Genomic DNA, 227,085 nt, shown 5'->3' on the forward strand with positions numbered 1-227,085 from the left:
GATAAAAGGGCCTCGGACGTGAGGTCTCCAGGCTAAATAAATAACATAAAGACTGATGGACATTGGTTGGGGACTGGAACCGGGAAAAAGGGCGGGTGGAGGCTGGGAATCCAAAGGGTACATAAGGATAATTTGTTTTTCTTTTCATTTTTAATTAGTGGTAAGGAAATTGGGTAAATCGTGGAAGGGAAATTTTGGTCGACTTTAGGAAAAAGGTTTAAGAACAATTAATGAGGTATAAGTATTGATGTGTGTTTTTAATAAGGTAAAATTGGTTTCTTCTTTTTTAAATTAATTGAAAATAAGATTGTAAAAAATAAACGGAGGAAATGGAAAAAAGAGGCAAAGTAAAATAATGGTATGTTAGAATAAATGTATAAATTAAGGTAAAGAAATAAGTTAAGGACTTGCTGAACTGATAATTTAAATTGGAATACAAGAAGGGGAGGTGTGAGGAGGTCTGAGAAATAAGGTTAAGAACAATAAGTATGAATAATTTTATGTGTTTCTTTTCTATTTTTTCTTTTTTTGTTGTTTAATTTTGTTATGTATTTTTTTGTTTATTTTTTGTTCTTGTTTAATTCTTGAAAATGCTAATAAATATTTAATAATAAAAAAAAAAAAGATATCCCGCTTTATCACTACCCGAAGGAGTCTCAAAGCGGCTAACATTCTCCTTTCACTTCCTCCCCCACAACAAACACTTTGTGAGGCGAGTGGAGCTGAGAGACTTCAGAGAAGTGTGACTAGCCCAAGGTCACCCAGCAGCTGCATGTGGAGGAGCGGAGACGTGAACCCAGTTCCCCAGATTACGAGACTACCGCTCTTAACCACTACACCACACTGGAAGCTTCTGGGAAATCCCCCAAGGGAAAAAAGCTCAGAGTGTGGGGACTGGTGGTGGGACAATGATGAGTGGTCAGAGAGAGGAGACTGGGAGGAGGAGGTGGAAGTTGGGAGTCTTTGGCAGAAATAAGTCCAGAATCAGTGGCAGAAGCTGAAACAGGAGAGGGGGATGAGAGGCCAAGAGGGAGAGATGAGTCTGGCTGATGAAGAGTCACGGGTGTCTCCCGTTCCTGCTGCAACAAGCTCCCTTCCCCTCTAGTTTCCCAGAACAAAAAGAGGCATAAAAGGGGTGAAGAAGTTAGCTTCATGCAGGCACAGTCTGATATTGCTTTAGAAAAACCCTGGAGGGGACTTAAGACAGCTGTGGGGAGGTGGGGGCTTTTAGTCTTGGCAACTGATCCATGGGATCAGACGTACCAGGGATGAGCTTCTGTCCTCATTAGGCCTGACACTCGGCCAAGTCTGTGCAAATCATGTTCTTGCTTATAAAGAGTTAACTCTAACTTGCAGAGTGTGATTTACATGCTTCTGAGACTTGATTTCAAATATGATGGAGACTGGTGCCCAAACCTTTTTCATCCTGAAAACCACGTTCCCTTCTGGACAACCTTCTGGACGCCATGTGATGCTGGAGCTTGTAGGAGCAGAGGCAAAAATGGGTGGAGCAATTAATATAAATTTTACCTGCGTACAACAGACTAGCTTCTACACACACACCATTCTCTATCCTCAATACAGGAAAGCAAGAGGCATCACCAGAGTTCAAGGGCACATTCCAGCCAGGCAAAAATACAAAAGGATGGTATGAAGTAGAGGTTTGGAGAATTGCATTAGGTCTCTAACTCTGCTTTAGAGGTCTACCAAATTCAAGCTTATATACGTAGAGCTATTTACTAGGATAGGATTAAACAGTCATGGAATGAATTGTCCCAAGCAGTTACAAAGGTGATAGACAGAAATTGCAACACATTATTAAATAAATGTGTTCCTTAATCTGTTATGATCTGGCTCAAGCAGCCAGGATAGCACGGAAGAGGATAGTAATGGAAATAAAAATATACAAACATTTTATTTTATTTTAATTTTTAAAAAATTATATACCACAATAGTCTCAGGGCAGTTTACAAATATGCAATGCAACAAATAAAAATCAGATAAAACTATAAAATCAAACTTCAGTTAAATTGCCTGTCTTCTGAATTATGTCCAATTTGCCTTTTGATTTAAGTAGTCGTTGTCTCTGTAAAATATTCATCTGCATCAGCAACGATAAGAAGAAATGGAAATTTGTAATGACGAAGAGCTTTATTTAATTTTATTTTCTCTCTCTCCTTTTTTCAGCGTATTTTCTTAAATGGTCAAAAAACCCTTCAACACAATGACTGTTTGGCCACTGACATCTACTCTTCCATCAGGCCGAAGCAGAATCTTCAACTTTCCTCCACGAGCAGAACACTGAAATGCTAAACAAAGAGAGGGGGAGGCTTGTATTTATATTTCCTATTATCTGTGTTTCCCATGAACGATGCATGCTGCAATGCTTGGTTGTCGCTAATGAGCAGCAGATGGGTTAAAGAAAGGGGAAAGCTCTATGGAACTACTGAACTCAGCAGAGCCAATCCCCTGACAGGCTATGGTGAAGCCCTCACCCTAGACAGCAAATAGGGAGGATGCAAACTCCGCCTGCCCCCCACAAAACTCTGCTGCCTATGTGCATGTTACATGATGCCCAGTCTCTCCTCATGCTCCCTCCACCTTTGGGGGTCAGGGAAGAGCCTTCAAAGAAGGCATGTTTTTGAGTTAGGAAGAAAAGTGTCTCTTCAGAACTTACAGTTCTGTGAAGGAACTCTTAATGCACGAGATCCTGCTCCCATGTAAGGTCTTACATATAAGAATTCCTTTACAGACAACCACATGGAACACATGTCTGGGGGAAGGATGCAGGGGATGGGGCTAAACGCATGGCCCTGCTCCTGAGTGAGCACAAAATTACCCCACACCAGAGTAATGTGTGAATTGATCTACAGTTTCAAGTAGATATGGGGACAGCAAATCCCATATGTATGTTAACTCACCTAGAGCCAAACAGCTTAAAAATAATACAAGTCTTTCTTTAGATCCAGGCTTGAAAGACATATTGCCATTGATTTTAAGTGACCAATATCATCTTCACTTGCCTATGGTTCTTATTTTTAGAAGGAAAGCCACAGTAATTTTAGCTTGCTGCATGCAAACTGGAAAAAACAGCTTGGTTTAAATTTCTTCTTTCATCACTTTTGGCAAGGGTGGAAAAACTAATACACCTGAGATCCTTGCACAGCACTGTGCCCATATACATTCCTGAACCCTTGCTTGCCTTCAGACCCTCTGGCTAAACAGGAGGAAAAATTAATGTGTAATTAAAGTTTCTGCGGATTTTATTTTTAACGGATTACATTTATTAAATTATTGAGCCCTAAGGTTTATTCTTATAATTGAAGAGAGATTCTTACCACACATTTCCTTTTTTCCCAGTTGTTGTGACCAGTAACTACTTAAGACAGTATGAGCAGATCCTGGAAAGAAAATGAAAAGATGTAATAATCATAACCAAAAAAGTGTAACATGTTTAGGGTTCAAAGCACACCACATGCATTAAAAAAAAATAAATCCTTATAATGCCACAAGTAAGGTAAGGCTGAATTATTATCCTCATTTGCAAACTGGCTGTCACATGGGGAAGGGCAGGATCCTGCAAAGACCTTTTGGGATGTGCAGAACATCTCCACACATTAGAATTCTCCTCCATGCCTTGCAGTCATGAGGGCTGAAGCATCCCGAATTGAAGAAAGAAGGCAGTTTTATCTTTAACCAGGCCTTTGGCTGATTGACATCTGATGCCCTTTTAAAATGTATTGTGGAAAGGGGGATTATTGGGTTGTCATAGCTTTTTTGTTTTTATTATGTATTTTCTGTTTTTTACATTGTGATTTTTATATGTGATTTTATTTTGTGAACCGTCCTGAGATCCAAGGCTATAAGGCTGTATACAAATACTATTATTAACCTGTCTCATACCTGCATGGCCCCTTCCAGGGCCATGTTTCTTCAACATGGTAGAGTGGGAAGACTTGACAGATGACCATATTTTATCAAATTGGTTTTTTAAACAACAACAACAACCTATAGCTTTTGAGAGTGTGTTAAAAGCCATTATAAATATTGATTGTGGTGTATTTTATTTTTATTTGTCTTTCATTGGTTCTAGGTCAACCTTTCAAATTTTACCAAAACTAAAACCCACTCATGTACATGTGGTCCTCCTGAACAATATAGCATCTAGCATCCATTTTATTGTTGATTCATTTACTTTTCTATTTCAAGAATCTCTTAGGGTTTTAAACACCAAATAGGCACATCTATATACACATGTATATTTTTTTTAAGCTATCATGTTAATCCAATATAGTTACATATAACAAATAATGCTTGGCCATGTATAATGCCATGGGCTTTCATAGGCAAAAACCTGCCTCAACAGATGTCTCTGATGAGAGTAAAAACTCATTTTGCTCATTTGTTAAAGGTACCATTGGCTTTTCTTGTTTTTTGCTACAGCAGAGTAGCCCAGCAGTTCTTCTGAATTTTGTACATAGTAAAGCTTCCAACAAGAATTATTCCCCTATGTTTAATAAAAATGAGAGCAAAGCCCTGCTCAAACACACAAACACACCTGTGACAGGATCTTCTAAAACTCCAACCCACGGAGCAAAGTATCGAGAGAAAAAGTCATAGCTTTCATGTTTTCCATGGAAATCTCCTTTAAGTGTGACTATTAATCCTTGGACTTTCCCAGTCTTCTCAGCCAGCAAAAGTTCTTGGCCATTCACTTGTATTTTCTCCAGATCAGACCTTGAGGTTAAGCATGAAATGTTAAACATTTAAATATATTTTTCCTATGTGTGCAAATTTAAAGCTAAAACATGCCAGTGAGAACAATTATGAGCTGAAACATACTGCAGTTCTGGGTATCTAAAGTAAGGATAGTGACAGTAATAGCAAGCGCCCAGTACTGGTATAATGTCTACAACAGCCTTCACCAACTTGGTGCCCTCCAGGGGTTTTGCAGTGCCAGTCAAACAGAATAAGGCATCAAAGGAGGGGAGGTGGGGTTCACATTAATTTACATATAACAAAGATGGTGAGCCTATGGCCCTCTAGACATTGTTGGAGTTCCATCAGCCCAAGCCAGCACAGTCAATGGTCAACAATGAGGGGAGCTGCAATCCAGCAACCATCTGGCATGCCAAATATTCCCCAGCCATGCTAATACCTAATGAAATTTGTAGAAAAACACATATACCTTCCATAAGCATCACTGAGACAGACAAGGAGCTTCTTTGTGTCAGGAGAATAGCGAACATCTTGAACATTCATATCGCCTACAGCTGCCTTGTAATAAAATATTACAGGATGAACCCCAAAGAACTAGAGCATCTCCTAAATTACAATAATTAAGGATGCATTACATTCTCAGTCAAATCAAAGGATGCACACATTTTAGGCACACGTGTGGGAGAACAGACAGATGACTTCCTCTTCTTGACACTTTGAGAACCCAAATTTAAACCCCTCCCCCTCTGGAATAAGTTGTGTGTGTGCTCCAGATGCAGAGAGAGCTTACTCATCTTTGCATCAGGATGACGTACAGGGCTCAAGCTTCATATGGTCCAAATAAACACAGAAAGAGAACATGCAGCCTACATGTGCTTTCTGTCTGCTCACTTAGATTCCTCCTGGTTTCTTTAGAACATTTGGAGAAGCCGCTATTAAACACATGGACTGATGCCCAAGAGCTCAGAGATAATTTGGCTGAGATCTTCAAAGCCCAAAGGAGAGATACATTCACTTTTCATCTCCTCCCACGGTACCTTGACACTATTAATGCAGCTCAGTCTCTACCCCTTTAATTGGATCTGTCAAAAACCAAGAAGCACCCATCGTCTCTAATGTAACCCCTAATGTGCATGATTATCACATTTTATCCTCACAACAGCCTTGCACAGTAGGCTAGACTGAAAGTTGGGGCCAGGCCCAAAGTGTACCTAATGTCCAAATGTAGATTTGAGCCCAGTTCTGTTCACCACAAACCACAGACTTACCCTCCTTTATTAACGGAACAATTTTGCAATACGGACACAGTAACTAACCTGATATAGTGGCACTACCTGGAATAAAATCTTTTATCACAGAGCTAGCATCAATGATTAATCAAATGTTTCATAAATATTCAAATTGCATCTGCCTAATTTGAGGTACAGAGGATGCTTGCTACATGCAGGTCAATATGGCATGGGGAAAGAGACATAACGATGCATAATGTGTATGGCATAGAGCAGTGGTGCCCAATTGGTGGCCCGTAGACCCCAGGGGGATCTATGTAACCCACCCAGGGTGTTTGTGGCACCATTCAGGTAACAAAAGCTACCATAGATATATCAAAATTTTCAAAAGTAGGGGGTTGATGGCTTGGCTTTGGAAAAACAGGAGATCTGTAGTACTTAGCTAATTGGGAACCACTGACATAGAGGTTTATCGGCAGTCCTTTGCAGGGTTAGACATGCCTCACTCTGCAAAAGTGTACAGTGCAGTAATAAGGACAATGTTGTTGAACTGTTGGAATACTCTGTGTTATTCACTATACATTTAATAAAATCACAATAAATAATATAAGGATTATACTAATTACCTTCACTAACTTTTCCACTTCCTGGAAATCCTGGATGAAAAGAAAGAAATATGTATATAATGATTGCTCTTAACTAATCTTTTGGAAAAATGCTGGCAATTTAAGTCTATCTAACCTGTGGATAAGTAGGATAAAGGGGTAAGTCCAGGATAATACGATCGCCTGCTTGTCTGGCATTTAATTCTCCACTCAGAGTTACGAAAGTGAGGGTTGAATTCACATTTTCTGTTTTTAAAATTAGAAACATATAAGTGTGATATAGGTTGAAAGGTATATTTGCAAATAACTTATAGCTTAAATGTTAATTACTCTTGTTATGGAATAACACAGCTGCTGAGGCAAGGGTAGCGTGGCCACAGAGTGGGACCTCCTTAGCTGGTGTAAACCACCTTAATCCAAAATGGGAACCTAGGAAAAGAAAATTCAAGAGTCAGGCTTACAGTAAACTCTTCCTGTAGCTTTACGGCTGTATCACACCAGATTTTCAGCCATTTACTTGCCCTTTTATAGTTTTACTGCATGTCAATCCCTTTCCACATAACATCTGTGGGTTTTCCTTGATAAAAGAGAAAGAAAACGCCCATCTATTTGTAACATGCCAATGACCGATATTAATTTTTAAAAATGGAAGTATGGGTGTGGTAGGTATTTGAGAAGATGAATCAGTAGTCTCACTATAGGCTATTGTGTGTGTCAGCTATTTGGTGATAAAAATGTTCCACAGATGAAAATTCCTCCAAGATGAAGAAAATGAGATGGAACTACGCCCTGGACTGCCTGTGCTACAAAATGAGATGGCACATTACTGAGGTGGCAAGAGTTGGTAACACCACTCCAGGTTGCATGTGACAGATGCCATTCTTAATGTATCTCTTGAGTTGTTGTTTTAATTCTCTGAAAGAAAGCTAGCAGATTAGGAATAAAAATTCTAATCTGTGTCACCCCTTCTGCTACTTTTCTGCTTGCAGGGAGATATTATGCAAAGGAGCATTCAGTGGTATCTCTCTGCTTTAGTCTTAAGCAATACAGTCCACTCTGCCACATTAGAAATTGTAGAATTCCCAGGTAAAAAGTTTAACTGTTAAACCAGATTAGGTCTGTGGTATGTTTATACACCAAGTATTTATTGCTTCAACTTACATTATAGTCTACTAACTAAAGTATCAACCTTCCTTAATTTTTTTAAGCAGCGGATATGATCTACCTTCTGCTGAAGTCAACTGAAAAATTACCGCTTATTTTAATGTAGTCTTACTTCTTGTAAAGTCATCAGTAGGATCCAGTTTCCTCATGAATGCCGTTTCTGAGAGGTTCATTTCTTTTGCGATTTTTTGGTGCCAACCTTCTTCCAGTTCCTATTTTAAAAAAATCAAATAATTGCCCGTGAATTGGTATTATTTATTTTATAGCAAAATAAAAGACCTGATAAACAAAGAGCCTAACATTACACATGAAGCTTAAATGGGTTCATGGTACTGTTTCTTATTCAACAGAGATGCAGAAGCAGTAGGAATAAAGAACTAAAAAAAATAACCTGCAAGCCACCCCAAACATCACCTCTGCCATTAGGAGGCAGTTCCCTATGAGATACCATACAATATGTCTGGAATTCCCTTGACATAGCAGGGCAGGAATTGCTGGGATGTCGGGAAATCTGGATGTATGGTAAAAACACTTGTTGAATGATCAAAACTAAGTTTAAGTTCATCACAAACTGGATAAAAAATTAAAATTTTAGATTTAAACTTAGTTTTGATCATTCAGCAAGTGTACAAAATATTAAGAAAACTGGATGACATGAGGTGAAAAAGTTGGATCACTTGATATGGAATGACCCAGCAAAGCAAAGCAAAACAGAAACCCACAAACTCAGACAACTAACTAGCACCATCTTGTGGTAGTCTTGAAATATAGCAATCCTGTGTTTTCTTATTTGGCCTAACTGACCCAGGGGTTTGTGGGGCCCTGTACACAGGCCTTTAAGGGGGACCTATTCATTCAACTAAATAAACACCATCATGCCAAAATTAGGGTGTATGAGATGATGTTAATAATGTTTCTGCCTTTGTGCTGTGCTCACCCCCCCCCCCAACAACTTGGGAACAATCCCGGCAGCAGGCTAGGTAGGAAAAAACGGTGATGATACAGTTGTACTTTGGATCCCAAACACCTTGTGAGTCCAACGTTTTGGCTCCTGAACGCCGCAAACCCAGAAGTGAGTGTTCCAGTTTATGAACGTACATCAGATGGGGCTTCCGCAGCTTCTGATTGGCTGAAGGAGCTTCCTGCAGCCAACTGGAAACCACGCCTTGGTTTTCGAACGTTTTGGAAGTCGAACAGACTTCTGGAATGGATTCCGTTTGACTTCCAAGGTACCACTGTACTACTAATGATGCCATTGAAATGCCTCCCCCATAATGTTTGGGAAAAATCAGGGGAAACATGATAATAATGATGATAATAAAGATTATGATAATGACTCTGCACTCCCCCAACCTCAAGCAACTTGGGAACAATCCAGGAAAATAAAATAATTATGATCCTTTTGCACTGGGCTCCTTCCCTCTCCCCACCTAGAAAAGCCCAAAAGCTTGGGAACAATCAGTAAAACGTGATGTTGAGATGAAAATGTCTCTGTACCCTCACTCCCCCCCCCCCAAAGACAAATCAATAAAAGATGGGAGGATGAGGAAATCTGGGCTCCCCTGCTCCCCACAAACAGCTTTGGAACAATCCTTCCTGTATGGCAGGCTTCCTCAACCTTGGCCCTCCAGATGTTTTTGGCCTACAACTCCCATGATCCCTAGCTAGTAGGACCAGTGGTCAGGGTTGATGGGAACTGTAGTCTCAAAACATCTGGAGGGCTGAGGTTGAGGAAGCCTGCTGTTATGGCATGGCATGGAGAAACAAGAAAAAACTATATGCAGAGGGTACATAACTCTAGAAAATTAGCCAAACCACAGTCTAAAGGTCAAGTCACATATATACACTACATCTGAGCTTTCCAAACTGTGTGTTGCTGTGTGTTAGTGTGTCAGCTGCAGTGTGTAGATGTGTCACATGAACGTGTAGATGTGTCACATGAACGCTCCCCACGCTCCTTTCGGGGCTGAAAAGTGGTTAGTTTAACCTCTGGTTGGCTAGTAGAACTGAATTACTGTGTCGCGAAATAATGCATGTCTAAAAAGTGTGTCACCAACATGAAAAGTTTGGAAAGCTCTGCACTACATGGTCCAAGATTTAATGATTCAAGATACAAGTACATATTTGCAAATGGGCATCCAGAGACTGAGAGATGGCATGCCAATTGAGCTACTGAATCCTTGGCACAGCACTCCTGAGCACAGCCAGTGTAGCTGTGTGGCCAAACATTCTTAAACACCAGCCAAAAAAGCTGCTGAGCAATGGATTCAGACAGGCACAAGAGGAATTCATTGACAGAGGTTACAGACGTATGAGAAAGTGCTGAGATTACAGGGAGACAAAGAGTACAAAGAAAGGAAGATAAGGGTGCAAGGGACAGAGAGGGGCAAAAGGCACAAATAAAATCCAGTGGGCAACACATGCACAAACAGGAAAAGAACTTGTTAGGAACAAACATGGAAAAAAGTCTTATACTGAGTCAGACTATTGGTCCATCCAGTACATTATCTAAGACTGTCAACCTGAGGGTGCCATGGCACCTGTAGGCACCAAGTTGATGACCTTCATGTGTTTTTTGGAGTCAATCCACTGCCTTCTCTTATGGAGGAGCTTTTCTGAATGAGGGGATCTAGTTCTTCAAATGCCACTATCATCCACAAGTGCCTAGAAACATTCAAATATTTGTCCAAGAAGGCTAGAATGTGAGTATCTTCAGGGTCCAGGTCCAGTTTCCATAGGAGTGGCCTGATCACTGCCTGATCTAAGGTTATTTTCTACTTCTTGATTGTGGCACAGCAGTACAGTGGTACCTTGGGTCACAAACACAGACTCCGCTAACCCGGAAGTAGTGCCTCGGGTTAAGGACTTTACCTCAGGATGAGAACAGAAATTGTGTGTCGGCGGCGCGGTGGCAGTGGGAGACCCCATTAGCAAAAGTGGTACCTCAGGTTAAGAACGGTTTCAGGTTAAGAATGGACCTCCGGAACGAATTAAGTTCGTAACCAGAGGTACCACTGTAGTCATGATCACAGATCATAAAAAGATGCTATGCCGTTGAAGGGGCTGGAACACCTTAAAAAGTAGCAATTGACATTTTTCAACCGTACTTGGGTGACAAAATACCTTGGGTTGGCTTTGTTTAAATCAATATGACTAAATCAGATTAAATCTAAGCATTGTGCACAACTGTTTCATAAATAAGACTGCCAGTGCTTATGAAATAGGCTAATTTGGAATTCAATCTGTGTTCTAAAAAACTCTAGAAAACTTAGCAGGGATTTTTCAGTGAGGGAAACATTAACTGCAGAAATGCTTCCTGGAAAGTCTTGACATTACTGTGAAAAGTTTCCTGAGGGCAGGAATTTTTGTTTTTTTTTTTTATAATATTTTTTATTACGTTTCTTTCCAACTTTTATACATTGCAAGCAAATAAAGAATTTACAAGAAACCATTTTTTTTTTTTTTAACAAAAATCCCAATTTGGACTTCCCCACCCCTTCCGATTCTGCGTTCTTTATATTAACAATGTCAGCAATTTGTTACCTTATGTCATACCTTATTGTAACTTTTACATGTTATGTATCTAAATTCAATATATTGTGTCACAGTTTTTATACCTTTAAAATAAACGTAACATGTTCAGTTCATATTATCTCCTTTTCTCTTTTATCACTTAGTTTACTATTTACTTAATCATAATTGCTAAAGCGTATCATTTCGAAATCATGCACAATCTTAAGATTCATACAGTTTATAATACTTTTGCAAGTAGTCTTTAAACTTTTTCCAGTCCGCCTCAGTTGTTTCTACATCCAAATCTCGGATTCTGCCGGTCAGTTCAGCTATCTCCATGTAGTCCATCAACTGCGTCTGCCATTCCTCCAGCGTGGGTAAATCTTGTGTCTTCCAATTCTTTGCGATAAGTATTCTTGCTGCTGTACTAGCATACATAAACAAAGTTCTGTCCTTCTTTGACACTTTCTGGTCTACCATGCCCAACAGGAAGGCCTCTGGTTTCTTGGGAAAGGTATACCTAAATATCTTTTTCAACTCATTATAAATCATTTCCCAGAAAGCCTTAACCCTTGGGCATGTCCACCAGAGGTGAAAGAAAGTCCCCTCTGCTTCCTTACACTTCCAACATTTATTGTCAGACAGGTGGTGTATCTTAGCTAACTTGACTGGGGTCATGTACCACCGGTATATCATTTTCATAATGTTTTCCTTCAAGGCCGTACTTGCCGTGAATTTCATTCCGGTGTTCCATAACCTTTCCCAGTCTTCAAACATAATGTTGTGTCCAACATCCTGTGCCCATTTAATCATAGCAGATTTAACTGTCTCATCCTGTAAGTTCCACATAAGCAGCAAGTTATACATTCTAGATAACAGCTTTGTCTTTGGTTCTAACAATTCTGTCTCTAGTTTCGACTTTTCCACCTGGAAACCAACTTTTTTATCCATTTTGAAAACCTCTTGAATTTGAGCATAATGTAACCAATCTCGCACCTTATTTTTTAGTTTGTCCTGGCTCTGCAACTTCCAATTGTCTCCAATTTTTTCAGTCAGTTCCCAATATTTCGGCCAATAGGCCTCCATATTGGGTCTTTTTCGGGCCTTGGCCTCCACTGGTGATAGCCACCTCGGAGTTTTACTCTCTAGTAAGTCTTTATATTTCATCCAGACTGCAAAAATTGCTTTTCTGACAATGTGACTTTTAAACAATTTATGTACTTTAACCTTGTCGTACCATAGGTATGCGTGCCATCCAAAAGCATTATTAAAACCTTCCAGATCTAGGACATCAGTGTTTTCCAACAAGAACCAATCTTTCAGCCAGCAGAAGGCTGCAGCTTCATAATACAACCTCAGGTCCGGCAGGGCAAACCCCCCTCTTTCTTTTGAATCTGTTAATATTTTAAACTTTATTCGGGGCTTTTTGCCCTGCCAGATAAATCTAGATATATCCTTCTGCCATTTTCCAAAGCAGTCCACTCTGTCCACGATCTGTAAGGTTTGAAACAAAAATAACATTTTCGGCAACACATTCATTTTTATCGCTGCGATTCTTCCCAACAAGGAAAGTTTCAATCTTGACCAAATTTCTAAATCCTTTTTAACTTCCAACCAACATTTCTCATAATTATCCTTAAATAAATTCAAATTCTTGGAGGACAAATAAATCCCAAGGTATTTCACTTTTTTAACCACATTCAGTTCTGTTTCTCTCTGAAACCCCTCTGTTTCTGTGTTTGTTAAATTTTTGGTCAGAACCTTAGTTTTTTGTTTATTCAACCTAAATCCCGCCACCCGACCAAATTCCGATATAAGTTCGAGAACTCTTTTTGTACTGGATTCTGGCTCCTGCAGTGTCAAAACTAGGTCATCTGCAAAAGCTTTCAGTTTATATTGTTTCACTCCGACCTCTATCCCTTGTACCAACCGGTCCTCTCTGATCATATTCAATAGCACCTCCAGGACTGAAATAAATAACAGAGGGGATAGAGGGCACCCTTGTCGTGTCCCTTTTTCAATTTTAAATTCCTCCGTCACCACATTGTTCACTATTAGTTTAGCTTTTTGTTCTGAATAGATTGCATGTAATCCATTCTCAAACCCCCGTCCCACTCCCATCCCTTCCAAGTTCTTCTTCATAAACATCCAAGATATGTTGTCAAATGCTTTCTCCGCATCAATAAAAATTAACACCGCCCTTGTGTTCCTATTAGTCTGCAAAAGTTCTAAAATGTCAATGATGTTTCTAGTGTTCTCATATAAATGTCTACCAGGGAGAAAGCCTGCTTGGTCTTTATGAATTACTTCATTTAAAACTTTTTTAAGTCTATTTGCCAAAATGTCTGCAAATATTTTGTAATCCACATTTAGGAGTGAGATGGGACGGTAGTTTTTAAGCTGAGTCTTTTCAGATTCTGACTTAGGTATCAATGTGATGAAGGCTTCTTTCCACGTTTCTGGTGCCCTCTTCCCATCCATGATCTGGTTACATACCTCCAACAAAGGTTGTATCAAATAGTCCTTCAGAACCTTATAATATTTGGAGGTAAGTCCATCCGGGCCTGGAGATTTGCCTAGTTGCATATTCTGAATGGCACCTTCAATTTCCTGTAAGGTTATTGTAGAGTTCAAGATTGATCTTTTATCTTGAGTTATTTTTGATAGTCCATTTGTCTTTAAAAATTGATCTATCTCTGATTCTTTCTGGGGCCCCTGTGCATACAGTTCTTTGAAGTATCTGTGGAAGCACTTCCTAATTTCTTCTGGTTTCTGTACCATCCTTCCATCAATCTCTAGGTTTGTTATCGTATTTAGCTTTTGTCTTTTTTTCAGCTGCCAAGCTAATAGCTTTCCACATTTATTTGCTGATTCAAAGGATCTTTGCTTCATCTGTTTTATTTTCCATTCAATCTCCTGATTGATCAATTTTGAATATTCTGCTTGGTGGAATTTAATTTCTCTCAGCACCTCCTTGGACTTTGGTTTGGTTCTCAGTTTTTTCTCTCCTTGGTATATTTTCTCCAATATTTTGTCCTTCTTTCCATTCCAGAGTTTTTTCTTGATTGTATTCTGTTGTATCAGAAACCCTCTCATAACAGCTTTGCTTGCGTCCCAGATCGTTCTTTTTTCAACTGTAGTATTCAGATTTATCTCAAAATAGTCCTTTAATGTTTTTTGGGCCTTTTTCACAATCTCTTGATCTCTTAGTAGTGTGTCATTCATTCTCCATCTGAAGGAACCAGGTTGAGTTAATCTAAGTTCTATTTTCAAGGCATTATGGTCGGAGCATGTTTTTGGGCAGATTTCCACCCTTTTAATCTTGGGTGCCAGCCCCCTGGAGGTCCAGATTTGGTCGATCCTTGACCAAGACAGGTGGGCCTCAGAGAAAAAAGTTCCTTCTTTACCTAAGGGATTCTTTGTCCTCCATATGTCGATCAAATCCAGATTGTCAGTCAATTCGAAAAAAGTTTTGGGCAGTCTGCCGTCTAATGTTAAGTTTTGGTTGTAAGACTTATCCATGTGTGTAGACACCACTCCATTCATATCTCCCATCATTATGATGTTAGCATAATCCAGATAATCCAGCAACGTCTCATGCAGCTTCTTGAAAAATTCCGATTTCCCGTCATTTGGAGCATAAATTCCTAAAATCAATATTTTTACTCCTTGGGTTTGAATTTCAATTGCCAAAATTCTTCCTTGTTCATCCTTAAATAGAAATTTAGGTGTCAGGCTCTCCTTGGCATAAATCACCACTCCTCTTTTCTTTACTTTGTCAGACGAAATAAATTCTTGGCCTAATCTTTTGTTAACCAAAACCTTCCTGTGGAGCCTAGTCACATGGGTTTCTTGTAGGCAAATAATGTCCAATTGTTCTTTCTTCAATATGTGAAATAACCTCCTTCTTTTCTCCGGGGAATTTCCGCCATTTATATTCCAACTGAGTAGCCGCAGAGACATCCTGAACTATTCTGCTACACCTAGAGCGGTGTGTCTTCTTTCTCCTCTGGTTCCGAAGGTGCAGGTATTGCTCCACCTGGGTTGGGTATAGGCCAATTAGCTGCTGCTTCTTTTTGGAGATCTTCTCCGTGATCGTGCTGGAACTTTTGTAGGTCCTTGAGGGCAGGAATTTTTGAAAAACACTGGGCCAGATAAACAGCACAGGAATTTTCTGTACCCACAACAAACCAATCCTTCGTCAAGAAAAGCATCACTAAAAATTGACATAAATGGCACCAGTCACACACAGGAAAGTTTTGTAATGTAGGGAGCTGCCTTACACTGAGTCAGGCCATTGGTTTATCTAGCTCATTATGTCTCCAGCTCTCCAGGGTTTCAGGCAACATCTCTCCCAGCAATACTACCTGGCGATGTTGGGGACTGAGCCTAGGAACTTCTGCATGCAATGCTGATGCTCTGCCACTGAGCCACAGCCATTCCCTAACAAACATCAGCATTCTGGTGAAGACAAGTTTCAAAAACTTACATCTTCAAGAAGACAAACAGCTGCAGGATTTCCAGAAAACGGCTGATCTGTAAAGGCATCAACTGTGAAAATAGAAATCTGCATTTTCTTCCCTTATTCTTGGCTGCTTTTAAAAATGGCGTTTTGCAAACTGCTGACTCATCTTCTCAGCTGTTGCATAAATGGCTGAGTTAATATTACACCAAGTGAAATATTACAAGCGTGTGAGTACACCAAGTGAGTACAAAAAACTGGTAGCTTTGCCAACACTTGCTTTCCTTTTTTTCTTCCTTACATGTCCCAGCCCAGCAACCACATTTTTAACATTTTCCCTATATTTATAAGAAATTCCAACATTATTTTAATGACTGTCGCTGAAATTATAAATTCCCTTTTACATGTGTGTCAATGTGATTTACAAATATATAATAAAAACAGCTGAAATGGTTTTTAAAACTATATAAAAAATAACTGAATATACTGTAGGTTTAAAAACAATACAAAATGAACACCTGTGGCAAAGGATTTTTGAGCTGCTGAAAAACCTTGTTCACACAGAAACGTCTTCCATTGTTTTAGAAAGTACAGATAGTGCATGCCTGGTATATTTCAACAGGGTTGCTGTTCCACAGAATGAATGGGGCAGCAACACTGAAAGCCTTGTTCCAAGCTACTGTGGAGCCAGTTTCCGATATTTTGGGGACTTTAGCAGCAGTGTAGCAACCACCAGCAGCTTACTGAGCTTTTTTTAGGAAGTTGTGGATTTTAGGGATGGGAAGTGCTCCGCCCCCTTGCAGCATCCAAAATGCCCAGCAACCACCGTTCCGCCCTCAAACTCCTCTGCTGCCCAGAATCCCAACCCCGATGCACAGCAGCCACTGTGCCACAGTACAGGCCCCCATGGTGCCCTACCCCCCCCAATGCAGACTGCCCCCCTGCCGCAAGCTAGCTACGCTACTGGACTTTAGGAAGAAACATTGCAGTGACCTGTTGCATATACTGTATGGATATATAAAGGATAAGGTGGCCTCTTTAAAGGTTAAGCATCAAGAAAAGCTAATTTATGTGTGGAGTTAATTTTTATTAACTGAATTTCGAGAATTACCGTATTTTTCGCTCCATAAGACGCACCAGACCGTAAGGGGCACCTAGTTTTGGGAGGAGGAAAACAAGAAAAAAAAAATTCTGAATCCCAGAAGCCAGAACAGCAAGCGGGATCGCTGCATGAAGCGAAGCTGAAAGCGAATCTGCATGAAGCGAAGCTGCATGAAGCGTTGCTGAAAGGGCGCTGCGCAGTTCTCCCGCTCTATGCAGCGTCCCTTCAGTGAAGCGGGAGGAGGAACAGAAGGGGCTCCGTTCCTCCTCCCGCTTCGCTGAAGAGGCGCTGCACAGCTCTCCCTCTCTGCGCAGCGCCATTCGCTCCATAAGACGCACTCACATTTCCCCTTACTTTTTAGGAGGAAAAAAGTGTGTCTTATGGAGAGAAAAATACGGTATTTCTGTTTATCTCTGTAGAAAGAAACACAACAGATGTGAAATTCTACACATTTACTCAGAAAAAAGCCTTAGTGTGTTCAGCAGTGCCGATTCCTGTGTGTCCATAGGGTTTGGGGGCCATAATTATTTTTTTAAAAAACAGAGTCCTCACCTTGAAGAGTAAGAAATTGTCTTTAAGGTGCGACAAGAATTTGTTGTTTTTGCTGCAACAGATGATTACGGCTACCTTTCTGGAAACAGTTGTTTACCTAGGCAAGCAGTATTTCATGTTTTAAACATTAAGGGGCAATTATTCTGTGATGCAATAAAAGTTATGAGTTTCAGATTGTTCTTTGGAACCAGCATGCATACCCATTGCCCATTAATCACTTTAAAATCAATAGGGCTTATGATACACCGATTGGAAACTGTGAGGATTATTTTTCCCTTTTCCATGATATTCTTCCTAGGAGGCAGGAGGTATAACCTTCCATTGGCTCTTTGTTCTCTGGCTGAAAGATGGGGGCAGTGTGTCATTCCTCTTGAGCCAGGGGTCAGCAAAATTTTTCAGCAGGGGGCCGGTCCACTGTCCTTCAGACCTTGTGGGAGGCTGGACTATGTTTGGGGGAGGGGAATGATGCAAGAGCACCATGAGCTGCTTACCTGTGCCTTGCAAGCGGCAGGGGCTGGCAGCGGTGGAGGGACGATGAGCGGTGAGCGAAAGGGCTCCAGAGAGAGACTGCTTAAAATGGCGGCCGCTCAAGCACTGTTGCTGCGGCTGGCACCAACAAAGCCCAGCCCCCTTCCAGGGGAGGAGGAGGGAGGAGGCGCCGCCACTGCCGTGTGAGGGAGAGGGAAAGGGAAAGAACGCATGGCTGGCGAGCCACACGGCAATTTCCGGATCGTCTGTGGCCCGGATCCAGAAGGCAATTGGGCCTGATCTGGCCCAAGGGCCTTAGTTTGCCGCCCCTTGCTCTGAGCACTGCAATTCCAGGACTAGTGGGGAATTTACTTTTCAAATGCAAATGAATAATAATAATTATTATTATTTATTTATATCCCGCCCTCCCTGGCCAGTGCCGGGCTCAGGGTGGCTAACACCAAATATAAATTGTAATAAAACATAAGGGGGGGACAGTTAATTAAAATACAGCTTAAAATACAGCTTAAAATGCAGCCTCATTTTAGTAAAGGTAAAGGGACCCCTGACCATTAGATCCAGTCGTGGCTGACTCTGGGGTTGCGATGCTCATCTAGCTTTATTGGCCGAGGGAGCCGGCATACAGCTTCCGGGTCATGTGGCCAGCATGACTAAGCCGCTTCTGGCGAACCAGAGCAGCACACGGAAACGCTGTTTACCTTCCCGCCGGAGCGGTACCTATTTATCTACTTGCACTTTGACGTGCTTTCGAACTCCTAGGTTGGCAGGAGCTGGGACTGAGCAACGGGAGCTCACCCCGTCACGGGGATTCGAACCGCCGCCCTTCTGATCAGCAAGTCCCAGGCTCTGTGGTTTAACCCACAGCGGCACCCACGTCCCTCCTCATTTTAGTAGTACAGTGGTACCTCAGGTTACATACGCTTCAGGTTACACACTCCACTAAGCCAGAAATAGTGCTTCAGGTTAAGAACTTTGCTTCAGGATAAGAACAGAAATCGGGCTCCGGCGGCGCAGCGGCAGCAGGAGGCCCCATTAGCTAAAGTGGTGCTTCAGGTTAAGAACAGTTTCAGGTTAAGAACTGACCTCCGGAACGAATTAAGTACTTAACCCAAGGTACCACTGTAGCCCATAAATCAAGACCATAAAGGGAGAAAACATCAGATATGAAGTAGTAGAGCACTTACTTGCTTTCAATACAAAAGGTCCCCAAGTTAAATTCTTGCAGGACCTTGCATGAATCCCTGGAGAGTCACTGTCAATGTGTAGACAGTACTGAACTAGGTGAATCACTGGTGCTCCTCAGCAGCTTCCCATGTTCCTGTTTATCAGACTTCATAATAATATCAAAATAAATGAGTTAGAACAGGACTGTTCCTCCCCAATGCAGAATGATACAATATCCCGAGCCACCATGCGGCTTTAGAGCTCAGAGATCAACAAGATTCTCTCACTGCACCAGTTGTGGGATAAATGCTGGGAACAAACATGACCCTTGTTCACTGCCATGATAGACCTGACGATGTGATAGGATGCCTAAGCTCCACAAGATGACCGTGTCTTTTCACAAGAACATATGCAGCACCGTCCAGTATGATGGTTCATCCTTGGACATCTTCCCTAGAAAGAGCGGCGTGAAACAAGGCTGCGTCCCAACTCTCTTTGACATATCCTCCTCCCTGCTGCTCTCATATGGCACACTCTTCCATTGCCTCTTGAGACAGACAGATGCCAATAATAGGATTTCACTGAATAATCCATTGAAGGAATATTCAAGACCCTGGCAACGCTTCTTACACTCAATGTGACACAATTGCAAACAGTGTCACTATTTATTTTCTCCTTGTTGCTATTTAAGCTCCTTAACAGGCTCTCCAGTATTCTGTCAACTGAAACTAAACGTGCTCCTTTTGTATTACAAAGACCTGTGTTTACACATAAGACAGTTTCTGATCTATTGTGGTGAGTTGTGACTTAGTAGCTGGCTGGTAGGGATGCCATATATCTTTTTTCCACGGGTAGTGTCGTTAAATTATGGTCCCATTATTTTGAACTCACTGGCCTTATCGGCACAGCATCAGCAACAGGTACCTTGAAAACACCTGCTTATCAAGGGCGAAAGCATCAGCGAGTTGGGCTTACGCAGCGGTAAACTGCACACGCTGCCTTGGAAGGCTTTCCTTCTGCGCATGCGCCCCGCCATCTCGCTCCCTGGACCTAAACGGCTGTCGCCCCATTCTCCTCCGCGGCGCATGCGTCACGCTCTGCACCTAGGCGACGCGAGCGAAATTCTCGTCCCCGGCGCCGCGTGTCCTCGCGATACGTCCGCCCGCGACGCCATCCTGTCTGCCTCAGCTGCGTAGCTTGCTAGTCAGCCGCCCGTTAGGCGCGCTTCCTTGTTCTTTTGTGGGGGAGTCTCAGCCCTGCCGTTAGCGCCGACCGCCTGGGGAAGTGGGTGAGGTGTTGCCGGTGAGTGGGGTGGCGGGGGAGAGAGGTCGGGCAACTCCGTCGCCGATGCGCCGGGAAAGTACGAGCCGAGGTGGGCGGACCCGCCTTCTCGGCTCCCTGAGAAATTCAGCCTTGGGTCAGGTGGCGGGATAAACGGGGGAGGGAAGGGAAGGGTTAAGCGGTGGCTTCCGCGCGCGAGAGAGAGCGAGGGTTCTATTCTCTCCGTCCGCCATTTTGAATGTGGCGGTGATTTGGCGGGGGAGGAGGGGGGAAAGAGCGGACGCGGCGCGCCAGGGCAGCGACTGGCTCGCCTGCCGGAGGCCGAGGTGCCCTTCAGCCTGGGGCTGGCGCTCGTGGCCCAACGGCTCGCCGCAAACGGCGACTTGGCAGCTAACAGCATTAGTGCAGCCAAGGGAGCGAGGGTAGGGACGACAGATCAACGGCATCCCGGGCCTGACAAAAAGAGGCACGGCGACGCCTTCCTTTGGCTGTTTTAACCGGCGGAGATTCACTCTTCCCCTCCCCCTCCCGTTTCTGAGAGCGGGCATTCTTTGATCTGCCACGCCCCCTCTGCCCAAGGTAGTTCGCGCCTGCGCGATGGGTCTGTGCGTGTCGGGCAAGGATTTGAGCGTAGTGTTGTAGCGCTGTTGATAGTTGGGGGGAGTTTCCTGTGCCGGCTCCCCCGCCCCCCGCCTCGCCATGCTCACTCATGACGAGATGTAAAGAGATTGACTGCTCAGCTGTTTGGGAAAGAGCCCCATTGTAGTCCTTGGGAATTACATCCGAGAAAACGCACGTAGTAGCATTTAAGCTTGGGTAAGAGGGTAAATTTCATTCATCACTTAGATTAAATCAGAAAGCGCTAGTAAAACTAAGGCTAAATCGGTGCAACGTTGCAACCATCACAGTTAGTGGCAATACCGTACTGAAAGCCATTGTGATTTAAGATTCATAATAAGTGCAGGGGTGGCAGTTCTTCGTTTTGTCTAACGCAACATGTTTCTGTGTATCAGCCAAAATACACTTAGGTTGATTGTAAATGAGCCATTTGACCTAGGTCATTTCTACAGCTAATCTACTTTTGAAAACAGAAATAAGGTAAAGGATAGAGTAGGTAAAGTAATCGCTGTACAAGACACTTGAAATACATAGATGCTTACATGGACAGATTTTGAACATGTTCAGAAATGACAGTACTAAAGTCATTTCTGTCAAGAAATCATGTCCTTTGTGTTCATACCTACAGAGGTTCTGTTACAGTTTTGGGAAACATAGCTTCTCTCACTTAGTTTGGTTACCTATAGTGAATATTAATAAATCTATAAAAGATGGTTCCAGGGCAATTAAAAAAAGTAATACCTGTTTTCCCCAATGATACATATCTTTCATGCAGTGGGATTTTATACAATGGAAAGATTTCCAAATGTGCCACTAAATAACTTAGGCTGCAGTTGGATGCACAGTTATAATGAAGTAAGTTCCATAGAACACAGTGGGACTTATGAGTAAACAGGCACAGGATCATACTGTTAGTTTTCTCTAATTTAATTGCATTACTTTGATAAATAATATTTGGCTTAACTACTGTTAAGACTATGCAGAGGTCTTCAAGCAGAAAGTCTTATTTTTTGTTGTCTGAAGAACTTTCTCAGCTTTAAAAACTTTCATACACTAGCATCCAAATGTTGTTCCATGAGAGATTACCTTACATACTATTGTGTGGGATCATATGGCAATATATCAGTTATCTTGTTCTGTAAATCTGGTCAAATTTCTGTGTAGTTAAGAATCCTAGAATTAAAAATGAAAAGCAGACTAATGCCAGTAGGCGCTAAAAGAGGGAAATGTTTACTAGTGTTGTTTACTAGTATCTCCATTTTGCTCCTGTTTACCATATTGCAATATGGGCCCTCTGGCTTATTGTATCCAAATTCTAAAGTCTCTCTGCATGATTCAATCACTGTTCTGTCCCTAGGATAAAAGGAAATCTGCACAATTCTGTGCACTGCAGGTTATCTTAAAGCACATAGTGGAGGCTCCAGGTTATAGTGGTGCTGTTCTTGACAGTATTACACTGTAGCAGCTTAGGTGGATTTTTAGGATTAGCCTGCAAGAGAACTTTTTGAGGGGAAAAACACCTGGAGTTTCATACTGGATGGTTGTGGTTGTTAAAGATAAAGCTCATCTTTCATCTTTTTCAAGCAGGAAGCATAGGAAAAATGTACCCTTCTTTTCAAGAAGAGGTATAATCACTTCCAGACTACAAGATTGATGTTCTGACAGCTTAGACAGCAAGCATGACAACAACCATATGTTTGCATAGGAGTAAATTCCATTTAAAACAGTGGGATTTACACCTAAATAAACATACAAAGGATTGCACTGATGAGATCAGTAGATGTAAAACGCAAATGTACAGTAGTCTCGGGGCAAAGGTATAGAATTTGGTGAACTAGAGTTATACCTTTTTCTGAAAAGGTAAGCCATGCACCAGGAAGAGAAGGAATAAACCAAACATTGTTAAGTACAGAGTGGGATTTTCATAAAATTTTGAGTTGGATAATTGGAACTTGCAACAAAATGTTGCAGTGCAGAGTGTTCCAGTCACTCTCTTCCACCCCCCAATTTTCTCTTCCCAGCAATTGGTCAGCATTCTATACACAGTTTATCTTCCCTGAGGTGGTGGTGGTGGCTTTGTACTTTTACAAACCTCAGGGTTTTCCTGAGGATACTAATGCCTCCCTTGGGTAGTGCCATTCTGGCTACATAAGGGCCAGCACTCATAACACTGAGAACACTGTTAGTTTATTTTTAATGTGATGTTAATTTTAAATGTATAAATACCTGCAAACTGATTTGAGGTGGCAAAATTACCTGAACTGAAATATTTTAGTACAGAAAAACATGCAATAAAGTGCATATAGTGTAATCATAAAAATGTCTACTGAGAAGTGAGTCCCATTGAGTGTGGGAATGTTGAGGGTGGCAGGGGAGATATATTGTTTATTAATATCCTTCCTAACTTGCGCTAGCAAGTTTCTTCACTTAGCAGAGTCTTCACTTAGAGTGCATTCCCTGTCTCACACAGCAGAAAGCTGGTTTCAAACTCGTGTGAGTTTCTTAAGACAATAAGCAATTCAATCTGGCCTGTCCAGATTGAGATATGTTCTAATATTCCTGGTAAGACCCCTTTTGAATCCCTCCTAAAAGAATAAAGACACCACAGTCTTATTCGTAAGTAACAAAAAGTAGTTTTACTCATGATCAGGCAGAACACAGTGTGATCCCTGAAGGCAGGCTTTAGGCTTAAAGTTACAAACACGTACAGACAAGTTTACCCCATATAGGAGATAACCTGGGGAACTGCTGTGGCAGCCAGCAGTCCAGTCCAGGTGATGCAGGAAGCAGGCAGGACGAACAGGAATGTCGAAAAGAAGAAGGTAGCAGCGTGACTTGGCCTTTTATCAGGTCTGGAGAGGTCATGCCCACGTACTAGTCACATGCAAGGAAGGATGCTCCAGGCCAGGAAGCTTCAACTGGCTGGACCAAACATTCCCTTGTATGTCCACTCTAGCAAAACAAGGAATGTTGTACTTGACTGCTCCCAGTGGATTACATCCCACATTGAGTTCAGTGTAGCTCCGTTAAGTAGTACATATAGGATTGCAACCTTACTGTGGTTAAGACTGCAGTCCTGTCACTGAGACATATTTTTGAGTAGACTCATAAGCTTTACTTGAAAATTGCACTCATAAGCTTTACTTGAAAATTATTTTTATTGGAATACTTCTAAATATTTTAAGATATGACAATTCAGTATTATTCAGATTTTATTTAGGCCGGGGAAAACAAATACATTGAAAACAGTTAACTTACTAATTGTAGATTGCTTGAAGAAAAACATGTGCTTCCTAGGAGTAGCAGCTGGGAAAAGTTAACCACTGTTTTGATTTTAGAATTGGCTCTTTTATATGCATTTCAAATTGACTTGTGTTTTGTTCATTCATTATGTCACTAATTGTTTTGTGAAACAATGCATTTTTCAAAGTGGAAAACTTTCAACAGAAAAATATACTAGTGGAAACCTTTTCTATTTAAAAGGGAAGAATTCCAGTTCACCTCACTAAGTACTTAAGCGTATTAGCATTGCGAGTCCTAAACAGAACAGGACAACAGAGGATTGCGGGAAAGAAAGGGTTTGTAACCTAGGAGTACCAGTTCTTTTCTTCTGCTCCTCTGTGTTTATTTTTAGAAATATTTAATCTATTATACTTCTGTTGGTTTTTATAACTGATAGGCACTTTGCAGATCACTTGTTGAAAAGCTGGGGAGGAAACACTGTAAGCAAATAATATATGACTCCATCCCCTAGGATTTGGAAACAGTAAAGTGCTCTCCCAACATAAAAAAATAAAATGTAATAGTGATAACTTATTTCTTTGAGCTGGTGCGAAAGAGCATGTTATTTTCAACTGTCCAAGAGTAGTGTCTCCAAGTCAGGGTCTTCTGTTGTTTCAGAATGTTTTTCAGCACCTTTACCAAACTGGGACTGAGGTTTTATTCCTTTTGCTGCATTTACTTTTATAATACAGTATCAGCCAATTGGCTGAAGTGAATTTGAGTACTTACACCTAAACCCACCCCCAAGGATTCCTCCGTCTGTATAATATGCCCCATTGTGAGCAATTAAAAAATCTAGGGCTCACCTTGCTCTAATGAAAGATGTGAAAAAAACTGTTAACTGGTGCTATTGCTGAAACTTGTGAAGACTGAAGGCACTACCACTAGGAATACAGTCCTGAGCAAAAGCTCATTGAAGGGGTACTTGGTCATGGGTTCAAATAAAGGTCCCATAAAAATCTGTAAAGGGTATATTTAGCTGCCATATTAGAACAATCTTGTTCGAATAGTTAAGTTGGGGGATATTCTGCTCATTTTTTTCTCCATTCAAACTGAACCATGGTTTGTAATAGAATACTGAGCCCTGAAATAGATTTATGGGGAACCATGGAGTTGTATCTATCTGTTAGTGGAGATCTGGAAATCTATGTGCTCTGGCTATATGGGGCTTTTAGCTCTGTTCTCTCCTTGCTGCATTTTTTGATTGATTCAGCCTTTGGAAATCAGAAAACAGTGCAAGGAGAGACTCTAGGAAATAAGAGAAATGGAGGGCAGGATATGTATAGCCGTCTTCTTGGCCACTGCTTCTGCTTTGTAGAAGAGCTGGTGAATAATCTGTTGATATTGCGGGTCAGTTGAGGTGTGAAGAGGTTCAGAACCGACTGACTGTGTGTCCATAATTTGTTGGATAGGTGTTTCCCAAAGAACCACTCCACTTTTATCGTGACCTTGTACTTCAAGAAGAATTTTTTTAAGCAAGGTTCCCACTAGTTTGTGCTTTGTAGAACATATCTGTGCTGTCTTCCTGCTTCATCTGGCTATGTGAGGCTAGCCTATTTTATGCAGATCTGCTGTAGTTTCATTATCAGTTGGCCCTTGTATAGATCAAAAGTGATTTGTCCACCAGAAAAGAGAAACACCTAAATGACCAGTACAGGTCACTTCCTGACTGCTTGGTTATGGAAATTTAGCAGAAACCACTGCAGGGTTATTGCATAATTTCTGGCCAGACTTCATGTAGAATACTGTCAGGCTCGTAAGTTATGCTCTGATGGGTACGGAGAGAGGAAAACATTTAGGGTTAAGCTAAAGACCCATTTGGCTGTGGTTAGGAGGCTTCCAGGATTTGTTGAATCACTTGAGGCTTCCTGATGTGAAACTGACAGTTTTGTCTCTAAGGCTATCCGTGCCCCTGGACCTCTCTTGGTCTGGATACTGGGAACAAATGGAAGGATGAATGTAATGTTAATTTGCCACTTGGGAGGCATTTCCTGCTTGGGTTGCAAAAGAAATGCCTTTTTCTTATCCTTGGTCTCTCCTAGGAAGAATGTGTTCAAATGGGTCTCTAAACAGATTTTCACCTTCCAAGTGGCTATGTCAGACTTCAGTTTCAGATTCATAGTCTCCTAATGTAGACAGAAAAGGAGACATAGTAAGTCATAGATGTGAAAAATAATTGCAGAGAGTCTAAGAAGGCCTCTGCAGTAAATTCCTTAATGAAGGGTTTGGTTATCATGGGATGGGGAGATATGAACGTAACTGCCAGCCCCTTGATGCATTAGAGGTTGTTGTAACTGGGATGGCTGAGAGGGACACCTCATGGGACTTCCATGGGGCAAACTCTTCTCTGGCATTTGCTCTAGTAGGGCTGGTAAATTATCCCTCCCTAGGGTTGCTCCATTCCTTGCTCACTGATTGGTCAAAAAGGCTTGGGTTAGAAATGGGCATGCTTTCCTCTCTTGCTATGGGGAGTACATGGGATTTTTAGTTTCAGGCTTTTCTTCTTGTTCCTGCTGCTGAAGATTTTTAGAAGCTTTTACTAAAGGACTGAGGAGGAACATCCAATTTAAATAGGTGCTCCTGCCAGTACTTGATTGCAACATTCTCTTCCTCAATGATTTACTTTGTCAGATGCTGCAAAAGCAGAGCGGAGGTTGGGGCTGGATTTGAGGTGCACAGGAGCAAAAGGCTTGCTAGCTGCAGGACTTGCCCAGTTTTGAGGGGAATAGATTGTAGAAATTGTATTGCTGCTGGAACAGCTTTGGCTTCAGTAATGGCAGTTGTGACTTTGTCTGCTTTTTCACTGTCTTACCTTTGCTGAATCTTTTGCTGTGCTGCCTGTTGGGATATATCCTTAGCTAAGATCATCTTCCCCATGAAAGCATGAGGTTCTGAGATAGCACTTGCAGTGTGCCATTTAGCCTCCCTGTTCTTAAAAGAAGGAATTTCTTGCATGTCGTCTGAGACCTTCTGTGTGTGAGAGCAAGCAGACCCAATAATGCCCCTTTCCCTCCTTTTGAAAAGTTTTTTCATCAGATGTGTACAATGGGGAATTCGGTTCTTTGTTAGGAATTTTTCTTCCTCTCAGTGCCTGTAGTCTATTTTTAGGTAGTGGGGAGGAATGGGAGAAAACTTCTTACATTGGCTTCTGTAGGACTCCAGCCTTGCATCAGAGTCCTATCTGTTCTTAGGCAGGACTTGACTAAACTGGGGAAGATGTGCCTTCCTATAGTAGTAGAGTGAGTTTCAACCTAAATTAAATGGTTATTGCCCATCAACTGGCAACTAATATAAAATTAAATTATTTTATAATCATTACAGCTTCTTAGTGAGTTGAACTACATCATTTTTGGAGAATTTATATTACATTTGAGGTTTTCATAGTATGCATCTCCAAGTTGCATCATGAATGAGTCCCACTATAGTAGTGTCCTTTCACAATTTCCCAAAACATAAATGCATGTAGTTTCTAATTCCTGCCCTATTTACTAGTACCCCATTTTTAAATTAATTTTATTTATTAAAATATACCTTATGTTTTTACATTGAAAAAGTATGCATGGCAGCTTTAAAGTCCTGTTAAAAATAAACCTTTGGCTTGCCTCTCTCTACTTTGCTGTCATTCTGTCTTGCTGGTCATTCTGTCTTGTGTACCACCACCCCGCTCCACTTTCCCAGTTTACTGAATTTTATCCTGTGCTCATTAACCCCCATACCATTCTTGCTTCCCATTCACTGTCTCTCTTAGTTGTCAGAACTCCTGATTCTGGGAATCTCTACAGGAATATTGCCTTGGCTCTTCTAGCTGGCATTGGAGGGAGATGTGGAAGTGGCTTGTGTGCTAACAGTGGAGAGAAGTGTGCATGTTAGTAGTCCATATGCATTTTAGAAAATAGTTCAATGGCTTAACCAGCCTGCAGCACTATGAATTAAAGAATAGCATCGATTGCTATGATTGGTTATATGTACTGATTGGGCCAGTGCATGGCTGAGCTAATGTGAGAGGTGTTGGGGAGTCATTTGCACTTTTCCAAGCAGTAGAATTTGTCTTCATAGATAGTGCATCTCTTTTGAGAACCTGAGGTATTGAGAGTAGATATGTGGCAGGCTGCATGAGCAGGTCATGCTAGTTGTACTGAATGAGTTCTAGACAACGGCAGTTGTAACTTACCACAGCATTATGCTTCAATCAATATCTGAGCATGTTTCAAGATACTGCTAATGAATACAGTCCTGCTTAGGAAGGGGTGGGGGTGAATCATGATTCTCAAATGCTAAATTTGCTGTTTATGTTTTTTATGGTGTTTGATTTTAAACAGCAAAATGGACTGGGCTGGGAAACATAATGGTCCAAATGATTCATCTAGTGATGGAACAGTACGATTGCGTGGTCTGCCATTTGGCTGCAGCAAGGAGGAGATCGTTCAGTTCTTTCAAGGTAGCTCTAGTGTTAATGTCAAGTGACTTTCAGTGTTTCTATGTCTGCAAGATTGATATTTGAAATAGTTTAATTTATATTGACTATTTCAGGGGGGAGGGGGGAATCAGTTTAACATTTAGATTGCTAATTTTTGGTATTCTGTGTTAAAATACTACTAATCAAGAGATTGCATTGGCAGTGTAGGATATAAAATTTACCCATTTAGATACCTTGCTATGAATCAGAATTTGGAGTATGTAGTTATTACATCATGCAATATAGGAGGGCCTTTGTGATGTAGCTGTTGCTGTGTAGTCTGAACAAAGAGACAGTAATAGAATGTCTAAACCCATAAAGTTTAATGAAAGATCTTTAGCGTGTGTATTTGGGTTAGGTAGGGGAGGGGGAAGCTAAGCTATGTTCTTGCATTTGTGTAGATTTGCTTTAAGTATTTTCTACAGATGGGAATGTTTCAGACTTTAACACTCTTCCCCTTGATGGGGTTATTTGTCCTTGGGTTAAAGGGTTGGAAATCGTGCCAAATGGGATAACATTGACGCTGGACTACCAGGGGAGAAGCACAGGGGAGGCCTTCGTGCAGTTTGCTTCAAAGGAGATAGCAGAAAAAGCTCTGGGGAAACACAAGGAAAGAATAGGGCACAGGTGGGGATGGAGAGTTTGGGATGGTGTTATTCGGGGGGTTGGGGGTCAGTTTTGCTTTTGGGGGGTTGGGGAGCATAAAGTAACTGGCTATTTAAAAACAACAACCTTACAATCACCCTAAGTAACTTGGGAAGTATAGTAGATTTGGTGGGAGGGGGAAATGGTAATACTATGTAGATTGCTAAAATTAGGATATTTCAATTTTTGTGGAGGGTGTTCTATGATAGCCAGACATTTTTCAAAGAATTTATTACTGGGGCAGGGGGGGAGTGTGATTCAGAAATTTGTTGTATTTAAAATGCGGTTAGAATTCTTAGACAGTAAAATATATAACTTAAAATGCTTGCTTTTGCATTTACATTTCCTAAAATTTAAGTGACACTTGAAAAAACAGGGTACACTTTTATTGAAAGTGTATCTAGATATAGAATTCAGAGCATTTGTGCAACTTGTTATTGTATTTTTTTACCAGACATCACATATGTGTATTCTTACTTTTGTACATTGAAAATCTTTTTTTACTCAGATATATTGAGATCTTCAAAAGTAGTAAGAGTGAAATCCGAGGATTCTATGACCCACCACGAAGAATGATGGGACAGCGACCTGGACCCTATGATAGACCAATGGGAGGAAGAGGGGGTTATTATGGAGCTGGGCGTGGAAGTATGTATGACAGAATGCGTCGAGGAGGTGGTGGATATGACGGTGGTATGTGTATCTAATGACCACAGGCTCTTGTCATTTTCACGTTCCTGACGTTTTGTCAAGAAATACAGAAATGACAGTAATTATAATACATACCAAGTCTGAAATCTGGATACCTATCAGTTTTTTTACCAGCCGTGTGACTAAAGATTGAAAAGGTATGGAGAGGCATCTGAAATGAGATTTTAAATGTGGATGAAACTTGGTTTGCATGTCTTTGAGCCTGACAACTTTATAAATAGAAACTTGCTTATATATTTGATGTAAAGAGGTACTGATTATATGCACAGTGATAACAGCTGAATTTTAAAAAGACTGTTTCATGGTATGTCCACTTCTTAAATCTCACAGGATATGGTGGCTTTGATGAGTATGGTGGCTATAACAATTATGGCTATGGAAATGATGGCTATGATGACAGAATGAGAGATGGTAGAGGTAAGATTTAAAAGTTTTATAGTATTGTTCCTCAACCATCAGGCCGTCTCACTGGCTCCCAAGGCAAAGAAAAAAGAACCACTTTTTTATTGTTAAGTAGGGTATTTTTTAGAGCTGAGGGGTTGTTTTGAATTCCTCAGGTTATTTTGAAGTTGGAGAAATACTGTGCACGGCTTTAAAATTGTCAGTCCCAGCATGTGAGTACAGTGGTATCTCGGTTTTCAAATGTAATCCGTTCTGGGAGTCTGTTCGAGTTCCGAAACGTTTGAAAACTGAAAGCAGAAGCCTCAATACGGAAGCCACGTTTCCTGTTCAACTTCTGAGGCGCATTAGAAAACCGAGGCATTTACTTCTGGGTTTTCAGCATTCGAGTTCCAAAATGTTTTGACTATGGAGGCATTCAAAACCGAGGTACCACTGTAGTTGGAAACCTACTGTTTTACATGTCAGAATGGGAGGGGGGTAATTATTTGGCATGGAAGGAAGCAAAAAAGTCCTAGTGAAAGTTAAACCAGAGTAGGATATTTCTAGTGTATAACCTAGTACAATTTCAAGGGGGAGTAAACACATATTGGGAATGCATGTGCACAACTTTATTAAATCATACATTTATTGAATCTTTTGTGTTTTAGGAATGGGAGGCCACGGCTATGGTGGAGCAGGAGATGCTAGCTCAGGCTTTCATGGTGGTCACTTTGTTCACATGAGAGGACTGCCATTTCGAGCAACAGAAAACGATATTGCCAATGTAAGCATTGTAGACGAATATTCCTGGTTGAAACAAAGATCTTAAAGAGTTTAAGAACCTGGTCTGACTCTTTAACAAACAAAGTAGTTCACTGTTGCAGCAGCAACAGACGGGCTCAACTTTAAAGTAGTTCCTGAAGATATGATGAAATTACTGTAATGCTCTAATGGCTATTTTTTCAAAATAATTTATAGCAATTGAGATGCAATCAGGGTATTTTAATTTTAAAAAACCTTGGGTTTAATATAAATTATAGCAGCTGCAGCTGTAAATGATCTGAAATCTTCAAATGGGGAGAAACGTAACAGCTAAGCCGAATTTGGTCAGGGTGTACTAATAGATCACTTGATGACTTGCAGTAAATCAGCAAGTATTTCTGACTGCTGTTAAACAATATCAACTGCAGTGACTATGTAGATTAGAAAAGATGGCAAATTATTTTTTAATGATAGTAGCTCAAAACAAATGAGTAAAAACTGAAGGTTTGCATCATTAGTGTAAATGCAAGCAGGAGTGTGACATCCCTGATAAAGCATGTGAAATGTTCATTATATGCTTAAGATAACTGTTGTTTCAATATGAGAAAGTTCCTGCAAGTGGTAACTTACTATTGCTCACTTTTAGTTTTTCTCACCATTGACACCTATAAGAGTTCACATTGACATTGGAGCAGATGGAAGAGCAACAGGAGAAGCTGATGTAGAATTTGTAACACACGAAGATGCAGTGACTGCCATGTTGAAAGATAAAAATCATATGCGTAAGTTATAGCAAACATTGGAGCAGTTGAAAGCTCAGGATTGCTGCCTTCGTAGTTCATTGAATATCCAAGCTTGCTTGCATATTTTAGTTTAGTTTTAATTTCCACTTAACAGCTGATTTTTCAAAAAAGCCAAGAAAGGAAGCAATCTTTCATGTTACATGAAATGCTAACATAGACAATCCAGTATCACTTCTTTTAGGATTAGCATGCCTGAGCTTTACACGTCTTAAGAATGTTGTTTAAAAGATTTGATTACATCAGAGTTTTTATAGGAGTCTATACTTGCAAGTATTGAACAAGTTGTTCATGAAGCCACATCTGCTGACCTTTCAACCCTTTCTTGAGTATCCATTTCTATGGAAAGGTGCTATAGTCTATTCAGTGTGCCAGGCAGAAAGCACTTTGTAAATTACTCCCTTGCTGCATGTACATAATTATGAATCCACATTAATTACCTATTCAGTTATGGGTGTTTATTTCTTTTGTTTGTTTGTTTGTTTTAAAGAACATCGATACATTGAGCTGTTCCTTAATTCAACTGCTGGAGGTGGTTCTGGAATGGGAGGTTACGGCAGAGATGGAATGGGTATGCTTGATTTTACATTTTTAATTCAAACTTAAAAGATATCTAGCCTCTGGATATTCTAACAACAGTGAGCATTGTTTTCTAGATCAAGTTGGTTATGGTTCTGTTGGAAGAATGGGAATGGGCAGCAGTTACAGCGGAGGATATGGTACTCCTGACGGCTTGGGTGGCTATGGTAAGTCTTAAGTAGGTAGGCAAATGGTTTCTTTTTATAATGCAAAGGTTCATTGTCTTATAAAGTATTTGTTAACACGGGAACAAGAATGCTGTATCGTTTGCATGCACAGAAACCATATAGAGAAAGGGTTGCATGCTAATGATGAAGTTTGTGTCTATTTCATTTTAAACAAATGTGGGGTAACTATTGTTACTTTCTAGGTCGTGGCAGTGGAAATAGCGGTGGATACTATGGACAAGGCAACATGGGAGGCGGTGGATGGCGTGGAATGTATTGAAGAGTGGCATTGTGTCTGTGAAGCATATTGGAAGGAAACAGTACCTGGTCTACTAGACTTTCTTACAAAACTTAATTTCTTTTGTATTGAAAACTTTATAATGACTGAAGGAATGTGTTTTCCCATTATTTGGTAAGCAACAGATTGTGATGGGGAAATCTGTGTTCTGTAGGTTTTATTTGTTGCATACTCTGACTTTAAATAAATTTTTTATATTCAAACCACTGATGTTGATACTTTTTATACTAGCTGCTCCTAAAGGTATGTTCCATATTCCAAAACTGTTCATTTAAGATACTTGGTTCATTAAAGCAGTTATGCTGTAGGTTCTCTTATTGATGTAAAATAAAACAACCATCAAACTGGTACTACTACATTTGTTGAGATTTGAAATGAAAGCATAGGGTAACTTCTTTTAATTAATCTGATACAATCCTCTTGTCAGTGAAGACTTCCCTTACCAGAATGTCCCAAGACATGAAGGCCATGAGTTCAGGAATGACCTAATGCACAACTGCTATATAAAAACCCAGTTGATGTATGCATGTCACAAATCACCTTAAAGTATATTAGTCTTTATACTCCTCTCCTTGGCAATCACATTTTTTGATGAGTGAACAAGAGAGTATTATTTTAGTAACATCCATAGAGAAGTAGGAAACTATTTAATTTCCTAGAAATCTTAAAAGGCTACTCCTCTGGCTGAAGGCTCCTGTTTAAGGACTAAGAAACTTGCCCAGCAGTCAGACATAGAGACCTTGGCAAATTATGCGATTACACAAATATGTAGTCCTCTTACTGTGCATTAACATGTAAGATTTTTGGGTTAATTACTGTTAAGACACTTTAAAGCATTCTCTGTGTATCAGGAAAGGGTACTAAATATTCAAGTTTTTTTCATTTCAACTGCTTGTCCCCCAAATTCTTCCCAATAATTTGTCAAATGTGATTATTGAAAGTTTGTTGCCTGTTTTTGATAGTAATGTTATGTATGTAATAAATGTCTTATTGTGGGAGATAGCAAAATAGACTCCATTCTAGGAAGTGTGTGTTGTGTCAATTTATCTGAGATGTATATAAACTAAGGAGCAAGATGATGTATTTCAAAGGCTACTTTTTCACAGCTTTGCTTGTACAGTGGTACCTCTAGATGCGAACGGGATCCGTTCCGGAGCCCCATTCGCATCTAGAAGCAAACGTAACTAGCGACGGCACGTCTGAGCACACGTGCGTAGCTTTTTGCCGCTTCTGTGCATGTGCCTGACGTCATTTTGAGCGTCTGCACATGCGCAAGCGGCGAAACCCGGAAGTAACGCGCTCCGTTACTTCCAGGTTGCCGCGGAGCGCAACTTGAACGCGCTCATCCTGAAGCACATTCAACCCGAGGTATGACTGTAAAGGCAACACAGGAAGCTTTTTAGGTTTTGACACATCTCAAAAACTCAAGTCATTGTTCACTTTAAAACATTCAAAGTTGTTTTTTTACCAAGCTTGCTCTGCTACTGCAGTCTATGCTATTGCTGTGCTGGAGCAGTGCTTTACAGAAGCATGAATCAGATGTGGAGAGGCTGTTGCATTAAAAGGAGATGGGTTAATAACAAGCAACTGTTAAACAAAAGTGGGGTGGGAAAGAGAATTGTTAACTAGTTCAATCAAAATGCTTAAATGGTGTGTCAGAGCCAAGACTTTTTCTCAGTATAGATGTTCACCCTAAATCAGCTGCAGGGAACCTTTGGTAGTTCAGTAAAATCTGTGGCCTTCCAGAAGTTTGTGGACTCCCAAATACCATCAGCCGTAGCCAACACAGCCAGTGATTAATGCAAATGTATACATAGGTCCTTATGATTAACTGACAATTATTCTAGGTATACTAGCTGCCTCAGAGTAACAGTAGTTACACACAAGATAAATAATGAACTCCGTATTCATTCCAAGGCCTGCTGAAAATTTCTCAAATATTTAATTTGTCCAAACCACAAGATTACAAACATTCGTATTTAAAGTTACAAAAATGTCATGTTAAAATTTACAAAAGCTGTACTAGTCAATAAATTCTTGGCACACATGCACCATTGATATTGAAAGCTTGTTCTGAAATAGCTAAATCTCTAGTGGCAGGAATGATAGAAATTTTGTTGAAAAAAGGCAAGTCTAATCTCATCTCTGTTTCTACTAGGGTGAGTTAGTCTCATAGTCTCTTTGACCCAAACATCATGACAAAAACTGAGGATGAGCAGGTTATTCAGACGTTAAAAAAACCTGTCCATTAAGATCCCAGCAAGTAGTCAGTACATCACATCTGCCATACTAGTGCTAATTGGAATGGAAAAGTAACTTACGGTGGGTGCTGTGAGTTTGAAAATGGATTCTCAATGCCACTAAAATCTATGGGGTTTTTTGTGTGGAAGAAATAGTTCTAAGGTTAAAGCAAGAAAAGGCTATTTGATTATCTTAAATTTATGGTACTCATTCTAAGCACTAAAATGTGTCAGTTCGGCACTGTTAGTGTATTTTTAATTTACCATTAGGTAAATATGGACAAACACTGGAAGAAAAGGAATTTCTGTCAAATAGAACAGCTTTCTAGTATCAAAAACACAGGGCATTTCTTGCCTACCTTTTTTGTGGATACGTTCCAGTCTTGAAATACTATCAAATAGTTTGGAAATTAATAAAACTTTGGGATTAGGCACAACATATTTCTCAGAATCTTATCAAATGGCCATAGGCTTCCATCTCTGAAACAGGTTAGCTAGAAGGCTGATGGAAAAGTTGCCCTTTTGAACTAAACATGTTAAATACATTCCAAGCTAACTGCAGTTTGAGTAAGTGGCTAGTAATCATAACTTTGTAGTGTTGTGGTTCTTTTATTGTGCTTTCTGTACCTGATGGGAATTGAGAGTAGGTTTAGGGTCAACTTTGAGGAATACCACTAGTATAGGACTAAACAGGCTGCATAGGAATCCTGTACATTAATAACTCTTATATGGCATACAAAAATTCAGCGTACACAGTACACCTTCATGGTGAAATTGACAGCAGAGGATACTGTTTCAGCTGCTGAATTTCCCTATATACTGCTGAAGATACAGAAGCCGTTCCAAAGAAAGAAGATGAACAAGTATTTTCCTGTCAGGATACCTCTTCCCAGGTTAAAGCAAGTGAAGGCCTCCTGATGATCTTAAATTTGTGGTACTCAAGTGCTGAAGACACAAAAATGCCCCCTTTGCAGCTCAACAAGGCTGCTTGCTGTCACTGCCACCACCATTTCCTCTTTAGGCTTAGTTTTGTGCAGGGGTCTATCTTGAAGATAAAAAAATCTCAAACAAAGGGTGAATTTAATGTTTTCCCTCTATTCCAGCTGTACCAGATGTACATATCAAATCAAATGGCACAAAGAATCCCATCCAGGGCTTGTATTGATGCGTTTTATTACGTTTAGCACACAGGTTTGCTATGCTTGTTAGTCTAACAAGTCATTTCCTGTCTCAAAGGTTAATGAAAATAGGTGGTTTGCTTGTAAACAGAATTAGTAATTAGGCATAAGTATATAATATGCCCTTCAAGGTACAAATTCTACCTTGTATGAAAAGCCTCCTTTAAGTTTCTGTGTGCATGTGAACTTACCAAGTACAGTCACAAATTACAGTAACATGTTCAGCTAGACTTGTTTTTAAAAGGAGTACTTAAAGCATTTTTTATTGTGTAGGTATTCTTAATTCTGCTTTAAGTTTTATACCTTTTAGAAAATCATCTAATGTATACAGTGTAGTGTTATCAACTGAACTTCAGCAATACAAATCTCTTAATTACCCCAATTTTTCTGTATATATCATTTCCTCATGCCCCAACTTAAGGCAGTCTGGTGGAAATATATAGAGAACTCTTAACTTTGCTGATTTGTATTATTTTTCAGGCCATTTAGTTAAAAAAGATCTTATTTCTGACAGAGTAAAGAAAAAAGCAAGTGTCAAGTTGGCTAGTATCCTTTAACTACTCTTCCACACAGTATTTATTTAATACATTTTATAACTGCTGTTCTACAGCATTCCATGGGGATAATTAAAGAACTTCTTTCTGAAATCCCTAACAAGTTTTTATCACACATGAACCTCAAAACAGAGGTTATGATGAAAGCACTACACACATTCCATGATCCCCCTCAGGATATTCTTTCCGTTCCTCACCTGGCCTGCCTTCTGCTAGTTCCTCTTCAAAAGCCCTGTGCAGAATATGCAAGTCAGGTAGTTTCAGACAAAGTACTTAAAGACCTGCCTGACAAAGTTCTTTCAGGAAGTCCAGTGATGCAAAAAACCTGCTTGCCTTCTCATTCTTTTAGCTAAGCTACCACATGCATATTGAAACTGCTGCACTAACAAGGCTGGAAACTTAATCTTACATCTAGGGATAATGTCCAAGAAAGCCAATTTATGTCACCATAAATATATGAAGTAGCTGCATTTACTTATATGTAATCTTCCCAATTCTGCATTTAAATGGCTTTTGTGGGGAGGGCCGTGAAACATACAAAGCTGCACAAGATGCTGAACCTCAACTCACAACCCTTAAAAGCCCTGTCCAGCTCCTCTGACTTCTAAGCTACAGTGTCCCCTGCCAACCTGTTCCCAAACTAAGAACCTTTTAAAAATAATCTGAAACTGCAAAACTCTGCACTTGGTCCTGGAATGGTCCATCTGCATGATAAAATGGCAAATGCTGGGAATACAAAACATTCTGCCTATATCCTTTACGATGAACAATAAAGTGTGTTGCACAAGCAGATGCATTTGTAAAATCAGGCATATCAATTGCTGCATTAGCAGAACCTCACATAATATGACATGCTGCCACTGCAGGAATATCACAATGGCACAAAGATTTAAGATTGGCTGTTTAGATTTTGACAATACAAAAGCATTGGCCAGCGCTGCAGGAGTTTATACTGTTATGTTACAGCTCTTACCACTGTAGTGAAGTAACAACATTTTAGAAATCTGTAGATGACTCTTACGGCACACTGGAAGAACACCTCTGTATGAGCAGTGCATGGCAGGAATCACAAACCCTTACAGGCTTTGGCGAAGATGGCAAAGGCAGTTCGTTGTCAGAGCAGGCATTACAGAAAATTTCGCCACAGTTTCTACAGTGATGCTAAATCAAGATGGGTAGGGGTGGGGAAAAGAAACCCGAAGGAGATTTTGAAATCAACAGTTTATGAAGTAAATAGAGAGTAATCAGCTACAAATAAACATTTACATACATCTATATATTTGTTTCTCCCTCTCTCCCACACCCCCTAGAAGCTAAATTTCACATTTTATGTGAGGAGGGATCATGTCAGCCAGTGACTTGGTCATTATGAATGGAAAATAAGCAAGTTTAATGGTTACCTGAACATTCTATTATTGGATCAGAGTTTGTGCTATTTGTTGCAATATTTGTAACAACAAAAAGGATTTAGCTTGAACCAAATGATCTGTGGGGTTAACTATGAAAATAGTAATTTTTTGTTTTTTTAGCTGATAGTGATTGATGAGGTTTAGTGCACATGCATAAATAAAAATGTGAATATTAAGTATTGGTAAATAACAGAACTTGGATACAGAACTTGTTGTTAGTGGATAAAAGCCAATGAAGCTTTTCATGCATGCTCACCTTCCTTCTGGAAAGCGAAAACTCCTTTTCACATAATTTGCAGTGTGTTGCTTCTTTGTCTTTTAGCCAGACCTGTCCCTAGTGGGGAGAAAAAATGTTCTCTGAATAGAACAGGTACCATACATACAATTTATCTAATCATAAATGACAGTTGCCATTCAGGTATACAAAAGGACAACATTCCTCAGGATAGTACAAGAGACAACTCATGTTAGTTCCAACTCCTTACCCAGCCTACCATCAAGAAATCTCTCACACCAATGCATCTGTGGTCAACGCCCTGCACATTAGAGAGGATCCTAAGGAGTACAGTAGGACACACAGATTAAGGCACTGAGCAGGATACCACAGAACATGAAATGTAGATGCACACTGTATGGAAAGATGGGTATGGATGGATAAGCCGTCTTTCAGGCAACTTGTCTGCCCTTGTAGATCCTGCTGTTGTGGAACCCCAAAGGACAGAGTTTGAAACCTACCACTCCTAACAGTGCAATCCTATACATGACTACTCAGAAATAAGTCCTACTATTTTCAGGTTAATGGGTACAGCATCATAGCCAAGCAGAAAATTAAGCACAAGTGATTATCAAGATCACAAACTAAGCGAGCGTTAGAACAAAATAAAACTAGAATTTGGGAGCCTCCCTACAATGTTCTTGAAAGATGAGTTTGTGATTCTTCCTGTCTCTTAAAACTGAAAATCACTAAAAAGTCATCTTACAGAGCACACCTTGACCATAAAAGGGGGGGTGTCTCCAAGCCTGGAGATGTCAGCATAATACAGGAATTTTGTTGTAAACGGTAGGTGTAATCTATGGTGGATAAATTCTGGCAGGTGACCTCGAGGCACTGTAGCTGTTGAACCAGTGAATGATCCATCAGTAGTTCTGCTAGGACACAGGGCCTTTATCAAGAAATTGCTTCAGTCTTGATACTCTTTAATTTGTTAGTAGTGGTGAAAGTGAAAATACTGGCTGCTAGAGGCTGAAAGTGGGTCTGTCTATTGGCTTGTGGCTTTTCAAAATATGTGAGAGTCTAAGGCTGTGGGTTACTGAGAAGAAAGGAGGAAATCTGTAACTTTATAATTCTTATGGTCTCAAATTAAGACCATCTTTCAGATTCAATAGCTGATACTGATATGAGAAAATAAAAGAGAGTGGACTCCACTTAGACCACTGGTCTTCAACTGATCAGGGTCACAGCCTGATCCAAGCTGGGTCACAACAGACGCACTACCACCAGATTAAGAAATGGGTCCCCAAATGCATGTTTGAGTTAGAAGAGGGTCCTGGGTCTGAAAAAGTTTAAGATACCTGATTTAGACTATTAAACACTGACATGTATTTTGTTGATACATGATGTATGTGGAATGATGTAGAGTTACATTATAATTTGCTGATTAAAACCACAATAATTTATAGCTAGGAAATGAAGCACACCGACAGAATAGACAGGCCCAGTGAAACTATAAATACTAATGGTTAATGGTTAAAATTTACACTATAATTTGAAAGGTTAACCACCCGTTAGCTTATAGATTGGAGTGAAGTATATAATACAGAATGTCTGAAATGAATAGAAGAATTAGTCTGGATGCCCCTCCCCACCTTCCAAATTACTAACCTGCAATGTTTTATTTGCTTCTTTTATATCTTCTATTTTAAGCTTTGATCTAAAGAGAAGATATGTGAATAATATTGTGAATAATTAAATGCACCTGTTTTCAGGGGGGATAAACATGGCTGGATTGAAGGAAGTGTGTAGAAGTCCACACTTCCTTCAACCCAACATGTATCTGTAGACATATACTCTTTCAACACAAACACCTTGCCTTTCTCCCCATTTTCTCCAACTTCCTTCACTTCTGCCTCCATGCACCTCCCTGTAAGGAAGATGTGCTTAAGAGGGTAGGAAAAATTTGCAGAAGGCCTTCATTTACAAGACAACTTACGTTTCATTGGTTCCCAATTTTCACACCTGGACCTCAAAAAACATTTCTAGAATTGAAATCTATCGTTACTAGAAAAGTAAGTCATGTTCATTTCACATACCCCTATCCAGACACAGGACTCATGTGGGATCTATACCCGTGCTGGGTAATGAAAGACACAATCCCATATAAGCCCTGCATCTGTTTATGATTTGTAGATGAGAAAGAGAGGATACTTCCAATGAGAAGCAGAGCCTTTACAGCAATTGGCTTTGGTTTTATCTCCCTGAAAGAGTCTACAGCTGCTGTTCTTCAGTGGCTTTTCCGAGATGCAAAGAAATCCTCTCTGTAAGAAACCTTGGCACTTACTTGCTAATGAAGGTCAAAGCCTTTGCTGGATGGTAAGAACTTCTGTTAACTGGCAAGAAAGGTTTTGTTTGGTGGCTTAGCCATTGGTAAAGTCGTAATCTGGCAGCAATGTGAAACAAAGGCTTGTTTACGAGACACTGATGAAACAGAATATCCTTCCAAGTGGAAAAAGGAGAAAACCTACACTGGGGTTGAGCAACTTGTGATCCTCCAGATGTTTTTGGACTTCCAACTCCCATCACGCCCTAGCCAATATGGCCAATGGTCAGGAATGATGGAAGTTGTGGTACATCTGGAGGGCCACAGGTTTCCCAACCCTGACTTACTCCAGCACTAATCTATATGAAAAGCCCAGGAAGTACATCAGCCAAATGGTTATACAATGGTACCTTGTTTTGAGTCTGGGATCCGTTCTGGAGCCCCAGATGTTCGACGAAAGGGACACTTGACAAAGCACTGCTCTGTGCATGCGTGCGGAGCAGTTTGTGTTTCTGCGCATGCGGCAAACCCGGAAGTAACCCGTTCTGGTACTTTCGGGTTTGCCGTGGACATTCGCCAAAATGGAAAGTCGACAGGGCGGACGTTCGGGGAGGTATTACTGTATTTGTTAGGCAGGATAGCTCAGCTGGTTAGAGCATGGTGCTGATAATGCCAAGGTTGCATTGCAGGGGGTTGGACTTGATGATCCTCAGGGTCCCCTTCCAACTCTACAATTCTAAGTGTTAGCCTTCTCTTCTCAGGCAACTGACCAAGGCAAAGGAGCCACTGGATTCTGCTAGCTGAGACTTAAAGTGCTTTGTAGGGTTGAAGCTGCTACGAGACTTAAAGTACTTAAATAATTTTAAAGCCTTAAGTAGCTGGGCTGGAGGAAGTTAAAGGTGAAACATATGCACATGAACCAGTCTTTGTTTTCATTAGTTGTGTGCAAGAAAAGAAAAAGACAAATTACTCGCTAAGTTTGCCAGCCAGTTCTTGGAGAGCTTCTTCTTGATCATGGCATAGATTTTTCAACTGCTTGTTCTTTTCTTGTAATTTTAGGAACTCCTGAAAGACAAAGAAAACATTAACACTGTCAATAGCTTCTCAGAAGAGTTGTAAAACATTTCTATTTGGGCTGGCTTTAAAAACGGGAATTAATTACATCAGGGATGGGCAACCTGTGGCATTTTAGTTGTTGTTGGGCTCCCAGCTCCCATCAGCTCCAACCACCATAGCCAAAAGACAGGGATTACAGTTATGTTATTTTATTTTAAGGGTGCTGACATACAGTTAAGGAAGCTGAGCTAGATAGGAATCATGCTCCCATTGTCATACAAGCATGTCCAAGATTAGGGGGAAACGGTCCTGTCAGTTTGTAGCAGAAACAGGCTGAATACACTGTGCTGATTGTTAGTGTTTGTAACATTACAAACTCACTCATCCTACTGCCGGAGCAGTATTGCAACACTTTTTAAACTTGGTTTTATGTAGTAGTAGGAATACAAAGAGGAATCTTTAAATTAAAAGGCTTTCATTCTGTGCTTGATGAGGGAGTAGGGAAGAGGCAAGAGAGTTGTCCTGAAGACTGGGAGGAGCAGGGAAGAAAACAGACACTTGGAATCGGCATTTGATTTGTTGATAGGTACATCTGTTGAAAGGGTTTGCAAAGGCAGGGGAAGTTAGGCTCGTACTGTGTGAGAAAAGCACCATGGTGAATCCTGTTTAAAAGTACATCTGTATATACCAAGTGTTCTAATGGGTATGTCTAGCAAATGGCTTTAACGAATTTTGGTTTCCCCATTCTTGGGATGCAATAAGATTTGAATTCAACGAAATACGTTTCATATGCAAGTCTCAACTGATACAATCTTAAAACCTCTTTAGTCCACTGTATATCACAGTGGCTTTGGATATAGCAATAGCTGAGCAAACAGGAAGTATTATTTACACTTCCTGTTCACCATGCTTCCTTGTAATCTGAGTGTATGGGATGGCTTATCTCCTGTAATGATAATGATCTCTTAAGACCAACCAACAGTACTTCTACCTCGGAAGAAAGAACCTCCAGATCTCTGAGCACTTGCATACAGCTTCATGGGATAACAATGAAAGTACAGCTTACATAATCAGTAAAATTTTATGAAATTTTGCTGCAGAATTTACTTTTTTAAGAGTAATGATTTGTTGGGTCTCTGTCTTCAAGGACGATGATGTTTCTTTTTCCCTTTTAAGATCTTCTTCCATAGTTTGTCGCCATTCTCTTTCTATTTTCAAATCTGTTTCCAGCTGGCCACTAGAAATACAGAATATAAAAAAGTAATTCAAACAATTATACGTTTTAATTGACCTACTGCAATTGCACAACTATGAAATAATTAGTACAATGTATATAATTCAACACTGTAAACATTTTACACGTGTTAATTATAATAAAGATTTACTTATTTCCTTTTAAAATGTTTTATATTATTCTGTGTAGAAGACTTCTGCAAAAATAAGCGATAGGAAAAAATAAGCAAATTAACTATTATTTGACAAGAAGGTTATGAAGAAGGCTATCTTAAAATCTGATTCAAACTTTACCAAGATTCATTGATCCCTCCCAATCTCCCTTTGGAACCAGGTTAAAAGCATTTAACCGAATTTTAACAGAATGCTTTCAGAATAAGGATAAGATGGTTCTGTTGTTCTTTATGATCTAGATATCTATCTACTATCTGACCGGTGTTGTTTTAAGGTGGTGGTATATTTTATTATACTGCAAGCAGCTTTGGGTAAAAACAGCAGGATATACATTTTAAAAATAAAATAAATACATAAATCCAGCTCAAATTACCTTAGACGGGTACTGTGATGGGAGAGCTGCATCTAGCCCTCGAGGAGTGCACACGGTTGCTTAAGGGTCAAACTAAATAATATGTGAAATGTGTAACTGCATTTCATGCATTGTTGTTGTTTTAATAGCCATGATAAGCCCAATCCAGGTCAGGACTATTGTATTACAGATATGTAAAGTGCAATTGCCTATGTCATGTACTGAGCAGTTTGGCCCTAACAATGCCCAATTGTTAGTCAAGTTAGTAGATGAGCACTGCTCCCCAAATGAGAGAACACTCAGTCCTGGATGAGGCCCAGACACTCCCTCACCTTCTAGGACTTTTTATTTCTGGTTTGGAGCAAGCTATGTGAACAAAACGATGTTTTCAATAGCAGAAAAATATTAATAGGACAGCCCTTGTGAGTATGCATATCAGGGCAACATTTCCCCAAAGTTAAACTAGTTTCCTGAGCTCAAAGCAGCAAGATATTAAAAGCAAACCCTAAAAGGGCGTTCTCCTGTGCCGTATGGCAAACTTAGGGGAATTTCAAAAGGAGATTGCAATGGGGCAACAGGTTCAGCTGTTCAAATAAAGTCCACTTGGCTTGCTCAAACACCTTGCATGAGCACCTTAGGCATGAGCCTAAGCAGGTATTTGAATCCCAGCACAGAAGTTCTGCATTCTATGAAACTACTAGATCAGGCAGATGAATTTACGATCAGCTTACTTAGTCTGTTCTTCCAACATGCACCATGTAGCCATTCTGTGGTGACACATGCAGCTCTAAAACTTCTGATCTGTAATTCATCTGGATTTAGCTTTCCACTTTAATGACATTCAAAAGGGGAGGGGACACACATGTTAGAATATATGCTATCTTCTCCCCCACAAATACTTTACTTACACTTGCTTTTCCTTTTGAGTAATATCTTTCTGCAGACTTTCAGATTTACTCATATAGTCTTGCTTAAATTTCTTGTCTTCACTCTCTGCCTCCATTTGAGCCTTCTCTGCTTGTTGTAATCTGGTGTAATTCAAATCAACTTTGGGTAAAACTGAAGCTAGAATTTGGGTGTAAAGGGTGAAGAAGACAAATAAAAGGAAAAAAATGGGGAAATAGAAACATTTCTAAATGAAAACAAAGCTTGGGGTAAACTCACAAACTCAAATGAGAGACCCAGACAATGCCAAGAAATCCAAATTCTTTTTCTCACTACAACAATATTAAAAAAATCCATACATTTATCCAATTTTTTTTATTTAGTATTCATGATTAACAGATGCCATCAATGCAGAGCCATACAGATTTTTTTATTCATACATACAGAGTTGTGACTGTGCCTTTGTGTGTTTTTGCATGAATTCTTTAAAAAAAATAAAAAAAATCCCAAACCCTGTAAACTAACTGTTCCTTAACTACACAAATCTATCAACACTACAAAATGGGAAAACCAGTGCACTAAATGGTCTGATATAATTCAGAACACAAAAAATATTGTAATCAAGGTGGCACAAGCAATGCCATGTTAAATCAACACAACACACACCAAATAATGTAACTGTGTGTCTACTATGGTGTGCATGGTGTAAATGAGAGCATGTAAATAATCTAAGTACTTGCTCCCAATATGGCAGGTTTTGGGGTGGTGTCTGGATTGGTGATGGGTGTAATGTAATTTGTTTCTTGAGCTCCCACACCTGTTAAGGTGTGCTTTTGTTCATTTCCACAGAAGAGGATGCTACATCAGAAAGGCCAAATGTGGCTATAATTCACCAAGTACTATTTGTTGTGCACTCTCCATTTATTACAGTAGAGTTTGTGCAAATCTAAGTATACTATGGTAAGATATTCAAAATGGACAAAATATCAGGCCTTAAAAAAATAGTTCTGTGTAACTCAAAAGATTGTCACCTTATTTTGCTAGTATCTGAACCATTCTGCATCTAATCTTCAAACTTCACCAAACATAGAATAAAAAGCATGCTAGCTGAAATTAAAGTAAATTTCCATTTAACATTTCAAAAGTTGTAGCATTGCAATTTCTTTTTTAAAAAAAGTTAATTCCAATTGGCAACTAACAAAATACGTTGGTGAGTTCAGTGTCAGAGATCTATGTTAAAATATTGACCAATTTGAATGCCAAAATTATTTTGCTACATTTAGAGCCTGATCCATAACCTATTTAAGCCAAAATACATGGGCAAATAGGCTTAAAAGCAAGGTTAAAAAAAATCCTACAAATTTTACTCCTTTAAACTATTTCAAGACACATGGAGGATCTTTCAAAATGATATATCTTTAACAAGCTTGTACTGATGCTGCCCTTCATTGCTGGCACATTTCACTAAGGACATTGCAATAGTCCTGGTTTGCGTTAACAATTCTTTGTCACTTCAGATGTGCAATGGATAAAAAATTAAAGACAAATAAAGGTAACAAAATATTCAGAAACACAGAAGTTGGGATAAAGGAGAAAAGAAAAAGAAAAAGAGGAAGAAGGATGTCAATAAAAGAATATTCATGCCACTAACGTTTTAATACATAATTATGTTTTGTTTGTTTGTTAAGTAGACTGAAAAGAAAAACAATGGCAAGACATGTCAACAGCCACATGATGAGGCTATGAATGTTAACAACATCTGAGATTCAACATTGCCTAAGCAGGTGCCTGTTTGTGCAGCGGGCAGCTTCTTCCTGTCCTGCCCCCCGCAGTCCTCCATGTGCCCCAAAAATATACTCTGGAGGAGTGCAGATTTGGGGTGGGAAAGGGGGAGCTGGAGGGGGGAGAAAAGTAACTGGGTCCCATTGTACAAGCAGTAGATGTCACCCATTAAAAAAAATAATTAAGAGAAGTAAAGCATGTAAACATACTTCTGTATTCATAATAAATGACATACATGTTACATGTCATTATATATAGATATATAGATATATATATATATATAGCCTCAGAGTTACTTCAGAAGCATCCATTGTCTCATGCACCATCTACAAGACTTTTTACTTCTTTTTTATTTTAAAAAATGACAATATCACAAACTGCTTTTGAAACTCTCTTTTTGTTTCAAAAGGTGATTTTTCCTGAGCTGGGGAAGGAGAAGATGCTGCTGAAGACATACAATACTTCCCCCGCCCCCACAAAAAATTCCCATCTATTGAGGACATGGAGGTAGTTTCAGGATTCTCTGGGACTCGACCCTACACACTTACACTCAGAATGGAAGAATGTTTCCGATTTAAATGGAAGAGTATTTCCAAATGATTTTTCTCCAACTGAATATATGGGCCAACAAATGATTCTAAGAGTCTGCACACATCAAGTGCCTAACTAGATGAGACAAAAGAATATCTGAATCAAAATCCTGTTTTGTTTTATGTGTGTGGTCTTAAGTTTTAAAGCAACCATGGAGGTGAAATGGCTGTGGCACTGGAGGAAGCAAATTATTCCAATACATGATCTGTCCAACCTAAATCCCCTCAAGTATATTTTTCTTGTTTCCCGCTGCCTTGCAGGACATCTTTATGAGAGGAAATTGCTAAGGAGTAAATCCTACACAAATTTGGAGTAGTCCCTAAGACAGTGGGATGGAGCCTTGCATGCCTCCTCCTGGCAATTCCTGTAGCCAATCTGGTGCCAAACGTATTGCTTTTCTGTCCTTTGGACTACATTAGCGAGGCTGTCTGGCCATCCCAGGACCTCCATACACACTGCCCAGGCTTGCATCCCACAAAAGTCACTTTGGTGCTGCAACAACACAGCAAGAACATGGGAGGTAGCAGTTACAAGTTGCTGGTCTCTGCAGTCGCAGCAGGCACTGTGATTCTCCAGCAGTTTGACTTCACCCCTGGAGGTGCACTCTATTGTCTCATGAGACAGACGGATGCCAACAAATATTTTTATAGGGGTGCAAAAACCTTTGAGAAGGTTAGATCAAGAAAACAGTGTGAAGGAAAGCTTTTTTAAAGATCTTCAAGGGCACAGCACCAAACATATTATCAGCACCTCAAATTACAGGGGGTCAGAGGGGGCCTGCCCTTTTCCTTGCCTTTTTGTGATGGTTTCCATACTACTGTTTTTGGAAGGCTGCAGACAGCACCATTTTGCAAATCTGGAGTGAGGACATGGGATGGGGTTTGTGAATTGGCTTGGGGTCCCCTCTGCCTTTCTTATCCCTAAGCTGAGCATGGTCCCTAAAGCTACTTTTAAAAGACAATTCAATCACAGATCTCCTATTGTCAAACTAGTTTAACATTTAGCTTCAAATGTATGAGTAAGAAATCAGAAAAGTTACTTTAGTCAACTGGGACTTTGCTGGATAGATATAATATGCAAAGGGGGGGTGGAAATTCTGAAACAGCTAGCAAGGAGTCAAATAGGATATCTCAGGCACAAAAAAATAAGGGAATTGAAATATGCATTCAAAGCACCTAAAAACAGCGTAAAAAAGCACATTTTGATCCTTCAAAACAAAGTCATATCTCAGTGCCTACTATATGAGAATGTGGCAACTGAAGCAGAAGAAATGAGTCTGAGGGGGAGTGGAGAAGCAGAATAAAAGAAGATGCTGTACCTTTGCTCCAACTGCTTCATAGTTGCTGTAATCTGATTGGTTTTATCTTCAAGTCTGCCAATGATTTCGTTCTTTTCTTTCAGCGCATCATCTGAAACCTATGATATAAGAGTGATTATTATATTGCAACACTATATAACTTGAGTATTAACAAGTGAGCAATAATAAAATCTACAGTCTGGATGTGTAGTTTTTTTTCTTCCTTTCCTCTCCGTTCGAAATTGCTCCCTCTTGCCCAGCCTTGGACAGTGAACTCTCTAAAGCAACCCTCACCACACTGCTAGTGCTGTATTGATGGGCAGCAGCAGCAGCAGGAGTAGGAACTTACTTTCAGGTCAGCAGCCCAATCTTCAGGAGGAGGAAATTGACAAAAGGTTTATCTTTCTAAATTCCCCTTTTTCTTATACCCCACAAGGGCTACTAAAAGTGGAACTTTAAAAGCATTTTGGTGGTGGGTGGCTTGTGGCTAAAACCACTATTGCCTTCCTTTCTAGTTTATGAGGTAGAAACAATCAGAGATGATGGAAGTCTTTCCCCTCAGTAAGGTTATTAAGTTGGCTCTGTCTCCTGGTCTGAAGCAAATGAGGATGACATGCAACAGTGCATGAGTGGCTTGCCACCGACACAATGGGATTGCCCCTTCCTCCCCATTGCGACCTCTGTTCTCCTGAGGAGGGAATCCCAAACCTCAGGAGCAGTTTGTGGGATCATGCAAGGGACAGGAGAGTACATTATGTTATATGAGTGAGAGTCTGCAGTTGCTGGCAGGCTGAAAACAGAGGATATCAGCCAAAGCCTCCTCATCCTGATGGTCACCTTGCTCCTATGCTAAGAAAGCAGCTGTAAGAATAACTGTCATCCATTGATATTCAAAGCTAGTTCTCAAAAGGACAGGTGGGCCTCCCTAGAGGGGGAAAGAGTATTGCTTAAAAATTGTATTTTGTTTAGCTTCCAGTTGCAAACAGTAAAATGTTCTTACTTGTAGCTTTTTGTACATTTCTACATTTATTCCTTTGACTTCCTCCAACTGTTGCCGCAGGCTTATAAGAGTGTCTTGTTTTTCATGTATATCCTTCTCCAACAACTTCATTGCAAGTTCTATCTCATGCTTCATACCAACTTGAACCATCAGCTCATTCTCTATATCCTACAAAATACAAAGAAGTGCACAGATATCAAATGCATTAAGGTAGGAAAATATGGTGATAGAAGACAAGACAGCTTACATGCCTCTGGATATACAAGTTCCCACTGCTTCCATAGCATATCTGATATACACTCACTTGTCTCAACTGTGATTCTTCTCGAAGCTGCCTATGTGCTTCATTGTACATGTCATCCAGGCTTTGTCTGGAGTGCTTGTATGTCTGAAGTTCTGCTTCAGCATCCACTTTGTTCACCTACAAGTAAGGAATTCATGCTTAGATCACTTTCCCCCAGAGCATATCTTCATGCGGGGGAAACAGACAAGGGTATTGTAGAATGACACTCTCTGACTCAGTAAAACACAGTAAGCTGTACATGTCCCATCTCATGTTGACAGAATCAGTGCTCCCTGAAATGCCACATATTACATGGAGCCAAACCCAAATTTTACAAGCTTGTGCTTCACAGGCAGCTGCAGTCAATTTTGGCTCTCTAAAGATGAAGAGTATGTCTATATGACACACAAGCTTCTGAACATCTGTTAATCTCATTCTCCTTTTTACATTTTGAGGTACACACTTAAAAATAAAACGTAGCCACACACCTAAAAACAGCAATGTGTTAGCCCTCATTGAGATATTTTGCAGCATTTTTTTCCTAAATATGTTTGCATTTCTGTAAGCCTTGGAGTTCCCTCAAGCCTACTGATACCTCCCCTCTTGTGTGGTGGTATTGCTGTTTCAACTATATAAGCAAAGGAACTCACAGTTAGAACACCAGTAACTGAAGGAACAAATAGGATCTGAAACAAAATATCAGAGTGGAATGTTCCTGTTCAGGTTTCCAACCACTCCATTCTATCTCCTCCCACTTTTCTATTTCGCCCTGAAAGTCAACATTCTGTACTCACTAAGCATGCTCAGTTCTTATTGGAGTCCACCCCCCACCCCAACTTAAGGTTCCTCCCTCCAAAGCTTTTTCAAATCATTGGTTTCCCCTTAGCCTAGTGAGGCCATTTTGGCCACATAAGGACAGGCACTCAGACGATGAGTTTGTTATTTGTATTTATGATAGGGTCCTCTAGTATGTCAAATAGCCCAAGATAGTGCAACATGCCAGAATTTACTGCTGATTCTGCAATGGCTGTGTTGCTACCTACTCTTTGAAAAGACACTCACCTATCATATTTTACTTGAGCCAGTTTAGAGAGAGCACATGCACACAAAAAAGCAAAGGCAACCTCTTTACTAATATTGCTTTGTACCGCATATTATATTTCCTTTGTAAATAGAACTCTCATACCTCTAGATGATGCTGTGTTTTCATTAAGATGAGTGTATTTTCACTTCGCAAGTGATGATTTTCTTCTTGAAGTTTAATTATATTATTTTTGGCTATTGCTAACTAAGAAAGAAGTGGAATAAAAAAAGCAAAAAGATTCAGGTGAACAATAATAGGAAAACAAAAATATTTCAACACACACAGGCAGAACAGAAAGATAGTATTGGTCATATGCATTGCTAAAAGTCCATACCTCTTCAATTAGTTTAGTGTTTGACTTCTCTAGCGAATCAACGCGTGTATGGAGACTGCTGACTGTGCTACTGAAAATAGTAAAGAGAACCTCATTCAAAATTACACATCAAATCCTACAAGTACAAATAGTACTATGCAATTTACTTAACATTCTAGTGCCTATTTGGGTGTCCACTGATCAATGGAGTTGGAAAACACATCTTCCACCATACATCTTTCAAGAAGATAAATGCACTAGCTTTATTTTATTGCCATCATCATATTTGTGTTCCTTGAAATGACATTTGCTATCACTCTAAATGTCCATTATGTAACTGCTAACTTTCATTCTTTCTTTCATCTCTCATGAGCCAGGAAATTTATATTTTTTGCTGCTGTTCTTTAGAGAAGTCCTCAGCACCACCTCATCTCAGTGGCACTAGCAGCCTTTTCTTATAACTTAATAACAAGGCCATGCCACTCTAAGAACAAATATTTAAAGTCTTAAAGAGTAAAATTCTGCCCACATGTTAACATTGCTCTTTTGCACCGCAGTCCTAATTTTAGTTACTCATAATTAAATCCCATGGAGTTTAATGGGACAAGGGCAGTGCTATATGCTATGATTTTTGCAGAAAACATCAGTGTTATACTGGTGATTTTAAGCCAAAGACAAAAAGTATGAATGGAAAATATGCATGAACATACAACTTTACACATCCATGTACACATACATTAAAGAGAAACATACACAGGTGTTTGAAAAAGTATGCTTGCATATAGTTTGCCTTTGCATGTTACATCCTTCCTGTGCAAAATACCAGTTTAACACAAATGATTCCCACAATAGTTGGAAATTACAGCAATATCCTTACTCCCAAGAAAATATGTTTAGGACTGCAATCTTAGTCCCCTTCATAAAGAACAGCAAGACTGAAAGTATCAAATTTCAGGATTTGTACCAAGCTAATTTGAATAATAAACTCCTCTTACTTTGCCCATATTTAAAATAATAGCATATTTAACAGACAAAACACTTGAAACATTAGTCTTCCAACAGCTTCATTCACTCTAGACTCCCTTTCAGTAGCTATATGATGCAACCATTAAACTAAGCCAAATGAAACTAAAAGGATTTCAGTGCCATCTACTGTACCAGAAAAGTCATGTTTTTATCGGAATTACTTTTTAAAAAGATGATGCCTCTATATGGATTCAACAGATGCTTCTGTATATACTTACTTCAGCTGCCTGTTTAGTTCTTCAACATAATTCTTTTGATCCAATATAGCAGCAATATGGTCATTTCTAAAGAGATGAAAACATATTTAATTAGACATTTATCTGACACCATATATGCAGGGGTGGAGGAAGGGGGGTGCAGTGGGGGGTGGAGCATCCCGGGTGTCACCACTGAGGGGGGTGACAAAATGCAGGGCGGCACTCACTGCATTGCCTGCAGCACTCCCGAGCCACACGTCTCTCCTGGGAGTGACGCGGTGGCTTGGGCACCCGAAGGCTCCGCGTTGCCCCAAATGGTCTGCCCACTATCTCCCCCTCAGCTGTAGGGCGGCTGAGTGGGAGGAGGCATCAACAATACAGAACAACAAACCCCCGTGTTGCAAACTTAACACAACAAACAATACAAGCAACACGCAGGCCAGTACACAAGATAGCACTGTAATTCTTATTACATAATATACATGATTTAGTAACAAAAACAAAATGTGTGCACTTGTAAATTCTCTAATATATTTGAAATCAATTGAACACGTCTGTCAATCTTTGAAAGTCCGTAGAAGTATAATAAGTCTATGGTTGAAACAAAGTAATAGATACTATCCTGTGGGCTAAGCGGTAAAACTTTTTAGGTGAAATTCCAAATGAAAAATTGGGGCCACACTATAGGTGCACTCCTGATTCCTCTTTTCCAGCCACTGCTTGAATTTGGCGCTTTTTCCTGTCGCTCTGCACAGCAACAGAAAAAGGCACCACACTAAAGCTAGAGAAGAATCCAGAGTGCGTCCTTGATGTCATATGACATCCTTACGCACCTGTCAACATGGGCTGTGGAGGGTGGACCAGTTCTTCATCTATCCCCTTGGCCAGATCCACTTTCCTATCTCTGACAGGAGGAGAAAGGCAAAACAAATAAGGAAAGAAAAGGGGACTCAGAAGAGCAGGGACCTGACTTAAAATGTCTGAAGCAGGAATTATCACCATTGTCAATCTGCATTCAGTTTGCAGAGGTTCCAGTAAAAGAGGATCAGATGTTCATATATTTGTCCTCTCATTGATCCTAGCAAAACAAAGCAAGTTGATCCACCCTGATCCTTTCACCTCACACTTCTGCTTCCTGCCCTTAGGGAGCCTGGCAGAAAAACACAAAACCCTTTTCAAAGCATTTAATGTACTTGTTTATTAGAAATGTTAAAACATACCTTTCTTTGCTTTCAATATCATCTTCATTCTTTAAATACATAGAGAAATCAATCACACCAACCTAAGAAGAAATAGATTTATTCACATTTTGTATTTTATTTTTATTTTTAAAAAGGAAAACCGGGTTTGGTCTTTACTTCACTGATGTTACTGGAAATGTGCAATGAAACCTTATACATACTGTAGGAGAACATGAGCACAACAGGCCTTACATCATTGGTAATGACAAGCTTTCATTCAAAGCTGTATCATCTATGCTTCAGTCCCCCATCCCCCCGTTTCAACAACCCTTTTAGGGTAAAGATTACTAACCCAGATGCATTTCCTCTTTCAAGCAGTCACATATTTATACTTCTGCACTAATACAGTTTGAAGGCTTTATGCAGAACTATTTCCAATCTTTGGAGACTTTCTGGATAATCAGGAAAAAGGAAAACAAGCAGCTAGTTTGCACTTTTATGGTTTTTGTAACCAAGCCAAAAGCTTTCTAATAAAGGAACCGATTCATGTAAACTCCATCACTATTCCTCTGCAGAAGAAACAATTCATTAATCAGGCCTTTAATTGCGTTTCAAAGGAAATAAGTGTGTTTTGTTTAGGGAATAGCCAACTGCCTTTCCATTTAACTCATCAAGCTAAATAAGAAACTTTTTTTTTTCTTTTAAGAAAGCACATTACAACTTTTAATACTCTGCATTCAGATCCATCAGTTTGATATTTCCCCCATCATTTCATAAAAAAACACCTTTAAGGCAAAAGTATGAGACCATAGCTTTATATCTACTTACTTGTGAATCCAAGTCTTCTCCTTTTACACAAAGATTTGCATCAATTACATTTAACCCAACGAGCAAGCCAACGATAACGGCTCCTTCTTCTTCCATCATCAGTGCATGATATTCATAAAATTCGCTGGAAAATGCATTTTTTTAAAAACTCCGTAACTTATTTTAACATACTTTGAATCAATTTTTAACTGCTGGTCAATCAGTAATTTATTTTATTTTCAAATCTTTTAAAGATGGACTTCACCGATACTCCAAGGTGGTTAAAAGTTTGGAGCAACATACTGAATATACCAACTAAAGTGGCAACTTATACAGAATCTAAGTTTTCTCAACAAAATAAAATGAAATGGGAAAGGTCCACCATAGTATGAAATGGCAACCGGTCTGCAACAGGGCTTTTCCTTCTTCTCCAATCCCCAATTCCCCCCCCCCCCGCTCTGGAGAGTTCAGGGACCCTCTGGAACAAATTTTGGGGGTGCACAAGGGGTGGAGAGGAAACGAGAAGAGAAACTGGAAGTCAACTTCAGTTACGAAAGAAAATTAGGTGCTCAGATAAGAAACGCAAATGCAAACCAAGTCAAGAACCAAGTTTTAACTTTACTGTCATATTACTTAGCAATAGCTATAGTAAATGTAACATAATTGTACAAATCTGGTAGCAATTACAGCACTGACCTTAATTTATCCTATAAAAATCTGAATGGACACTCACCCAAGCAATTCCTTCTGAAAGATGAGACATCGTAGATAATCAGCCATCTTTTTTTGCATAAGTGCCAATCGTAACCAAGCTCGGGCACGTCCTAGTGGAGTCCTAGTTTTAAAAAAAGGAATAGCTCAGAAAACAAGTATCTGTTGGCCAGGATTATTGTCCAAAATGGAAAAGATCTTTATTGGCAACACAACTTACTTGAGACCAGGCAAATCTCTAACACTAGCAGCGATTTCCTCAGCTTCTGGGTACAACTTCTCCACAAGCTCCAGAGGACCCCATATTGTTTTATTGTAACTGAGAAAAGACTTTTTTACTAGAAGGAAAATATAATATTTTTACATTTTAAACTTGGCTTTATACTTTAATAGAGCTGTTATCTAGATGGCACTATAAAAGTTATTTCTAGGTAAGCCATATCAGAGTGCAAGGAACATTTGTAAGCATGGTTAATATTCAACACTTATACAGTATCAGCATATTTAATCTGCTGCACCTAAGATTCTCTAAAACCATTGCAGCCAACTGTGAAATGAATGTTATAAGAACACCAAGGACAAAATAAGGCAAAACAAAGAAGAATCTGCAAGTTGAAGTTACATATCCCAGGAAGCCAACAAAGAAGAGAAACAGCAGGGACTTGCAGGACTCCAAAGAAGTAAAAAAATTATGTAAAATAAATTAGAGGGTTTCTTCAGTTGCCCACATCAGTATTAATGAATCCAAGTGGGGAAGCACATAGATTCCCCCTTGGATTGACTGAGGTGAGGGAAGTCTACAGTGTGCATCCTGGACCCATGAACATGAACATAGGCCGGCTAATACAGTGGTACCTCAGTTTAAGAGCAGTCCTGTTTACGAACTATTCAGTTTATGAACTCTGCAAAACTGCAAGTAACGTCCCGGTTTGCGAACTTGACGTCGGTCTAAGAATGGAATCTGAACGGTGGAAGGGAACCAGCGGCGGGAGCCCTCATTAGGGAAAGCACACCTCGGTTTACGGATTAAGTTCGTAAACCGAGGTACCACTGTATAGGGAATTCTATATACCTAAACTTGCCTTAATCTAGAATGAGCAATCTAGTATTATACTCTTTTGTTATATAACAAAATAAAATGTCAACATGCTTTGGTAAAAACAAACAATCATCCTTTTTAAAACATGCATTTGGTACCTTTAAGGCCATGTTTCAGGCAGTGCTCCATAACAACGAAGAACTGTTGCAGAGGTGGATAGTCAGAATCAAGGGTTCGACCAAAGCTCAGGGCAGATTCAATGAGTCCCTTGATACTCAGTTTGGCCATATTCAATAAATTTGTTCGCTCAACAGCTGTGGGGTCTTTCACAGCTTAAAAAGGAAAAAAAGGAAAACTATTCAATGAGAACAGAATAGTTCGATACTGCTTTACTGATAAAAACACAACAATCTTATCCAAAACTAAACATAAAAAATGAAAGGGGGAAAGAGAATAGGATAAAAAGCATGTTATGAAACATAGGGTGTGTCTGTATAGTGCTTTTCCTCTGAAGGAACAGAATATTTCCATAGACCTGCAGCACTGGCAAGTGTCCTGTTCTAAATCAGGGCATAGAGCACTTTAGCCTGGAAAATGTACCACTGCTTGCCATTTCCCCAGGTACATCAAGTTCTTAATATGAAAATCCATAAAAGATATGTGAAATAATAGCACTGCAACATTTTCAAATCATTTAAGATGGCCTAATATTTTGCTTTTGTTACTGCAATGTACTGATGTTTCCAGTGAACTAACCACAATGACTCTGCAAGCCAACATATGCTGACGGAAAGCTTATTTTTGCCAAATGTGTTTGCAAGCCCCACTGGGTCTAGCAGGATGAGGCCCAGTTCAAAAAGCAAGGGCGAAACTAGGCTTTATTTCATCCGGGTCAAAGACCCAGTTTGGTGCACACACCCCACACACAGGTTGGGACCTGGAAGCCTCAATGGTGCCCCTCTGGAGGTTTCACCCAGGGCAAAAAACCAGGGTAGCCACCTCCCCCTCCCCCCAGCTACAGCACTGCAAAAAGCATAACCCTAGCAGGAAAAAAACCCTTGGTCCTCACTGCTTTTTAAAGTAATTTCTCCTCCCTTCCCTTATAGGATGGCATCATAACGGTTAAAAGGACGCCTGAGAGCGAGCAAGAGAGATTTGCCCACTCTTTCAGTCCCTGCCAATCGCGATTCTGAGACAGGGTCCCACGCAAGAACCGATGCACGTGCAGAGTTCCTCCACACGAGAGGGGGTGGGCATCCTGATTGGTCCAGGATACCCCACCCCGGGACCTCCACGCGCCTAGCGAGGTTTGCGGGAAAGGGCGGTTCTGACGCTCAGCGGGTGCGTGAGGCAGCAGGCGGGGCGGGCGGGCAGGCGGGACTCTCCTTCCCCAAGCTCAACACGCGACCGCCGTTCGTCTGCACATGATTCCCCTCGTGATGTTGCCGATGGTAAACTACTCTTACCCGCAAGAAGCTATAATGAAGCAGCCCTACCTTCTTCACCACCACGCGCCGCTCGGCGCCAGCAGTTCGCGCCCTCCCTACAGGCTCGCAGAAACTCAAAGGAGAGATAATGACGAAGACACGAAGCCTCCTCCCGGCAGGGCTCCTTCATCCAAAGCAGGCGCTGCTAGCTACTTAAGAGGCTACCGAAACTGCGCAAGCGAATAATGGGGAGCTACTCACAAGAGCTCGTCAACTGGAGCATCAACATCGTTGTGCAAAGCGAAGCCATTTCACTGCCTGCCCGATTTTCATAGATCTATCGATGTATTAACTCCTATGCAACCAATAGCCAGGGGTGTGCTTCGTTCCTAAGGGAACCTAGAGAGGGGCTCCCACCCCACGAAGGCCTGGATGCGGAATGAAATTGGGGGGCGGGCAGACGATCGCGAGAGACTTTCTCGCGGCGGCCTTAAAGACCAATGGACTTTTCAGCATCCTTTTTTTCCCCCCGGAGACGTGTGCAAGAGAAACACTTGAGTGTCAGACCTGTTGTTCGCCTGACGCGGCTCGAGGGGCGGCTTCAGCCCCTCGCGGATACCCGCCCCACAGCGGGGGCAAGCGAAGGCAGCGCTTCCCCCATAACAGACGGCGGCCGAGCCCACCCAGCCTCCCTCCCCAGAGGGAGAAGAAACGCTCCGTCAGCCCTTTCCCTTCGCCGCCGCCGCCAGCCCAAGCTCCTCCGACTCCCCTCACGCCCGGCCGCCGCCGCCGCCGCTTCTCCTCTGCTCCTTACCCATCGCCAGCGAGGAGCAGCAGCTGCCCGAGCAGCTCAGCGAGGTGGACCCAGCCTTTGCTCCTTTCACGGCCTTTCTCCAGCCCTCCTCCGCCTCCTCCATCTCCGCCCTCCGCCGCCGGAACCGCGCCCGCTGCGCCCCTGGCGGCGGGAGGACCCGGACGGAGGCGCGTTGCTGCGAGGGGCCGGAGCCAGATGTCGTGACAGGGCGAATTCTCCGAATTTGCTTCATATGATTTAGCCTGTCCCAAATTCCCAGGCCAGGGTGGGGGTGGGGTTCACTTTTGCCTTGAGGTGAAAAGACAGGTTCTGCACTTCTCCCCAATTCTCAATTACTCTAATTTCTTTTAAACATTATTTATCAAAATCCTATGCCACCCTTCATCTGACAACCACAGGGGGGTTTACAACATAAAAACGCAAAAATACATACCATACCAACAAAGAAAAAATACTACCCCCACCACCACAACTTACATAGATCTTGCCATTTCACTGTTCTCCAAGAAGCTCAAATAAACTGTTACACCATGTTGGTTTTAAGTCAATCCAAAATATTTTTAAAATAGAAAACCAAATCCAACCTGCATGCCACTTTGTAAACTGGAGTTGGTATACTAGTGCACTCTAGATTCATATTTTAAAATCAGTTGAGTCCAAAACATCATGAGCCCATCCATCAGCCCATATATACATGCTTGTGCAAGTTAATTTTCCCACTGACAACCTGGGAAATGACACGAAAACTCTTTAACTCTTTATCCTTCTTAGTTTAAGGTTACCAGATTTTTTTCAATGAATCCGGGGACTGTTCAACTTCAATGCATTTTGTCTGGGGACTGATTTGTAAATCCAGGGACGGTCCCTGGGAAACAGGACATCTGGTAACCTTATCTTAGTTGTCTGGAAGCAATTTTTTTACTCATTACAGATTACCATGAGTGGTCTATTCATAAACAAGATATCTATGTTGATAGCATGACAAATTATTAGCTGGGGAAATTGTGGCGGGATGGAGCAGTGGTTTCACCACTCCATCTTGCTAGCTTGGGGGGGGGATGTGGGCGAGCTTCCCTCACTTTTTTTGCTACACTTCTTTCAGGCTGGCATGAGGCACTTTGGACTCAGCAAATTCTAAGTCTCCAATACACTGCTGCATTTTAGCAAGTAATAGTTTTCTGCTTGCCTTGGTACAGCAGGGACCTCCACTGCAGTGTGCAGCAGAGGGGGGGGTATGTTAATGCCACATCCTAACTACCTCCAGCCATTAACATTGGGTGGCAGGGGTGCAATTGCATTCCTAGTCAAGTCAGAGATGAAACCTGTTGAAAGGAAGTTTTAGGACTTCATTTACAGGGAAGTCCTATGCAGGTATGCTCAGAACGGAGTTCAATAGGACTTAGTCAGATTTTTATTGGTTGCAGTGAATGGCCATTACAGGTCAACAGTATTACAAGTTTAGATAAAATATTTGTAATGCAAATGTATAATCAAGTTTATTTTATTATATATACCACAAAACAGGTAAAAATTTAAGAACTTGGTACAAATATCAGGTACAAACATTTATACATATTATATATAGAAATGAATTCCAGTCTTTAAATAGAATTATAATCTACAGGAGTTAATTCCAATGCAATAATATGTACAAACCTTTTTCCAAACTTGTACATTAAAAAGAGTCAGGCCTAAGTTAGCTGTCATTTCAAGTAACTTTTATGAAACATTTATAAAATATAGAAAAGTGAAACTACACTGCATTAAATTAATTAGCAGCAAGATAAATTCAGAATCCATCTGTAGTTCTGTCTCCCAAAAAGCTGAGTTACAACGTTACAAACAAGCAGTTTCAAAAGGTGTTTCTTAGTAAAATCTACTTAATAGAGTTACTTATAATATCAAAAGTTCAAGTTACGAGGAAAAATCAATATGAAAAACGAAAGCAATCTTATTAGTAATCTCACATTCCAGGGTTTTGTTGCTGTACAGAGGAAAGAATAAAGAAAACAGAGAACATGGATTGTTGTGAAGCAAGATGGCCACAGTTTTAAGCTCTGCTTGTTAACAAGGCCTTTTACGCTTAAATAATGTTTCTTAAGAACAGTCTCTTAAGAAAATCTTTCTAGAATTTGGCATTCACAAGCCATGTTTTAACAATAAGGATCAAGTTGTAAGACTAGATGCACACAATATTTTAATGGCTCTAAATCTGTCAACTGATGAGAGCTATGAGAGAAAGGCAGTAGTACACTACTGGTGAAAGGCACTACTCCCCTCAATTTGTAATAGCTGCCTCTAAGATTTCATACCTTATCACATACAGAGGGCTGAATCCAGCCACTTTGAAGTTGCATTGATATAAACATAATAAATAATGTTCTGAACTTCCCTCTGACACACACACACACACACATATACACACTTACTTCAAAGTTCAAGACTGCACACACATCTGAGTTGCTCAGCAGAACTGAATAAAAGCAGCAAATTCAAAACCTGAAAATATGAGACATGTTCATGACATATGTTCGGGCATTTTTTTTGCCAGAACACAAAAAATGGTATCTGTGGACAGGGGACAGAAGCATGCACACAAGCCCCAACCCCACATCCTAGTGCACATTACCGTACCCACTCAGTCAATCAATCTCAAGCCTTCACTGTACAGAGCAAAAAAAGAGAGAGGCTGCAGTGGCTTATACTTGCTTTTCATTAAAAGCAAGTAGAACACCTTGAGAGATTATAAGGTCTTTATTAAGATCTGTGATTGTGCAGAAAGTTCTACTCTTGTTCAAGAAAATCCAAGATTTTTGTTGAACTCCCCCGCTGAGCACAGGAAAGGGACTAAATCAATGTGGCAACATAAACCAGGATACTGGCTGGGGTTGGGTTTGCAGATCGATTCAAATGCCTGAACATGCCTGGAGATGTGTGTGCAAAGTTTAATTTTTAAAATGGCTAACATTTTAAGAACTATGTCGAGACATTAACATGTAGAAAAGACAGTAGAATTAAATCTATTTGACAATATGGAACTCCCAAGCTTATAATGCAATCGATTCTTTCAGCAGCACATGAATGAGGATTTTCACCTTGATGCCCCCTTGTCACAGAAGGTTACAACGATACACACTTTCACATGCCCCTAATGGAAGACTGAAAATGTAAGTAACGTTAAGGGAAATATATTTGGTAACGTGTGAGAGAAAAAAGTACAATCAATTTTTATGCTGCCCTTGAATAAATCTTTTATCTGTATAACCCAGAGATCTTCAGAGGAGGTCTTGCTGAAGGTGCCACAAATTGCAAAATGCCATTTGACGGCAACACAAAAGTGGGCCTTCTCTGTAGTGATGTCTCTGGACAAGTGTCCTCCCTTCTGCCATTCAAGAGGCATCAATTGTTGTGTGCTTCCAACACTAAACATTCATCTATTTCCATGGTCTTTCCCTGACAAGTGACACTAATCCTTCTGCTCTATACTATTGGTGATATCTGTAATATTATTTTAACTGAAATGCTTTAAATGTATTTATTTCTATCTTTGTAAGACATTTTGAGATTTATTTGCAATGGTAAAATCAATTAAATAAACAAATAAAGAGATGCACTACCAAAAAAAGGATATCATTGCTTCAGTATCCAAATAACAAAGCAACTTCTTCAGAGGAGGATAGTGACACAGGGATGGCACACAACCCAGCATGATTAATTTGTGTTTTGCTCTTGTAATAGCAACATTGAGACGTCTCCAGTCCTTCAGAAGTTCTCCAAGCTATCAGAAGAAAAGAGCAGTTGACCTAGTCTTAAGATTTTGCAGCTGACTGAGCTTGCCAGGTTTTATATTTCAAATATAAAACTAAGCAGAACAGAACACCATCAGAAGAAGGTAGCAATCTGCTTTCTTCATTGCACAATCCACCAACAAAAAGAAAAGCAGTGTATTTCTGTTCTTTGGGGTATCCATCCAAACATTTTTCATGCACTGAGAAGGGAGCTGGGTCTTGCCTTACAGCCATGTCTCTCGCCAACCATGCATTCCACCAGTGTGTGAAGAACTATGTGCACAGAGTACCTCCCTGCAACAGGAGGACCTTGGGTCAATCAGAATTCCTCCTCTCACCTGGAGGCACTGTATGTACATAGGGTTGCTTCACTTCCTGGCTGAAAGTGTGGCTGGCAAGCATGTGCTAAATACAATCCTCCATTCTCCCCATCAGCAAAGGATATCATCCGTAACAGGGGTTGTGCACACTCACAAGGGGATGTGGAGTAGATTTCTTTTGAAAAGAGAAAGGACAAAACTCCAAATTTCATAATGGATCCATGAAATTGTTCAATTACTTAGCTAAAATATTTGCACTTCTTATCATTTTGGAATAAATTTGTACAGTCAGTTTTTTCTTACCACTTATTTCTGTGTTTTCCAAGCACAACTTAATAAGTAGCCATTTTCAGATGGACAAATCTTAACTTTCCAGATTATGATCTGCTCAGTGATTCTAAAATGCAGCCTACTCACATTTCCATCGGCATTATTCCTTACAAAGGACACTATGATGATACTTTTGTCTCTTCCTTGGTACTTGTCCACAGTATTTACTTCTACATTCTTGATAAATGAACTTGTCATCAAGTCTGTGATTATCTTTAACTGATGTCTGTATGGAGATATGACCCCAATATCTGAGGGCTTGCAACCAGCCTAAAAAATAAATCCCAGACATTCAATGATTAAATCTAGCAAAAGAGTTATTTTGGGGTATATGCTATCAAGAAACATTCGTGGAAAATGGAGTATAATAAACACAAAATAATTAGGCATTAACTTGAACTTGAACAAATAAGAAACAAAAATGCAATATTAAATATAAAGTTACAAAGTGAATTGAAACTGGTTCATTTAAACTATGGTTTAAAGTTATGTGGAAACCAGGTCAACAAGTGCCCATATAAATAGTGTGGGGTTTTGGTTTGTTTGTTTTTAATGCAGATTGTAATTGCTTATAATGCGCTCCAACAGCTAGGTGCTATATAGTGAAGAGGAAAGAAATACTGGAGAACCATTATTTTAGCTTTTTAAATAATGTGTCCCTAGTGGATGCCATAGAAGCAGTTTACTCAAATAAGCATATCTCTGAACATTGACTCAGTATATATACAGAATCAGGAATTTAATGGCCAAAGCATGTCAGTTTTCAGAACTGACCACACCATTTCAAAAATCCTTCAGATACCTTGATAAACATGGATGTCAGGAAGAGAACCAGTCTGGCTTCCGTCATGTTACTTACTCCACCTTTTTCTGTAAGTTCTGGCGCTGGAACCTATACCAAGGAAAAATCCTACACATTTTAATCTGTAAAAATGCAAGTTCAATTTTGCTTGCTAGCTTTTAAAAAAAGATGTACTGGATTTCCTTATATTAAAAAATCTGCATGTAGGTGATTTGGTTATGCTAAAGGGGACAAAGCCCACACAATTAAGAGGAAGGAGCCATACTGGAAGTTAGTTAGTATACTAATTCATCAAATTTACTCATCATGTCACACAACCAAAAGAAGACTTGAAGCAACTTACAAAAAAATAATAATACACCAACATACAATGTACAGAACAAATATTCATTAAAACAATACTGATTTACTACAAGGGTTTAGAAACAAAAACATCCAGCAGAAGAACTAATACTAGAAAATAGTCATTAAAGCCAGAACTTCTAGTGTTGTCCAAATACAGGCAAAATAAATATGTATGTCTTTGCCTGGCCCTGGAAAGATTACAAAGACAAACCTCCCTGGGCAAAGCATTCCATAAGCAAGGGACTACCACAATTTCACCTTCAATTTCCTAATGAATAGGGTGAACATAGAAATAACTGTTTATTAGGGCAAACAAGTAAAATTTACCTTTTCTGTGTTAAGGAAACAAACAGGGTTGTTTGGATCAAGTGTTTCCTTTAGCCATGTTTCTGAAGAAAACTTCTGCTCCAATTTCAAGTCTTTTAAATTTGGCAAGTCAACTATGGCTTTGGACACCTTCTCAGAGCCGCATTCCAGTTTGCCATTATATACCAGGTTGTTGCTCAGTGACATAATTTTACTAAAAGGTTTCAAAAAACAAAGCAATGTCAAATTTGAACACTTATAATATGTGGCGACTAGACAATGGCTACATAAAACTACCTACCTGTTCATTCGGTACTGTACGGTCAGCTGAACAATGGCATTCTTGTTTTGTTCCAGTCTTTTGAATAAACTTTCGCCCATGCCAAGATCTCTGTTAAAAAAAAAAAGTCAGTCCGTGGCTAACACACAGTTTTGTTGATAATACATGACTTATTTTGTCAGCAGGATGTCCTCTTACCTTGCTTCCGCATTTTGCACAAGTGGAGGTAGCTGCTGATGGTCCCCCACTAGCACAAACCGAAGTGAATAGAAGAGTGGACCCAGGCAGATCGGCTGGCTTATTTGAGAAGCCTCATCCACTATGCAGAAGTCAAATTGTTTACGAGTGAAAATTGGATGCTTTATTCCCATGCATGTTGTGGCAACCACAGGCTAGAAAGAGAGTAAAAACTATCATCATCATCATCATCATCATCATCATCATCATCATCATTATTATCTGCCCCTCACCCTAAGGTCTCATGGCCAGTTACAACAAAAGATTCCTGCATTGTAGAGGGGTGGACTAGACGATCCTTATGGTCCCTTCCAACGCTGTGATTCTAAATGTTAAAAGCAGTTTAAAACAATTTGCAGTCACAAAGTAAGGTAGACCCTAAAAAATACACTTCAAGTGTTTAAAGACAGGGTGAAGAGGCATGTCTTCAGCATTTGTCAAAAGCTGTATAATGAAAATGCCAGACACACCTCTATGGGGAGTTCTACCACTTAGGGGCTGCCAGAGAATGTCCGCAACCGCCCCCTGCAACTTGTTTTCAATATGTCGTTATAAACCTTGTGTTTTCTAACTGTAACTTTTGTATGAAAAAAAATGTACAAATGTTTTCAGTTTAGAACAGTTATGTCTAAACAATGCAACATTGCTGACTCTATAGATCATTACAGTGGTGCCTCGCAAGACGAAATTAATTCGTTCCACAAGTTTTTTCTTCTTGCGAGTTTTTCGTCTTGCGAAGCACGGTTTCCCATAGGAATGCATTGAAAATCAATCAATGCGTTCCTATGGAAACCGCCTTCAGACCAGGTCCGGGGACAGTCTGTCCCCCGACCTCTTCTGAAGGCTGGGGGGGGGCAAGGGCTTTTCTTCCCACCGCCAGCCTTCAGAAGGCTGTTCTGAAGGCTGGCGGTGGGAAGAAAAGCCCTTCTCCCCACCTCCCACCCCGCAAGCTCCGGGGACAGGAGGGCTTTCCTCCCGACTGCCAGCATTTTAAAAGCCCCCAGGACAGCGGAGACTTCTCCGCTGTCCCGGGGGCTTTTAAAATGCTGGCGGGCGGCAGCGCAGCGTTCGCTGCCGCCCGCCAGCATTTTCAGATCGCCCTGGGACAGCGGAGAAGTCTCCGCTGTCCCGGGAAGGCAGGCGAGGGGAGCAAAGACTTTTGCCCCCCGCCGGCCTTCAGAAGAGGTCCAGGACCTCTTCTGAAGGCCGGCGGAGGGCCAAAGTCTTTGCTCCTCCCCCGCCTGCCTTCAAAAGCCGTCGGGATAGCGGAGAAACGCGCTGCGCTTCTCCGCTATCCCAGGAAGGCAGGCGGGGGGGAGCAAAGACTTTTGCCCCCCGCCGGCCTTCAGAAGAGGTCCAGGACCTCTTCTGAAGGCCGGCGGAGATTTCCCTATGAGCTTTCTTCTTGCGAAGCAAGCCCATAGGGAAATTCGTTTTGCGAAGCACCTCCAAAACGGAAAACTCTTTCGTCTTGTGAGTTTTTCGTTTTGCGAGGCGTTCGTCTTGCGAGGCACCACTGTAAATGCACTCTATACATGTGCTGTTAAAAAGCAGTTCTTGCTTTTATGGTTGTTTAACCTGAGCATTTGGGGTGGTTGATCATGGTATAGACCTTTGAGGAGTAAAATTAGAAGTGGGAGTGCAAGTTGATCACAAGCAACTCAGAAAGGTCAAGCCTTGCTGAGCACCCGTGCACCACTGCCACGTCCTTATTGTGATTTAAATAGTAAGTCAAAATAGTGGTTTGCAAACGCGGGGATAATGTGTCTGTAAATTATTTATGATGAAATCTGATGGCTGAGATTTGCTTTTCAGATTAAAGAATGTCTCTCACAGGGAAGGCCAACATCTTCACTGGGACACAGTATTCCAGGGGTCAGCAAACTTTTTCAGCAGGGGGCCAGTCCACTGTCCCTTAGACCTTGTGGGGGGCCGAACTATATTTGGGGGTGGGGGGAAATGAACGAATTCCTATGCCCCACAAATAAATCAGAGATGCATTTTAAATAAAAGCACACATTCCACTCATGTAAAAACATGTTGATTCCCAGACCGTCCACGGGCTGGATTTAGAAGGCGATTGGGCCGGATCCAGACCCTGGGCCTTAGTTTGCCTACCCATGCACTATTCCATAAAGAACAATCCAAGGCTGAAAGTGTATTTTGCCTTTGTACAACACAACCAGCCCCCTCTAGTGGTATGGGTCTCCCAGTTACAAAGCCTATATTATGAATATTTACATATTAAATACAAAATTCAAAAGATGCAACACAGCTTGAATATATTTACCTTTTTCAATGTAAGTAAAATTGGTATGGACAAACATTTTATTTGTACCTTGATTAAAATCTGTGGAGGCATCATAACCAAAGCATTAAGTGCCATGAAAATAAAGCACTATATGCACTACAGACAGGCAGACACCTCCAGCTAGATGTTCATTTTCCCAGTAGTCCTTTTTGAAATACATCTCAGACATTCTAAAACCCTGAAAGTCATTTGCCTTACTTGACAACGATACAGCTCCTCCAAGTCAGCTACAGTCTTAATACATTTGGATCTGCAGATCTCTTCCTCTGTGAACTTCTGAATGGCCGGATGAACCTTCTGAACTCTACCCAGTCGCAGAAAGCCTACTTTGAACTTTGCCAGCTTCAGAAGGATATTGTCAACTGCAGTGTGAGTAAAGCTAGTTAAGAGAACACTGAAGCCACAAGCATAAAGAATTCGGACCTAAATGTGGGAAAGGAGACAAAGGAGGGGTGCATTAATTTGCATTTTCGTACAAGTCACACACCCCCCCCCCCTCAAATTCTAAAACCCAGCTGTCAATGTAGGAGGAAATTCCATGTATGGGGCGTGTGTGTGTTTTTCAGATCACCACCACCTACATTTAAGAAAGGCATTAGGGAAGCTGTGGGGCGATGGCCACTGTTCTTGAGACTATGGGCATTGATCAAAATGGGGGGGGCACAATCACTACTGCCCATGCATTCAACACTCATAGGAAGGGGATTTACGTGTATCAATGTTTGTGCAGAGATGTTCTGTATGAAGGGGGATCCTGGCCCAATCAGGATTTCTCCAATACTGTGTGGTGAAGCTCTATGTCCAAAAGTAAACATGCACAAAGCCCCTTCCTATGCATGCCAAACACAGCTGGCGAGGGGTATATACAAGTGCTGGGTACACCACAGCCCATCTAACTGCCCTGACACACTTCTTAGACTCATGGGGGGTGTCATACTAATAAGCCGGTAGTTAAGTACTTTATTTACACCAGTGGAAATCCTGAGTGCAGATTTGTGGTTTTGAAACATTCGCTCTTCAGAGAGCACATTTTCCTAACATGCCATATAGAATATCTACATTAAGTATATAATTACTTGAGCAGAGTTTGTTTTTTAATGAAACTTCTTACACTTCACATTTTGGGTGTTTCAGTCATTAAAGTCCTACGGTCTGCATGCACAAAATTCATTAACATCATTTTTTCAAATGTTCCCTCTTTCTGGAATCTTACCAGAGCACATATTGTGGTGGTCTTTCCTGTCCCAGGCATCCCGACAATGAGTGTGTAATCCTTTGAAAGCAGCACTTGTTTCATTGCTTGTTTCTGGGGTTTATTAAGGCCTTTGATTTATGGGGGGAAATAAGTGAATACAATAAGTTCTCTGCCTTCATTTTAAACATAATTATCCCTTGACCTGAGGGACTATTGAGGTACCTATTTTACAATATCAAAACATTAGCTATATTTGCATGTATGGGGGCAGAATACACAGTTCAATCCTATGCACCTTTACCCAGCTAGTTCCACTAAGTTCAGTAAGGGTTGCTCCAGGTAAATGCACAGAGGATTACAACCTGATTAAGAAGTGTAAGGTAGGTCATCTCCTTCATGCTTTGCTTGGAAGTCCCATAACTTCCTGCTACATCAATTAATACTCTGGAGATCAAGCCTGCTACAAATTTGGTATTGGCTTCAAAATTCGTTGAGCATACATTTTAAACCTGGGTTTCTAAGCAGCAACTCAGTTTCGGCTAAAAATTGCCTGCAGGCAACCAGGCAAGGAAACTTATGGAAACAAAATAACTTCATTTCTTCTTTAAGGCAATCTATATGCCACAAATGACTAGCAAAAAGTCTCAACAGCAAAATTATCTTTTGTTGACTAGTTTGCAAAGTTTTGAACGTGAACATTACTGCAGCAGAGCACATCTTGAAAAGTCAACAGAAAACTTCCATTAAGTTTGGGAGAAGGCATGCCACCACGAAGAGCTGTTAAGCATGCATTGGTTCTTTGTTTGCTTTGAGGTAAAATTCAGAATGCTTCTTCAGCTTAGAAAGCTTCAGTCTCTCAATGAATTCAATAATACTCCTCTAACCACATGGGAAGCTGCCTTCCCTGACATACAATACTCTTTAGGAAGAGAAATCACACACACCTGCATGACATTCACTGAGAGGAGAACCAAGCTTGGGTTTGGGTTCATATTCCAGCTCAGTCACAGACTCTCTAAATAATAGACCAGAGTGAGTTTTTAATGAATTGTGTATAGTGTTTTTAACTTTTGATTGGTTTACGTATTTTATATAATTAGCCCTGGGGCCCTGTGACAAAAGGGAGGGATATGAATTATACAGATAAAAGTACCAATCTTATTGAGAGTCGTCAGCTGTTTTTACATGCCCAGGCTTTGGGATTTGCCAGGCTACAAAACTGCAGGAACAGCATTTCACTCTTACTCCAGCAAAGTAAGTATTTATAGAGCTTCAGCAAATGAGCATTATTTTATCTTTCAGTGAGCTGATTCTTTGAAAATGCATGGCATCCAGTGCCTTAAATTTTCAGTCACAAGGTTTTCCACTGAATCTCTAGGCAGGAAATCCAATTTTCTAATATAACCAGACCTTAAGAGGGTTTTTTAAAATAAAAAAATGCATCTATTGTACCTTTTAGAATGTTCGCAACAGTTTCCTTTGCTTCTGGAGGAAGGACAGAGCTCAAATGTTGGATGAACTGTGGTTTCTGAAAGTCTATTATTAAATTACGAAGCCTTTCACTAAAAGGAAGGATTGAGAGGGAAAGGAATAAACAAAAATTGAAAACACATTTCTAGAAATGTTAGGCATGGAAGGAAGATAAATTTGAACAGACCTTGCAGGAGAATTTCCCATCAATTTAGAAAGGTTTCCCAATGGAGCATCTGTGCCAAAAGCTCCTTCTTCATGGTCTAACCTAAATATAGTGTCTTCCGGGATACGTGACAAGTTCCTGGAAGGCAGGAAAAAAGTTATCACTCAGATTCTAAGACCCTGAGTATTAGAAAATATACTGAGAAGTCTTTGCCAAACTGGTGCCCGCCAGATGTTTCCCAAACTGGTGCCCTCCCATCACCCCTGACCATGCTGTCTAGAGCTAATGGCAGCTGTAATTCAAAACATGCTGAGGGCACCAGGTTGGATAGGGAGGCAATGGTCATTTCCCAGTTGCAAGTACCTGCAGCAGGGAGACAAAGGCCACTCTAACTGCATGCATTTGTATAATACATGTTTGACACAAGAACAACATGTTATTACATGTTATTACATGAACTCTCCTGACAAGTAAAGCACTATGTTACCTATCCAATAAGCAAGAGATTTTGGAGCCGTTGACCTGTTGCACATAACCAATTGCCAAGCCAAGCAAAGTGCTGTCCGCTTCACCACTCACAACAACCCTGTCTCCTATCATCAGAGTTGTTGCAGGCGCAGAACCCTTTTTACGCTGGAAACAGTGTAAATACAGTCCATCGGACACCTTCTGCACGCACTCCACCCTGATCATGTTTCCAATGCAGTCTCCGTGTTTCTCCCTACAAAAATCAAGAACAAATGAAGTTTGGGAAAGCTCACGGTACACAGTTGCTAGCCCATGCAACTCTTTGCTTTAAGGAAACTGAAAGAAGTTTCATCTACATTTTTAGCTGCCATTACTCTGAAAAACTCGATGTCAACAGTTTCGGTAGCTAGTTTGAAAGTGACCCTACAAAATCACCAATACCTTTCTGCAGCAGGTATCATCCATATGTTTCTGCAGCCCTTCTTTCCATCTTTATATTGTGACTCCAAGGTTAGCATCAGATACCAGAGATGGAAATACTCCAGGTGCGAGGGCTTCAGATGCTGGGTCTCATTTTCAACAGCAGCAAGCACATCCGGAGAAATAAAGCGATTTTGCTGCTGTTCCACAGCCCTAAAACAGAACACAACATGAATCCTCCTCTGATTTCAATTATGACGGCCTGTGATAATTCTGCTAAGAAACTTCATAGATGGCTAAAATTTGAATTAAGTCTGTGCTATCTTCATATAAATTCTTAGGCAGACTTACACTAGTGCGCCTGCATCCTTCTACCCCCTGAAAACCTACTTCTTTTGCTTTCCCTGGATTTTATCAATAGATTCTCTCTGCTTTTAGGGTAGCTACCATTTCAGCATGCACTATCGTAGTAGCACCATTATCATATTTAGGGTCATGCCTACATTTCTGCTTGGTATAGTTCACAGCTGGAAAACTAAATCAAACGCAACATGGTGTGGTCCAAAATAATACATTTGACATTACGCAAAATCTCAAACACAGAAAAGAATCAATTATTTCACACCTGGATCTAATGTAAGTAAAGGTAAAGGGACCCCTGACCATTAGGTCCAGTCGTGGCCGACTCTGGGGTTACAGCGCTCATCTTGCTTTATTGGCCGAGGGAGCCGGTGTACAGCTCCCGGGTCATGTGGCCAGCATGACTAAGCCACTTTTGGCGAACCAGAGCAGCACACGGAAACACCGTTTACCTTCCCGCCAGAGTGCACTTTAAGGTGCTTTCAAACTGCTAGGTTGGCAGGAGCAGGGACCAAGCAACGGGAGCTCACCCCATCGTGGGGATTCGAACCGCCGACCTTCTGATCGGCAAGTCCTAGGCTCTGTGGTTTAACCCACAGCGCCTTGTCCAAAACTGTGATGTAGAAAACGGAGCCTTAATGAAACCACAGCATCAGCCATTTTAAACGGAGATCAGTTGCGAAGAGCTTGCAGGCTTTTAAAAAGGAATTTACCTGCTATAAAGTGCACAGTTCTGCTTCTGAGAGCAATAGCTGCACACCTTACTGTCATTAATCAGAGGAGGCAAAGATGCAAGCTGTGTCCGCTCCTTCCCAGTGTCAGATTTGCATACGGTGTGAAGCAAATAGAAGGCCAATTCATTTCTTAGTTTGATCAGTTCTGCAGAGGGAGAAACAAAAATGATGTCCAGGTTCCCCCACCCCAAAGTTTCAAATATTTAGGAAAAAGGCACAAGGAAAACTACTATGGCTCTGCGCTCACTGGCCACTCGGAGTGCCCAGGAAACACAGAGACAAGATGACACATCTCTGCCTCTCCCTCCAATCTGAAGCTGGATGGCACGGTGCTAGTGATGCAACAGAGGCTTGCTTTGCACAAATCCTAAGTTTCCTCTCAACTTTAGGGCTGGGGGTGAGTAGGGATCATTCCTCTCCACAGCAGTTCCAAGACTAGGAGAAAACCTAGAACTCATTATTTCATTTCTTTGTTTTTTGTATTTATATCCCACACTTCCTTGGAAAGGAGCCCATGCTACCCAGAGGCTGTCTTGAGCATTTGATGAAATTTGAGGCCTTTACTTAACTGGTGCACTAGTTTTGTCTTTCCTTGGGAAGAGACGAACTTGACACAGTTTTCCATGCCCATGTAATCCCCAGCTTGAATTGCTGAAATGGGCTCTACATGGACTCCCTGCTGAAAAGGTTTTGGAAACTTCAGCTGGTTAAGAATATAAAACCTCACTAGGTTGATAATGGGACCTTCCCATACTGAACAAATACTCCAGCACTTACAAGATCTTCACTGGCACAAAGTGCTGAAATTGACTACCGTATTTTTCGCCCTATAGGACGCACCGGCCCATAGGACGCACCTAATTTGGGGAGGGGAATAAAGGGGGGGAAATTATTTTTTTTCCCCAGGCGCGGGGCTGGGGCGGGGGAAGCCCGAGCTTCCCCCGACCCCAGCCCCCAGAACAGGCAGCTCTCCGCAAGCCCAGGCTTCGGCATGCAGGCAACTCTCTGCGCCGGGCTCCCACGGCTTGCGGAGAGCTGCGGGAAGCTAAGCCTGGGTGCGCTGCGCCTCCCCACTGTCCCCCAGATTGTGGGGCTGGTGGCAGGGAGAAGCGGGCTTCTCCCCGCCGCCAGACTCCAAACCAGGTCGGTGGACAGCGGGATGGCGCTCTGCATTCACCCCATAGGATGCACACACATTTCCCCTTCATTTTTGGAGGGGGAAAAGTGCGTCCTATAGGGCGAAAAATACGGTAAGTCCTAGATGAGCTAGAACCATGGCAGCTGAAGGCTTTCCTTCTCCCATAAAAACTTTCTATTTGCCGATGTTGTCATTGGATGCTCTGCTCTGAGTCCCCTTGCCAACCACAGGCAGAGCTTTTTTGGTAGCAGGGCCCACGCTCTGGAACGACCTCCCCAGAAAAATTCATCTGGCACGTGCTTTTTCTGTGCCAAGTTAAATCAGTTTTTTACATAAGCTTTTTGTAAAAGACAGCAAATGTGTGGGTGGGAGCTCTTAAACTATTTAATTCTGCTTTATCCGATTTTCCGTATTAAATTGCATTTTTTTTTATTTTAAAAAAATTCCAGCCCCCTTGAAGATTGCATTGTTGAAAAAACGAGATGGAAATATTGTAAACACAACACTGTCCAAGGATTTTTCCAAGCAGAAAATTACCTCTCCTATCCATACGATTTCCAGGTACAGGAAACATATTCCCAGTTTTAAGGTAAAGGAGGAATCCAGCTTCAGGATCAGCTCGTCTTCCTTGGCACAACAGGGAGTACAAAACCACCTGGGGAGAGAATCCAAAACTATTAAAATGGAATGTTAGATGTAGGTATCAACTAAGTTGCACCACTTTGCAGTTTCTTGCTGCGGTAATCGCACACAGTATGTCCCCCACCAGTGAGCATACAAATTATGTATCACTAGCAAATAAGCACGCAAGGGCTGCATCAAGACCGGTAATATGGGCATCGGAGCTGAGGAAACTATAGTCCCACTAACAATCCCTGAGGACTGCATACTGCATCATGTGAAGGACTTAATCAGTCAAGCCAGTTATTGCAATGAATATATTCACAGAAGCCGCCCTAATTATTTAGTGCAGCACAACAGCCAGGCCTATAGCTAGACTATCAACCAGACTTACGGTTTTGCTATTTTTCGTACTCTGCTGGCTTCTCATTTTCTACTTTTAGCGACAGAAATGCTTATCTTTGGACACCACCAAATAAATAAATAGATCCCTGCATCCAAGAAAGAGAGAGCCTCTAGAAGACCTCATCAACTGAACTTAAGGAAGATCAAACAGTAGGTGCTACTAACCAGAACACAAACTTTGAAAGACAAAACCAGAACCTTGAAATGGACCCAGAAACAAATGCAGATGCTTCAAAATAAATAGTTTGTTTCTGCCTATCAGTATCTTCAACAGCAGCCCCACATACAATACACTACAGCAACCCAATCTCCCAATCTGGATTGTCAAAGACATGAATGACAGCAGTTTCATTTCCTTTTTCATCAGCGGGCACAGGAAACCAAACAAAAAAATCTGATAAACAACAACCTAGGGCACAGACCCTGTCTAGGAATCCAAGTACCACCTTCCTCCAGCTACATAATTTCCCCTTAACGTACAATTTTAGTCAGTCTACTGAGCTCCTACTAGCATCAACTCTGTACTATTTATACTGGGCTTAAGTTTATTCACAATCATTCAGTCCATTTCAGACACTAACTGAGGGAAACCACCACCAGAACACCTGGATTTGATGATAAAAAAAGAGTTCAGTATCATCAGCACATGGGTGACAACTTCAGCCAAAGGTTTCATGTTGGTGTTAAGGATCATGGGAGACCCAACTGAACTCCAATGAACCCTGCAGAGCAAATCCTATACGAAGGAGCAACTGCCTCACAGCATCAGCTTCTGGAACCTTCTGAACCCACCACAAATGATGCTTAAAAACAATTAAGAACATTTTAAAACATTTTAAAAACTTAATATTTAGTCAGTGCCTTTCATGTATCCTTTAAAATTAATTACTATAATTCCTATTTCTACCTGACTTCTGTGTTCTATAGAGTTAGATTCCTTGCCACTTTTAAGCTCCAGAGGCATTATCTTGGACTGAGTTGTAGATCTGCGGTGAATTGTTACGCCAGCTGTAACATCAATTTTACCCTTTAAGCCAAACCTGGGGCACCAAATGTTCTCCTCAACATCCAGGATTTCTGTAACTTTGACTGTGCACCAGGAGTCATCTTTTTCATCCCCTGGCCTATCAGGAAAAAAAAACATTAAGTGTATTAACTGGAAAGGTTTGCTTCAGAAAATGAAGATATAGCTTTCCTTAAATACATACTTGAAGGGACAAAATCCATATTCCTTAAACAGGCTAGAACATATTACATTCTTAAGCAACTGCTTCCAAACAAATCAAAAGGCAGCGCTTCCTCTTACTATTATTTTGTTCTTACAGATGAGTAAAATGATTTCATTCTCAAGTAACAGAACAAGTGGGCTGAAATGCTTAGCCAGATTTGAGTTGTCAACAAACAATGGATTCAAGGAACCACAGAATGTGCAGCAAAAGATATGAATAATGAAGCCTTGAAAATACAAAGTCGGGTGAATTTGAGTTGAAATGCAATAGTAGCTAGCTATGGCTTGTATGAAAGAGAGAAATTTGTGCATTCAAATGCTCTAACCTGGTTGACAGCTACTTTGCAATAGCTATAGCAAACAAGCCCAAGGAGAGAAACTTGAAATACTAAACATAGCCGTAAGAAAGTTTGTGTTTTTAATTATACTCTAACTAACAGAAGCCAAAACAGTGTTACCACAGTGCACGTTACCACAATACCCTTCAGCCCCTCTTTTTTCCTAAGCAGTGCCCCTGGGCGGGATTCATAGAGGGGAGAAATTATCAAAAAATCTCTCCACCTTCTGCTGGTGGGGGTCTCCACTGGAAATATCCCATGAACAGAAGGAGCACTTTTGCTTGCAAAAGGGCAAGTCTGGATCTAACCTACAAATCCCCCCCCCCTCAACATGTTGTTTATAAGTGCCCTAGAATCTGTGCCAGGAAAGGAGGTTTAACAACCCAGCTCAATTGTTAAAGAAGTTGTACAACATTATTATTATTTTTATTTCTGGTCCTTTGCAGTCCAGAGATTCTGCAATTCTGGCACAGCTAACAAAGTTCACCTACAGCACTGGCAGAACAACTTTACAACAGTGTGTTAGTGTGAATAGTTCCGTACCATTTTATCTGCATGTTATGCTGGCAAACATGGTTTTCTTTGTATATGAACTCTTCCGCCCATTTAATGAAAGAGTGAAAGTACTCTTCTATCTCTTGCATTATATCATTCTCTTTCAGATTTAATTGGTACCTGCGGAAGCGAAAGGAGGAAAGCATATTAAAAGCTGCATGGCAGATAGCAGAAGAGAAAAAGGAAGGAAACGGAAAAGATCTCTACATTACAGATATATATTTTTTCTTTGTGGTCCCTCAGAGAAAAATATCCACATGTTTAGGCATTTGTAACATTCCAAAGTTTTATTTATGTAACTACAGGGAACTATCCTTCCAAAATGTAGCACATACAACTATAAAAATGACAAGTGAATTACTTTGCTTCAAAAAGGTTACCCTATTTACATACTCTGAAACAATTATGGCAGTGCATTTTTGTCCACACAAGCAATCACATGGACAAAAAGGTAACAATATCAGCAATTCCCACTATCCCTGTGCAAACTGACCTTTGCTAAGCATTAAAGCTAAGAAAAAGAACAAGTTCTTAAGAGAAAGGTATACCACTCGCTTCATCTCTTACAGTTAATACTTACAGCTCTTTTAGATACTTTGGTCCATGAATTACTGAGAAGGCAATTTCTTGCAATTTCTCTTGTGTAAAATTTGTTCCTGCTTTTTGGAAAATTTCATGAAGGATCGTACCTATTAGCATTGGACGCAAACCAGGCTCACATCCCTGGGGGGAAAATGAAACCACCCCAAAATATTAGCAGAGATGTATGTGCACTACACATTCATTAATCTGTACAATACTGCATTTTTAGTGGCATTGTCCCATCCTAAGGGTGCAATCCTCTGCACACTTACTATACCTTAAGTCCCATTAAATACAGTAGGATTACTTTTTGAGTAAACACTGTAAGCAAGGAATTTTAAGTTTAAAAAACAGATATCAAAGAAAGCCGAGAGCACCAACAGGACAATTTCATAATTAAACTATCAAGTTAGGAGGTTAATAAGGAGCCATGTTTCCTACTTGAATATAAGCTATAAATGTAAGTCCACCAATCATTATTTACTTTATTTTTCTTTTATTACATTTATACCTCACCTTTCTCGCATCATGAAAATAAAGGCCCACTTTTATTCCATCACGGTACCAATATGTAGTTCCCACACAGTCACTCAGCCAAACACTGAGCAGAGCCAGACCTGTTTAGCTTCAACAAGGTGGTGCCTTATGTGTCTTCAGATCGTACTCTGGGAATTTGAGGTTTATTTCCCACCCAATCACTTGAGTTTGGGATGATATGCAAAGTTGACCATATAAAAACATGCATTTTAACACATATATAACCAAATGTTCATCACTAGACAAATCCAATTAAAATTATTGTCTTTCCCCAGCTCCAGAAAATACTGACTCTGTTCACCTATTTGCTATTTTTGTCTTCATCAATTACCCCAAAGGCACTCTGGAGACAGCTGGATGATCACTATAGTAAATACAGAACATAGTATAGTGAACCAGAGCATTCTGAAACTCTTTACTGGTTTAATTTTATTTATAACTTCTAATGTATGAAGTACTTATAATACTAGGTGCTTTATTTAAAACAACAGTTGACAATGCCCTTAATACAGATCTTATCAATGGCCATGAAACAAACCATTTTAATATACAATGTTTTCCCCAACTTACTTTGAACTTTTCACTCAGTATAGCTTTCCTCATACACCGAATGCTATTTGATACAGTAGTGCCAGAGACTAATACATCTGGATACAGAATCAAATATCCTCCATCTGCATCTATTATCCAAACACCCGTGTTGCACTCTCCTTCTAGATGAATGATATCTCCAGGCTGCACTGGAACAGAAATCCTGAAAAATATGTGACAATGTTGATACGCACACATTTTTAAACTATCTGTGATTTCTGTACTGACCTATAGACCAAGGAAAGGAAAGTGATCATGTATTCAAGAAATACTATAACGATTTTTCAAGGACTTATTGCAACCCACTCTCTCGCGATTACAAAGGCCTTCTACAGAAAGGCAGTGAAAATGGGCACAGACAGGTAGAGAAGCAGAGAGGATAATCTCTGAACGATTCAGTAGTGCTCCTTTTAGGGATCAATTCTATGGTGATTGGGGTTGGAGAAGGAAATTCCATAGGGATGCAACCACCATGATGGAAGCATTGCTAGTTAGCCAGTCACACGAGCTGAAGCAACCAGCTCTGGTGGCTTTTTGTCGATTTTTTCCGTTTGGTACTTCGTTTTAAAATGTCTCTCCTATTCACTCCAACAGGAGGGAGCTATGCATCCTTAAGGGCAGGGGCATGTCAAGGGAATGAGGGTGTAGGATGCTGTGTGTGTGTACAACTCTCCAATATACACTTGTCTTTCCCCCACTATCCGTTCCTACAAAGCTTTCTGTGGGTATAGAAGGAGCCCTCCTGGGAAGTGAATGACATCCCACCAGTGGGCCTCCCTCTCTGAAAGTGGAACAGCACTGCTTACCGTATATTGCTTCCAACAACCCTTTGGCTGGTCTTAGAATTGTTGTGCCAGAACTACTGGCAATTAATTAAAAGCAACAAAACAGCATTAGATAGCTCTTTGGATAAAAGATTTCCGTCTATGTGTACTTAAATGACCACTGCTAATGCTAGGGTAATTTTTTACAGTGATGTACTGGAGTAAAAGAGGCACATGTGCTGTTCTATACTTCCTTTACGGTCAAAGGACAGGCAGCTCTGCCGTTACATCAGAGATCCCTTATCTTCGAAATTAAAACTGGATATAACAAGTATCCATGCCTGATATCATATGAAGTCAGGAGAGAATGGTCTGCCCCAAATGGCCTCACAGACCAAATTCAAAGGGCTAGTAGGCCCAATTATTATTCCTGTTAGAATTAATTTATTAATCGCCTTCAAAACTACTGTCTGAAGGCGATTTACACATAAAATGATTAACAGCAGTAAAAAACACAAAAGCAACAAATACATTTAAAATGAAACTAAAACTTAACAAACAGACATTGTGATAAAAGACCCATTTATCTAGCTGGGAAACCCTGAAAGAACAAAAATGTCTTCAATTGTTTCCCGAAAGTGAAGATAGTGGGAGCCTGTTGTACCTCAATAGGAATGGTATTCCACAGAACAGGAGAAGCCACACTAAACGTTCTGCTCCAAGTTACTGTGGAACTTGCAGGAGACTGGACTGGAGGTCCCCCACTACTATCAAAAAATGTTGACACCTTAAGGCTTAATGTACTAAAAAAGCAGGGAGGGGGACAGTCAAAGGCTTCCTTCCCTTTACTGACATTAATAGGAGAAACTAAGAATTAGAAATATTTTGATCCCTTGTTCCATACAACTAATTTTTCAACTTTTTAACCACAATTAGAAACTGTACAATAACAAGCATAAAGAATATTTTGCCCATTATCCAGTAGCAATAGTTACAGAGCAGTTACCAGTCATGTCTTAGGATGCACAGCTCTGTATCCAAATCATCAAGTGAAGAAGAAGCTGTAATTGTCAGGTGTTTCTCCAGAGCACCATTTTCCTGGACATGTAACACGCAGTATCTGTTGTTCAGGCCCTTGCTGAGTACTGTATCCGAAAAGCCAACTATTTTCTTTGGGAATCTAAAATTACAGTTGCATGATAATACATACAGGTACAAGGCAGTAGTCAGGCACACACTCGTAATAATAGAATGGCTTAGATACCACTGAGGGCTAAGATCTGTGAATCTCACTTAAGACAACATGGAAGCGGAAGCACCAAGCAGAAAGAAACAGCAGCACTACCTTTGTCCACTTCTAGACAAGAGACAATTGTTTTCCAAGTACTTAGCCATTTAATATTTCTATTATTTGGACAAATTGCTTTCAAAAGTAATTTGGCCAAATAAGACAACGGAACATAAAGCAGAGTAAACTATTGCAAAAACCCATGTTTGCTTTTGTACATACAGAGGGAAGAGAGGGCACTTGCAGGAGAGAACTGGGGGCTAAGAGGGGACCTTAACCCCTAGCACCAGTTTTTCCTCTGTAAGGATCCCTCCTCCAGCTGCTTTTTCACTAGGTCCTGAAAATGAAAATATACGAGGATGGGAGGGAAAACACCTCAGAGGATCCTTTGCAGAATTGGCCAACAAAGGATGGCTTAACCACCCATTGTTATTAGAGATTATATACACACATATATATGCATATACATACATGTGTGTGTATACATACATATACATACACTCTCTCTCTCTCTCTTTCCTCAAAAGCGAGGGATGGGGAACCCATGATCATTGGATTACGGTACAACCCCCATCGTTTCTGACCATCGACCATGCTAGCTGGGTCGGATCAGAGTTGAGCCACGTGTGGTACTCTAATCACAGGCTCCCCAATCGCCACCCAACCTCCAGACGCCTAAAGGGCAGGTGAGGGGGACCCACAACCAGGAGAGAGCGGGATCCTTGGGGAGAAGCGTCCCGCCGGCGCTTCGAAAGGCGCGCGCTTTTGCAGCTCAGTCCCCGCCAAGAAGCACCTCGGCGGCGGAGGCGGGTCCTCGAAGAAACTCCTCTCCATCAGCTCTTCCAGAGTCACTTCAGCCGCCTCTTCCTTCTTCTCCTGCCTCCTCGCCGCCATCTCCAAGGCGCCAAAAGCATAAACTGGAAGGGGGAAAGAAAAAAGGGGGGGGGACCAGAAGCCGGGACGGGAGCTAATAAGCCCCCTCCCCCGCCCAGCCCGCGAGGGCGCAGGCGTAACAAGCGCGCTCCCCTATGAGGCGCCGGGGGTGGAGTTTGGGGCTTTTCCTGTTTGCGCGCGAGCGCCTGGTCTCTCTTCTTTTCCGCGGTTCAAGAACGGTTGAAACTCGTTTCTTTTAATCTCAAAACATTATTCCTCATGCTTTATTGTTATTAGCCGCCCTGAGCCCGGTTTCGGCTGGGGAGGGCGGGATATAAATAAAATTTATTATTATTATTATTATTATTATTATTATTATTAAGAGCGTCTTGGAATACGAGCGAGGTGGGTGGGAAGGAATTGCTTTCTTCAAAACAAAGAGCAATGGTCGTTTGCTTGCTCCCCATTTCGTCTGCAGTGAAATCCTGCCACGCTTTTCTTTCGTGCTGGCTCTTGCACAGCCCTTCATCTTCCTTGTTTTTTAAGCCGTCTGTCAGGGTTGCTTTGGTTGGGATTCCTGCTTTGCAGAGGGTTGGACTGGATGACCCTCGGAGTCCCTTCCAAGACTACAGTTTTGCGATTCTACGCCTGCACTGTAATTCACCATGGATTGAGAGGCACACCTACTGGCCTGACGTTGATTAGGCTACTTTTATATAAAATTGCCACCAGAAGTATTTAGGGAAGGGGTGGTGAAAAAGACCCCTCTTGTCTCCACGTAGAGCTGGGAAGGATTTCTGCTTGGAGCCTTGGAGTGCTGCTGCCAGGCAGAGCTGACAATAGTGAGCTAGGAGGATCAAAAGTATAACTTGGCCTTAGGCAGCAGATGCAATTTTTATTCCAGAATGAGGAACATCTCAGACAAAGGTGGGGAACCTCAGGTCCGAGGGCTAAATGCAGCCTCAGGCTTCTCTGACCCCCACTCTCCCCAGGCCACATACCTCATCAGCCCTGCTTCATACCCTCCCTGAATGTTTTTAGCTTGCTTGAATGGGTCCTTCAGACGCCTCCAATGTCTGAAGGATGGAGAGGGATGGGTGCAGAAACTATCCTACAACAGAACAATAAAATGTTCATTCTGTTTTTCCTCTGGCCCTGTCCACAACTGGCATGTGGCCCCCTCAGTAGGTTGCCCAGGTGCCAATGGGCTGCAGAATGGCTGAGCTCACTAAAAAAAACAACCCTTTGTGCATGGACGCAGATGGCAAAGCAAAAGTACTGATTTGTTTGGCCTGATGGGTGCACTGCACTGTCATGGCAGACGCACTCTGAATCGCCCGTGCCTACAGATTTGGAAAAAATCCCCAATTCAATGGAAACTTTTTTGCAATAGAAATTTGCAGGACATGTATACAGGTGTGGGATACACATGCCACCAATATTATTAGTAGGATTTTTTTTTCCATAGTCATACAACTGTAGAGTTGGAAGGGACCACAAGGGCCATCTAGTCCCACCGCCTCCAAATGCAGGAATCTTTGACCCAATGTGGGGCTCAAACCCATGACCCTGAGATTAAGAGTCTCATGCTCTAACAGCTAAGCTATCCCTGCATTGAACAGCAGGGTGTTTTGTGTGCAATGGCTTATGATATTGTGCATAATGCAGGGGGGGTTCTTATCTCCTCCTTACAGCCATTTGGAACACATTTGAGCCCAGCGTGGAGGCCAGGCTCATTCTTATAATGCTAAAACCAAGGTTTAGCATGTCTGAATACAGTCTGTCCACTATTAAATTAGGAAAAAGGAATATGAAAAAGCCAGAAACTTTTTAACGTTTCTTATTTGCAGTAAAAATGCTAAGTATCTTTCAAAAGCACGATTGTCACATGAAATCCATTACATTTCATAGTTATAAAAAGTCTTTTAAAAAAGTGTTTGATTATAAATTTAGTGAATACAGGATCTACACACTATTCTCCAATAGTAACTTTACTAAGCCACTGGAAAGGGGCCAAACATTCAAGAGAAAAGCGGATTACAAGAATGAAAGAAAGCTCCACAGTTAGCCCAAGAAAAGCAAGCAATATTGTCAACTATGTTGTTGCCATTCTGAGCAGTTACTTATAGAAGTAAGTTCTACTGGGTAATTTGTGGCACATGAACTTTGATGCAAAGGGGTTTTTTTTGTATAAAAGCCTCAATTGTCTTCTTAATGATCATACTTTTTAAAAATTTTAAGATGTTTAGAAGATACAGTACACCTTTGTAAGTTTTCATTTTAAAAAATTGCAAATAAGGCCAGAGATTAGCTGCAGTCACTTTAATATTGTTTCATCAAACATTTTAAAACTGCATAAAACAGAAAAAAATATAAAATTCCAAACACATGCTTTTATATTGGCTGGTATGCTTAGTCATATTGCTATTCAAGACATTTCAGTTCAAAATAAAATAGATACATCTCTTGGACAATAATATCAAATGTCAAAAGACACATATTTCAATAAAATAAAAAATGCCAAACCACAGAACTTGTTATGTCCCAGCTATGGACTATTACTAAAAGCGATTTTTACAGCTGCTGCTAGATTTGGTAACATAGCTCTTACCAGTTTCATACTCCATATACAATATTTACAAAAAAATAAATTATATTGCTTTACATAAAACATTTTGAGAAGTGTTGCAAAAGCTTTAGCATTTAAGTTTGGCAAAATCAGACTCTCTTAATCAAATAAACCCATTTTTAAAAAATAACCAAGACATACAAATTGCTCCTAGCAATAGGAAGGTGAAATTGGAAGGCTGCTATTGAAAGGGAAGACACTTATCTAGGCTTCCTAAAACTGACCTATCCATAAAACCAATAGGCAAAATAGGTAGGATTTGTTGCAACAAGTGGGCAGGTCCTCTTGAAAAAAAAGACAGAGCCAAACCAACAGTGGACAGCAAAGCTGTAATCTCAGCGCCAGGCCAGCCATTAGGTGGGGTGATGCCGCTACCTCAGGGTGGAAGCCCTGCCACCTCCACCACTGGGGGAGAAGCAATGCCAGCACTGCAAAATCTTACTGGAAATCAGCATTGATGCTTCTGCACCAGCGTGGGGGGGTGTGGCACAGACAGCCTCAAACAGCAAAATAGGATATGCCACCATGTCATCATGCAATGTGGCTAGAACTTTACTGAAAAGCCCAAGCTCCCACTGTTGGGTAGGATTTTTTCAAGGTTGAGAGATAAGTGAAGAATTAATAAAGTTGCATCCTATTAGCAGAGGAGCCATAATAGAAGGCACAGAAGAAGAAAATCACTCAGTGCAGTAGAATATACAGCAGGGATGGGGAACCTATGCCCCCCCCCCCCAGAACTTTGTGACTACAACTTTCATCCCGGATCACTGTTTTTACTGGAGTTGGGAGTCCAACAACATCTGGAGAAGAACAGGTTCTTCATCTTTGTAATACAGGCTGCATGGGGGAAACATAGCAAGTAGTTAAAGCTGCAAATTCCTGCTTGTTTCAGAAAGGTGGCCTTGTAGTAAAAGTATTCATTAACCTTCCAGCAGAAGTGTGCGCATCTTGGTCCATACGCAAAATGTTTTAGATGCTCTCAATCTGACCAAAACAAAACCCATGCGAGGATAGGACCCTGCTTACTCATATATATACAGCATTAGATGAAGTGCTATCAATCAACCTTAACCAACCTGGTGCCAAATACAACTCCCATCAGCCCCCAGCTTCGTGAAGACTGCTATAAATTGTAGGAGAACCTCAACTTTCAATAGCCCTGTGTACTTTTAATATTGGACCCATAAAGTTCATTTCTGTTTCCTCATGCCCCCTACCATTGTAGAAGTACTGAATCATATCAATCAAATCCAAATCAACAGCAGCTTAAAACAAGTTAAATATGTTTCCTAATTAATCAATCACATAACAACTGTGCAATTGCTCATGTTTGTGAGAAGGGGGAGTAAGACTTTACCTCTTTCCCCCGCATGTCCCCTCCCCCAGACTCTCCACCTTCTATGCATTGGAGGGTGAATATATGCATCAGGAAGCTGCCCCACTGTAAAAGTTCCCCCTCAAACACATGGAAAGCAGAGGGGTCAGGTGATGCAGACACATCAGAGAGAAGTGAGAAATGGCATGAAAGGGTTTCAAGCAGCCTTTCTCAACCTGTGGGTCCCCAGATGTTGTTGGACTACAACTCCCATCACCCCTAGCTAGCAAGGCCAGAGCTCAGGGATGATGGGAGTTGTAGTCCAACAACATCTGGGGACCCACAGGTTGAGAACTGCTGGATAGTGCTGGATTAAGATAGGCTTCTTTAGGCTACTGCCTGTACCCGTTTACCTGAGAGCTCCACTGAATTCAGTGGGACTTACTTCTGAGTAGGCATGACTAGAATGGGGAGGTGCGTCATATAGAAAAGTAAGATCCAGTATCCAAAAGGTCATGGAATTCCAGGAGTCTAATAAGGCTTTAGACTTATTTTCTTGAAAACAGTTCCCAGAGCTTAATGACAAAGTGTTCTAGGGGCAAAATAGAAATGAAATGGGAGATGCATGACAACAATCACCTATGCTTGCTTTATATCCAAGAACTCCATGTGGCTGATTTGAAGTTCAGAGATGCTGTTTCTTACTCTCCTGCATCCCATGAAGCTTGTATCAGCTTTATTGTGGGGCAAGGGGGGGTCGATAAACTGCAGGAAAGGCCTAAACACAGCCTCCTAGAGCACCACTTTCCCAATTTTAAAAGCAAGCCCCCAAACATCACATGATCTTCTATATCACATCTACTCCAACCTCTAACAGAAGTTTCTAAAGCAACATTATGAACAGTTCAAAGACAAAAAATAAGTATTGCAAACCCCTTGGAAGAAACCGAGCACCACTTTTGAGTTCCCACTCAGGGAGATCTGTATCATGGAAATAAATTGTGAAATTATATACTTTCTAGCTACTAGAAAATCTGAAAATAAAATGAAGGGACTGTAATCCATGAATGAGGTTACATTAATAAATTCTGAAGTAATTGGCATGTTAACTGCAGAAGCACAGCAGAACCTTAAACTTAATTGCATGAAAGCAAGTCAAAGTGAATTCATTGAAATGGGTTTCCAAGCGGATCTACAATTACTTTTATGTTTTAGTTAAGGTATATTGTCAACTCTTTAGAAAAGCAGATACTTAAACTCTCCAATTAAAAAAATGAAAGCAAACCTATTGAAATGGTTGTTTTTTTTAAAAAAACAATCATTTGGAACTCCTAAAATTGGTTTACTTTTCACAGTAAATACCCCAATTTATTTTTATTTCCATCAGTGACCTTCCACACCGTATGTATGCATAACAAAGAACTTATTCAACTTCTGTCCCATTTACATGCTATACTTCTTCTGGTAAAGAGAGCACTACAAGAACCAGTGATTCCCAAGGGAATTTTCACAGATAAATACAATACAAAAACAAGAATTGTTTTTCAATAAAATTTAAGAGTCTTCAATTGAGGTGCAAGAACTGCTTCATAAATTCGTAGGTGGTGAAGGCGACAGCCTGTGAAGGAATACACCGAATATAATTCAGGGATAATCCTCGGTATAATCCTCTTCGTATTCCATGATTTCCATAAACATACTTCAGTGTCTGTACCATTGTACTAGAAACAGAACAGAGTAAATTTTAATATACTTAAAATGAAAGCTTTACTATTCATTTTCAATAATGGTTTAAAAATCTAGAAACTACTACACAATATTTAAATTTTACAACCTGGTTACTAAAAATTGCTACAAAATGTTTTCACACGTGCAGCACAGGAAATTGGAATTGGGGGGGAAAGCAAGATGGTTGTTAGAAGGAGGATGCAAAACTGTCAAGTTGTGGATTAGGTCTCTTTGTTAACATATGGAAAGGACGTAAGAAATACAGCATGCAGAAAAGGCACAAATATTTGTTGCTTTAGGTTGAAAATCCAGCTGTCCCACATCTCCTACTTACGAACTAGGACACAATCCACCATAACAAGCAACAAAATCCACCAGGAAGTCTCCCGGAAAAGTTACATGGAAATTAGTAAAAATTGCATAGAGCACTACCCAAAAATGTAAACTTTCTGGAAAATTTGGAGTCATGAGGAAAACATTTATTCCCTTAAGAAATCTATGCAATATTCATTTTCTTATCTGACCTGTACTGTAACAAAATGTATTATTTATAAAGTAATAAACCAGTAAGATTGTTGTATTTGGCATATTTATGAAATTTACAGAGCAATTCTATCGATGCTTCCTCAGATCCAGTTATCTTAGTGGAGCTCACTCCCAGGTAAATGCATACTGTATAGGGTTGCAACCTCAAAAAGCATAACTGCCTTAGTTTTGTAGCAGGCTGTTTCTTGTCAGCAATTTAAAGAGAGATGAAAACAGGAGATGAGGAATAGTGTATGAGAAGTCCTGGGCCTTCACACCCACATCAATCAATCAATCAATCAATCAATCAATCAATCGCTTTCCACAAAACATCCTGAAGCAATTTAACAATAAAACGTATTTTTAAAGTTCAAGTTCGATAACGATTAGGACAAAAATCACCAAAGGCTTGTTGAGAACTCTAGCCATAATGCATCAAGAAGTCTTCATTTCTAATTTGTGGCCTGTGGCTCAGAGCTGCTATTCTGCAACCCCAGAATGCATACTAGACCTCCTTACGTCACAGTTGAACTGCCTCTGATATGCACAACATAATGAACTGTTAATCATTTTGGAGGGGTGGAAATGCAATGGGAAGCCTGTTTCAGGACTGTATCACTTTAAACGGCAGATGGGATTTGATTGAAGGGTCTGAATCTCAATTCTATGTGCATGTTATATGGAAGAACCAACCAGGATTTCGGAAGGGTGACTAAGGCGAGAATTCTTCCTGACATGCCAGTTATGTATGGAGACGTCACCAACTGTTATGTGAATGAATCCCCACCTGTAGTCTGAAGGGACACAGTCCAGAAACCAGCTTAGACCTCTTTCATCTGCTGTTTTTGAAAACGTGGGTCCACTATGGTTCATATAGTGACACAGCCTATTAAAAACTGACAAAATCCCATCTCTACATCAAGGATAAGAAGTGATGGAAGGAAACTGATGCATTAGATCATACACTGAGAACAAATCTCTACCCACTTTTTTTGAATGTACCACTGTAGAAATTTGCCAAAATGCATCCTTGGCTGGTATAAATTTCGTAACTTTGCAAATAATATATATCTTTTAACCAAAGGACAAGAAAAGGATGCTAAAATTGTAAAGAGCTATTATAAAGTAGCAGAATAAGATATCAGTTTTCAATTTAATTTAAGGCACTAAACGAAACTTACAGGCACTTTTCGGACTCCGGAAGTATTGCTCCCAACTGCATTCGTCTACGTGTTACATCAAGAGGATATCTGGGAAGAAAAAGATGGGTTTTTCCCCCAAAACAAGCTCTTTGTGTTGAACTTACATTATTTTGTTGTTTGTTTTTCTTTGTGTGTTGTTGCTTTTTTCTTTGTGTGTATTGTCTGCTTTCTGTTGTTCAATAAATTAAAAATTTAAAAAACCCCCACAGTGCTGCAAGTATTTGCACAATGAAGTACAGTTAAAGGAAATTCATATAAGAAATAAGAACTGTGTGGAACATCTGATGGTGTCTTATACTGAATCAGAACATTAGTCCACCTATCCCAGTATTAACGTATTTACTCGAATTAATGCACATCTTTTTTGGCCAAATTACATCACGAAAATTAGGGTGCACATTAAATTTGATGGTGCATTTACATTCGCCAGCAAATAATTTTTTGGTTTCAAGGTTTTGAAAATTGAGATGCGCATTAGATTTGATGGCACATTAGATTCGTGTAAATACAGTATCTACTCTGACTAGAATCAGCTCTCCTAGGTCTCAGGCAAAAGTATTTCCTAGCTCCAATGTCGAAGATCTCCCACACATTTTTTTTTTTTAGAAAGGAGATGCTGAGGATAGAGCCTACAATTTTTTGCATGTTGAGCACAAACTGTTTTTACAGAACTATGAACTTCTTTACATTAGGGTTTCCTTTACAAGGAAATAGGAGGTTCAAGTTTATGCTACTTAAAATTATCAGAAAAATAACACAAAAATCAAACAAATATTAAGAACTACAGGATGTATTCAGTTTCATAGAAATATAATCTCTGAAGTTAAACATGGTTTATGTAAAAACAAGGTTTAAGGCTCAATACCACATTTGCACTGGATGAAGTAAACAGAAAAAGGCCACAATCCAGCCCAAATTAAGCATTTAAGTCCCTCGTATTCAGCTCTCTCAATGAAAGCACATGCTTACACCTCCTTTACTGACACCATAGTAACTAACTTTGTCCCAACAAAGTCCCAATATTTTAAAGGACAAAAAAATGTAACATACCTGCCCACCACACAACTAAACATATTATATGTGAAAAGGAGATGCCGGGGGAAAATAATGGAACTCACTGGCATCAAGTTGTGTGAAACACCTTTGCAGCTCATTTTTTAAAAAATTCTGACCTATAATATTTAAAGCAGCATCTAAAATTCTTAACACCCTGCATTGCCAGTGTGGTTTAGCAGTTAGTGTTACATAAGAGCCAGATTCAAATCCTCACTCAGCCATGAAGCTCATTGGGTGGCCTTGGGTCAGTCATTAATTCTCAGCCTAGCCTACCACACAGGGCTGTTGTGAGGATAAAATGGGGAGAGAACTGTTATTTATGCTACCATGAGCTCCTTGGAAAAAAGGAATGATAGGTCAGAATATAGAGAAATGTGTTTTAATTTTCTCACTCTAATACTTAAACTGAGAAAATTAAAAAACATTTTAATGCAAATGCCAGCCTATGTAATTCATAAATACTACATTGGAAAAACATTTATTGTATGTTACAATACATATTTACTGTGCAATCCTAAACATTTCTACTCAGAAATAAGTCCCATTGAGTTCAATAGGGCTTACTCCTAAGCAAGTGGGAATAGGATTGTAGCCTTATTAAGGTTTGTTTTACTTTCTCATGTTTAAAGTTGGATTTTTAAAACCCTTCCTTGGAAAACAACATGTTCTGGGGTCTAGCTTTTTAGTTTTTTTATTATATTTGTACACTGCTCTTACATGGGACTTCTAGTCATTGATCAAGTGCAGATAGGATTGGCTTAGCAAACTGGTAGTATGAGGTACTCCAACCATTCTCTGATCCTCCCAGAGGTTTAATTTGACAGCTATACAAGTTATTATAACTCACATTATCACTGCTGTATAAAGATTATGATTTTCCAACTTCCAGCTGGAATAGTACAGTTTTACTAAATTGACAAGAGAAAGCAGTTGCCTAATGGACTGCACTCTTATCAATAAACAAACCGATCAGTTCAAATGTTTTTGAAGGAAGTCATAATGAATAAAAGCTATGTCTAGGTCTACAACTCAAGAGTTGCAGCCTTCAAAAACTTTTGCAGAATACAATATGCTGTCAGCAGCATCTATCATCATCATGATCAGCAGCAACAGCAGCAGCCTAAGGTTCCACGGTGAATTACAACAATTTAAGATACAATACAAAAAACAGTTTGAAACCTTAAAAATGCAATCACAAAACATAGGGTGAGACCTGAAAATAGCTATCTCTGGTGTCAAATGCCATAATATACTGTTCTTTACTTTTAAAGTATGAAATTTTCTTTTTGCCTGGGGCATTATTGCCCCATTTTAAATTGAGCAATAGGCTTTCTTCCCATACCACAAAGGTGTGGCTGATGCCTTAGATTATGACGAAATTAAAATTTCATGATTTCCAAGGTAGGAATTTTGTTTACTTACAATACTAATGCAAGCTATCCTAACAATTCAGTGCAGTAAAATACTAGAAAAACTTACGATATTGTCTGTGCTATTGCTCCAGCTATGCCACCACACAGCAAATTTACATGAGTTTTCAAAACTAAGACATCAGGATTATCTAAGCAAGGCTTCCCAAGCAGGGTAGGCGCTTGGGCAAGTCCCACACTCTTTAAGGTACCAAAGGTAAAAAATGAGAAACCTGAAAGGGAAAAATGTAACTTTAATGGAAACCTGAAAGGGAAAAATGTAACTTTAATGGAAACAATACCACAACAAGCTACATAAACAACAAAGGCACAATCCAACCAAAGGTTAAGAACAGTTAAAACTCATATATAAAAAGGAGTGTAGAGCTTGCACCAAGCTCTTTCCTCATGGAGGGAAAAAAATCAATGATACTCATCAGAGCTTTCCAAACTGTGTCACAACACCAGTGTGTTGGCTGTAGTGTGTAGGTATGTCACGTGAATGCTCCCTGTGCTCCTCCCGGGGCTGGAAAGGGGTGAGTTTAACCTCTGGTTTGCTAGTAAAACTGTGTTACTGTGTCACGAAAAGTCTGTCACCAACATGAAAAGTCTGGAAAGCTCTGGCTTAGCCATAGCTGAGTCACATCTTCTCTGTTTGAGGATAGTCACATTGTGAAATTGTTTTCAAGTATGTATTGAAGAATCAATCTTCATTTTTGTTTATCACTTGCATCTGACACCAACACCGCAATCTGGCACAAAGTATCCGGGATGTGGGAATTATGTTGGGACGTGTATTTTCAGAGTTTTAATTGGGGTGTGAGGTGCACCAGGCACCACAGTTTCTATGGTGCTTTGAAGAGACCTCGAGGCTTGCCTCAAAGTAGCACCTTGGGAACCGAAGAATGTACAGTGGTACCTCAGGTTACATACGCTTCAGGTTACAGACTCTGCTAACCCAGAAATAGTACCTCGGGTTAAGAACTTTGCTTCAGGATGAGAACAGAAATCGTGCTCCGGCGGCGTGGCAGCAGGAGACCCCATTACCTAAGGTGGTGCTTCAGGTTAAGAACAGTTTCAGGTTAAGAACGGACCTCCGGAACAAATTAAGTACTTAACCTGAGGTACCACTGTAAATGTGTGTGTGAGGAGAGAGAGAGAGAGAGAGAGAGAGAGAGAGAGAGAGAGAGAGAGAGAGAGAAGGAAGAAGCATGTGTGTATGGGAGAAGGAGACCATGTGCATATACAGAAGCAGGGGGCCAAATATGGAGGAAGAAGCTTGATGGTGAATAGGAGAGGGCAAGAATGGGTAACTATGGGCTGAGAAACTTTGCAGGGGAGTAGTTGTGGTAAACGAAATAGCAAGCAGAAGGAAGGTTGGTAAGCTCTGGCTAAAGGGAACCAGTCTAAGAGAGAGTTAAGGGGGGAGGCCAGGAGGTTGTCTATAAGTAATTTGCACAGTGGAAAGTCAGAAAGAGGTGCTATACTAAGCAACAGGGTAGGTAAGGTCCCTACCTGCCAGAAATTAAGAAGGGTCACAGGAATCCAGAACCCAAATAAAAAATAAATAGGTGCCTAAGGATGAGAAGAGTTCTATCTTTACTTTGGAAGAGTGAGGGGCTCAGCAGAGGGATCTAATGATAAGAACCAGGCTGGGGTTCTTGAAGGCACTTAGTACTGATAGATAGGCAGGTGAGAAAAACTTCAAATGGGTGTTATGGGAAAGAGTTAAAATGCTTCTGGAAAGGAAATGAATATGTAACGCCATGCTACACCTTTCAGTCTATTCCAGGTGCAGTGAAACATGTATTGATATTAGAAAACTACCTTCCCCACTACAGATGAAAGAAAAAAGTGATAGGAGATACTCAAAAGCAACACTAGCTGTCAAGACAAAAGGCAACAGGAACTGTACAATTGGTTTCAGAATTGAGGAATATACAAGTGCAGATAGACTGGTGCAAAAACAACCCTTATAAATTATAGAATGCATAGTGGAATAGATGTCAAGATTACCATTTAAAATTCAAAGAAAAAAGAGACTCCATATGGCTATAAGACTGCATATTTCCATTTTTGTTAACAGTCTGTAATAGTTGGTTACTTTACCAGTGATTTTGTGCTTATGCAGATCTTTCAGACTGTTAGGACAACTAAGGACAGTCAGTAGAGCATTTTATAGATGGCTCTCAGTGTACATCTGTACTAGTTGGGGGGCATGTTCCACAAACAAGTCACTATAATTATATAATAAATTTCGAGCAGCAACCTTCTCTGCTGGTATCTACGCAAATCCTAGCACCGCTAAACATGTGCAATTTTTATTTTAACAGCAGCAATGTGAACAGTTTTGTAAAACAAAATTAAACACCAAGAGGTTCACTGGGAAAGACTCTCATTCAAGTTCAACTCACCTGCATATGGAGCCATTCCTACAACTGTTGGTGTAAGCCCGCGATAAAATCCTTGCAAACCACCTTCCTTTTGGAGTAAGCCAATGATGAAAAGAACAAACAAACAACAAATATTTAATTGCACTGAGTACAAAGTGCACATATACATTAGATTAGAGTGATGTTTTGCACAAGTAAATGAAATCAGACTTTTCCTTTTGGTCAGGTTTTTTTTTTTAAAGGTGTCTCTTTATAAGCAAATTTTGTGATCTGATCCAAACTTTCAGGGACAAACCCAGTTGTGGATCTCAGAATGACGGGGGTGGAGTTGCTCCTGGAGGTACACAGGTATACATGTTTATTAAGCATGTGTGCACCTAGTTTAGTGCTCTGAGGCAGCCTCACTGCTCTGAAACTCTCTCCCAAAAAGACAATACTGTGTCTTCTATTGTACTTCGAAAGAGTTGATGACTTAAGAGTATGATTTTTTTTTCTATTGCATGCTCTTGTTCTGTTTGTTTTGCCGATCTTGCGGTTTACTGGGAATGGTTATGTTTGTTACTATGATTTAGGGTGCATTCTAGGGCACAGCCACACAAGAGGGCTGACAGATAATCATAACTTTTAAAATATAAATGTTTCTATTGTTTTATTTTGTGAACCACTATCAAATCTCATGAGCAGTATCATTTTCAAAACTGTATTTTTCTCTCTGCCAGTCTTCTCCCAATATGCAGCTATCAACATCTGCCCACAAACAGCAGAACAGAGCGAGAGATGTTTACGCAGAACAGCTGTTTCAAGATCCTTAAGTGTTTGATTTTTTTAAAAAATTGTCAGCCTCAGAAACCAGCAACACAATAGCACCAAAACAAAAGAGATAAACAAGCTACCTTTGTATAAATGGTCTTGAATGCATGAATAATTCCAGTGTATGTGTGATCCCCTTTTACTTGGAATGCCAGACGTGCTCTCACCATGTCAAGAGGGTAAGTGCAAATTACTGCAGTTATACCTTCAAAACAAAAAAAACACAAATACGACCTGAACTGGGCAACACAGTTGTGACATGCCAATATCAAGAACATCGCTAACAGAAAAACACAAAGGGTCCTTTAAATAGAGGGTGATTTTTTAAACTCAACCTTGTTTTCACATTTGGAGGACTTGTACTTTCATGCTTATAAGTAACTTCTCCAAAGAGTTGGGAACACAGATAATTTTTATGCAAGTAACATGCTAAAATCAGAGAGGCTGCACACAGGAATGAATGACGTAATGCAGAACTTTAAGGAATCAGTTAAGTCACAGACACTCTGGTTAAGAACTAAGCTGCTTCCTTAAAATCACTGCAACTTAGAAAAAAAGAATGTCACTTTTAAAATGTGCATGTTTCATATGCTTAAACTAGCACACTATCCCCACCCACCCCCAGGAAATGAAGCCAGCATAACCATATGTGTTTGGTACTTTTTCCTGCTTTTGCATTTGGAAGGCTTAAATCCCTTTGTTCTCAAAATGCCTGGGATGAAGGGCACTTGTGTTTTGAATAGCTGAAATCATGTTTTCCCCGCTGCTTCAGTCTAGTTGTTTTTTCCTTAAAGGAGACTAAGGCAATTATCCACCAATAAAGAGTTACTACCAAGATTTGAATTACACAAGACTCAGGAAATCCAGGGTGGAAAGTTTTCCACATAATGTTTATCTTTGCTACTTCGAAAAGACGCATTACAACAGACTTTTCTTGGCATCCCCCCCCCATAGCCTTGATGCAAAGGAATTTCCCCCCCTAGTGCTAGAAGGATGACTATTGGGGGGGGGGGGTAATTTTATGCGTCTTTGCTTCTCAATTTGTTTTGTTAATTTATGCACTGTGACTTGCTTTCATTTTTAACTGATTAGAGTTTAGAAATTAATTATTATAATTATTAAGAGTGAATTTCTGTTTAATTATTTTTTGCTGATGTTTAATTTTATTTTATTGTGTGGTATTATATTCTAATGGGTTACTGAATATTACTTTATTTGATACAAGTCTCTTTTAAAGTTATGTTTAATTCTGACATTTTTGTATTGGATCAAGTTGTTAATAAGTTGTGAGATCTTTGTTGTTTCTTCAGCTTGTAAACCAACTTGTGTACAGTAATAAAGAAAGGCAGTATACAAATGAAATGAAACAAGAACCGTGGAAGTTTTCTCTGCATTTCTAATGCTCAAACTACATTGGTGTTAGCACCACTAATACAAAACCTAAAATTAACATTCAGATTGCACATTTCAGTGTGTTTTTATTCTTCCTTCCATATTAATATTATCCAGACCACTCTTGTAGTATACCTAAAAATGTGAAGACTGTTCATGTGCTCATTTCTTATATAATACATTAGATCTCCATCTGCACTAGATGTGCCCTGCCAGCTACACCAGGAAAGGTGTTACTGCTACCCCATAATTTCTTGGCAGTGAATTTCCCTTTCTATTTCCTTCTCCTTTTTATTTCTCTCTCTTACCCCTTTCTATTCCTCGGCTTATACATAAATTTCAGAGACCATGAATATGTAGTTCCTTGTGAAATTATTTCCACGTGTTGCAGTTTTGTGTACTCTTATGTAAAGGGAAAAGATGCCTAACAAACTATAATTGGGGTGGGGAGATATTTCTCCCTGTTTAATACTAGCATTCAAGAATACCCAAATGAAATTGATTAGCAATGGACTTGGGAAAGATAAAATCCAAGTATTTCATCATGCAAGACATCTTAAATGGCTTTTTAAAAAGGGGACTATGCAAATGTGGAATTATGACTGGCTAATAGCTAGGGTAAGCAAAAATGCAACCACGACCCTCTGACTAGCCAAAGATGAAGAACACATGCCTTTTTTGTGAACTTCTCAGAAGCATGTTACCACTGGCTACCACTGGAAAGGAATTCTGACTACATACTTGTGTATGCCCTGCTTGCTACAGCCATCAGGAAAGAGTGGGGGAGCATGTAAACCACAGCTTTCTTGTTCAGAAAGTTTTATAGCCACTTCTGATCATGCAAATGGATTTGGATGCTGTTAGGAGACTCTTAATCTCAGGGTTCGAGCACCACGTGGATAAAGGGATTCCTGCACTGCAGGCGTTTGGACTAGATGACCCTCGTAGTCCCTTCCAACTCTACAATTCTATGATTCTATTATCTATTTTATTAACTTTAACTGATTAAAGACAACAGCCTTTAGCTTGGACTTTGATTACTAAACTGCAATTTAAAGACTGGCAAGCAAAACAAAAGAATAGTTAAGTATGCATAAGACGGAAATACCTGCCATGGATCCAGCCATTAACCGGTGAATATGCCCAGAAATGCCAAGCTTCTGCTTTATCATCTATGAAAAGATCAAATTTATAGAGTGAAAAAACAATCATCCTTCAGCACACTTTAAGTGAGCTTCACTGGTCAGTCAGTAGATTGAAAACAAACACAAATGATTTAATGCTTCTGACTACATTTTAAATAGCAGCCTCAACACTACTTTAATATACCGGTATTTCTTATTTAATTTATATCCCACCCTTCCTACCAAAGGCAACCAGAGTGGCAAAACAACACCATTATATTTATTTTATTTTAAGGTATTTATATACAACTGATATCTTAATAAACTATTTTAATTTTGGTTTATGTTATAGCAATGCCAGTTCTTGCTGTCTGACAGTACTACAGTCTTATTTTTATTTTATTGGTTTATTTATTGGTTTCCTGTAGTGCTAGGATTTGTCATACACTTTCTTTCTTCCCATAGATCAGAAGTTGTTTCAGGCCTGGGAGAGCCTTTTGAAATCAAAGAATCTTGCAGGCACCACAAAGTACCCATTACACAGAAAAGCTGGCAATGCTCAGACATCCCTCCCATTGTCATAACCAAACAAAGGAACCCAGGCAAAACAACTAAACCACCAAAAAAACAAAAAAGAAAGCAGGCAACATCCCCAAAGCAGACAATCCTCCCATTTAAACAAACAAGGGGGAAAAGTCCCCAGACCCTTAATTAAATAATGAGAGAGGTAAGAGACTTGACAGTTACCAAGGGGACATCTGATGGGAACCACTTTGGGGGCTCCAATTTCTGATTTTGATTTTTTTGCAATGTCTTACAAAAGAAAAGTTTTGATTAAGGGAAACACAGCACATCAAATATGGGGGGGGGAATGCATCATATCCTTCAACAGCTAATTGTCTTTGTTTACTGTTTTTTTTGTATGTTTGAAAAATGTGTTGCAATTCTGCAAACTTCAGAATTCCCCTCCACCCCACGTTTCAGCACTAAGCTCCTAAGTGCACAAATAGCACTGATTCCATATCCTCAATAGCTGGGAAAAGGCTTCATCGATCTACAGCAGAGGTTTTCAACCTTTTTGGGTCCACGGCTCCCTTGACCAACTACATTCTTTCTGCGGCACCCCTGTGGGGCTCAGGAGCCCAGTTATGTCACCCCTTGCCTGCAGAGATGGCAGCCCCTCACCCCTTTTCAAACACCCTCCCTTGTGGAGTGTTCCCCCAGCCTCCTCTCCTCTCCCCTCTCCTTGGGAGACACCCTTCCCCTTGCCCCCGCCACCCCAAAGAGAGGTGCTTCCCAGAAGCACCATGCAGCACCCCTAACCATCATTCAAGGCGCCCCAGGGTGCCACAGCACACTGATTGAAAACCACTGATCTACAGAAAGAGAAGCAGCCTGGCAGCTCTCCAGGTGCAGAGAATTCGAAAGGGTAAACACCACTAAAGAAAAGGCTGTGATGTATCTCAAACACTACTCTTATACATGCTGTTATCCATCTTATACAGTATGTAAGCATTTGGGATAAACAGGTATTTAGAAGTCAGTACAGTGGTGCCTTGGTTTACAAACTTAATCTGTTCTGGAAGTCCGTTCTTAAACCAAAGCATTCTTAAACCAAGGCGTGCTTTCCCATTGCAGCGGGGGACTCAATTTACAAATGGAACACACTCAACAGGAAGCAAAACATATTCTTATTCCAAGGCAAAGTTCACAAACCAAAACACCTACTTCCAGGTTTGCAGCATTCTTAAACCAAGTTGTTCATAAACTAAGCTGTTCTTAAACCAAGGTACCACTGTACTTGCATATACTCCCCTGTTACTCCATTTCATATCGAAGTCGGAAAGAGCCAACTTGTGCAGATTATGTGATTTACATACAAATACATATTTGACATTTTAATGATATCTAGAATGAAATGTAAAATGATTTGCTTAAATAGATTATGTATTTATAGGTCAATAAATGTCCATAATGTAGAGAGGGTAACTGGTGTTAAGAAATTCAACAAGTTTTATGCAATTCATAATACATTTCAATTTATACAAGTGATGTCCGACCACAAAATGCTGTAGTATATCCTGACGCCCCTAACAGGAATGCTTTTTCTTGCCGATTCTCCTTTAATTTCTCTTGCTGGGCTCAAGTTTATTTGGCCTCACTCAACCCATCGTTACTGTTATACTGTTCAATTTTAGTTTTTAATTAGACTTGCAAAGTCTAATGTTTAGACTTGCAAAGTCTTGATGTTTACAGCATAAACATAAAAAACTGGAAGAAATTGCATTACTCAAATCACTCTTTTGAGGGGAAAGAAACAAGGCAACTAGCAGTTATACATAATAAATATGTCAATTTATACATATTAACCAACCACAGATAGTACAGCTGACATCAGGGAAGTTAAATGCAGCTACCTTTTTATACTGGCCAAATGCTGTAAACTGAATTGCACCATATGGAAATATTCTAATCATCATTGCTCCATTTCCTTTATAGAATCCCAGGTAGCCCTCCTTTTTGGGAACAGCACGCAATGTAGAGATCACGCCTGTGATGAATAAAGGATGAAAACAAGAAGAAAATGATCAGACAACCAACAGAAAAGCGATAGCTAAACGATCCAACAAAGTACAAGAAGATTTTATCATAAGATAAACAGCATGTTCAGGAAGCTGGGCAGGAGGAATGATAGAAACAGGCTGAAAGAACCGAAAAGTGAAGAGAAATGGTGAGTGGACAAATGAGAGACTAAATCAAAATTTCTATAAACAACCCCCCGAAACAGTAACTGGAAGAAGAAATAAAAAGGGAAAGTCGGATCTCAAAACTTGGGAGGAAGGAAAAATGACATCTGATAATGGCATATAAACAGTGGAGGAGGACTTTGCTCAAACAGTCTGTGCTGATATTTACTCAGCCTCACCTAATTTCTACAAACCTTGCTGTGTTCAGGGACACATGTAGTTAGAATGTTTGCAAGCCTGCAACAAATACACCCTCAGCATGCTAGAATCAAATAAAAAGATTGCATTTGCTTTCCACTTACCTTCCTACAGAAAACCCTCTGTTTTTAGTTTATGCACACAAGTACTATACCAGATTTTCTTAGCAACATTCCCCATTCTCTCACACACATACCAAACTAAACACCTGTTAAGGGAGTATTCACTAACTGCAGTTTCTATCAGCATATGTATTAAAAAATAGGGTTTGTTTTAATCTACTGATTTAAATGGGGCTCCTTTTCAGTTAATCAAAACATTTTAAAACTGATCTAAAAAATTATAATAAACACAGAAGCATTCTTTTTTGGGTGGGGCTACATTATACCATATTGGCAATTTGGACAAAGTAATATCATATTAGGACCTCTTAATATAGAGTGTCATTAGAACTTCTTTCATCACATTGTGCTAAAACATTTACCAATTTCAGCTAAACTTGGCAATCAAGTTGAAGTGTGTGCAAACTACGGGTTTGCCTCTCTTCTCTCAATCTTACATAGTACTATATTTACTTGAGTATAATGTGCCATCAAATCTAATGAGCACCACAATTTTCAGAACCTTGAAACCAAAAAAAGTATTTGCTGGCGAATGTAAATGTGCCACCGAATCTAATGTGCACTTCATTTTCTCAATGTGATTTGGCCAAAAAAGGCACACATTAGATTCGAGTAAATACAGTAAGTGCCACTATGTTCACTCCTTGGTGAGTGAAATAACTCAAACTCAATGGGATTTTCCAACATCCATGTGAGGTCAGTGACAATGTGCAGTTGGAGAGGAGAATGAGTGAAGTCCCCACAGCTGAGGGCCTCAGACAAGGCTACTGGTAATCATACTAAGCCAATGTTAATTCTGTCATACAAAATGGGGAAACAAATGAGAGAAGCTTAACCTTAAAATACGGCATCGTGAACATCTCCCCCATGCTCTTAAGTATGATCTGAATTTTTATTGGGTTTACTGGCTTCCATTCACTATGCATCAGAATACAGGAGTCAAACTATACCTTCAATTTTTGGATTTTCAAACACTAGCATCTGTTACCAGACTGCAGCCTGACCTAAAGTGGATTGCAATAGCAGAACTAGCACCATGGGTGTAGGCAAGGGTGAGTAGGATTCCCCCCCCCAACACAGGTATTTTTACCTGTGATTTCCCCAAAAAATTCAACTACTTTAGGGGGCGATCTCCTTAAAAAAACAATAACTCAACTTTGGCTGCCCCCCCGCAAACAAAAATCCTGGCTATGCCCATGACTAGCACCATAAAAAAAAGGAGAATCATGAAGAAGTGAGTCTCCAAATGCATGTTTAGGCTAAATGTGGGTTCCAGCTCTGAAAAGAATACCTGGCAACATTAATTTTAAAGAAAGTCGGCCATTTTTATAAGGTGCTGCCAGTGACCATGTTAGGCCCACTTATATGCGCTGCATGACACACGGGGAGGGAGAATGGAACCCCCGCACAAACAGTCACTGCCTGTATATCTAACCTGTGGAGAAAAAAACAGTATCAACCCTATCTTTCAAATTCAAGGTTTGCAAAATTTAACTTTGAAATCTCATTGAAAAGCACAGGGATTAAACACAAATTTGCCTCCAAATGCTGTATTTGCTGACAATATTGCAGGAAATTGAAAATGAAATATACTTCCCTTACAAATACAAGAATGCAAAATACACGAAAACTGTCTTACCAAGATTTTTGTAATGACGATTATGGGCTTGTAACAAAATCTTTACTCGATCCAATGGAGCAATGGTTGTTTTGGCACAGCATCCCGCAACACCTTTCAGAGACAAAAATGAACAACTCTGTTTGCTGACTGCCAAATGTTACAGCATGTCAAACATTCAGCGAGTTATTTTTAAAGTTTTATCTTTTCAAGGTTCATCCCATACCTGAAAAGCATGGCCTCCCTCACTCAGTGGGCATTATCTCTCTGGCAAAGTAGTCATGTTATGCAATCTATGCACAAGGTTTCCCATTCTGTTCCATTTTCTTTTAGCAACATAAAGCTGATTCATTGTACTATATATGCTGATGTTCATTTCCAGGAATGCCTCACATTACGGTGGAGATTCAGTTTCCTAATATCTCCTCCAAGTTGTGAAAAACCTAACACTCCTGGTCATATGAAAACAATAAAGAATCTTATTAAACCTTAACAGTGTTTGGTACTACAGGACTACTCTTTTGAAATATGGGCATGTGATTCAGCAGACAGAGAACCCATTATAGGTAGTGTACTTATTTATTTAATTTATTGCAAGTATAGAGGTATCTTTGCCAAGTAGATCAAGGCATCAAATACTTTTTCATAAGGCTCACCAACTCCAGCCCTTCCAAATCAATCACTAAATATTGGTACAGCTCAGCAGTAATTATGGATCAGCTCTTTTATAGTATCTTCTTCTGCTAAAGGTCCAACTCACACAAAGAAGTTGTATCAAGATGTTAACTCTCAACCATCACCATACCACCAAGCCTTATGCAGCATCTGTGCTGTATCATTCAACTTCCAAGTCAGATCAACTACAAATGATACAAAAGCTGGCACCACTTTAACAACTGTCATTTAAATAACCTTTGAACGTCAGATCTTTCAAGGTTAGGGGGGAAAGCAAGCTGCTGTCTTATGCTTATTGTTGATTCTGCTTACAATTAATCTGATAACAGTTATTAAGCAGGGTTCAAGATGTTTGCCTGTAGTACATTATGTCTCTTTCTTACCTAGGGAACAGATACAGGTATGCATGTCAAGTTCTTAGGAAATAGACACTATCTTTCAGAGTTTCATTAAGTCTGCCGTATCAGCTCTACTATTTATACCAAGAAAGCTCGGGGAGGAAGGAGGACTCGGGGCAAAGCAGAGCAGAATCCGACCCCGGGACAGGTGTCGCTGCTATAAGTATATCTTCTCCTTCAAGGAACAAGCTCCGCCTCGGTTCTCAACTCTACAGTAGGCAGCCTTGAAGAGCGACGAGAGCCTAAGTCGCAGAGCAAACGGAGTCAAGGGCAACGCGGTGGGCGCGTGTAAGCAAAAAACCCAAGACGAGCGTATCGTGGGAATTCCACGGATCAGAGTTAAAGAGATTCCGAGCTTCCCTCGAAAAGGGAAAAGCAGCCGGGCGTCACAAAACATTTATTTTTCTTTTTTGGGGGGGGTGTAGTGCGAGCACCAAGCGACCGCCGGCCCCCTCGCCTCGCCACCCCTGCCCACCAAATAAAGAGGATTGTTCCGTGTTTACCTCCGGCGACGAGCGAGCGGAGCCAGTAGAAGTCCCTCCGCGCGGGCGACGAAGGCAGGCGGGCGCTGGGCCCCGCCGCCGCCTCCGTAGCCATCGGGCCGTGCTGGGTCCCTCGCAAGCAAAGCGGCAGGAGGAGGAAGGGGAAGAGGGAGACGCGGCTGGGCTCGGCCAGCACCCAGCGCCTTCAGCACATGCTGCCGGGCTGGCTCTGCCTCCGCCCAGCCCGGCTGAGAGGCGGGGCTCGGCCGCGGACGCCGAAAAGGAGAGGAGGAGAAAGGGGAAGAGACGCGCCTCCTCGTACAGGCTCCTCTACCGGAGGCCTTGCAAGCCGGGGAGGAGCGTCTTCTCCCGCGCCCCGGGCATGGTGCGAGGGCCACGGCCTCCGGGAGCTGCTCGGCCAGGCCCGCGGCGGCGCCCCGTGATCGCGTCAGGAGGCGGCGGGAGAAGCTCGCTCGGCAGCCGGCGGCGGCGCGTCTCCTCCCACCGGCCTCCTCGGCTCCCTTTTCCCCGCCCGCTCCAACTGAGGAGGCCGGCTGTGTGGCTTCAGGGGAAGTGGGAAGGGAGAGCGGCCAGGCGTCCCCGAATGGGCCTCAGGGGGAGGTCGAGTGGGAAAGGGACCCCGAGGGTCATCCAGTCCAGCCCACTTGAAGTGCAAGGAAGAGCCTGCGGTTGAGAAGGGCGCGAATATATGCGCCTTCTTTTCTGGTGTTCCGCCGCTCCCTCTTCTCCCCCAACAGCCCCCGCCCCCCGGTCGGGCTTCTTGGCTTTTTAACTCCGGCAGGACGGGCGGAAATTCCACTGGCAGAGTTGATCATTGCATAGCCTTGCCGCGCGTGGGGTGGAGGGACGACACATTAAAAAAGCAATTGCCGCAGGTTTATATATATATCATTGCAGTTATGTAATACCCTTTACTAGGCACAAAATTGTGGCAAGCCTTGGCGTTATCCATAATTCTTTGTTGTGCTTTTCACTTTATAAAAGGTCTTTGTGCTATTCTGCTCTTTCCATGAAAAGAGTTTTCAGCTAAATCAGCACGCCAAGCAGCTCAGTATCATGCCTTCCAACAGTTGGCAGATCTGGGTACAAAAAAGTGCACAGAGTACTGAAAAAAAGGGAAAAGCCTGCCTCCCTTTTTGTAACATCTTCCCTTAATGAAGAATTTCCTGATTACATTATAGTTGTTTTTGATTTTATTATGTATTTGTGATTTTATATCAAGATTTTATTCTGTGAACCGCCCTGAGACCCCCTGGTATAGGCCTGTATATAATTCAATTAATAATAATAATTAATAAAGGTGTTGTCCAGTGTGGCTTCTGAAGCTATATATAAGGGGTGAGGTGGAACACCCTGTGACCATCACCTTCGCATTTCATTACTTTGTTAAAAAATATTCTTTAACTTTTCACTGTGATGTAAAACTACTCTTGTTTTGGAATCTATTTACCGTATTTATGCCCCTTCAAAAAGCCATTTTGAAAGAGGTAGAGATAAAGGCTGTCCACACATTACCATTCATTCCAGCTCCAGTGTGCTCCCACCACTGGTACATTTGTCTTTCTTTAGCCACAATTCATGTGTATTTTTCTGTTTCTTTATAAATACTTGTATTTGATGCACTTTCCCTCAAACCAGCTTCCACCCAGTTTGAAAACGTAAGCCACAAGCTGAGATGTGTACATTTCAGACAGCCATTGTACATGGGCAGATGACAGCTCTATTGAACAGGAGGGACAGGGGACACGGAGATACAGGTCAGGTAATGTGCATCAAATGAAGATGTCCCCACTCTCTCTCTGCTGTGTACAACAATGTTTAAAAGTATTTGAAACACAGTGGGGGAAATTACTTTGCTGCATTTTAAGCTGCTAATGTGTACATAGCCAAAGATTAGATAGCTAAAATGCAGTTTAGCCATGCCATACAAATCTCCAAATTCAAAGTGAACAAATAAAAGATTGTGGCAATTAACACTTTAAAACAGTAAAGACATTTCAGTATTTACATTGGTGTTCTTGTAAGGGATAGGTAAAACTTAAAGGGGAGAGGAACAAGCACCTTTTCTTTGCATCATCAACACACATAGGAACATAGCAAAGGGGGACTTTCAGATCCAGTTCTGAGGGGATACCTTGCAGTCAGTGTTGAGCCTTGCTACATCTAACCTTTGAAGTTATGCACTAGGTAGGTAACTTATTTTGCCTTTTTACAGATGAGGATCTGAAGGTGAGGGAAAGGGATTTCTCCCAGACTGCTTAGTGCATCCGTAGCAGACAAACCCACTCATTCAAGTCCAAGCCTAAGAAGCTGCTCACTGGACCATACTCCACTCTTAAGGATGCTGTTTCAAAACTGAAGAAACACAGCTCATTGGAGAGATCTGGTTTGCTTATGCAATTTGAAATAGATCACCTTTTTCTGTTCTGTGGGACTGACGTGCTGAAAATTAAAGGTTTCGTGATCCTGTTTCCAGTTTCTGAATGTGACATTTCCCACATAACACTCCAGTCTCTTAAACTACAGCCTGTCCTCCTAGGAAGCCTCACAGCAGAAGTCCCTACTTAACCCACTAATGGAGCATGACCTTCAACATGGCAATTGCTGCTGTAGTACAGACATCATTTTGATGTACATGAGAATATGTTTTATAGCAGGTGTCAGCAAACTTTTTCAGCAGGAGGCCGGTCCACCATCCCTCAGACCTTGGGGGGCGGCAGACTATATTTTTTGGGGGGGGAACTGAATGAATTCCTATGCCCCACAAATAACTCAGAGATGCATTTTAAATAAAAGGACACATTCTACTCATGTAAAAACACACTGATTCCTGGACTGTCTGCGGGCTGGATTTAGAAGGCAATTGGGCCGGATCCGGCCCCCGGGCCTTAGTTTGCCTACCCATGTTTTATAGGAAGGAAGTGTTGCAAGAAGAGAAAATATACAGTTACACTGTTGAAAATTTAAGCAGGGCCTATGGGAAGTTCTTGCTTTATATTTTACTCAGGGTGAGGCACTTTCTTATAACTTCCATTACCACCTTTAATTCTTCCATCAATGCTTTTCTCACACTCATACTTTTGACTTTATAAAAGGAATTTGCGCTGTTCCACTCTTGCCATAAAAAAGAGTTTCCAGCTAAATCAGTAGCACACCATGTCTTCCAACTTTTGGCAGATCTGGTAGAATTGCATAGAGTACTAAAAAAGAGTACTAAAATAGAGTACTAAAAAAAAGAAAAGGACATGGCATTTGCACTGTGGCCCCCCATTTATGAAACTTCCCCACTCATCATGGAGAGGTGTGTCAAGCCCACTCCCTGCTTGCATTTAGGTGGGCTTTAAATACGTTTCTTTTTCAATCTGTTCTTTATTTAAATGGTGAGTTGGACTTTAAACTGTCATTCATTTCTGTTTTAAAAAAGGCTATGGCTTTTTACTGGTTTAATTGGAAACAGTTGTAGCCTGCTGTTGACACTGATTTAGACACTAGTTTCAAGTGTTATTACATTAACTGTATTAGCCTATAAATGATTTTATTGATAAATAAATAAGAAGATGTAAAATAGCCTTGGGAAATTTTCATTTCAAAAGGTTATTCCTCAATAACATAAATAAATAAATGCACTCAATTCCTGCACATTTCTGAAAACATAAGGCTTAGTGAAAAGCAAAAAGTGCTATTATTCTGCCCATCATAGTATTCTATATAATTTGTATATACTTATTTTATTCAGTCATCACTGCCTCCAGTGAAATGGCAATCCTTCTCTGCAAGGTGATGTCAGTAGTTAATTGTGTTCTGCTGGATGCGTTTGTGGGCATAAACTGGTACCCATTCAAATGGTGTGTGTATGGATCAGATCCATTAATGCACATTTACTGACGTATGTGACAGGGATAAAACCATGCATACAAATAAGCATCAAGGTTGTAAAATGGGTTATAAATGGAATAAGAAACAAGGTGTCAAGGTACTGTAATCTCAGTATTAATTCCCATAACTGACAAACTATACTTACCGGTACTTGTCCTATAAATAATATTTGGCTCTACAGTTCTCTTTATCTCTGAATGTGATGTAAGCTGGTGTCATGCTTCATTAGTAGTTCATACTAGTATAGATGTTTGGGGGGGTTGTTTGGTTTTAACTAACTATTCTTCAAATGAAGGGTGGTATATAAATTTTAACAAAACCACCACCACCTTCTGATCTATGGTTACACCTCCCATCCCCCTTTGCAAGTACTTTAGTTAGGGTGCCCTCTTAACAGGCAAAATATTTGGTCATACCCAGCGCAGATAAACATGTAGCAACTACTTTTCAGAACAAAGAGAACAGTAATTAAATCTGAGGGCAACAGCAATGTAATGCTTTACGACTGAAGTCAAAGTCAGAGCAAAGTACTCTCATATGGAAATATGAATGTGGTTACGAATATTATAAGGTGTGGTGCCTTCTCACAGCTCACCTGAATACTTTCCACTTTGATGGGAAACAATGGTTAGATATATACTGAGTTATATTATTTGTCCTAAATTACTTTATAGCTGCCAGCTACCGGGGGGGGGGTGAGAAGCCTAGCCTGTTGCATTTTTCTGATTTTTAACCACAATTTGGTATGGATAAATCACCAGGGGAAGTTTTTAAATGCTTATCACCTGACTAATATATGGAAATCGAGCTGCTGTCAAAAGCATGGGGTAAAACAAAAATTGGTAACGGGCACTGGTGATATTAAATTACATTAAGTATCTAGCACTGTTTGTCTTTTGCAAATGGACAACAGAAAACCATTAGAAAGCTTCTAATAAGCATATTTATGTTTTAATTGGTGGGATTGGATGCAATTATGTAGTCCAGGCAATCCTTCTTGTTTATGTGCATGAGTAGCTTCATCTAAGTTGGTTTCAACAGCTGCAGGAGGCTATGTATATAAATTGTGGTGGTTTGAGCATTGTGTTTAGGCTAGGAAGACCAGGGTTCAAATCTAATTAGGTGAACTTTAGCAACTCCTCCTTTCAGCCTAACAGGATTGCTGTGATGATAAAAGCAGAGAAAACTGAACTGTATGATCAGGCATTGATTGTATGGTCTCTGTGACTGGCTTTTTACTTCTAGCTCAGAAGAGGCATGTAAGTTTTTTGTTGTTTTGACGGTGGTCATATCAACCACAATGTTGCAGAATGCAAAGTGCTTGGTTTTTTCTTAAATTTGTAGCTCAGCTACTTTCTTCCAATAAGCTCTAAATGATGTGTGCAGTTTTACACTAATTCTTTAACCTGAGTATGCATGTTGGTGTGCAGAGATGGATGGGATCAGAATACTATTTTGCACTGTTGGGGCAGATACTTTTCAGCTTGTTTTACCCGAGGATGTGGTTAAATAGCTTGGAGTAGTGAGGCCTTTAACTTCCCCCTTGATCCTCCCCTTCATGGTTTTGAAATCAAGGACCTAGGAGGTAGTGAGTGCCTCCCTAAGATAAGGAGCGGTTCCTATCTCAAGGATGCAAAGTGAGACTTCTCCTATAATTGACTTTAAATTATTTGGCAATTAACAAATACCATTCTGTCTAACTTGCATTTTTTACAAAGCAAGATGATAGAGCGCATTGTGGCTTTTCAACTCTAGGCAGTTCTGTATTATTACTTGGATCCAGTCCAATCTGGGTTCAGGCTTATTTATAGGATGGAAGGAGCCTTAGTCACCCTGGTGGATGATTCATGATAGGGTGGAAAGGGGCAGGATGCTACCTTGATAATCCTCCTGGACCTCAGAGGCTTTCAATATGTCCTATCAACTGTAACATCCTGGGTCAATTATTGGGATTTAGGAGGCTCCGTATTACAATAGTTCAGGTTGTTATTGAATAGTCATTCCCAGAAAATGGTGTTGGGGGACTTTTGCTCTGTCTGGTGGCCATTGGCTTGTAGAGTCCATTTTTACCTGCAAGCTGTACAACATGAATTTTCCAGGAAAGCCATCCAAAGGTTTATACTGCATTGTTATCAGTCAACTTTTCCTTTGCACCCTCTGATCTCAGGGAGGCTGTTGGAATCCTAAACCAGGGCCTGGCAGTAGTTCTGGAATGGGTGTGAGCAAATGAGCTGAGGTTTAATCTAAGCAAGACTGAGGTGTTGTGGGTAGGAAGATTCCGAGTTCTGGAAGGTGGCTTACAGCTGATAATGGATTGGGTTGGCGATCTTAGAATAGAAATGCTCCTGGCTTAAACTATATACAGAAGGCCGACTTTTCCACAGTGATCCATGCTCTTACTATGTGCGCATTCTTGAAGATATTGTAGGAACTTCAGCTGGTTCAGAATGTGGTGGCCAGAGGACAAGGTGAGCAGCATCTTTATAATATCAGCTGCAGTGGTTGCCAGTTGTCAGGAGTGGGTCAGTGATAAATCACACAGACTAAGTTAACTCTTTATTAGAAGAACCAGGCTGCTCAGTAGTGCCATGCCTAGTGAGCACAGCAACTCTTTCCCATAGGTTTTCCCCCTTTGAGGCAGTTGTGGGGACTGAGGGTCCCTGCCTTCCCACAGCTGTCTAAGCCTCCTCCTCTCCCGGGTCGCTCCAAGACTCTGCCAGCACACCTGTCTCTGCTCCTCCTCCTCCATACCTCTTCTAGTTCTGGGAGACCAGGGGTGAGGGGAGGTGGTTGCAGCAGGAGTGGGAGACACCTTAGCTTCTTCTCCAGACTGACTCATCTCCGCCTCTTGGCCTCCCTCTTCCTCAGATTCTCCTTCTGGACTTCTCTTTGCCACAGACTCCTCCTACTCACTAAACCCTGTTGCCTCTTCAGCTTCCAACACCACCTTTTCCCAATCTTCTCCCTCTGACCACTCATTGCCATCCCACCACCAGTCCCTGAGCACTGAGCCTTTTTCCCTTGAGTGTTCCCCAGCTGATGTCTCCCACTACTCCTCTGCATCCAGCCAGTCCAAGACACCAGTGCATTTTAGGCCAATTTAAAAGTGCTGGTTTTAACCCTTTAAGCCATAAATGGTTTAGGCCTAAGCTATTTATTTGAACACCTGTACCTGTACTACCCTGCCTATACCTTAGGATCTGCTTTGGATACTCTGCTGGCATGCCTGTGTCAAGAAAGGTGGCTACAGGGAGAGGTCCTTTACTCCCAATGCACCTCTATCAAATCTCTGTTGTAGGCAATAATAATCTGAGCACTGACAGCACCTAATTCTTCTACAGTCTGATCTTAAGAATTAGGCATGCCTAAATCAGTTTAAATAATTAGGAATAATCATTCCCAACAATGTGTAAGATCAAACTTTGGAGTGAACATTATCGTGTGCATACATTAATTTTTAAATAAAAGGCAATTAAAAGCTTTCTGCTGGAGGGTGGCTTTGAGTATTTGTAGAAATGGCATGTGCTTTTTGTGACTGTTCTTTCTGTAGTGTATTTTTACACGTGCTTATGTTTTTAAATATGTTGCAAGTTTTGCGTGCAACAAGCAAGTAACAAATATTATCACTGTTATTATTAAGAATTGATATATTTGGAGTTTGCGGAATGCTAGAGGCCATTTAGCACTAGGGAATATTTGTCCCACATGTGAACAGTGTTAAACTGCAGGAAAGAAGCCAAATGTATATTCTAGCCAATTTTTTTGCATCATTAGATGCATTTGAATCATCAAACAGTTTTATGCCTGATTCTTCAAATCAGTTTTATGCCTGCTTCTTTCCTCTTTCCTCCCACCTTTGTTGACCTAAGCACTATACTGTGCAGGGGCGTCTTGAGTGAAACTTTTAAAGTTGCGCTAGTCAGTGGCCCCAAGAGTCCGGGGTCGAGAGGTAAGCAATCCGACTCCGGAGTGGCGATCCAGCTCGCATCTTACTTTTCACTAGGAGGGCTCCGTCCAGCTCCAGAGCAAAGCGCAGCCGAGCCTCCCTCTCGGAGGGTCTGTCCGGTGAAGATACTAACCTTCCGGGAAGAGCACGCTTTATTCCCCCATTGCTGGGTGCGGGGGGTCTCCATGTTCCACATAGGTGCTTATTTTCCTTCCTTCATGGATGAGCCATGAAAGTTTCCTTGCTTTTTTGCAGCTGTGGATTGCAAAGTCATGCACGGAGCGCCTTTTCCTGTTAGTATCTTATTGACAACGCAACGAGCCTGGTACGTATTAAGGGATCTGTTCCCAGAGAAGCTAGTCGGGGTGGGGAGGGGATGGTTGGAGAAGCAGCCTCGCTTAGTACGCGAACCTTCCTTGTCTGCCCAGCGGGCTGGCGAGAAGAGCCCATTCTGAAAAGTTGGCTGCACTTTCCTACAGGATAGACGTGGAGAAGCGGAATGCAATTAAAAGTTGGTGGAACCCTGAGAAAAGTCCCAGGGAAGTTTCTGCTGCTGGCTGCGGGAGGGAAAGGAAAGGAAAAAAACAAAATTCCCACATTTATATTTTTTTAATTAAAAAAAACCCCCCAAATCCTCCGACCTGTGACCGCCTTAGTGCAAGTTTGCCTTGAAGCAGCCCAAGTCTGCCCGGAAAAACCCGCCAGGCAAGCAAAACTGCCTCAAATCTGCATACAAAGGGGTTGGGGGCGAGACAGTTTTAACGAAACTGGCTCTCTTTCTCAAGCATTTGCTTTTTGGGGAAAAGGAAAGGTAAAACAGCAACTTCTCGAACTGGCCTTTTTTAAACCACCACCCCCTTGTTTGCTTAAACTGCATTATTTTTGCTTTTTAAATGCAAAAAGCCCCCCATGCAATGGGTTAAACTCTGCTGTATATCTCGGTTTCCCAGCAGTGCATCTTGGCTGATCTCAGTAGAGTTAATTAATCATCGCACTGTCGTCAATTTAAAATCGAATTTAACCCATTGTTTGGTTCCTCGGCAGCCCTTGTGAAAGCAGTTGTACAATGAGAGCTGCAGGCCACCGCTGGCTTCTACCTCCTGCAGAAATAAATCCCACTCCAGGAAGCCATCTGCTTGAAACAAGAGCAGAGGCAGCGGCTTGGTTCTCCCCCTTCCCCCTCTCTCTGCTGATATCTCGCTTTGGCGGGGGGGGGGGGGATGAGTTTCTCTATATGTCAGTAGTATTGCTCAACAGGGCAGCTTGTTTAAAAGCCAGTTCGGAGGAGAAGCGGGCAGGAGGCTTGCCTCTGCATACTTGCCTCCAGAGTCACCATTTGAGCGCAGGAGGCTGTCCATTTGCATACAAACCCTCTTGCAAATGCAACTGCCCCTGGAGTACGTGCAGATGCAAAAAGTCAGGAGGGAAGCCAGTCTTCTTGTCACACTGCATAAGCCTGAGTCATGAGCGAGCAGTTCTCTCTTCTGCTTCCCTAAAAAACCAGATCTGCAGGGGGTTGCAGAATCTCCTCAGTCTGAAGGGTCCTGACAGCGAAGGGCTTTTAGCAAGACACACTGGTTCTTATATTTTGCGCGGGGGGGGGGGGGGACGGACGGACTGTTGCATTTCTCCTTGCAGAAAGGCGTGGGCCTTTCAGTTTTTTGAAAAGGGGGCAGATGTGCATCCGATCCCTGCCGTCCGCACGGTCTCTGTAAATGCACACACGCTGACTTATCTGACACATCACAGACAGCGGCAATTGCAAGAAGTGCGCAGTGTCTGGAATTGCGCTTTTGAGCCCACCAGGGAAAATCCCTGCTGCTTTCAAGGTATACTTCCTGGTTTTAATACCCAAGTGTTGCATTTATTGCAGAGGAAACTGCCGTTTGAACTTGTCCATATTACTCCAGTATGAATTGTGACAGGGAGACACGTGTCCTCAAGCGCTTGGGGAAATGGGTAGGGGAGCTGTGATTGGCTGCCGTTCCCTTTGCGCACCGCATGTTCGGAGGCGTGTGTATTTCCTTCCCACTTTATGTGCTTCTCATAGTGGACACCGCTGGAACGCTGGTATAAAGCAGCTCTTACTGGCAGATCACATAATGTTATATTTGCAATAGCTTCTTAATTGTGATATAAGCAGGGATATAAGTGTTTGGAGCAGCTCTATCCTGCAGCTGCTTGGATTTTTGATATGTTGCACTTTGTGCAGGATGAATAACATTTCTGAACATTTTCTTCTCGGCACGTTTGAATAGGGTGAACACCCAAAGGTGTCTCTCTCTTACATGCTTACGGTGTTTATTCCTGGACGGTCCCATAAAATGCAAAGTGGTTCTATAATCTTGTGGGAACAAATGGATTGATTGGAGTTGCATTGACAAGCACTTGTTTGCCAAAGCCAAATGAAAATGTTCCATTTCTAAAAACACAGATATGTAATAAGCAAGTTGTGAAACTCGAGAGATTCAGTCATTGTGGCTTAAAATAAAAATGTAGATTTGAAAATGGACGGAACTCATTAAAAAAGTTGTCAGTGTAGTCCACAGCCCATTGTCAAGTAATTTATATGTAATGGCTTTGTGCATAGATCGCTTGGATGTAGTGACAAAAGAGATGTTGGTACTGAAGGATTGCTTAGTGAGAAGAGTAATTGTATTAAATCTTGAAGCAGTGCGTAGATTTACTGGAAGTTTTGTTTTCCGATGAAACTAGGGTTGTATTTGGCCACAGAGAGAGCATAAGGCAAAGGAAAACATCTCTCTTAGGCTTGATCTGGTCTAGGATTTTCCTTGTGAGAGTTGATGTCAGTTTGAAACACACTTGTGCCTGTAAGTTGTTCGCTTTATGCAAGCAGATGCATTGAGCTTCAGCGAACCCACAGCAAAATGCCTTCTGGTGCCTCTACTGGCGGCAACAATAGCGGTCAGCAGCAATGGGTCTAAATAAACTCTTGACACCACTGCCTGGACCTTAGAGTGCTGAGTGCTGGATTTTTTATTTTATTTTTTAAAAGGGGATCCCACAGCAGATATCACTGGTGGGCCAGCTGCTCAGATATGTTTTGTGGTGAAGCCAGCTTGAGGGAGAAGCTCATTAGCTTCTAGTTCAGGGTTCATCAGTCTTTATGGGCCCATGGACACATTTTGGAATTTTGAGAAAGTGACAGAGTTTCCACTCCCTCCTCACTTCCAACAGATAGAAACAGAAAATGCGCCTAGCCACACATGCTTTTTGCTTTTCCACAGGGTCTGAGTAAAAATTGGTTCCAGTAGAATTAAATGTTATCTTCTTGAATCAGCATGATTTGATATGTTTTTCCTAAAAATACATCATCAGCTTTACACTGGTACATAGTAAAAAATTGCAGTTCTAGTGCAAAAACACTGATTCAGGGTCTCCATGGGTTTTCATGACTTTTGCACAGGGGACCAACAAAACCACGAAGAAATCACAGGACACATATGCAGACACAGATGAATGAATCAATTTATTTATTGGGGGGGGGAGACCGTGTAAAACTATGAGGAGCCGTAAGGATCTGTGAATTGGCTCCATGCTTTTGCACTATGGCAGCACTAGGAATGGTGTTTTTTGTTTTTGTTTTACTGTGAAATTCATAGTTGCTAAAGTCTGCTTAAAATGGATGGTGATTAATGGGGGGCCCAGTTACCCCAACCTGCCTACCTGGCTCCAGAAGAATGGAGAAGGTCTACGTGGCCTTCCTTGTCTTGACCTCACATCAGCCACAAATTCTCTTGTTTACCTGAGGGGAGCCAGTCTACTCTCAGCCTTGGTGGTTCTTGTTGGCATCCATCTGTCTCGAGAGACAATGGAGTGCACTTCCAGGGGTGAAGTCAAACCGCTGCATTAGCAGTACCAAATTTGCAAGTCTGGGCAGTGTGTATGGAGATCCTAGTCTGTCCAGCCTTGCTGATGTGGTCCAAAGGAAAGCCGAGTAATACATTTGGCACCAGCTTGGCTGCAAGAGTTGCCGGAAGGAGGTTATGAGGCACCATCCAACTGCCTTAGGGACTGTACAGTGGTACCTCGGGTTAAGAACTTAATTTGTTCTGGAGGTCTGTTCTTAACCTGAAACTGTTCTTAACCTGAAGCACCACTTTAGCTAATGGGGCCTCCCACTGCTGCTGCACCGCTGGAGCACGATTTCTGTTCTCATCCTGAAGCAAAGTTCTTAACCCGAGGTAATATTTCTGGGTTAGCGGAGTTTGTAACCTGAAGCGTATGTAACCTGAAGCGTATGTAACCCGAGGTACCGCTGTACTCTGTATTTGTGTAGGGTTTACTCCTTACCATTTTGATCTCACGAAGATATCCTGCAAGGTTTATGGTCAGAATTTGGGCTACCTTTCCAGGTTGACAAGCCCCATCTGCTCCTCACCTCCCTCTACAACATGTGCAGAAACTGCCTTCTTGACCACTGGTCCCACTATGGGTCTCATCCGCTCAATTCACCAGAGGCTGTCTTCGCATGCAGGGAAAGTTCCGGACTCACTGAATGATCTATTGGCTACCCTTACCTGGCTTAGCTGGCCAGTCAAAGCCGTTTCCGGGGGTATGGCTGCTGTCACACACTGACAGCTTCTAGGAGCCACGGGTGAGTGCAGGGTGGGGACCAAAGGTAGACAAACTACCCCAGGAGGACCATGACATGTTCCCCCCACCAGAGGTACTACCCTTCCCCTAACCCCCCCCAATCCCACTCAGCCTTGGTAATCCAGAGTTACTTCTGGGCAAGAATGCAGAGGATTGCACGGTTAGCAAACTAATATCCTGGCTGCCCACTTCCCCTCCCTCCCCAACTCATTTTTTAAGGCTAGTTCATACCTCTGGTACCAGATAGTGAAGCCTGTATGTGCTGAGGAAATGACAGAGTGTGAAGTGACAACTTGCACAGGTTGTGCATAACATTACAATTTCTGCAATTCACTGCCTGATACTTTTTCCCTCCTTTCAAATTCAGTGTTGTTTTTAATTTGGTTAGCTACATTTGGGGAATATATGATCCCTTTCTCCTTAAGCCCCATAGGAAGCTCTGTTCTCTTTTACTCTCCTTTTCTATTTCCCCCCTCCCCCAACTCCAAATACAACTCTCTTTCTAAAAAAATTTCCCCCTCTCTTAAGCCTAGCCTGTCCTTTTCTTAGGCAATTGGTCATGTGACTTTGGCTTAAGCATAGCCCTGTGCCTCTGATAGTTACTATCAGTGGCATCTTCTCTTGACAGTAGCTTAACCCTTTCCTGGTCAGACTTGGGAAACTCTTGACTTCTAGAAGTTCTGCATCTAGGAATCTAATACATATACACTTTCAACTCAGTTGGGATTTACTTATGTATAAACACGTGTGAGATCGCACTGCCTAAGTACTCTTATTAGAGACTAAAGCTGCAGTCCTAACCTCATTTACCTGGGAGCAAGTCCCATTGAATTCAGTTGAAACAAAAAAATTTTTTCCTTCCAGTAGCACCTTAAAGACCAACTAAGTTAGTTCTTGGTATGAGCTTTCGTGTGCATGCACACTTCTTCAGATAAACTGGAACAGAAGTTGCCAGATCCTTCTATATAGTGAGAAGGTGGGGAGGGGTATTACTCAGAAGGGTGGTTGGCAGATAGCTGTGATGAGCCTGTTGACGACTCTTAACGACTGCAATAGGTCTTACAGGAAAAAGCAAGGGAGATAGCTGTGATGAGCCTGTTTTAGAAGGATCTGGCAACTTCTGTTCCAGTGTATCTGAAGAAGTGTGCATGCACACGAAAGCTCATACCAAGAACTAACTTAGTTGGTCTTTAAGGTGCTACTGGAAGGAAAAATTTTGTTTTGTTTTGACTATGGCAGACCAACACGGCTACCTTTCTGTAACTGAATTCAGTTGGACTTTCTTCTGAGTAGACATGAGGATTGCATTGTTAATGCCCATGGGACTTCAAAGTACACACATGCTTAGGATTTTACTGTAAGACTATGTATGGCTACTTAAACAACACATCCATCCCCACAGAATCTGGGGTAGAGCAGCATCCTTGATAGCATCTCAGTATGCATGCATAAGATCCCGCTGAATCTATGATACACTGAATTGGGGCCAGCGTATTGAGGTCAGGGCATTGGACAGTGTAGGTGCATTGCTCAAAGCAGTTAGTCTGGCACAAGGAAGGAGCAATAAATGTTGTTTTCATATCTGGATGCATGCCTACCTATAAACAGTTGCTAAGCAGCATTGAAATATTACCCTTGCGAGAAAGTTCCTCAAGAATAGGGAGGATTCTAGTTTTTATCTTGATGAGATAAGCATTTGCCAGGATTGTACTGCCTCCACCAAACTCTGGGAAGTATTACATTAAATTCCTAGCCACCTTAATGCTGTATACAACTGGAAATCATTCTGGGTGTGCATATGAAATACGTACAAAAAGGCAACATATGAGAAAGAGTTATCCATTTGTTGGAAGGGGACAAGAGCTTGCTTCCTACTTCAGTAGACTTGGAACTAGAGATTTCTTATCTTTGCAGTTCCTGACCAATATTCTTACAGGAAGGGGATTTCTCAACCCCCTTGTGTCATGCTTCATTGTTCAAGTGCTCTTCTATTTAAGGGGGAGAAATTGTATTCCTCCACTTAATTAAATAAATGTTTGAATCATTAAATTATTGTTAAATTTTGTCATATTGCAGACCAGTCTGGTTCTCTGGTTCTTTGGACTGCCACATTTTCTGGACACTTGAAGGGCTTCTGAATTTTGGCACTGGAATGCATGGGCGATGTGTCTGAGGCTGAGCCAAAAGCACATATGCAGCATGGAGGGTTGTGGAAGTGGTCTTCCTCTTCATCATACTTCTGTAATATTTGTGTCAAGCTGCAATGGATTGTGATCCTATAAATTGTACTGTTTGAAAGTGGTCATTTCAAGACCATGAGGAAGGGCCATAGCTTTTTGTTGGAGCATCTCTTTTATATGCAGAAGGACCCAGATTAAGTCCCTGGCATCTCCAGGTACAGCTGAGAATGTCTGCTGTCTGAAATATTGTAGAACCACAGCCGGTCATTGTAGACAATGTTGAGTTAGATGGACCGATGGTCTGACGCAGTATAAGACAGTTTCCTATATTAGTAAGATGCAAGAATAATTGTCATAACGACACAAAGCAATTGCAGAAGATGTGTTCAAGTTGAGAAAGCTATCAAAAACGGTGTCAGTCCTCAACAGTTCACAGCATTGATTGCAACGCTTTTGAGTAAATCTAATGAGTACCTTGTTTAAATATGGATGATTAATAGGGCTTTGAAGAATAGTATTTTAGGTGACAAATACTGTATATTAGTGATGGGGGCATTTGTGAATCTATAGCACCTACTGGCTACATAGCAATTCTTCCTCTTCTTCATCCTGCTCAGTCTGGAAAAGCTGCATTTGACAGCTTTAAACTCCATTAAACTCAGTGGGACTTACCTTCCTACGTAAGATTGTGCTATGTATCCTTTTATATTTGTTTCTTTGGGAGTCGGCTATAGCTGGATTCTTGTGTTCAACATCTTTAGGTGGAAATGGAACGGTTTTGTTCAACATAAAGTTGCTGCATATATATGTCTGTACATCGTATTTTAAGGAATGTGATGAGCGTTTGTGAATTCCATGTGGAAGGATTCAGCTATTGAAGAGAGAACTGTGCAAGAAAAAGTGTCTTGCAGAAAGCAATATGAAAAATAAGGGGAAATGTGCAATTCCTTGGCACATGCAAAAGAAGCTCTGCACACCCGATGGTTGGAGCAAGCATAATGATTACCACATTGCAGCTACTATAAATTACTCTCAAATGAGGACTCTTGATGTGGCAGCTCCTCGCATGGAGTGATTTTTATTAATGCAAATGTTGATGCACAAGGGGCTTGTAATGGTATTTAATGTCATCGGCTATGCATGGTGAGCCATCAAAAGCTTAACACCAGATGAATTGTTAGCACACAAATCAATGGGTGGATGTGACTATGTGGTAGTTGTAACCTGTATACCCAGTCATCCAGTTCAGATAAGTTGGATTTACAATGCACCCCCGTACATGTCTACTCAGAAGCAAGTTTCACTGAGGATAATATAAGACTTTCTGATAAGTTTTCATAGGGTTGCACTTTTGGACTCTAGAATACATTTAACTTAGCTGGATAGGACGATACATTACGTTTCCCCCTCCTCCCTTTAATCTTTCTTGTTGGCATTATTTAAATGTACTCATACTTTTCCAAACTCCTCCGAGTCTTGCTTCCCATCACAATAAATCACTGCAGCACATATTTTAGAGTGGGTTTAAGCAAAACCAAACAAAAGAGCATGCCTAAAATACAACAGGGATATCCCTAGCTTTCTTCAAAGTGTGCAGTGATTTTTATCACTGTTGGTGAGGTCGCAGGGAAGTTAATAATTTCTGGATACAAATCCTGGGGGAATGAACAAGATTTTAGGTCTACAATCCTTTGCATGCTTAGTTGCTAGCAATTCCACTGAGTTCAAGTGGCATTTACTTATGAGTAAACATGCATAAGCTCAAACTTGTTTTAGATCTGAAAATGTAGTGACCAAGCCAAAAGGAAATGTTGCTAAGATCAAAGAGACACATTTGGGAAATGAAATACAGCGAGCCAGCAACTTAACACACATTTAACTTGTACACATTCAGCTTTACATGCTTGGCAATTTAAAAATAAATAAAAGGAGGTGGGAATCCAGGAAAAAGCTGTTTCAAGCCCATCCATCATTCTATCCAATGTATTTTGAGTATGCACGATTTTGGCTATAGGCACAATCTCTAGAACGTAACCTGCATATTAATTGCAAGCTTACTGTAGATCCCGAGACTGAGGGACTAGTCTGTCAAATTTTGGATGTGACTATTTTGAATAAATTGGTATTGGTAGTATGAGGAAATCAATATAATACCGAATGCAAACAGGATCAAAGTTCAAGGACAACTCAAAGTGTTCTAAGCAGTTTTGGAATATTACACAGAATGTGGCAACTGTTTTACAAGTGTACTGTGTTTTAGTTGAGCATTTGAATAAACTTGTTTAAACATAAGGTGCTGCCTTGTATCATCTAACTCTATATTGTCCACAGACTAGCAGAAGAGGTCCAGGGTTTTGGACAGGAATCTTTCCAGAAATACCTGGAAAAGCCAAGGATTGAAGCTGGCACTTTTTGATTACATAACAATAACATGTGCTCTACCACTGAGTTATGGCCCTTTCCACTCACAATGCTAACTTATTAGTGACTTTTAGACACTATGCCACTGTAGCATAGTGGCCAAACAGACTGAGCTCTGGACCAGGAAGCCCCTGGCTAACGTATTTTCTGTGCCATGAACTCTCTAGGCAGCATTAGGCAAGATATGTCACTCAGCTTCCCTCTTCCAAATCTGTAAGAATGCAGAGAAATAATGCAAGATAGTGCTTTTCAGGGTTCTGTGTAACAACAACAACAACAACAACAACAACAACGTAAATATTATAATCATCCATAATAATCTTAAACTCCTATCTTCTATTTCAGCTCTGTGCTCTACAAGGACAACGCAGGTGAATATGCCAGCTTCTGCTGAACTGAAGAACATTTGCAAGACTCCATGATCTTTAAGTCCACTCCTAGTTGCACATCTGCTGCTTGACAGAGATGGCTCGTGATGCCAGATCTTCACGATCAGTTAAAAAGGAAGAAATAAGCAAAAAGAAATCAAGCTCAGTCAAAAAGAAATCTTGCCAAGTAACAAAAGATGCCAAGAAAACTTCTCCAAAAGCAGAAAGTTCAGCAAACTGCAAAAAGCACCTGGAAGAAAAGAATGACAGCAAGAAAAAAACACAGGAAGAGAAACCACCTCTGAATGCAACATGCCGATTTCTCAGGAGCAGCGTCACCAAAGCCTTGTCTGGAACACCTTGGATGGATCTGGGGTTAACTGATAATGTTCTGTTGCGTAACCAGCCTCCTTTGAGCTACAATGGCTTTACCATGACTCTCCGCAGGAAACCGTTTCCCCATAGACTGTTCCAGACGCCAACAATCACGCGAGCAACTAAAGCTGGCCCAGAGAAAAGTGTGGGGAGAAGAGAGAAGCCTGAATCAAGAACCTCCTGTGTAGAAAGGAAGGAAGCAGAAGAGGCTGGAAAGGATTTAAACCAGGTTGGTGCATTATCTTCTCCCAAGGAGGAGGAGGAGGAGGAGGAGAAGGAGCTGTGTGATCCAGAAGGAGGCCACTGCTCTGAATGTGATAGTCAAGCCAAAAAGGGAGAGACACCTTCTGAAGAAGGTATTTCTGCTTCTAATGGTGATGTACCAGGTACCCAAAATCCAGAGATATTAAAGGAGGCATGCCAGTGTACGGAACTTGCGCCCACAGAGCAGGTTCTGAAATATTTGCCTCCAAGTACCTGTGAAGAAAAATTCACTCAACTTGCCCCTGCACATTTTCATCTTGACTCTGCTATTCCTATAAAGGTACATGAAGAGAATGACTTCAGAGCAATTGTGAAATCACATTCTGAGAGTTGTTTGGATGTGTCTCCTGCCCCCAAACAGTCTACCTGTTCACATTCCGATTCCGCATTAAGTCTTTCCTTGGAAACCAACTCAAAGGAACTTGTAGAAAGGTCAGAGTTTTCCACAGATGCTCACTCCAAAACTACCTGTGATTTGGTGCTAACTGATGGTGATCCTGATGCTGCCATTTTGATTACCTCCGAATTGATCTCAAAATTGCATTTAGATGACCCATGTGTGTTACAAGGGTCCCAGCTCAATCAGGATCCTGAGCCTACCATTCAAGAAGTAGAACCTGCCTCATGCTGCATCTCTGAATCAGAAGGCTGTTTAAAAGATCCAGGCCTTTGTGTGGAATCTCATTTACCAAAGGACTTGGAACTGGAGCTAAGCAGTAAAGCACTTGATTCTTATTTCAACTCCAGACAATTTTATTTAGAATGTGACCAAACAAATGGCACGTTAGCATGTGAACAGGTTTCTAATACCTCTTTGACTAGTTTTATATTGGGAGATCTTGAGCAGACACTTGAAAAGATCGCCGTAGAAACTTTCACTTTAGATTCAGGTGCCGTGCCTGTTGCACCCCTCAACCTAGAAAGTACAGCAGATTCCATTCTGGTAAGCAGCGACACCTTTAAGGAAAGTTTTCCCAACTTGTCTGAAGATGCTAATTCAGGGCCTCCATCAGCTGCTGCAGAGGGTACAGATACCAAGACAGTTGTGCTAGATGAATCCATTCCAAAACCTCAGGATCCATTGTTGCAGTTGGAAAGTGGTGGGACTGTTGCGAACTCTGTTCAGGACATTGGGAAATGTGGTGCTAATCTAGTTGCAGTTTCAGAGACTGCCTCCTGTGGGAACCCAACTGGCAGCCTTCCTGTCTCGCTTGCATCTTTGCAACCTGTGCTAGAAAAGAAGAAGCGAAGGCGATGTGGGGTGTGCGAGCCATGTTTGCGGAAAACTAACTGTGAAGAATGCAGCTGTTGCAGGAAACGCAAAACTAGTCACAGGATATGTAAAAAGAGAAAATGTGAAGAACTGAAGAAGCCTCCACTGCCACTGCCGCCCTTAATGCTGCCCTTTGTACCATCAGAGGTAAGGAAAAAGACGATTCATTAAATGTGCATGACGCAGCCTTATTCAGCCTGGTGCTCTCCAGCTGTATTTGGGCATCACCTCCCATCATTCCCAGCCAGCATGGCCAGTGGGCAATAAATTATGGGAATTATAGACCAATGACATCTGAAGGGCACCATAAAGTCATTAAATACAAAATAAAAATTACTATGTAACTTAGTTTAAATGTTACTAAATACTGGCACTGTTAAAGATGCAGACCTCAGTCCAGGATTGTGTTAAGTGCATTTATGCCCACTGAAATCAATCCAGTGGAACTTATTTTTATATAAACACCATACATATGCATGGGAACCAGAGGTCCAGAAAATAAGTATGACTTTGGGCATCTTTTTTTCCATGTTAGTGCATCTCCGTTTTTTATACATATATAAAAGGAAACCTCAAGCATTGTGATTTTTTTTTTAAGTGACTGGTTTAATACTAAGTTCTAAGTAGTGCTGAAGGTAGATACATACTTGTTAGATTTTTGCAGTTCTAATAACAGAGTTCATTCAGAAATACAGTGTTTATGACCAGTAAATTTCATGATATTTTTTTCCTATTTCCATTGTAATTGCATAGAGTTTGTTTCTTTGTGGGCATTGTGTGTGTAACATTTCAGGGTAGAAAATCACAGCCAGGCTTATAGATCAGAGGGATCATGAGACCATCAACATCCTAGTGGATCTTGCTGCCTTGGTCTGAATTTTTCCCTGTGAATAGAACTGCTGCATTTTTAAAGCTTTGATCTCTCCAAATGCAAACAGCCTCAGCTGTGGTTTCTAATCCCTTTTCTTACAAGAAAGTGTAGGACATGCTTCTGGTAGCACAGCAGTGAAAATAGCTATATTCAAATGGAAAGAGTTAAGCCCTTTTTGCTACTGTGGCAGATCAGTTGTTGAGTTTGCAGTGAGTTGTGAACTGGTGTCAAACAAGGAATTTTGCCTGTGTGTTGCCTCTCAGGTTTAGCCAGAGGATGGAGCTACAGGAAAGCCAACAGGCCAGCAAAGAAGCGCTTCAGTTGCTCTAAAACTATTCCGCTCAGATCAGGATGATTTAGAAGTAGATTATGGTTTGCCTCCCTTGAATTGCATATCTTATCTTTCTTTATGCTGCCAGACTCCACTGGATGGTAGATAGCATTCCTTGGAAGTTTTCTTCTCAGCAGGAGATATTCCTTTACGTTGGGGAGGGTGTTTTAGAACAACAACAATGTAACAGCCAATGTAGGGATCCTGGATCCACTTTAAGACCCTATAAGCCTGGGAGTATATTTTGCATTAATTGTGCATGTTGTTAGAATTCAGTTTTCAATATGCTGTGGAAGAAAGCTGGGGGAAATATCAATTACTCCTTACATTCAAGAACATGGATAATTGAATAAGGTTTGGCAGCAGCATACTGACTCGCTGATTGTGAATGCTTATCATGACTCACATAAAGGTGCAATTAAAATACCAAATTTATGAGTCTTGTGCAGCATTAAGAGAAGCCGGACAATAATGTGGGACAAAGGTTTAACTCCTCATTAACTATAAAGGTACATATAGAAGATAAAAGAGCAGCCATCCCTAGTAAAAAGGGTGTGCTTGGGGGAGAGAGGTCCAGATTCAGATGTAATACAAAGCCATTCTACAACTTCATTTCAGCAGCAGGAATGGGGGTGGAGTACCAGGATGCTTCCTCCTTCACAATGGGCATTATGTGTGAACAGGCTGTTGAATCAGTACACTTAACTTCCCAAAAATATATTTAAAATTGAAGTGCCAGAGGGGAAAACATAGTGACCTCTACTTTTTTTTGAGCAGCAGCATTGCTATCCTAAATTACATACTGATTCCTCAGAATGGTTTCTGTGATCTATAAACATTACTTTGCTTGAGTCTGGTCTCATCTGGTATCTAGCGTCTAACACAAACAAAAATTATGGCAGATAACCGTTGACAAGACTACATTGGCTTGCAACACAAGAGAGCCTCAGTCGACAGTTGAATCAAGTTCAGTGCTAAGGCTGGGAATTAAACGGCATGCTTTTCCAGACAAATTAGGGAAAACATGGCACCCTACAATTTTGGGCAAGGCTTTTGAACTTGAGCTGGAAGAAAATTTCTTCGTCGCTTTTTAGTGAATTGAGAATGTACTTTTTACAGGCTGCAAAACACAGCAATAATTGCCCAGCAATTTCTGCATGACACAGTCGAACAAAGGCAAAACAAGGCAAGGGCTGATTTAGGTATAGTGTGTGGTATATTCCTCTTTTACACCATGTTGCCCCATATTCATTTTGTCTTATATTAAATAGATAGTATACATAGTAGCACTAGATCATTTCTTTAGAAAAGTAGGTTTGCAAGTAGAAATTGCTAGGACCATGCTGCAAAATACTTGACACCTTCAAACGATGGCTTCCCAGATGAAACCTCAAGGGTAGTTTGGCTTAGCTGCTAAGTTACAGGGACCGAACAGGAAGAAAAGAGGTGGAGCAAAGAGTCAGGAAGGGCATGGCAGCAACAGGAGCAGAAGCTGACAGCAGCAGGGGGAGAAGTGAGCAATGCGGCAGAACTAGTGATGGGGAGTCGACCCTCTGGAGTTGTAAGAGCAAAGAGGAAAGCTCTGGATAGGGTGAACCACTGATGAGAAGGGCCGCACCATGTACAGTATATTAGCTGCCATGCCTGTGGTCATCAACAAAGGCCACTTTGAAAGCCCCTGCTTTCTATGGCTATATTTGAAGGATAAGACAATAGCCTAAATCCATCCTGCTCCATTACACTCACACTTACAGGGTATCTTGCTGAATGTTAAATAGCTTGGCTTATTATTTTAGTTCGCCTGTGGAGGAGCTGAGTTCTTGCAAAGCATTGTGCTTTGATCTTGTGGCCAAACTGTTCCAGCAGTTTATCTTCCTTGTCCTATTTGGCAATAACATTATTTAGGCAGATAACCCTTGTGGGGGGGGGGGATAAACACCTTTTGAAGCAAATTGGTTGGAGAGAAAGCAAGCAACACAGGGCTGCTGTTGAGTTTGTGTAGAGCAGGGGTCAGCAAACTTTTTCAGCAGGGGACCAGTCCACTGTCCCTCAGACCTTGTGGGGGGCCAGACTATATGGGGGGGAATGAACGAATTCCTATGCCCCACAAATAAACCAGAGATGCATTTTAAATAAAAGAACACATTCTACTCATGTAAAAATATGCTGATTCCTGGACTGTTTGTGGGCTGGATTTAGAAGGCGATTAGGCTGGATCTCGGCCCCCATGGTGTAGAGGCTTGATGGCTCCTTTTTCCTGCTAATCTGGTGGAGGAGGAAGCGAGGGCAGTGTTAGAAACTGGGATAGAAATGCTAGGAGCCGGAGGGAATCGGCTTAGTAGGGGTCGGGTCCTGCCGCGGCGGCGACGCGGGGACCCTCAGAAACCACAGGCGCTGAAGCCTGTGGACCTGGTGACTCGGCGGGCACCATTTGCGCCCCCGACCCGTGAAGGAGTCTTTTTAAAGGCTTTGGAACGGGGGACGGAGAGCAGTGCGGTGCTGAGAGTCGACGGCTTCTCCTACTGAGTGAAGCCGCATGCCATGGACGGAGAGCACTGACTTCTTTCTCTGAACATTTGGACTAAAAGTAACAACCCGTGAGTAATACGGAAATTGGACTTAAAAAGGAAAAAAAAATTTTGGGAATTAGGCACGACCGGGGAAGGCGCAAAGAGGAAGTCCGTCTACCCGCCTTGTAAACATCTTAAAGCAAGGATTTTATAACTAAGGTTGAGAGAACACCTTTTTCTTTTGTGGATAAAAGCAATTAACTCCACGTTTTGGCAATATAAGTGATTTTGCTGGAGGATAAGAGCTAATATTGAGAGCGGAATTGTCACCCCTCCCCCAGGACCCAGGAGCGATCGGTGAGAGAGCCTGCTGAAGAGATATAGAAGACTTTGACAGCTGTCAAACTAGCTGTCAAAGTTGGGGGGAAAAGGAGAACTTTGTTTCTGTTGTCTTTGCTGGTTATATTTGTTACAATTTGGTAATAAATCGTTAAAAATAAAGAAGAAAAGGCTAATTTGACTTTTGGGTTAGAACTGGAAGATACTAAGAAACCAGAACTCCTCTAGAGGGGGTTCAGGGACATTACAAGAATGGCTGCAAGTGGAAAAATACTGGCTGAACTGGAGAGGACTTTTTTCTCTTGGGAAAGTTACAAGAACAAAGTGATGTTTTGGCTACAAATGTTACAATATTAAATGAAACAGTAAATAAAACCACTGAGCCTGGAAGGGACTTGACTCAAGTCTTTGCAGCTGAACAAAATGTTTTTGCAGCTGAACTAAAAATCTCTGCAGCTGAACAAGAAAAGAAATCTGAGAAATTTGAGAATGTGAGGAAAGAGATATATGATGATTTGAAGGAAAAGGAAGGAGGACCTATGATGTCACAGATGATTAAGGAGAGCCAGAGGCCTGTTAAGATGGATACAAAGGAAAATAAGAACAGGATGATGAAAATTTGGTTTGAATTGAAGAATGGAGAATGGAGAGATCTCCTCATTTGGAGATCTGAAGACCTATGGATTACAAACTTGGTTAAAGTGGAAACTGGAGCCTTTGGGACATTTGGACTTAAGAGAAGCAAGAAACAAGATTTCGGCTCCACTTTTAAATATGGAGGTCTGGCTGGAAGAAACATGGACCTTATTGGGACAGAGCTTCTTCGAGATTTGGTGCCCAATATAAAGGACTATCAAAAAAACCGGCAGAGAGGAATTGAGAGAGAATTGAGAGCCTCAGACGTGAGGTCACCAGGCTGACAGCAGATAGACTGATGGACATTTGTTGGGGTTCGAAACCGGGAAAGGGGAGGGTAGGGCTTTGGGAATCCAAAGGGTGTACAATTATACTTTGTTTCTTTTTATTCTGTTTTGCTACTAATATAAAAATGGGGAATTCGTGGAAGGGAACTGGGGTCAACCTTAGAAAAAGATTTTTAAGAATAAGTATTGATGTGCAAAGACTGAGGTTTTTGCACTGACCACTGGTCCTGCTAGCTAGGGATCATGGGAGTTGTAGGTCAAAAACATCTGGAGGGCTGAGGTTGAGGAAGCCTGCACTACTCTTTATTGTTAAACTCCTTAACATATTGTCTATCCGTAACGTATACTTCGAGGCTTCAAGGCACATATATTTCCATAATCCTTGAGTAACAGCCAAGTGCAAATAACGGCAGCCAGACCTTTTGAGGTGTTTGCAAATGGAGAATTTTTAGGTGCAAAATGTGCCTGGTGCCCCGCTAATTTTGAGCTCTGAGAAAGGGGAAGTCCCCCACACAAATTAGATCTGGAGAATGAGGCTGTATACACCATACATTTAAAGCACATTCACCCCTCCCAGAATTCTGGGAACTGTGGTTTAAGGGTGCTAGGAATTGTAGCTCTGTGAGGGGGTAAACTACAGTTTTAAGGATTATTTTTTGTGGTTGGAGAGGGGTTGTTTTAAATTTATGATGTGTATGCAGCCAGAGGCTCTGTGCTGCCAGCTTGTGGACATAGTAGTCTTCCATGCTCTCCACTGTTGCTTGGCCTACATTGCTGCTTTAAAGGGAAGCATTGCCCAGAGAGCAGTGAAGCTGTGTCTGCTGGGTCCCATCTGCACTAGACATTTAAAGCGGTATCACACCATTTTAAACGGCCTTAGCTTCTCCTAAAGAATCTTGGGAACTGTAGTTTGTTAAGCATGCTGAGAGTTGTTAGTTCTCTCACAGAGCTGAAGTTCCCTTGTAAGATAGATGGATTGTTAAACTACTCTGAGAATTGTAGCTTTCTGAGGAGAACAGGGGATCTCCTAACAACTTTCAGCATCCTTAACAAACTGCAGTTCGGAGGATTCTTTGGGGGGAAGCAAAAGTAGTATTAAACTTATTTAAATGTATAATGCAGATGGGCCTCAGACAGCACCTTGAAGCATACACTGAGCCCACTGGAGTTGAGTGAGAGAACTGGGCCCTCTGGCTGTATTGGGGCCAAAGTAGTAGGTTCAGGACCAGATTATGTCCTTTCAGGCTGGCAAATAACATACTTTTGGATAGTTGGGTGAGGATCCCTGCCAAAACTATGTGAATGAAGAAAGGCTAAAAACTAGTAAAGGCAGGTGGGTTTTTAATCCAAAGATCAAAAGCAGGCACAGTATTGTAATTGAGTACATAAGCAAGTTTCCTCTTCAGAGGAGCATTGCAGTTGCAATATTATGGGTACTTATGTATTTTTAATTATTGAGCAAAGCAGACATCTGCTAAGGTCACCAGAAAAGAATGGTGGGAGCTAAGACAGGAAGCGATTAAGGCAAGGAGCAAAAAAGGTTTTAGCAGAGGCCAGTTCAAGCAAAGGATGAATTCTAGCTCTTCTGTCAATCTTTTCCCCAGACTAAACATGCCTCCCTTTGATTTCTTCTGACCTCCTCATTGTATAGCAGCTTTGCTTCTTCACCCTTTTCTTTAAGCCTTCTCTCTGCTTTTTTAATGAGCTACCCCCTATTCTTTAACTTCTTTTTCGCTGTCAGTTTCATTTTCTTGGGCACTTCTAGTGTGTGTGCGCGCGCACACACAATTTGTATGTTGAACATAATGCTCTCAGTTTGTATGGCAACAAGTACTTTTCATCTTGAGAATTCTAGACAATTGTATCGGTAAACTCTGTGTCTGGCCAGTACAATGGACAAACAGGGAGAGAAGTATATTGTATCATCTTAGCAGAGGTAGAATATTCTAAGCAAAATAGTCTTCAAAGATACTTTCCTGCTGCAACATGGAAAGTGAGAAATTGAGTACAGTATATTTTCTGCAGTGCTGATATGATCAGCTCCTGGAATGTAGCATAGATAGACAGAGAAATCTTGGCTGATACTCTACACTTAGACTGAATTATGTGTGTCTAAACCTCTAGACTTCCTACTGTTACATAATTATCTTTCATCTGACAAGCCAACTAGTAGATGCAATGCCAGAAAATGGGTGAAAGTTTTTCAGATGCACTTATGTTCTGTTAGATGCAATTTTGTTGAGTCTGTGCATAAATGCAAAAAGATAACTTACGCAATTGTTGCGTGTGTCAATGTATACATACGTTTCACATCTGCTTGTTTCTTTTTAAGAAAAACATAGCTTGTGAAGTAGCTCTCTGGAGGGGTGGGGGGAAGTTTAAGTAACTCCCAATATGCACTAATTCCCATCCCAGATTCAGAAGCAGCCTGGGTTTAAGACACCTGCTACTTCTCTTCTCCCAAGAGCAAGATAATCTTGCATCATGTACAAAAGATCATGTGTTCGTACTGCCTTGCAGTCATGTACTATTGCAATTAGAATTCTTACTCCAGAAGCCTACGTTAAAAGTATATGAAATTGACCTTTTACCAGTATTTAACCACACTGGACTGTTGATGCAGTCACTTTGCATCTAGGGGTAACTAAACTCCTTCTATGCTACAAGTGACATCTTTGTTTCTAGCTGGGATGGAAGTCATCACTTATTTCTGAAGAATGGGAAATGGCAAATGCTTCCCTTTCGCTCTTGTAATCGTAGAGCCCATGTGGTATAGTGGTTAGAGCAGTGCTTCTCAAACTTGGGTCTCGAGCTGCTGTTGGACTACAACTCCCATAATCTCTGACCACTGGTCCTATGAGCTAAGGATGATGGGAGTTGTAGTCCAACATCAGCTAGAGACCCAAGTTTGAGAAACACTTGGTCATGAAGCTCACTGGGTGACCTTGAACTAGTTATTGCCTCTCAGCTGAATTTACCACACAGGGGTGTTGTGGGGATTAAGTGAGAAGATGGAGAACCATGTACACCACCTTAGGCCCCTTGCTGAAAAGGTGGGATACAAATGCAGTGAATGAATGACTAAACTGGAGTTGGTAGCCAGTGTGTGTTTGCTGCTCAGAGTACTCTGCCTAGGCTTGGAAAGGTCAGTGTGAGTTTAGCATGCCCTGAAGCATCTAGGACAAGAAGAATATAAATACATGGATATTTGTTGTGAACTGAGTGAGCTAGATGATATGTGTTCATAAAGTAGCTGGGAGAGTTCTATAGTACTTCTATATTCTCTATTGTACTTTCAAGTGTTTGAAGCACTCCACATGCATCATTTAGCTGATCCTCGTAGCCCAGTGATATCTGGAGAGATACAGGCTCCAATGCCCATCATCCCTGACCACTGAAGATGCTGGTTGATGGGAGTTGGAGCCACAGGTTCACCACACTTGTTTTACAGTGGCCCTGTAAGTTACATCACTATTATTATTGTCCATGTTGTAGATGGATGAGCTGAGACTGCTGAGAGACGCTTGTGGAAGGCGACTTAGCCTGTGTACACACCATACATTTAAAGCACATGACTTCCCCCAAAGAATCCTGGGAACTGTCATTTGTTAAAATAGCAACCTTTCCCAGGATTCTGTGGGGGAAGCCATGTACTTTAAAGCTGTGGTGTGTACCCTAGTGAGTTTCCTGTGGAGGCTAAACTAGCTGATTTGTAGTCTCTTAGTCACTGTGCTATACGAGCCATACAAGGGGCTTTGTTTACATTGATGGTTTTTAAATTCTTTGCCTTCAAGGAACTTTGTTGACTACAAGTCGTCTGTTCAAAAACCCGACTGTGTATCTGTCATGGGACTTTGCAAATTCATAGGGGATTCAGAGAGGGCATGGTCAGGTGCGCAGCCTGCTCATAGTGAGCCAACTGGCCCAGCCTACAAAGCCTCATTATTTCTCACATGAAGCGCCCCCCCCCACTCCCCTGAGGCTGAGCATTGCATAGGAGGGCTGGTAATGCAGGGCAGCATGTCTGCCTTAACTGATCTTCACACTGAGGAACCTCCAATAAGCTTCTCTGGAACACAATCTAAAGCCCCTTGACTCTCATGATTAGTCACTCCAGGGCAGCAGTACCATCCGATGACAGGTGGCATTTCCAGAACAGAGAAGATTGAATGGAGGTAAAAGTGGAGGCGGCATTTCACTTTAACTCCCAAAGCCATTTGAGCTGGTTAAACCGCTTCCTCACCCCCTCTCTGTGTAGTTTTCATTTAATGTGAAATATTTGCTCATCAGTAACTCGATTACAAGCTCTAGGTTGGTGGGTTGTTGTTTTTTTGCAGACAGCTTACTCGTCCTTTAATCTAATTACTGTTGTGAATAAGGACTGACTTCTCACATATTTCTGTGTCTCTATCTATCTATATCTATGTGTGCATATATATATATATAAACGCGTGCACACACATCAGTAGAAAATGGAGACCCCTTCCAGAATGGTGCCATGACCTTGCCCCCCTCCCCAGTCTTTTGGGATTCAACAAACAAACAAACAAACAAACAAACCTTAGACAAGCTAAAGAAAGGATAAAGAAATTAGCACCTTTATGAGCACACAAGAGGAAGCAATATTCTCTCTCAGTGGCAGTAGGTGGAGGATGACAGCCAGAGCCTCGTCTCTCTCCGCTTTCCTTATCATTAGCTATTAATTGCCGCCGAGGCGTGGCCAAGGGGGGTTGCCAAGGCATTAGCCGCCTCGGAGTCGATGTCCTCGCATAACCTCCCTCTTAACCCAAAAAACAAAACAAAATAGCACTAATATGTAGCCCTCGCCTTATAAAGTCAAAATGCACAATACCTTCCTGGTGAGTGCGTGTGTGCGCAGCGTCCGCAGGCTCTCCCCCCCCCCGGGGCTCAATTGATCCCTCCTCCTTCGTTGCTCTGGATCTCTCCTCTCTGTCTTCTCTTTCGCGTTCAGCTTTAAACCAATCAGTCAGACAAACCAGGAATTGGGGGGGGGGGCGTTTGGTGGCTTTGCTTTTCCAGTCATTAAAAAAATATATATAAATAAATAACACACCTCGCTTCCGCCTTGCCCACCCCCACCCTCCAGCTTTCCAACCCCTATTTCCACCCCACCCCACCCCTCGGCCGGATCCACGGTCGCAGGGAGTCCATGTCGCAGCTTGCGCCCGCCCCTTGTGTCCTCTTGCTCCGAGTAAAAACCCCACATAGGAGACCCTTTGTTTGGGAAGGGCTAGGCAAGGGAAGAAGCGCTTTGGAAACTCCTGGCCTCGCTTTGCTATTGGCTGCTCCTTTTCTAGAGCCTGGTGGTTGATATTTTTTTTTGTGGTGGATTTTTTTTGTCTGTCTGTGTGTGAGTGTGTGTGTGTGTCTGTGTAATAATATTCGAGAGGCATGCCCAGCACGTCCCCAGTGTTGGCAGGCAGGGCTTGCTGTGCTGCTTTTTGCTGCCGCCGCCGCTGCTGTTCCTTTTAAAAACACCATGATAATAATACTCAAAAAGCAGCGTGAAGTAGTGCTGTACTGTGGAAGGTTCTTCAGCAGAAGGAAGCAAGATGGCTACCTTGTGGGTTTTGCTGTGAAGAATGCAGAGCCTAATTAAATCCGACTCTGAAGGGGGGGAAGGTTACTACTATTTTCCCCCCTCCTTCCTCGCTAACCCGCTTTCCCCCCGTTTTCTTTTTGTTTTGATTCCGGTGACTTCAACGCCTAAAGTCTACTCATCAGTTCCTTCTTAAGTTCTGCAGCGAGAGGGAGAGAGAGAGAGAAAAGCCCGTATGGTTCTGCTTTAAAGTCTTCTAATGTTACAAGGCGGGTGGGGGGAATGCTTAAAAATAAATATTTGCTTTATTCACAAAGGCTTACTTTGCAATTTGATATCTTTCTTTAGGTGCTAACTGAAAACAAAAGGCCTCAGAGGAGAAAGCAAAGAGTTCAAAAGGTAATAACGGATCATTTAATTTATTAATAATTACAGAAAAGCAAACCCCAACCTGTCTTACACACTTTTTTTTTTGGCCATGAAATAGGCGGTAGAAGAGTGGAAATTCTAGAAGGTATTCATTTCCTGATTTTTATATTTAGGGTGAATATTAAAAGCTCATAACATTTTTGTCTTTCCCTCAGTATGATGAAGTGTGTTTTGTAGAGATTTAACTCTTTGTGCACAGAGTTGCAGGATAGAATTTTAAATTACTTGTGATGCACTGAAAATGACTTGTGTCATCTTTGATTCTTAAAGGCTGCGGTCCTAAACATGCTTATTATGATGGAGTCGGTCCTACTGAATTCAGTAAGAGTTAATTAGAAATTGTCTTTAGAAATTGTGCTGAAAGTGACCCTTTGGTTCTTAGAGGAGGGCTGTCTTCATACAGTTATCAGGCTGTGTGTATGTTAACTGTGGAATGATAATATCTGAGTATTAAATGTTGGCTGTTCTTGCATTCCCCCCCCCAATGAATTGCTTCTTGCTTTGTAAAATTGACACATTCAGGTAAATGTGGCCTGCAATTGGTAATTAAAAAGTACTACGGGTATGCATTTTCTTCAATAAGTGTGTGTTGATCTGAAAATGGTTTTTAAATCGGGCGGCGTTCCATAAGTGTTTTGGTGTGGCGTGGAGCTGCTGAAGCAAAAAGCAGGAGGGGGGAAAACCCTAGTGCATATTTGGTGTTTCTTGTGCATATATAAATGGCAACCCTGTTCTCTTCAGTGAGTCAGGGAATTCCTGTACACGTGCAGAGGAAATCCCTGTTTACGATGGGGAATCCCCATCCCATAGTAGAGAATTAGGGCCCCTCCCACACAAGCAGAGTGCTGAATGTCATTGGAGCTTTCCAGAATTCTGGATCATGGCGGATGTGTTTAGTCTCAGGATTCGAAAGTGAAAATGTATTGCGCGTTTATGTTGCCATATTTGTACTGGGGTGTTTGCCTCCAACTCTGACATAGCAGCATGTTCTGTAGTGTGACTGAAGTCCTGGCAAACTTACTAACTCGCTGCTACATCATGCGTTAGCTCCTGTGACCAGGCTGGAAGGTCTGTGGATGTTGTTCTTTTGTGGTAAGAATACTTGGTATGAGTGTAGTAATAGTTAACATGTATTTTGTTGTGTGTGATAGCTTGCAGTTTATTTAGAAACTAGTCATATGGTCCTTAAACGAAGCAGTTGTGTATAAAGATAATTATTTTATAAAAATAAAAACCTATAGACACTTAAAGTAGATTTTAGGAGAAAATTAAGTATCCTTAAAATCTCCACTTTGATAGATTAGGTTGCAATCCTGTGCACACTTATTCAGGAGCACCCAGTGAACCTAGTGGGGTTTGTTCCTGAGCAAATGTGCATGGGATTATGCTATTTACTTGAATGTGCTATGGTTGGATTTGTGTTTAGGATGCTAAAGTATACTTGAATTGCATGTGTGGACACACTTGCATTTGAAAAAAAGTATTCATAATTTTATTTGCACTGCGCTTAATATATTATCTTCCAAGTACAAGCATTTTATGTCTTTTTTTATTTGGATCTGAAATAATGATTTCTGTGTCATTAGAAATAATGTCATGTTTACAATGTTGTGTGCTTACAAATTAAATAATCACTTTGTTGGGATTTTTAATTGACAACCCAAAAATTTAGGCTGCAGTCTGATTTGGACATCAGTTCCATCAAAATCAATGGGTTGTAAATTCAAGTAAATAAGTTTCTTTTTGGATACTGGTTCCAATATGTAAGAAGCAATTGTATTATTATTTTTTACAATGGAGCCAACCAATCAATCTATTGAGCATAGTCTACTGGGATGTTCCTTTGCCATTCATTTAGCTCCATTATACTCTTGTGTGGCTCTCATTCATTTCTAGCATCATTTATTTATTTATGTTTTTATTTTCAGCTGCTGTGAGAAGGCAGCCTTAACAGCAAATAAATAAAGAAAAGCTTCCTAGTGGATTGTCTCAGTTTTACTACATTGAGGATAGTGGCACTTAGCTGACTTTGCTGAAAGGGTGCAATCTAGACTTCACAGGTGTCATTGTGGAGGCCCTCGGGGCACTTGCTGGATTAGAAATTGCACCCAGTTAGTTGCTGATGCTGCCTCTAACCTGGCAGGCACCCAGTGCAAAATTAAAGGACCCAAGACCCCTGGAGCACATTGCTTCTTGTGGACACTTGCCAAGTTTAAAGCAGTATGTTGTGCACATCACTTCCAACATGATGAGCATCCCATGTTAGGTGACAGGGATTCAGGTAGGCACTTGTCTCCAATCTGGGTTGAGGTAGGGAGCTGCAAACTGGCAGGATGAAGTTTTGTTGCAGCCTATGTGCCACCAGTTGGCTTTCCCAGGGCTTCTGTTCCTCTGTGCTGTTGATCATTAGTGCTTTCCAGAAGCTGATTGCTTATTGTATTGGTCTTTCCTTAAATGGGTCAGAAGGTTTAACAGTGGCATTAAGTTTAGATCAATGAATGTGGTGCCTTCCTGTTGTTTTGGAGAGCAACTTCCATCAATCCCAGCCAGCATGGTCAGTGCTCAGGGCAATTACAGTTCAGCAGCATTGAGAGGGTACCACATTGGCTTCCCCTAATCTAGATAGTTTGATTTGCATCTGTTAATTTTAGAGCAAGCTTAAATCAGACCAAGTAGTACTGGGTTCTTTATATTTCATGTCATTAGATTCTTCTTGTATGAGGGTATGTTACTGTATGTTGCGATTACTCCTAATATTCTGTTTCCCTCCTCCACGTACCTTGGCTTCTCAGCTCTATGTGACATCTTTCTTGCCCTAAAAGATAATTTAATTTTGTTTCCTTACTGTTTTGAGATAAGAACACAGCACATAAGACATTCCCTGCTCTAATCTGGTGTCATAGCATGCCTCCTGTTTTTTCTCTCTCATTTGGAAACGGTGATCGAAACTCCCATTGTTCTAGGTGCATTTTGCGACAGGGAATTTCATTAGCGCAAGCAGCTTCTGAGCTCTGGGCACAGTGCTGCACCTAAGATTTCAAATTAAAAATGCAGAATGGAAGGGAAGGAGGACCTTTTTCTGCCTCCCCACTTCCAGCTACTCTCTGAAGGCTGGAGAAGAGACCCTCTTAAGAATATTAGGGGGGTGGGCAGGGAAAGGACTAGACCATGTGAATAATGAACAGAATATTTTAGTTGCACTTCATTCATTTTCAACTTTGTATTCTAGTTTTTAAAAAAACGTGCCTAGACACTCCATTGCAGCACCCATAACCTAGGTTCAAGGTTCTATTTAGCTCCTAGCTTTCATATCAGTTTCTAACACTGTTTGGAAATTGATAAGCCCTTGCATGTATTTAATAATAGGTTTTAAATGTCTGTGTTACCCACCAGGCATTAGTATTTTGTTATATAGTGTATTCTTTTAGACTGTGCCTTTTTTGCCAGACATACTTAACAATCCAATCCTTTGCACACTTTCTTGGGATTTACTGTCATAATACTCAGCTTTCCTTTTCATCCACTTCTGCAGGCATGGTCTGGATATGGTGAGGAGTTGGGATGCATATAATCCTTTATAGTTGTTCAAAGAGGACTAGAGATAGTAGTCATTAAGCATTTTGAACTTTTAAGGCTGCCATTTCCGGCATGGTCATGAGGGAGTAAATCACTTCAAACTCTGAGGGACATACTTCTGAGGAAACATGTATAGGATTATGCTGCCTGAGTATTTATACATTTATCTGGACTGATAAACATAGACAAAGACAGATTGACTTTGTGTTCAATCTGGAGAAAGCTGGGCATATTGAACTCTCATATAAATCTTACCAATTTTAGCCTATAATTCTCAAATTCTTTAATACTATTGGGATTTAGGCGGGCAGGAAGATAGACCTAACTTCCTCTGGATTGATTCTGTGCAATACATTAGTGGGGATTTAAAAAATGTTCTTCAATGGGATATATGTGGTTGGGTGCTTCTGTTGTGCACGCATATTGTAGGGCAGGTGTAGGCAACCTAAGGCCCGTGAGCCAGATGCAGCCCAATCGCCTTCTCAATCCACCCCATGGACAGTCTGGGAATCAGCGTGTTTTTACATGAGTAGAATGTGTCATTTTATTTAAAATGCATCTCTGGGTTATTTGTGGGGCATAGGAATTCGTTCATTCCCCCCCCCCATATAGTCCTGCCCACCACATGGTCTGAGGGATGGTGGACTGGCCCACGGTTGAAAAAAGTTGCTGACCCCTGTGGTAGGGCATCTTAACTTTTTTTTAAAAAGGAAAGTCTGATTTTAAAACTACATATTGTATTACCTATCTCACAAACATGCTGTTCTATTTCTGTTGTTTTAGAGGTGGTCATAACATGTCACTAGTCATGTTAATGATCTGTGCTGATTATTAGGTGTACCCTGTTTCAAGGTGGGGTTTTTAGGATTTTTTTTAAAAACCACTTTTAAAAATCCAAAAAGACTGTATATGTAATGCTTTCAGACGCAAATGCTTTTTCCTAAATACTCAAAGATAATCGGTTAGCTTACTTTTGGCAGGTTTCAGACTTTGAGGTATACAGTACAGATAGCTGTGGAATTTTTCCTTCCAAATTTCAAGGGTTATTTCCAATTTACACTTTAATGGACTTTGCAAACTCTCAATAGTTTATTGGCCACCCTATACAATGCTTCAAATGTAAATTAATAAACCACTAATATATCTCACAAACATGTAGAAAACGTCTGCTCCTAACAAACCAATTTGTGGCATTAAGTTGCCATATATAAAATAGTAAAAGTGATTTTAAAGAAAGTTTACTGTTGGCGACTTAAGGATTTAATGCTTACAGCACCATCCAAAGTCCCCCATAGCACTTAGCAGCTGGTCCGTAGCTGAGCTAATGGTGCTCATTGGGCTGCGACACTTGTGTCTGAGAAGGTCCTCTGTTACATTGGAGAACATAGAAGCAAGAAGGTGGAGCAGACAGAGAGGGAACTCAAGAGGTTGGAAGGTTGAAGGGGAATTTTGTATTGGAAAGAAAATACCATCCATTGTACTGACTAGCCCTTGGCAAGTTTAGAATTAAATTAGTGTGTTGGCAGTGGATAATAGATGTGTGAGGATTGGAGATTCCTCTTAATATGAAAGGAATATTAACAAGATCACACCTGTCGAGTAGTGGCAGGTATGGAAGAGATGAGAACAAGCTGTCAGGTCAGAAAGACAATGTAACTAGGAACAGAATCATCATGAAACTAGTTGAAGGTATCATTCTACAATTGCTTATGGGATATAGGTGTCCATGGAGGTGTCCATTCTTATATACACTATATAAGAATGCTACCCAGGAGTTGGATTTAGCTTATGCCCTCTAGATAATCTCAAACGATGATTAAACTTCTCCAAGAGGGCTAAGTGAATTGGAGATTCTAAGGAGCAAAGCAGAGGTTTTGGTGTCACACAGTGAATTGGAGGGACGTGAGGTCAAGTGTAGAGATGGTATCTGATTTATGCTGCAGTAAATTAGTGGTTCAAATGAGTTTACAATGTGAATCGCTAAAATCTGTCTCTCTCTGCCCCCCCCATCCTTGAAAGAGTTGCCAGGAGCATACAGAAAAGTTAAACATACATGTTTTGAAAAATATAAAATAGTTACCTTAAGCCCTTAAGCCCTACAACTGACATTTCCTTCCTACCTTCAAGAACAGTTGAGAAAGTTATCCATCAAATAACAAGTTCATAAAGCGCTACTAGTGCATTGCTTCTTAATATAATTGTGTAACTTAAAATAGGCAGATGGTTATAGAAAGAAAAAGGCATATCTAATAAAGGTTATTGGTAAATTAATAATTATTATTATATTTACATGCTGCCTAGCTTGCTGGGTTGCTAATTCAATATCTGTGTACAGCTTCAATGAAATCCACCAAAAGTAACATTTACTTCAATACAATGATATGAGATGTGTGGCTTATTGCAAAAGCAGCTAATGGCAGAGGCAGTGTATCACCCACCAGCTTTTAAGAGGCACAACAGATGCATAGAAATATGCAGTAAAGTACACTTTGATGTTTGCTTTCCGCATGCTAAGCCATGCTTAGCATTTGGTGTGAAGTCAAGAATCTGCAGTTGGGCAACACTTTTATTAGGGCCAGTTGAAACATCCTAAAATAATGACCAAGCCTTTTCTCAGACCAATATGGCTTCCTTTGCTTAGAATAAGACTAACTTGTGTTGTGCATCTGATTCATTGATCTAAGTACTTAGCAGACAGGATTTAAAAACTCAGTTTCTGCCTGGGACAAATTTGTTAAGCCCTTGTAGAATGGTGTATTACAGTTCCCCCCTTCAACAAATTGAATGAAATTGTTTGGGATATAACCTGGTATCACTGGTCTTGGGCTTCACTCATATTTTGATATCTGAGCTGATGAAGTCATTGCATTGTTTTAACTTCCCTTAACTTGTGTAATTTCAATATTGGAGTGTTTTCTTTAAAAATGGCTCCACGTGTGAGAAAATGGGTAGTAATGCTGCTGTGTGGATACCTCAACCTTAAATGTGTGAGTTGGCCCTACATGACGTACAATGTTTCTGTAACTTAAATGAACTGGATGGTCAAATGCAGGCATAGGCAAACTCGGGCCTCCAGATGTTTTGGGACTACAACTCCCATCATCCCTAGCTAACAGGACCAGTGGTCAGGGATGATGGGCGTTGTAGTCCCAAAACATCTGGAGGGCCGAGTTTGCCTATGCCTGGTCAAATGTAACAGTCAAATATGGTGACATACTGGGATAGGGAGAGTTAAATTTATTAGTACAGAGGGCACTTGAAGAAATCAGAAAATGATCAGATAAACAAGATAATAGCTGATGAAGTGGCACAGTCCTGTGTCATTTCAGTAAGTTCTAAAAGTGCCAAATCTACTTTTGGAAAAGAGGCTGTTGAGGCCAACTGCACAGCGGGAGTTAAAAAGCAGGAACAAGTAAGTGTGATCTAGAATCCATAATAGCAGGCGCAGTTCTAATGGAGTACTACGACGGCATACGTTTGCTTTAAAATTCAGTTGATTCTCATAAGCACATAAGACAAGCCTGCTGGATCAGGCCAGTGGCCCATCTACTCCAGCATCCTGTTCTGACAGTGCCCAACCATATGTCTGGGAAGCCTTGAAGGCAGGACCTGAGTGCAACAGCACTCTGCCCACCTGCAGATCCCAGCAGCTGGTATTCAGAGGCATATTACCTTTGACAGTGGAGGTAGAAAGGTAGGCATCATAACTAGTAGCTGTTTCTAGTCTTGTCCTCCATGAATTTGTCTCATCTTTTAAAGCCTCACAGATATTCCATTGGATGTGCTCACAGTTGTTTGTTCATAATTCATTATTTCGTGCGTCAGATGAAGCAGAGCCAGTATTGTTAGGTTCTATAAACACAAGCGGGTCTATTCTAAGCAAAAGCAGGAAATGTCTAAAATAAATACTGGGTTCTATTCCTGCTTTATTTGTTTCTTGTATGAGTGGCGTTTTAAAGTGCAAGTTAGCAAAATGTTTTGTTTCCCATGTGGAATGACTGTATATTTATATAATGCCATCCATCCTTGCACTGGGCGCAAGAGGATAGGTCCCTGCCCCAAGGAGCTTACAACCTAAAATCTTACATGGAAGAAACAACTGAGAAATGAAAGGGGGAGGGAAGGGGAGGCAGATAGGGAAGCAGTGTGCTTTGGTTTCAGCTTTGTGTACTTCGGCTTGTTTAGAGGCTTAGTTGCAGTAGGGTATGGGAAAGTGGGGTGTTGAGCTAGAGGCTTCACAGAAAACTTAGGTTTTTAAGGAGGCATTTGAATAGAATAAGAGGTGGCATCACTGCGGTCATCTTAGTGGTAATTCCAAGCAGGGGGCAGAAAGAGCAGTCTTTTAAGGGGGCAACAGACCTGTGAAGGGTGCTAAAACTGTAGGAGCAAGGGCTGCATGCAGAGATAGAGCACACACATTCTTGTTGCTTTTCCTGGCATTTTCTCGATATTGGAGTCTGTTTTCCTGAGCAAACAAGAAGTTGTGTATTACTTGTCCCTGCTTTGTGCTGCACAGGTACTTGTGGACTTATGGCATTGAACATGATATCTTGATTTTTTAGACAACTATGATTTTGGAAGAACAGGGCTCAAAATGTCCTTCATGCTTTTGATTTGATTTTTACATTTATGTCTGAAGGTGGCATATATGGCTCTGCGTCTCAGAGCAGAGCCTCCATGAAGTTCAGCTTCTCCAACCTGCTGTAACCTGTTCTGGATTTTTTTTGGACTGGAACTCTCATCATCCCCAGCCTACACCAGCTGCTGTAGGGGCACTAAGTTGCCCTGCTTGGTTATTTTCCCTGTGGCATCTTGTTGTAGGGAAAAATATATAAAGCTGAGCTGCTGATTGGTCTTTCCCCATCCAACAGTTGCAACAAACTTTGGACACATCTGCTGACTAAAACCTTCCAGTGTCTCTCCTCTTTCAGCACTGCAATATTGCCAAACTTTTCCAATTAATGTTGCAGGCTTTCCAGATGCCATCATAAGAAGGAAGAAATAACTGTTTTCATTTTTGGTTTGTTTTTTTAAAAAAAGCTTTTCTATATTTATTGATATTGTAGTTGCCCTCTTCTCACACACTTTTGAAAAAAAAAATCCTCCTTGAAACAAAAAATGACATTGGGTGTTTGGGATGCTGATCTGCAAAAATAGCTATGCAATTATTGTGAGGATAGTATTATCCAAATTATTGTTCTGCCTGGTAGTTTTGATTCTATCACTGCTGGTCATTTGTTGCCCATTTAAACACAGAGATAGCAATGAGCTGGATACAAGCACAGATTGCCGTTTAAGGCTAGAAGAGGCAGGAAGAGCCCAAGCTGTGAGTAGAGGTGACCCAGTCCTACCTTACAAAGCAACAGTGTGCTCACATTTATTTTATGTATTTTTATACTTTTATCCTACCTTTCCTCCAAGGAGCCTGAGGTGGCATGCACACTTTTAGTCTCACAACAACCCTGTGAGGTTAGGTTAGGCAAAGAGAGAGTGACTGGCCCAAGGTCACCCAGTGAGCTTCAGGACTCAGTGGGGATTTGAACTCTGTTCTCCCAGGTTCTAGTCTGACACTCTAACCACTACACCACACTGGGGGAGGCATCTTGGAATAATCCTGTAATATTAAAGAACTGATAGACCTTTTTGTTAGGAAGCTGTGGGGGAAGGCAAGCTCTGTCTTCCTTCTCTTGGGCTATCAGCCACTCCTTCACTTCCATTTACCTGCCAGTCAGCTTGGTAAGCTATGTTTGCTTCCTTTTTTCCAGAGCAGTCTCCCTACTGACTCTCTCTGTTTTAGGACTTTGGCAAGCCTTTCAGAGCTCTCTTCCCCAAACACCTTACAGGTGTCTACTGTAGGTAGTATTAGCAGCCTTGTGGAACTATGTTCCCTCTGGTTCCTAGGGCTGCTGGTTCTGCTATGTGTGTTGCCACCGTAATGTGATACTGTACTGTGGAAGCTGTATGTGTAGCCATTTCTGGCAAGTGCCCCACATTGGGCAGGTGCAGTTTATTATTTGGTTATCTGCTCAGGGCAATGGCTACTTGTCACAGGCAAGTAGGCAAATTGCAAGTATAATTGGCTGTGGTTGAGATTCCTGCATTGCGGGGGTTGGACTAGATGACTCTCGGGGTCCCCTCCAACTCTACAGTTCTATGATTCTGTAATGTGAGAGAAGTGTGTAACCTCCGTTCAAACAACTATTTTCTCAACACTCCTTGCCCCTCCACCTGCCTCCTGCCCATTTGGGCTATAACATTCTTATGTAAAAGAGGACCTGCTGTTAAAAGTTAACTGACCCTTGCCTTTGCCATAAAGGTGCCAGTTCTTGCAGCAGCTTGCTGCCTTGTTGAGGCGAATGGTGCTCTGACTCCACAGTGTTGATTTTTGACAGTGAAGAGCACTTTCCTTATTGCTTCTCTTTTTAAGCAACTTTGCATCCATAGTAGGTACTTTAGCAGGTGCTCAAAACAGGCTGGGTCAGGGTAGAGGGCAGAGGCAGGTGTCATGAGTCCTGTGGCATCAGCTGGGAGAGGGTGGCAATGGCAGGATCTGTCAGAGGATGAGAACTCTGCGGTTGAGGTAGAGATGCTTTTGTAAGGGACGGGGGGAGCTGGGGAGTTGTTAGCTGGACGAGTTCCTACTCCATCTCCTGAGTACAGAGTGCCCAAGATAGCGAAAGAGGCAGCTGGTAATTTGGCAGAGGCATCTGAGTTGGAGACATAGGGAGAGTTTGAGGGTTGGGCTCAGGTCTTGTTGCCAAGGATGCACCAGCAGACCCAGCAGCTGCTGCCGCCGCCACCAGGAGCAGTCGCTTGTGAGAGGTGAGTCAAGTGTTGGGACAACATCTTTGCTTATGCCTAGCCAGGTATCCCAGAAGTCTGTTTATAAACCATTAATAGCAGTGTTATAAACAGAGATAGGAGCCAAATGGCTCCTAGGACCTGGGTTGTGGGCACCAAAACAGAATGTCTAGTCACCATTTGGGAGAGGTGGCAACACTTTTTATTTATTATTTTGATGAGCATGAACTAATACACAATTCACATAGTTACACATTGTTAATATCACATTTTAAACAGAATTTGTTAACACGTTTAATTTGGTGTTTACAATTTTTGATACCATACTTCAGTTTTCAAAACACACTACTCTTTATTGTTAAACTCCTTAACATATTGCCTATCCTTAACATATACTTTGAGGCTTCAAAGCCCTTCATTTCCATAATCCTTGAGTGTCAGCCAGGTGCAAAAAATGGCACCCAGACTTTTTGAGGTGTTCGCAAATGGAGAATCTTTAGGTACAAAATGCGCCTGGCGCCCTGCTAATTTCAAAGTCTGGTTAGTAGATCTGATGATGAGGCCATGGTTTTATCAGTAAAGTTTTTGGGATTTCCCTAAGAGTCTTTCATCCAAGGGTGGGAACCAGGACATCCACACTGCTCTAAACTCTCACTGTGTTCCCTGTGTTAGATGTTAAAACACCTGGGTGGTAGTTTTTGAGGTAGAGCTGAAGGAAGAGGAAGGAACGCCTTCATTTGACTTTGATCTTTTAATAGCTCACCATAATAACATGCTGTTTATAAACTTGAATTTCTGCACTAAAGATCCTATGTGGCTGCACAGTTTTGATAAGCTGCCACTGGATCTACAAAATACTTTGTGTATTTGTTTTTGTAGCAAGACCTGAATGATTAGCCCTAATTTAATTAAAAATTCTTTTGCAAAGGATCGTCATTCTGTTATTTGCTATTCTTAACATTTTGCTGATTACTGCGAAACAGCATCCTTTGTGGATCTGAGGTTATCCTAGGCGTTGCTGATGTGGTACCCTCCAGATATTGCTGGATTACAACTCCCATCAGCTCCACCCAACATGGCCAGTAGTCGGAGATTATCTTCTCATGTATCTGTAAATGGCTAAGGAATAGAAGGAAAGAGAGGGAAGGATGCAGTAGGTGACCCATGCTTTTTAAGTTGTTTGTAAATGTACTTGAGTTAGGGGGCAAGCAATGAGGTAGCCAAGTTTGCGTCTGATACCAAACTGGCAGAAGTTTTCATAATGGATTCCTGGTGTAAGGCAAACTAAATATGCTTTGGTACATAAAGGGTATCTTTGGGTAAATGAACCCTTGCTGGAGGTGTATGTGACCAGATCTACCACTAGTTTCCTCTACAAAGCTTCTAGTTCCCTCTGGGTAAAAGTTCTGACTACTATTAATGGTTTTCTGATGTGCCTGAAGCTGCTGGGCAGCCCACTCAACAGCCTTTCTCCATAAAGGAAAAAGCTGGAAGCAGAGCAGTCAATGAGCGGCATTGTGTCTTCATGTTTGTTTAGCAGGGTACAAATAGGTATAGCTTTGAGACCATCTGGCATTCTGCTTTCCCTGAGCAGTGCATTGGTAATACCAGCTAATAAGGAACACAGCATTGCCCTGTTGGCTTTCATCTGTTAGGATGGGCATGGATCCAAATTGTGTTTTGTAGCTCATGGGCCCACTCCAATGTATGCCCTCTGCATCTGTAAATGAGACTAATTGAAACTGATCCAAATAAAACAAGCAAGACTGAGTTTGACATCTCAAATGCAGTTTAGGTTTGGAGTCCCAGGCTGAACCAAATGCAAGTGACTTGTTCTTGCCAAATAGATGGGGAAACCCATCCCAACTGTCATAGATGGCTTAATCTCCGTAAGGTGAAATCCTGGATTCACAGGCCCTCTCATAATTCTGAGCTGGTTAGCAGGATGGCTTTGCACTGGTAAGAGGCAAGGAAGATTTCAGTATAGCCTTCAAAATGCCATTTTGCAAATAAAACCAAATAACAGATTTAGCTGAAATATCCCCTTTTGTTTCTGGGTTTCAAGGCGAGGAGATATGCCGTAATAAAAAAATGGAAAATGATTCCTGCATGCCACTGGCCATGTTTACACATAATGATAAGCCAAGGTTCTTGGTTTATCTTTAACAAACGATACTTTGCACAAGCAGAGTGCCTGTGTACTGTGTACAGAGTTGTGTACTTTTTGCTCCTTTCTTCGAATGAGCAGGTAAACAAACCAGGAAGGGCATAACATCACATTATATCTGAATCTGGAATTGTGGTTTGTTTTTCCCTAGCAATACACAGTTTATAAACCAATGACAAACCTTGCTTTAAGACTAGCTAGTGATTTTGGCTTGTTAGAGAGAGAGAAACAATTATCATAGGTTCAGATAATGGTATCCCTTTTGTGGTTTTTACCATCTCTTGTGAAGGGATCATCAAAGTGGGAGTTATCAGATTGTGTGCACTGTGTGGTTTGTTAAGCCAAGGCTGTTGACTATTGGTACCCACAAACATTGCCAATGCGTTGTAGTCCAATTTGTTGTCTGATAGCTTGGTCAGGCCATTGGAAAGTTAACCATAAGGATCAATGTATTTATCCTCTTGAGAGTTCTAGAATCCAATTGGCTTCATACCTCTTGAGGGGCAGGTCAGCCTTGCCTACGACTCTGACCAAGATTTTTGGGAGAGGGTCTCGGTTTTCAGCAGGTAATTAATTGTATGATAGCTCTAGAATTTACAGATCCCTCGCTTTTCTTCCGTACCTGCAATTCTAGACAGACACTTTCTGAATATGCACCTTGCAGCATCTGGATAACTGTATGTCCTGATACCTGATACCGAGACCTGGCTGTATGATTGGTAGGGTTTGGCCAGAATCCAATGCAGTGGTACCTCGGGTTACATACGCTTCAGGTTACATACGCTTCAGGTTACAGACTCCGCTAACCCAGAAATATTACCTCGGGTTAAGAACTTTGCTTCAGGATGAGAACAGAAATCGTGCTCTGGCGGCGTGGCGGCAGCAGGAGGCCCCATTAGCTAAAGTGGTGTTTCATGTTAAGAACAGTTTCAGGTTAAGAACGGACCTCCGGAACGAATTAACTACTTAACCTGAGGTACCACTGTAATGGATAACTGACCATTCATTTGCTGCTCCCCCTGTGCATTAACAAAAGCTATAAATCGTTGGTATAATATTGCTTGGTAACTTTCATTTCATTAGTTTGTTTATTAAATTATATACCACCTGTCATCTGAGGATTGTGGGGCTGTTTACAATATAAATATACTTAACAATCCGCTGAAGCTCTCTCCCAGCAGGAGACTAGTTGCCTCTTTATCATTTGTTTTTTTTAAAAAAATAATTTTTATTAACAGGCCAATCAAATCACATTAATTCCAAATCACATTAGTTCCAAATTATACAGCCAGATTTTTAAAATTTTATTGGGGGTACCCATACTTCAAGCTCCGAAAGGGATCCAAACATCACTCTTGTTGCTGCTTTAATTACACAGTTCTGTCCAGATAGTCTCTTTGTTACTTTCCTCATCTTCTTGTTGTTATCATATATTCCTTTCTTTGTGATCTCTGATAATCTTTACAAGCGGGTTGAAAACAAACATATCCTGTGTGGATTTTACACTCTCCAAGAGCCATATCACATAAAGGACAGACGCCATTTCCACACCTCTGCAAAGAACATTCCCACAGTCTGTCCGTTGATTTCCACAGGCCTGCGAATCTGTATCTCAGGGGGCCCTGCCAGATCAAATCCACATTCCGATAACCATACATTCACATTCCAATGGCCATGGTTCTCCTCCCCCTCGTCCTCCTGTGGGCAGGCCTGTCTTAACAAATCTCCATTTGAAAACTGCGTCAAAAAGCTTTCTTTCCATCAGACGTTCCCACCAGTCCTCTCTTTGAACAATAATTTATTTCCACACAGCTCTTAATCTCCTGCTTGTGATTAGTAATTTGCAACGATTCTTTCTCTCTGGGAGGGAGGATTATTGTGTACTCACATAAGAAAAAGAAAAAAAGTTTTTCCTCCCCCCCCTTTCTGTTTCGCTCCGACATACGGATCTTTTAATGATGAGTCTTCACTTGATTTATTGTCCAGCCCGTCGCTCCGCTCACAGAGATCCCATTAATCAGCAGTCTTTACTCCCGATCTTCACTTGAAGTATGTGCATTTGCTTCTATTTCCAATTATATATTTCGAGCTGATGCAAACCAGTGCGCGATTCAGAGACAGCGTCCAGGAGAGCCGACTCCACCCAAGGGCTTTGTGCCTAGTGCCCTCACCCCATTCTTTCGAATCTGGGGGTGAATTATGGGCACAGCAGGCAAGGCAGTCCCCCCCATTCCCTTGGGGGGGCAAGGGAGGCTGCATACTCCCATAACAGCCTCTTAATTACCTCGTGTGGGTCGGAGAGATGTTATTGTCGGCCATCTTCCAATGCGCCCCCTGGTGGCCCCCGCCTCTTTATCATTTGGACTCTTCAGTTTGATCAAGATTGTTTTAGTTGTTGTTTTTAGAAAAGTATTACTTTGTTGAGTTTTCATAATGGATGGCACCAAGAACAGTAAGCAGACATCCCCTCACTCTGTTTGCAGATAACAAAATAATTGCAATTACCCTCCCATTCTCTGGTTGTTCACTTCTTGGGGTGGGAGGGGGTTCACTTAAAGTTTGTTTAGAGAGAAAAAGGGATCTGATAAAACAATACTGTTTTCTGTTTGAGCCTATCCCGTTTAAATAAGGTCTAGAGTAGCATTGAGCAACATGGTGCCCTCCAGATGTTGTTGAACTAACTCTCATCAGCCCCAGCTAGTGTTGCCAAGAGTCAGGAATGTTGAGAGTCCAACAACATCTGGAGAGAACACCATGTTGGATACCCCTGGTCTGCAGTAGGAAGAATGGAGGGACAAAGATTCAAATATGATAGTTTGAGGAAGCATAGAGTGAACAGCGTGTTTTGAGTTTAAGAAAAAGGACATTTTAGCTTTAATCTTGAAACAAATGTAATGTGTTGGCCAGAAGTCACAAGCACTCTCCTGCTCCCACCCTAACAGAGCCATAACTGGGACAGATAAGATAGGGCAGGAATAGCCCAGGAACACTCAGGACTGAGGTTGTTGCTGTTATTTATTAGACTTGCCAGTTGGTTGTTACCCAGACGTCTCCAAGTGACTTGCAACGCATTTAAAACATACAGTACACCATAAAAACAACAAAGCAACTCCTATGATAGCTGCAGGAGACTTTGGCATTCAAGTTGAACTTAAATGACTATTTCAAACAGTACTAATACCTTCCATGGTGTGTACCATGTGTGAGGCAGGTAGTGGAAGCAAAGCTTTGTGGATGGTTGAACTCAGTTGCCTTCTTTTCAATTAAGATTTGTGGGGTGGCAGGGCAGACTGAGGTCTGAAGACAGGGATATAGCTCAGGGTTAGTGGGTAGGGGGTGGGGACCAATGGGAAACTACCATTCAAAACAAGGATTTAATAGACCTTAAAGGCTGGGCTCTTTCTCAGGTGACACTGTAGCATAGCTTGTTCCTGCACCCTTTGAGCTGTGCCACGCTGGAGCTATTTCACATGTCATTCTTGTTTCCTATCAGAGCAGAGAGGAGCAGTGGTTCCTCCATGGGACCCAGAGGAGCTTCACATATTACCTGAGCAGTATACATCACACTAAAGGGGGGCAGAGGCCAAGAGGGGCCTGCGCTTTCTGAGACAAGTAGCTTGCATTCCCCCTCTGCCAATTTCTGGCACCTTGAGCATATTTGAAAGAAAGGCACTTTTTGCATGCAAAATGTACCAGAGTCATAAACTACACATTTTAAAAAGAAGGCTGCAATCCTTTTTCTTACGGCGCTGCCACTGCTGATTTGTGCAGAATGGAACTTGTATTGCAGCGACTCGTAGCTATAGTAAGAATGTCGCTTCAGATGAAGTCTAGACTGCAGCATGAGCATGTGGCCAATTTGAATGAAGTTTGGGTCAAAGAGGAGAACTTTCTTCAATCTACCCTTTCGTGCTTTGATACCCCTGGTTCAAATGCACTTGTAACCATTGCTTGAATAGCTTGCTTTGGACTTAATGCACCTCTTTGTGAGCCAGCCAGCTCCATTTTTGGATGCAGAGAATTAGGCGATATGCTCAGCTTGTTGCAAAACATAACATGTTTTTTTCTTGGCTTGATTTCCCTTCCATCTTTTTTAGGGTACTCTGATGTGCTGGGACTTTCTGCATGTGAACCTGCAGATTAGCATCTGTTTCAGTTTGATATAGAAGTTGAGGTGCAGGGGAAGTGGGTGATTGACAAGGAGCAGACTTGAATAGTTTTATACGCAACACTGTTTTGCAAACTGGCTGCATTTGACTTTACAGCTGTTTTAATACATAGCAAGACTTTCCGCCTGCCTGCCTCTGTACTGGAGGCAGCTTTTCTTTGTTCATTCTGCCTCCCTGTACTTGTATCTGGCCTACAAGGAGTTAATTCCAGCTCAGTGAGTGCTGGGCTCCTGGCTGCTGTTACGCTACAGTGGAGGACCAGCCCAGACACTGGCTGCTGGTGTTGCTGGGGGGAACGGAATCAGTGACGGCAGTAGTCGCAGCATCAGCTGGCTGTTTGTGCACATCATCAGCCAGCGGCTGAGGGGAAATAAAACTGAAAGCCCTTGGATGCAACAGTGTTGCTTGAAAGAAGGACCAGCACCCATGGACCAGGTTGGCATCCTGGCAGCAGGCAAGCCGAACTGGGTTCATACCCTTTCACCTTCTCCCACTTTGAGTCGGATGGAGTGATGAAGTAGCAGGGAGCAATGCAGAGTCGGGCTTGGAGCCTAAAACAGTGAGTTGGGGTTGGGAAGAGGTTGGCTGTGGGGGGGGCATAAAGGGTATTCCTGGAGCTCGTTGCTTTTCAGGCACAATCTTCAGGGAAGCTGATTCTTTGTTTCTACAGCAACAGCGCAGGCTGGAGCAAGTGCTGAAACTGCTGTTTTACTTCGGCTTTCGGGCTCAGTTTCATCCTCTTCCTGGGTCAAAGCTAGAGATTACATACAAAAATGAATAAAAATTGGGGGTGGGGGATCTGTAGTACAGAGCTTCTGCCTTTTCAGGAAACACTTTTAAGGAATGCGAACCTTTGGGAATATCACCACTGAAAGCTTTACGGCACTTGGAAACATAGCTTTGTTGGTCCTAGACAACTGTCCCCAGCAGTAAGTCTGTCTTCTATGTTCCTGCTGCATAAATATACTTCAAGTGTTTATGTGTTGCAACTTAGGTAGCTGCCCTATACCTGATTGGACCATTGGTTCATCTAACTCAGCATTGTTCTGTACACTAACAGGCAGTGGCTTTCCAGGGTTTCAGGCAGGTATTTCTCCCAGCCTTACCTGGTGATGCTGGAGGTTTAACGTGGGATCTTTTGCATGCAAAGTCTGTCCTCTGCCACTGAGCTTTGGCCTTTGCCCTTTGTATGCCAAATTTCCAAACTATCATTCTTATCACCCTGATAATATCCCATTCATAGAAAGCACCCCCAGCTAAGCACTATGTCACCTGCACAGCAGCAAACCAGTGTCCCCCAAAGTTTAACTACTTTACTTCTTCAATTTTTCTTTCTGTACACTTAAAGAGCCTGGGACAAAAAGGAATTGATTGATTTTTGCCACTGGTGTGCTTATTTGTCCTAGCTAATGTTAACATATTGGGATAAAAGAATGTTCCGTGGGGTTTTTCAAACAAAAACTGATTTGGGGAAACAGACCTACCCAGATATTTCACCCTTGGTTAGGGGCATTTTACTACTCCAAGATAAATTGGAATGTAGGCTGTGGTATGAAAACCATTTATGTTAATTTTTTAAATGGGTGAAGGTAAAGCTCTGTGTGACTCAGTATACTGGTGTTTTACCTCCTCACGTTTTATATAGCAGAAGTCAACCCCCTTTCCTTCCCTTTGCAAATAATGCAGTTCCATACCTGTGACAATATGCAGTGTGGCCCCAAAGTTGATTTTGTCTTTGTTGCAAGTCTGAAATCCAGACTTCTCTTTCCATCTCCAGAAAAAAGCACCAAAGCTTCAGAATGTACAGTATTAGCTGACCTGTCCAATTAAAAGGACTCTGGTTGATTATCTTTGTTTCCAGGAAAATTTCTACCCCATTACATGTGGCTGATGAAGAATTTACAATAGTGTAATAAAACTTTAAAATGGCAAAAGGCAGATTATTGTTCATTATAGACAAATGTGGATGAGTTTGTACTCCAATATTCATAATAAGATGTTTGGTAAAGGCAATATTCTGATGTTTGAATAGCTCTGAAATGTAGAATTGATAAGGTGGAATATTCCTCAACATACCTTGTAGTCCACCTCTTTCCCTTTCCTGATAATATGTACACACTGTTTCCTCAGTCACAGACCAGTGAACCAACCCCAAGACACACATTCAGTTAGGCAAAAGTTAGGCTTCAGGGTGCAAGTGTTACCTACAGTTACTGTATACTCTCTCTATATTGGAAAAAACCAAAACTTTATATTAGCTGCTCCTAAACTTTTTTTCTCTCACACACAATTTTTATTTCAGTGGAAATCACTGAATTGGTACCTCCACCCTTGAAAAACAATCTTAATCTCCTTTATTTGGAAGCAAGCACCTTCCTTTGGGCTGCATTCTCACACTACCGCTGCTACAGTGTTGCATTGCTGATGTTTAAATACTTTTGCCCATAAAAAGGTTAATTAGGGTAGTTCCGATGCATCTGTATATTCAGGAATAACAGTATTGGCTAAAACTATTTTTGTGTTGTTTTTCAGGGAGACTTGGAAAACAAACCAGTCAATGGCTGCAGACCAGAGCTCATGGACTGTGTTGCCCACGGCCATGGCGAAAAACCCAAGGTGAAACCAAGCCATTTGCTGCCTTGGGAAAATGTACAGGCAGATGAAAAGGGAAGTATGACTGGCTTAGAAACGGAGAAGTGGGCACAGAATGAGAAGCCATCGCTTAGCGTCCATGTGAACGGTGACCTCTGTAGAGCTAGAGCAAGGAATGAGAACTCGAAACATTTTGAAAAGGATCCAAAAGCTGTTCATTCTTCCAACGTGTTAGATGACCCCAAAAAGTTGCTTGCACAAACTGTTAGAAATGGCATTAAAAGCATTCCTTATTCACCAGCAGAATGTGACTTGTTGCTGAAAAAAACAGGTGCTGATCCGGCAAACAGCTGCTCAGAAAGCAACTTGGATGTCTCTTTGGGTTGCGCTGCTCAACTGAACAATATCAGCACTTTGACAACTGGAACATGTGTTGCTCTTCCAGAAAAGAAGGATCGCATTCTAGCGCAGCAGACAGAAAACTCTAATGCCATTCAGGAATCTGAGAACTCACTTTTACAAACTATTTCACTTTTAGATCTTCAGGACAAGCCATCTTGCACTCCCGTGCATGACAAAGATGGCTGCTTTGATGATGGTGCTTCAAATGGTGCTCCAAGCAAAGATTTGCAACCTGAAGATTTGTCACTTCAGTCAACTTTTTTATCTTTGATTAAAAACCGAAATTTAACTGTAGAACAGGTTGTAGCTATTGAGGCATTGACACGCTTGTCGGAAGTCCCTCCAGGAGCTCCCTTACCAGCTAAACCAGAAAGAGTTCAGTGCATAGAAGAGCAAAGTTCACATTCACTTAACAATTACAAAAAGGATAATTCATGTTTCTTGACATCATCTGCATTGAAAGTAATCAAAGGAAGTTGTCCACAGAAGGACCAGCAGCTCTTTCCTCATGCTCCTTTGCAGAGAAGAACCCTTCCTAAAAGTCCCTTGACGTCATCTGCATTGATAGCAATCAAAGGGGCTTGTCCACAGAAAGACCAGCAGCTCTTTTCTCATGGTGCTTCACAGAGAAGAATCTTTCCTAAGAGTTTGCTTTACAATGGTCAAGGTGCTATTTCTGAATTCCCCAGTAAAACCACTGGTCCATCTAGCTTATTGCGTAGGCTACATTTCTCCCCACGAGATACCAAGTCTTTATCTGCGTTAGTGTCTGGTGGAACTTCAGGTCATACTACCAAGAAACACCCTCTTTATCATAAAGCTGCCATTGGGCCATGCTCCAAAATCTCAAGTGTTGTCAAACAGCGGAGGAGCAGAGTAGACATGCTTGGAAAGTGGGAGGGGAAGGCTGTCCATGGCTCAAATTCAAAAAGTAATTCTGTATTTAGGGGAAATATTCATAGCCAGGATGAGGAAGAGGTAGCCACCCAATTAACTCAACTTGCAGCAATAATTGAATCAAGCAAAGCAAGCCCAGAGCAGAAGACATCGCTTCTCAGTCGAATACCACCTGATATGCAACCAAAACATAAACAGGACCAGTGCCTATTGCAGAAGAAACAATCTGTATTTGTAAGGAACAATTATAGTCCATTGTTAGTCAAGCAAAGGCAACCAACACGGAAAAATGAAAAACCAGTACCGAGGGCAAAAAGATTAAAAAAGAAGCCTCAAGTAATGCCTGACCAACAAAATCAGCTACAGCAAGATTGCCATCTTAGTGAATTACAGGACATACCGAAAAAGCCTTCTAAACTACGTAAGGTTGGTCGGAACGCATCACAGGATTCGAAACTAACTGCTTTGGGGAAAAGATCAACTAAAGCCAAAGTACAGAAGGCATGGAATCGGAATACTTTTTCATCACAACAAAAAGCAGCTGCATTATTTCTTCCCAAAACTCAAATAATATACCACAGGCCTTTGCCTGCTTCAACACAAGACAAAGTGAAAGACAAGTTGTTTGGCTTTGAAATGGTGCCTGAGCACATAAAAACTATGGGCTCCAATGAGGCACGGGGCACTAATCCTCCAGGTGCTGCCCCAGATGCTCTGCACCAAAGTGGCCTACTCTTCAATAGTCTTCTGACTGTCCCTCACTTCGAAGCAAAATCCTGTTTGAACCAAGGAAGTGAAAATGTACAGATGTTTACAGAAAAAGACAAGAATTCTCAGGTACAGCAAACAATGAACATGGCTCAGATGCATCCTTTGCCTCAGATCTTTGGTCAAAGAGCAGATGAAATGTGCAAGGAAAACCAAGCAAAACTTGAGTGCGGTGCTATGGAACAACAAATGGGCCAGGAATTGCAAACCATGTCCATTAACTGTTGCTTAGCCTCCCCAGGGGAAACCTTGCAGGCTCTCAGGAAAGCAGAGTGTGCAAGTGAAGTTACAGTTCCAACATCAAGAAGCTTGGAGACTGAGAACACACAGAGAACAGGGATCTTAGGGTGTTCTCCAACGAAGAATACACTCAGTAGTTTTCTTGAATCGCCTATGAAGTTCTTGGACACCCCTACAAAGAACCTAATCGATACACCTACAAAGAAAGGACAGACTGATTTTCCAAGCTGTGACTGTGTTGGTAAGTGTAATTTGGTTCATTTTGCATGGAGTTCTGAAAGTTTTCTCACTGAGGATTCCTTTAGATTTTTTATCTTGCAAATGTTGCCTCTTGCCTGCTCTGATGAAGTGAGTCTCCAAGTCTCCACCACATAAGTGAAAAGATGACTCTATATCACTCCATATACTAATCAAGTAACTGCTTGATTACCTGAATTTACCATCTGGCTGTGACTTCCAACAGTAGTGGAAGAATTTCCAGTTACCTAAAGAGTTGATGTTATCAGCTGAAAATACTTATTCAGCCCTGCACTTCAGGGAATTGCTGACTTCCTGTTTCTCTGCAACAAACAGGGAGGAAAATTGTTTTGTTGGTTTGTTGAGAATTAGGGAATAACAACCTTTATAAATAATATGGGGGGTATCTTTATCACTGCTCTCTTTGGTTGTCTCATTGAATTCCAATGTGTCCTTGGTAAAAGCAGTGTGTTATTTACCGCATTTTTCCATCTATAAGACACCCTCATGTATAAGACACCCCCCCGTATTTTTGGGGAGTCAATTTTAGGAAAATGAGGGGAGATGGCCCAAAGTTGTTGAGCCTCTCCCCCCACGCAGCTGCGGGCAGGAAACACTCCCTATTTCATTTCCCGCATGCAGTGGCATTGGGGGAAGTTGCACTCCCGCCAGCCATCCAGTTGGGAGCGCAACCTCCCCCGATGCCGCTGCGCTTAGGAAACGACCCAGGGACCGCCCGCTATGCACCGCGACATGGGGGGAATTTGTGCTCCCGTGCAGATGGCTGGTGGCGCACAGCTTCTCCCCCCCCCCCACCCATAGGCAGGAAACACCCTCCAGATCGCTCCCCTCTCGCTGCAGCATCGCCAACGAGCTGGCTGGTGGCGCAGCGCTCCCCCCCTATGCCACTATCCGTGTATTGGATGACCCCAGTTTTTTGATGTGTATATAAGCATTTGGCTCCTGTTCTTCAGTATCTGTATATCAGTATATTCAGCCAGTTAACAATAATAAACTTGACTCTAGTTCAAAATGTGAACATTTTCAAAAGCTTCCATAGCATTTCTGTTTTGATAAAGGCCCCATTGTTAATCCCATCAATATTCCTCAGCCTTCTCAGACTTGGAGATCCACCAAGTCTTTTAACTCCAGCCTGGAGTGTATGACATGCCTAATAAATATTTTACTGTATATGTTTATCTTTCTTCTCTTTTAAAAAAAACCACAACTGTATGTGTGTACCCGGTACATGAAATAATTTTAACAGCTATTTTTAATTATTTCTGTAGAGCAAATTATAGAGAAGGATGAAGGGCCATATTATACACACCTTGGAACGGGACCAAGTGTTGCTGCAGTCAGGGAAATAATGGAAGACAGGTGAGAAAATACATATCAGTGAGTAATGGTTGATTAAATATAGGCACAGCGCTATACACCCCCCCAAAATAAATCAAATATATATGATGATAGTATAAGTGGTTTATAACTTATTTTTTTCTTGCGGTACTTACCTAAGGTCTCCCTGCCTGATTATACTAGGTCGGAACTACACTATCTGTATTTGAGCTGCAGTAACTAGAATGCTGCTGCTTTTTGAGTGCTGACTCTGTCTTTAGGAAAGGGGTTGAGACTCTCATAAGACAGTTGGTGTTGGGAGTTGGACAGGAAGTGGGTATGTGACATGGTGTGCTGAGGTCTGGAAGAGTCATCTCTTCCGTGTTGGTTTCTTAGGACTGTATCCAAGGCAGATGGTCAGTCCCAGGAGGTAAATAAAGGACAACGTGGCCAATTGTAGTACTGGGCTGGAAGCCAGCTAGAGCTTGAGGGAAGTTCAGATACCATCTTGACAGAGGAGAGAGGCCAAATGATTTCCTGAACAAGAGTTGCAAGGTGCATGCTTTCCTTTTCAGAGCCAAGTCACATTGGCAGTTGCTTATCATCAGCTACAATCCAGAGTTCTCTTAGGTGTGCCTAAGGAATTGTACGCGGGTGGCACTGTGGGTTAAACCACAGAGCCTAGGACTTGCTGATCAGAAGGTAGGCAGTTCGAATCCCCACGATGGGGTGAGCTCCTGTTGCTCGGTCCCAGCTCCTGCCAATCTAGCAGTTCGAAAGCACGTCAAAGTGCTAGTAGATAAATAGGTACCGCTCCGGCAGGAAGGTAAACGGTGTTTCCGTGCACTGCTCTGGTTCGCCAGAAGTGGCTTAGTCATGCTGGCCACATGACCCAGAAGCTGTCTGCGGACAAACGCTGGCACCCTTGGCCCATAGAGCGAGATGAGCGCCGCAACCCCAGAGTCGGTCACGACTGGACCTAATGGTCAGGCGCACCTTTACCTTTACCTAAGGAATTGTGGATGCCTGTCAGGACTTCTGATTGCTTTCTTTGAATAAGTTTCTTTGAAGTACAGCATCCCATGCTGCATCATGATATGCTTTCCACATACTCCAGATACTGAGGTCACCTTAACATGCTTACACATTTAGTACGGCCCAAGCTTTCATGGACACTTTGTCAGATGAATCTAGTACTAAAGTCCTAGGGTGGATTGCATCATCATGCTATTCCAGACATTCTGAATGCTGCTTGCCAGATGGAATGACACCCCCCTTCCCCCCGGCATGCTGTTCTGTTTTCCTGAGCTCATTTCAGGGGGCATATGGGAAGAGGAGGGAAGCCCCATTGCACAAGCAGAAGTCATTGCACAGCACTTCTGGTGAGAGGGCACATGATGTATGTTAATCCCATTCTTATTTTGTTGGAGTTCTCCGTGTGGTTACATTGAAGATCTGGTGTGTTTGTAAAGTGTAGATGTTTTACTTTGGGCTCCCACATCTAGTAAATTTATTGGTTGGATTAACAGAATGTATTAAATTGGCTGGAAAGGTGCCACAATTACATGGAAACAGATCTTAAATGTTTAAAAGGGCACTTTTCATTCAGTTGCAAATGGGGAAGAAGCATTCTCTTTCTTGGTCTCTCTGGAGGGAATGCCTCTTTTTAAAGGTTCCTGCTATAACATTTATTTGATAAAACCATTGTTATATTAATGTGCAAACATATGCAGATTTAATTGGTTGAATTACAGTTCATATGATCATGTAAGATAATTGATGACAGCCCTAGTTTTTAGTAGCAGTTATTGGGTGGGATAGAAAGAACTGGGAATAAGAGGACAAGATAGGAATGATTCTCTAAAGTACTATAGTCAGAGTAGTGTTTGCTAGCAATGAAAATGGGATCTCTTTGACAACATGTGAAAAAGGAGCATGGGGAAAGTGGTTTTTTATTTCAGTGCCACAGAAGGGGTAGTAATAATAATAATTTTATTATTTATACCCTGCCCATCTGGCTGGGTTTTCCCCGCCACTCTGGGCAACTCCCAGCAGAATAGTAGCCTGTTGCTTCTATACTTGTTAACGGAATTAATTACTAGGACATTTCATAATCCTTACTAGTTTTTCCTTTCTACAGATATGGAGCAAAAGGAAGTGCTGTAAGAATTGAGGTAGTTGTGTATACAGGCAGAGAAGGAAAAAGCTCCCAAGGGTGTCCAATTGCCAAGTGGGTAAGTTTTTGTTTTATAGTAATATATCTTTATTTGTATTCTTGAAATTCATTTTTTTATTGCAGCTATGGTGCTTAAGGCCCATGAAGTGTTTTTTTCTTAGTGATCAAAGCGCTATTTATTTATACTTTAAAATAATTTTGTTACCCCCTTTGAATCAAAAAGGTTGCACAATGTGACCAATGATCAAATCTAAGCCAGTCAACCAAGAATGAATGAATGAATTGAATTAAAAATCAGCAACAGTAAACAAAACAAAAACCAGCAGGAAAAAGCTTACAAGCTGCTCCATAGATCATCCAAAGACAGAAATTACTTCAGTGGTGGCTGGTACTATTGGGACTGAAGTTTTGCTTGGGTTTTTAGCCTTATCCAATCCCACACTGAGGACTTATTGCCTCCCTAGACAATGCAGGGTGGCATGGGTATTATCAGCATACTGGTGTCACTGCACACCGAACCTCTGGATTTAATCTTGGTAAGTTTTACAGCTGTTCTATGACAGGGCAGTATTACTGTCACAATACAAACAAGAGGCCTGAGGCTGAAGGTGATTGGTTTGCCAAAGGCCAAATGGGTAAGTTCATGACTGAGCTGGGATATGAGCTGTAGACTTCTCAGATCACAGCTTATGTTACTAACCATTATGTTACACCAGCCACCTGTAAGCCACACCTTGTTCACAGAGGCATATTGGGTTTGTTTTAATAGTTAGTCCAGTTTTTATTAAATGGCTTTGTTCTGAAGATTATGGATATCAGCAAATTAATCCCTAGGATGGGTTGTAGCATCTACTATACCAGCTTGGGGTCCTAAACTATGATACTATGCTTCCTTCTTCACAAGTGTATGTGTGGGTGTTAGGTACTGTCTTTGTGTGTGAACTCTGCATTTTAAAACAATGCAAGAACCAGGTGTTCCCGTTTGCTATGTGCCTTAAATCTGGTGTCTGATTTTGAACATGGAATATCAATTTGTTATTCCTTACCAATAAACCATTTAATGTGACAGCTGTTGGAATGAGTCATTCTGCAGTGCTTTTTTGCCCTTGTTTGTACCTGAACTGATAATGAAGCATTCTAAAGTAAATGCCACTGCTCCCATTATCTTATCCCTTCTCACATGCAGGTATTTACACCACTCAAATAAAATTAATTTCTGAGTAAACTAACCCCTGTTTCTCTTCTTGGAAAATTAAGAGCAAATTAAGGTTTGTTCGGTGTCAGTTTCTTATATAACTATGCACATAGGTTAAGATCTATTTTGCTCTGAGCTTTGTATTGTGGTTTCAGTATTGAAAGTGAGTGCCTGTGTTGATTCTCTTCTATTTTAATTCAGCGGCATTACCTAAGCTGCACAGTTAGGATAGCACAATGAAATAGCTTATTTGGAGCAGCGTTGTCTGTGGACTGGTAAACTCTATGCCATTTTCTGTGTTAGTAGGAAAACTTATGTCATTCACAGAGATTCACTGGCTTAAGTGTGGGCTTCAAATTTGTGCTAAGAACTAATTTAAGGTGAAACAATAATGGCAATATGTTGTGCTTTGTTCTTATAGAACAAACACTGGAGAACCAACATTGGCCATTGTGCTCAATATAAAGGTAGACAACACTGAACAAAACTAAATTTTAAAGATTTTTTTCCTGCATTTTTAAAAATGTTTAAAGTATTTATATATGAATGAATTACTAAAGTTTCCAAGCTGTGTACATAAAAATTAAAAAGCATACAATGGACAAGATGGATTGAAACAATTGTATTCTGTTATTATAGACTGTGGTCATCTATAACGCCAAACTTAATATTTGACATTTATATAGTTTATATTTTTGCTGAATTGGTGTTAAATATGTGCTCTTTGTGGGGTTTCCCTTGAGATTAGTTTGGAAGCTGCAGCTAGTGCAGAATGCTGTGCCCCGGTTATTGTGTGGAATACCTGGATAGGCATGTGTTACATTGTGCTGAGGAAACCGCGCTGGCTGCCCATCAGGTACTGGGCCATGTTGAAGGTCTTGTTGTTAACATATAAATAAACAACTCAGACCAGGATACCTGAAAGACTGCCTGCCCTTGTATATAGGCCTGTAGGATCAATCAGATAATCTGAGGAAATTCTTGTAGTACTGTACCCTACAGAATGTCATTGGGTAATGATATGAGAATGGGCATCTTCTGTTATTGCCCTGCATTAAGAAATACCCTTTGCTGTAAGTGAAGCAGCAACCATCAGTTGTTTCAGATGTTTTGTGAAGTCAGATATTTTCGCCCAGGCTTTCCCTGACCCATAAGAATCTCATCCTGCTTTTCTTTATATTAATTCCTGGTTTGGGGTTGTAGCCAACAAAGTCATCCATGATGCTTTTATACTACTGCTTTATTTTTGTTGTAATTATATTGTTTTTATGCTTTACACCAGTTAAAGAATTGTAAAAATATTAAGTGGCATATATTGATATATCGGGAGGGATGCGGGTGGCACTGTGGGTTAAACCACAGAGCATAGGGCTTGCCGATCAGAAGGTTGGCGGTTCAAATCCCCATGACAGGGTGAGCCCCCATTGCTCGGTCCCTGCTCCTGCCAACATAGCAGTTCGAAAGCATGAAGTGCAAGTAGATAAATAGGTACCGCTCCAGCGGGAAGTTAACCAGGGTTTCCGTGCATTGCTCTGGTTCGCCAGAAGCGGCTTAGTCATGCTGGCCACATGACCCGGAAGCTGTATGCCGGCTCCCTTGGCCAGTAAAGCGAGATGAGCGCCGCAACCCCAGAGTCGTCCTTGACTAGACCTAATGGTCAGGAGTCCCTTTACCTTTATATATCAGGAGTGAGAGAGAGAATAAATTACAATGATTTAGGATGCATTTAGACTATTGGGGACATTTCTCCCCAACTTTTAAGCACTTATATTGATTTTGTAATTAAAAACAATGCAAATCATTTGAAAACAATCAGATATCCTTGCACCTAAATAATTTCAAGGTTGCCAGGAAGCAGTATATTTCAGCCATCATATGCCTGGGTGAATATGCAGGCTTTTAAATTCCTTCTGAATGTTAATAATGAGGAAGGGAGATGTACCTCACCAGGGAAAGCATTCCATAAATGGGGAACTACCAAGATGGCGGACACCACCAACAGGGCCTCCCCCACTGACTGTAAGACTTGAGGTGGATGATATTGGAGGAGGTGCTCTTTTAGGTACTTGGGTCCCAAGCTATAAAAGACAGAAATTTAAAGTCTCAAGAATAGATAACATTAGTGAGAATGGGGAAAAGTGTAATATATACAGTTTGGAAATTATCTGTAATGATCCGCTAAAGCAGGGAGATGAACCTCAGTACAGTGGTACCTCGGGTTGCATATGCGTCAGGTTACAGACTCCGCTAACCCAGAAATAGTGCTTCAGGTTAAGAACTTTGCTTCAGGATGAGAACAGAAATCACGCGGTGGCGGCGGTGCAGCAGCAGGAGGCCCCATTAGCTAAAGTGGTGCTTCAGGTTAAGAAAAGTTTCAGGTTAAGTACGGACCTCCGGAATGAATTAAGTACTTAACCCGAGGTGCCACTGTAGTCTTTATTTGACCATCTTCTAAAAGCTTCATCCTGTTTTTCTGTCATGTGGCTTTGAGCTGTTCCTATAGTTTGTCTCCAATTTCAAATTCTCATAGAATTGTAGAGTTGGGAGGTACCCTGAGGGTCATCTAGTCCAACCCCTGTAATGCAGAAATCTCAACTAAAGCGTTCATGACAGATGACCATCCTATCTCTGCTTAAACACCTCCAATGAAGGAGAGTCCACCACCTTCCGAGGAAGTTTGTTCCACTGTCGAAATTTTAAATTATAAAATTTAACGCTGTAAAGAAAGTGTGGAAGATCAGTGTTTTTGTTCAATAGACCCTTGTTCAATAGAACCACAAGGTCCTTTCTGCAGTCTATATCTGACTGGTCTCTTAAATGTCATCTTGGTGTGATAAGGATTATAATGCATTGAAGAAGCTACAGGGTACAATTAAGAGAGAAAACAAAGCTGCAGTTAGGATCTTTTTAAAAAGCTGAAGTGCTCAGCACTTTCCTGCATTCTAGACAGTGGTCTCATTTTCACATCCTTTAAACTGTAGTTGAACTAAACTATGGTTTCAAGAGTAACACGCAGGATGCGGTTGCACCTTACTGAAATCATGGGCATTTTGCTTGTTTTCCACCCCTGTTGGGAGCTAAGCTTGTCTGGAGGAAATGAATCACAAGCTCAAGTTCAGAGGTAACACTTAGCCAGACCATGGCCGCCTAGCTCCTGGCAGCAATAAGAGCAGGGTAGAAGAGACATGTATGCTTCATGTTCATCTTAAAACCACAGTTTAGTGTAATTGTGGTTTAAAGTGTTGTGCATATCAGACCAGTAGAGACTTGACTTTGCATATCTACACTGTGCCATTTCATTTAGAGCTTACTGTTCTCACCTGTGTTATATCTTCATGTCACAATCTTTCAGTAGTGATTGGACCAGACATCCAGAAAATTTAAATCCATGGTTGTATCTTTGGTGATGGAAGAATAATAGGTTAGAGATCTTGCTACATGAAGGTTTGAGCAATGTGTCAGAGTTCAAAAAAAATTGCCACAATTTACATTCTTCCCCTGGGGCTGGTTAATGCATACCTCAATTCCTATTTAGTTTTTGCTGCATTGTTGCTTTTTATACTGGCGGAAGTGACACACTTGGTGTACTTGCACATAATGCTAAGCCATGACTTGTTTCTCCCAACCTTGGTTTGCTTCCTCTTTCCTTGTCCCTTTGAGTATCTGGGTTGGGGTCCCAAGCATTCCATGGTTGTGTTCAAGCACAATGCTAAAACCAGACATGATTTTTAAGCCAATAACAAGCCACAGCTTCATATTGTGGTTTGCTGGCTGAAAGCAAACCATGGTTAGACTGCTGGGCTGAGTCCAGATATTCAAACAAACCATGGCTTAATGTTTTGTGCGAACCAGGCTATTATAAACTGATACGTTTTCAAGTGTTTTATTGATTGGAGTCTTTTTTCTGGGTTCCATTTGTCTTGCACACATTGTAAGCCACTGCTCTGCAGTCTTTCTTAGAGTTGCTGTCTAACTGCAGGCAGATGGAATCTTGTCTGCAGGATGTTCCATTTTGGAATTAACTGCCCTAATCTATACTGCCATAGAGAGAAGCTATTTTACCTTATGTCTGGATTTCACATTAGTGTAATTCATTCTATCATTTATATGTGTGTGAACCCATGCACGTTCATATTAGTTAGTTGGCTGATGTTGAAGGGACAGTCTACATCAAGTAATATTTATTCACAGAGAACTTATTCCTTATTCCAGAGCTCCTGCCAAGGGTTGAGACAGTTGCTTCAGCAATCTTAAAGAGATATTTCAAGTAAGTAGAACCCAAGCAGTTAAAACTGCTGCAGGAAGTATGCTTGCCCATGGCATTAACTTTTATAAGTGCATTCTAGACATTGGGGTATGTGGTTTTGTAAAAACAGATATTTTTAATTATTTAAGGAATAGTCTTTTACATATACAAGTCAATAACATAGGAAGATTTAAGTATCTCTAGAATATTTGATCATGCAAGATCCTAAAAGTACTCCTGCATAATGACTGCTGATTATATGCCATTATGAAACACCAACATAGTGGGAAGGTATTTCAAGTTTGAAGTATGTTGAAATGCCATCTATTACCTGCTCATTTCATATTCAGGAGTCCCCAGTGTATAGGAAAAGTGGAAAAGGAGAACATCCTTGAGATAAATTCAGGCTACAGCAGGTTCTCTCGCATGTAATTTAGCAGAAAAGCAGACAAATCTAAAAAGCCAATTAAAAAAAATGCAGAAGTAGCACATGGTCCAGTCCTTCCTGTACTGTACCATTTCAAACTTTAGTTGAGGGGGAGATTGTATACTTTCATGATCCTCTGCATTTGATGTTTTTAATAATGAGAAAGATAGTGCTTTGAATGTGTTCAGTTATTCTGTTTGTGGTTCCAAATAAAAATTCTCATTTGCTTGAAGATGTTGAAGATGTAAGTGGATTTGTTCAACATCATGATTTGAAACAATTAAGTTACCAAGAATGATTCCTAAGAATGGAACGTACGTTTAACTTTTTGCATGAGTTTGTGAGTAACTGTATGTCTGTAAAGGTGAGCAGTATAGGCATATTGCATATAGAGACAGTCTGAAGCTAAACTGATCTCAGTTTGGCTGGTGCTTGGATGGGACACTGCTTGGGAATTTTGTAGGTAACCTTGAGTACCATGGAAGAAAGGCAGGATATAAACTTTTTTAAAGAAAGGATGAATAACCTAAGTATGAACATTGTTGATATACAGTAGGGTGAAATTCAAAAATAAAAACCTTATGTCAATACAGCTCCACAACTGTTCTACCCAGGAAGTTTGCAGAACATTGTGGTTACTGGGATAGTGCCTACTCCTGTTCTGTAGGCAGCACTGTGAATTCCAGTATACAGTGGTACCTCAGTTTACGAACTTAATCCATTCCGGAAGTCCATTCTTAAACCGAAACCGTTATTAAACCAAGGCACGCTTTCCCTAATGAGGTCTCCCGCCACTGGTGCCCTTCCACCGTTCAGATTCCATTCTTAAACCGAGGTAAAGTTCTCAAACTGGGACACTATTTCTGGTTTTGCGGAGTTCGTTAACTGAATCGTTCTTAAACAGGACTGTTCTTAAACCGAGGTACCACTGTAATTTGATGGTGATAATAGAAATTCTGAGAAATTTGTTTAATTTCACTGCACACAGGTGGTGTAGTGACAATAAAGGTTTATTATTATTATTATAGAAATTTGCAAGAATAATCAATCATACCACTATTTTTATAGACTTAGTGTTATTATGAAAATCAGCACTGGTTTCATTTTAAGTATTGAGGGATGTGTAATAGTGAGAGACCGTTTCGAGAGAACTTTGGGGCTAAATTCATTTTGATTTCATTACTGAAGATGTGAAGTTACAATTCTGGCATGCCTTCTGTAAAACTCAGAAAAAAAAAGAGTAGTAGACTTGGTAGACCTGTTTTAATACTTTTTCATTCCCAATCATAGCATCAAGCAAAAAATAAAATTGTAAATAAATGCACTTATAACTCACAGTTCTACTAACAGCTAAGCTACAGATGGCTCAATCTAACATTTAAACCAATTAAAAGGTACAGCCCTACAAGTAAGCAATCCACAGTGAATTATAGTTGTTGAAAAACTATTTGTTTGTTTTCCAATAGGCCTTAGATTTTCACTCTGTCTAGAAAGGAACATAAGTGTCTTTAAAAGTGTGGTTCAGAATTGCCCCAGGTGGTTTGGGAATCTTGGGTATTTGGAAACGTCAAATGTTTTAACAAAAATACTTTAAGTAGAATGATATGTATTTGGAGGAGACATGTTGAATTTAGGGGTGCCTCCTTCCCCGACAGAACCTACAACAGTTGCATGGCATGCAGAAATTTCAGTGCTATGCCTTTTTGCTGTCAAGTATGTGCAACCATTTGAAAACCTGCTCACATTGAATTTCTGCAGCTATTAAAAGTACAGAGTCTGTGTTGGTCAAAAAAATGGCATTGTGGAATACAACTCAGTGAGAGACTGGATCGTAAGGCTTCTGGAGTATTTTAGCAGTTTAAATCTGATATCTTACATTGAATAATCGCTACGTAACTTGCTGCTAGTAGAGTTGAATACAGAACCCTCTACTTTGCTAAAATTGGTTGTGAATCTATTTGTGCTGACCATCTCTGTTTAGTACTTCAACGTACTTTTACAAAGGAATAAATAGCATAGGAGGTTTTTTCTAAGACAAATGAGCTGGTGATGCCTTTGTTCCAGGATCATAAGTAACTGCTAAAATGTGTGGGTGTCGATCACATTTGGGAAATTGGTGAGTCACTTTGGGCCCTTAGCTGACTTTCATGTGTGGCCTGTAGGCCCACTGCCCAGCTGATTAGTGCTAGAAACAGTTTAGGAGCCTACCGCTGGGCATGCCCCACAGCTGTTCTCAATGGCACTCAGCTGGGTGGGAGGGGAGGTATAGGCAGCAGAAGCCCTCTTTTGACATCCTTCTGTTTCATCTGCTTCATTTCATTCACATTTGTGACATTTGTGCCTGTGAGTAGGTATCTCTGCATTTTATGGTCTGTAACTTCCTAATATCGAGACTTGCATATGCTTTACGTGCTCTTCCATTACTGGTACTGTTATCAAAGAAGAATTGAGTAAGTGTGTAAATTGAATGTTACCATCAAGCATTTTTTTAATAGGCCAAAGTGCCAATGTTACATGTCTAATCACTGAACAAGGAATGGGTTTCTGTGCTCTTTTCTCCCCTTTCTCCACTTGGTTGCAAATTCTGACTTGTCTTTCCCGCTTTAGTTGGTGGCTCAGCAATAACTGCTGTATTGACACTAACTATGGAGTTTGTTAATCCATCTCCAACTGTGGTTTTGTAACCTGGTTAGAGTTGATGCATTGGGACGACAACACTGGTGGGTTTAGATTAGTAATAATTATTTTACTGTTTTGCCTACCAATTTAAAAGAATCTACACGCTTTCAAACATGTAACACAGTGCAAACCAGTTAATCCCATTATTCTAACCCATCATCTCTGCAAAATGAACACTGAATTTGGGGCACAATCCTTTTTCCTGTCTGATGCTGTGCTCATGATTGGAAGAAGCTCTGTAGGACCTGACTTTACTCTCTTCACTTTAGCACATATGTATCTCTGTACATGAGCCATGAAGAGGAGAAGGAAATGGAGTTCTGGTGTGCCTTGAGGCAGGGATGGGTAACAAATAACCCTCCAGATGTGGCTAACTTAGAGAGAGTGGTGAAGACACTAATAAAACAAAATTCTGGTAAATAAGGGTTGGTAGCAATATGCAATCTTTAGAAGAAATCCAACACAGGTCAGCACAGGATCTTTAGAAGAAATCCGACAGCAGGGTGTCTGCAAACAAATAACTGGCATCAGTGCCTTAGATCCTTTCTGTTTGATCTACAAACAACTCAACCTGTTTTTCAGGTGATACGAAGAAGTAGTGATGAAGAAAAACTGCTCTGCTTGGTTCGACAGCGTGCAGGACATCACTGCCAAAATGCCGTCATTGTGATACTTATTTTGGCTTGGGAGGGGATTCCTCATCTTCTGGCTGACACTCTATACAAGGAACTGACCCAGAGCCTCAGAAAATATGGCTGTCCAACTAGCCGAAGATGTGCACTAAATGAAGAGTGAGTGCACTCCAGAACACTGATATTTTGATGCATGAAAGTTTTAATTCTCCCACATAATTTACTTCTGTGACTCATAATTATTCTTTTTAAGATTTCAGATTATAGTCCTAGTACATAAAACTTGAAAAAGTGTTATTTTGTAGTTGAGTAGGATGTAGCCAACATTTAATTGCCAATTTGAGTATAGTGTGGGAAGACCAAAATGAGCTTTCTGCTCCTCTTCTTTCCATCCCTGGCAAAAAAAGAAATTACATGAAGACAGGTGTTTCCCTTCATTTTAATTTACTTGAGCCACATCTTGTTGTGCTGCTTCTGATGCTGTGAAGGAATCACAACCAAACCTATCAAGCATGATATCTTTCTCTAAATAGCTTAAATTATAAACTTAGTATATCCCATTAGTAGGTCAGTTGACTAGGAAATCTCTTATACACAGTAATGGAAAAGTAACATTTATACCCAAATTGGTCATTATCAAAAACCGCTGATGAACTATGACATGTGTGTTTTTCCATTGTTCTGTTCAGAGATGTTTGGGGTTTTGCATTTATAGAAGCTTGCTGCACTGCTGGCTGATTGCCACTTGTTTAAATCTTCCACAGTCGTACCTGCGCCTGTCAAGGCCTTGATCCAGAGACATGTGGAGCTTCCTTCTCATTTGGCTGTTCATGGAGTATGTATTATAATGGCTGTAAGTTTGCCAGAAGCAAAGCCCCCAGGAAATTTAGACTTCTCACTGATGATCACAAACAAGTAAGTGTCCTCCCTGCCTTTCTCAAAATAATTTCTAATTTTACTTTTTAGGGACTAAAAGCAAAAAGGGTGCAGGGTTTTTTTGCTAATTGGATCACTTGGGCATATACATTTATAAGCATTCAAGGCAGCATGATACCTAATGCAATCTCCTCATTTCCCCCCCTCTATCCCTACTACATAGATTCTGTGTGAAAACTGAGCACCACGACAGTGCTGTTTGTGCCAAAGCACTCATACATTATTGGTTTACAGTACACCAAGGTCTTTCTTGACATTTTATTTACCCTTTTGTTTGCAGTTAACTTGCTGGCTCCTTCACCAATGCCATCCTTTCATGCCTCCAATAGCCCATAGCTAACTGTAGTTTACGTATGTGCCCTCCCAGATAGAAATTGAACATCCTCAAACATCTTCAAGGTGTCAGTTTAAATAACAGTTATTTCAGCCACTGATTAGTTTTTATTTCCCATAGTCCCAATTTTTTAAAAAGTTGGAATACTTCATGCTTGCATAGGGGGCATGCTGATAGTGGTTTTGGTTTATTTTAAATTTTTCCAGTATTTTCCTGTATCTGAGTGCCCCAGAGTGGCACACAGTAAACACTGAAAGCATTCAACATTAAAAAACTATTAAAGCCATATTTAGTTATAAATAAACTGAAACCCATTGTAAAATACAATAATGACAGGAAAAAGTTGAAAGTACAGTGAAAACCTTCTCCTTGTGCTAGTTATTCATCTCTTCCAAACTCATGGGTCTGCAGGTGTGTTTTTGCCAGTCATCTAAATGAAATGTAGGGGAATAATGCACCTCAGAGAAGAGACCATTGCAATTTTGGGGTATCACAGAGAAAACCCTCCCCAGTGTCTTTGCACTGTGAGTCGCCTTTGGCAAGAGGGCCATAATAGGGACTCCTGTGCAATTCGTAATGAACAAGCAGGCTGGTATGGGATGAGGCATTTTCATATACTTATGTGCTGCTGAAGCAAGTGCTAAATCATATAGTTCTTATGTTAAGGATGAAAAAGATGGATCACTTATCTGTTTTCTGTTTCTGTCACTGTTTTTATTAGGTGTTATTTTAGCTAAATACTGAATATTGATCATTTTGCAGATGACATAAATCTAGGAAGTATAGCAATGCAAAAGCAGAAGAAGATAGATTCAAAGTACAGACAGATATGGATCATTTGAGCAACTGGACGGAGTGAGATGAGGTTTAATGTAAAGAAGTGTAAGATTGTTCTTTTAGGTAAGAATAGCACGTAGCATAGATTTATAAAGCCAGATATCTCTGTGGGCTAGAATGCAGTCAAAGAGAAATATTGGGTAGATAGCAACATTTTTGTGTGTGGGAGTTCAATGTATTGTGCACGCGTGTAAGAGCGACCAGATTTCTTCAGCCTGTTTTTTCCTGTAACAACAACAAAAACAGCAAAGAGTCTTGAAGCATTTTTAAACATTAACACCCTTATTATGGCTTGAGCTTTCCTGGATTAGTCTTATGTCATCAGATGCCGTCTTAATGCTTGTGCAACATGGGCAGATCAGGGAGGGTGTCATGTGCACAAGGAGTGTCATCTGGGAATAATCCACGGATGCAAAGAGGAATCCCTTGGGGTATATGTGTGGTTTCCTGCATCTCACAGAAGAGAGTGAGATTGCCATCGCACTGGATCACAGTGTCGTGCTGAGTGCCTTGCAAAATAAGTATGTTGCTTCAACAACTGAGCCACTACAAGACTAGCAAAACCTAAATAAAGTCGCAAAAGTATATCAGCTTGGGAAAATGCAACTGCAATGAGCATTCTGTACTGTTTGGTTAAGACAGAGAAGGCACTCGCCATTCATCATCATGCCATCTGTTTTCAGTGTCCAGGCCATAGATTAATGTAGCCAGAATGGTACAACAAGGTTTTGGAGAAGTCTGCAAGTTGAGATTTGCCAAAGTATAAAAAATTATAGGGAGGATAAAAAACTAGGTAAGGAACGAGGGAGACTCCAGTGAGAGCTAAGCATGCTCAGTGTTCATGGATTGCTGAATGACTGATGACAGGAGACAAAAAACTTTTGGGGGGTGGGGAAGGAGAAACGAAAGGACATCCACTATGTCCTCAGAGAAATGTAACAATAGTTGTTTGGTCAAACCAACGTGCTTGCCATATTAGCATAGGTCTAAGTGAATTTTCTTTAAGCAAATGTAATGTTTTAATTTAAAACAAAACGGTTTCTTATTTTGTGTGTTTGCTTTTTCACTTCTCTTCTTTCCCTCTCCCCCCATAGCCTTGGCTGTGATCCAGAGGGATTCAGCTAAGTTGTTGCATTAATGGAAAGCAGCACAAGTCCCACTAGCACAAGAGGACTGTCTCCTTCCCCATGCACTCCCCACACCCTCTCCAAATCTGCTTGGGAGTGCTGGGCAAACCCTGAGAACAGGGTGCAGGGAGAAGAGAAGGGAGGTCCTTCCCTCTGGCAAGCATTTCTGCCGCAATGATTGCAATGATTGTGTTAAAGCATCACCGAAATCCACCCAGAGAGTTCTCATAATTACCTCCCCTATTAACTCAGTAGGCGGCTTTATGTATGTTGCTGCTCTCTTAATTTGAATCACTTTGCTCCCATCTGCAACATTAGGATGATTATAATTATGACCTACTTTACAGGACAGTTGTAAGTATTACTGAAATAATAGTCTGGTTTGCAAAGCCAGACCATGGCTTAGAGTGAAGTCACAGGCAGCTTTGCTCTTCTCAGGTTATTTTGCTTCTGTGCTGTGTTGAGCTATGTCATTGTTTGGCTTAGCATGAACCTGGGAACATGGTTTACAAATCGTAAACCAGACAACAAATCTTGGTTACAGCTTTTTATTAGTCTGGAGAGAGCTAAACAGTGAAGCTGGTTTAGACAACACCCAAAGCCACACTGTGGCTTAGGTGAGTATGGTGCAGCAGCAAAATAACTAGGGAGGAATGTAGCCATGGTTTGGCATAATTTGACATGTGAACTAGTCTATTGTGTGTGAAATGCTTGGAACACTCTAAAGCATCATACAAACACTTTCATTATTATGTAGCAGGTTTCCAAACATGGTACTTGCTTTGAAGAAGAAATATATGTTTGTATTTTAATGCCAATGTGAACTCCCATCCAACACCTCCATTATATCTTTCTCTTGGAAATGGAAAGTGAACTTGGGATCTTTTGTGAACTTCTTTTAGTGCCAAGCAATTAATTTGCTGACTGCTTTTCCCTTCCTTTGAGCAACTCTCAAGAATGTTGCTATGTTTTGCCATTATGATAGCAAACTTACATGTGGGTTAGTAACCAAAACCACAGGAAGCTGACTAAATAGCATACTGAATCTACGTTTGATGTTGCTTTCACAGTTTTACTAGTCTGCTTCTCAAGCTATAAAATGATATGATGACTCCTTTCCCTGTCTAGGAAGAACATCTCGAAAACAATTTGCAAACTTTAGCCACTGATGTTGCTCCACTGTATCAGAAACTAGCCCCTGATGCTTTTCAAAACCAGGTAAAATCAAAGAAACTCCATTATCTCTATTATGACACATCATCGTTTTAATACTGGTGATGCAGAAAGAAAAGCTGCACAAGTTAGTTGAAGGCCTTTCGTTACCTTAACTGGCCTAGCTGAAAGAACAGCTAGGCTGCGATCCTATGCACACTTAACTGGGAGTATGTCTCATTAAACACTGTAGGACTTCTAGAAAGAAATGTACTGCTGGTGTTACAGCTTTCAAATTCCTGCTGCTGTGTCCCCTGCTTACTAACAGGGTCAAAAAACTAATTGTTGTATACTTCATCCTCATTGCTGATCAGTGTATTGCATGAAGTTGGTAGATCAATAAATCCTGACAGATGTTGTTTTAATTAGATTGTAGATTTAAGGATTTTTAGCACAATTCTCATCAAATAAGTCAAGCATTTACTTTCATATTTAGCAATGCATAACAATGACAGTGTTGGCATGTCACGGTAAACCACTAACAAGTTAGCCATGGTTAATGGTTTACCATGAGTGTGCAAATGGTTCTTACTGTAGTCCTCTCCTCTAGTGGGTTAGAGCAACAAACCATAATCCTTGGGAGTTATGGTTTGTTCTGCTCCAATCAAACCACGTTGTGAACACAAGGTTCGTTCTTGGAGTGTGCAAGTTTTGTTTTGTTGGAGCAAAACAAACCACAACCCCTAGTTTGGAAGTAACGCTAAGCCAGGAATTGTGGTTTTTAGTTCCTGATGACTAAAGAAAGGGGCAAAAAAGGAGTGATCTCATGCTTATGTGACCTTTGGTATTCCATGGCATGTAAATTGGGTTTATGTGTTCTCAGTCCAGTTGTTCACTTCAAATGAAAAATTGTCCCTGAAGCTGGTGGTGTTTGGTGAGATACAATGTTATCTCTATATAAGATTTATTTGTATTTGTAGGAGGGCAGTTATTAATTTGTTTTTGTTTTATTATGTATTTTGTGTTTTCATTTTGTATTTTTATGTTGTGAACCTCCCTGTGATCTTCAGATGAAGGGTGGTATACAAAATTAATGAATGAATAAATAAATAATTTTATTTTTTTAAGGTGGAAAATGAGCACTTGGGTCCTGACTGTCGACTTGGGATTAAGGATGGCCGACCTTTTTCTGGTGTCACAGCTTGCATCGATTTTTGTGCTCATGCCCATAAGGATACACACAACATGCACAATGGAAGCACTGTGGTATGCAACATTGTTGGGATTCAGTTTTCCAAGTGCTTGTTCATTTACAATTTATCTACTTGGCTTCTTTAGGTTGCTACCCTGTAGCTGTGAATGCACCCTTATTTCTAGACTTGCTTTTGTTCTTAATTGTTTATGCTCTTCTTTACAAAGTCTTCTTGCAAAGTTTATCCAAAAAAGCCACGTTTATAAAATAAAATAAAAAGCAATTCAGAACTGCAACAAATGCAAGACAAAACAAATAATCGGCTTCCTGCCCTAAGTAGACCTCTATTTCTTGGATATGTTGCAATCCCCTTTATAAAGCTGAAGTAATATGCAAGGGACACTTCAAGTTGCCGTGGTTGAAAGTTAAAAGTTTTTATGGATTGATAGAGGTAAGGGAACCAAATCATTGCATGTGGAGAACAACTTCCGCAAGTGCAACAAAACTTCTCTCCTCTGTGCTGCCCAAAATCTGCTCCAGGGGTTCCCCACTTGTGAAAGACATTAGACAGAAGAACTTTTTAAAGGTGAAAAGCAGCTGTGAATGATTGTGCTGTTAGTGTTTCTAAAATTGTGCAATGTTATTCAAACCATGACATGTGGGCTTGATGTTTGAAGGAGAGGGGAATTGCCTTATTTTTCACACAAGCACCCTAAGTAGAATAATATTCTGCATGCTAAAACATAAATATCACCTTTGCTAAAGTTGCTTCACTAACAAATAAGTGATGATTTATTATTCTCCCCCCCCTCCCCGTTTTTCTGGCTAGGTTTGTACATTAACAAAAGAAGATAACCGCATGATTGGGGTGATACCCAATGATGAGCAGCTGCATGTGCTGCCCCTTTACAAAATCTCACAAACAGATGAATTTGGCACAGAGGAGGGTCTGGAAGCCAAGATAAAAGCTGGGGCAATCCAGGTGCTTACTGCTTTCCCACGAGAAGTAAGAATGCTAGCAGAGCCACGTAGAGCGACGAAAAAGAAGAAAGCAGACTCAAAGAAGCAAACCTTAGCAGAGAAGAAGCTGTCTACTCCTGCAAAGGGAAAAAACAGAGTGCAGGAAAATACCAATAAAGCTTCAAAAAGTTTAGGTAGGTACAATAAACCTTGTTTCAAAAGTTACCTGATACTGGCAGAAATCTGTTTATCAAAGGTAGGGCTGACTCTCAGAATCTGAAATCAACAATCAAGCTCTCAGTGTGTCTAATAAGTTAGGTATTGAGGGTGGGATGAAGCAAAACGTTAGCGCAATCAGAATCTCAAGAGTACATTTAATAAACGGACTGAATCATGGCAAGGTGGAGGTCCTATGTGGGTAAGTTGTTCTCAGATCCAGGAATTAGGGAGACGACCTGTTTTGGGTGGAGGAACAGGTGTCTAAAGGAACAGGTGTGCAGCTTGAGCAGTTCTTCTCGATTCAAAGCTGTTGTTAGAGGCCCAAGTAGCTTCAGTGGTGAGGAGTGCCTGTGCCCAGCTATGGCTGGTTGCCAGCCATGGATGTTCCTGGATCAGCGACAGCCTGACATCAGTAATTCGTATTCTGACAATCTCACAATTCTAAAGTTGCAACACCCTCTGCATAGGCTACCTTTGAAGATGGTCCAAAAGCTACAGCTGGTGCAGAATGCAGCTGGTAGATTGTTAAGTGTGGCACCAAGGTAGGATCACATGTAATTGATCCTTAAAGCACTGCCCAGCTTGCCTGTGAGCTCCTGGGCCCAATTCAAGGTGCTGGTACTGACATACAAAACCCTGAATGGCTTCGAGAGCCAGTGTGGTGTAGTGGTTAAGAGCGGTAGTCTTGCAATCTGGGGAACCGGGTTCGCGTCTCTGCTCCTCCACATGCAGTTGCTGGGTGACCTTGGGCCAGTCACACTTCTCTGAAGTCTCTCAGCCCCACTCACCTCACAGAGTGTTTGTTGTGCGGGAGGAAGGGAAAGGAGATTGTTAGCCGCTTTGAGACTCCTTCGGGTAGTGATAAAGCGGGATATCAAATCCAAACAACAACTCTTCTTCTTCTTCTTCTTCTTCTTCTTCTTCTTCTTCTTCTTCTTCTTCTTCTTCGAGGCCCCGTATTTAAAGGAGGCCATGCTCACTGTCCTGCCAACAATATGGTATCTTGTGAGGTAACACTAGGCAGGGGCTTCTTGATACTGCAATTGTGCATTTCCCTGCCTGGAAAAGTGTGTCTGACCCCTGCATTGGCAACTTTAGGTGTCAATCGAAGACACCTTCATCTGAACTTTGGGGACACAAATGGAATCTGGAGTCCAACAGTTTCAGTATAACCTGTTGCGCTACATTTTTTTTAGTATTAAAATGTAATTTTAGAAGCTTTGTTTTTTGTGATTTTAAAATTTTAAAGTTGATTTTAAAATTTGTGAATCACCTTGAACTCCTACAGGAGGAAGGTTTATATTAATATTTTTATTTTTATTTCTATATTTGTAAGTTGCTGAAGGCACTGAGCGGAAGGTGACCAGTGTTGACTCTGTTAATTTCTTATCCTGAAAAAGTACTGCATTTAGGTTGGGTAGAGCTACTAATAGTAAATTTTCACATGATATTTAGAGAATGTATACCTGTTGTGCATGTGAGCTGTGTCTGCCGGAGTTTGCAAGCCACTTCATCAGCTGAAATTTTAAAATTTCAGCCACTTCAGTAGGAAGTCCTTTTTAGTCAAAGGCAGGGTACTTTAGCACATTTTGGATCCCATATCCAACCAGCCTTCACATTTCCCCCACCCCTCCCAAAGGCACACATGTGCTATTTCCAGCTCAGCGCTCACTGCTAAAACTCTTACCCAAGATACAGCTGCCTCTTCTCTGCTGGAAACGATAAGCCTCCATTGAAGGGAAATTCATATTCTCACAATTAAGTTTGCTTTTTTTTATTGACCAGCTACAGAAAAATGAAGAGCTTTATATTTAAAACATTTTGTTCTTTTCTCCTTAGGGAGCAAAGCTAATTCATTGCAACCTGGGACAAAAATGGAGAGTGGTGATCACCTTTCTACAATAAAACACAATTCAGACACTACTAAAAATTGCTCTGTACTAAAGCAATATGCTCCTTCCTCCCCTTTAAAGCTGGATAGTTTACATTCTTGCTCTCCATTAACTCACAAAGCTGGTGGTATAATGCCAGTGAGTAATAATCAACAAGATTTTTCAACTCCCTACGGGTATTTGCAATGCAGTAGTAACAAACCTCATGTGACACCCAAAGGTAAGATCTTTGATGTGTCCATCAGCGATCATACTGGAATTTTGCTGGATGAGAAGAGGAATGGGGTGCCCCCATTTCTTCAAGACCTTACTGTTTCAGAATCCACAGCCTTCAGAGATACCTTGCCCCACACACTTGAACAAGGAGTAGTCAGCAAGCAAAATTGTGAAATAAAGTTAGAAAACTCTCCTGCCTCACAGTTGGCTAGCTCTTGTGATTCCTCAGTGCCGTTAAATTCTCCAGAAGATATAGTCAGAAATGAAATTGGTTCTTCCCAGGAGTGTCCAATGCAAAAAGGTGGTTTCAAGAACCCAAATTGCGATTCTGCCACTGCGGATAAACACCCAAGTTGCGAGCTCTTAAAGCGCACAGAGTCCGAAGAAAAAGCAGAGGAAATGTGGTCCGACAGTGAGCATAATTTTTTGGATAATGACATAGGTGGGGTAGCTGTAGCACCATCACACGGCTCCATCTTAATTGAATGTGCACGCCGTGAGCTACACGCCACAACTCCGATTAAAAAGCCGAACCGGAATCATCCCACACGGATATCGTTAGTCTTCTACCAACACAAAAACTTAAATGAGCCAAAACATGGGATAGCACTGTGGGAGGCAAAGATGGCTGAGAGAGCAAAGGAGAAAGCAGCGGAAAAATCAAGCACTGAAAATACCAATGTACAACCCAATGACAGGAATGTGCACCAGGCCAGTGCCACGAGAGAGATTTTCTATGAAGACAATGAATTCAACCAAATTCCATCGCGCCGAGCATTAACAGTAACTCATGATAACATCATAACGGTGTCTACTTATGCCCTCACTCGAGTTGCCGGGCCGTATAACCATTGGGCATAAGTTTTTATAGCAACTGTACAACCTTGCCTTGGGAGCAGTGTTACACAATAATCCCTAAAGGTGCTGTTAAAGAACAAAGTCTTGTATGGTTTACTCTTTGTTCATCTCAACCATTTTGAAGGCTGAGGTAAAAAAAAATTGATTTTTTTCCTTAAACTGTGACTTTCTATATTTTAACATCTGGTGATTTTCAAGCACATTTTAAGCAAAAAATATATATGTATAGTTAAATGATTTTGGCTAGGTTATTAATCCTGATTGAATTATTCAGTTTATTACCTTTTGGAATTTATACTTTGGTGCTTTGAATTGTCTGTTTACTACAAATGGGCTTTTTATAAAGATTTTAACATACTTCAACTTTTATGATGTAAAATCAATTTAGACAGTATTAGCTATACACAGCTCTTGGTGCTCAATCACAAGAAACAGTTAAAGATAAGCTGATTTTTTTTTCCTTCATGGTGCCATTGCTCCGACAGCTTCCAGTCGTTGCTGTGAAGCCCAAGTTAAGGATAACAAACCAATGATGATTTATCTTTGTACAGATCTTTCATGTCTGTATAGGTTTGTGTGTGCACGTGTATGGTCCACACACATCCACACACAAACAGTATCACTAGTGATGGTTGGAGGTTGTAACCTGTAAATATATATATTTAAAAGCACTTTCTATTTTTAAAGTTAACTTGAAATAGTATAAGGATCACATTTGTCTAAGGTTTCTACATTCTCTACCAAGAAATTGTTATTTTTCTTACTGTGTAGAGTTCCATACTGCTACAACAACAGTACACATATACACATATACTAAGAATATTTGGTTTTTAGACTCTTCCCCCACCCCACCTTTTTCCCTTGAAATTTTTGGTTTGTTTCAGTTAATAAAACAGAGAGTTCGGATTTGCAAATATGAGCTTAAGGATCATTTTGTCTATACCTGTATTGCTACGGTGTTTTGCTGTCAGAATTGATTTGCTGTAGTTTGTTTCAGCAATAAGTGCATGTGTGTCTTTCATGCAGAGCATTGCAAGCTACACGTGACAACCAAATGTTCCTAGAGTCTTGGGGGTAGAACTGTTAATTGCATCAGCAACTGCCCTCCTAAAGTTGCCTTATTAACATTCTGGAAAGTAGGACTCTAAAATATTTACAAGAGAAATTTGCAGTATCGGCTGTTTTATAGTATATTTGAGTTCATTAAATCTTCCAGAATGTTCACCAGATGTTAGCTGTCAACACATGAAGGGTTTTATAAACATGCAGTCCAACCCAGTGTGTGATTACTGAGAACTTAAGTCTACTTTGTCATTGGGTTTTTCTCCCAGGTAGGAAATTGTAGGATCACAGGCTCATTCTAATTTCCACACAGACGTTGCACAAAAGAGGGACCCATAGCATGCCAAAAGTCGCACGTTCAATCCCTGGCATCTCCAGCCAAAAACAAGGTCTCAGGTAGGCAGAAGTCTGTATTGTGCTATGTCTGCATTTTGGGGCCCAGCTGCATTATAACTTTTGTTGAGACGCAATTGCAGCGACACAAAACAGAAATATGATCTTGCCTCAACCAAAAACAAAACTAGAGAAAAGTGCACAGAAATAATTTTAAATCTCAGTTAATTTGATGTGCAAACTAAAACAAAATATTATTGATAGTCAACAGACAGTAGATAACACTGATAAATCTGACAACATGGTGTGGGGAGAAGAGGGGGTATCCAAGACCTAAATGTGTGACAGTCTCAAAAAGTTTTCCTTCTGTAAGAAATTATGCAAAATATAAAAGCAAAGCCACACCAGCAGAATGTAAAAAACCCCAAACTAGTTCTGGCTGTCACAACTCAAACAGCAGCTGTAAGAGGGCAACTCCTTTATGAGGGAAGGTTACAACACTTCCAAGTTTTTGAGTTAAGGAAAAAGGTGATAAAGAGGACAATATGATAGAGGTGCATATAAATTCACACCTCTGTCATGCCCCCCTCCCCTCTTATACACAGTGCATAGTTAAATTATGGGATCTGATGTCATAAGATGTAATGATGGCCACCAGCTTGGATGGCTTTGAAAGGAGATTGGACAAGTTCACAGTGCATAAGGCTCTCAGTGGCTGCTAGGCTTGATGGCTGTGTACTCCCTTTGCTGCCAGAGGAAGGATGTCTCTGAATTCTGTTACTGGGGAGCACAAGTGGGGAGAGTGTTTTTGAACTCTAGCCCTGCTTGGGGGCCGATCACTGTGAGAACAGGGTGCTGGACTAGATAGACCTTTGGTCTCTAAACCCAGCAGGGCTCCTCTTAAATTATTGCATTGTTTGTGTTACCAGTTGTTCAGGAGGAGCCATCGTAATACATGCATGGATGCCAGCTCATTCTATCCATGTATTGAAAATATTAGTAAAAAAGAGAATAATCACATATAGAACCTGTTCTGTATACACCACATTTAAATTGGTTCTCATGCGCTATAGGGCAGGGGTGGCTAAGCACCCCCCCCCCCAGTTCAAGGGCCTGATTCAGTCCACCATGCAAGCTTTTGTTGACTCTTAAGTTCCCACCTATTTTGGCAGCAGGAAAAGAAAAGGCAGTGTTGAAGTGCCCAGGTGGTGGACTGTCTGCGTCTATGTGTGCATGCATGCACATGTGCATTTATGCATGCAAGCAAGTAGGGGGGGTGACACTCGTGGTTGGCTTGTGGATTCAAAGGGATGGCTGAAGTGAATGTAACCCTTAATAAAATAAAATTAAATTCAGCCACCCCTGCTAAAGTGTATATAATACCCAAATAAGGTCCAGAAAAGTAAATCCAAATACACTGCCAGGCAAACACGTAACAAATCCCTTCCCAGTTGGGCTGGAACTCCCTGGATAGGACAGTTTTCATGTGTATGCATGTGGTTCCTCCTTAGCAACAACTGGTACCACAAACATTGCAAGAATTCAAACCCTTTAGATTCTGGTTTTATAATAGTCTGCTGGTATGGCTTGGTTTTTATATTGTTGTACAATGTCCTGCTAAAAAATCTTCTGAAGTTAAAATGCACTTTGGTCTTTAACGCATGAACACAATCTCACTCTCACTCGTTACATTATGAGGTTATCAGTGCTATCTACAGTCTCTTGACTTGATAAGTTTTTTTGGTTTAGGTTGCATATTTAGTTCAAACTACACATTAGGTCTGTACACTCCCCCCCCTTTCACTTTCTTACTCATCCAGCACGATTGCAGTGTGACAAATAAAGTCTGCTTCATATGCTCTCTTAAGGCCATGTACGTTCCCAAACATTACAGATGCAGGTACAATTTCAGCCACACACAGGAACTGTGGTCGCTTGGTCCTACAGGGCAACTTCCCATTTGTAAAGCTTATGCCAGAGCTTACTGATTTTATCCTTGAAGCGTGGTTGCTGAACTGATTGGTTTGCTTAAGAGCCTTGAATAGGCATAAACCTGCTACAAAGCAATCTTGAAGCAATCTTGGCAAATATCTGAAATCTCTTAGATAGTAATGGCCCACACTGCTCTTCTAGTAGCTCTGAGAAGAAGCAAAGCTGGGGAAAAACCTTCACATTTCTAGCAACTAGTTTCAGATTTCTAGGTGGACCAGATTTTTAGTCCAGGAAGAAGGACATTCAGATTCCTAGGCAGCAGCATCTAATTTCTGGTGACTAGGTGCCAGGGATTTCATTAACTGTTGGGAATGCCCAGACAAAGGGGTTACTAACAGATCAAATAGATGGGTGCCACAGGGCACTGAATGTTCTCAGAACAGCTGATGGTGCAGTACTGATGAAGGAATGCAGATGGGACTGATCACACCTACTTGAATAGTAGACCTATGTAAAAACAGGTTACAGCCCATACATAGATTGTGTGAATTGAACCTTAGAAATGATTTACCTTTTCATGACAATGCATCGTAAATTAAACATTAGGTGTGGTAGACACTCCAGATCTGGAACACTATAGCATCCAACTCCTTTTCTCTATTCCCCCCTTTAATTTTAGTTCAATTGACTAAGCCAACCACAATCAAAATATCAGCCTTGATAAGGATCATGCTTATCAAGGATCAGCAGTTTACATTTTAGAGATGGGGAATTTTTTTGGTATGGACCTGTCAGCTCAAATCAGTGGGCTCTGAATTATCATGTTTTGTATGAGCAATGGTTGCAGGCCATAAGGGTAAGCTTTTTGGTTACACTTGTGATTCTCCACCGTGTACATAAATTCCACAGGTCTAACCAGAGCTTGAAGTTTTACTGATAACATACTTGATATTGTAGTGGTGCTGTAACAAATAATGTCTAGATCCTCTAGACATGGTGCTTTTGGTTTTTTTAAATGTCTACCATGGTTGTGTGTACAATCTGAAAATCTTTTTGGTTTGGAAAAAATTACATATATGTGAATTCTTCAGTTTACCCTTAGTTGCCTATGATTCTGGTCGTACAGAAATGTAAACGTGGAATTCATCCCAATTATATCACTGCAGCTACTTTTTAAAATGTTAGATGTGTATGCCAATCCAGGGATTAAAGAGCATTGGAAGAGAACTGAAATTCCCTCTCCTGCACTCATGGGGCTCCTCCATTTCTCCATCTTTCAGATTATCATCACTCTCAATAGTACAGAGAACTTGTTAGGCAAAGTGGGGAGCAAGAACAGGGTGTTTGGACAACATTTGGCTCCTGCTTCTCACACATACACCAATGTGATTGGTGTTATATTAGTGATTAAAACTGTTGTCAAGTTATCCAGATCTGGTACAGCAGCACTATGTATAAAATGGGTGCTAGATGCAGGGGCCCCTTTCTCCTCTGCCCGGGTTAACAACTGGTGTCCTTAAAATCAGTGGTAATTTAGCAAACAGCAAGTCCCATTGATTTCTGTGGGGCCCAAGTAAGCCGAACTTGTTCAGAGTTGTGGCTCTAATCTATGATCCTGCAAACCCTGGAGGAGTTTTATGAACATCTCTGAGACTGTGCCAGCATGATTGGATTTTAGATTATATCCCCATACCTACCACTCAGCAATGTTGGTCACATGGCAATGCCATTCAGACCATTTCCCCAATCTTTACGCCCATTGAATCAGTTGGAATTATAACATTCTTATAAAGTGTATAAGAAGAGCGAGATTTCAACCCAGTCATTCTATTTTTAAAGCAAACAAACTTTGTAAAAAGAAAAAAAAACCACCCATATGCTGCATTTTTGTTAGTTCAAAGATTATGATTAGTTCAAACAGAAGATATGTAGGGATTGTAAATAATCTAAAGTCAATATTATACCATCATTTTGTACCAGCAGTTTTCTGCTTCTTGAATATCTATAAACATTAAATTGTTATGGTATTTTTGTGTGCCTTAGATTTGCATTTTGAAATCTGTATATTTTTTGTGAGCCTAAAAGTTATTAAAAATAACAGCTGTTTATACAGTAAATAGGGTTGTGAATTCCTCCAGTACTCATCTGTGCAAGGCTTGGTTGTTTTTTAGTATTGCTGTCTATACAATCTTTCTGCAAAAAGGACTTTCCTGAAAGGGTTACCAGCTGCTTATATAGTCATACCTCGTGTGTGACTTTCGGGTTTCGCCGCTCACGCATGTGCAGACACACAAAATGACGTCACGTGCATGCGCAGACGCGGTGAATCGTGGCGTGTGCAGACGCGGATTGCGTTCTGCTCATGTTGCGAACGGAACTCCGGAACGGATCCCGTTCACAACCAGAGGTACCACTGTATAGGGAACTTTAATGTCACTCGGCCACAGTTTTACCCAGTTCAGAAATTTAAAGAAAACCCAGCTTACAATGCTACTATAGCAAGAACATCTTTGTTCTTGTAAATTTTGCTGTGTAAAATTTGCAGTGTACACATTACTACAGATACAACATTGATGAATGAATTTCCCTGTGATTCTTGGTAAACACTGTACCACACACATGCTTTATGTAAAGTTAGATGGTTTAACTAATAAACATCACCAAAAGCTTAAGATCAGGATAAAAGGTAAAGGTAAAGGACCCCTGACAGTTAAGTCCAGTTGCAAACCACTCTGGGGTTGTGGCGCTCATATCGCTTTACTGGCTGAGGGAGCTGACGTTTGTCCGCAGACAGTTTTTCCAGGTCATGTGGCCAGCATGACTAATCCGTTTCTGGTGAAACCAGAGCGGCACACGGAAATGCCATTTACCTTCCCGCTGGAGCGCTACCTATTTATCTACTCGCACTTTGATGTGTTTTTGAACTGCTAGGTTGGCAGGAGCTGGGACCAAACAATGGGAGCTCACTCCGTCGCACCGACCTTCCAATCAGCAAGCCCTAGGCTCAGTGGTTTTAGACCACAGTGCCACCTGCGTCCCTAAGAGCAGGATAGACCCATCCAATTAGGATATCTCTTAACACCTCTGGTGAACTGCATAGTTTTGACATGGCTACTAGTGGAAAATGTATTGTTCTATTTGGAGAAGAAAGCAGGTCTTAAAATGACAATGCTAAATAGGAAAACCATATGTATTTAAAATGTAACTTATCAACCTGATGCTAAATCCATTACTTGGAAGTCCCACTGATTTTAATTAGTCCTGTTAATTTCATTGGGCTGTCCTTCCATATAATGAGTTTATGATGGAAGTGCATGATCCTTTTTAGCAGCTAATAAAACTTCATTAGATTCATCAGGTTACCAAAACATTTAAAATATATTATTGAAATTAAGAAATAAATGTTTAATCTGATTTCAGTGGTATATTTTAATTATTTTTGAATAAATTTATGAAATACTCTTGCTTATTACTGTTACACATAGAATACAATGTAGCCAACTACATTTTTATAATATCTGATTTAACTGCAGTTTTAATAGCAGATGGTATCAACCATGCATGCGGTGTGCAAATTGGCAACTACTTACTGTATATACAGCTGTGTGCTATTTATTGTAGCATTTCAGAATATTTATCATTTTTACATAGAAATTGATGTAATTTTGTGAATGAGCTTATAGCTACAAAGGTTTGTAATACTATTGTCTTGTAATAGTGATTCTTTGGGGCTGTAACAAGCAGCAAAATCTTCAGACTGCTGTAGCAACACAAATCCCTTTTTAAAGCAGTTTAGTCTAAGATTCTCCCTATTGCTTTCATTGGTGACCTTCCATGCTAGCTAGTTCAGGAGCCTAGAGACAAGGAAATGAAAGGAATGGAATGGTAAAAGATGCATGCTTTCCTTGATTTGCTATAACTCCTATTGATCAAATTATCAGTGGCTTTGGCTCTGCAAAGTGCTTGAGATACATAGATCACATTTTGGTCCTGTGAATTGTGGTATTTTGTTTTATTAAATTCCTAGCTCATCCAACCGATTTCTCAGAAAAAAAATGTTATTGGCAGTAAAGTGAGGTTTGTACATGGTGTATAGTTGGCTGATTTGTTAATATGGGGAGGGTCTCAGGTGCATAAATTCTGTGTGTTCTCCTTTACTAGTTCAGACTAGGAAGCTTAGAGCCTAGCATTACCATGCTCTACAAAAACTCTGCTTCTATTATCAAGTCTCCATTGATTTTTTTTGCTTTTACTGCTATCTTGCTTAAGGTTCCACAAACTGTTCTTGCTACCTTGGTGCACCCTTAAACTTCCTACTTGAAAGCATCCCTGCATCAGCAACAATCTGAATTAAAAACAGGATGCTATCTAGAACAGGATTTCTTAAAACATGAAATTCGGGACATGCAGTTGGGTCACCTAAATGTGTAAAAAAGAGACCCACTTTCCCACATAATCATTCTTCTTTGATTTGCTACAGACAGTTACTATGAAAAGTGTTCTATGTTCCTGGAATGTGGAAGGTCAGTACTTAGAGATCTTCTTAGCCTCCTCCCCCAAGGAAGCAGCTAACAAAGATCTTAACAGAAGCACTATATGGTGACTGATGATCCTTCAATATCGGGCAACTGTTGGTGGTTTTCACTAGCTGCTGTTACTTTGTGGTGTCTGGTTTTTCTACAAATTATACTGAGCTTGTGCTTGCAAACATTCGTGTTTAAATCCCTTAAAAGTTAATGGGGTTAAGTTGCTCATGAAATTGATTTCAGTGGGATTTAAGTGCAGTCATCATTCCCTTGATTGGAGCCCATATATGTTAAATTTTCTGTATCTGAGTGGCTCCTTGAATGCCCCCATTTTTCTGTGTTACCCTCTGTATAGATCAGTACATAAATCTGTGTCTTAGCATAATATTGTAATAGCAGTAACCTCTATATTATTAATGATTACAGGAAGCTAATTATGATGGATAACTCACTGGCTAAGTTGAGCTTGTTAACGTGGTCCTCCTACTTTTAAGACATAGAGACTTCTGTTACAATTTTATTTGAGTCCACATCAAAAATATAAGACCAGAGAGTGCCACTAGCCTGGTTTGTACATCACACTAAGCCCAACCCATAGCTTAAACCAAACTCATGGGTACTAGGATACGAAACTGCGTTTGCTGCGCCGTGCTAAGCTAAATGGTGACTTGGCTTAGCAGGTTACCCAAAACTGGGCTCATGCTTTATTTTTCTCCAGACATTTGGTCTGACTTAGTGTGATGCACAAACTAGGCTCACTTGGCCAAGAACAATGTTCCCCATCCCTGCCCCAAGTTAGTGGCTATGCAACTAGATCCTTTATGAAATAATCAAAAGCTGCCAATCTTGCAACAACATGCCACCAGTGTAGACAAGCTCCCTTTATAGAAAACTTAGGCTAGCTCAGGTCCAGGCTCGATGAACAGGGAGTAAGCTTAACTGGGTCAGAGTTCTACCAGGAGCAGAGCACACCCTGGGATCCCTTCCCTTGAGTTCCACCAAAGCAGTCCAGCTCTGCTTTCCCTAGAGGGGTTGGCAGAGGACTACCATATCTTTTTGTTAGAGAAAGATATGGAAGCTCACTGTTGTTGCATACAAAGTCCAACATAAAGCCAGGCACTATTTAAAAAGAGGTTGCTATAACTCACTTAGCCCTACAGTTACCTGTATGTTACCATAAGGCTGTATCATCCCAGTAACTAGACAACTCCCTGACTTCAGAATTGTACAGCTAACCGTGGTCCTGACCATGCCAGGAGAGTATTGCTAGCAGCCAAGGCAAACATGACTTTTGCCGGGAGAGTTACTGGCAATGCGCTCCATCGACATGGCAGACATTACTGCTGTACCCAGTCCCTGAGCCACAGAGTCATACTTAAGTGGCTCTTGAGTTGTCCCTTTCAAAGTCAGGTAATTGAAGAACATCTCTTAAGAGGTATGGGAGGCTTCTTATCTACCCAAAAGCTTACCACAATAAATTTCACCCTATAAGCAGATGTATTCTCCTATAATCCACATCTTCATCTTACTCCCCTTTTAAGTGTAATTAACCAAGTGTTGTATATTGATAGAATTGAATTAAACCTTCAAAAATACACACCACACACACAAAATAGTGCTGTTGCAGCTTTACGTAGGACTCCATGACTACCACAAGTACTGTTGCAGCATGAAAAAGTGTTCTCTAATGTAATGAGCTTCAATTTAATGAACATAAGCCTCTTCTCAAAAGCTGAAAATAAAGACAGATTTTCATTTATAAACACCAGTTCTTTATGTCCGTCTTGCAGGGTGAAATGGGCATTTGGAGTATAAATGAAAAGCATTCCTCCAAGGGAACAAAAATAAAATAAATCAGTTCTGCAATCAATCAAGGATTCTTTCTTTGAAGTTTTTCTTTCTTTTACTACAGGCCAAGTAACAACAATTATGTGTTGGTTTCAGTTTTGAAAATTTGAGGATGAAGCTAAGCAGATCTGGGCCTGGTCAGTGCTTGGGTCGGTGACTCCCTAGGAAGCATATTCAGTATCTTGAGTTCCGTAACACAAGAAAAATGCGATATTAAAATAAACATATTTTTATTATCCAGAACATAGGTTTGCAGCTGTAGACATACCTTACCCAATTCCTTCTGTAAGAAAAAACAGGGTGACTGACTGATTTGTTCCATGGGATGGTAGGAGTCATAATACTAGCAGAATGTGGTAAGGCTGAATCATTTCAGCATTTGGCAAATGTTTAATTGAACAGCTATGTTACACACTCCTTGACCTGCTGAGATAGCTTTAATAGCATTTTACCCAACTTCATTCCCTGTTGCAAATCAAACAGCATTTGTAGAAGGTAATTTTCAGTTAATTCTAATAACAGTGGTAGTTAACACGTGTTCACAAATAACTATAGGATTGACACCTTAACATGGTGATGCTAGAAAACAAAATAAATTGCCCAAACCTGTAGTTGTGATATGTAAAAGTTCACAAATGAAGGATTTATAGCCAATTATGTGATTGGAACTCTAGGAAGTGGCTATTTCGTTTGTCTATAAGCAAATTAGCAATTTGCTCAACTGTTTCTATGTGCAGGCCATTGCAGCCATCATTTCAGAACCTCAAAATGTAATCATGAAATTGAGCAAAAATCTACTAGTTGTCTAAAAATAGTTTCATTTAGCAAACAGCACTATGAATGAGAATTAAAAGTTGTAGTGGCATAGGCTGCAAATACAAGCTGGCTTGAGAGGCATCTGAAATGTTAGGGTAATCAAAGATCATTTAAAAAGAAGCCTAGTGTTACAACGCTATGTAGCTACACAGACACGCTTTAATTAAGCAATTATGATAGTTGGGTTTCTGCTATATAGTATATCAATATTTAATAAATGTTTGCAGTTTAGCAAGACTATACAATGTTCTTGCATTTGTGAATGCCATTTTAGAGTTATAGCAAAACATGGCAGCTTTGAGATTCTGTCTGTTGTGTCCTTCAATGCTGAATGTAGCTAGTGCCCAAGATGTTGAAGCCAGATAGGCTGGTAATGCTTTGTAAAATATTACAAATCTAATGTTCATTGTAGTTGCAACAAAACATTTTGATGTTAGACATTTTAAGACCTTATAGTTCCAGTTTTTGAAGTGCTGTCTTTTTTGTCTTTTTTAATAAATCTTCACATTGCAAAAATATGTCAGAAGTACAACTGTGATCTAGAGGACCTTCTTGCCTCAAATTTCAAAAGTAGCTTGATCAGGAGAGTAGGGGAGTTGGAGGAATGCTGTTTAGAAAAGCAGAAATGCTGCTGTGTGAATAAAGGGGTTTACTATATTATGGCTATGGTAATCAGAAACCAAGGGTGCAATCTAGTAAAAGCTGCAGTCTTAGGCATATTTATTCAGAAATGTACCACTGAATTAAATTAAGTAAATTTAAGAATGCAGTTATGCAATCTAATCCAGTAAATGTTTACTCATAACTAAATTCTACTGAGTTCAGTGAGGATTACACGGGAGTAAATTGTGCACAGGACTACAGCCTTGGTGTCAATAAAATCAGTGAGGTTATAGAATAACTTTATGCATATCTACTCAGAAGCTAGCCCCATTGAGTTAAAAGGTGCTTTCTTCCAGCTAAATGTGCGTAGGCTTAAGCATGTTTGTTTGGAAGTGAATTAGATTGTGTTCAGTGGGACTTCCTTTCTAGTATGCTTCTGACTAAAAATGCATAATCAGGTTGCATGTCCCATTGATTTCATTAAGAATTAGTTGTGACTAATCTCACCGGATTGTATCCAAAATGTAATACATAAAATAATCACAGCAGACATGTTCAAAAATTCAGTTTCAGTAGCCTAAAAACAAAAATAGGAAAATGCATTATGCTCAAGCAGAAGAAACTTGAGCTGTTGTTGACTAATATTCCCTGTATTGTATTGTTTCTTGTGTGTAGTGTGTTGTTGTTTTTTTAAACTGGGGTGCTTACAATATTTATTTTTCAACAGATCTAACTTTGATTTTGGTGGATTTTCCCTCTAACATTCTACTGTATTTAGATGATCTAGTGGTTGAAAAATGAAAAGGCAAATACATTTTTATCATTTACCATTATTTTAAGTTACTAATAAATGGGAGGAAAGCACTTCACTATTTCACAATACTTACAGGAAAAAGGATTAAAGCTACTTCATTTCATTGGGTGGGGGAAAATATATTTGAATATTCTCTGCAGACAAGGGAACGCTTACCAGCAGTACTTGAAGACGTAAGTTTTGACTGCATGTTACTTGAAAGATCTTACTAAGCTACTCTTTTTGGTGCACAGCAGTTGTTGTACATTATTTCATGTTTATGTAGCAAGATGCATTTAAATTGTATTGAAACATATGTGTAAAAATTATTGTTGTGGAGATGGTCTGTTCTGGTTTTTTGTTTTTGTTTTTCTTGGTTTTTTTCTTGTATGTGTCATATCTGTTTAAACTTTTAAATGTTCCTTTAAAAATGTCCTAAAAAGGCAAGATAAATTGCTGTCATTGAAAATATATTTTAAATTTTTGTCATGATTTTTTTTCCAAAAAAAAATATTATTACAAAGTGTATCATTTCTGATAACACAGAACATTGTGGATGGTTTCAAATAAATTTTATACTTCTATTTTGCACTTGATTGTCTTAATTTTTTATTTTCTATATTTCTTGGGCATTTTCTCTTCTGAAGGATAGTACACACAGCAAAGGAGCACTTTATCCATTCATACAAATGCATCTTAGTAATAGCTTGAAGCTAAGCTACAGGTAAGATTGCCCTTTCCCCACTTTTATCTGCTCCTGTGCTTTTAACAGCAGTTTCATCTGCAGGCATTAGCAGATGCAACTTAATTCCACCTCAGTGTCTGGAGTGGAAGCTACTCCTAGTGATTTCTGCATCTGAAGCTCCTGTTAAAGGCACAATTACTTTAGGAACTTAAAAAAACAAAGAATTAAAACATAAGACATAAGAAATAAAGCAAACACAAAATTAGCCTAAAAACAATTTGCAGACTATTTAAAACCTTGGGAAAATTAAAAGGGCTTCATCTGGTGCTGAAATGACACACCAGGCAAGTTCTCCTGGGGAAAGCATGCTGCAGTTAAGGTGCCACCACTAAGTAGGCCTTTACCGCTGTAGTTACCCACCACACCTCAGTTGAGTATCTTGGTATACATGCAGACAAATGTGAAAACAAGCAGTGTTAAAGTATCCTGGAACCAAGCTTTTGGAAATCAAAACCAGCACTTATGCTTTCCAGGTATAATGTATTATAGCCTAATTGCAGTTTCCAAAGAGTCTTCAAAGGGAGCCCAATATATTATAGCACATTAATCTGTTATTAGCAGGTAATCAAGTTACTAGGGCATGGATTGCTGAGGTCAGGGTATCTCTGTCCATGTAAGCGGCTACAATAGAGGTGTCCTGATATTGTTATCGTTCCAAACTGTGCCACAGGGGCAGTGTGTACCTCCAAAAACACAGATGGGTCAAGGAGCACCCCAGACTCTAGCTTGTTTCTTTGAGGGAGTGTAGCCCAGTCTAGTGAAGCATTACTAGTATTAGTAAAATATTACTCACCCAGGCAGTTTTCTACATTTCTAAATAGAGATGAGTGTCATCTGTATTTGAAGTCACCTCAAAACATGTTGGGAGACATGGCAGAACAGTGCAAGGTCCCATAGCAATAGATGGCAATAAGTGGAACTGTAGCTCTCTAGCACCATCTTCTTTCCAAACTCTGACCCATCCAGCCTGTCCAGGACATCAAAAGCCAATGCAAAGTTCAGGAGCATCAACAGGATTATTGCATAGTACGCCACTCTTTAAATATTTTAATTTAAATTGCTTTTTAGCTTTGGAAAGATAAGACAGGATATGGTTTCACTGTTGGAAGTTTGTGATTAACAATGTTCTCTTCTTTCTTAATTGCTTAATTAATTTTCACACTTGCACTATTCTATTGCACAGAAGCTAAACACAATTGATCAGTTATTTTGGATTATTTTAGGGGAGGAAACCACAAATTGAAATCTTGTTGATTCCCTAAGGGTGACTCCTTTGACAGATGAACCAGCTGCTTGTCCTGAAAAGCTGTACTATTATGCTTTGTGGCATTTATATTGGCTGAGATTTTTTCTTCATCTGGTACAGGTCCTCTGCCGTTAAAGAGTTAAATAGCTGGCAAAAATAAGCACGTTTCGCAACTAATGCTTGTTTTGGGTGTCTCTTGTAGTTAAGTGCTTTCAAAATAAAACCGTATTCCTGTTGCTGATACAGTAATTAATATTGTGGCAGAAATCAGTGTGGTTTGTTCTTTTGTTGTCGTCTTGTGGCGTTTAGTTCTGTTTTAGTCAACGGAACGCTCAACACTGGATAACCCACCAGCTTTCATTTAAAGTGACATTTCTAACTGTACCTGAAATAATTAAACTACAGTATTGGCGGTTGGAGAGAAAATGTGAAGTATTCCCATGGCGTGACACTGCGCATTTGAGCACTGGAAATTTATAAGATTGGTCCAAACATATAAATATTAAAGCAGTAACATTTCGTTTTCTATTTTGGGCTCGTGGTTTTTCAACGCTTGGGGTGCATTCTGAGCTTCAGGTAGGCAGCGGGCGTCAGGAAGCGTTTCTGTTTGCCTCATGGCAGCGCAGAATCTCAGGCGCTTCTTTAGGCCCGGACCTTTCAACCTCGACATTCCTTCAAGGTGCCTACTCTACAGTAAGATGGCGCTGCTGTTATGACCCGCCAAGCAAAGTGGCGACGGAATACGACGTAATGCAAATCGAATGACGGCTTTCCACATAGGATTATTCGCTTCTCGATCGTTAGGGGAGGGGGGGGGCTTCCCTTGACGCATGCGCGCCGTTACTTCCCTTCCTTGTTTTGGAGACGGCGACCCCATCTTCCCGGAGCACGTGTACGAGGGAGGGGCGGAGAAATCTCACTTCGAGACGTCACCGAGGTGCGCGGCGCCCGAGTGAATCGCCCCCTCCGACCCGTCCGCGCTCGCGCTCCACTTCGACGCATGCGCCGTGCCTCGATTATCCGTGTGCGCGGGGTGTCGGAGGGGGTGGGGAATGTGCCGGAGGAGTTTGAAATGGCCCCTGTGAGTCCTCATTCGGCCCGCGCCAGGTAAAGGGTCGTCGGGGTTGAGGCGCGTCAAAGGCGCCGAGGCCGGGTTGGCCGTTTAAGAAGTGACGAGCCTTGAGGTTTCCGACAGCGGCCCTTGGGCGGGCTGGGCAATGCGAGAGAGGGAGGCTCTTCTCCCGGGCGGCAGGCAGGCCTCTGCCGCTCATTGTTGTTGCGGGAGAGGAGGAGGAGGCGCGTCTCCCGCTCTGCTTTCTCCTCGGGCCCCTGTCCCTCCACCTGAGGAGGAAGAGCGAGCGAGCTGGCTTGCAGTTTCGCCCTCAAAGGCCTCTTGTCTGTGTCCCCGCCCGCCCTCCATCCACCTCTTCTCGACCCCCACCCCGCGTGCCTCGCATGCATGGGGAGCGCGAGAGCCACCCAATAGTTACTTCTTTGTTTCACTCCGTGAATTTCCTCCACTCGTATTCTCTCGTTCCTCATTTGTAGGCCTTGTTTGTGTCGGCCCCCCCCCCCACAACGTAGCCTATTAAATACAATATATCTTCCATCCTGCCGGTGAGGTTTTCTTTGCAAGTGGTTCACACAGGACAATTGGACGTGTGATTGCTAAGAAGCGAGTCGGACTGAGCTCAGTTAAGCTGGCTGTCAGGTGCTCGCGACCTCGGTCTGCCTACGTGCAGGTTTCTCGTGGACGTTGCTTTTTCTCTCTCCCGCGCTAACTTATCGGGAAACTTCCGTTTTCAAGAGATTGCTTTTCATCTTTATTCTCCGAATACATATTGCTTTGAAATGCGGTCTCCGTTTCTGTCTCAGGCTAAGTGTTTCAGTATACCTGGTATTCCCCCCTGCTCTTTCGCGCAGCAGCTCCAGTCTCTGGACTCCCCTAGGTTCACAATCGTTGATATTTACAGTGCAAAGACCTGTTCTTTAACTGCGGTGCCATTTTAAAGTCTGCAAGTCAGTTAAACTTCTGTGAACAAAGCGATTGCGCTGCTCTTGGTAAGGTGCCATATTATGTTGCAGATGCATCCACACCTTGAAAGATGAGCTTCTAGAAGTCTTGGTTACAGCTGCGTATTGAACTTTTGTCACAAACCAGGTTTCTTTATGCATTTACTTAGAACATCCAGGTGTTTATTTGCCTGTGACTTTTGTGCAATCCTCCCCAACCAAAGGTTAGTTTAATAATTGTACTACTGTTAATTTACTTTAAGACGTTATTTGCCACATCACACATTGAAAACCAGTCTGTCTAATCTGGAATACACTTGCATTAAAATATTTTAAGTGTAGGGATGGCTTTCATAAAGTTATTTATTTTGATAGGTCACAGTTGTAGAAGACTAAAACAGTAAAAGAATTTTGTCGCTCGCCATGGCTCAGTTTGGAGGACAGAAGAATCCCCCTTGGGCTACCCAGTTTACAGCCACTGCAGTATCTCAGCCAGGTCAGCGTTTATATTTCTTTTTAACCAGTAACTTCTGCCTTAGCTTCAATCTGACATTCTGCAAGATTTCATACTTTTTGTCAGAGGAAACCAAAATAAAATGAATAGTTCAAAAGGTTTTAATTGATAAATTGGATTGATTAAAATGCTTTTTCCAGCCAACAAGGTGATCCTGTTTAATTAGCAGAACTACTTTTTAAAAAATATTTTTTAATAAGTTCATTAAAAATGCATTCCATCGAACACCTTAAATGAATAATTTATTCTGATGTGACAGATGAGGAATGCTTCTTCTAAGATTTTGCCACATACATATGCATTATCATAAAGATGGTGTGCTTTTTTCTTTAGTAGTATTTATTTTTCATATGCCTATATATGTGGATTTAATAATTTTATCTAGGTGACATCCCTAAAACTCAGCAGTTCTTAAATGTAGCATTGTGTTTATATGAAAAGGGCAAGAAATTTGCTTTGAATACATCATGTATTAACATATTGGTGCCCCTGTTATACAGAGACTGGATTTAGCTTGAATAGTAAGTAGCATATTTTGTTAGTTGTTGAGCCAACTATGCTTTGCAGTATACCACATTCAAGCAATTTATTAAAACAGGAATGCTACATTTCTTCAGAAGCATGGCTTTCTTCCTTGTTCCTATGGTGGTTTTTTGCTGCTTCAAAGGGAAGAACCTGATAATTTTTACAGACTTGGGCCTTCAGCTGGTATTTTTCCAACTCTGTTTTCAAAGTTTCTGTAAGTGTTAAGAGTTTGGAGCATGAAGTTCAAGGCTAAGAATGCTTAGCTGAACACATCAGAGTTGGTCTAATATATGGTCACTTTACAAATGATACGTTGCTTTCTGTTGGTACCCTTAGGTAAGATGGAAATAAAATTGAATGAGATCTAAATTACAGAAGCTTGAAGGACCAGTAAAATTTGAGAATGAGCAGTTTAAACTGTGAGGCCTGAAATGAAATGAAATTGTTAATTGCATAATTATTTTTGGGCTTTCCCCTCTAAGCATGTGCAGCTTCTCTTCCATGATCAAGATGAGGCCTAGATGCTGATACTAAGCCCAATTAATATACCATGTTATTTACCATGTTATAGTTTCTCTTCTTCCCTCCCCTGCTGCATCTATCAGCTGGCAATAGCAGCTGCTTGCATACTCTTATGGTGCATCAGTTTTCAGCTCCATTTTTATTCTACATATATTTTGTAACAATTGTTTGAATAAATGCAGAATGATTTATATCATATACTGTTTTGTTAATTGTTAAGTAGCACATTATATCTTTAAATGGTTAAGTTACAGTTTGATACATCAGCCAGTATTGCATTTATTTTCCTCAAAATGTTTCTTCCATGGCTTCAAAAGATCCAGAATTCATCTATATTTAGCATCAGATCATTAAGTCTGCAATGTGGTTTGAAAATGGCCTGTGATCTGGCACACCAAGAAGTCTTGGCATAAAGCATACTCCATCCTTAATTTCCTATAACTGAATATACCTATTAGTTTTAAGGCTAGGTTTTTATTATTGCTCTCAGTTTTATGTTCCAAGTGAAGAGTTGCTGAAGACTCCATTGCTTTGTTGCTTTGGATCTATCCTGCCAACTGTGTGTGTTCAGCCACATGTAGTAAACATGAGCTATAATATTATTTGGCTCTAAACTAAAGTAAAGTTGAACCTTTTCTGCATTTGAACAGTAGCTCCTATATAAAAAGTGCATGTGCTGTATATTGGGGTGCAAGGAAGAGCCATTTCCCCACAAGCTCTGACTTACAGGAGGAAATCCTTAGTGCTGTTAAACCCCATGTTTGACCATGATAAGACTGTACTACCCACCCACCCCAAACTAAGATGTCCTAATGCTTAAATCCTACATTTTCAGCTGCTCTTGGTGTTCAGCAACCATCCTTACTTGGAGCATCTCCTACAATATATACACAACAAACTGCATTAGCAGCAGCAGGCCTCAGTACTCAGACACCAACAAACTATCAACTCAGTCAAACAGCTGCTTTACAACAGCAAGCTGCAGCCGCAGCAGCCGCATTACAGCAGGTAAATGGAACTGCATCTGCTGACTCCTGTTTTTGTGCAGCCAGTGAGTGGCAACTTCAGTAAAACAAGCCGAGGTTCAGATAAACTTTATAATCTGCTTTGAGATTTTTATTTGTGAAATGACTTTACTATTGTTTAGATACTGAATGTTATATAGTTTTTATGTAGTCTGTCGTGTCTAGGGCTTTCTTGTAGTCATTACACTTGAGCCTCTGTTTGGTGTTCTCAAAATATCACATACCCTCAGAAATAGGGAAATCGGTTTAGTAGGGACAAATGTTATTTGTTAGTGTCTTTCTCTAACAATGGGTACCCAAAAAGACGTTGGAAAAGCTAATAAAACACTAAATCACAATTCTGTAAACTAGAGTAAAAACTAGTGATGCGTCAAATTTTAATGCTTAAAACATTTTTGGAGAAAGGTAGGTTTTCAAGGGATTTGGCAAGTACCTAAACACATTCGCATACCCCTTAGTGGCTTTCCCTAGTTCTTAAGTATGTTCATGGTTATTATTATTATTATTTGTTAGCCGCTTTATACAAAACTCTCAAACATGAAATGCTGCTGCTATAGCATAATTTCGTTCCTCACAGTATGATCTTCACTATAGCAATGATTGGATTTGGCTACGTGATGATGTCACTGAAAGTACCACAGCCCTCACATTGCTTTTATTCTTGAGGAAAAGAAGAAACATTTGCCTGTTGCAAAAGCAATTAGTTTGATGTTCCCAGCCAAACGATGCTGGTGATTTCTTGATGCATAGTACTGGCAAGCAATGACTTGTGTCCTGATCCAGTTCTATTTATATATTAAATTTGTACTCCACCTTTCATAGTTATGTGTGACCAGTTGCAACAGAATATAGATGAGATGAGAATGTGCATCATATTGATAATGTAGTGTAGATCAACTGCAGCTGTATGCAGATGTTGTCCTTGCCACTGTTTTCAATGGGATATATTTCCAAATGTGTGGACATTCTCTTATAACTAGCAAACTGCAACTAGATTTGAGTGAAAGAGTGTTGGCCTAATTCACCTTCACATATTTGCAAAGTGGTGTGAAAAATTGCCGAAAAGTAGGGGGCACTCTTCACAGGGGGTGAAAAGGTTCATGCAGGGCTCCTTTTGCTTGCCACTAATAAAATCATTACAGCATATCTGTCCCCTGTGGTTTAACCCAAATTAGGTCAAACTAGGATGTGTTGATGAACTAGAATATTTAATCTGCAGCTGGCATAACTGGGTGTTGTGATCTTGCGAAGCTCCTGTTCATTTCATTAAGGCTTGCTTATGGATATTTCATAGCAGATTGTATTCGGCATTTGTTAATTTAGTTCATGTTGTAATATCTAGACTGATTTTTTAAAAACAATAAATGCTTTTCAGAGAAGATACAATACTGTTTTGTTCAGCTGATGAAATAATAGAAATGCAAGTATCATCTTTTTTGTCTTATACTTTATTTCTACAGTTTGGTTTTGCCATATTTACATTTCTCTGAGATTGTAGTATACAGATATATCTTTTTGGAGTACTGTCTAGTTATCAATTCTGATTCTGTTTTTCAGCAATATTCACAACCACAGCAGACCCTCTATAGTGTACAACAGCAGGTTTGTTCACCTCTTTGTGTGCATATTGTCAGTCTCTTATTTGCTCAGTCTGAATTGGTCCATAGTCTTCCAGTTCTGGATGATAGCCCAAAAATGTATTTTAGTTTTATGTCGTTAAATACAGAAATGATTGAAATGTTCACATTAACTGACTTGTAAAACCATTTGTCCACCAGTATACCTCCCTACTTAACGTAGCCTCACTTTAACATATCCTCCAACACTCATAACGTGGTGGAGGATTCAGCAATGAAGTCTTATATTCCTCCTCCCAGTGTCACATCAGACTGAGCAATTTCAATATATGCTAACAAATTGTAAGACCATGTACATTTTTTAAAACACACACACACACACTCAGTCTCTCTCTCTCTCTCTCTCACACACACACACACACACACACACACACTCCAGCATATTTTCCCCACCCAAATAGCTACCTTCTCATAGTGGGTTGTATCCAACCGCAGACTTCTGGTTGCTCAATGGAACTTTCCCCTCTTATCTCTTTCAGCCTCCCCAGCTCACAACCTCGGAATCTGCTCCAGAGGGTTGAAAGACAATTCAGAGCAGATTCTGAGGACATGTGGGGAGACGAAGAGGAAGGGAAAGTCTTACTGTGAGCAGATCTCTGCAAATGCAGTGTGATATGCAACCCTATGTGTGCAAATTGCTGTGCCCTTATATTTGAATCTCTACAGAACCGTAGTGACTTAACTAAGGAATCTTGGAAACTGTTTTTCTGCTGTGATGAAACTGATCTATATTGTTGTCATTTGCTGGGTTCTTTGAGAAGAGTAATGAGGAGACAGAAGTTGGTCTGAGTGTGGTAATGAGGGAAGTGGATGTACCCCAACCCTCATATATTGTCTTGGATACTAAGAAGGGGGAGGATTGGTCTTCCCTTATCCTTTGTATCACATCTTCCCCCTGAACCTCAGCCACTGGGGCAATTCAGAATGAGGCACATTATAATCTAGAATTTGTGGATGGGATAACTATATTGGTAGTGTTGGAAAATGTGCTTTCAAGGACTCATCTTTGTTTTTTGTTTTTATAAGATATTAAGATTTTTTAAGGTATTACAATAAAGTGAAAAATAAATAAATAACAAAAATACAAAATAAAAATAATTAAAAACACACAAATTTTCCATTGCTTATTTTCCTTTAGCTTGTTTCCTGGACCTCCTCATACCTCCCTTTTTTGTATTCCACCACAAATTGTTGGTTCAGCAAATCCTTACCATTATATTATTACCTATTTATAATCCTTTTTTCATATTCTCTTAAAGCATTACAGCTGGAAACCACTTGATTTCTATCCAACATCATTCTAGCATTCATTAATTTTACAATATTTCTGTAGATAGTCTTTAAATTTCTTCCAATCTTCTTCCACCGACTCTTCTCCCTGGTCTCGGATTCTGCCAGTCATTTCTGCCAATCCCATATAGTCCATCACCTTCATCTGCCATTCTTCCAAAGTAGGTAGATCTTGTGTCTTCCAATACTTTGCAATAAGTATTCTTGCTGCTGTTGTAGCGTACATAAAAAAAGTTCTGTCCTTCTTTAGCACCAATTGGCCGACAATGCCCAGAAGAAAGGCCTCTGGTTTCTTCAGGAAGGTATATTTAAATACCTTTTTCATTTCATTATAGATCATTTCCCAGAAAGCCTTAATTCTTGGGCACGTCCACCAAAGGTGAAGGAATGTACCTTCAGTTTCTTTACATTTCCAACATTTATTATCGGGCAAATGATATATTTTTGCAAGCTTGACTGGGGTCATGTACCACCTGTATATCATTTTCATAATATTCTCTCTTAAGGCATTACATGCCGTGAATTTCATACCTGTGGTCCACAACTGTTCCCAGTCAGCAAACATAATGTTATGTCCAACATCTTGTGCCCATTTAATCATAGCAGATTTCACCGTTTCATCCTGAGTATTCCATTTCAACAGCAAGTTATACATCCTTGACAAAATCTTAGTTTTGGGTTCTAACAGTTCTGTTTCTAATTTTGATTTTTCCACCTGGAAGCCAATTTTGTCCAAATTATATGCCTCCATTATCTGATAATAATGAAGCTAATCTCGCACTTTGTTTTTTAGTTTCTCAAAACTCTGCAGTTTTAGTCTATCTCCCTCTTGTTCCAAAATTTCCCAATATTTCGGCCATTTGGCCTCCATATTGAGCTTTTTCTGGGCTTTTGCTTCCATTGGTGACAACCACCTTGGGGTTTTATTTTCCAATAAATCCTTATATCTTATCCAAACATTGAACAAAGCTTTCCTGACAATATGGTTCTTAAATGCTTTATGTGCTTTAACCTTGTCGTACCACAAATATGCATGCCACCCGAAAACATTGTTAAAACCTTCTAAATCCAAGATGTCTGTGTTCTCAAGAAGCAGCCAGTCTTTCAACCAGCAGAATGCTGCTGATTCATAGTAAAGTTTAAAGTCTGGCAGGGCAAATCCACCCCTTTCCTTTGCATCAGTTAATATCTTGAATTTTATTCTGGGCTTCTTGCCCTGCCAGACAAATCTAGAGATATCTTTCTGCCACTTCTTGAAATCAAGGACTCATCTTTGGACAATAGACATCTGCTGTTGATACATGGCAATCTTGCCCTGCCATTGCCATTTTTAGTCTTGATTCATCCCGTATTACATAAAAGGGAAAATTCCAAACCCCAGCCACTGGTCTGTGTGGTTTTATGGAGTTGTGGAGCCACTGCTGTATCCACAGCCCTACCATGCCAGGGCAAAAGTTGGGGTAGGGTGATAGCTGCAGGAGCCTGAACTTGACGCAGCCTGATGCCATCACACAATGGTAATGATATCTGCTCAGGATCCAACATACCCTGGGCCAGCTCAGCCCACCCCACCTCCAGAATACTCCAATTTGGGACCTTCGGCTGGCTCCTGCTGGTGGGGGTCATGCTAGTAAAAGGTAAAGGTACCCCTAACCGCTAGGTCCAGTCGCGGACGACTCTGGGGTTGTGCACTCATCTCGCTCTATAGGCCGAGGGAGCTGGCCTTAGTCCGCAGACAGCTTCCAGGTCATGTGGGCAGCATGACTAAGCCGCTTCTGGCGAACCAGAGCAGCGCACGGAAACGCCGTTCCTTCCATACACCCACTCTGGCAGCAAAGTGATGCTTCTGTCTTCCTGGTGGTGGCAGCCGGTGGAAGACCAGTATTGCTGAGCAGAAGGACATCACCTAATTCATCCCCTCTGAGCCTAGCACAAAGGGAGTTTGGACTACTCTGCAAGAGTGGAAAGCTAAGTGTTGGCCAAAACTGCATAAAGAGCAGCTATTGTATAGATAAATAATATGCTAGAATGCAGGTATAGGCAATCATGAAAACATTTTGCAGCTATTTCTCAAAGCTAAATATGGCTAAAGAGGAAGCTGGACTTGCACAAAGCATAAAAAGTAATTCATGGTCTTGTATTTTTTAAGTTGCAGCAACCTCAGCAAACTCTTCTAACCCAGGTTAGTTTTATTAAAGCTTTCATCACTGTATAATAAATTTGCCTGTGCACTTGTCAGCTCTGCTTTTGTTTAAAGTTTTAAACATAATGGTACCTTTATTATGTCTTATGTAATACAGACAACTGGTAGTTCAGTCCAATGTGTTCTTTATCCCTTTGATTACCTCCCCCTCCCAAACCAAAATATAAGTGCCCTTGTAGTTCTACTGTTATAGAGAGATATTAATTTCATGTCATTAGAAGGGGTATTTCTAATGCATATTTTCTCTTAGACTTCTGTTGATGCTTTTAAGTTTTTAGATATTTACACCAATGGTTAAGACTAGAAACTTAGGCTGCCATTCTGTGCACACTTACTAGGAAGTAATCTCTATTGAATATGATGAAATTTACTTCTAAGTAAACCTGCATAGGATTGTGCTGTAAGTAGTATACAGATATTTGAAGAGACTTTTCTTAGGACAGGAAAGTAATTATTTTATGTTCATAAAAAGTAGTGGACAAAAGGTACATACAGTCTGTCCTCCTCCCCCCCCGCCCCGCCGGCAAGGCAGCCTATATTGCACTTGAAAATTCTGAAACATTTTGCAGCAATGTAAGATATTCATATTTTTGTCTGTGTGCTAGTCTTTCAGAAAATGTTTTAAACATACGTTTCAATGTGCATAACCACTTTAGGGAGGTCAAAATATAGCATAGGAAAGAATAGGTTGCCGAAAAGATCATTGATACAAATTAAATAATAGAAGCAAAATTCAAAATCTGGAAATGTTCTTGGAAAACATCGATTACATAGCAACTGAAAAACAATATCTGCTTCCAGATCATGATTGGTGCTAGTCTGAAGGCATTTCTGTGTTCTGATGTGCATTTACAGTTTTCATGTTTGAAGTTATTTTTATAGAAATACAAATAAGCCTACAGTTTGAGGAAATGATTTGGAAGAAATGGCCACCATAATAAGCAGGTGGGGTTTTGATATATTGGTTGAACCAGCTTGTGCAACTGCAGTTTGATAGGAGAAAAATCAAGGTTTATCTGTTTTTTTTCTCCCCCAATGTAAAAAGGTAGAGTTTTTTGCACTTCGTACAATACAACTTTAGTTCAAAATAATTTTTCAGAGTGTGTGGCCTTTGACACCTGAGACATGTTTTCAGACCCCACCCTATTCCTGTGGATGTAATTTTTAAAAACATTTTAAATATTGAATTTTAAATTGTTGGGACCTGATGGTGAAGAATGGGTAATAAATTGAAAAAATACAAATTATTATTATCATTATTTCAGCTATACTATTTAGAAGATTGTCAATGCTTACATAATTTCATGTTTTATTTTGCACGCAGCCAGCTGTGGCACTGCCAACAAGCCTTAGCCTGTCTACTCCTCAGCCAGCAGCACAGATAACTGTTTCTTATCCAGCACCTCGGTCAAGTCAGCAGCAGAGCCAACCGCAGAAGCAGCGTGTCTTTACTGGAGTAGTTACAAAGCTACATGACACGTTTGGTTTTGTGGATGAAGATGTATTCTTCCAGCTCAGGTAACTTAATTCTACCATACATGGACAAGTGGTGATACTGATAAAATGCATGAGAAATAATATAGAGAAAGAAGTTTATCGAGAATTATGGTAGTGTGATGTCTAATAATGCGACTCTTTTCATTTTGCAGTGCTGTGAAAGGGAAGAGTCCTCAAGTAGGAGACAGAGTTTTGGTAGAAGCAACATATAACCCTAATATGCCTTTCAAATGGAATGCGCAGAGAATTCAGACACTACCAAATCAGGTATATACAGTCACTCAGTCTGACTCTTGTCGGCACCTTTAGTGTAAAGCTGATTCACAAGTTGTTCCCTTTTTCCTCCTCATTAGAACCAGACTCAAACCCAGCCTTTACTTAAGACTCCTCCACCTGTACTTCAGCCTATTGCACAGCAGACTGCATTCAGTGTGCAGCCACAGCCGCAGCCACAGTCGCTGCTACAGGCACAGATATCAGCGGCTTCTATTACACCTTTGCTTCAGACACAACCACAGCCTTTGTTACAACAGCCACAGCAGAAAGGTATTTCTTCAATACTTGACATATATTGGATGTTTTCTTTTCAAAAAAAATGTAGAAGAATATAACTGACTGAATAGTATCAAGGCTATATGGTCTTCAGTTTACCTTGTAGCTGAAGTGCAAGAGAGATGCTGCATTCTGAAGTCAGAACAAACCGTGATTTGTTGTGATGGGAACTTCAGGCTTGCGTATTCCCGCACACGCAGGGTATAGTTGTTAAAGCTTCCAATTGCTGTTTGTAACCACAATTTCCAATTTTATCCCAGTACGGAAAACTGCTTATACAAACCATGGTTATTTAACCAAGTTCAATTCTCATTTAACTAGCTATGATATGTATAAACCACACATTCCCATATTCAGATGAAATGGGAAACTGCCTTGTTGCAAACTGCAACAGGAAACCTTGTGTGCAAAAGGTGGGAATATAGCTTATAAACCTGACAATCACCATAGCACATTCTCATAATGTTAAACTGGTTTATTATAGCATTGGAATGTAGAACCCAACCACACATTTTGTAATCAAGGTTCTCCGTGGATATGCTATGATTTTGTTTATAACTATAGTCTAAACTTTGTGTTGCCTGTTAGTATCCATAATATATATGCATTTTAACATCAGCTGTAGAGTACCATGCTTCAACCTTCTAAAGAATAAAAATGAGCCCCTCCACGGGCCTCCATTAAGAACAAGGTACCTCTAAAAAAACGTTGTAGCACCAGAATTCATAATCACTTTGTGGTTACTTCTTGCATAAAATAGGTTGGCATTAGGGCTGGTAAATTGACTAGTTTTGTGGTTTCTGAAGAGGTAAATAAAAAAGATGGGTGTCATTCATATAGAGCCTTAACCTTCAAGAGAACCTGTTTAGTGTCTACATAGAAACTGTTGATGTTTTGGACTTTACTTGAGCAATCTGAACTAAGGGGAAGTTACCTTGTTTGGTTTGGTTTTAAATCTGTTTTGCCTGCATGTTCTTTCTTAGGCCTCCTTCTGCTCTGTGGACTTTGTATTTGCTTGCACTATTTCTGAGGCTCATCCTGTTGTGTGACATCTGGCACAATTGCATGCTGTTATATGCTCTGGTAGACATTTTCTTGAGTACTGTTGCTCAGTCTTCTTTCCTACAGCTTGAGTCAAATCTAGACCTCTTTTTCTTTGCTGCAGAGAACTGTGGATTGCCCAGTTGATGAGAGTAACCTCTATCTGTTGTTCATGTTGTAGTTTATGGCATTGCCCTCTCACAGTGCTTAATGAGGCAATCATTGTGGAGTTATAGCAACAGAAATGATAGATTGTTGATGATTTGAGGGCCAGTTCAGACTACTTGGCAAATAGCTGTGACCTTTTCCCCCCATCTTGTGTGTTCTTGTGAACAACTGTAATGCTTGAGGGCAAGCTGCATGTCTCTGGATGCTTACTGATTAGCAGTGACTCTCCAGCATGTAGTCACTGCCTGATTACGTGCAGTTGCTTCCCTATCAGATATTGAGAAGTGTTAAGCAGGGGGCATGTGATGGACAAACAGCCTCAAAATGAGGACTGGCCTTCAGAATAAACACCAAGAGCAGTATTTTGTTGAAAGGGACACTGATTTACACCCCACATTGCTGGAAACTGAATGGTTGAGTCAAAATCTTCCAGCATGTTAATATTTTCTGAGTAATGTAGGTTTAAAGCATTCAGTCAATATAATGTTCTCTTGAACCATTTTGTTCAGAGTTGTGTCCCTCCCCTTGAATTCTGTTAAAGTGAAACTAGCTGCATATCCCAGTATGATGAGGCTTGCATTGAGGAAGAAAAATTCATCATCTTGCCTATATAATTTGAAGAGTTAAATGAATGCATCCCATTGGATTAAATATGAGAAACCTTATGTTGTTTATACCTATTGTTATTAGATGATTGTTGGATTGCTGCCACATTCATTTCTGCAAAACAAATGAGCAAATGTTCTATGCTATTTAAAAAGCATGAAAATGGATAGTCCAACAAATAAGCTACATTTTTGTGTTATAATTTGCTTACTGATATGAAATTCTTAAGAACTTGTGGGATTTTCCCCCCTCCTAGCTGGTTTGCTACAGCCCCCTGTTCGAATAGTTTCACAGCCTCAGCCAGCACGGAGACTAGATCCACCACCCAGATTTTCCGGGCGAAATGACAGAGGAGACCCCATGGCTAACAGAAAAGATGACAGAAGGTGTGATACAAAAATTCCTCTCAATTTTCTGTACATATTACAGACAGCAAATAATTTAAGTATTTGAAGTTTGAATGTAAGTACTGTTCAGTTTAGTTAATGATGATTTCAGAATGGAAGTTCTGTATGTTTTGATGTTTGTTGCTGTTGGTTCTAGAGTTATAGGCATGTGAGCTCTGCGTTCATAATGGTAGACGCTAAAACAAGACATTTATATTTCACACATGGTTAAGTCGTGAAAGGGAGCGTGAGAGACGTAGGTCACGGGAAAGATCACCCCAGAGAAAACGCTCTAGAGAAAGATCACCTCGGCGAGAGAGGGAACGATCACCCCGAAGACCCCGACGTGTTGTACCCCGTTACACGGTCCAGTTTTCCAAGTTCTCATTAGACTGGTATGTTATCTTGGTGTCAAATTGTGATTTCATATTTTTCTGTGGAAGGTATCTTACTGCCATAAAAGAAGGATGCATTAAATAAACCCAAGAGATTGAAACATAGCTTCATTTTTGTTGACTTTAAAGTTACTTAATGTAACTCAGTTTTACTTGAATGTTGTTCTTTCTCCACCCACCTCCATCCACTGTAGACAGAATATTTTGTGCAAATTAAGGAGATGTGCTTTTTAAACTTTCAGCTGCACAATGACCCTCTTTGTATTACACATTTTTACAACCGTGTGGGGTGGCTGTGGACATTGTACAGGAATTTTGGAGCCAGATATGTTTCAAAGTGGAGAGCTGAAACAGTTTACCTGGCAATAAAGCATTAGCTAATCTGTAAGATGTTGCAAGTTGGGTGCAGAATTCAGTGCTTTCAGAATCTCAACTTTAATTTGAAAGAATGTGTTTCTAACCCTTGAAGGGGTGAACAAAGGCTTGAAAATGTGAAGGGAATGCAGTATTTTCATGACTGGTATAGACTATAGAATTTTGAGAAATCTATGGTACCTTATTATATGATACATTAAGGGTACACACCTTAATAATGTACTTTCAGATTATCATGATAAAACAGGGAGTTTCTGCCCAACCTGTCTGTACCTCGGCTAAAGCCTGATCAGGGCTGGACGGTAGTGATTTCCATTTACTCTGACAGTTGCCTAACAGTCCTGACAGTTCTGGAGAAGCAACTTACCCTAAAAACAAAAAATGGTGTTTGTTGGGTTTATTTGTTTGTTTGTTGACTGATTAAAACATTTTTTAATATTTCTGATACTTGATAAAAGTTTAATGGCTATGACAAGAAGTACCATATCTTCCACAAAGGGCTGAACCAAACTTTTGTGAGTCTTGATTTTTGTTTCAAAATTTGCATGTTCTGTTTCAGAGAACGTTTCAACAAGCAAAAACTTTTTTTAAGAAAATTACCCAAAATAACGTTACTGTATTTTTCTTCCAAGAGGTGGACACTGATGGCTCTGAGCTGCTTTTCAGTAATGTCAAAAGTAGAAGCAAAACTATAAAAATAGTGTTTGAGCTCAGTTCTCATTCTGCATCTTGCTACAAATTTGCTTTTAAGCCCCAGCTCTTTTTATTGTTGTAAAATATATTTTCTTACTGTTTAAAGCCTTAGCTGTGATATGATGGAACTGAGACGGCGATATCAGAACTTGTACATCCCAAGTGACTTCTTTGATGCTCAGTTTACGTGGGTGGATGCATTTCCTATGTCAAGACCATTTCAGCTAGGAAACTACTGCAATTTCTATGTAATGCATAGAGAGGTAGATCCTTTGGATAAAAACACTTCTGTACTGGATCCACCAGATGCCAATCATCTTTACAGTGCAAAGGTATGTCCAACAACCTAAATCATTCCTGCTTGCATAGAAATGTTTGGAAATGCTTCTTTGAAGGGATTCCCATTGTCTTCTGTGCATAGGTTTTCAGTGATGTTACCTTTGTTGCAAATCTTGACTGAACAGTAAGTTCAGTTGGACCAGATTCGGTTTCAACTCTTTTATTCCAGAGTGGGTGACATCTTTCCATGGATTCTTTAGTTGGGCCCTTGATTCATGTTGTGTGTGCATAAAATCTTGGCAAGATTGCAATGAACTGTATGTGGCAATTCAAGAAGCTTTGGATCTGCAGGCTACTTGCTAATTTAGACAAGTCTTATTTTGTGCTTTGGGCATGTTAGAAATTTAAAATCAAGTGATGATTTCATTGAGATTTTTGGATATTTAACCCTTCAAAACAGGTGTATCCTTTTTTGACTTTATGCATTATTCTAGACCTATTGAGTTTTGCAGTTAAGTGTAAGATACCAAACTTTGAATCATAGCTTTGTTACGTTGTCTTGTCTTTTTTTTTGTCATATTACTTTAACAGGTGATGCTCATGGCCAGTCCTAGCATGGAAGATCTCTATCACAAATCATGTGCTCTTGCTGAAGATCCACAAGAGCTCCGGGATGGTTTTCAACATCCCGCTAGACTCATAAAGGTAAAAATATGCATTTCTAGCAAACAAACATAAACTTTGAAATTTTGCTGGAAAATTGATGCAGGTACAAGCTTTCCACATAGTTTTCTTTATGTTGGGGACATAGAATTCCTATATGGACACAGATAATTACTTTTGAAATGTGTTTTATATATTATTCTTACAGGAGGCCCCCTGTAGTCTCCCATCCAAATTATTAACATGGTTTGCATGTTTTTTGCTCTCAGCACTGCTGAAGCATGTGCTCTTCCAAACCATTCACAGGACTAGTTTCATTTTTAAAAATGGACTTAGATCTGTTGCATTGGAGAAAGCCCTTTCCTTGTGCGTGAGCAGGAGGAGAGAAGGTTCTCGCCAATTCCCCCTGCTCCCAAACTGCTCTGGATCTTCTGTGAGACTTTGTTCACACAACAGAATCTTTAGATCCAAGCTAGTAAGGTGTTTTTTGCGTCTTGAAAGCAAATAACATCACCTTGAGAGAAATGGGGGGGGGGTTCCCATAGACACCGTGAAACCATCAGTATAATCCTATGCATATTTACTGTGAAGCAAGTTCTCCTTTTCTCCATTGGAACCTACTTCCAAGAAAATACCTTCTTATGTTTCTGGCTAAAATACTTTTAAACTCTCAAGGTTATGTCATCATCATCAACCTTTTATTCGACCGTCAGTCAGAAAAAAATACATTTGTCAATACACAGTTAAAACGTCCAGGAAGATTTTAGAACTTAGCCAACACTAAAATGGGCTAAACAGATAGCCCCATATCAATACAGTCAATTATAGTCTTGCGACGCTTAAAAGCTAAAAAAAGAAATTTGGCCACCAAGGAAAGTATAGCTCTAGTGACATTATTCAGCAAGTGTAAAACCTGGTTTTCTCCGGGTAGGAAGCTAAATTGACATAGGTGTGGGTCTATAAAATTTTGTCTAAGCTCTGCATAAGAAGGGCAAGTCAAGAGAATGTGTTCGGTGGACTCAACCACACCCATGGCACAATGACAGGTTCTCTGGGCGTATGGTACTCCCCTGTACCTTCCCCACAATATCGCAGAGTCAAGGACATTTAATCTAGCCGCTGTAAGAAGTCTGCGGTATTCCACATAGTGGATTTCTGCAAGGTAGGGGGCTGGTATGGTCCGATAAATCTGGTCCCCTGGGAACATCCCTGGTTTTACCAGGGCTATGTCCTCTTGTCTGGCAATGTCACTCAGTCTCCGGGAGATCACAGCTCTAGCTTGATTGTACGTTATAGACTCAAAGTAAAGGTGAGACAATCCGCAGGATTGAACCTCGTTAATGACCTCCCTTTCCCACGATGATTGGAAATCGTCCCTCAATATCAAGGGGGCAATACCCACTGGTTTAAAACAAAGCTTGAGCCATAGCCAGAGCTTCGTCTTCAAGGCCTCAAGGTTATGTCAGTGAACGTTTATACAATTCTATAAGCCCATGATTTTACAGTACAGAATATTATTTTAATCTGTTGTTTAAAGCATATTTATATGATGACAAACTGTTCCGAAGTCTTGCAGAATGAATGAGTAATGATGTTTAAACCTATTCCATTACTGAAATGCAATGTGGAAAAACGAAACTGAACTCATTCTTGAGCAAGACTTAGGCTGCAAAACTGTATTCACTTACCTGGGATTATGCCCATGGTAGTCATGTATAGAATTGTGCTGTCATTCTTGCAGGTTAGGGATAACTGCTTGTGATGGCATGTAAACTGACAAACAGGTATGTGTAATTTTAATGGGTTGTATCCAATGCAGAATGGACTTCATCACTCTCCAGGGTTTTGGGAGACTGTAGGGCAGGCTTCCTTAACTTCGGCCCTCCAGATGTTTTGAGACTACAGTTCCCATCATCCCTGACCACTGGTCCTTCTAGCTAGGGATCATGGGAGTTGTAGGCCAAAAACATCTGGAGGGCCGAGGTTGAGGAAGCCTGTAGGGCATTCAGAAGAAGAAAGTGGAGTCCAGTTGAACAGTCGGAAATCATTGCAGCATAAGATTCTACCCTTTCTTGTAGTTTGGATAATCTTTTTTTTTTTTTTTTTTTTTTGGAAGGAAAGTGCTAAGTAGTCTTTTCTTCTCTAGTTTTTAGTGGGTATGAAAGGTAAAGATGAAGCCATGGCTATTGGTGGACACTGGTCTCCCTCACTGGATGGACCTGAGCCGGAGAAGGACCCATCTGTGCTGATTAAAACTGCCATCCGTTGTTGCAGGGCTCTAACAGGGATTGATTTAAGTGTATGCACACAATGGTAAGTACTACATTCTTAAAAACATTTTGATGAAATAGCAGCATGCTTAAAATCCTCATGGAAATGATTTGGGCAAAATCAACCACTTCTTTATCAGCAGCTGGTAGTAGCTGTGCAGGCAACTACTCAAAAGTGATATCCTAGTTGACAACGCAAATGTGATTTTGGTGCCAAAAGGTTTGAAGAACAATGAACTTTAAATAATGTGTTTGTATTTGTTGTTTGAACTTTGCAATGCTTGTATGTTAAAATATTCTTTCATTTCACGCATAGCTGGAGGAGATCGCCAAGGAAACTTCATTTCATTATTCTCGTGTTTATAAATAATTAGATGTTTGGGGCAGCCATATTTTCTCTTGGTCGATTTACTACTTGTGTTAATCAGCTGTCGATCGCTTTGTGAATGAGCACCTTCCAACAATAAATACAAAAAAAGAGTTCAACTTTTATCTTTTATTTCCTCCCGAGTCAGATGAAATGGCACATTTTAGTGCCAAGTGCAAAAACAATTGCCTCAGCTTTTTTAGTATTAAATTTATTCCCTAGCAGATGTCTTATAATGCATCGTACACAAGTTTTTCAAAGAGAACATATGGCTTTCATATTTTTTTTCTTTAGAAAAAATTCAGGTTGTCGCAGCAAAGTTGCTTTACTTGATGTGCTACAGTGATCTAGGCTCTGTAAAATGTATTGTAGAATTTTTTTTCCAACATGCTTCTTCCCTTGCAACAGGTACCGTTTTGCAGAGATTCGCTACCATCGCCCTGAGGAGACCCACAAGGGGCGTACGGTTCCAGCTCATGTGGAGACAGTGGTTTTATTTTTCCCGGATGTTTGGCATTGCCTTCCCACCCGCTCAGAGTGGGAATCCCTCTCCCGAGGATACAAGCAGCAGCTGGTCGAGAAGCTTCAGGGTGAACGCAAGGAGGCTGATGGAGAACAGGCACTGAACGCTAATCCCTTTTTCTATTTCTGCTTCTCACAGGCGCAGGAACACAGGCACAAAATACACACCACATGCTACACCGCAAACATACCTAGGAGGAACATAATTGGTAACAATGACTGGTAAACCAGCTTTCAGCAGTGTAGAACTTACTTGTGTTTAATTACAGCTAGTGTACCAACTTAAGTGTATACTGATGCAACAAGTGGAATTTAAGCTGTGCGCTCCGTGCACAAATCTTTGTAATCTTAGAACTAGTTGCTGGAATCTGGGACCAGTTATTGAGTTAAGATTTCAGTTTTAAAAGTTGTTTTAAGCATTTTGCCGTTCTACCAAAAAACAAAAAACTTTTATTTTTTCTCCCATGTGTTAGCCTTTTAAAAAATAATATTAATAATGGTACTTTGAAATAGGCAAGACATTGAAATAATATAGCCTAAAAGAATCTTATCTGGCTGATTGGCAACTTGGTAAATGTAAAAAGGTCTAACAAAATGAGGAGTATTTTGGGTGGTTTGAAAATTGGGGGATATCATACACTGTGTGGTTGGTGGTGACCAGCAGTGTCTGTGTGTCCCCGATGATCTTTGTGTTGTTGTTCTTTATCACCCTTTTGTGTTTCACAGAGATGGCTCTTATTGGCTGATGAGAGAGGCACTGTTATAAACTAGTAGAATGTGTGTATGTGGCTTTGTTGAAATGGTAACTTTAGGAGAAGACTGTCTGATGAAACAGTTGTGGCCTTGCCCAGGTCAGCTGCAGAATTTAAGAAAGAATCATATTCATTTTGAAGCTTTCTGAAGGATGATGACTTTATTTCATTTTTTAGGATGAAGAGGAGAAGGATGATGGGGAAGCAAAAGAGATTTCTACTCCTACTCATTGGTCCAAACTTGACCCAAAGGCAATGAAGGTAACCATAGCTGAAGACTTCAGGATGTTTACATTACATTACAAAGTCTAGTAAATATTGCAGTATTGTTTCTTTTCTGAAGGTAGTACAGCTATTGGGAATTTGTGTTGCTTTGATCTTTTTAAATGAGTGAAATCTTTGAAAATCACTCATACACATTATATTGGGGCAAATGTATCATGAATTTTTAAAAAATGAAGCTTTGTGATTTTTGCCAAGTTTTGCTTGCCTTATATTTCAGTAATTTGAGATGTGCTTGTCTCTGAATAGGTTTGATTATATAAATACTAAATTGTGAATTGAAGGCTCACTGTAATATTTATCAACTAGGTTAATGACTTACGCAAAGAATTAGAAAGCCGAACTCTTAGCTCAAAGGGCTTGAAATCCCAGCTGATAGCCCGACTAACAAAGCAACTCAAAGTGGAAGAGCAGAAGGAAGAACAGAAAGAATTGGAGAAGTCTGAAAAGGAAGATGAAGAGGAGGAAGAGAGGAAATCTGAAGATGACAAAGAGGTAGCTGTCTAGTGGATTTACTAGTGGAAAATGTTCACTAGTAAATGTTTAGTTCATTATTAAGCAGAACTTCAGGTGTGTTTGTGTGTGATAGGAAGATCTTCATAATGAGAGTAAGGACTGATCTTATGCATACACACTGTAGTTGTGGTGGGCTGCTTTCTCATAACTTCTTGCCATACCAATCCAAAAGCTACAGGATCTTGTCTCCAGTGTTACCTAGCCCCTGAGGGAAGGTGGTGGTAGCATGGGAAGGAGCTACTAAGCCATTTATGTCTACATCTCTATTTACATGTGAATCTTCCTTGTTGCAATAAACATTGCTAGTGCCAAGAACACTAAATAACAGGGCTTGTTAAGTTACATTAGAGTTAATAAATTTCCAGCCACAACGTAGTGCTGGTTAGGCCTTCGCTTTGTAGAGAAGAAATATTCTCTCCTTTTCCTCAAATGCAGGATGCATCATCTCTCATCTCCTTAATCTTAGGTGTCTTAGGGTAAGAGAAATTGACCTGAGGATCTTGATCACTGAGTGAAAATTTGAACCTGGGTCTCCCCAGTCACTCCCACACTAGGCTGACTCTCCAGGTTCTGTCATGGAGTGTCCTTGCTAGCATGCATATAACATTCACATAGGGGAAGGGAATAGAAGTGTCCAGTAAACAACTGAGTATGTGGCTCTCCCCACTCCCCCTGCCTTTTCACCCCGCTCAAGAAGTAAATATTTGAAGTTCATACTCTGACGTCTCCACTCCAAATTCCTTTTTTCAAATCTTTAGGAAGAAGAAAGAAAACGCTTAGAGGAAGTGGAACGCCAACGTCGAGAGAGGCGATACATCTTGCCTGATGAGCCAGCAATCATTGTGCATCCGAACTGGGCAGCCAAAAGCGGAAAGTTTGACTGCAGTATTATGTCTCTTAGTGTTCTTCTGGATTACAGGCTGGAGGATAACAAAGAGCATTCTTTTGAGGTCATCTCTTCACCTAACTTTCTCCCCTCACTATTTCTGAATAACTACTTGCGTGATCACCCTTCTGATCACACGACATTGGATACAATGAATTAAGGTGCCCCTGTTCTCTTAAGAGTGCAGCCTCTCTGGCTTCAAGCTTTTGATTTTATGCCCCCATCTTGGTTCTGTGATGAGACAGGGCCAGCTCAATTACTTACGTCAGATTAAGAAAAAAGGACACTGTTTACCAGCAGTACAGCTGTGAAACCTCCATTCATTTGAATTGGATTTGCACCAAGCTAGACTTCTGTGCTCCTGTTACAGTAAATAAATTATGACAATTGTATCCCTCTCTTCTACTGTAGCCTGGCACCATACATGCAGTGGCTTAGTGATCTTCAAGTGGGGCCTATTTTATAAGAAAGTTTAACTTTGCCATGTAATCAGGGGATATAGTTGGACAACTCCATATTTTGTAACTTCAGCCTGCCTTTCTGTAAAATGAGGATACGGTGAATTTCCTCACTAGAATTTTGTTTAAGCAAAAGAAAAGATTATAAAACTGCAGAATTTCAAGTGCCAGGTTAATTTTTTATTTCTGCATTCTTTTAACGAACAGGGATTTTGATGCTTGTATTGAAGTTGAATATTATGTAACTGTTTTCTCAGGTTTTAATCACTTCTAGCAAAGCCAGCAAAAAGTCTTGTGGCATGTTAAAGACTAATTTATTATGGCATGAGTTTTCATGGACAGTAGTCCATTTTTCAGATGTATAAAGTGCTAACCTGAGTTGTAGGTATATTGAGGGTGGGTATGGTACGCAGTGAGGTAGAAGGAAATGAAATGCACGAAAGAACAAGCAGAGTTAATTACATTTTAACAAGATTATGCGAGTGTACTGTTTGTAATTCTGTTTCGGTGCTTTGTTAATTCTAGTTTGTTGCTTCCTGTGCAGGTTTCATTATTTGCTGAACTTTTCAATGAAATGCTTCAAAGGGACTTTGGTGTCCGAATATACAGATCCCTCTTGTCGCTTCCAGATAAGGAAGATAAAAAAGATAAAAAGAACAAAAAAGATGAGAAGAAAGAGAAAAAGGAAGAGCGAGATGATGAAAATGATGACCCAAAGCCTAAAAGAAGAAAATCTGGAGATGAGAGAGAAAGAAAAGATGAGAGGGATGACAGGAAGGTTAGTGGCCATTAGAAGAAAGAACTAATCAGCTGATAGATTAAGAACGGTTTGTGAAGGATGGGCTTGTTACTACATTTCATCAGTTTTAATTTTATTTCTCATGCTGGTTAATTTTATCAGATCTTGCCTGATAGGAATTCTATAACTGATTTCCTCCCCTTACAAGGAGCTCAAATTGTTATATGAAAAAAATAAATCCTCCCCTACCCCAGACAATGACAACAACTGGAGCACTGCTTCAGCTTAATAATTTTCTGATTGTTGGTTCACTCTTCAGGGCAAATAGGAAATACAGAAACGTAAGCAATATCATCATCCGTTTTCACGTCCTCTTGCTAGGGGAGTGGGATTGAATCCCAGATCTCTGTGATTTGTTTTAGAACCTTTTGCACCAAGGGTGAGATCCAGTGTTTTATGAATGGACTCCCCCTTCCTCTCCTCTCTGTGCACTCCAGAATCTGCTCCAGAGGGCTGAGGCTTCTTCTAGAGTGGATTTAGAGATATACAAGGGACAACAGGGTAGAGGAGAAGAAGGGATAGTCACATTACACAAGCAGAAACGGATTACCCAGTCGGGCAGACACAGTTGGATATCACCCCCAATTTGTGTGGTTTGAAGGTTTTTAAATTACTGCTGCCAGTTGTTGGATTGTGTTAATATTTATGAACTAATTACAGAGAGAAGATAAGAGGAAGGATGATGCTAAAGATGAAGATGAAATGGAAGATGACAATAACCAGGAAGAATACGATCCAATGGAAGCAGAGGATGCTGAAGATGAAGATGATGGTATATGGGGATGATTACTCTAATTAAAAGGTGGCAGGTGCAGACAAAGGCAAAACTGTAGAGCCCTCAGTTATGTGTGTTGATTTACACTAGTGAATTTGCAGTGAGTAACAGACTGTGTACAATACTTCTGTACCTTTTGATGCGAAAATCCAATCTATAAAACTACAATTATTACTTAAGATTATTGAACCAAAGTGGTCCGGAAGAGAAATAATATCTTTGGCACATGCGTGTTAACAGAACTTCTGCTGTTTCTTTCTATGTTGTAAGATGCCCTTAACATCACGTGAGCTGTGTGCATCTTCATTCTAAGATATGTATAATAGCAGTATAAAGCGCTAACGTAATATGAATATGCTGAAGGTAATGTTTGTTTCCATAGATAGGGATGATGAGGAAATGAACAGACGAGATGACAGAAGAGAGGGAAACCGGCATTGCAAAGAGAGAGCTTCTAAAGATAAGGTATTTAGTGCTGTGAGTTTCTAACTGTGAATCAATGAAGATGCTAGAGAACTGGGAAGGAATAGGCTGTCTGCCAAAACTGTCTTCATCAGTCTTAAGTTCTGTTTCCTGAAGGGTTTGTTTACTGGAGATAGTGTCAAAAACCAATTGAGGTGAAAACTCTCTCCATAGTATGTAATATACTAGTAGCTCTGACCTGTAATCAGTGTGGGAACTAACTCCTGGAAACAACTTCTGTCAGATCCTGCTGCTCCTATCTCTTATCCTCATAAATTGTATAACCATCTTTGAAAGTGCTTAGTGTTGAAGCGGTTTAGAAAATTGATATATATGCACATTCTTTGAAGGAAGCTGTACTTCACATATTTTCTAATACTGAAATAACTAATGGATAATAAAAAAGGGGGAAAAGCCTTATTGTTATAAAATGTGTTTTTTAGGAAAGAGACAAAACACAGATGATAACTGTTAACCGCGATCTTCTGATGGCTTTCGTTTATTTTGATCAATGCCATTGTGGATACCTTCTAGAAAAGGATTTGGAAGAGATACTGTACACACTTGGATTGCATCTCTCACGAGCTCAGGTTTGTTGCTAAAGCTGTATGGGAATGAAGAAAAGGGAAGGCCTTGCAGCACTCAGTCTGCATCACTCTGTTTTTTCCTCTGTGATTAACTGCAGTATAATAAAGAGGAATAAGACTTGCCCAGTCACTTTTTATACATCTGTATTTTCTTTGCTAGAGAAAAGGGAGGAAACAAGGGGGTGTTCATGATGAAAAAAATGATAAATGATTGAAGTCCACATGCATACAGAAGAATTTTATTGTCAATAATTTACGTAAAATTACTCTCTTGCTGTAAAATATTTCAAGCTTCGAGATTTGATTTTTTTTGCCTTTTTAAGGTATTGTAAAAATGTATTGCTTATATTATGCATGAGAATCATGCCTTTGTTGAGCAAACCATTAATGTGAATTTGGTCTCCTGCTATCTTAGGTTAAGAAGCTGCTTAATAAGGTGGTGCTTCGTGAATCTTGCTTTTATAGAAAACTGACCGATACTTCTAAAGATGAAGAAAATCAAGAAGAAATTGAAACTCCACAGGAAGAAATGCTAGGTGACACAATTTTGTTAGCTATGAAGACATGTCTACCATTATGTATAGTGAAATATCTTCTACCTGTGTCACTTTAATAGCATGTACTCTTTCTTCAATGTGGTAGGTAGTAAAGGCTGCAGCAGTGAAATTCAGAGAGGGGACCATTTTGAATGAGCAGAAGTCCCTGTGTGCTTGCACACGGCACATTTGGATCCCATCCTGTTTTTTCCATATTTTGCCAACATGACGATCTCAACACTATGGACAATCTGAAAGTTTTTTGAGTGGGAATTTTACTCCTTATGTTGGGACTGAGGATGTGGGGGAGGGAAACATTTGTTTCACTCTTGGAATATGCAAGTACACTGGAATTCTTGAGAAAACGTGGGACTTTGCTAATTTTTTACTGTAGGAGTCTTGAAACTCACCAGACATGTACTGTAGGAGTCTTGAAACTCACCAGACACGTTGATTTTAATGATATTTCTTAACGCCCTATAGGAAACAGGCTGCTGCTACCATCACCTGCTATAAAACAAGAACCAAGAAGCTCAGAAGAAAACGTTGGCCTCATTGTTTACAATGGAGCTATGGTGGATGTAGGGAGTCTCTTGCAGAAACTAGAGAAGAGTGAAAAAGCCCGAGCTGAGATGGAACAAAAGCTTCAGTCACTAGAAGAAAAGACAGGTGGGAGAGTGATATTTGAATTATTGCTTCACACATTCAGAAAGGTTTATTATTAAAACAGAAAAATACTTTAAAGCCGAACAATTACAATTCCTATGAATTGGGTGGAGTGTATGAATACTCAGGTCTTCTGGCCTGAATAAAGAGGACACATCTTACCAAATCACATTACTAGCTCTGCTAGGTGATACAGCTGTATAATTAGGTACATGGCATCTTTAACGCTGTTTGTTCTGTAATGCTTGAAGGAGTATAGAAAAACCGAAAGTAAAAGATTAAGTGTTTTAAAATCTTTTTTTGGGGTTTTCAGATGAAGATGAAAAGACTATATTGAATTTGGAGAATCTGAATAAAGGTCTGTCTGCAGAACTTAAAGAAGTCAAAAAAGATGCTGGGCAGCTACAAGAGAATTTGAAGGCATCAGAAGATACAAATTTGCAGTTTGAGGGGCAGCTGAATAAGACAATCAAAAGTTTGGCTACAGTTATGGATGAAATACACAGCGTTCTTAAAAAGGTAAAGGTTTTTCTAATTCTGGTTGGGATTCAACTAATCTGTTGCGTGGGCACAGTGAGACCTGCTTGTGCAACCAGACAAACTGCACTTTAACCATAAAGGGAGGGACGCGGGTAGCGCTGTGGGTTAAACCACAGAGCCTAGGACTTGCCGATCAGAAGGTCAGTGGTTCAAATCCCCACGGCGGGGTTAGCTCGGTCCCTGCTCCTGCCAACCTAGCAGTTGGAAAGCATGTCAAAGTGCAAGTAGATAAATAGGTACCGCTCCGGCGGGAAGGTAAACGGCGTTTCCGTGCACTGCTCTGGTTCACCAGAAGCGGCTTAGTCATGCTGGCCACATGACCCAGAAGCTGTACGCTGGCTCCCTTGGCCAGTAAAGCGAGATGAGCACCGCAACCCCAGAGTCGGCCACGACTGGACCTAATGGTCAGGGGTCCCTTTACCTTCACTTTAACCATAGAGGTGCTGTGGCCTGGAGGGTATCATGAAGGCCACACAGAGGCCTGTATTTGGATCCTGGGCCTGAGGTTCCCCATCCCTGTGAAAGAGGTGTATAAGATTAGGCATTGCATGGAGAAACTGGGTCGGGAGAAGTTTTTTCTCCCCCTGTCATAATATTAGAACACCTGGGGTCTAACGAAGCCGAATGTTGGAAGATTCAGGACAAACACAAACACTTCACACAGTGCATGGAACTCTCTTCCCCCAAGAGGTAGCGATGGCCACCAACTCAGATGACTTTAAACAAGGATTAGAAAAATGCATGGAAAATAGAGCTGTTGATGGCTTATGTTCCCCTCCACTCTTAAGAGGCAGCTTGCCTCCGAATTCCAACTGCTGGGAATCAGAAGCAGAGAGAGTGCTGTTGTACTCAGATCTTGCTTTTAGATTTTCCTTAGGCATCTGGTTGGTCACTGTGCAAATAAGATGCTGAACTGTGGCCTGATCCAGCAGGGCTCTTCATATGTTTATATGATGAATACCCACTTCCATCAAAAAACAAGCCTTAAAGAGGCACTGACTGTTTACTTGGAGACCCCACTGTGGTTCTTTAGTCAAGCCACATTGCAAGAGGAACAATATAATCAATATCCTTTAGAGCCAATGGATACTGTCACACATTTGGAAGATAACACCCAAAAGAACTTCAAGAAATTGAAATATTGCTTCAGTTATATTACCTTCTTGCCAGCCCTGGCATTGAAAGTGTGTATGTGGGAGGGAGAGGGGAGGTGAGAGAGAGGGAAAGAAGAGGGAGAAAGAGTGAGTGGTAGGTTTGGTTTTTGTCTCCTAGCATATTAAAAATGTGCAAATACCTGTGATTTCACATTATGCAAAAGAGTAGTATTTGAAATTGTACTAGTATTTGCAGCTATTGAAATCTGGTTTTCCTAGGTATTCAGGTATTCATTTTAAGTGTATAGTGTCATAGTTTGGCACTTCAAGCACAAGACACAAAGATCCATTCTTATTAATCACTAAGTGGCTGATGACAGGTGATTAAAAAATAGTACCTGCTGTTAGCATGGGAATAATGCTGTATATGAATTTATACGTTACTTAGGGCTTCAGTTGATATAACCCTTCATTAGTGTATTTCCTCCTTTTCTACAGGATATTGTGAAGATTGAAGATCAGAAATCCAAAGAAAATGGAGCAAATGTATGACAAACTTGCTGCTGCTGTGGGGAATATGGTGTCACATAATGTAATATAAATCATGAAACTGGAGTGTATGAAAGTGGTGCATGTTTGATTTGAGTAGTATAAATACCTTAGTCCAAGCAAAGGATGTAAAAAGTTTTATAAATGTTCGAGCCTGCTTCAAAGCATTGCTTGTAATTCATAGCTCTCAATTTATTAGACACTCCTTGAGTGAAAATAATTTTGCATTGCAAATATGTTTTAGGGCAAACTTCGTTATAGTTTGAATGCTAATAAAGTTCATCAATTTAATGGAAAGTAGCAAGTATTTAATTACCAAATGTTTTCCTTTTAAAGTCTAGTGGAGACTTTCCCCCCATTATTTATAGAAATGCCATTCTTAGGTTTTTATTTCAGTCTAAATAGCCTTTTTAAATTCAGGTATAAATCATAGCATGCTGCTTAATTTTGCAAGTAAAGATTTTTAAAGAAAATTTTGAATTTCTTGTCACAGTTTCTTCCCTTTAAATCAAACCTTCTCACTTGGAAGTTGTTCTTATTACTGTTTTGGTGCCCAGTGATTAAGACAAATAGTAAGGAACTTAGCAGAATGGTAAATTGGGATTTATATGAAAATACAGATTGGTTTTGTTATACATTTTTTATTATTACTGCGTTAATATACCAAACACTTAAGTATGAAAATGTACAATTGCATAACTGGCCAGTAGATGTCACTATAATGCTTTATGGGGGTGGGCGTGGGGATTGCTACTACTTTTTTATTGGCTCTCATTAAACTGGTTGTTTATTTTCCAGTGTTAATTCATTAAGATTTCAAAAAGTCCAAGTGAGTAAAGTATTACGTGCATTTCACACAACTTCTTAAAAGATCTAAATTTAAGAAGTGACATAGCATTTTTATTTAAGAGAGAGAGTGTAGGTACATGAGCTTTACTCAAGTTAAGCAGGAACATGACCTTGGGGTTGTAATGGGCTACTCAGTGAAGATGTTGACCCAAGTGTGTGGCAGCTGTGGAGAAAAAGGCAAATTCTGCGCTAGGGAACCTTGGGGAAAGCACTGAAAATAAAGCTGCACCTGAAATAATAGGTATAGTTCTGCTTGCTGTACCTCACAAAGGATACCATAGAGCTGGAAAAGGTTCAGGAAATGGCAACCAAAATGTTAAAGTAGGTGGAGCAACTCCCCGATGTGGAAAAGGTTGCAGCAGTTGGGCTTTCTACTAGTGCAGTAGCAAGGTCTACACACTGATCGTTACACGGTGTACCGTCACTGCTTTCCTAAGCTCTGATCAAACCAAGTTAAGTGTGCAGAATTTAATGGTAATTTAATGCCTTGGATTTTGATTTGTAGAATATGGGAGTTTTTCTTTATGTGCCCGGTATTTTGAAAGCTGAGAGCACCATGCAGTTAAAACATACACAGAATGGAGAAAACTGGGGCACCGCAATGCTCAAAGCTTTTGTTGGTCATTTGTTTAAATACAAGTCTTGTTGCTTAGTTGCTACCTATTTAGTTTCATGGTTCATGAAGACCTGTTGCAACCCATGAAGAGGAAAACATAAAAAGCAGTCCGATTAGAGCACTCCCCTTTATTATTCATCCCTTTAACTGTACAGAATTAACTGTATTCGTTGGCCTAATTTCTTACCCATAACTCTATCTCAGTACTGTAGTAACGTTGGCAGCTTTTGTGATTGACCTAAATAAAAGGTCTGGTACATCTGCAGCAAACAATATGTGATTGGGGGTGGGGGTGGAAGTAAGGAGTCTATAGTCCGCAACTTTGCATAATTATTTTGCTGCCTCTGGTCCTCCTTGTTTTTCCTTGGGATTAACATTTTTTACATGCAGTTTTAATGTCTGGCTTCTGTAAGCCTGAGCCTATGAAATGTAAATGTCTTTTAGTGAGATTTGGGTTGTTGCTTCCCTCCTTTTACTCACGTGTTTGCATATTTGCCTTCCTGTTTCCTGTGACATTTAAAAATGGGAAAGCCCCCATTGTAGGTTGACATTCTGAATTTTAAAGGATTATCGGAGGACAGGGGAGAGAGACTACTGTCAAAGCCTTGAATGCTCCTTCACATGGACATATGTGATGATTTGTAAGTGTGAAATAACTGCTGCAGATCAAACGCCACAAAGTTTGCGCATTTCCTTTAAAAAAAACCCACACACACTACAGTGAAGACTATTCACATCTTGGAGGTGTTGCGTGCTCTGTTCTTAATGTGGTATTTAATTTGCTTTGATTGCATGCTTTCATTTCAGATTTACTTTGGGTGACATCTAATGGTATTGGGTGACATCTAATGGTATTTCAGCTTGCACAGTAGAACTTTCCCTTCTTCCCCTTGTAGTCCCCCAAGGTGGGGAGAGCCTTTGAAGCAAATTTGGGGGTTGTGTGAGAGGCTTGGGGGAGGGAAGTATTGTCATGTTCATTTGCACAACACTGGATATCATGCATTGCTTTTTACTGTACATGGCCCAGAGATCTTTGTTTTATAGGGTGGCATATAAATGCCAAATACAATGCGTTTGATGCTTATGCTATAGCAGTGCTCCAAATTAGTTGGCTCTCTCATGGAATTCATATCAGAATTGCAAATCCAGGGCTATAGCAAGGTGCATACCTGTCTTGTAGTGTGTACCTTCTTTTCCAAGATGCTGCAGCTAACTGCTTCCCGCCTTCTTGTAACAGCTGCTGCAGTTAGTGTCTTTTTCAGTATTATAGGTTTATTATGCTAAATTTGTTTTCTAAACTGATGGAAAACCCAGTTCATTTTGCTTGTCCTTAAGTTGTGTTTCTATTGCACATGCAAGGAGGTACATCATATCTTCATATAAAGAAGTTACCTGTTTTGATAGAGGAAGTTTGTTTTAGGCTTGCTAGCCCGCCCACCCACTCTTAGCAATCTCTGTTGAGGATAGGACTGTTAAATTATCAAATCTATTCTGATTATTATTAAATTCACAGACCAATAATAGTTGGTGCAAATAGCCTCAGTGGCGAGAAGTGCCTTTTACTAGCTGCACCTGCTATGATCATTCCTGGACCCAGAGAATTTGACCACCGTAGTTCAGGCGACTTCGATATTGTATTACTGTAGGGTTTCTCTTGTGCTTGGCTTGGAAACTGTAGTTAGTGCAAAATGCTGCAGCACAGTTGCTGACAGGAAAGGCACCTTTGCTCACAGATCTGCACTGGTTGCAGATTTGTTACCAGGCCAAGTCCAAGGTATAAAAAGACCTTAACTGGTGCTGTTACTGGTGCCACAAAATACTTGCTCAGCAATTGTAAATATTCAGTCTTTTAGTGTGGCAGCACCTACACTTTGGAACGCTCGACATCAGGTAGAAACCTTCGCTCTACTCTTTGTTTTTGCAGGACTATCCAGACATGTAGATGCTGACATACTTTTAATTTTTTTTGGTTAATTTTAATTATTTTAAAATGCTTCATTGTTTCAGCTGTTTCTTGATACTTTGTGTATTTCTTATAAAGAGTTTAGAAGTTTTCCTACAACAAAGTGTATATAAATTTTCTTTTAAAAATTACACAATGAAAATAATGATCGTCACAGAGGAGCCAAAGAGTTCCTTACCATCTGCTTCCTAATATGTGTTCAAAGTTTAAAATTGAATTTTTCAGTGGCATAGGAGGGTGATCCCTTAAACAGAAAGATGGTTTTGTAGGTATTCCAGGCTGTGTTCTTAATAAAAGGAAAAGTCAGCTTCTAAGGCCTCCTTTATACAATTTACAATATAAAAGGACATAACCCATGGATTCTACCTTTCTAGTTCCACATTGACATTCATTAGGTGCAATTGTATTAAATCAGCTGGATAGAAAAACAGAGGGCAGACCATTAAGATGAATAAGCATAAATGCCTCTCGTAAATTGCATTAAGAATGAAAGGAAAGAAAGGCACATACTGATGTCCCAACTTTGAAACTGAATCCAGATTACAAGAAAAAGAAAAGTCTTAAAAGGATCACTACTTACTCAATCACTACAAATAGTATAGAGAGAGAGAAGTCTGGATTTCAGGGAGGAATTGTTTGCTGCATATTCTTGTTCTGAGTGCTTTGCTATCATACATAAAGAGCAATGTGAGAGACTTCTACTTTAAATTAAAATTAGTCCTCTCTTCACCTTTCTTTTTTTATTAACTTGACTCCTTTGAGGGGCAGCCAAACACAGAAAAACTACTTTCTAAGAACCTGGTTAGAATAAGTATTAATTTGCAAAATTTTGCCACTTTTCTTTGATAATGAGGGTTTTGAAGTGTTGGGTCCTTCGTGTGAAAGAGAGTCCTTTTGGTTTAGCAATATTTACTGGCAGTTAACATTTCAGATGGGACACCACAGATGGGAAACCACAGAGCCTAGGACTTGCTGATCAGAAGGTCGGCGGTTCGAATCCCCACGACGGGGTGAGCTCCCGTTGCTCGGTCCTTGCTCCTGCCAACCTAGCAGTTCGAAAGCACGTCAAAAGTGCAAGTAGATAAATAGGTACCGCTCTGGCGGGAAGGTAAACGGCATTTCCGTGCGCTGCTCTGGTTCGCCAGAAGCGGCTTAGTCATGCTGGCCACATGACCCGGAAGCTGTACGCCAGCTCCTTCGGCCTATAGAGTGAGATGAGCGCACAACCCCAGAGTTGGTCACGACTGGACCTAATGGTCAGGGGTACCTTTACCTTTACCTTTTAACATTTCAGAATTATCTTATTTTGCTTTTGGATAAGGAAAACTGGCTGGTTTATCATACTTTACACATTAGTTTTTCGATTAACTATTTTATTTGATCCAAGCACCATAAAATTATATAAAAAACACTTAAGCGTATATTCAGATTGTGTTCCATATGGCTGGGGTGAAACTTCTGGATTAAAATTAAAGGAAAGAAGTAGAGAACCACCGGAGCATGATTTCTGTTCTCATCCTGAAGCAAAATTCTTAACCCGAGGTACTATTTCTGGGTTAGCCGAATCTGTAACCTGAAGCGTATGTAACCCGAGGTACCACTGTATTTGGATCCATCTGTATATCCAATTTACCTTCAGATTCTTTAAAGTGCGAGAAGGCATTCAGGGTACAGAACCGATGGTCCTTCAGATGTTGCTGGACTGTAACTTCCATTATCTCTGACCATTGGCCATAGGGCTGATGAAAGTTAGAGGACAAAAACATACGCAAGACCACAGATTCCCGACCTGTGAAGGAACAGCCCCCCTTATAAGTTAAAGGGTGGCTGGAAGAGGGAAAGTTGGACTATGAACTCAATTGCTCCTTCATGAGACTCTGGGTGGCATCACTAATATGCGTTCATGCTTCTGCACTGCTCTGTCGTAAGTGTTCCCCACAATCCTAGAGCAGTGTGTGTGTGTGCGCGCCCTTGATCTCTGCCAGGTGGAGGCATCTTTGGGTAGTCGAGGCTCTTCCCCCTGTGCCCCTTTCATCCCTCAGGTATTTGTATGCATATTCACCGCTTCACATTTTGGCACCTAGTACAGTGTTTCCCGGGTGGCGCTGTGGGTTAAACCACAGAGCCTAGGACTTGCCGATCAGAAGGTTGGCGGTTCGAATCCCCGTGACAGGGTGAGCTCCTGTTGTTCAGTCCCAGCTCCTACCAACCTAGCAGTTCTAAAGCACGTCAAAGTGCAAGTAGATAAATAGGTACCACTCCGGCGGGAAGGTAAACGGCGTTTCCGTGCGCTGCTCTGGTTCGCCAGAAGCGGCTTAGTCATGCTGGCCACATGAACCGGAAGCTGTACGCCGGCTCCCTCGGCCAATAAAGTGAGATGAGCGCCGCAACCCCAGAGTCGGCCACGACTGGACCTAATGGTCAGGGGTCCCTTTACTTTTACCTTTTACAGTGTTTCCCAAACTTGGGTCGTCATCTGTTTTTGGACTACAACTTCCATCATTCCTAGTTAACAGGAACAGTGGTCAGGGATGATGGGAATTGTAGTCCAAAAAAACAACAACAGATGGAGACCTAAGTTTGGGAAGCACTGATCTAGTGCATCTGCATGTAGGACACACCAGTAGAAGGAGGGATTTGAATAGGCTTTCTTGTCATCTGAAGAACAGAAAAGCCTACAGAATAATTATCCCATTTTCTCAGCTACACTTGAGAAGGAATTGGCTAACAGCCAGCCATATTTGCATAAAAAAGCCAAATGTGTTGCCACAAATTCAACTTCTATATCATTGGAGACCAAAGTACCAGATAGTGCAGGCTTAGATTATTAAAATTATTTTTTAACTAAAGGATTGGAAGACGGGAGGTGGCTTGATTGCTATGTTTCAAAAGAAGTATCATCATTGTATTTAACTATAAGAGGAAAAGAAAACCAAACACGTGTATAAAAAAATTACCTTTCTACCGTTTTGTGCTAAGTCCTGATTAGAACAAAAATACTTGGGTTGGTCCTTTTCCTTATTCTTCCAACTGTAATACTTGGCAAGTATCATTAAATATAGGGACATATCTGACCCATATAAGCATCTATCCATAACAAATGTGGAGTGTGCCATAATTGGAAAGCCTCCCTGTTCCCTTTGTTGGAAGCTAAAATGTATCTGGATACTTTTACTGAATAGATAAGCTTAGGGCTGAGACTTCAGCTTTTTAGGAGGACATATGACCACCCACTTGACAAATGGGGCACAAACACAAGATACTGGCTCAGCGCCCAATGCTGTCTTTAACCCTTCAGCAACAGTATTTATGCCAGCTGCTTTATTAGCACAGTGTGCCATAGGATTTGCCTTTTCTCAGTTTAAAATCCTGTTTAGATGTAATAATACAGCTTTACAAATAAGTTACTTCATTTCACAAAATTTATATACTGCCTGATTGTAAAAAAAAGCCCTCAAAAAGAATAAAACATCTGAACAACTTCCAGCACAATCTAACCAAAGTACCATCTTATTACATCTAAATTTACAGCATTCTTCTAACTATGTCTATTCAGAAGCGAGTCCTATTGAATCCACTGGTGCTTACGCCTGAGTAAGCAGGTTTAAGATTGTGGTTTTCACAGTGGGATCATTATCTCTTAACATTTTGATTCTATGCATATTTTTGTCTTAGTAACAGCTACTGACTGCCACAGAGCTTGTTTGAAACTATGGGTTGCACCCAATGCTAGTCCTACTCAGAGTAGATCCATTGAAATTAATGAACATGAGTACATAACTGACTTAGGCCCATTGGTTTGCTCTGAGTAAACCTAGTTGGATACCACCATAAGTGCATTTAGGACTGGAACATGTAAGGACCAATTCATTTTATGTGCAGGCAGTTGTATTTGCTACTTAAGACACTGGTGCTTGTGGTGACAGCTTACATTATGCAGTGGACATGTGCTAGGATGTACAAGGTGGTGTTCAATATATACGATAAAAACAAAAATCCTCAAAACCAATACAATTATTAACATTTTTGGATAATCAATAAAATGTAAACAGCTGTATTAAAAGCTTGCTTCCAGAGCTCACGGTGGTGAAAGCCCCAAAAACCTTCAGTTGCCAAACTTGGAAACAAATCCTACTGAGTTTAATGGGGCTTACTCCCTAGTAAATCTGGTTAAGATTACAGTGCAATTCTATACATGTTTACTCAGAAATAAATCTCACTGCAGTTCACTGGGATTTATTCCCATAGGACTATAGTTTTAATTAACTGTCAATTTAGGCAAAGATGCCCTGCTTCTCCCCCATCCCCCAAGTGT

At 40.7% G+C, this 227,085-nt stretch overlaps 7 protein-coding genes, 1 long non-coding RNA gene and 1 other non-coding gene across 29 annotated transcripts; 5 read left to right on the forward strand and 4 right to left on the reverse strand.

The window, feature by feature from the left end:
* Positions 1-1,896: 1,896 nt before the first annotated feature.
* Positions 1,897-20,060, reverse strand: PBLD (phenazine biosynthesis like protein domain containing). 3 transcript variants are annotated; one of them, XM_053388440.1, is made up of 9 exons: positions 19,975-20,060; positions 7,830-7,929; positions 6,884-6,982; positions 6,690-6,799; positions 6,575-6,604; positions 5,189-5,277; positions 4,559-4,737; positions 3,339-3,401; positions 1,897-2,309 (listed from the first exon to the last, which is right to left on the reverse strand). In XM_053388440.1, the coding sequence occupies exons 2-9, from the start codon at positions 7,888-7,890 to the stop codon at positions 2,197-2,199; spliced, it is 744 nt and encodes a 247-aa protein (XP_053244415.1). In that variant the 5' UTR covers positions 7,891-7,929; positions 19,975-20,060; the 3' UTR covers positions 1,897-2,196. The 3 variants fall into 3 exon arrangements, with proteins under 3 accessions (XP_053244415.1, XP_053244414.1, XP_053244416.1); XM_053388439.1 differs by lacking the exon at positions 19,975-20,060 and adding an exon at positions 15,720-16,500; XM_053388441.1 differs by lacking the exons at positions 7,830-7,929; positions 19,975-20,060 and adding an exon at positions 7,508-7,783.
* Positions 20,061-20,158: 98 nt separating this feature from the next.
* On the forward strand, positions 20,159-33,182 carry HNRNPH3 (heterogeneous nuclear ribonucleoprotein H3). 9 transcript variants are annotated; one of them, XM_053388429.1, is made up of 10 exons: positions 20,159-20,301; positions 28,500-28,618; positions 29,125-29,263; positions 29,790-29,974; positions 30,323-30,409; positions 31,042-31,157; positions 31,782-31,917; positions 32,426-32,506; positions 32,592-32,681; positions 32,885-33,182. In XM_053388429.1, the coding sequence occupies exons 2-10, from the start codon at positions 28,504-28,506 to the stop codon at positions 32,959-32,961; spliced, it is 1,026 nt and encodes a 341-aa protein (XP_053244404.1). In that variant the 5' UTR covers positions 20,159-20,301; positions 28,500-28,503; the 3' UTR covers positions 32,962-33,182. The 9 variants fall into 9 exon arrangements, with proteins under 9 accessions (XP_053244404.1, XP_053244406.1, XP_053244405.1 ...); XM_053388430.1 differs by having other exon boundaries at positions 20,162-20,301; positions 29,790-29,929; XM_053388431.1 differs by lacking the exon at positions 30,323-30,409 and having other exon boundaries at positions 29,790-29,929.
* A 1,711-nt stretch (positions 33,183-34,893) lies between these two features.
* On the reverse strand, positions 34,894-58,293 carry RUFY2 (RUN and FYVE domain containing 2). Of its 6 annotated transcripts, none has more exons than XM_053388426.1 (18): positions 58,150-58,292; positions 56,067-56,240; positions 55,090-55,207; positions 54,892-54,993; positions 54,180-54,303; positions 53,391-53,452; positions 52,192-52,257; positions 50,969-51,038; positions 50,737-50,838; positions 49,572-49,688; positions 49,268-49,435; positions 48,289-48,386; positions 44,621-44,740; positions 43,061-43,190; positions 41,868-41,962; positions 40,243-40,291; positions 38,617-38,694; positions 34,894-38,112 (listed from the first exon to the last, which is right to left on the reverse strand). In XM_053388426.1, exons 1-18 carry the CDS (start codon positions 58,250-58,252, stop codon positions 37,969-37,971), a joined length of 1,920 nt encoding a protein of 639 aa, XP_053244401.1. In that variant the 5' UTR covers positions 58,253-58,292; the 3' UTR covers positions 34,894-37,968. The 6 variants fall into 6 exon arrangements, 3 of the variants coding, with proteins under 3 accessions (XP_053244401.1, XP_053244402.1, XP_053244403.1); XM_053388427.1 differs by lacking the exon at positions 58,150-58,292 and adding an exon at positions 57,903-58,021; XR_008330518.1 differs by having other exon boundaries at positions 38,073-38,112; positions 38,617-38,915.
* A 1,341-nt stretch (positions 58,294-59,634) lies between these two features.
* On the reverse strand, positions 59,635-80,772 carry DNA2 (DNA replication helicase/nuclease 2). Of its 2 annotated transcripts, XM_053388442.1 has the most exons (21): positions 80,522-80,772; positions 79,447-79,620; positions 77,656-77,839; positions 76,547-76,689; positions 75,955-76,086; positions 74,753-74,969; positions 73,357-73,474; positions 71,661-71,826; positions 70,609-70,800; positions 70,187-70,420; positions 69,721-69,837; positions 69,516-69,625; positions 68,082-68,191; positions 67,067-67,291; positions 64,519-64,712; positions 64,342-64,431; positions 64,062-64,254; positions 63,390-63,479; positions 62,675-62,857; positions 61,779-61,927; positions 59,635-61,314 (listed from the first exon to the last, which is right to left on the reverse strand). In XM_053388442.1, the coding sequence occupies exons 1-21, from the start codon at positions 80,620-80,622 to the stop codon at positions 61,260-61,262; spliced, it is 3,177 nt and encodes a 1,058-aa protein (XP_053244417.1). In that variant the 5' UTR covers positions 80,623-80,772; the 3' UTR covers positions 59,635-61,259. The 2 variants fall into 2 exon arrangements, with proteins under 2 accessions (XP_053244417.1, XP_053244419.1); XM_053388444.1 differs by lacking the exons at positions 76,547-76,689; positions 79,447-79,620; positions 80,522-80,772 and having other exon boundaries at positions 77,656-77,743.
* Positions 80,773-85,882: 5,110 nt separating this feature from the next.
* Positions 85,883-102,926, reverse strand: SLC25A16 (solute carrier family 25 member 16). The gene is made up of 9 exons (XM_053388445.1): positions 102,446-102,926; positions 100,891-100,983; positions 98,602-98,735; positions 96,169-96,232; positions 93,752-93,873; positions 92,880-92,946; positions 90,536-90,698; positions 87,980-88,048; positions 85,883-86,266 (listed from the first exon to the last, which is right to left on the reverse strand). The coding sequence occupies exons 1-9, from the start codon at positions 102,537-102,539 to the stop codon at positions 86,110-86,112; spliced, it is 963 nt and encodes a 320-aa protein (XP_053244420.1). The 5' UTR covers positions 102,540-102,926; the 3' UTR covers positions 85,883-86,109.
* A 319-nt stretch (positions 102,927-103,245) lies between these two features.
* Positions 103,246-104,914, forward strand: LOC128413913 (uncharacterized). 2 transcript variants are annotated; one of them, XR_008330521.1, is made up of 2 exons: positions 103,246-104,207; positions 104,661-104,914. It is a non-coding gene; the product is annotated as an uncharacterized LOC128413913 (long non-coding RNA). The 2 variants fall into 2 exon arrangements; XR_008330522.1 differs by having other exon boundaries at positions 103,246-104,202.
* Positions 104,915-109,925: 5,011 nt separating this feature from the next.
* On the forward strand, positions 109,926-178,680 carry TET1 (tet methylcytosine dioxygenase 1). The gene is made up of 12 exons (XM_053388446.1): positions 109,926-110,592; positions 119,831-121,912; positions 132,648-132,698; positions 151,974-154,581; positions 155,867-155,957; positions 158,056-158,149; positions 167,221-167,429; positions 168,035-168,185; positions 171,633-171,722; positions 172,785-172,922; positions 173,678-174,002; positions 175,867-178,680. Exons 2-12 carry the CDS (start codon positions 119,951-119,953, stop codon positions 176,994-176,996), a joined length of 6,849 nt encoding a protein of 2,282 aa, XP_053244421.1. The 5' UTR covers positions 109,926-110,592; positions 119,831-119,950; the 3' UTR covers positions 176,997-178,680.
* A 13,178-nt stretch (positions 178,681-191,858) lies between these two features.
* On the forward strand, positions 191,859-220,135 carry CCAR1 (cell division cycle and apoptosis regulator 1). Of its 4 annotated transcripts, XM_053388448.1 has the most exons (26): positions 191,861-192,004; positions 192,983-193,134; positions 193,286-193,406; positions 195,307-195,479; positions 197,054-197,098; positions 200,573-200,605; positions 201,951-202,144; positions 202,276-202,390; positions 202,477-202,669; positions 204,747-204,876; positions 205,110-205,271; positions 206,446-206,671; positions 207,210-207,323; positions 209,428-209,594; positions 210,327-210,537; positions 211,370-211,453; positions 211,784-211,969; positions 212,749-212,940; positions 213,879-214,112; positions 214,794-214,905; positions 215,291-215,373; positions 215,814-215,960; positions 216,373-216,493; positions 216,977-217,162; positions 217,473-217,678; positions 219,292-220,135. In XM_053388448.1, the coding sequence occupies exons 3-26, from the start codon at positions 193,334-193,336 to the stop codon at positions 219,343-219,345; spliced, it is 3,441 nt and encodes a 1,146-aa protein (XP_053244423.1). In that variant the 5' UTR covers positions 191,861-192,004; positions 192,983-193,134; positions 193,286-193,333; the 3' UTR covers positions 219,346-220,135. The 4 variants fall into 4 exon arrangements, with proteins under 4 accessions (XP_053244424.1, XP_053244423.1, XP_053244425.1 ...); XM_053388449.1 differs by lacking the exon at positions 192,983-193,134 and having other exon boundaries at positions 191,859-191,978; XM_053388450.1 differs by lacking the exon at positions 192,983-193,134 and having other exon boundaries at positions 200,579-200,605.
* Positions 208,865-208,927, forward strand: LOC128414989 (small nucleolar RNA SNORD98). The gene has a single exon (XR_008330793.1). It is a non-coding gene; the product is annotated as a small nucleolar RNA SNORD98 (small nucleolar RNA).
* Positions 220,136-227,085: the final 6,950 nt, after the last annotated feature.

This window comes from Podarcis raffonei, chromosome 5 (genome assembly GCF_027172205.1).
Source record: "Podarcis raffonei isolate rPodRaf1 chromosome 5, rPodRaf1.pri, whole genome shotgun sequence".
Taxonomy (NCBI): domain Eukaryota; kingdom Metazoa; phylum Chordata; class Lepidosauria; order Squamata; family Lacertidae; genus Podarcis; species Podarcis raffonei.

Excerpts from the sequence above, each read along its gene's own strand:
- HNRNPH3 (XM_053388429.1), top strand. The coding sequence starts at position 28,504 with ATGGACTGGGCTGGGAAACATAATGGTCCAAATGATTCATCTAGTGAT. Across the intron at positions 30,410-31,041 it reads CAGAATGAGAGATGGTAGAG|GAATGGGAGGCCACGGCTAT; the intron begins GTAAGATTTAAA and ends TTTGTGTTTTAG. Across the intron at positions 31,158-31,781 it reads CAGAAAACGATATTGCCAAT|TTTTTCTCACCATTGACACC; the intron begins GTAAGCATTGTA and ends GCTCACTTTTAG.
- DNA2 (XM_053388442.1), bottom strand. The coding sequence starts at position 80,622 with ATGGCGGCGAGGAGGCAGGAGAAGAAGGAAGAGGCGGCTGAAGTGACT. Across the intron at positions 64,713-67,066 it reads AGGAGCTGTATCGTTGTCAA|CCTGTGGTTGCCACAACATG; the intron begins GTAAGGCAAATG and ends CTCTCTTTCTAG. Across the intron at positions 61,928-62,674 it reads GGAATAATGCCGATGGAAAT|CTTGGAGAACTTCTGAAGGA; the intron begins GTGAGTAGGCTG and ends TTCTTCTGATAG.
- TET1 (XM_053388446.1), top strand. The coding sequence starts at position 119,951 with ATGGCTCGTGATGCCAGATCTTCACGATCAGTTAAAAAGGAAGAAATA. Across the intron at positions 121,913-132,647 it reads TGCCCTTTGTACCATCAGAG|GTGCTAACTGAAAACAAAAG; the intron begins GTAAGGAAAAAG and ends ATCTTTCTTTAG. Across the intron at positions 174,003-175,866 it reads TAAAGCTTCAAAAAGTTTAG|GGAGCAAAGCTAATTCATTG; the intron begins GTAGGTACAATA and ends TTTTCTCCTTAG.
- PBLD (XM_053388439.1), bottom strand. The coding sequence starts at position 15,803 with ATGCAGATTTCTATTTTCACAGTTGATGCCTTTACAGATCAGCCGTTT. Across the intron at positions 6,800-6,883 it reads TGTGTTATTCCATAACAAGA|AAAATGTGAATTCAACCCTC; the intron begins GTAATTAACATT and ends TTTTAAAAACAG. Across the intron at positions 4,738-5,188 it reads CTCAGTGATGCTTATGGAAG|GTCTGATCTGGAGAAAATAC; the intron begins GTATATGTGTTT and ends CTTAACCTCAAG.
- SLC25A16 (XM_053388445.1), bottom strand. The coding sequence starts at position 102,539 with ATGGCTACGGAGGCGGCGGCGGGGCCCAGCGCCCGCCTGCCTTCGTCG. Across the intron at positions 98,736-100,890 it reads TCGTCATTACAAAAATCTTG|GCGTGATCTCTACATTGCGT; the intron begins GTAAGACAGTTT and ends TATTCATCACAG. Across the intron at positions 92,947-93,751 it reads TCAAGACCATTTATACAAAG|GAAGGTGGTTTGCAAGGATT; the intron begins GTAGCTTGTTTA and ends TTACTCCAAAAG.
- RUFY2 (XM_053388426.1), bottom strand. The coding sequence starts at position 58,252 with ATGGAGGAGGCGGAGGAGGGCTGGAGAAAGGCCGTGAAAGGAGCAAAG. Across the intron at positions 54,304-54,891 it reads TTTCAGAAGGAATTGCTTGG|CGAATTTTATGAATATCATG; the intron begins GTGAGTGTCCAT and ends TGCATTTTCCAG. Across the intron at positions 49,689-50,736 it reads AAACACAGCATCATCTAGAG|GTGAACAAAGTGGATGCTGA; the intron begins GTATGAGAGTTC and ends CCTTACTTGTAG.
- CCAR1 (XM_053388449.1), top strand. The coding sequence starts at position 193,334 with ATGGCTCAGTTTGGAGGACAGAAGAATCCCCCTTGGGCTACCCAGTTT. Across the intron at positions 200,606-201,950 it reads AGCAAACTCTTCTAACCCAG|CCAGCTGTGGCACTGCCAAC; the intron begins GTTAGTTTTATT and ends TTTTGCACGCAG. Across the intron at positions 211,970-212,748 it reads AATCTGAAGATGACAAAGAG|GAAGAAGAAAGAAAACGCTT; the intron begins GTAGCTGTCTAG and ends TCAAATCTTTAG.